Below are 220497 nucleotides of genomic sequence, written 5' to 3' on the forward strand. Positions count from 1 at the left end.
GAGAGCACATTGTGAGTTTCCTTTCTCCATCCCATCCTGAGTGTGAACCAAATATCACGTACCCCACAAATGGTGACCCCCGGAGATTTGCACTCACACAGGATGGAGGAGAAACATCTCATGTAACCTATAAGGGGTTTCGATGGGGGAGGGAGGGATAAGATGGTAGGTCTAGGCGAGGTGGGTAAGATGCTTTTTGACACAAGATCAAACGGAAAGTCCGCTGTCATGGCCACTGCCACCTGATCTGACCTCATCTCACCTCACGAGACCTGTAGGTATATGACCTAGAGGTCACCGACACCGAACCCTTCAGTATCACGGCTCCACCATCACTATACCCTCCACCCACACAATTCTTTTATTAGGCCTATGGTTAATAATTAATTAATTACAAATATATTACTCGTTTGCATGTCACTAGTAACGATTTTTGTTTTTCAATTTAATTGGATTAAAAGCATTAGAAAACTATTTTTAAGTAAAAGTGAAAGTACTTAAAAATTTAGTACAGTACTTTTAAAATTAATACCCAAAAATGTTACTTGAGTACAGTACTCAAGTAAATTTATTTAGTTACTTTACAACTCTGTATATTAGGGGGGAGGGTGGAGCATCCTTTGTGGAGGTATCTGGCATCCTACCATTCGACAGGGTTCAAGTACCGTTTTCTGTTTGTCCAAGACCAGCCAGGCAACCAGAGTCCCCCGACCATCAGTTTCAGTGGGACGCTTGACGGAAGAGGTGCATCAATCGGCGCTCGTGGAGCACAAGAGCTATCGTGTCATCGTGTGTACTGTGTACGATTGTTGTTCTCTAAGTAGGTTGTAATCTGAAAGTTTATTTTCTAATTTGTTTAAAGTCCATATGATTATTTTAATATTTTGTAGGGAAATTTTGTTGACTTAAAAACAAAAAGTGTAACATCTGTGATACATCGATAATACTCTTCTCACTATTGCCGTCCTGGGTTCGAGCCTCATGGACCGATATAAGTTATAAGTAGGGTGCTATCCAGTGTCATTTTACCAGACATCACACATATCCCCTGGATACTGCAGTAGCCTCCTTTGCCTAACACTAAACCCATGAAGGGTAAACTCATTAGAAGATATTGGTACTGTATTTTAAACAAGCCGCCAGCTACCTGCCCCACAGATAAAAAAAAAACCATGAATTAGTTACTTATGTTCACAGCTACAGCTCTAAACACAATAGCGGTGGTGTTGACAATATTCCGTAATTGGCTGAGCCAAGTGAGAGCCTGAGTTTTCTTAATGGCACCTTGATATACTGCCACCAGAAGCAGTTGTTCGATTTCGTTCATTTTTCCACAGATGTTCTTATCATTATAATAAGTATTTTAAAAGAAGGGACATTAATGATTTACTAGAACCAAAGAGAGCCTGACTTAACCAACCAAAGAATTCTACCTAACCATACCTAACTTTCTAGCCAGGGGGCTCCTACCCCCGCCATATTAAACAGAAAGTACTAATTGTGATATCTGGTAACAATGAAGCAACTGGATTGAAGCGTCATGATGTAATTTACGTCTTTTGTGGACGTGAGAGTAAACCTGGAGTTGGACCGAGCGGGTCTGTTGTAAACAAACAGACGACACGCGGTGATGAGGCACATTTTTCAGAGGAGTATTACGATAAATAATAAATATCTTCGCGTACAAAGAACGTAAGACATTTAGTGTCATGCGATTAGTTTTTCACCGTGTTTTATCCCGCAAGTACCCTCATCCATACCCTACCCAGTACAGGCGATTTATGAACGTAGATAGAGAAAAACTAAATATAAAAACTAATGTACTTGAAATAAAAAGGTCGTCTCTTAAAATACTTACTACAATAAGAGCACCTGTGGACAAAATAAACGAAGTCAAACAACTTCTGGTGGTTTCCTCATAAATTACCGCCATATTTAATAGTGAAGCCATGTATTTATCATCTTTCCTCTGCATTATAGCGAGAGCAGTGAGGAGATGGTAGGGGAGGGATGGAGCTACAGGTGGCACTAACGTTAATTTGTTCTTTGGTAACCTTCCCAGTAGACAGTGGCTCCTAGCTTGACAATTTCTGTATTTCAGACTGTGTCAATAATATTCGTCCACTTTTAACTTATCTTGGGTAGCCCTTGGTTACCTCATTTCCGTTTGTATAAAATTAGTAGCGATATCGTAATTTTAATTTAGATGCATATATTTAAGCTGTGTTTCACTATTTGTTTTTTTCTGAAATTAGTATTAATAAAGTAGACTGTGGAGGGACGAGCCAGCATCATAAAAGATGCTGGATTATCTTGACTGAACTGAATTATTCCCTGCGCGTACTGTATACGTGTCCCTCCCTTCACAGGGGCGTCAGTCACATCTGTGATAAAAGTACCTGCAATTTCGCAGTAACACTATTTCTGTATATATATATATATATATATATATATATATATATATATATATATATATATATATATATATATATATATATATATACACACACATACATATTACGTTATACACGTTAAATAAACACTCAAAATGGGTGATTGCCTTAAGTGGCAATGTCGGAGTTTATATTACATCCTTCATCAAACTACGTACAAAGTATAAAGTAAGGATATCCTACAGTATAAATTGTTACTCAAGGTGCGCTTATGTGGATGGAGGTCAGGAATTAATGATTGAGTTTAGTTGGTGAGCCTGTAGCATAGTGTATGTGGCCAGTTGTCTAATTTCTCCTTGTTTGTCTATTTTCTCTTTGTTAGGCCCACATACTTACTTACATATAGGAGATCTCTCACTAAGGTTGGAGGTGAGAAAGGAAACTCAGAATAGCTTAACCCTACATGTATTGTATGTACAATGCAGTGCTAGGGAGTTGCTGTGTGGTGAGGAGCTTGTTGAGAGGAGGTCCTGTCCGTTTGAGAGCGTTGAGTAGAATGACTTTCGATCGATCGATGGGTGAAGTTGTGGGGTACGAGATATTTCTCCTCCATCCTGTGTGAGTGCGATTCTCCGGGGGTCACCATTTGTGAGGTACGGGTTGTTGGGTTCACACTCAGGATGGGATGGAGAAAGGAAACTCACAATGTGCTCTCTGTATACATATTGTATTGGATGTACAATGCAGCTTGGTGCTGGGAAGTGGCAGCGTGGTTACAAGCGTAATGTAGAGAGAGCTGGTTGGTGAGGGTACTCAGAGGAGGACCAGCTTGTGGGTCGTCATGCTTGCAGGCTGGAGCGGGAGCCGAGGAGGAGGAGGTGTTGCTTGCTGGTTGGTGTAGGTAGAGAGGTCGGTCACCACGAGGTCAGGTCTTATATAGCGGAGGTAGGCGTGGCTTAATAGTTGACCTCCGTCATGTAAGGCGGAGCTGGTTGACCTAGACCACGAGGCATACATTGAGGAATTCGCGGGGTCGGCTACTCAGCGACAAACAGCGTTTGTAGGGGAGGAATCCACTATAATACTCCCCTTCCCTCCAGGCGGTGTAGGAGACTTGTTTTCTGCAGGGTTGCATGGCACACGTGAGGCAGAACGGGCGGTGCATGCCACATGTGAGACATAATGGCGAGGGCGTGGATGAGCCGGCCGCTAGGGGGGGCAACTCTGTCTAGATACACAAGATCTGTGGGAGGAGAGAGGGAGAAGGAGGGTTGTGGAGGCGATGAATGTTGTGCTTCCCTCGCGACAGGTACAGAGTCCTCAGATGCGCCTGCTGGGGTGTGTGGGCCTAGGTCAGGAGCAGGGGCTGCTTTAGGAAGTGTGTCCATGACAGCAGCAGGGTGCATGACAGCAGCAGGGTCCATGACAGCAGCAGGGTGCAGGACAGTAGCAGGGAGTACCTGAGGGAAAAAAAAGGGTGTGTGGGGCTGCACTGAGGCGCATGGGCCGCGTCGGGAGCAGGGACTGCCAGGCAGGAGCTGAGGAGGGTCCAGGACAGTGGCAGGGGTTACTGCTGGACCGGGGCGGCGTCTGAGGCAGGACGGGTGTGGTGGGGTCGGTAGGACGTTGTGCTTGGGGCAGGAAGAGGAGCTGGTATCTGTTTAGAGAAGCAGGGCTGCTCTGGGGTGTCTAACCTGCGGTGTAGAGACAGGAGCTGTAGAGCCGATGAGAGCTGCCTCTGTGTGGATAAGCCAATCTTCCATGTTGCTTGAAGACTGGGAGTGATCAGTTTCTCCTCCATCCTGTGTGAGTGCGATTCTCCGGGGGTCACCATTTGTGGGGTACGGGTTGCTGGGTTCACACTCAGTGTTGTTGCCGCTGGCTTCAGCTACAGTGCTGGCATGTGATGCCATTAAATCTTTCGACCTGTGACCTCGCCAGATGTAGAAGTGTTTACAGACAAGTCCTGGTTCTGCTGAGTGGACTGTCTTAGACTGGTGGCGGTGGCTGCCTGCCCCTCCGTGAGACAGATTGCCCTCTCTAGTGATGCTGTGAAGACCAGCCTTCTGTCCGAGAATTTGTGCTGGGACGATTTACGCAATACTGTTTTCTCTTGGAACACCATACTGATCTGCATTGACCCGCACTTGTAAGTACAGCCTAAGTGATGACATACCCCTCGGTACTGAAATATTGTTGAATAATTACGCCTACTCGTTTCTGCCTAACCTGGAATAATAAGACAATACAGAGTGAAGCAAAGCTAAGATTATTATAATAGAGTTATGAACTTTGTGTTATGTCAGTATGTTTAATTTATTGTAATTAAGATAAAATTGTGTGAGACTAACTAATTATGTATCAGATGGATCACCTTGTAATATTATGAACGCCTTCTCCTCTGCAGGTTTTGACCACATCAATAAATATTGAATGCGTCAAAAGACGGGTTTCAATCATTCCTTTCGACTTGCCCGTAACCTGAACGTCCTTAACTAAGGCGTTTACAGTCAAAACAAGTACGGGGGGCGTCGAAGGGAATTAATTCTCAACTACCATGAGGAACAAAGGAATCACCAACGCCGGGAGTTCAGCATGAAACAATGTAGATCGTCATAACGTCAGCACAAGAGACAGTGACATAGAGTGTCGTGTGTTTGAATGAAGTGTTCAAATAATTGAGGAGTTGTCATAAAGTTTCGGTTCAAGCGTACAGGGTTGTAAGTGTTCGTTTGCGACGAGCCAGCCCACGCACCCAGTGAACGAATATTCATTACACTTGGACAGTGTCGTAAGGTTTCGGTCCGAGCGGACGGGCTGTTATTGTTCATTCCGGACAGGCAAGCCCACCCTCCCAGTGATTATACGTGTGTGTGTGTGTGTGTACACACCAGTGATTATAAAGAACAGCTGATCCGCCTACACCAGTGACGTACCGTGGTTACACTGATGAATCATAAGGAACACCTCCATAGTATATAAAATATCAAGTAGAATATTTCCTCTCTCTAAATAAGATGTTGTCAAGCCATTTAACAAAAAAAACCATACTAACATATTTACTTATATTGAAATTCGGCTCTCCGGGAATGTGTAGAATTCTTATTGACATTAATATTGATATTGGTAGTTTATTTAGCCAGAAGAATGTTATCGCCGCTGGCTTTATCGTTGGTGTCAACAACCATGTGCCACCCCTACCCCACGCGGCCTGTTACCACACCAGATGTAGTGACTGGGGGGGGGGCGGTGTTTACCACTTGGAGTGTCATCACCACTGGCATGAGCGCTGAGAGGGTGTCATGGATCTCATGACACAGATCGCCCTCTCGAGTGCTCCCCCACCACGCGACCTGTTACCTCGAATTGAATTGAATTGAAACATTTTATTTAGCCCCCAAAAAAATACAGATACAGAGTGGACAATAATAACAATATTAACATGGCTGAGTCAGTTAGAACCTGAGCTCTCTTTGAGGCACCTGATATATACTACGGTATACATTTATCTCAAGGAAGTATTATGTAACATTTAGTATCATATGGAATAGTACAATAGCATGGTAGTAATAAGATGTGGCAGCTGGGCGGGGGGGCGGTGTTTACCGCCGGGAGTGTCATCGCCACTAGCGTAAGTGCTGGCATCGCCGGGAGTGTTTTCACCGCTGGCGTCAGCACTAGTGTCAGTGCTGACGTTTTTGCTGCCTTACCCGAACAAAGATTAGGGGGTGAGTGGTGTGTACGGCGGCGTGGCCACCTGGACTCTTTACCACCGGGAGTGTCATCGCTACTGGTGTAAGTGCTGGCGTAACGATCGTAACGACCTTCTTATAAGACCTAATAATTTTTGCCTGATTTACCTTCGTCTTACAATGGCCCGAGAAATTCAGCTCATTGTCAACATACACACCTAGGTCCTTCTCACGTTGTTTTAAATAGTGCAGATTCTTCATTCCGTGGGAACACATGACACGCCTCCTCACCCTTGGTACGCCCCAGGTGCATCCTCTTACACTTCGTGACATTGAATCTCAGTAGCCATTTCTTCGACTATTCCTGGAGCTCACAGAGATCCTCCTGCAGCTCTTCACAGTCTGCTTGGTTTCTTGATTTCCCGAAATAACTTGGCGTCATCGGCAAACATTTGTATGGAGGAGTGTACAACGTCAGGCATGTCATTTATGAAACAAACAAACAACAGCGGGCCCAATATACTACCCTGTGGTACCCTGCTTGTGACAGGTACGGACGATGATTTCGTGCCATTAATCACCACACACTGCTTGCTGTCTTGTAGAAAGTCTTCTATCCACGCTAGGACATTTCCCGAATTCCGTACCCTTCCAGTTTGAATTTTAGCCTTTCGTGGGGTACACTGTCGAAAGCTTTGGCAAAATCTAGGTACACATTGTCGAGATTACCAAACCCATTCCCGAGTAAAGCTGCCTACTACCTAACAACAACTCTTAGGAAAACAAAATATCACCGTTTAACATGAGACTTCAAGCTTATTAGAAGAAAGGGACTGGTAACAACTATAGCACCATCACATAATGGGAACACCACAGCTGATTACAATGAATACGTGGTAACAATACGTTATATCCACAATAATATTAAATTACGACATTCGCTCAAAGGTTATTGAGGATTTACAGTTTGTATACGAAGACTATTTCTTTGTTTCCTTAATTAAATTCACCTTAGAAAAGGACGCTTTGCATCAACAGTGAACGTCAAAAGTGACAACACTTCCATTGCTTATGTCCAAAACAATTATATTTTTCATGTCCCTCTTCATGTAAAATGCTAATAACAGGTTTATAAAATTGCTGACTCTTTTGGGGTGTAAATATACCGCCAGTCTCCACAACTTACTGTTTAGTTCGAATCTTTTCTTTATTTCCCTACACACTACTACTACTAGAAGTCTCTGAACCACATCTTCATCAGTGTTCATGCTTATCTTATAATGCTCTAGCCTTTGGAAGGTGGCATGTAATTGCGATCCTGAATATATCTGATTGATTGGTACATATAGGGAATCATCGGTTGGATCAATACCATACATTTGGAGTTTGACACACTATGTAAATGGCAAAAGGATGCAGTTGACATATGCTTTACGGATTAAATGCAAAGTTGGGGCTTTACTCTAAAAAATTAAGTTTATTGTGTTGATTTGCGGCGATATGTAATTCAAAATTCAAGTAGCAGTCTCTCCTCAATTACCCTGATGTGGAAATACAGTTTGAGGGGGTTGCCACTGTTGGAGTATTCTTGCAACAGCTTCATGGAGTGACAATCACCTTGTGGCACAGGCATGAAATATTTGTGGTTTGGGTTGACAAAACCCTGGAATTCCAAAACTCACATTTCCGTTTGGCACTATGGGAAAGGTAAATGTACGCATTTCTCAACACATCTTCACGAGTACGTGGCCAGGACTTTGCTGCTTCGCTGGCACAGAAATGCATGCTTTGTGCAACATGTTTAAATATGGTAATGCCAAGCATTTGAACTTCCATTCTGCTAGTTACACAGTTATATTCGCCTGTAATGTTTAACACCCCATCTGCAGCAGACCCTATGAAGTTGTTCAATGGTAAATCATGTGTAGAGAGGCACTGAAACAGCATGTTATATATTTTCACCAGTCGAACCCTGATTACCTTCAAATACTCCAATCAAATCCAGTATCGGGATTTTGTCATTATCTCTCCAGATCAAAATACTTCACTATCATTGCATGTGATTTACTTACTGAGCAGTCGGTACTTTCGTCAATAATTACACTAAATTTATATGTAGTTTCCTAACCAAGTTTTGAGTTGCACATTCCCCTAAAGCTTGCATGACGACCTTGAATCTGGTCTGTTTCGTTGCCGTTTGAGCGGCTGTCTTGGAATCGGGAACATTCGCTTATTGAGGTCGTCAAGGTGGCCACCTAAGCTAAAAGAAATATTAAATTTATATGGCTATACTTGCAACTGAAGATTGTGAGATCACATGCTGCTAAATGATTAAGGTTTCTGCCACCCTTACTTAGGACACATTAACACGACCACTTATTGAGCAGTGCCATTACATTTTGGGCTAAAACACAAGAGGAAACAAACACTAAATCACCTGAATGGCATCATGTTCTGCCAAAAACGCTGCGAATAGGACAGTTGCCTTTGCCACGGCGCTCAGTATGGCCCCGGCAGGGTGAAGACGTGTCAAGTTACATAACAACATAAGAATGGAGGAAACTGCAGCGGGCCTATTGGCCCATACTGGGCAGTCCCGTTTACACCCCACCCCTATTGCTCATATAAGCATCCAACCTATGTTTGAAGCTATTCAGCGTATTCGAGTTAATGATGATATTTGATAACTTGTTCCATTCATTCACTACTCTGTTTCCAAACCAGTGTTTACCTATTTCACGCCGAAATATAAATTTATCTAATTTAAAACCATTGTTACGAGTTCGCTCCTGGTTGGATAGTTTGAGTACCTTTGTAATGTCCCCTTTGTTTAGCCCTGACTTCCATTTATAAACCTCTATCAGGTCGCTCTACGTCTCTCGAGGGAGTGCAAATTAAGATGCTTTAACCTGTCTCTATACTCAAGGTTCCTAATGCCCGGGATTAGTCTTGTCATTCTCCTCTGAATTCTTTCCATGGATTCTATATCCATTCTATAATACGGTGACCAGAACTGAACTGCGTAATCCAGGTGTGGTCTCACAAGCGCAAGATACAGTTTTAGGATGACTTCGCTAGTCTTGTAACTAACACTCCTTTGTATGAACCCAAGTACTTTATTAGCCTTGTTTCAAGCAAAAACACATTGTTTACTTGGCTTAAGGTTCCTACTTATCATTACCGTACTCCTAAATCTCTCTCGCAGTCGGATTTCTCTATGGCATCGTTGTTTATCTGGTATCTGGTTTCCCTGTTTACATCTCCTATACTGAGCACTTTACATTTGTCCACGTTGAATTTCATCTGCCATTTTTCAGACCATTCGAAGAATTTGTTTAGATCTTCCTGTAGTTTTGCGAAGTCCTCGTCAGATTTAATAACACGTCCTATTTTAGTGTCATCAGCAAATTTACTTATGTTGCTGTCTATGCCGATATCTATGTCGTTTATGTATACAGTTGTACCCCACTTAACGCGGTCAATAGAACCCAGAGGGTCCCGCGCTAAGTGAAATCCGCGTTAAGTGAACAACAGAACATATGGGATTAATTCCAATAGAACCCAGCCCGACCCCCAAACTCCACTTTTTGACTACAAATAACTATGTTGTAGTAAAAATTCTATCTTAACTTTATGGTGGCATGAAAAACAAGTAATATAGAAGAGGTTAGGTTAGGAAAGATAAAGGTTAACATAGGAAAAATAAAGAATAGGTTAAAAAACGAAAATTTTTGCGGAACACTTACGGTAGTAGAAGAGATGGGTCGGCATACGGGGATGGAGGCTGGTTCCGAGGCAGAGGGCAGATTATTGCCCCTCAGGTGAATCACCATTACTAGGTGAATCAATATCACTGTCACTTACAGTTGTCATGGCTTCCCTGACAAATCCCTCAAAATCAACTTCACTCTCACTATCACTGGCTTGGACTGGCTGTGGTGGGTTGCGGGCGAAGAACTCGGTTATGCTTTTCTGACGGCTGGTGTTGATGTTGTCGTGATACACCTTGATGTACGGCTCCATAGCCTGCACCAGTCGGGTATGGAAGACGTCATGGCGTTCATCGTCATTGTCGCGGGAAACGATGGACTTAATTTTTTCTGTAAACTCTATGAGACACTTAATATCACTATGACTTAAACTAGGTTCTTCGGAGAATGACGCACCTTCTTCCTCCTCTTCACTGGCGGGTTCTTCTTCCAACATCTCGTCGGCAGTCACTTCAGGATCTCTGATCACCTCCATGATGTCTTCGTTGGTGGTCTCGGAGAAGCCTTCAGCTGTAATACTGAGCGCAGCTTCTCTGGCAAGGTCCACTGCTACTGCAACAGTCTGAACCTGACCAGTCACAGGTTCACTCCTCCTCTCACCTGGTATGCCATGCAACACATGTCTCCATGCGTGACGAATCGTAGCAATAGTCAGCAGATCCCATGCCTCCACCAAGAAGTCTACAGCTTGTTTAACGTTAAACTTCTTCCAAAATTGTTTGACGAGAAGTTCTTGAGTCGCCGCCTCTTGTTCCTTGTCCTCGTCGCTTTTACTCTCGCTGTCGGTGTCACCCAGCTTACGCAACTCATCCTTGGTGTTGGTAGAGTCGTTCAGGAGCTTGAACTTCTTTGCAGAGTACGCAGCTTTCACATTGCAGATCAACTCCTGGTCCATAGGCTGGATTAATGACGTAGTGTTGGGAGGAAGGAAGACCACTTTTACATTGGGGTGACGATCCATAAGTAGGGGCGAGTGTCCTGGTGCGTTGTCAAGGAGCAACAAAATATTGAATGAAACATTCTGTTGCTCGCAGAATTTCTGCACGTCAGGAACAAAACAGTTGTCAAACCAGAAGAGGGACAGAGAAGAGGACATCCACGCCTTACGTGCGGTTAGCCAGTGGACATTAAGCTTGTTCATGTCCATATTCTTGTAGGCGTGCGGCTTGCGGGCTTTGTGAATCACCGATAACTTTGGTTTACAGGTACCGGAGGCATTGGTGGTAAACAGGACGGTGATGCGTTCCTTCTGCATCTTCCGGCCCCTTACCTTGCTCGCAGACTGGACAACGAAGGTCTTGGAAGGTAACTTTTTCCAGAAAAGACCAGATTCGTCCATGTTAAACACCTGGTCGTCACTGTACTGTCCTTCCTCCATAATCTCACGTAAAAACGGAGGAAAATCTCTAGCTGCCGCACGGTCAGCACTCGCTTCCTCACCACCAATGTTGATGTTGCTGACCTTGTTCCTCTTCTTAAACCTATGCAGCCAACCAGAGGAAGCATTGAAGGGTTTGGGCTCTGCAATTCCCAGTTTACGTGTCACTGCTGCGTATAGCTCACGTGCGTACTCCTGCACTGAGCGCGTGTCCACCGCCATGTTGCGTCGCGCCTGACGCACCAAATAACTCACCAGCAAAGTTTCCACTTTTGCCAGCACCCTGTTCTGGCAATACCTGATAGATGAAGCACCTGCAGACTTTGTGATTTTCATGTGGTCTTTGATCTTGGCTGCATCCTTCTTGATTGTACGAATCGTAGATTCGTTGACGCCATGCTGGCGCGCGAGATCAACTTGGCGTCTTCCTTTCTCCAAATCTTGAACAATTTGGTACTTCACCTCGTAGCTTAATGAACGTCGTGTCTTCTTTGGTTTAGTGCCGCTGGGTCCAGGTGAGGAAAGGTCTCTCTCTGGGGGCGGTGGTGGTCCGGCGAAAGCCATTTTAAGGAACAATGGATGCGCGTTAACCCGGGGTGGCCTTGAGGGATGAAACTGCCGCGGCTAAGTCAAGCGTCGTCTCTCCTCCCTCCCTCCCTCCCCGGGGTAGTCACGTCATAATACTTTAAGCCAATTACAGCTAGCAGCAGAGGGGGGTAGGGCTGCATGGCCAATCACAGTCCGAGACGTCATATGACGTCAGTGATAACGCAACAAAGACACACACTGCGCAACCTTACCGCGCCGCTTGCCCAAGCGGAGGGAGGAGGAGGGAGAGGCAGGCAGGCAGGCGGGTGGCGCGTGGGCAAAATCTAAAAATAGCATCCGAGCCGGACACTCACCGCGTATATGTAGAAAAAATCCGCGTTAAGTGAAAGTTCAGCTTTGGCAAGGCACCGCGTATATGCGAAAACGCGTTAAGTGAAACCGCGTTAGGCGGGGTAAAACTGTATAATAAATAATAATGGTCCAAGTACTGAGCCCTGGGGAACTCCACTAGTGACGTTGCTCCAATGGGACTTAGTGCCGTTAATGCTCACTCACTGTTTCCTGTCCTGTAACCACGCCTTAATCCATTTAAGGATATTAACTTTGATGCCATGTGCTTCTACCTTTCTAATTAGTCTTTCGTGGGGGACTCTGTCGAAGCCTTTGCTAAAGTCGAGATATACCACATCATAATTGTGCCCTTCGTCCACCGATTCGAAAACTGATGAAAAGAATGTTAATAGATTAGTTAGACATGAACTCCCGCTTGTGAAGCCATGTTGGGAATCATTGATCAACTTGTGCTTCTCCAGGTGGTTTCGAATAGAGTTTGAAAGGTTTCGAATAGAGTTTGAAATAGAGATTGATCAAAGGCACTGCTGCCAGGCTGACCACAATGAGCAAACGTGCCACCCGGAGCAGAGGTGCTAGCTTTGAGGAGTTCTTCCTTACCCATATGCTATCTTGAGGTTGCGGTGGCGTTTTAACGATGATGTCTCGGCACTTAAGTATTTATGGCAAACCTGACGATATGCCTTGGTCGGAGTTCCTGGTACTCAAGCTAGTCAACAGCAAAACGTCCTTTGCTAACCAATCTTCTTGGAAATGGCGACGAGGAGGCATAACCTGGAGATGTCAGTTGTTGAGAATATGTTAGACGTTGACTCTCACAAGCATTAAATAATCTCCGTGCACCCATGTGGTATGCATAGGATTTCACCAAATATAGTAGTATTGCAGAGAACCTCTAGTTGAACATCAGTTTACTTGCACATACATGTAATCCACATAAAAGATATTAGTTATGTTGATTGAGTGTGTAATAACGACAGTAAATACACCAATTACCAAGACGTACAGATGACTATATGAATCAGAGCCTCTTAATTCACAAGCAACACCAAAGATGTTAGTGAACAATAATCCTAAAAGAAGCTTGTATTATGAGATTCAATACACAGACAATTTAGTCAGAGTTAATTTGTTACAGTTTGACATAACCGTGATCCAAGTTCGTAAATACAGGAGTGTATTAAGAAATATTAAGTAGATTTTCTTGAACGATACCAGTTTCCGTGTTCTGTACGAAATGGCACGAAACTGGTGCATGGAACACTTATCCAAAGGAAGTAAATAAACTAATTTATCATAACAAATACAATTAGACCAAATGTGAGACGATATTCGCGGATGATATAAGGAGCCTCACATAGTGGTTGCCGGACGAAAACCTCAGAAGTACTAATCAGTGGACAATCCTTCTGCTTTCACTACACGATGGTGCCAGAATGATCATATCCGTTGACCTGTCAAATTCATCGCCTTTTCTACTGCATCAGCAACGAATTAATATGTTACTAACCTTACGTAAAATAAGGAAATCGTCGAATGATATCTGAATTTCATGTCTGTATGTATATTATGTATGCTGGATTATGTATTATGTATGTATATTATGTATGTGCTCCATTTATATTTATTCAGCCTAGCTAGCAGTGTGGCAATGTTATTACCATATCCACACGCTTAATTAATGGCTAGCCTGGCGGCCATTATGGAAGCTGCTAAATATCCGTGCCATGCATTAGGTCTATAGTAGTTGACCAGGACCTTAGCTAGGGAGCAGTGCTACCCACCTCTGTGTACATACTCTTATCCAGTAAGCGAACCTACAAAACTATACGGGTGTTTGTGTTCTCTCCTGTATATAGAACTTATACCCAGAACATCTAACATGGCGCAGTGAGTAGGATTACTGGATTATTCACAGTGATTGAGTGCAAGTTTGTGGAAACCCATTTGATGGATCCCGCCTTAGGTCAGCAGCGTCATCCTGAAGAATTTCACCCAACTTTGAGCAGTGTCAGTGACAGTGATTTTCTGTAAAGTGTTTAGTGCATTGTGTGTTTCGTGCCATTCATGTGTGACCTTGTTCGAACGGATTTCCAAGGTATCACGGCATGTTCCACAGGCATTTGTGGGGTGTAGAGCTCAGCGCACCTTACCCTCCTCTGACGTTTACAGAGGCGACTGAGCTACTCCTATCTCCACCCCTCCCTCACAGCGCCGCCCCACACCCCCCCTCACAGCTGGAAGAGGCGGCTCTTTGCGTGGGACACACACACATACATGTACTAACACTTGCTGACAGCGGTTTTCTTATATATATTCTATATATATAACCTACTTATCTGTGTATTTAATTAAATTTTTTGTCTGAAATCTTGTTGTCACGACGGGCTGACGGTCAACACTGATTTAAGACTTACCAGTACCTGAAGGAAGTAGTTATGTCTCATGCCTTACGTGGCCCGTGGACCCAAGCGCCTGGATGAGTCCAGCGGATGATAATTTTGAGGGATGGATGACCAGGCCGTAGCTCACAACATGGCATGACCCTTCACCTCAACATTCAGCGTTATCTCCAGAGATAATTGCCTTAATGAAGTTTATAGAGATGAGAGGCAGCGGGGATGAAGCTCACAGGCGTTTGGCCGGATGAGCACAGAGAAGGCAAGCAGAGGCAGAGCGAGACCACCAGCGGAGAATGGAAGACGGTGCGGTTTGAAGCCTTGATATCTCGCCTCACACTGTTAGCAAGCCCTGGCTCTAACACTGCCTCAGTACTGAATGGTTCAGATACCTCATCCATACTCCTTCACGCCCCAGCCCACCTAAAGCAGCAGCTCAAGCGCCGCCCATCTTGGGAGCCTGATGTAAATTTCAGACTTTTCGCGAATGGCGGCGTGGGCTGATTATCTTCCCCCAATGGTGGATCTCCAGGAAGTTGTCACAGCCTAAACAACTCATCCAGCTCTTTTATTATGTGCCTGTCGCGGAAGTTCAAGCGTGTCTTAGAACATACGTTGCAGGTACCCCCAACCTCTTAAGCTGTCTGTGAGGAGGTACTGGGCGTTCTAGCGGCACATCAAGGACAGCAGAATGAAGCTCTGCGCAGGAGAATTGTTTAGCTCAGGTGCCAGATGGAGGTGTAGTCTTTTGACGCTTTTATATGCGTCTTAAGAGAGCCTCGGAAGAGGTAGATATATGTTTAGGCCACCACCAGTGCGAGGGGCCAGTTAGGCGGTGATCCTGATGGGTGTTAGGGGCGAGGGGCATCCAGCGCCTCACCTCCACCGACTCTTCCCTCTTCTCTTCAGGATGTGTTGACGATATGTCGCTCCTATGAGGCTGCCAGGTGTGCCACCTCTGCCATCCGAGCTCCCCTACGGCTATGCGGCGCTGTGTCGGTACAAGAAGGACAAGAAGTCTGCTCTAAGCCTTAGCCCTGCGTCCGCCCGGTTCATTTTGCAGCAACTGTGTAGTGGCAGCCGCGGAACACAGGGTATGCCAGCTGCTCCAGAACCCTACCTGCAACAGTTGTGACCGTATGGTACTGGTAAGCTCACAGTCGCGGTGCCCAGCTAAGTGCATTACAGTGCAATGTGTGCGGTCATACAGGCCTATGACAAAGCACGTTGCCTACCCGTTAAGGGACAGCGTCGTGAGCCGGCGCCCTTCTACCAGTGAGGCCGCCACGGTAAGCCAAATCAGAACACGACCCTGGACAAAGCCCGACCCATTTAGGAGGTGTACTCCTGCATCCCAAGGACCAAAGTCACCCAGTACATCAGCGCCATGGTGACCTACGGTGTGTCATGTCCGCCTTCAGATGTTGCCCGACACGGCGCTGATGCTACAGTCATCGGTCCCCAGCATTTCGCGATCTTGGGGGCTCTCTCCAAGCGGGCCTAGGACGGCGCCTCGAGGACCACTCAGCTTTATGGCAGATGGTTCACAGATGGCCCCAGCCATAGGTTCACTTATGCACATGTCGCAACTGGCAGCAGGTGGTGTCAGGCCTGGATTGGCGTGCATAATGGTGTCGACTTTCCTTGCTGTCCTACAGACATTGTCAAGAGTTGGCCATCATCTCTTAGGACTTCCCAACACCGATTCTCGAGGTAAATTACGCCAGCAGGGTGCATGAAGGGGGCAGCAACTACCCTGCTGCCGCCCTACCCCTACCTCTGGCCAGTGACACCTCTCGCCGGTGGTTTTGTCCTGCTGCATCCGTCCCCACGCCCTGGCTCGCCTTCACGACAGTCACGTGGAGCGAGGCCACCAAGCGGCGATGCCACGACAGACTGTGTTCGGCCTGGCATGCGACCCCGACACCTCAATGCTGTCCGGGTGTGTAAGCCCCGCCGCGTATTACAAACCCAGCCAGCAGCAGGTACCGCTTCATAGTGACGACAACCCCACCCGCCCCTTTGAGTCTGTATGTCGGCCGACTTTTCTGTGTGTGAAGAAGTCCTTCCTGGTTATCGTCGGCCGTCTCTCTGGATTTGGCGGTTGTCATCAAAGGGCAGTAATGAGCCGACGTCTGCCGCCACCATCAGCAAAGTTCGCCACTACTTCCGTGGCGGTAGGCGTTCCTGTATACTGCGCCTGCGAACCTTGACCCGGAGGAGCCTCAGTTCACAAGCGGGACTTTGCTGTGTTCGCCCGGCCGATAGAAGTCGGCATGTGTTGTCGCCAGCCCCATTACCGCGAGATCAACGTACGCTGAGGCTGCTGTCAAATCCTTAAAGCACCCTCTCATCCTTAAAGTGGCCCCTTCTTAAGAATATTGACTGCCGAGGCCTTGACCGGGGTCTTCTTGAACTCGCAACACACCTAACTACACGGGCGCTCCCCTGGCCCAGGTTTGTATGGACGCCCGCCGTTCTTGTGTCCTACTCACCCTCAATCCTTCTCCAGAGGTGGCAGGCCAAGACAGAGGATTGTGATAGCCGGAACGCCCGAGCGTGTTCAGGACGTAAATCGCCGGCTACGCGACCACGCCCGTTCTCTCCCAGGTTGAGGTGTGGCACCCAAGTCCGTGTTCAGGACCGGCCTCCCTGCGTTGGGACAAAGTAAGTAGTCATGGGTCGGCAGGTCGCAGGGGCTACCAGGTGCGGTTACCCAGTGGTGCGTGTGTGAGTGGAGGAACCGCCGTTTCTCCGCCCACGTAACAATGCCTTCTGCTGACCCGCCACCAGTGGTGAGCCCGCGCCGCCCGCTTCCCAGTGATGAAGTCCCTCGGCGCTCAGAGCGGATCAGAAAAAGGTCGCTTTGCTATGGCGTATAGGGGAGGGAGGTGTATGTATATTATGTATGCTGGATTATGTATTATGTATGTATATTATGTATGTGCTCCATTTTATATTTATTCAGCCCTAGCTAGCGTGTGGCAATGTTATTACCATATCCCTGCGGCAGTGGCTCATGCCTGGCGGCGTATGGAAGCTGCTATTAATGTATCACATGCCATACGTCGTCTATGAATGGTGACCAGGACCTTAGCTAGGGAGCAGTGCTACCCACACTCTGTGTACATACTCTTATCCAGTAAACCGAACCTACAAAACTATACAGGTGTTTGTGTTCTCTCCTGTATATAGAACTTATTGCAGAACATCCTAACAATGTCCTCCTTTGGTATTGCATACTTGTACCCACAAATTGGGGAAACGCCATTGCAGCAGCGCACTGGTCGGGACCCTGTCGCCTATGAGTGTGGACCACAGGTTGAGAGTATTCCTTTCGTACAAGCAGGCTGCTGCCCTTCACTGAGATTATGAAGGAAAGGAAAATTGATTCATTACCACGGTTTAAGGTAACAAATAACCAACTAGGCGAAATTACGGTAGCGTGATTAAATTTACTTGGCAACACCGTAAACAACGGCAGTGAAATGCCACTTGTAATACCGTAAACAACCGACGGCCAGTGCCACTTGTAACACCACGAGCAACCAACAGTGACCTGCTATCATCAAACATAAATACAAGCAGGCTACCACCAAATACAGGCGGTGACAGTGGTTCATCCCGAACAAACTTTGAGACCTAACGAACTGCAAATGAATATCAATACAAAAAGGACAAAAGGTTGTGGAAATGGATCCGGTAGCAGAGAAGGGAACAAAAGGACAAAAAGGTGACGGGGCCAGAGGTAGGGGATTTGGCCACTCCAGAGCTGAACAACCGCGACTTTACGTAACTTAGAAGCTGAAGGGGCCACCACTCTGCCTGAGCCTGAATGCTCAAGCACCTGACCAAATCCTGGGTTCAACATGATGGCAGAGGTGGAGCGAACTGTGACTGAAATGCTGGGCGTATTTCACAAAGGGAAGAAAGGGAAGCAGCGACTTTTTTGGGTTTGGGAATGGCAAATTCGAACAGTTCTGGGGATACAAGTCCTGGATGAATACCGACTGCTGATGCTATTTGTGAAGTTGGGAAACAATAATAAATGATGAACCATCACACACCTGCGTCGGCGACATGAAGACCTGGGCGTTTACATAGCCCATTCTCCACGGTGGTGCTGATCTGCCATTGGGAGGATGTCTTCTGAAAGAACTTACATCAGCGGCCGGTGGCGGCATGTGCAGTTCTAACGGGCAGCTGGAAATGCTGGGTGAGAAATTACCTTCCACTACACCGCCAAAAAGACAGGGTGCAAAGAACCAGCCTGTAATCTCAGAAAAGCGACCTTGTCTTACGTCACTGGAAAAGATCTTCCTCACAACAAACCTGCGCCATTGGGCGGGGTCGCGACAACAGTCGGGGCCAATGGTCACAGTGCGCCAGGTGGCAATGCGAACCCGTATCTGAGGAGTTCGAAGGCCAGTGATCCGTGTATACCTTATTGAACCGCCACACCGTAAATCTTGAGCGTGCCGCGCCGGGAGTGTTATAGCGCTGGCTTCGCTTCCTGTGCTGGCGTGTGATGCTATTAAATCTTTCGACCTGTGACCTCGCCAGATGTAGAAGTGTTTACAGACAAGTCCTGGATTTCTGCTGGTGGACTGTCTTAGAGCTGAGTGGCGGTGGCTGCCTGCCCCTCCGTGGAACGGGTGCCCTCTCTAGTGATGCTGAAGACCAGCCTTCTGTCCAGAAATTTGTGCTGCAGGACGATTTACTTAATACTGTTTTCTCTTGGAACACCATACTGATCTGCATTGACCGCGCCTTAAGTACAGCCTAAGTGATGACATACCCCTGCGGTACTGAAATATTGTTGAATAATTAAGCCTACTCGTTCCTGCCTAACCTGGAATAATAAGACAATACAGAGTGAAGCAAAGCTAAGAATTATTATAATAGAGTTATGAACTTTGTGTTATGTCAGTATGTTTAATTTATTGTAATTAAAGATAAAATTGTGTGAGACTAACTAATTATGTATCAGATGGATCACCTTATGTAATATTATGAACACCTTCTCCTCAGCAGGTTTTGACCACATCAATAAATATTGAATGCGTCCAAAAGATGGGTTTCAATCCCTTAGACTTGCCCATTAACCTGAACGTCCTTAACTAAAGTGGCTTACACTCGGGATGGGATGGTGAAGGGAAACTCACAATATTAACTCTCTGTATACATATTGTGGATGTACAGTGCAGCTTGGCTGGGAAGTGGCACCGTGGTTACAAAGTGTAGAGAGGAAGCTGGTTGGTGAGGTGCTCCAGGAGGACAACTTGTGGGTCGCCATGCTCGCCGGCTGGAGTGGGAGCCACCAGGCGGGAGCCGAGGAGGAGGGGTGTTGCTTGCTGGTTGGTGGAGGTAGAAAGAGGTGGTCACTACGAGGTCAGGTCTTATATAGCGGAGGTGGCGTGGCAATAGTTGACCTACGTCATGTAAAGGCTGGTTGACCTACATCATGTAAAGGCTGAGGTTGACCCTAGACCGCGAGGCATACACTGGGGAATTGGCGAGGGAATTGACTGCTCATACATTTTCAAACAGCGTTTGTAGGGGACATGAACAGGGAAAGGCGTCAGTGATTGGAGTGCGTGCACGGCAGCTCCCTCTACACGGTGCATTCTGCAGGTATGGCCAAGCGCCCGACAGATCAAAGAGAGATGGCCGGATCTACGCAGCACACCACTGGCGGCCTAGAAGGTGGCGAGGTTCCGTGATGATGCTGAGATGGAGAGTATGGGCCGGATGTTAAGTGCGTGAATTGACGACCAGACCCAAGCGCCTTAAAACACCTTTATCACAACGCATGATTCAACAGAAGGCAAGATCGCTGTGGAAAGATATAATAAAGATAAACTAGCGTACTTGAGTTCAGTGCCAGTGGAGTGGATGGTTTGATAGATCTAGAAGCGTATATCAATCACAACCTAAAATACAAAGAGAATCAGCTAGCACCGACCATGAAGCAGCAGAAGTTCCCACCATTTCTTGCAACCATAATTAAAGGAGGTGGGTACGGTCCTAACAAGTCTTCAACTGGGCCGAGACCCAAGAAAATGCCTTCACGGACCTACACATATCTAAGGAGAAAAAAGGCAGCACCAGGATTCAAAGTTGCAAGTCCGCCTCACTCTATTGATTGGTGGAAATGCTGAGGTGACCTGAAGTTATAGCTTCTCCTTGTGTACTGGTCTGAAACACCCATGTTCTGAGGGGTTGTGAAAGAAGCGACTTCCTGTCCTCTGGCGTTCAAACCGTAGAAGCGTGGGTGACAGGTCTGTGATGTTACTACGACTACATGTTCAACTATGTGTCGATTAAAGCAGTGGCTATAATAAGGAAAATAATTTTGATAATAAAAGCTCTGATGGTGATGGAAACTTAGCGCGCAGGTCATCCATCAGCTATGGATCCGACAGATGTATTTATTAAGTTGTGTTTGCCTCCCAACACCACGGCTTTGCCTGCAACCCATGGACCAGGGCGTCATCTCACCACATTCAAGGTGCTTTCGAGCACTCCAGTATCTGGAGCAGCTGATTGGGGACCAAAGGAGAAGGAACCTACAATCTGGGAGTTTGGAAAAAACCTCAACATCCAGAAGCCATAAAAACATCAGTGATTCATGGGAAGCAATAACACAACAGAACATGAGCCCGATTGTGTGGGCGTAATCTGTGGCCCGATTATTGTGCACAACTCCATTTGGTTCCCTTCAGTGCCTGCAATAAGGAAGACTATTGTGACTTGCAAAGAAGGCTGGATTCGATGAAGTGGATGGCCTGGCGTAGAAGACTTCCTCGACTCACAATGAATATGCAATGAAGACCGGTGGGAACTGGAGGAGGCTTCAGCAGGAAGAAATGCTCCATACAATACACTGCCATTTATAGTATTTGTGATCCAGTTTAATTCTTGTCTTTGAAAACTCAGTCACTGCTTAGTTTAAAAGGTTAATCTTAGAAAATTTAAATAAGTTAAGTAACCTAATTTTCATATGCCAATGTGTTGAAGCCGAGGGAGTTTGTTAATTTATCTGTAAGTGCGGCAGTAGCTTCGAGGGTAGGACGTTGGGTGGGAAGAACCTCGGTCGACCCTACGCTCACTCTTCAGCTTAACCGTCATCCCGTTCAAAGGTAAAGTCTAGTAGTCCATGCTCCACCTCGTCCCTTAGTGTTGTAACTTAGTTATTTTGTTTGAATATGCAGTGATCCATTACTTAGCTTTGATGTGTTCTAAGTAGTAATCATGCTCCTTCAGCCTATTAAGCACAATGATATTCATGTCCGACTCTCCGGCTGACCATCATCTTGCTCACAGGTTCTTGTAGGCCATGGGTGGTTGTATAGACCCAGGACAACGTCCAAACTAGTATTTGGAGATGGATGAATGCCAATAAGGTCGGATATAGTCGCAAACATGGTTATGTGGTGAGCCAAGTCATTGGCTCAAGCCATTTGGCCATTCAAAATGATGCACCAGACGTGTTCACCGCCCACCTGTTGATCGTCCGCGACGTAAACAACGACCAGCTCATACAGTGTTGCTGTTGTTATGTGTCCACCTCTAAGTAGAGTCCTTTGGCTGTATTATTCGCCCGTGTATCCCGGTATGTCATCTCCAATTGTATGAGTGTCTGGAGTCAACTTAGTATGAGAGTCACCACTCTTTCTTGGCAAATGTAACAGAGTCACCCTAGGAGGTATTCATTTGTGGTGCTACCACGGCTAAGTCTGTGCTATCACGAGAGTAATCTCAGGTAACCTGTATTGTTGATGCCCAAGTGTACTATGTATGATTATAGTGTTATAGGTTTTCTAAAGGTACACCTATCAATGGTGAATGTGGAAGATGTACTGTACTGTACCGTGTTGAGAAGTACATGAGTGTTGCTCATGGTAGTTGGGTGTATTGGAAAGAGACATAAGTCTAACACTATTTTAATAAACCACTTTTATTGTATGTTAGAGGTATTATTTTCCTACAGTGTCCACCTTTGTTTCTTCCTATAGCTTGGTACCATTATTACAGTGAACCCGTGCTCTAGCCCTCGAGTCATGCTACCACAGGTCCGAGGTTAGGTAGTAACTTGTAGAAGTAAAGTAACTTAGACATAATTAGCATTTGGAGTCTTACAGTAGGAGTGGGGAAGAAGAAATTTTGGAGTAAGAAGTTAAGACAGAAAGAAAAGTAATTGTTTAAAGTAGTGGGACAGAGAAAAGAAATTATAAGTAAAGTATTATAGGAAGGAATCCCCTATAAATGGTGACAATGGGTGTCTCCTGTCTCTCTCCCCTACAGTTGGAGTATTGCTGTTCATACCCGGTATTATTATTACAGTACAGTATTAGATATTTTTTTGTAGGTTGTCAGTAACTTAATGTGTGGGATGAGATCATCGACTATTTAAATAACTGAGTACAGTTGACCCTTGGCATTCGCGGGTTTGTGATTCGTGATTTTGATGATTCGCGGTAAGCAGATAGTGGCCATGATGGCTAGCTTGCGAGCCTTTTCCTGCAGCACAATGAGTTGCCCCACGCAGCATCTTGTGTTGTACTCTCAAAACTTTAGTGTTTATGTGTGAAAATGAACCTAAAAGACTGCCTATAGCGTGTTGTTTCTCAGCTGAGAAAAGATGCCCGCCCTTCCTCAAGAGTTACAGCTCATTGGCTGTTGCAAATATATCCAATATGATCCAAGTAATGTTATGCGTGCAGGTATTTCTCAATGGTATATTCATGTCGTTGGGATGATTTCTGTGAGAGAAGATGTTGGCTAAATTATATAAAGATACTTACATTCATTATTTCAAACAGGAGCACGTAGGAAGTTTAATAGAAATCTTATACATGAATTAACTATTAAACTTTGGTAACAAATTCACGCTTTTGGAGGATCCATTTAATATATACAGTACTTATTTTTACCCACAATAAGTCATACTAAGACAAATTATGTATCCATAAAACTATATTATGCAAAACTAACATTTTAAAAGATCAGAATCACATTGAAATATTACACAGCCTCTGAAAATTGGTGGATGAGTGTGACAGACTTGAGTAAACTCCAGCGAACAACCCGTCAACGTGGTGGGAAAATATGAAGTTGTTCTAAGTCATATTTTCCGCCTCTGCCCCAGCGGCTGATATCAACATATTTCAATGTGATTCTGATGCTAAAATGTTTTTATATTGGTATTACTGATATAGGCGTAACAATATATATGACAATGAGTAAAATAAAAGTACCTATATGTACATCTCAGCATCAATTACTCCCAAAGTTTAACAATTAATTCATGTATAAAACGATAAACACGTCTTTGTTTGAAAGCCAATAAATAATATATTAATGGCATATGAGCAAATATCTTTCTCATCGGAAGCGGTCAGAGCCAAAATTGTGTAAACTCATTTGAAAATACATCATTTCTTCAGAACAAAATCGGACGGGTTTACAGCAGCCAATCATTCTTCAGCTTTCTTGAGAAGCGAGCTTATGCCTACTCAGCTGAAAAAATACACTATAGTGTCAGTGCTAGGGATGCTAGTGGTGAAATGTAAAGGCAGAAGTCGGTGATAGCCTTAACAAAAGAAAGTTGAATTATTAGACAGAAGTTAAAAGGGGATGTTTTGCTGCCACAGCTGGTCGGTTGTTTTGGTATAGAATTTGCCATATACAGTAGTGTACTAAGGTAGTACAGGGTATAAGTTGCTATTCGTGGTTTTGCTATTTGCGCCATTCCTTGGAACCTATCCCCTGCAAATAACAAGGGTTTACTGTACTGTAATATTAGAAAACTTAATCTTGAATGTGAGATTTGATGTGGTATACTGTACTGTATATGATGTAGAAAAAAAATATTATTTACTTTAAGATTAAGCTTGGGATGAAGATGCTGTCACAACGAAGTACCCTATTAAATATCATTGGACGATTAGGTCACCGGGGTACATCAACAGTTACAAGTAGAAGTACCTGAAGTTCCAGGACCCAAGTGTTATCCTCTAATTGGGTCCCTTTTCAACATGATCACTGATAAAGGTAGACAGTTGCTACATTATCTCATACTGTATTCCTCTTAACCACAAAAATAGACTTGGAATAAGAAGTTTGAATAAGAAAGATTGCTGTTCTTCTTTATCACCTCATATACAGTACTCTCTATGTTAAATATTAAAAAAGGTCTTTCATTTTGTTTTGTGTTATTGCTATTGAAAAAATATGTGGATATAACTCTCATCTCCTGTCTTAAAGGTTCAAGCCTAGGGCATCCATAGAACACCCAGCTGTGTAAATGGGTATCTAATTTTAGTTGGGGGAAGTGATGGCTGTCAAGTGCAATCCAGCCATGTTGCCTCCTTATGTATCAAAGCTTAGCACTCTATATATGGTGTATGGTATGCTGTTTCCACAGGTCATTGGGACTGGTAGATAAAATTTCACACCTGGTAATTGTACGCCATGCATTTTTGCTCTGGTAATTTTCCTACCTCTAATTTCACTCCCCATGCATTTAACTCCTGGTAAAATCACTCCGTGCAATAATTTATGAATGTAGAAAAAATGTTTATTGTTCTTTAATCACTCCTGGCTGCAGTAGCTGAACACGTGAATAGGTTGTTGAAGAATACATTCCGATGCTTGCATATTAACCACAGTGGGCATAAGTGACTGTGAGAAAAAAGATAATTCACTCCCAGTACAGTATAGTAATAATTAAATAAATTTATATAATTTAAGGTTAAATATAAGTATACAGTAATTACCCGCTTACTTGTGATCCAATAAAACCCACAGGGTACGTGTTAAGTGAAAACAGCTAAGTGAACAACAGAACATATATGGGATTAATTCAATAGAAACTGGCCCGACCCCCAAACTCCACTTTTCCGACTACAATACCTATGTTCTAGTAAAAAATAACATCTTAATTTTATGATGGTACATGCACCTGATTAATACTTAAAGAGAGAAATGCAGTCGCCAAGTTAATGTCCATTCAAATAATGGACTCCACTCCCTCCCCTCTTCTCACACTACACTGCTGGCTCTTCCCTCTCCTGAGAAATTTTGGGGAAAACCACTAAATTTTTCATAAATAATACCTCAAACTAAAGTTAGGATAATACAATTGACATTGCTGGATTCCTTGTAAGACCAGGAATATTTTGAATATAAATGTCATATATTTTGCACAAAAGATAACATATTTACTCCAGAGTAAACATTATATATCTAAAATTTGTATGTCTAATGCAAAATCTATGATGTGTATATTCAAAATGATCCTAGAATGTAAATTGAGCAATGTAAATTATATTCTGGCGAGTAATTTGTAACATCAATTTTATGAGCTAAAAACAAATATCTTCAGTTAATAAAAAAAAATATTTTCACCACACTATCTGTCAATCAAAAGAGTACCCCCTTGCCTCCCCCCTCTTCCAACTTGGCGTGGTCCGTCCATCCCTGCCCCCCACCCCCACCAATCCTCCCTTCAAGAGATGTTGGGTGAAAAAACTAAATTTTAACATTTAGTATTAAATAATACCTCAGATTAAAGTTAGGATAATATAATTGACATTGCTGCTTGGATTCCTTGTAAGACCAGGAATATTTTTGAATATAAATGTCATATATTTTGCACAAAAAGATAACATATTTACTCAGAGTAAACATTACATCTAAAATTTGTATGTCTAATGCAAAATCTATGATGTTTATATTCAAAATGATTATCAAATTATAAGAATTCCAGCAATGTAAATTGCTATTCTGACGAGTAATTTGTATGAATTTTATGAGCTAAAACAAATATCTTCAGTTAATAAAAAACAAAATATTCTTCACCACGGTAACAGATGGTGGTCGGTCCCTCCCTCCCCCACCCACCCCCACCAACCCTCCCCTACCAGATGTGTGGGAAAACCAAGAATATTTACTTTTTTAGTAATAAATAATACCTCAAACTAAAGTTAGGATAATATAATTGACATTGCTGGATTCCTTGTAAGACCAGGAATATTTTGTTCTAAATGTCATATATTTTTGCACAAAAAATAACACATATTTACTCAGAGTAAACATTATATCTAAAATTTGTATGTCTAATGCAAAATCTATGATGTTTATATTCAAAATGATCATCATATTGTAAGAATTGAGCAATGTAAATTATATTCTGGCGGGGTAATTTGTATCAATTTTATGAGCTAAAACAAATATCTTCAGTTAATAAAAAAATATTTTTCACCACACTATCTGTCAATCAAGTACCCCACCTTGCCTCCCCCTCTTCCAACAGCGTGGTCAAGTCCCATCCCTGCCCCCCCACCCCCACAATCCTCCTTCAAGAGATGTTGGGTGAAAAACTAAATTTTAACATTTAGTATTAAATAGCCTACCTCAGATTAAGTTAGGATAATATAATTGACATTGCTGGATTCCTTGTAAGACCAGGAATATTTTTTGAATATAAATGTCATATATTTTGCACAAAAGATAACATATTTACTCCAGGTAAACATTACATCTAAAATTTGCTATGTCTAATGCAAAATCTATGATGTTTATATTCAAAATGATTAACTCAAATATAAAATTCCAGCAATGTAATTATATTCTGACGGGTAATTTTGTATGAATTTTATGGCTAAAACAAATATCTTCCAGTTAATAAAAACAAATATTCTTCACCGCATTACAACAGATTAATTACGATTAGGTCCCTCCCTCCCCCCCACCACCCCCACCAACCCTCCTACCACCAGATGTGTGGGAAAACCAGAATATTTACTTTTTAGTAATAAATAATACCTCAAACTAAAGTTAGGATAATATAATTGACATTGCTGGATTCCTTGTAAAGACCAGGAATATTTTTAGTCTAAATGTCATATATTTTGCACAAAAATAACATATTTACTCAGAGTAAACGTATATCTAAAAATTTGTATGTCTAATGCAAAATCTATGATGTTTATATTCAAAATGATCATCATATTGTAAGAATTCCAGCAATGTAAATTATATTCTGGCGGGTAATTTGTATGAATTTTATGACACAAAACAGGCAGGCAGGCAGGGTGGGGGGGTGGGGGTGGGGGAATCTAAAAAGCTCTCGAAATGACACTCTCGCCAGAGTACGTGGAAAACCGTGTTAAGTGAAAGTTCGGCTCTGGCGAGGCACCGCGATACGTGAAATCGCTTAAGCGAAACCGTGTTAAGCGGGGTATTACTGTAGTTCCAAAATTTAGGGCCCCACCAATTCATCAAAATAGGTTTGGCTGTGAAATTTCTGATGAATACAGACTCCAAGATACTGGCAAGGTTTTCTTGCATTTTGATAGTGGTGATAACAGGGTTTTATCTCTCACAATTTATAATTGTTGATAGACTAGTGTAAATACTAACTTAGTTAAAAGCTTAACAACCATAGCTGTTGAAGTGCAGTAATGCATTATATCAGTAACTCATTTAACTGTAGTTGTGAGAATGACGTAAATAAATTACTCATGTTTACAACAGAGAAGGGTCTGTCATACATTGGTCACAAGAGATGTATCTCCCTAACATTAAGTCCTGTTTGCCAGCTGCCTCTTCATGAACCCAGAGGTCTCTGAATCTTTGGGTTCATGAAGAGGCAGGTGAGGCGACAAGACTTTTCAGCATGAGTGTACACTTGTGTTGGTCCTTTTTTATAGATATATATCACGCACAAGTATATATATATATATATATATATATATATATATATATATATATATATATATATATATATATATATATATATATATATATATATATATATATATATATATATATATATATATATATATATATATATATATATATATATATTAGTTTTGGAACTAGTAAGTGGCAGGGCTGAAATAAACACTTTGCTGGTGTTTGCTTTATTGTGGAAAAATATAGTTTCACAGGTACTGAGTTCAGTTGAGAGTATATTGTACCTTCTCTGCTAAGGGAAGTGTCTTAGTGCACTTATAGGAGAACGTTTAAGTGAGGTGTTCACTGGGTAACAAGTGATATGAGTCTGCCCGCTCTCTCCTGCTCAGGCGTGAGACGCAAGGAGGAGCGGGCGAGGTATTTGCAAAATCAGCTTGACCTCACTCAACTTCTGATGAAGTTACAGACCTCAGCATGTATGACATGAACAACTACAGAGTCATGGTCGAATAACTGCTAGGTCATTGTTGAATAACTTTTTTGTTCAATCCAGAATGCGACATCTAGCATTGATTACCCGAGCAGGAGGTGGAGAGGGAGGTGACATTGCGTATAAGGATCAGCTTAGGTCCAGATTATAAGTATAAACTTTTTGGAATATTTTCCAATATTAGGAACATTCACCGGAAGGTAAAATGTTAATTTACATATCCTAATTAGGATACTCACTTTATTCTGATGAGGAAGAAGAAGGTTACGGTTGTGAAGATTGACTAGGTGGGGGAGGGGACCCCAGTACCACCACATATGAAGCATCTTTCAGAGATAGATGAAGATAGCTGTTTTAAAAGGTTTTTGAAGATTTCAAAAAGCCCACTTCTTTGATCTGACTGAGGCTCATATGCCGCAGAAAGGCCACAGACCCTGCATATTTCCTGGTGTCATGTGCAAAAAAAATTTTTGCCAGTGTCTGCTTGACTCACTAACTGAGATAAATATTTTGTCATTTGACTAGGAGACAATTTCTTACCATCTTGTGATGAGAATACATAGGAGCCTCGATTAGGGAATCTGATAAACCATTCTTGAAAAATCTTATCTGGGCACAATATATGAGGAACCCTTGTCTCACCCATTAGCCATTTTATCCTGATAGGTTGAGCTTGAAAATCCTCCCTTTCATTTTTTCTTAGAATCTCTGTAGGAAAAAGGTGACATCTTCCTCAGAAAATACCAATAATGATGGATTATTGGAAATTGAAATCAGCTCACTGATTCTCATACCTGTTGCGACATCAACATATCCCACCCATCTCCACCCCTCGAGAGTTGACATTTGTTTACTGCTTGCACTAGGGCAAGAGATGACGGTAGCAATGCGTGTGATGGAGGGTTTTGAGAATTGCAATTAAATGCCAGGTAACGACGTTTCCTCCTAATATTACGTACTTAAGTAATTATTAGATGTTTTAATTGCCTGAATGTTGGCCTGGCGAGTTAATGCTAGGCATTTACATACCTAGGTATAAAGCTTGACGTTACATTCTGGACTACAGTTTTACCCCGCCTAACGCGGTTTCACTTAAGGCGTTTTCGCATATACGCGGTGCCTTGCCAAAGCTGAACTTTCACTTAACGCAGATTTTTTCCACATATACGCGGTGAGTGTCCGAGACGCTATTTTTAGATTTGCCCCACCCGCCACCCTGCCTGACTGCCTGTTTTAGCTCATAAAATTCATACAAATTACCAGGCCAGAATATAATTTACATTGCTGGAATTCTTATAATTTGGTGATCATTTTGAATATAAACATCATATATTTTGCTTTAAACTTACAATTTTTAGATAAAATTTTTTCTCTAGGTAACTATGGTATCTTTTGTGCAAAATATATGACATTTATATTCAAAATATTCCTGGTCTTACAAGGAATCCAGCAATGTCAATTATATTATCCTAACTTTAGTTTGAGGTATTATTTATTAAAATTTAGTGGTTATCCCACACATCTCCTTGGGACGGTTGGTGGGGGGTGGGGGGGAGGGAGGGACCGACCGACCATCTGTTACCCTGTGAAGAATTATTATTTTTTTTTATTAACTGAAGATATTTGTTTTAGCTCATAAAATTCATACAAATTACCCGGTCAGAATATAATTTACATTGCTGGAATTCTTATAATTTGGTGATCATTTTGAATATAAACATCATAGATTTTGCTTTAAACTTACAATTTTTAGATAAAAATTTTTCTCTAGGTAACTATGGTATCTTTTGTGCAAAATATATGACATTTATATTCAAAATATTCCTGGTCTTACAAGGAATCCAGCAATGTCAATTATATTATCCTAACTTTAATCTGAGGTATTATTTAATACTAAATGTTAAAAACTCTGGAAGGGAGGATTGGTGGGGGGTGGGGGGGAGGGTTGGGACTGACCGCACGGTTGGAAGAGGGGGGGAGGCAAGGTGGGGTACTTTGATTGACAGATAGTGTCGTGAAGATTATTTTTTTTTTATTAACTGAAGATATTTGTTTTAGCTCATAAAATTCATACAAATTACCCGGTCAGAATATAATTTACATTGCTGGAATTCTTATAATTTGGTGATCATTTTGAATATAAACATCATATATTTTGCTTTAAACTTACAATTTTTAGATAAAAATTTTTCTCTAGGTAACTATGGTATCTTTTGTCCAAATTATATGACATTTATATTCAAAATATTCCTGGTCTTACAAGGAATCCAGCAATGTCAATTATATTTTCCTAACTTTAGTTTGAGGTTATCCCACACATCTCCTTGGGACGGTTGGTGGGGGGTGGGGGGGGGGAGGGAGGGACCGACCGACCATCTGTTAGCCGGCTGTGTAGTGTGAGAGGGGGAGGGAGTTGAGTCCATTATTTGAATGGACATTAACTTGGCGACTGTATTTCTCTATTTCTCTTAAGTATTAATTGTGTGCATGTACCATCATAAAATTAAGATGTTATTTTTACTACAACATAGGTATGTGCCTTCAAAAAGTGGAGTTTGGGGGTCGGGCCGGTTTCTATTGGAATTAATCCCATATGTTCTGTTGTTCACTTAACGCGGGACCCTCTGGGTTCAATTGACCGCGTTAAGTGGGGTACAACTGTAGAGAAGAAAAAGGTTATACTGTGTTAATCTACACCACGAAGATGCCGGAAAACCAGCTTTTTAAAGTGAAACAGATTGTATAAGTATGGAAATACAGAAGAAGGCAGAGCATTCCACAGTTTGGCTGTGTGAGGAAAGAAGGATGTACTATAACGGGTTATTCTAGTGTGACTGACATCCACAGAGAAACGGTGGGCACCACGGGCAAGACGTGTGTTACGAGCCCACGGCCTTGCTGGTGGTACACAGGAAGCCAAATCCACTGAACATTGCCCGTTAAAGTACCTGTAAAAGAGAGAGAGTGAAGCAACATTGTGGCAACGAGAATGGTTGGGTATTATACATATAAGTATTATACATTTGGGTGAATATTTATATAATACAAATGGTGCTGTTACACACCTCCCCTAAAGTATCAGCCCCTTTTTCTCATCGATACAATGTGTCACAATGGACATATATTTCCGATCACTAGTTGTGATTCCTGCATTATGTTGGTAGACCTGCCTTCCTAATATCTGTGAGGTTGTCAGTTATTATTTTTGGCATTTGTTGTAATTACGGTGAATCACCGTGCTCCATCTTTAGTAGAATAATATAATTACCTGTATATTAATGTAGCGAAAACATGTCAACGGCAGTCAAATAGTGGGTGTTTACTGCTGGAAATCCATGACCAACACTAGTACAGTACCCGAGACTCATTGGAAAACACAGCTTGCACTGACGAACATGGAGAAATGTCACTTTCTGAATAACATTATAGCTATAAATCAATGCTTGTTGCTAGGCCTATGTCGTGAAGGGCGATGATGCTACCTCGAGTTGCCTGTAATGTTTCCAGAGTGATTGTCAATCCCTGGAAGGACTTCATGACATCGTCTTATAATGTGTATTTGATAATGTTCCTTTGCCAGCACAAATCATAAGATGATACATTATACAGTGGTCCCTCGATTAACGAACACAATTGGTTCCACAGAATCGTTTGTTTACCGAAAATTTCGCTAACGGAGTCTATTATTTCAATGAGATAATGAGTAATTGGTTCCAACTCACAGAAAAGGTACATACAAAGTAAAGCCAAAAAACGCATAAAATCAGAAAAACACCTAAAAATCCCTGAAATCGTCCTTAAATCACTACAGTTTATATAAACGTACATATACACTAGAACTCTTAAATCATTACTGTACAGTGATCCCTCGGTTAACGAAATTTCGGTTAACGAATTACCTTCCATAAGATTCTTCACTTCGGTTAAAGAGCAATCTCTCGATTAACGAATTCCTTACGAGCACCCCTCAACATGTTTTCGCTTGCTCACTAGTTATCGTATTAGTCCGCCAATACAGTAATTGGTTCTAGGGCTTAAATTCTTTACTATTTTAGTAAATATCAAGAAGTTTGTACTATTTAATAATTTTAAAAATCTTATATTAAAATTGTTAGTCATTTTAACAATTATTTAACATAATTTAAGTACAGGGAAACTAGTTTTTAGCACGCCAAACAGCCACTCAACACACCAAACAGGCGTCAGTCCCTTTGTCTTTTCAGTTTCTTCAACATAAACTATTTTTTCTGTTTTTACAGTGAAATTATTGGTCATTTTGAAATTTATTTTACATATTGATGATATATAGCACAGTGCAGTGTTGATTTAAAGAAAATATTCTTTATTTACAGCAATTAAACTTAAAATTTTAGTGTTGAAATTATTTTTGAATCCAGCATGGGTCCCAAGAAATCCAGAAAAGCAATTTCTATCCAGGTGCAACAGGAAATTATTAAGAAACATGAAGAAGGCATCAGAACAAATGTGCTTAGCAAAGAATATGGCATGTCGACATCAACTGTGTCGACAATTCTTTCACAGAAAGACAAATTCAAGGGAGTGAAAGTGAGAGACAAATCTACCAGAGTGTTTAATGGTAGATCCCTAATAGCAGAAACAGAGAGGTTACTTCTCATTTGGATTAGGGAAAAACAAATGAAAGGTGATTCAGTTTCGACCATATTTATTTGTGAAAGAGCCAGGGAGATTTACGAACATTTAAAGGCAGATCAACCTGGTTCTTCAGGCACAGAGTTTGAAGAGTTGAGGGCCAGCAAGGGTTGGTTCGAAAAATTTAAGAAAAGAAGTGACATTTTTAGTGTTGTTAGGCATGGTGAGGCTGCCAGTGCTGATAAGGAAGGAGCAGCAAAATTTTTAGTGGACTTTAAAGAACTGGTGGATGAAGAAAATTATCTTCCACAGCAAGTGTTCAGTGTGGACAAAACTGTTCTGGAAAAAGATGCCCAAAAGGACATTCATCACCAGAGATGAAGCCTCTTTACCTGGGCATAAACCCATGAAAGACCGTCTCACTCTATTGCTTGGTGCCAATGCTTCAGGGGATTTCCGACTGAAGCCTATGCTTGTCTACCACTCTGAGAACTCCAGGGTGTTCAAGCAACAAAAAGTGGTAAGAGGACGGCTTGGAGTTTATTGGAAGTCCAACCGTAAGGCATGGGTGACAAGACAGCTCTTTAATGAATGGGCAGTTGAGGTGTTTTGCCCTTCTGTGAAGAGCTACCTAACCACCAATAAACTTCCTTTAAAGGTTCTTCTCCTTATGGATAATGCCCCTGGTCATGACCCTCAACTTGCCAGCACTTTGAAGTCTCAATTTGACTTTGTCAAGTGTTGTTTTTGCCTCCCACCACTACATCAATCATACATCCAATGGACCAGAATGTGATCAGCAACTTTAAGAAGCTGTACATGAAGAAAATGTTCAGGATGTGTCATCAGGCAACTTCCACTGATCCTGAACTAACACTGGCACTGTTCTGGAAGACAATTTAACATCCTGGAGGCTGTAAAATTGATTGTGTCCTCATGGCAAGAAGTCTCCACTAGATCCCTCAATTCTTCATGAGAAGCACTGTGGCCATCAGTAGTCCATGATTTTGAGGGATTTGAGGAAGAAGCAGAGTTGGACCAGGAGATTGTGTCCATTGGTCAGTCATTGGGCCTTGAAGTGGAGGAGGATGATGTAGAAGAGCTTGTGATGTCTCATGAGCAGGAACTTATTCCTGAAAACTTACAGCAACTGGATGAGATGTTATAGGCTGACGGTGGTGAGGAGGAAAAGGAAAGTGATGACCATATGTCTACTTTAGATTTGAAAGATGCTGCTCACTACTGGGAGAAGTTCAGGAATCTGGCATCAAGGCACCCTAATGTGGAAAAAGCAGAACTTGCTTTGTGTAATGTTGAGGACACAGTGGTCTCCTTCTTCAAACATCAGTTTCTTCATTAAAAGGCAGTGGGAACAAGATGCTAGCCCTCAGCCTTCCACTTCAAGAAGGAGAGTGGATGTTCCTGCTGGAGAATCTGTCAGTCCAGAGGTTCCTGACATTTTCATGGAAGGTGACTCACCTTCCAAGAAGCAGTAAAATGCTTCTCCTCCACCTCCACTTCCTTCTCTGCTCCCTTCTCCTCCTCCACATCCCACTTCAAATTCACATCAGCATTATCATTCAGGAGCCTTCTACATACACACCTCAAAGTAAGTGTACTTTACTACCTTTTTTGTTGACTTTATGCAATTTTCGGTGAGCTGGAACCAATTACCCAAAAACCCATTGAAACAATGGTTTTGGTTAACGAATTTTTCGGTTAACGAGCAACCTTCTGGAACGAATTGTGCTCGTTAACCGAGGGACCACTGTACAGTAATGTGATACAAGTGATTAATTTTTATCTCGTGCAGAATATATGACGTTTATATTCAAATTATTCGCTGTCTTGCAAGGATTCCAGCAATGCAAATTATATTCTCCTAACTTTAGTCTGTGATGTTATATAAGATAAAAACTGTAAGCCTAAAATGGCTGGGCAGATGGGGGAGGGGGAGGTGAGGTGATATGTTTGACAGTTGGCGCTGAAGGTCTAATGCGTGTTTATTTATCAGTCCTTAAACGTGACTAAGCTTTTCTCTTATAAAATGCCACTGAAACGACCTGGGAGAATATAATTTACATTGCTGGGATTCTTGTAAGATAGTGATTAATTTGAATATAAACAAGCTATAATTTGCACTAGACATGAAAATTTTAGTACTGTAATCATTAGTACATAATTATACGGTACAGGTTTGCACTTAGGTCATTTATTTCTTTTACGTTTCTTTTAGTATGGTGTGTGCATGTAAATGAATAAAAATAAATGAAGAAATTTATATAAATCTACCTAAAAATACAGTTGAAAAGCTTGTACATTATTAAAATGTACTAAACTAATGTACTAAAATTTTTATCTCGTGCAAAACATATGACGTTTAGTATATTCAGATTATTCACTGTCTTGCAAGTATTCCAGCAATGCAAATTATATTCTCAACTCTAGTCTGTGATATTATATAAGATAAAAACTGTAAGCCTAAAACCACCAAACCCTGGCTGGGAGGAGGTGACAGTGACAGGTTTGACAGTTGGCGCCTGTAAAGGCATGGGACTTAGGGATAGAAATCCCTTCCCAGCCTAATCAGGATCTTATAAAAGGAAAGTCAAGGACCATGGTTTTCTGAGGAATAACAAACAACCATTCGAGATTGACATCTATTTACTATAAAAATATAACACAAAACTCTGACCCCAATCAACAAACATGAAATAACAATTACGGGAGTCAAACAATTAAGAGAATCAACAATTAATGGAATCAACAAATTAATTGGAGTCAACAATTAATGGAATCAAACAGTTAATGGAATCAAACAATCAATGGGAGTCAGCAATTAATGGAATCAAACACTTTAGAGAATCAAACAATGAACAGATATTTCCTACGGCAGTGGCCCTGGAAATGGTCCAGTCAGGCTTCCTCACTCGAGCGGTGGTGGCCGATGTCTTGCTACAGCAGGAGAAACACCGGGGCACAGACGGGGGAGATGAACTGGCAGCCTCGGTAGTGGTTGGGGTAGGTGTCCAGAGATTGACAGTCGATAGGTGAAGGTCTGGGGACACAGCCCACGAGTCCAGAGCCTTTGATGAGAGCACCACCAGAATTTGGAAGAGCAGCGGGGAGGTGTGACTGGTTTGAAATCTGTGTAATGTCTGTCCGCGTCGCTGGTAGCAGTGACTTCCTAACCTCCGTCTAACCCCCCCCCCAAGTGGGAGTCGCGCCAGCAAACGAGCGAGTGAGCAGCGGTAACGAGCAGGAAGATCGTTACCGCCCTTACAGCGCCGAAGGTCCAGTGAAGTATTTATTTGTTTATTTATTTCCTTTAGATTGAGTTTTTCTTTTTGGCTTATAAAATGTCATAGAAGTGACCGGGGAGAATATAATTTACATTGTTGGAATTCTTATAAGATAATGACTAATTTGAATATACAGTATACCTGCTATAGTTTGCACTAGACAAAAATCTTAGTAATCATTTTGTACATTATTTTGAGTACATGTACAGTACAGCTTTGCCCTTGGGACAGTGTATGCATGTAAACGAGTAAAAATAAATGAATAAAGTTACATATATCGAGCCAAAAATATTAGTATAACTTTATGTAGACAGAACTTGGATGGCAAAATTTTAGAATGACCAATAATTTTAATATAAAAAATGCAAAAATATTCAAGAACACAACTTTCTTGATATTTACTCCACTGGAAACGAATGTAAACATAGAACCAATTACTGTATTGGCGGACTAGCTGATCACCTGATGCACACAACAAAGCGTGTTTCTCCAAAGGCTTTCGTTAATCGAAGTTTTGTTCGTTAATGGAACTGAAAGTCCTTATGGGAGCTAATTCGTTAATTGAACTGTTCGTTAATCGAGGGACCACTGTATTGATAATTGTTTCCTCATTAATTGAGGTAGAAATAGTATCAAAATGCAGTAAATCATACAAGTATACAGTGGTCCCTCAGTTAACGAACGCCTCGGTTAACAAAATTTTGATTAACGAATTACCTTCCATAAGAATCTTCATTTCGGTTAACAAAATTCTTACGAAAACGTGTCAACATGTTTTTGCTTGCTCACCAGCTGGAAGATTAGTCCACCAATACAGCAATCAGTTCTAGGGCTTATATTCGTTTCCATTGGAGTAAATATCAAGAAGGTTGTGTTATTCAATATTTTTCCAAGTTTTATATTAAAATTATTAGTCATTTTAACACTTATTTAACATAATTGCAGTACAGGGAACTAGTTTTTGGTGTGCCCATTAGCCACTTCACTCACCCACCAAGGCGTCAGTTTGTGTCTCTGTTCAGTGGAGGAAACACTGTGATCCGATATTACATTCATATACAAATACAGTGGTCCCTCGGTTAACGAACACAATTCGTTCCAGAAGGTCGTTCATTAACCAAAAATTTCGTTTACCGAATCCATTATTTCAAAGGGATACTGGGTAATTGTTTCCAGCTCACAGAAAAGTACATACAAAGTAAAACCAAAATGCAGTAAAGAACACTTACTTTGAGGTGTGTATGTAGAAGGCTCCTGGATGATGATGATGGGAATTAGAAGTGGGGGTGGAGGAGAAGGAAGTGGGGGTGGAAGAGAAATTACCCCCATGCTTCATGCCGTCATTTCACCCATAAAATTTTAAGTTCACTAGGTGTAATTCAAGATTATTTTCTTTAAATCAACACTACACAGCACTATATATTGTCAATATGTAAAATAAATTTCAGAATGACCAATAATTGTACTGTAAAAACGTAAAAATAGTTTATGTTCAAGAGAGTCACAAGCGAGATGTTACCTCCACTGACCAGAGATACAAACTGACGCCTTGCTGGGTGAGTGAAGTGGCTGATTGTCGCACCAAGAACTAGTTTCCTGTACTGCAATTATATTAAGTAATTGTTAAAATTACTACAAACTTGGAAAACTTGGAAAATTATTTAAGCCCTAGAACCGATTACTGTATTGGCGGACTAATATTTCAGCTGGTGAGCAAGCGAAAACATGTTGACACGATTTGTAAAAATTTTGTTAACCAAATTTTTGTTCGTAAACAGAATTTAATATTCTTATGGAAGGTAATTCGTTAACCGAAATTTCGTTAACCGAGGGATCACTGTACTTCATCCTGGAAGTGGAAAAATACCTTGCTTCCAAGAAGATGGAATTTATGTGGTTATTATTGACAGATGATGCACCAGGCCATGCAGAAAGTTTGCAGTTTAGCCATCCAGGTGGTGTTTCTACCCATTGCTCTTATCCAGCCTCTCAATCAGGGTGTAATACGCACCTTCAAGGCATATTATACATGCCGCTCTTTTGGTTATATCCGTAGTGCCATGTTTGAAGACCCTGACCTTGATGTTACCAAGTGTTAGAAGGAGTATAACATTGCAGACTGCATTACCAACATTCATTGAATCATTCAGTTAATTTAAACCAGAGACAGTGAATGCTTGTTGGTGCACCTTATGGCCTGAGTGTGTGAATAATTTTCAGGGATTTCCGTTCATAGTAAAGGATGTGAATGACATTGCGAGTGTTGCATGTCAGTTGGATGGTGAGGGGTTTGTGGACATGGCTGCTGAAGACGTGGAAGAGCTGATTGATGGGCATGGAGAGGATTTGGAAGAGTTGGTAAAAAGTGCTGAGGAAGATATTATGGAATTGCAACAAGAAGGTTGGAGCTTGGAATATTTTGGTGAACTATTTCATCGAGTAAAGATGGTGAATGATTTCATTGTTGACCATGACCCTTCCATGGAACACAGCCTTAAGATGGTTCGAGGAATCAACCAGGTACAGTAAGTCCTCACTTAGCGTAGGCCCGCTTAACGTTGTTTCAGTATTACGTTGCTAATCTTTAGAGACCAAAATTTTTTTTAACGTCCCGGTGACTCGGTACTAAGTCGTTTGCCTCGCCACGGACTTCTTTTTACAGCGCATCACCCTCTCCCTTAGGACAAATATTTCATTTACCTTTTTCACAATATGTATTTAAGGATGGTGTGTGCATGTAAAGGAGTAAAAATAAATGAAGAAAGTTACTATATTTACCGAAAAATAAGCTGGAAAAACATGTACAGCACTTAAATGTACTTAAGGGACTAAATTTTTTATCTCTTGTGCAAAATATATGATGTCTATATTCATATTATTCTATGTCTTGCAAGGATTCCAGTAATGCAATTTATATTCTATTAATTTTAGTCTGTACCATTTTATAAGATAAAAACTTTAAGGCTAAACAACCTTCAATCTTGCCGGAAGTTCGGAGGGGGAGGTGATGTATTATGACAGCTGGCGCCAGCCCGCTGGCCTACCAAGGTTACCTAATGGTATTTATTTATCTGTTATGTAGAGGAGTTTTGAGTTTTTCTCTTATAAATCTCAATGAATGACTTTATAGTAATGCATACAAGTACCTCACCAGGCATCACAAGGAGCTTTGAATTTATGTACAGTACAGTGGGGTATGCTATAACGAACGGATCCTACTTCAAATATTCCTATAACGAACTATTTTACCTATAAAATTAAGAATGCTATAACGAACGCAACTCCTACAACGAACGCGGATGAATACAGGACTATTTCGTCTGGCGCATGAATATTGTTGTACCGCGACCCACAACAAGAGCGTCAGGCGCCATCTTTGTCTCATTGTGTAGCCAGTGCACCACTGTTATTGTTGAAATTTCGTCTTTTGATGTGGAAATATGAGTTATTTGTATAAATATTTTGTTATACAAGTGTACAATTGTAACAGTGAATCGTCCAAAGCGAGTGAGAAAGCTTATAACTCTTGAAACTAAGAAAGAAATCACAAAGAAACGTGAGAATGGAACAAGCATTGCGAAACTTAGTGATGAATATGGGATGGCTAAATCGACTATATGTACGATTTTAAGGATAAAGGAGTTGAAAACTGTGCAAGTGGCTAAGGGAATCTCTAGACTTAGCAAAGCAAGGTGTAATGTGATTGAGGAGATGGAAAATTTACTCTTAGTGTGGATAAAGGAGAAAGAAATGGCAGGTGATAGCATTAGTGAAGCCATAATTTGTGAGAAGGCCAGACAATTGTTTGAGGACCTTAAAGCCAAGACTCCTAGTGGAAGAAGTGACAGTGATGTGCCAGTGTTTAGGGGTACCAAGGGGTAGTTTACTGGTTTCAGAAGGAGAAATATATTACACAGTGTTGTGAGACATGGTGATGCTGCTAGTGCAGATAAGGAAGCAGCTAAGGAACACCATGACATTTTTTGGAATGTGATTAAAGAGGGAGGCTTTGTTTCTCAGCAGGTATTCAACTGTGATGAAACTGGACTTTTTTGGAAAATATGCCTCGCCGTACATACATTACAAGGGAGAAAACTTCTGTCCCTGGCCATAAGCCAATGAAAGACAGGCTTACCCTCCTTCTTTGTGCTAATGCTTCTGGTGACTGCAAAATAAAACCACTCCATATGTACCATGCAGAAAACCCCAGAGCTTTCAAAAACATTAGGAAGAACCGCCTAGATGTTATGTGGCGGTCAAACCCAAAGGCTTGGGTGACCAGGAGTCTTTTCTCTGAGTGGGTGATTGAGGTGTTTGGGCCCAGTGTTCGGGAATACCTCAGGGAGAATAATCTTCCACTGAAAGCTTTGTTGGTGATGGACAATGCACCAGCCCACCCTCCTAATTTGATGGTTGAATTGCCAGAGGAGTTCAACTTCATCACTGTGCACTTCTTGCCACCCAACACAAAACCTCTCATCCAGCCCATGGATCAGCAGGTATTTTCTAACTTTAAGAAGCTATACACAGAGGCACTGTTTAGAAAATGTTTTGCCTCCACTTCTTCCAGTGATGTTAGTTTGAAGGAATTTTGGAAGAGTCACTTCATAATAGCAGACGCTGTGTTTTTAATTGCGTCAGCCTGGAAAGAGGTTACTATGAGGTGTCTTTGTGCTGCTTGGAGGACATTGTGGCCTGAATGTGTGCTTCAAAGAGACTTTGAAGGCTTCGAAGAGTTAGAGGAAGAGGCTGTTGTACATGAAATATTGTCTCTGGGCAATTCCATGGGCCTGGAAGTGGATGATGATGATGATGTTGAGGAGTTGGTGGAAGAGCACAGTAAGGAGCTGTCCACTGTGGAGCTGCTTGAGCTTCACAAAGAAGAAAATGAGACACTGAAGCGGAGCTTAACTTCTGAGGAGTCGGGAGGATGAGGACAAGGAGGAAAGCTGCATCATTCCAGCCAAAGATCTCAAGGATGTGTTCTTTTGCTGGAGCAAACTGTCTAAGCTTGCGGAGGATTATCATCCTGATGTTGGTGCTGTGGAAAAAGCCATCAGTGTGTTTAATGACAATGTGATGAACTACTTTTAGAAGGTCCAGAAATCAAGGTTGAAGCAGCCAACCCTGGATTCCTTCTTTAAAAAAGTAGCAAAAGACCCTACAGACAAAGTGCCTGTAAGACAGTCACCAAAGAAGGCTAGGAAGGATGACTCCTCTCCTTCCACCTCTTCTCCATAATTCTCTCCTCCCCCCCTCCCTCTCTGCCTCCTGTCCCGCATGCTGAACAACATTATGGTAAGATAAAGTACCATATTTTTTACATTTTCCACAGAAATTTTTCAGTGTTAAGTGGTTGTATTTGGGGGCCTGGGACGGATTAATCCTATAACGAACGAATGCTATAACGAACAAGGTTCTAGAACCAATTAGATTCATTATAGCATACCCCACTGTATATGCAATGTATTTCATGAGGCAAAGGGAGGCTCAGGAACGTAACTCTCGTATTCTATCTATTTCTTATGGGGAAAATTGAACCGCTTAACATTGTTTCGTATAACGTCGCGTTTTCAGGAACGTAACCCCGACGTTAAGCAAGGACTTACTGTACCAATCACCATGTGTTTTTAGAAAGAACAAGCTAGTACTACCACTCCACCCTCTTCCTCCCAGTCACTCGCTACCTCACCACCCGCCTCTCGGCCGCATGCCACCTCCGGGTCGCGCGCCACCCCCGAGTCATGCTCCTCTCCACCAACCACCACTGCATCACCCTTTTCCACCAGTGATCTTGATGATCCACCTACCCAGTATACTTCATTAACCAGATGTACCCCTATGTACAGTGCACCTTCTTCAAGCTCCAGACTTCCACCTACGAATGTAAGTACAGTATTGTGACTTAAGTTTCTCAAACACAGTACAGGTATAGGTGTACCTGTAAATTAGTGCACTAAGTTATTATATAAGTGGCTATTCGTGGTTTTGCCAATTCGTGCCATTTCTTGGAACCTATCCCTCGCAAATGGCAAGGGTTTACTGTACACCAGGCCCAGGGGGGGCCGATAAGCTTAGTGTACGACACATTAAGCTTTTCTCGGAGTTATTAGGACTTTCCAGAATTAAACCTTGAATATTTCATGATGGGTTTTGAAAAGTCTCATATAAACAGATTTTTATTAACCTTTCCACTAGAGATGTACTGAGGCCTATATTTGGAATATAGGTATTGACCAATTTTCAGCTGATACTTTCCTAATTTTATTTCTGTAATTTTTGCCTCTGGCATCCAAAACTTTGCATTTCCATTATTACACATATGGCAGATCTTACTGTGAGTGAACTGCTCTGGAATACAACTAGCAGTCTTATTTTCGCTAACATATATTAAATGTTTTCGGTCAATAAACACATTCTATTTTTGTTCAATGTGCAGAACAATATTAATACAATATGTCTCCACTCGTTGGAACAGCACGTATTTCATGTAAACTACTGCCTTAAAGGCCCTAACCTCCATGTATTTGATGCAAACAAATGGAACCTGATTGGGAAGCTCTCTACTCTAATGAAAATTTTCCACAAGACTACTGTTCAGTTGTGTAATCCCTCAAATCAAGTTTCATAACTAAAAGCATCAGCAGATGCTCATTTTTCTGGGTTAGGCAGTACTCTCAATGCCATCAAGGCATTAATGGAGAACTGATTTCATAAATATCTAGATGACAAAAGTCCAAAACTGGCAACATATCTTAATCCCGAATACAAGGATACCCTGTATTGAACTGAAGGTGATAAAGTGTCTAAAATACATGAAGTTAATCTACAGAGAGTGATTGCCAGCTATACTGTACAAGAAGAGGAAGCAAACTATACAAGAAGGGGAAGAATGTGAGTACACTGTATTCCAGTGCACATTCTAGTGTAGAACCTAGAGAGTCTTGTGCAAATAAGTGACTTTGATTTTGATAAATGTGTAGACCATTTAGAGACAGAGGGTGATAGTGATCATTCACAGTCTATTGAACTAAAATCAATTCCAAGGATTTTTTCCAAGAATAAAAAAAAAGTGCAACAACTTCATTTCTCAGAGCTTAAATGGACAGATACCAAACATTACAGTTGCAAGCACATAATGGAAATCCTTTAGATTGGTGGTAAACCAATAAGAACATACCTGTACTTCCAAGATTAAGTCTCCTTGCAAACAAGCATCTTCTTCACCATCATTGGAGAGTGAAAGATTATTCAGCATTGGTGGTAATTTATACACTCCACATCGAAGTCATCTTAATGCCGACACTGGTGAAACACTCGTGTTTTTATGCTGCAATTTGTGAATTTTCAACTTTGATTACTGAATACAATTATGTAACTCAAGTTCTTGTAATTATTTGTTTGAAACATATAATTCCAATCTAAGCTTTTGTGCTGAAAAGTCCAAGAAAATGTACCTATGTATTTTATTATAAACTTTTTTCTTCAATTACTGGTAGTCTACTGTACTACATATACGTATTGCATTCTTCAATAATTACCGGTAGCTAAAATGGAATATTTTATTACAGTGAACCCTCACTTTACACGGTTAATTCAACCCACGGCGGCCCACGTAAAGTGAACAACATAACATATGGGATTAATTGAAATAGAGACCGGGCCGACCCCCAAACTCCACTTTTTCAGACACAATACCTACGTTGTAGTAAAAATAACTTCTTAATTTTATGATGGTATGCACACACAATTAATAATTAAGAGAAATATCAATAATATTAGGTTTTTTAACACTTGCATTAGTAGAAAAGATGGCTAGGCACACGGGGATGGGGGATTGGTTCCGAGGCAGAGGGCAGAATATTGGCCCTCACCTGTATCACTTGTATCAATTGTATCACTATCCACACAGAGGCTTGCAGGGCCTCTTTGTCAAACCCCTCAAAGTCCATATAAGTCCATATCCTCACTATCATTATCACTATCACTGACTTGGGCCGGCTGTGGTGGGTGGCGGGTGAAGAACTCGGTAATGTTTTGATGACTGGGCGACCTTGTGCGCACCCTGCTCCCGCCGCTCTCCGCGTAAAAGGGTACACACACCACGGAAAGTGAGCATTCCGGTTTCGGCAGGGTACCACGTAAACGTGGAAACGCGTAAAGTGGGACCGCGTAAAGTGAGGGTTGACTGTATAAGCGTTTTTAGTTCAAATACTGCAAGTCTACGAAATTGCTTTCAATAATTTGCTAAAATGGAATAAGATTTGAAAATCTACATTATTTTTTTAAACTTGGTACTTACATTGCATCCAAATATAAATTAGTACAGTAGTAAGATTACTACTGTAAGTGTTTTAGCTATGTCTTTGTTTTTTGGTTCTGTAATTGTGGTTTTAAAAACTTAAAACTACTTATATCTTGAGATATATAAATTTCAAAGCTCAGAGCTACAAGTTTGGCAAATTTGCCTTTAGCTTCCGGTACTTTTATTTCAATGCACTGAGAAACTGGAATATTGATGGTTACATACTTATTCATAGATACTGTAGAAGTTTTTGAACTACCATAGCTTGTTTATCAATAAATTGGGAAGAATTTTGCCTTATGTGTATTATTTATTCGTGTGGCATGACACCACATGTTTATTTTTTAAATTTCAGATTAAAATTGCGAAGGAAATAAAAAAAATTTCAAATGATTTTCACTTTCTGCAAAGGAAATCCAAGAGTCTTACTGCACACCCTGAGTCCTGAGAAGATGTATATTTTACATTCCCATTAAATTTAAGGTTTCTGTTGAATCAGCTGATCTTATCTCTTATATATAGTACACCTGTAATTAGCCGCCATTAAGCTTATATTATTTTTAAACACTATACATACATACCTTTCAAAGGGGATATCAGTAGGGGGTCTCAAATTCATATGAATCCTTAGACCACAATAACTGATAGTCTTGCTTTTTTTTTCACAATTTTACCCAGACCAACATGTAGTGTTTTTCTAATAATTTGTGCTTCATTTGAGTCACTGTTTGGAAATTTGGGAGATCATTAGTTGCCAGAATGTCTGAATGAACTTCCACAGAAAAAAAAATCATGGCATTTGTATTTCCTCTTAGAAATTAAAAACAATTGGTAGACTAAATTGATATTACATGCCCTTGTTAAATCTTTTAAAGATATTAAATTAGTAAAGAGTCTGTGTCTATTGATTCTGACCCTCTAGTGCCTTAGCTGGAGGTTCTTATTAAATAGCATGTGATTTTTTTTTTTAACAATCCGTCTTTATTACTCTTCTGACCAATATTTCAAGTGCATGTGATCGAAGGAGAACTTATCATACATGCACTTAATACAGTATTTGGGAAAGTTAAATATACTGATTTCCGTTTATTTTGCAGAGAGCTCGTACCATTATTTCTTGAAACTCTTCAAAGTACATGGCCCAATCGTAAAGGTAAAGTACCCAGGTCAGCCTGTACTGGTGTTGATCTCCCGGCCTGAAGATGCTGAGAAAATTCTAAAACTGACACAAGATAATCCAGTGAGAAATGAAATGGAAGCCCTCAAGATGGCCAGATATATTAACCCATTTTATGAAAAGAAAGCTGGAATAGTGACAGAGTAAGTAATAATTCTTGTATGGATTTCTACTTATTTACTTTTGTACAGGCAATTCCCGAGTTGTGAACGGTAACATTCCTGGACCTTGTTCGTAAGTCAGTCTGCTTGTAAGTCGATCTGTTCGTAAGTCGGAAGTGTTAATTCCATAGGCTAAGTTAGGTTAGGTTAGGTTAGGTTTGGTTAAAGTACAACCCTGGCCATATAAAACAACATTAATATCCCATACATAAAAAAAAATGTAAATAAAGTGATTTTAAACTATATATAGAATAATGAAAATAAAGTAATGTAAAAAAAATGGGATTTAGTTACAGAATAATGTTATTAATATATTGGAATCCCATTCATAAGTGGTGCAGAGCTGTTACTGGAATGAGAGATTTCCGGGTAGGAATACAAATTTTCTCTTCCCCGGAAAAAATTGTATATCTCTGGAATTTTTCCGGGAATTGGAGAAAGTTTCCGAGAGTCTAAACTACACATCTCCCACAGACACACTATCGCACATCCCCCAAATTTTCTGGGTAATTGCGAAAGATTTCTGAAAGTCTAAACTATGCCAAATGGTGATATGATGATAAAGGATGGTTTGCCTTTGTCCTGTACCATCTACTGTAGCAGGTGTTATTAACCCTCTCATCCTCACACGACGCCATAGTGGTGTCGAACATAAAAGGCGAAAAAACTTAAGCTCAACCTCGCGACGCCAATGTGGCGTCCAATGGGCTATATTTTCAAATAACTCACAAACTATTCTGTGAAACTGACTGAGCTTTGGATGCCAGTTGACAGATGTTGTTTTCTTTGTATGGGCCTTAATACCTTCCCCTTGACAGTCTTGGTCACCGTGTGAGTGGCGTGTGGTGTCGCTCTGGCCATTAGAGCAAGAAGAGGGTGCACTGCTCGGCCCTTTAAATTATTCCATAAGTATTTGTTATATTTTTTTTCCTTATTCTACAGGCTTTGTTCTTTATTTTGGAAAAAAAGTACATATCAATGAACACCATAATACAAGCAAAATGTGAATGAAATCGAGATGTTACTAAACATTTCCTGCTTTTTCAACTTTTACTCAAAGAAAGTGGCTTAAATTTCAAGAATTTGATTTTTTTTATGGTTTCATACAATTTGTCAGACAAATTTATGCCAGAAGAGACCCCATTACAATTAAAGAAACAATTCCATGGCAGTGAAATGAGCCCCAAAAACAAAAATTTAAATAATTTTTTGGCAACAACCTCTGAGGCTGAGCTTAAGTTTTCATGCACGCATGTGTCTCAGGCTCCGAGGTTGAGAGGGTTAACTGTTACTCTCCTCTCCCTCCATGAAGGAGGGATGGTACAAGTGCTGTATACTATATGTACGCCTCTACATACTAGCCTACAGTAAGCATACACTGTCCACTCTGCTATATACAGTACAGTACAGTATAGTCTCGATTTACGCGGATTTTGTTAATACGCGTTTTGGTCATTTACGCATCACCTTGCCAGAATGAAATGTTTTAATTACGCGGTAAATTTCATCATTTACACGGCGAGCGGCTGGAGAGGTCCAGACGCGCCATTTTGTACTCGCACGGTCCATTCTTGACCATACAGTACATGGAAGCGGCGCGGTGAGGGGTGCGCATTAGGTCACTCTTACGTTATCGCTGACGTCATTTAACGTATTGGACTGTGATTGGGCTACGCATCCTTACCTCCCTCCTCCGCTAGCTGTGATTGGTTTAATGTAACATGACATGCCCTGCCACCAGAGGGAAGGAGTCGCTGACCTCGCCGGGCCACTCTCATTGTTCTCAGTTCTCCACGTATACAGTTCTCTCTTGTGCCCGCTATTCCCGTCACAATGGCTTCCGCTGGACCCCCACCACCCCAGAAAAACCTTGAACCTGGACCAAGCCATGATTATGTGAAGGAAGTCATCGAGTTGGGGGAGAAAATCAAGCTCATCCTTGACAAAGACACAGTCAAGCATCGGCATGAAGTGTCTAATAACCTTCTGTCGAAAATTATGGAGCCGTATGTCCAGATGTATCACGACAACATCAATGCTAGTCTCGCCCGCAACCCACCACAACCATAGCCAGCCCAAGTCGGTGATAGTGACAGTGACGATATGGACTTTGAGGAGTTTGTCAGGTAGGCCCTGTAAACCCTTGTGAATAGTGATAGTGATTCACCGGAGGGCAACTAATCTGCCCTCTGCCTCGGAACCAGCCGCCATTCTCGTATGCCGACCCATCTCTTCTACTAACGTAAGTGTTAAACCTTGATTTTTCTTTTACCTGGTACAGTATATTATTCTCTTATTGATATTTCTCTTCTATATTATGTGTGTGTGCATACCATCATAAAATTAAGATACTATTTTTACTACAACGTACGTATTGTGTCGGAAAAAGTGGAGTTTAGGGGTCGACCCAGTCTCTATTTCAATTAATCCCATATGTTCTGTTATTTCGTTTACGCATTTCTCGTTTTACACGGACATCCACGGGTTCAATTGACTGCATAAATGCAGACTATACTGTACATAAAACAAGTTACATTTACATAATTCTTCACTAATTTTACTATTTATTGTACTCAAATATGTAGATATTATTCACTGAGGCACTTTTTAGGAGTCGACACATGACATATACTGTACTATCAGGTAAGGTACAAATTTATACAGTACAGTTTTACCACCAATACACTGTCACAATGCCACCACCACATCACATTGTGCTGATACCTAAAAATAATGAGAAATTATATATATTTACTCTATACTACTACACTATTTACAAAAGTGTTTCCTGTGCTTTATTACTTTTGATGGGTGTGGTATTGTTGGAAGCATGGAATCGGGCACAGAGCAACATCACACTGAATACACTGATAGTGAGTGTTTTTGCATACTTTGGTCAGATTTCACTCATATGGCACACATGTCATTTTTCTGGGAATACGGCTTTGCCCCGGTGGAAGGAATCACTGAAGGGAAGTATTGAGTAGTCATTCACAATGGGAGTTCACCACCAGCTATGCGACGTCCTCTAGGTCTTTGACAAGGTACCGTATTGGTCTCCCAAAGCTGCCTTACCACATTCGGTGAAAACTTGTGGAGTGTAGGTTTTGTACCTGTCTTCACTAGATGAAGAATGTGTGCATTCATAAGGGAGAATAATTTTTTGTACCATTTCCTGGTCTTATGTGCACAATCTATACTGTAGATCATGCTGTCAAACTTGTCAACCAGATGCATGTTGGAGGTATAGTCTTGGACAGTGTGGCTTGTAAAGCCTCATCCTAGTCTTGGGGTTGACATTGTGGCTGAAGGAGCGATGCATTTGGTAATGGAATTTGGATTATGGTGCTAGAGTCATCAACATCACTCTCACTATCCTTGTCATTATGTGGGTTATCAGTTTCATTGACATAATCAGAATCACTCAAATCACTGTCCTTTCCTAATGGCTCCTCAGCATCACAAGGAGCAGCCTCATTAAAGAGGATAGAGATTATTTCGGCGTCACTGATAGCATGACGTGACGACATCCTTACAGGTGGGACAGGTGAAGGTACCGGCGTGTTGCCAAGAGTACGAGGCCCAATCACGTGATTGCCTGCGGGGTTGTATGCCAGACAACTCAAGATGTTTATTTATAGCTCGAGAGCCCATGGAGATTAGCAGGAATTCTAAAATTTTCAAGGACATTAATATACACCCTAAACCTGGGTGTCCCTTACCTTAGCGGACATAAATCTATAATAATCTGTGCTTATTAATGCCTCTACCCATAATAGACTGTACAATATTTAGTGCATTTTTTTAATGTATCAGTACTGTAATGAATAAATAAAAAAAAGTGTTAAACTTGGCAATGGCCAGTCCTACCCGCCATCCCCCTCCAATGCAGAGGTCTCGGAAAAAGATTACCTTTTAATTCGGCTTGTCTTTAAATTTTGATATCAATCTACTATTTATATGATGTATTTTTTTCTATAGTATTTAATATTTTATATTATCAATGATAAAACATACACCTGAAGAGGCTGATCATACAAGAATATGTAATAATGAATACAGGTAAAAAATAGTAAGTCCTCGCTTAACGTCGTGGTTCCTTTCCTGAAAACCGCGACGTTAACGGAAACAATGTTAACAGAATCAATTTTCCTCATAAGAAATAGGTAAAATGCAGGAGTTACGTTCCCCGGCCTCCCTTTGGTCCATAAAATACATTACATATACAGTACATAAATTCAATGGCATTTTTATAGAAAATAGTATATATATAAATAAACTAAATAATTTTGTATTGTACTCACTGATGGGCGGAGGTGGAGCGAGTGTGTGATGGGTAGTGGAGAGGAGGAGGGTGTGGCGAGTCACTGAGACCAGGCGGGTGGCTCCTCCTCTCTCTCTGACTGAGGTTCCTCCTCTCCAGGCCGCACCTCGATTATGCTGTTCAGTTCTGGCGCCCTTACAATAGAATGGATATCGATTCACTGGAGTCGGTGCAGCGAAGAATGATGAATGTGATTCCAGGACTTAGAAACCTTCCATATCAAGATAGATTAACCCTTAAGCACCGGGTTAGGGTGCTACTGGCAGTACCCCCCCCCCCGTGGGGTTGAATTGAAAAGAAAAATCAACTTTTCCAAAAATAATTTAAAAAAAGAAATGGTAGGAAAATAGGCGGACGTTCTGGAACATCACCCGGGGCCTAAGGGTTAAAGAAACTAAACTTGCATTCCCTAGAAAGACGAAGAGTGCTGGGAGATATGATAGAAGTATTTAAGTGGGTGAAAGGAGTCAATAAAGGAGATATAGATAAAGTTCTTATAATGTTGAAGCAGGATAGGACTCGTAGCAGTGGATTTAAGTTGGATAAGTTTAGTTTAAGGAGGGATAGGAAGAAACTGGTTCATAAATAGGGTAGTAGACGAGTGGAACAAGCTTAGCAACTTTGTAGTAAGTGCTGGGATGCTGGAAGGTTTTAAAAGGAAGCTAGATCGATTCATGGACGATAGAGAGTGGTTGTAGCTCTCGACAGGAGCTGCCATGCACAGGCCAACCGGCCTATTGCAGACTCCTTATTTTCTCATGTTCTTATTACCCCCGGTAACTCGAATATGCTGGATAGCTTCAAACATAGGTTGGATGGATATATGAGCAATAGGGGTTGGGTGTAAATGGGACTGTACAGTATGGGCCGATAGGCCCGCTTCAGTTTCCTCCATTCTTATGTTCTTTTGTTCCATTTTCGTAGCAAGGCCAATGGTCTTGCATTGCTTAATCACAACACTAGCATCAGTAGCACTTGATGGGTGCTTGGAAGTCATTTTGAATGGTTATAGTACAGTACTGTATTTAGAGCAAAAACACTTAAACACGCACGAACGCTGTGGAAGCCTAACAAAGGCTGGCAACACTTGGGGATGCTGTGACGCTCTGCGAGAGAGAGCGTAGTGCGCCAAGATGAGAGAGGGTGATGCGCCATACAAAGTAGTCCATGATGACGATATGCTGAATCAGCGGGACGTTGTCCGAATCATGGGTATCTAAAGAATAGCGACGTTATAACGAAACAATGTTGTCGGGGGTAATGTTAAACGAGGACTTACTGTAAAAACACTGATGAACGAGGCAAGGCCTCCCTCCCACCCAACCACACACTGTTTCTTACAGACACACACTCTGCTTCTCACACTCCTTCAACTATAATCGTCGCTACCACCCACCCCACCCCCGCCCACACCCCCCAACGCCCGCCTCACACCCCAACGCCACCCTCACACCCCCAACCCTCACACCCCCAACGCCACCCTCACACCCCCAACGCCACCCTCACCCCCAACCCCCACCTGTGCCCTCACCCCCCCAACACCCCCCCTCACACCCAGCCACCCACACACCCCCCCCCACACACCCCAACACCACCTCACACACCACTTCATCACACACACATACACCATTACCACAAACACACACACACACACACACACACACACACACACGTGGATGACTGCACTGTGGGGGTTTCAGTGGACAACACCGCACCAGACTACTCAGCGCTACAAGGCACCCTGGACAGGCTACAGGCATGGACTACGGAGAACAAGGTCACCATCAACCACACCAAAACCGTAGTCATGCACATCAATACCGCCACCACTCCAGTGCATGCCCCAGCAGTCACAGTGGGTGCCCATCCTCTCCAGCTGGTGCAGTCTGCCAAACTCCTGGGTGTAACTATAGACAACAAACTTGACTGGAAGGCCCATGTAAATAACACAGTCAAGGCAGCTTCGTACCGTCTCTACATGCTACGACGGCTTAGGTCACTTGGGACACCCACGCCAGAGCTGAGGACCATCTACAACGCCTTTATTCTCCCCAAACTAATGTATGCATCACCAGCCTGGTCGTCTTTCCTCAACTCCACCCAACAACGTCAGCTAGAGAAGGTACAGAAAAGGGCCTGCAGAATCATGCTCGGCGCTGACTACTCCAGCTACACCAACACTCTCTCCACTCTGGAAATGCCATCCCTCAATGACCTCCACCACCAAGCGCTGGAATGGTTTGGCAGCCAACTATTGCACCACCCTCGTCATCGCCACCTCCTGCCCCCCACCCACCTCGCGCAGTCCGCCACTACAACAAATTTCAGCCCATAAGAGCCCGCACCGATAGATTTAAGAATAGCACCATCCCATCTATTGTTAAAATAATAAACAACGCCTGATTTATGTACTGTATAGCCCTGTAAATATATTCAATGCATATATCATCATGTCTAAATCAAATGTAAGTGTATATTTTTCAGCCACCGGCTGCAACTCTATTAATAAACCGTTTATTATTATTATTATTACACACACACACACACACACATCCCAGTCAACGTGGACGTGGGATCCAGAGTGAGGGTCTTATATGGTATGACAAATTTGTGCGGGGTTAACTGATGCAAAAGTGTGTGACTGCAAGGTGGCAATTTAAAGATGGGTTATTATAAAGAACACAAAAAAAATAACAATAATGTAACAATTTGTAAAGAAAATCTGTCAATCATGTTGGTGTTCTTGAACCTATTAACCCCTTAGCCCTTATTTCCCATTGAATCAATCGTTCCTACAATGAGAATTTTCTATAACGTGGTGTTTTTCAGGAATGCAACTACCGTGTCTTGGGTTGGGCTGTTGGTCTATCCAATGTTAGTACAGGAGGAAACTAGAGTGTCTGGAGGAAACCTGTGATGTTTCCTCCACTGGATAACTTCCTTTTCACATGTGTCCAGGTGAAGAAGGACTCAAACCCTTGACATATTGGTGAGAGATACGCACATTACTGCTGTACCACTAATTCTCTGATAATTTCTTTCAGAAATGGTGAGGAATGGTGGCGAGTACGAAGCAAAGTCCAGGCACCAGTTTTGAAACCCAAAAATGTTCATAATTATCTCAAAGATGTGGATCAGGTGACACTAGACTTTTTAGACAGGTAAGTGTATTTGCAGTGTTTGGATGACAATGAGTTTGTTCATACAGTAGTTGACAAATGGCTTTTAGGACCATCCAGCTAGAAGTGGGATAAAATTCGGAAAATATATAAAATCGGGGAAAAATTTCTGAGTGCTGTGTTAGCCAAGGGTTGTTAAATGGCAAAGTTTTTATTCTCTTATTCTTTATATTACTGTACTCTTCAAGTGAGTCATGACATCTGCCAGAAATAGTGCTCACAAATAATTACCGTATTGTCTAATTGAATAAATAACCCTATGCAGTACTTTGATTATCTTTATTTACATTTATATACAGTATACTGTACTGTACAGTATTAGTAAAATGTTATTATAGTTTTCACAAAGTTTTTGAAATTATTATTGTGTTATTTAAGAAGCACTGTAAAGCAAACATTCAACCGAGTTGGTGTGTGTGTGTTTGCGTGGAAACAAAACTTGTAGCTCGGGAAGAAAATGTTTTAAATTTGAGAATCTCGGGTATTCTGAGATCCAGTTTCAAGGGTCTGTACCTGTGCAGATAGCACAAATTGTGTTGTGATTATTGAGTTGTAATTATTTATCAACAGGACCATAGCTTCATAATTACTGAACCAGAGAAAGAGTTGAGATTTAATTTTTCACTGATATCTCTTACTAATTTTAGAATGAATTAGATATGTTCTTGTTCTTTCTGTTTTCAGAATTTCCACACTGAGAAATAGTGAAGGGGAAGTAACTGTAGATTTCTTAGAAGAATTAAACAAATGGTCCTTAGAGTGTAAGTGATTCTCATTGTTTTATTAGTATTTACTTGTTATCCACTTCCAGATCAAGTGGCATCTTGGTGTGGTATAATTACACTTCCCTCTGTCTCTGATTCTCCTGCTAAATATTTGTTAATCACTTTGCACGGTTTCTTTTGAGTATACCTCACCATTTTGTCAAATATATCATGGAAGCCACACATTCTCAACATTGCTAAAGCTGCCTCCCGAAAGTTGGGAATGCTGTACAAATGCCATAGCTACTTCACTCCTAAGCAGTGCAAGCGAAAACATGTTGAGGTCGGTTCGTAAGAACTTCGTTAACCGAATTTTTTTTCGTTAACCGAATTTTTTTTCGTTAACCGAATTGAAGATCCTTATAGAAGGCAGTTCGTTAATCGAAATTATGTTAACCGAGGTGTTCGTTAAACGAGGGGTCACTGTATTAATTGTTTTTATAGCTATTTTTGCATTTTAATATTAAATACTGTACATTACATTTCAACAAAACTACCATTTATTTCTGAGAACATGGAAATGTAATATTTTTGCTGAAATGATGTACGTATTACAGTGGAAAGTGGGATAAAATTGTGACGAAAGCAATGACTCTCTTTCTTTCGTTCAAAAGATGTTACCGTAATCGCTTTTCGAATGGTTTTCAGTTGTGGGATCATAAGGCTAATGATAGGATAGAATATTATTGTAATACAGTACGAGTACAACAGTTTTTTTAACTGAAAACCATTCGAAAAGCGATTACGGTAACATCTTTTGAATAACGAAAGAAAGCGAAAGTCATTGTTTTCGTCATGATTTTATCCCACTTTCCACTGTAATATGTACGTCATTCCAGCAAAAATATTATATTTCCATATTTATTTCTGAGAATACGTATGTATATTCATTCAGTCACAGTTAGGTAAAATATACTTGTTATGTAATATTTTAATGAAAATAAGGTATCGTAGTTTTTTTTTGTTTCAAATTTAATTAACAAAGATTGATGTTTCAAATGTAATGGACAAAAATTTATGTACAGTATCTATAAATAAACTTTAATAAATGAATACTTTATGTTTTACATCGTCCTGTGCTACCGTACCATGGATTTGGCTACTTTGGGCTTGCTATGATGACGCAAGAGATCTGCCCTGGCAACTGTACCGACACTCACAGCTGGTGGTGCGTTGGTGCATCGTTTCCATTGTTTACTGGTAGTTACTGGTAAATATTTTTCAACCTTACGAAACTATTACCTGTTTAGAGGTCAACCCCCAATTTTTGGCCAAATAATTTGGTCTTAAAAACTCGAACTACACACAGGTATATATGGTAAATAAGGACATGGGGGGGCCAGGGATTTTTTTTTGGGGTGGGGTGGGGTAGCAAAAATACGCGGATTTTTAACATCCACGGGTATCTCTGTTACGTAACCCCCGCGTATGTTAAGGGCCGACTCTACTGCAGTTTTTTTGTGTTTTTTTTTTGCCGACAGTACTAGGCTCATTGGCTCATACATACTGTATTGTTCGATTAATATTGATATAAGTACAGTATTGCAAATATATCCATATACAGTATAACTGTTAAAGATACACAGTTCTGCCTCACTTTAACACTGGATTTAATGTATGTAAAATTATAACTGCTTGAAAACATTAACTCTCAAGATACGAGTGGAAAAAGTTTGAAATATAGAATGTTTACCGTTGAAGTCACAAACAAATTCACACTTTCAGGGAACACATTTACCGCTACTTCTTCTCTTTTGACGAACTATTATGTATATCAAGACAGATGACACCAAACATATAAAGCAGTGGATGTTAATGACCATTTTATAAAGAGTAGAATCAAGTACAGTATAGTCTCGGTTTACGCGGATTTTTTATACGCGGTTGGCCATTTACACGGCACCAGTCCAGACACGCCAATTATTAGTTACGCGGTACATTCCTGAATTTACGCGGGAAGCGGCGCAGACAAGTCGCTCTTACGTCTCCGCTGACGTCAGATGACGTTTCGGATTGTGATTGGGCTATGTATCCTTACCACCCACGCACCCCCTCCGCAGCGAGCTGTGATTGGTCTATTTAACTTTGCTTGCCCTGCCACTAGGGGCGATGAGTTGATGACCTTGACTGCGTCAGTCCCATTGTCTCCCGTCTCCGCGTATACTCCCTCGTGCCTGCCACCCACCACAGCCAGCTCAAGTCAGTGATAGTGAGGATTTGGACTTTGAGGGGTTTGAAAAGGAGGCCCCGCTAGCCTCTGTGGTGGATAGTGATACAGGTGAGGGCCAATAATCTGCCCTCTGCCTCGGAACCAACCCCCCATCCCCGTGTGCCCAGCCATCTCTTCTACTAACGTAAGTGTTAAAAAACCTAATATTATTGATATTTCTTTTAAATATTAATTGTGTGTGCATACCATCATAAAATTAAGATGTTATTTTTACTACAACGTACGTATTGTGTCAGAAAAAGGGTAGTCTGGGAGTTGGCTGAGTCTCTATTTCAATTAATCCCATATATTCTGTTACAGTTGTACCCCGCTTTGCGCGGTCAATTGAACCCACAGGGTACCGCGTTAAGTGAACAACAGAACATATGGGATTAATTCCAATAGAGACTGGCCCTACCCCTAAACTCTACTTTTTCCGACACAATACCTGTTCTAGTAAAAATAACCTCTTAATTTTATGATGGTACATGCACACAATTAATACTTAAGAGAAATAGAGAAATACAGTCGCCAAGTTAATGTCCATTCAAATAATGGACTCGACTCCCTCCCCCTCTTCTCACACTACACTGCTGGCTCTTCCCTCTCTGAGAAATTTTGGGGGGAAAACCACTAGATTTTAATAAATAATACCTCAAACTAAAGTTAGGATAATATAATTGACATTGCTGGATTCCTTGTAAGACCAGGAATATTTTGAATATAAATGTTATATATTTTGCACAAAAGATAACATATTTACTCAGAGTAAACATTATATCTAAAATTTGTATGTCTAATGCAAAATCTATGATGTTTATATTCAAAATGATCATCAAATTATAAGAATTCCAGCAATATAAATTATATTCTGGCCGGGTAATTTGTATGAATTTTATGAGCTAAAACAAATATCTTCAGTTAATAAAAAAAATATATTCTTCACACTGTGCCAGATGGTCGGTCGGTCCCTCCCTCCCCCCCACCCCCCACCAACTCTCCCTACCAGATGTGTGGGAAAACCAGAATATTTACCTTTTTAGTAATAAATAATACCTCAAACTAAAGTTAGGATAATATAATTGATATTGCTGGATTCCTTGTAAGACCAGGAATATTTTGAATATAAATGTCATATATTTTGCACAAAAGATAACATATTTACTCAGAGTAAACATTATATCTAAAATTTGTATGTCTAATGCAAAATCTATGATGTTTATATTCAAAATGATCATCATATTGTAAGAATTCCAGCAATGTATATTATATTCTGGCCGGGTAATTTGAATGAATTTTATGAGCTAAATAAAAAAAAAATATATACTTCACCGCGTATATGAGTAGATGAACCGCGTTAAGTGAAAGTTCGGTTCTGGCGAGGCACCGCGTATATGAGAAATCGCGTTAAGTGAAACCGCGTAAAGCGGGGTAATACTGTATTTCGTTTACGCGTTTCACGTTATACGCGGACCTCCATGGGTTTAATTGACCGCGTAAAATGAGACTATACAGTTCCTTCCAGAAGGTCGTTCGTTAACCTAAAATTTTGTTAACCGAAACCATTGTTTCAATGGGTTTTTGGGTACAGTAATTGGTTCCAGCTCACCGAAAATTACCTAAAATTAAAAAAAAATGCAGTAAAGTACACTTACAGTGAGTTCTGCTATAACACGTGTTTTGATAACGCGAATTTGCTCTAACGCGATTTATGAATTCGGAACAATATTTGTATAACGCGATCGCTTGTTTGCTATAACGCGATTTTTGCTTACTATTTCTCCAATTTTGTGGTATTAACTGTGAATATGGTAAAGAAGAATATCTCCAAAAAGCATTCTGATGATAGAATTCCCGGTGATTATCGTAAAAGAAAGGATATAACACTTGAAGAGAAGCTTGATGTTATCAACCTCAAAATCACCCTTCTCCCCATCAAGTTACATTCATATTTTTTCAAGGTAAAGTGTTAAATTTACTGTATGATTTCATTATTAGATATGAATGTAACATTTATTTAGACTGTGCTATCCTTTGTGTTAGGCTAACTACTAAATTTTTTCGATTTCGAGTAATCTGCACCTAACCCTATTTTCTCCATAAGCCCTGTTATTTCTATTACGCGATTTTCTATAACACGATATTTTACAAGAACACAATTATCGCGTTATAGCAGAACTACCTGTACTTTGAGGTGTGCATGTAGAAGGCTCCTGGTTGATGATGATGATGATGATGATGATGATGGGAATTAGAAGTGGGGGTGGAGGAGAAGGGAGAAGAGAAGGCAGTGGGGTGGAAGAGAAGTCACTCCATTCTTCATGCCGCCATTTCACCCATAAAATTTTAAGTTCACTAGGTGTAATTCAAGATTATTTTCTTTAAATCAACACCTCACTGCATTATATATTGTCAATATGTAAAATAAATTTCAGAATGCCCAATAATTGTACTGTAAAAACGTAAAAATAGTTTATGTTCAAGAGAGAGTCAAGCAAGATGCTTCCTCCACCGAGCAGAGACACAAAGTGACGCCATTCTGGGGGAGTCAAGTGGCTGTTTGGCGTGCTAAAAACTAGTTCCCTGTTAAATAATTGTTAAAATTACTAAAAAATTTAATATAAGACTTGGAAAATTATTGAATAGTACAACCTTCTTGATATTTACTCAAATGGTAACGAATTTAAGCCCTAAAACCGATTACTGTATTGGCAGCCTAATACTACAGCTGGTGAGCAGGCGAAAACATGTTGGGAAAAATTCGTAAGGAATTCGTTAACCAAATTTTTTTTGTTAACCGAATTTAATATTCTTATGGAAGGTAATTTGTTAACCGAAATTTCGTTAGCCGAAGCATTCGTTAACCGAGGGATCATTGACTGTATAGTATAAACAGCCACATATTCACATATAAAAAGGTGTTGTTTAAGACGAATGTTACGGGTACATTAGGGTGACAATAGTGCATAGGGGTGAATTTCTAAAATTGATTAAATGGAATGGCCATTGGTCCAATACTGCGTACCCATGAAAAAAGAACACAGGCGAAACCCTGGGTCATTTGGACAATATTTAGAGGTAGCTCAAGTCAATTGAAGTTTTATCCTTTTGGCAAAAAATACGAATATTCATAATATGCCGGTTTATTTTAAAATTTACATATTGAGCAAGTTTATGTGTACACTGTACATATAAATGATTAATTCCTTTTTAAAATGAAACTGCAGTGAACACGCTTACATCAATGGGTGGGAGAGGTGTGGACAACCCATTCATTGTTTTCGCTTTTTGCTTGTAAGGTCCTGTTTTGATGTCCCTGGTTGTGACCGCCTCTGCTCTTCAACAACCTGCAGCAGATGTTGACGCTGGTCTTCACTCTTCGTGATCTTGCTGTTGAATGCCTGTATCAAGGCAATCCCTCTCTCTGCAGTGTCGTTGATGACTCTGAGACCACCCACAACTGCGACGCCAGTTTTGAAGTCTTCATCATCAGACCATGTGTCAGGTTCCTTGGACAAAAAAGAAGTCTTCATTTTGAGACTTTCAAATAGAAAGTTTGATCCTCTAGAAGCAAAGTCTGAGAGCTGCTTTGTGGGAAGGGAAGATGTGGCAGGAAGAGCAGCACGTTTTGGTGAATCCTCGGTCGCCTTCCTCTCAACGATTGCCCGAACTATGTTTGTCTTCATTGTTGCATTAACTTGTGGATCGAAGAGTGCAAGACCCACCAAGCCTTCACTGAGGTACCACAGGTGACGACCGAAGACTGTGAGACATGTTCTTGATATTTTGACGTCGTGGTACTCTGACAGGTCTTGGAGGAGCCGCAAATCATTAGCAGGAGCGGAGGATGGAACGGAGGCCGTGAACCATGCACTGACATACACCTCTAGCACAAAGAATGTGAATCGTTTCAAGCCTAATGTCTCACGAGCAGTTAGTTTAAACTGATTAGCAAAAATCAGGATCTTCATGACATAAATGAGCTTAGCCATCCACCGTGCTCGGTGAAGTGCTCCGGGCCGTCGGAGATTAAACTTGGGTAGAGCTCCATCGAGACACCTGATTGCTAGCTCCAGTACCTCACGGTAATCATCACGTGGCTGCTGCTTCTTGCCCAGATGATGTTTCCAGCAACAGATGAGGTCATCTCGTTTCTCGTACAAACTTGGAGGGAGGTCTGAGAGAGGGCTGTAGTCATCTTGACTGATGTCCTTCCACTTATGCTTGAAGCGAGAGAAGAGAGTATTATCTGGTCCAGAGGAAGGCCCCATGCATTCCACATACGCTTTCTCGGCAACAAGCTCAAGGATGTGGTGACGACACGCGAGATGCAGAAGACGGCGGCCGAGTTTCTGCTCCAGAATGACACATGCCCCCGACAAGTGCCCAGTGTTTGAAGCTGTTGTGTCAAAACTGAGTGCTGAAACATTCTCTGATATTTTCCACTCTTCCAGCGCTGCACTGACTGCTGTAGCAATGGCCTGTCCAGTCCCTGACAATAGTTTCGGGACACCAAGCAGCTTTTCAGTATTGATTCCGGAGACAAGAATGGCGATTCGGTCAACACTCGCTCCTTGTTCATCAGGAATAATTTTTCCATCCCAGTGCACAGTGAGCACTTCACTAGGTTGAAATTTTTCTTTAATTTCGTTGGCAATCCCAGAACGGTGGGTCGCTCGCGAAGTACGCACTGTCTCATAGTTTAAAACTAGTTCCGTTGGGTCATGACCTAGACTAGCAGCCGTGGCACTGACGATCCGGAGAGCAGAGCGGTGACTGATCCCAGTGCGGTCCAATGTACTTGACAATTCAGGGGTGATAACTTTGAGAGTAGCACGCAACAAGAGCGACGCACACACACCCACCGTCACGTCTCACACACAACTGATGCTACTGTACCAGTCAGACACTGGCACACAACCTCTTCCCCCTACCCCGACTGACACCCGCCTCTCCCTCCCCTCTGCATTGCCAATAGCTGCACCAGCCAAAATACTCATTACTCATTTTTAGAAAAAATGTTAGGAACAACTTTAGTTTGAATTTGCATTCTACATATACCTGCAAAGTTTCATAGTAATCGGTTCATAAATAAAGAAATTAGAAAAAATCAATAATAATTTCAGTAGTGTTAACTTCAAATGGCTTGAGCCACCTCTAAATATTGTCCAAATGACCCAGGATTTCGCCTGTGTTCTTTTTTCATGGGTACGCAGTATTGGACAAATGGCCATCTAAAAATAAAAACTTTCACTTTTTATTGTCACCCTAGGGTACATTCAGTTCTGCTATAACGCGATAGTTGTGTTCTTGTAAAATATCGTGTTATAGAAAATCGCGTAATAGAAATAACGGCTTATGGAGAAAATAGGGTTAGGTGCAGATTACTACTCGAAATCGAAAAAAAATTAGTAGTTAGCCTAACACAAAGGATAGCACAGTCTAAATAAATGTTGCATTCATATCTAATAATGAAATCATACAGTAAATGTAACACGTTACCTTGAAAAAATATGAATATAACTTGATGGGGGAGAAGGGTGATTTTGAGGTTGATAACATCGAGCTTCTCTTCAAGTGTTATATCCTTTCTTTTACGATCATCACCGGGAATTCGATCACCAGAACGCTTCTTGGAGATATTCTTCTTTACCATATTCACAGTTGATACCACAAAATTGTAGAAATAGTAAGCAAAAATCGCGTTACAGCAAACAAGCGTTCGCGTTATACAAATATCGTTTCTCTATTCATAAATCGTGTTAGAGCAAATTCGCGTTATCAAAACACGCGTTATAGCAGAATTCACTGTAGTGCGCTTTGTGGAAAAGCCACTCAGCTGATCCTGACATCATTGTGCATACATGCGTGCATATTATGATTGATATGAGGTAGAAAATATAAATTTGATGTAGAGTACAGGCATGTGTTGGCAAGCTTGCCGAATCAAAAAATTTTCTGTAACTCCACAGAAATTTCCAATAGCCCGTAATTGTTTTCAAAATGAGTGGGGATATCTTTTAAATTTCTTACTGGCAGAAACAGTGGCCAATTGCTTATGTTATGTCATATTGATTTTCTGGCAGCCCAGAGTGCTTTAGAGTTAGTATGTAGTATATAACTGTTGGGTCGGAGGCTACGGAAGTGGTAGCGTGCTCAAGGTCATGGTGGTAATAAGAATATCTCATAATGTTACCATGGTTATCACTTCAGTATTTATTTATTTTATTTATATATATTTTTTTATTTTTTTTATTTATATTATAAGCATATACATAAATTACACTATTGTACTATTCCAGATGATACTAAATGTTACATAATACTTCCTTGAGATAAATGTATAGTATATATCAGGTGCCTAAAAAAGCGCTCAGGTTCTCAACTGGGTCAGCCATGTTAATATTGTTATTATTATCCACTCTGTACCTGTGTTTTTCTGGCTAAATAAACTGTTTCAATTCAATTCAATACAGGTCGACCACCGATTTTCTAGTACCATTGGGGCCGTATCGATGCTAAACCAGCGATTTTGTTGAACCATGGGTAGTCATGGCCTTGAGCACGCTACAGCTGGGTAGTGAAGACTTCATACCGGTTATCGTTAGGGTCGTCGGAAAGGAGGAGCTTCAGTTTCTCTGCACACTTGATGGCACCCCTAACATTACCATGCGTTAACTTGTGTTCTTCTCGGGATGACGCACCACCTGCCTCTTCACTGACGTGATAGTCTTCTAACATCTCGTCGGCAGTCACCTCAGGATCCCTGATCACCTCCAGGATGTCTTCATTGGTGGTCTCCGAGAAGCCTGCAGCTGTAACACTCTGCGCAGCTTCTCTTGCAATGACCACTGCCACTGCAACAGACTGAACCTCACCAGTCACAGGTTGACTCTGCCTCCCACCTGGGATACCTTGCAACACATGCCTCCATGCGTGACGAACCGTTGCTACAGACAGCTGATCCCATGCCTCCACCAAGAAGTCCATAGCTTTCTTGACGTTAAATTTCTTCCAAAAGTGTTTCCCGAGAACTTCTTGATCCGCCAACTGTTGTTCCTCGTCCTCGTCGCTCGTGTTATTGGTGTCACCCAGGTTACGCAACTCATCCTTGGTGTTGGTACAGTCGTTCAGGAGCTTAAACTTCTTTGCAGAGTATGCAGCTTTCACATTGCAGATTAATTCTTGGTCCATGGGCTGGATTAATGACGTAGTGTTGAGAGGAAGGAAGACCACTTTTACGTTGGGGTGACGATCCAACAGTAGGGGCGAGTGTCCTGGTGCGTTGTCAATGAGCAACAAAATCTTGAATGGAACATTCTGTTGCTCGCAGAATTTCTTCACGTCGGGAACGAAACAGTCATCAAACCAGGACAGGAACAGAGCAGAGAACATCCACGCCTTACGTGCAGTCAGCCAGTGGACATTTAGCTTGGTCATGTCCACGTTCTTGTAGGCGTGCGGCTTGCGGGCTGTGTGGATCACTGATAACTTGAGTTTACAGGTACCGGAGGCATTAGTGGTAAACAGGACGGTGATGCGCTCCTTCTGCAACTTCCGGCCCTGACACTTGCTGGCAGACTGGACAACGAAGGTCTTGGAAGGTAGCTTTTTCCAAAACAGACTGGATTCGTCCATGTTGAACACCTGGTCGTAGGTGTACTGTCCTTCCTCCATAATCTCACTTAAGAACGGAGGAAAATCCCTAGCCGCAACACTGTTAGCACTCGCTTCTTCACCACCAATGTTAATGTTGGTGATCTTGTTCCTCTTCTTAAACCTTTGCAGCCACCCAGAGGAAGCATTGAAGGGTTTGGGCTCTGTAATTCCCATCTTACGTGACACTGCTGCGTACAGTTCACGTGCGTACTCCTGAACTGACCGCGTGTCGACCGCCATGTTCCGTCTTGCCTGACAAATCAAGTAACACACAAGTAAATTTTCTGTCTTTAGAAGCACCTTGTTCTGGCAATACTTGATCATTGAAGCACCTGCAGACTTTGTGATGTTCATGTGATCTTTTATCTTGGATGCTTCCTTCTTTATCGTCCGTATCGTAGATACGTTCTCGCCATGCTGGCGCACCAAATCAACTTGTCTTGTTCCTTTCTCCAACTCTTGAATAATCTTGTACTTCACATCGTAACTTAGGGCACGTCGTATCTTCTTTGGCTTAGGGCGGCTGGGTCCAGGTAATGCAAGGTTTTTCTGTGGTGGTGGTGGTGGTGATCCGGTGGCAGCCATTCTTACGGAACAATAAATACCTGTATACACAGTGTGGCCGGGAGGGATGTAACTGACACGGCTAGGTGAAGCGCCTTCTACCCGCCAGCGGGAAGGCACGTCATATTAAACCAATCACAGCTAGCGGCGGAGGGAGGTAAGGATGCGTTATATGACGTCAGCGATAACGCAACAGAGGCATCCAGTGCGCACCCTACTCGCGCTGCGTGCCCGAGATGGCGGGAGGTTTGAATCCAAAAATGGCGGCGTGGCAGGACAGCCAGCTGCTCTCCGCGTATATGAGTAGATGCACCGCATAAAGTGAGCATTCTGGCTCTGGCGGGGTACCGCGTAAATGTGGAAACGCATAAACGGGAACCGTGTAAATCGGGGTATTACTGTACAGTATTTACATCACATAGTAAAATTAAATTGCAAAGCATGATGCAAGCATTTGTTGGGAGGATAATGTGAAGGTAGTGGCAGTGATAACAAGTCATATATAATGTACCGCCATCTCCAAAGTATTTACAAGCCAGAAATTATTTTTTTATTCAATTATGTTTTTGTTTTTTGTTTTTCAAAAAATTTATGCAGTTTTCAAGGAATCCAAGTACACTAATGAAATCAGTTTTAAATTGTTGAAAAATAAATTGCAATCCATATTTGCAAGTGAATCCCAACATGCCTACTTGCCATACTCACATGTAATGTTTACTCTATGCTTACAGGTTTCCCTTGTAGCTATATTGTATATTACATCAAACCGCCTTTTGTTTTTTTACCTTGTTTTTATTTCTTGCTTTGAAGTCTGACTGTGAAAGGTGATGTGGAAGGTAAAAAAGATATTACCATATTTATATTGTCCGTGAATGGCATAACTGTATTCGTGAACGATAAATTCTTGCAAGCTATGGGTATTACTGTATTGATTAAACTTTTTTTTCCCAGGTATATGCCTTGTTGCCTTAAATCAACGAGTTGGATGCTTTGATCCCAACCTGTCTCCTGATTCAGAGCCAACATTGATAATTAAGGCAGCTATAGACTTCATGAATGCTTTCAAAGAGTGTGAATCTGGCTTAAAGCTGTGGAAGATATTTCCTTCAAAGATATTCAGGCAGCTACAAGATTCCATGCAAAAACTAACAGAGTAAGTCAGTTAAGTTTTTGTGTGATATTTTTTCCTCTTTTACTATTTATTATAACACAATTAACCTTATCCCATGCTGGAATCCTTGCAAGACAGCAATAATTTTTTTTTATCATATTCGCCACCTATCGGCTAACTAGCAGTTTGGGCGATCTATCCAGTATTAGTACAGGAGGAAACCGGGTGTTTGGACAAGAGATAAAAATTTTAGTCCTTTAGCTTAGAACATTTGAGTACAAAATGAGTACAGTAATATGTTGCTCAAAATTATGGCTTTTTCACAGGGAAAGGTTCTGTATATCTAGCCCCAGTGGTCAGGTTATTATGGTATCGAATATTACAGAGTATTTAAAAAAAATTCTTTGTTTAGATCTGTACATAGAGACTTGGAGATAGAAACTAAAAATTTGAGCTTTTTAATACCAGTACCCTTCATATACAGTAAAATACTTATTATTCAACTTGTCATTTAAGGATATCCTATTGGAAATGTCTCATAGAGAACTTATTCAGGAACATTGTGCTTATCAAATTCATCTCTCTAACACAAATAGAAGTTTATAACAAATGCTGTGAGGAATGGAGGGAGCAGGGGGAAGGGTCCATTGGGGGGTAAATGTGACTGCGCAGCTCTCCCCCCCTCAAAGATTGCCTCACTGATTGTTTGCCGCACAGAGCTCTATTCATGCCTGTATCATATAGATCTTTTTTTTTAATATATTTATTTAACCAAACTTTTTGGTAAAGTAGTCAGGATTATTTTGATATAAAATGGTGGCTAACGAAATTAGAACTGATGTTATTGATTACGGTAACACCATTTGTTCTGTTTCTTTATAAAAGAATGGAATTCTCATCATTATATCATATCAAAATATTTTTTTAAGGATATTTTATTGGAAATGTCTCGTAGAGAATTTATTATGGATCATTATGGTATCAAATTCATCTCCCTATCACAATTAGCCACACTTGAGTGAGGGAGGGGAAAAGAAAACTGACTGCACGACCCTTCCTCTCACCCCCCAAAAAAGGTTTGCTTCTGCCAACAACACTCAGCCCACATTATCCACACTGTACTACACATATCAACATTACCCACACTGTGCTCCACACACCAATGCCACCCACATCACACACATACACCCCTACATCCTTGACCACTGAATGTCAAGACGTTCCTGGCGCTCCCAGAGCAGCCAGGTCAACTGTTAAGTTGGCCCATACCAACTCCCTCCCTTGAACCCACATCCCCACCGGAATATCAATAAGTTCGCGCCAGAAGTTACAATTTCATTTACGAAAGGAATGGAACCAGTGTTGAACAGAGGTGAACAGTGCTTAAGTCAGTGAGAGCAACTCACAGTAACATCCGAGTCATACCCAAGTTAATCTTCACACAGTGAGGTCCCAGGTACCCAGTGATAACTGCCTGTGAGACTCAACAACAACCAGCGATGTGTTAATCCGTCTACGATAGGAAGGCCTGGGACCAAACCTCACTCATATAACACCATCTCTGAGGGAATTATTACACCACGTGAGGTCCCTCATAACACCATCTGTGAGAGAATTACTACACCACGCAAGGCCCCTCATAACACCATCTGTGAGGGAATTCGTACTCCACGTGAGGTCCCTCATAACACCATCTGTGGGAGAATTACTACACCACACCAGGCCCCTCATAACACCATCTGTGAGTGAATTCGTACTCCACGTGGTGCCCCTCATAATACCATCTGTGAGGGAGTTACTACACCATGTCAGGCCCCTCATAACACCATCTGTGAAGGAATTACTACACCATGTCAGGCCCCTCGTAACACCATCTGTGAGGGAATTACTACACCACGTCAGGCCCCTCATAACACCATCTGTGAGGGAATTACTACACCACGTCATGCCCCTCATAACACCATCTGTGAGGGAATTACTATACCACGTGAGGTCCCTCGTAACATCATCTGTGAGGGAATTACTACACCACGTGATGCCCCTCATAACACCATCTGTGAGGGAATTATTACACCACGTGATGCCGTCATAACACCATCAGTGAGAGAATTACTACACCACGTGAGGTCCCTCCTAACACCATCTGGGAGGGAGTTACTACACTACGTGTTTGCTGTTCAACACCAACATTAATCTGTATGTTCACTATGTGATCCTTTACCTTTCTCTAATGAAGACTTTTGTTAAACCACCAATTTATGTAATAAGTCATTAATGTCCAATGTATATTTTCAGCCTTCGGGCTGCAGAACTTTTTCAATAAACCGTTAATTATTATTATTATTATTTTTATAATAATAATAATAATAATGCTTGCCCCTTGTGTAACGAGGATGGCCGGCCCAAGGGCCACTTAGGTTTGGAAGTGTTTAAGGTGTAGAAGCTGCCACCAACACAACAACCACACCCTAAATTAACGAACTGCATGACCCAGTGTCAATGAATAGTCCGAGAGGACCGGACAACTTGCTAACTGCACTGGCTAACCATTACAATCCACATCATATTCTACAAATCGGGTTAACATCCAGGTTCCCAATTGCTGCTGGGTAGACAGGGAAATGGCGTAAAGAAACATGTCCATAGTTTCACCCTCCAAGACCACCCATGCACCCCTGCACCAAATCCCCTACACCACCCACACACCCCCTATACCACCCACACACCCCTACAATGCATATTCCCTTCATCGACTTCATCCGACTCTCTCTCTCTCTCTCTCTCTCTCTCTCTCTCTCTCTCTCTCTCTCTCTCTCTCTGTCTCTCTGTCTGTCTGTCTGTCTGTCTCTGTCTCTCTCTCTCTGTATGTGTGTGTGTTCATGGCCTGGACTCTGCTTCAAAGCATGAGCCCATTTGCGGTTTCACTGAGCTACTGAGTGTGAATGCACTGCTGTGTTTTTGTCCAAGTTGGCGAAAGCCCTGTAATAACTCATCCTGACTGTATGTGCTAGTTAATTATTCTTGTGTGCATCATTGTGGATGGATTACCGGGAGCATAACTCTCCTGGGTTTGGCACACCTATCAGTGCTCTGGTCCCAAGCTGCCACTCAAGTACAGTGACCCCTCCGTTAACGAACTCAATCCGTTCCAGAAGGTCGTTCGTTAACCGAAAAGTTCGTTAACCGAAACCATTGTTTCAATGGGTTTTTGGGTAATTGGTTCCAGCTCACCGAAAATTTCCTAAATTCAACAAAAATGGTAGAAAAGTTCACTTACTTTGAGTTGTGTATGTAGAAGGCTCCTGGATGATGATGATGATAATGATGGGATTTAGAATGGGGGTGGAGGAGAAGGAAGAAGAGAAGGCATTGGGGTGGAAGAGAAGTCACCCCATGGCGCCATTTCACCCATAAAATTTTAGCTCTGGTGTAATTCAAGATTATTTTCTTTAAATCAACACTGCACTGCATTATATATTGTCAATATGTAAAATATATTTCAAAATGACCAATAATTTGCTTGGAAACACAGAAAAAAAGCTTTTAGTTGAAGAGAGTCTCAAGCAAGATGTTACCTCCAGTGAAAACAGAGAGAGACTAACTCCTGTTTGCTGTGTTAAGAGGCTGGATGCCGTGCATTAAACTAGTCACTTTACCTTCAATTATGTTCAATAATTGTTAAAATGACTAAAAAATTGAATAGTAAACTTTTAAAATTATTGAATAGTATAAACTTCTTGATATTTACTAAAATAGTAAGGAATTTAAGCCCTAGAACCGATTAATGTATTGGCGGACTGATACTAAAGCTGGTTGCCCGGTCAGTGCAAGCGAAAACATGTTGAGGTCGGTTCGTAAGAACTTCGTTAGCCGAATTTTTTTTCGTTAACCGAATTGAAGATCCTTATGGAAGGCAGTTCGTTAATCGAAATTACGTTAACCGAGGTGTTCGTTAAACGAGGGGTCACTGTACAGAGATCCCACATCAAGACCTACAAGCCGATTACTGACTCTGCAGTGCATCTCTTCGGGCAGTGGATAGTTCACCATCCCATGATTGAAGTACTTAGTGTGGATGACGTGGACACCAAATGGATAAATTGTACCAACACCACCACGAAAGCTCACCACCACTTCTTCCCCTAGAAGTCCGTCAGATCTCACCCAGCTGACTTGCCCTGAATCACACCTCGGATCAAAAGACTTATGCAACAGAGAGACAGAGCCTTTCATCTCAATGACCACAACTGCTACAGGTCCCTTCGCAAGCGAGTTATCCGCCAAATACGCACTGCAAAAAAGTCTCTCTACCCAACCAAATTGCATCACCTGAATGAGACCAACATCAGTCAGTGGTATGGTAAGCTTAAAGAGCTCTACAGACTTAAAAATAAGACACACCCTCTCCCCTTCCTTAGCCATCTCACTAATGTTGACGCAGCTGAGCAATCAATCAACCATTTCGCTACTACAGCCACTCCTCGACTTACGACGGGGTTAGGGACCCAAATCCAGGTCGTAAGTTGAAAATGCGAAGATAATAAATAGAAAATCTAAAATGGGTGTCTCTTTTTCTTCTCAGCACCACAAAACTCTCATTTTTAAGCATGCCAGCCATGTTAAAGAGAATTACAAACGAAAATTTTGTCAGTACACAGCGCAATCACTAACGTCGGGACTCGAAAATATGTAATTAGAAAATATTTTGGTACGACTGGGGCGGTCGTATGTCCGGGTGGTCATAAGTCGAAGAGTGTGTATGCCAGACGCTCCCCCGACTTGACACAACCAATCTCCCTGCTTACCTACCAGCCCCCTTTCCCTTCTGACTTGGTAGAAGAATTTGAAGTAGCAAAACGTCTGGACAAACTGAAGTTAAAACGCTCCACCACCCACATTGACTTATCAATGAAACTCTTCAAGGAGTTCTCCCCAGAGTTAGCTAAACCCCTCTGCTCCATCATCAATGCTTCCTTCAGTCAAGCCAGCTGACTGGAAGACTTCATATGTGTCACCAGTGCCCAAGTCAACCAGCCCACAATCCTTAAATCAGCTACGACCCATTGCAATCACCCCAATACCCAGCTTAATCTGAAAGTTTTGTGTTTGACTGGGCTTATGCTGATATTGCAGGTGCCGTAGATCCTCAACAATTTGGTAATATGAAAACTTCCGCCACCACTCACTGTCTTGTCAGCTTTCTCGACTACATATACCGCCATCTGGAAAAACGAAAAACGTCTGTAGCTGTCGCCCTCATTGACTTACACCAAAGCATTTGACCTAGTCGACCACAATTTAATCATCAACCAAGCTATCAACCTCGGGTTTCGAATAAGTCTTATACCATGGCTTACAGACTTCCTCGGTAACCGACAACAAGCTGTACGCTTCCGAGGGGCTGTCTCCACCTTTCAGCCACTCACCTGTGGTGTCCCCCAAGGCACCAAGATGAGATCTTTATGCTTCCTTATGCTCATCAATGATGCCGTAAGAGAAACCCCTGCTCGCTGGAAGTATGTCGACGACTCCACCATTGGGATCAGTGTCAACAACTCTGCTCCCAACTATACCGCCCTTCAGGATTTATTGAACAGTCTCCAAAACTGGGCCACCAACAACCACGTCACCATCAACCATACCAAGACCATGGTTATGCACATCAACCTCTCCTCTGATGTTGTCCCGCCCCCTTCCATTACTTTAGGTCCCAACACACTTCAGGTTGTAGATTACACTAAGCTCCTCGGTGTCACCATAGACAACAAAACTAAATTGGAAACCACACTTCAGTGAAGTTGTCAAATCCTCAAAGTCTCTGTCTCCACCTCCTCCGCCGACTCAAGTCCCTCAGAGCTCCTGCACCCGAGCTCCTCAGTGTTTACTCAACTTCCCAAGCTTACCTATGCCTCCCCTATCTGGTCTTCCTCACTATATGCCACACAACGTAAATGCCTAGAAAAAGTGCAAAAGAGGGCATGCAAGATTATTCTCTCCCCTTCCTACTCCACATATCAAGAAGTGCTCAACACACTGACCCTCTCGGCTCTTTCTGACCATCACCACGACCTCATCTGCAAATTTGTTGAGAAGCTTCTGCACCATCCTCGACACTGGCTCCTACTACCACCCGAGATCCCTTGCCCGAGAATTGGTGTTCAACACCACAACCGCATCCAGCCCATACGAGCACGAACTGATTGCTATAAGAACAGCCCAGTCCCAACCATTGTAAAAATTATCAATAACTTGTAATCAACCAGTGCATTCACTCCCAGTCAATCTTACTTTTTGCACTGTCACTATGTTGAAATGCCCTGTAGTTTGAGACTTCTCCCCACCTAATTATTATATATCATATTTGTATCACTTATGTTACTTGTACTGTACAGTATTACCCCGCTTTACGCGTTTTTTTTTTTTACTCGTTTCCACGTTTATGAGGTACCCTGCCAGACCCGGAATGCTCACTTTACGCAGTGCGTGTACTCTTTTACGCGAAGAGCAGCTGGCGGTCATCTAGTGACGCGCCATTTTTGGACTCAAACCTCCCGCCATGTTGGGTAAGCGGCGCGAGTAGGTTGTGCAGTGTATGTCTTTGTTGCGTTATCGGTGACGTCATATGACGTATCGGACTGTGGTTGGGCCAAGCATCCTTACCTCCCTCCCCCGCTAGCTGTGATTGGTTTAATGTAATATGACGTGCCCCTCCGCGGGAGCGTTCAAGCCTGTTGACCTACCTGCGTCAGTTACACCCCTCCTGGCTACACCGTGTATATCGGTATCTATTGTTCCATAAGAATGGCTTCCACCGGACCACCACAAAGAAACCTTGCATTACCTGGACCCAGCCGCCCTAAGCCAAAGAAGATACGACGTTCCCTAAGCTACGAAATTAAATACAAGATCATCCAAGAGTTGGAGAAAGGAACAAGACAGGTTGATCTCGTGCGCCGGCATGGTGTTAACGAATCTACGATCCGGACGATCAAGAAGGATGCAGCCAAGATAAAGGAGCACCTGAACATCACAAAGTCTACAGGTGCTTCTATGATCAAGTATTGCCACAACCAGGTGCTTCTCAAGACTGAGAAATTACTTGTGAGCTACTTGATTCGTCAGGCACGACGGAACATGGCGGTGGACACGCGCTCAGACAAGGAGTATGCACGTTTACTGTATGCTGCAGTGTCACGTAAGATGGGAATTGCAGAGCCCAAACCCTTCAATGCTTCCTCTGGGTGGTTGCAGAGGTTTAAGAAGAGGAACAAAATCGCCAACATTAACATTGGTGGTGAAGAAGCGAGTGCTGACCGTGTTGCGGCTAGGGATTTTCCTCCGTTTTTACGTGAGATTATGGAGGAAGGACAGTACTCCGATGATCAGGTGTTTAACATGGACGAATCTGGTCTTTTTGGGAAAAAGCTACCTTCTAAGACCTTCGTTGTGAAGAATGCCAGCAAGTGTCGGGGCCGGAAGTTGCAGAAGGAGCGCATCACCGTCCTGTTTACCACCAATGCTTCCGGTACCTGTAAGCTCAAGTTATCGGTGATCCACACAGCACGCAAGCCGCACTCCTACAAGAGCATGGACATGACCAAGCTAAATGTCCACTGGCTGACCACACATAAGGCGTGGATGTTCTCTACTCTGTCCCTCTCCTGGTTTGATGACTGTTTCGTTCCCGACGTGAAGAAATTCTGTGAGCAACAGAATGTTCCATTCAAGATTTTGTTGCTGCTTGACAACGCACCAGGACACTCGCCCCTACTGTTGGATCGTCACCCCAACGTAAAAGTGGTCTTCCTTCCTCCCAACACTATGTCATTAATACAGCCCATGGACCAAGAATTAATCTGCAATGTGAAAGCTGCATTCTCTGCAAAGAAGTTTAAGCTCCTGAATGACTATACCAACACCAAGGATGAGTTGCGTAACCTGGGTGACACCGATAGCAAGAGCGAAGAGGACGAGGAACAACAGTTGGCAGAGCAAGAAGTACTTGTGAAACATTTTTGGAGAAACTTCAATGTCAAGAAAGCTGTGGACTTCTTGGTGGAGGCATGGGATCAGCTGTCTGTAGCAGCGGTTTGTCACGCATGGAGACATGTGTTGCAAGGTATTCCAGGTGGGAGGCAGAGTCAATGTGTGACTGGTGAGGTTCTGACTGTTGCAGTAGCAGTGGACCTTGCCAGAGAAGCTGTGCAGAGTGTTACAGCTGCATGCTTCTCCGAGACCACCAACGACGACATTATAGAGGTGATAAGGGATCCTGATGTGACTGCCGACGAGATGTTAGATGATGATGACGTCAGTGAAGAGGCAGGTGGTGCGTCACCCCAAGAAGAACGCAAGTTATCGCATAGTAATATAAGAGGTGCCATCGAGTGTGTTGAGAAACTCAAGCTCCTCCTTTCCGACGACCCTGACGATAACCGGTATGAAGTCTTCATTACCCAGCTGTTGCAGACTGTGGAGCCCTACATCAAGGTGTATCACGACAACATCAACACTAGCCGTCAATAAAGTATTACCGAGTTCTTCGCCTGCAACCCACCACAGCCAGCCCAAGCCAGTGATAGTGACAGACAGAGACAGTGATGGTGACTTTGAGGGATTTGTCTGGGAGGCACTGATAAGTGTGGATGGCAGTGATGATGACTCATGTGAGGGCCAGTAGTCTGCCCTCTGCCTCGGAACCAGCCTCAGTTCCCGTACGCCGACCCATCTCTTCTACTAACGTAAGTGTTAAACCTAACCTTGTTTTTTCAAACCTAACCTACAGTATATTATTCTCTTATTGATTGTTCTCTTCTATATTATGTGTGTGTGCATACCATCATAAAGTTAAGATGTTATTTTTACTAAAACGTACGTATTGTTTCAGGAAAAACTGGAGTTTGGGGGTCGTCCCAGTCTCTATTTCAATTAATCCCATATGTTATGTTGTTCACTTTACGCGTTTCTCGCTTTACGCGGGCCTCTGTGGGTTCAATTGACCGCGTAAAGTGAGGGTTCACTGTATATCATTTGTCAATCAAGAGACCCATTCCCCAATTATGTAATTGTACATTTTCAGCCTCCCGGTTGCCATACTTTTTCAAAAAACCGTTAATTATTATTATTATTGTTGTTGTTGTCGTTGTCGTCGTCGTCGTCGTCTAGTCCGGCAACCTTGGGACCTGACCGGTGCCGGACCATGGAAATTCACCCTTTTCCTGGATAGATAGTGACTTGTGCTTATGCTTGGAAGCACTAGCACCACTTTCTCTTCTTCAAGGTCTCTTTGAAGACATATTGAAGGGTTAAGTGTCATACAGTACAGTAGCTTCTCAAATTTCGTGAGTTTTTAATTCGACGTTTTTTTTTTGAACACACCAAAAAACAAAGCAATTTAAATTTTGACGGCGGAAACTCGAATTTCAACGTGTTTGAACGGCCCACCAACGTTCAAATGACGTGCACAATCATGTAAACAGCGTCATTTCTCTTATGTACAAAAGATTCATTATTGTTTATTACTGAATGTCTTTTTGATTGAATTAATGTTTATGTGTGCAAAATGGGCAATGCAATTCATTAATAATACGTAGAATATTAAAACACACAAGGAAATGAGACAGCATTGTTTTCGTTGTTTACAAAACCAGTGACTGACTGGTTCTACATAAAAAAATGAAGAAAATAAGACCCTGGCTGGAGCCGTAGTAAAATTAATATGGTTGTTTTAAGTAATGTTATTTAATGTGAATAAATGGAACAGTAGAAGTAGCTTACGATAATGGTAAAGAAAAAAGAGAGAGATCGCGTATGTAAGTGCGCACATGTAAAAACATATCGTCATTAGTCTATATAAGTATATGAAAGCAACACTAATTTACCGTTCATATATATTTTTATTAATGTTTCTGAATTTATTTTATTGAATTAATGTTTGTGTGTGCAAAATGAACAATACAATTCATTAGTAATACGTTGAATATTAACACGAGGAGACAAGATGGCTGCCGGCATTCTTTTCGTTAATGCTTACAAAACCAGTGACTGATTGGTTCTACATATAAAACTGAAGAAAATATGACCCTGATTGTAGCTGTAGTAAAATTAATGTAAAAAAATTAATATGCTTGTTTGAAGTAATGTTATTTAATGTAATAAATGGAACAATATAAGTAGCTAACCATTAATGGTAAAGAAAAAAAAATGAGACTGCGCGTATGTAAGTGCGCACATGTGAAAACATATCGTCATTACTTTACATAAGAATATGAAAGCAACACTTATTTACTGCTCATATATATTGAAGGGTTAAATGTTGTACTCTGTATAGACAAGCAGAGAGAGAGAGAGAGCAGCCGAACTGCCGGATGTAAACAAACCTTAATTTCCCGCAGCTTTGTTGTTGTTGTTTTTTTATGGGGATTAGCCCACCCGGGCATAGGTCACTGACCCACATTGGGGCCTGAGGGGCAAAAATTTAATACTCCTGTAATAATAATGTAGATAAAAAAATAAAAATAAAAAAAAAGCTGCCTAGCTGCCTATTGGACAAACTAAAATCGTGCCGAACCACGGGAGTTTCCTGACCACAGAAAGCCGGACTAGAGAGGTACAACCTGTATTATTATTATTATTATTATTATTATTATTATTATTATTATGACGACGACGGTTGCGGCTAGTGTCTGTCTGTGCAAGATGCATAGTTTAGACACTCGGAAAGTTTTTTCCAATAATCGGAAATATTTCCTGGGATGGGGGATTTTTACGGGTTTAAGAAAGTCGTCTGGTTAGCCAGAAATCTCTCATCCCTGGAAGTGCTCTGCACCAATTGTTCCGGCTAACGGAGATATCACTGTATTTTCTTTATTCATTAAGTGCACTAGCACATTGAAATTACTTTTTCACAAATTGTGTTATATAACACATAACAATGGAATTAGTGCTCAATTGTTTGAGGACTGAGGTATTTTTGCCTGGTAGAAACTTAACACTTGTAGAGCATTTTTTTACTTATTATGGTTACAGTGTTAATACATTATATTATGTGCTTTTAGCAATATTTATGCATCATACTCGAATACACACAGACTTAGTGGATGATACTGATGACTTATTTGCGAAACAATTAATGTACAGTCATGCGCCGGTTAACGTCCGACCGAACAACGTCCGATCGCATATACGTCCTTGCCCCTCCCCCCTCCCCCAAAATGAAAACTTCCGTGACGCCTGCTGGACCACCACTCCACGACCCCACTGACGGAGACACGATGATCGTCCCCATACTGGTCAGATATTATGTGTTAAAGGAATATGCTTCCTTACTTAGGCTTTTTTTAAGCATTTGACTCCAGGTGTAATGTTAACCTACATCTATTGAGGATAAAATCTTTCACCTACAAATTGACAATAACACATTTGCTGTAATCAGACATATCTAGTTGCCTCAACAATTGCAACCGCAGTTGCAATTGGGGTTGCAATTTCAAATTCTGTGGCATTACTAAGGAATAACTAAGTCTCTGGTGCACTCTAAGATTAAGAGAGAAAACGGAGGACTCAGGCATCTTGATGTGAGAGAAAACAGACTCGTATGATGGGGGACCAAATAAAAAAAGCATAGCTACATGTTTTGTGGACTACAGTATTAAGCGTACCCTTTTCATTACTTTGTAATAAACCTAGCCATGCCTATGTGTGTTTATGATATTTACCATAACATTATATAAATATTTAGTGGGTCTAAATGGTTGTAAAATGGGAAACTTGGGGTTGGGTCTTGGGTGCCTGGAACCAATTAGAATAAATCTCATAGGTTCCGTACTTTCGTTATCGCGGGTCCCAATTAGGCGCGATAACCAAGGGATGACTGTACTGTATATACAGTACTCCCTCTTTATCGACGGATTTTTTATCGACGGTTTCGATTATCGACGGATTATTTAGACGGATTTTTATTTTGGCTTTATTTGAACTCTGCGGGCCTTGTTTGTACTTTCGCCGCTAGGCGGCACTAGTGGCGTGACTAGCGTCTACCCGCGGCCTGCCTTCCCTGAACACAGACATCAGCCAAGCCGCGTGGGCAACAGTCTTTGATTTTCAACTTTTGCTGGTGGTTCATCACATCAACTTATATCACCATGCCTCCCAAACGACCTGCTGCTCCCTCTGGATCTACACCTAAGAGGGCAAGACGAGTGCTGACGCTGAATGAGAAGAATGAAGTGCTGAAACAACTCGACAGCGGTATGAGCTACACAGCTGTTGGCCGCCACTTTGGGCTCAACGAATCCAGTGTGCGTGGAATTAAACGACGTGCAAAGGATCTGAAGCACGCTTTAGCTTCAAGTGCACCAGTGACATCAAAAGTGACAAGCCATGTGCGTGATGATGCCCTCATTAAAATGGAAAAAGCACTGAACATTTGGATAGAGGACCTAAACCGCCGCCGCATACCACTTGACTCGAAATTTATTAGGCAGAAAGCTAAGGAACTTTATGATAAGTTTTCTAAAGGTGATGATCATGGTGTTGGTGATGGTGATGATCAGGGTGATGGTGATAATCAGGGTGATGGTGATAATCAGGGTGATGGTGACAATTTGAAAAAATTTGCAGCTAGCAAAGGATGGTTCGAGAAATTCAGACATCGTTATGGGCTGCATAATATAAAAGTGACTGGCGAAGCAGCATCAGCAGACACTGTGGCAGGGGAAGCATACCCTGCAGAGTTTGCTAACCACATAGAACAAAAGGGTTATAGGCCGGAACAAGTTTTTAATGCTGATGAGTCAGGCCTATGGTGGAAGAAGATGCCACGCCGAACCTACATCTCTAAAGAGGAAAAAAGTGCCCCTGGATTTAAAGTTGCGAAGGACCGAGTGACAGTGATGCTATGTGGGAATGCGGCAGGGCATATGATTAAGCCCATGTTGTTATACACTGCCGCACGACCTCGGGCTCTCAAAAATAAAAACATGAACTTGCTACCAGTTTTCTACAGGAACAACAAGAAAGCGTGGATGACATCTGATTTGTGCGTGGATTGGCTGAAAAACTGCTTTGCTAGAGAGGTGAAAGATTATCTGGATGAACTTGGCATGGAGTTCAAAGTGGTATTATATCTAGATAATTGCCCTGGCCACTCTGAAGAACTCAAGACTGCCCACCCCAACATTGAGGTGGTTTTCCTGCCAAAAAACACCACCTCCATCATCCAGCCAATGGACCAGGGAGTCATTGTCGTGTTTAAGGCTAAATATGCAGAGAAGACTTTCAGCATGATTCGTGAGTGCCTTGATAAGGATGCTGATGTGACACCCAGAGAAATGTGGAAGAAATTTGATATTGCACAGTGCATAAACTTCATCGCTGAAAGCCACAATGAACTGTCGCAGAACTGTGTCCGATCATGTTGGAAAAAATTGTGGCCTGAAATTGTCCCAACATTCACAGGGTTCCCAACAGCCGAGCCTCAGTTACGCAACATAATAACTATGGCAAATGAAGTTGGAGGTGAAGGGTTCTCTGACTTAACAGCGGCAGAGGTGCAAGAAGAGTTATTGGGAAATGTTGGGGATCCATTTACAAGTGATGAACTAGAACAATTAGTGGAGCTGCAGGATGAAACAGAAGATGAAGTGAGTGATGATGAAAATAAGAACTTAACTTTAGATAATCTTGGTGAAGTAATAAGAATGAGTAAGGCCCTCTCTGCTCGTCTCTATGACATTGATCCCTCCCTTGATAGGTCCCTTAAAGCAAAGAGAGCTATTGAAAATGTTATGTTGCCATATATAGAACTGCAGAGGGAAATGAGAAGCAAGAAAGCACAGACCACCATCACCAACTTCTTCAGTCGCCGAGTGCCTGCCATCGCCGAACCTGCCGGCATTCTGCAACAGGAGGCAGAAGCTGCCGACACCTCACAACAACAAGACGTAGAAGCTGCCGGCACCTCACAACAACAAGACGCAGTACCTGCCCACACCCCTCAAGAAGATGCAGACCTTGACTCATCATTCTCATCTGACTGGTCAGGCTTTTAATAAGCCTCAATCATCACACTTGTATATACTGTACACTGTATTGTTTACTGTAAGGACCGATGTTCACTTCAATAAATGAAATCGTAAGTTTGCTAGTATTTTTGTCCACTTATTATATTATTATTTATACACTATTATTTAAGGTTATGTGTAAAGGAAACGCATTAATGCTTAAAGGTACATTTATTCAACATATGCTAATAATAGTTAGAAAAATTACGTAACCATCACGGTATCGACGGTTTCTTTATCGACGGCCGTCTACAGAACGTAACCCCCGTCGATAAAGAGGGAGTACTGTACTTGTGACACTGGCCAGTTGCTTCTGCTGTTATGGTACAGGGGTACCAAGTGATAGCCCTAGGATCCCGCTTCTTCTATCAGGGAATAAACAATTGAAATTGAAATTGAATTGCAAATATAGCTTGTTTATACAGGTATTCAAATAAATTACTATCTTACAAGAATCCCAGCAATGTAAGTTACTGTATATTCACCCAGATCGTTTGGGTGGCAAATTATAAGAAGAGCTTAGTCACTCTTAAGTAATGATAAATAAACACGCAGGCCTTCAGTTCCAACTGTCAAATCTTATCTCAAATAAATAAAGACACTCTGTCACCTCTCCTCCCCCCCCTGTTCCCCCCCCCTTTTCTCACACTCGGCTGGCTACCTCCCTCCTTGTGTTCCCAGACTAAAGATTGGTGATTTCTTTATGTTTATTTTATATAATATCTCAAACTAAAGTTAGGATAATATAAATTGCTTTGCTGAAATCCTTGCAAGACAGAGATTAATTTAAATATAAGCGTCATATATTTTGCTCAAGTTTTAAAAAATGTAGTACATTTGTGTACAATACTGTAGTACATTTTATAAAAAGTTTTTCAACTGTATTTTTGGGTAGATTTACATAAATTTCTTCATTTATTTTCATCCATTTACATGCACACACCATACTAAAAGAAACGTAAAAGAAATAAATGACCTTAGTGCAAAGCTGGAGTGCACATGCACTAATTTGATTACGGTACTAAAATTGTTATGTCTAGTGTGAATTACAACATGTTTATATTCAAATAAATCAGTATCTTACAAGAATCCCAGCAATGTTAATTATATTCTCCTAGGTTATATCACTGGCATTTTAAAAGGAGAGAAGCTTAGTAAGACTGTTAAATAAACACACAGAGACCTTCGGCTCAAACTGTCAAACATATCACCTCAACCCCCCTCCCACCCCTCGCTGGCTGGCTGGTTCCGTCCCTCTCCCCCAGCCAGGGTTTTAGGCTTCCAGTTTTTATCTTATATAATATCTCAGACTAAAGTTAGGAGATTATAATTTGCATTGCTGTAATCCTTGCAAGACAGCCAATAATTTGAATATAAACGTCATATGTTGTACATTAGTGTACAGTACTGTAGTACATTTTATAAAAAGTTTTTCAACTGTATTTTTGGGTAGATTTACATAGATTTCTTCATTTATTTTCACCCATTTGCATGCACACACCATACTAAAAGAAACATAAAAGAAATAAATGACCTTAGTGCAAAGCTGGAGTGCACATGTACTAATTTGATTACGGACCTAAAATTGTTTTGTCTAGTGTGAATTACAGCATGTTTATATTCAAATTAATCAGTATGTTACAAGAATCCCAGCAATGTTAATTATATTCACCCAGGTCATTTCACTGGCTTTTTATAAGAGAGAAGCTTAGTCACTTAAGAACTGATAAATATACACGCGTTAGACCTGGGCTTGTGCCAACTGTCAAACGTACTACCTCCTCTCCCCCCACGCCCTCTTGCTTGCTCGCTCGCTCCCTTTCCCCCCATCTGCCCGGCGTTGCTGGAATCCTTGTAAAACAGTGAATAATTTTAATATAAACGTCATGTATTTTGCACAAGAGATAAAAATTAATCACTTGTATCACATTACAGTAGTGATTTAAGAGTAAAAGTGTATATGTACGTATATAGTATTCCACATACACGAAAGTATAAATACAAAGTTTATGTGATGATCGGACAACGTCCATTTCGGTTAACGTCACGTTTCCAAGAACGTATCTAGGACACTAACCGGCGCATGACTGTATAATGAAAATATCTTCCTATACGTATATGTTAGCGACGTATATCGGTACAGGTACAACATACAGCGAGGACCCGCTGTATTTTCCAATACAGTTGAGTCTGGATTTATGGGGTTTTTGTTTACGCGTTTGGTCGTTTACGCGGTACCTTGCCAGAATTGAAATGCTTTAATTATGCGGTAAATTTGGTCATTTACGTGGGAAGCGGCGCGGGCAGGGTGCGAACAACGTCGCCCAGTCATCAGAACATTACTGAGTTCTTCACCCACCACAGCCGGCCCAAGCCAGTGATACAGTAGAAGTCCAAAAATCCGGGCTGCTTGGGGATTGGGTCGGTCTGGATTTTCGGATTTTCCGGATTCTCAGGCAGTACTTTTAAAATTCAAATTTATGGAGGAATAAAGAAGAGATGAACAGGTACATTTTGATAGTTTATTCATTGGCAAATATAGCATGCTTTATTTATCAAAACGAGCAGTTTTAATGAAAAAGCTGTGAATTCTAGAATTTTATTCTTTGTCTTTTTTATATCATAAATTGTAGACTTTCCAATGTTGTATGTTTCCATTAGAACAGTATTGCTCACACCACGTTCTAGTTTCTTAATTATTTCAAGTTTGTCACTCAATTTCAACTTGTTCTTCTTTCTCTTCACACAATGAAGTTTATCTACTTTAAGAGCCATTATTATGGGCTTGTACAGTACTCTGTAAATGGAAAGAATAGGACTCAAAATATTGTTATATTACAATGGTATTCTATTCATACTGTGCTTGATATAATGCATTCACGGAAATGTAATATTTTTGCTGAAATGACGTATGTATTACAGTGGAAAGTGGGATAAAATCGTGACGAAAACAATGACTTTCGCTTTCTTTCGTTCAAAAGGTGTTACCTTAATCGCTTTTCGAATGGTTTTCAGTTCAAAAACTGTTGTATTGCAATAATATTCTACCCTAATTGACTTGAATAAATATTACGATACCATATTTCTGAATATTTTCATTAAAATCCATCAAAATCATTTTCCTTGTCATCGTCTGCAGCACCAAACAGCTTCTCCCAGTCCTCTCCTTGAACAGGGCTAGAGGGTACGTGTTTTTCGAATCGTTTTCAGTTAAAAAAGTATTACATCACACGTATATTTTACCTAAACTGCGCCTAAATGAATATATTCTCGGAAATAAATGGTAGTTTTGCTGAAACGTGATGTATTTCAGTGTAAAATAGGATAAAATACATGACGAAAACAAAAGACTTTACCTAAGCTTCCGATGTTCTTCAGATATTACTCGTTTTTTTAATAGTTTTCGGTTAAAATTCTGTTATATTACAATGATATTCTATTCATCCCGTGCTTGATATAATACATTCACGGAAATGTAATATTTTTGCTGAAATTACGTACGTATTACAGTGGAAAGTGGGATAAAATCATGACGAAAACAATGACTTTCGCTTTCTTTCGTTCAAAAGATGTTACCGTAATCGCTTTTTGAATGGTTTAGTTAAAAAACTGTTGTATTGCAATGATATTCCCTCCTAATTGACTTGAAAAAATACTTGAATGGAAATATACAATATTTTTGTTGAAACTACCAGCGTTTCAGTGTAAAGTGTTGTAATAATAAATGGTAAACAATTTGCCTTCGGCACTCGTGTTTCAGACACGGCGAGCCTCAGTTTATGGGACGTAGAACGTTTTTACTGAGGGTTTTGTTGTTCCATTACCCTCAAAAACTTGGGTCGACCTATAAACAAGGAATATCATAAATTAACGAATTTTTGGTCAAAAAATCAGGGTCGACCTATAAACGAGGGGGGTTATAGATGAGTATATACGGTATGTTGTCACAGTTTGAATGCTCGTTTTAAAGTGGCGACCACGTGGTCGCTTGTTGTCGTTGTGCAGCTGTGGCGCTCACGCTTGCGCACATACACACAAAAGCCCATTAAAAAAAAAAAAAATAGTTTTTGAAAAGTCCGGATTCTCAGGTGGTCCGGATTTCTGGCATCCGGATTTTTGGACTTTTACTGTAGTGATAATGAGGATATGGAGTTTGAGGAATTTGACAAGATCTTAAAATCATGGAGAGGACAATTGATATAAGGATACAGGTACACCCGTCTCTGCCTCAGAAAACCAACTCCTCCTTCCCCTGCAAGGTGTCCAGCCATCTTTCAATAACCAACAGCCATTGATATTTCTAATCAACACCATCATAAGATATGATTGGCACGCGACAGTCGGAGCCTGGGCCCAACCGGCTCTGCAATTAATCATATGTCTCTATTTTCTCCATTTATTTGCTTTCAGTTTTTACGCGAAGGTATTCACGGGTTCATGAATTGATCCAATGAAGACCCAATCAGAAGGTTGGTTATTCAGTCACTTGCAAAGCTGTAGTAACTTACTGGCATCAGACCCGTTATATGTGACATGTGACAATAGTCTGGTTAGCATTGATTATATTCACATGGCTTCTATTGAGACTGACCAAAAGCATCCAACATGTCATAATTCATGGTCAACATTATCACAGCCTGTGTACCAGTCATGTTAGCAATGCCATGTTGGTCTGTGAGTTGACTTGACATACTGTACCCTAATACGGTACCAAAGTGACCACCACTGCCCAACTTGGTAACAAAGTTAGTGTACAGGCTGCTGAGCACAACACCAAGAGAACCTCCCATCCCCTGGACCCATGTCTGATTATAGGCAACATTAATTTCAGAAGATGAAGCCATTTGCATTTCCTGGAGTTATGTGCCCCCTTTGCCCCTCACCCCCCTGAATATTTCCACTAATATATCCACAATATATATTATGGAAAAATTTTATTGTTGACTGTGCATCTTTTTCAGAACCTGTGAAACTGTTGTCCAAAGAATGGAAAGTGATATGCAAAAAAGAGCTCATGATCCAGATTGCCAGCTCAACTTGGTTGAGCAACTTCTACAAGAACCAGGCCTCTCCCATAAAGATGTTATCACTTTTATGGTGGATCTTATTCCGGGTGGTACAAATACAGTAAGTCTTTAGATTGCAAGTAGTAAAACCTTGATAACTCGGCATGCATGAGGCTCTGGCCTCACTGAATTATCCTAAATTCCTACTTATCAAGGCACTCTTCCCCCCCCTACAAAAATGCAACAATAAAAATTATCGGCTCATATACAGTATACTACGTATACATGTAATTATTAATTTCCAAAAAGTAACACTTCCCAGCATTGCAGTAGGCAAAAGGCATGGTAGGTGATGCAAGTGAATGGTAAGTGATACTGGGGAATGGTAGGTGATGCAGGTGATGAAGGGGAAACACTTCATAAACAGTAAACAGTGTGGCACTTATGCATACTACTGTACTTTGGTCACTTATACAAAATAAAGAAAAATTTTTAACAAAAATAATTGTTTTCTCTACATACTGTATAATTCAAGTCTTGAGTATGTAAATAAACATGTAACTTATATCACTAAGGATATTGTAGTTCACTCTAGTAAATCCAGTTTCGTTATTACAGAGCAAAAGAGTAAACATTTAAATACAGTACTCTAATGTGGCTTAGAAAAAAAAATTAATATATAAACTATAAGGTAAGAAAATAAAGAGCATAGTTGTGTTTGTGTGTGTGTGTGTGTGTGGTAGGGGAAAATATGTGAAGGCAGTGAACTTGCTGTGTATCAATTTTATTGTTTATCACAGCAATTTTTTGTTTTAAAGTGGTTATAGTACTACAAGTGTCAGTCACGCTAATAAATGACTTCAGTTGCTTTCAGATTGTTAGAACTTTTACTGAAGGGGATAAAGTTGGAATACCTGGAAGATTCATATGCAGGTAGTTGGAATTTGCATAAAATTAATTGCACTGTAAATTAAATAGGGTCTACAACATTGGATTTATCGAAATATTGGAGACGTTCTGCGTACAGTGGCTGACCTGACATGAATCGGGGAGGTTGTTGGACATTACTGGGTTAATACTGCAGGTACCAAATTTTATCAGGGAGTGCTGAATATTATTTCTAGTGCCCTCGATACTCTGTGGTGCATTGTATAGTTCTTTATACCCAAAATATTGGGATGCTACAGCACACATCCAACCACAACAATAACAAACACCAGACTGACCAAGTGTGGAGCGCAATGTGGCAAATATTACGCACGTGGCCAAATATGGCATGATTTTCCCAGGTAATTTTATATACAGTAGTACAGTGAAAACCTCGTGAAGTGAACAACAGAACATATGGGATTAATTCCAATAGAGACTGGCCCGACCCCCAAACTCCACTTTTTCCGACACAATACCTATGTTGTAGTAAAAATAACATCTAAATTTTATGATGGTATGCTCACACAATTAATATTTAAGAGAAATACAGTCACCAGGTTAATGTCCATTCAAATAATGGACTCAAATCCCCCCCCCCTCTTCCCAGCTCACTAGCTCCTACCTCTCTGAGAAATGTTTGGGTGAAAACACTAGATTTTAACGTTTAGTAATAAATAATACCTCAGACTAAAGTTAGGATAATATAATTGACATTTCTAGATTCCTTATAGGTCAGGGAATATTTTGAATGTAAACTTCATATATTTTGCACAAACGATAAAATATTTGCTTTGTGTAAACCAAATTATTACATTAGATCTAAAATTTGTATGTCTAATGCAAAATCCATGATGTTTATATTCAAAATGATCATCATACTGTAAGAATTCCAGCAATGTAAATTATATTCTGGCAGGGGAATTTGTATGAATTTTATGAGCTAAATAAAAAAAAAAATAAATAAATTATACTTCACTGTGTATATGAGTAGATGCACCTCGGAAAGTGAAAGTCCGGTTCTGGCAAGGTACCGCGTAAATGAGAAATCGTTGAAAGTGAAACCGTGTAAAGCGGGGTAATACTGTAATTTGGCATTCCCTGAGTTATTTTATGACAAATTCCGAGACCGTATACAGTACGTGCCAATTTATATGAAATTCCGAGATATCGAATACTGAGTTATCGAGGATTTTCTGTAAAACTTTTTTTTTTTTCAAGTGATGGACCAGTTACCTTTCTTCCTCATCATATGTAACTAGTAAATATTGAAAATGTACTAAAGGTGTGCCAGCCTCCTATTCTAAGGGTTGTTTGTTTGCACCCAGGATACTCCCAGTTCACTCAGCCTTAAATGGGTGCATAACTTTACTGTTGGGGGAGACAGTTGAGTGGAGTATCAGTTGCACTCCCACCTTGTGTACAAAAAAGAGGTACACAGGACCATATTTTCTTGTATACACATGCCCCCTAAAATCACCAAGTTTTATACACCAAAGGTATGTTGTTCAGAACTGTGATGGTTCTGTCGTTGCTGAATTCACTCGGAGAATCTACTGCTCTTCATTCCCACCCTCATTCTCTTGATTCCCATAATATTTTACTTGTTTTTCTGGGTGTCAATGCAACACTACTGTTGTGAGGGGTTTTCCACACAATGCCTCACTGGAAATATCAAGTGCAAGTGCATGATGACAAAAATGCTTCTTGTGCAGGGAGAGATGAAGAGAGAGACCAATGCAGGGAGGAAAAGTTGCCATGAATAACAATAATTTACTCAAGTTGAAATCAGGCATCAAACTTAAAAATTATGGCACAGAAAGATTCTGATTATATACCAGTACATGATCATTGTTATTGTGGGATAAAAGGCTTTTTACAGATATGAATTTGATCACTTTCCTTCATAAACTTGGGTAAAAGGTCTGTGAGTGATAGTACTGGGAAGTCCAAAGTGGCCGAGCATCTGGTCAGTGTGGGCAATTAGGACAACATTTAATATTGCAGACAAAATATAAATTTCTAGCAAGACCACCACTCCTTAACCCAAGAACTGATCAATTAGGTTTTCCAGGGCATACAGCCCATCTATGAAAAATTACAGTAAAATATATTTCTCTAAAACCAATTTACACCTATGACATTAAAGATTGCATGCAGAAGTTCTGTATGGAAAAAAACAAATATAAGCCCACATGCCTCTGCACCCCTTATGCACCTTCCCATGCTTACATGCCTCCCCACACTCCCCCCATGCCTTTCCATGCCTCCCCATGTCTTCTACACACCTCCCCATGCCACACCCATGCCACCCTATGCCTTCTAGACGCCTCCCCAACCCATCCCACATCTTATAGACGCCTCCCTATTCCACCGTATGCCTTTTACATGCCTCCCCACACATGCAAATTTTATAACTTGTGTTCCATCATATGATGTATGTCGCATTTTTCAGGTTAAAGAAATGCTATAATACTGTGACACTGGGTTTACGAATATCCTAATGAAACATTCATGGCACCCATTGGTAAGTGTAACTACTATAGGAACACATCTTATATAAGGGTGTTCCGTAAATACCTTTCATAAATTAGGCGGTGTATTCCTGAGACATAAATAAAGATAAATGACTAAATGACCAAACCGTCAATTCTCAATAGTTTTGCAGTTACGGCACATGATATGCTTGGTAGGAATGTGATGAAATCTATATGGGGTGTCTATGAAACATCCAATACACTGTTCTAGTGACGTTTATTTACAATAATAATGCCATATGATTTGTATTGGTATTAACATTTAGAGGAAATGTTCAAGTTCCGCCCCTCTTGCTCAATGCAGGGTTCAGCCTGTCGCACTAGTGAGTGTCGCACAAGTTCAAAGACCCCAGGGGTGTTGCGAATGTTTGTCGCACTGTCCTGTACATGGCGCCACAATTCCTTTCGGTTTGCGAACCTCTGTAACATACACCTTGCTTTTTATGTGACCCCACAGGTAGAAGTCAAGGGGAGTTATGTCAGGTAACCATAGGTTTCATCACATTCCTATCAAATCTGTCATGTTCTGTAATTCCAAAACTATTGAGAATTGAAAATTTGGTCATTTAGTAATTTATCTTTATTTATGTCTCAGGAATACACCCCCTGAATTATGACAGGTATTTATGGTACACCCTGTATAAAGGTATAATGACCCTTCTTAGAGTTGGTTAAGTTGGCACTCTCCTCTGTGAATATATCCCGAGTGTTAAGAAGGGTATTACTGTATACAAATGAAAGATGCAAGTACAGCAGTGAGAAAACAGAGAACACATGAATATCATAGTTTTATATTCAGATAATTTTCAACAAACATAATGCTTGTTGAACCTCTCTTTTTTTCAGACCTCTGATAATGCTGCTGTACTTCTTTATCTCTTGGCTAAAAATCCGAGAGTCCAAACCAAGGTGCAGGAAGAACTAGATTACGTTTTAGGCAATGGCTCCGGAAATGTCACTGCACATCAACTTGCTCAGCTCTCTTACACTAAAGCTGTTTTGAAGGAATGCAATAGGTATAGTATTGCTTCTGTTCAGATTGGTTCATATAAAAGTTTGGATATGACATAGACATTTTCTCTTCTAACCTGCATAAATAATCTTTGAGGATCATAGGTTTGTAAATTTGACTTCACTTTTACTTACTTTGCTTTTATCCTCTTCACCACTGATCGGCTCGTTAGCCGCTTGGGCGATCGGTCATGTCTCTGATTACTTTTCATTTTCTTTTATCCTCTTCACCAAAAGATCGGCTCGTTAGCCGCTTGGGCGATCGGTCACGTCTCTGTTATGCACTGTTGGCAAGTACTGGGCATGCACTAGCTCCTGAATTTACCTGAACCTGCTCCAGTGTTGGTCAAGTCTTGTCTTGAAAGAGCTCACACTCGGTGCCGTCACAACACTTTCTGGTAGATTGTTCCAAGAGTTCACAACTTTCACTCCGAAAAAGTTTGCCCTCACAGTTTTCTGGTCTTGCTGTTTCTTCAATCTTGAGCTGTGACCCCTTGTGGGGCGAGCGTCCTCCAGCTCCAAGTAAGGACACTCGACTGAGTAGTGACTCTCGAGATACAATACTTATAAACCTCTATTAGGTCCCCCCTTTCCCGTCTGTAGTATAAGCTAGGCAAGTTCAGGCGCTCCAATCTCTCAGGGTAGCTGAGGTACCGAAAGGCAGGCACCAGTCTGGTGGCCCTCCTTTGAATATTTTCAACCAACTGACAGTCCCTAGCATATCTCGGGGACCAGACGAGGTGACAGTACTCCAATTGGGGAAGCACTTCACTCTTGAAGATCGTTACGAGGGACGGACCGTCTAGATATCTGAACGACCTTTTATAAGACCCAATAATTTATTTGCCTGATTTACCTTCTTCTCGCAATGGCCCGAGAACTTCAGCTCATTGTCAACATACTCACCTAGGTCCTTCTCACATTCAGTCTCAAATAGTGCAGTTTCTTCATCCCGTTGGGATATACGATATGCCTCCTTACCGTTGGTACGCCCCAGGTGCATCCTCTTACACTTCGTGACATTGAATCTCAGCAGCAATTTCTTCGACCATTCATGGAGCCCACAGAGGTCCTTCTGCAGCTCTTCACAGTCTGCTTGGTTCTTGATATCCCGAAATAACTTGGCGTCATTGGCAAACATTTGTATGGAGGAGTGTACAATGTCAGGCATGTTATTTATGAAACAAACAAACAACAGCGGGCCCAATACACTGCCCTATGGTACCCTGCTTGTGACAGGTACGGATGATGATTTCATGCCATTAATCACCACACACTGCTTGCAGTCATGTAGAAAGTCTTCTATCCACGCTAGGACATTTCCCTGAATTCCGTACCATTCCAGTTTGATTTTCAGCCTTTCGTGGGGTACACTGTCGAAAGCCTTGGCAAAATCTAGGTAAATATTGTCGATATTACCACCCTGTTTCAGAATATGGGTCCAAATGTCCAATACCTTGAGCAATTGCGTTAAGCAGGAGCGCCCCGGCATAAAACCGTGTTGGCAATCCTTTACAAGGTTGTTTCGTAGTAGATGTTCCATCGCGGCATCTCTGATAATACTCTCAAGTACTTTACATATTATGCTGGTCAGGCTCACCGGTCTATAGTTGTTCGTGGAGTGACGATCGCCCTTCTTGAAGATAGGACTCACATAAGCCACTTTCCATTCACTGGAGACCTTTCGTTCATCCAGACATTTACAAAACAGGATCTTCAGGGGCTCGGCAAGCTTGTTGCTCAACTCTTTTAGCACTCTAGGATGCACCATGTCAGGGCTGGGACTTTTATGGACCTTTAGCTTTGACAGTTTATTTTTAATACCCTCTTCTGAGAACACAATGTGGATCAGTGCTGTGTCAAACCGTCTGTCCTCAAACTCAGGAAGGTTAATCGCATCCTCTCTTGTGAACACCGAGGAAAAGAAGCTGTTCAATGCCTCAGCTTTATCCTGATCAGAATCTGCGTAACTACCATCTTCAAGCCTCTGGTCTGATACTCCTACTCACGTTATTAATTTCGACTTTGCATAGCGGTAAAACGCCTTTGGGTTTGACTTGACCTCGCTTGCAACCAGCCTCTGGATCTCCTTTTCAGCCCTTCTACATTCTATCTTGGCTTGGTTTCTGGCTCTTGCATACATCCTCCTGTCCTGCTCATCATTTGACCCAACCCACGTCTTGAATTTCTGGGTTTTCTTCTTAACTTTGTCGACCACTTTACTAGTTATGATATTGGGCCACTTTACTATTTATGATATTCAGCGTAGTGTCTGCGTTCTTGTGCCTTAATGAGTCAGGCCCGTGGATACCCCTCATCTCTTCCCTCATCCCGTTGTAATTTTACCTGTAATATTTGCAACTTGGCCTGGCCTTATGTTGAACTAGGTAACAGTTAAATCTGAATGACAACACTATATGATGACTGGTGCCAACTGGGGCAAGGTGTTCCACTTTGGCCACCATACCATCCTCGTTTGTTATGATGAAGTCTAGTGGCTTGGGTGTTTGCTCCCCTCTGTAATCAACAATCTTACAGTTACAGCCAGACATGAGGCAATAGTAGTAGACTATTACATAATTTATCATGCAATGGTAAGGAATCATAATATTTTAGCTGTCTAGTAATATAAGGCAAAGTAACAGATAATACATGTACTGTAGTCTGTTACAGTACTTTTCTATTACAGGGACTATTACATGATGAAGTTTTACTCATATATAATCTTTTTTTTTAATCTGAATATAAGATTTTATTTATTGCCGTACATTATTACTAACCCAATTATTAGTCTGAAAATAAATTTAGCCATAAATATTGTTCAACTGTGTTATTTACAGTATTTCTCTCTGCTTGTAGACTAATGCCACCAATGTTTGGACCCATGCGAATCCTTCAAGAGGACATACTTCTCGGACGATATATTTTACAGAAAGGAGTAAGTACATACAGCAAGGCCGTATCTAGAAATTATGTTTGGGGGGATTCAGGGGACCAAAGAGTGGTTCAAGGCATTTACTCTCCAAGACATAAAAACAAATAATCATTTAGTTATGTGCATTTTATTGTGGCATTAAAGGTGAATAATTATTAGCAGAAAAGAACCAGTATGTTTTAAAAAATATATATTTAATGACTACCTTTGCCAACAAACTCTTTACCAAAAAGGACCCATCTCTTACAAAAACCACCTGCATGTTTTTTAAAATAAGCTAGCCAGGGAAACCTTTCCATCCACACCAACAGAATCCTCAACTGTCTCTTGGGGTTATAAGAACGAGTACATGTCGATGGAGACTGCAATAATTTCTCTTTCATAGCATCATCAAATTTAGCACCAATAAATCTTTCTTTGCCATTATCAGAATTCAAACAATGTCTTGTTGAAGAGTGTGCTTCTTCTGAAGTTGATAGATCATAGGTAGAATCCTGCCCTTTGTCATGTTCATCAGACTTATGCAGTATAGGCTTAGGCTGTATTGGGTCTTCAGCTTTATTCTGTTCTTCAAGTGACTGTTTGTTTCTTTTCACAATTAAAGCTGACAGAGTACTCTGTACCTTTCCACCAACACACTTCATTTGAACCTGCCATGCAACAAAAAATAATACGATTTAGTCATTTGCCAGTATACTGTACTTGTTTAAGTGTACTGTACTATTATATAGTCAACATCTCTCTTTCCATCTCATGCCTAGCCAGTTTATTACGTTTTTATTTATTTTTTTACATATTATAACATATTACATATTATATTGTTCAGTGGATTTAACATCCTGTGTACTGCTGGCAAGGCCGTGGGCTCGTAACACTCGTCTTGCTTGTGGTGTCCACTGTTACTGTGTGGATATCAGTCACACTAGAATAACCCATTATAGTACATCCTTCTTTCCTCATACAGCCAAACTGTGGAATGCTCTTCCTTCTTTTGTGTTTCCATACTCTTACAATCTGTCTCGCTTCAAAATGCTGGTTTTCCGGCATCTTCGTGGTGTAGATTAATTCAGTCTTTTTCTCTTCTATTTTTAATTTCTTTTTACTCCGATCTTTTCGCCCCCCAGGCTCCGTTGTGGGTCGATGACCTGTGCCCGGGTGGGCTATTCCCCGTATTTATACCGAGTTTTATCAGTTTTATGAATGATTTGGGATATATCCAGTTGTACAAATTGTATTTCAATGTTTGGTATCATTTGTTTCTGTTTGCTTTATGTTTGGTACATATCAAAGAAATAATTAAAAGCCTTCATTCAAAAGCAAATTTCATCTTGGCTTTGACCTTTTATGATAAATATTAAAAATTTTCCAACATCCTCTCTGAAGTGCTAATGCCATGAAATCAGTTGCATTTTGATATCCCAGATATTTAACATTATTTTAGCAAATAACAGGTCCGCTTACCAATTGTGAACATATTTAGTTTGAATAAATGGAGAGCAATTTGAACATTTTCTATGAACCAATCAGCTATTTTTATAGAAGAGGGGAGTGGCTTATGGGCCAGGTTAACATAGAAATGCTTTAACTCAGTATATTCAGTGGAATTCAGAGGAAGGTTCCAGTCTTTCAGTATGTTCAGTAGAATTCAGCAAGGAAATGCAGGCTTTTGGTTGATAAATGCTATGCACCACAAACATACAATGTAATAAGACTGCCAGATGCCTCTTTTTCTCTCTAAGTTATATTATTTGGTGTACAGTGGTCCCTCGGTTAACGAAATTTCGGTTAACGAACTGCCTCCCATAAGATTCTTAAATTCAGTTAATGAACAAAAATTCGGTTAACGAATTTCTTATGAACCGACCTCAACATGTTTTCGCTTGCACTGGCCGGTCAACCAGCTTTAGTATTAGTCCGCCAATACATTAATCGGTTCTAGGGCTTAAATTCCTTACTATTTTAGTAAATATCAAGAAGTTTATACTATTCAATAATTTTAAAAGTTTAATATTCAATTTTTAGTCATTTTAACAATTATTGAACATAATTGAAGGTAAAGTGACTAGTTTAATGCGCGGCATCCAGCCTCTTAACACAGCAAACAGGCGTTAGTCTCTCTCTGTTTTCACTGGAGGTAACATCTTGCTTGAGACTCTCTTCAACTAAACGCTTTTTCTGTGTTTCCAAGCAAATTATTGGTCATTTTGAAATATATTTTACATATTGACAATATATAATGCAGTGCTGTGTTGATTTAAAGAAAATAATCTTGAAATATACCAAGAGAACTAAAATTTTATGGGTGAAATGGTGCCATGGGGTGACTTCTCTTCCACCCCAATGCCTTCTCCTCCACCCCCATTCTAATTCCCATCATCATCATCATCATCATCATCCAGGAGCCTTCTACATACACACCTCAAAGTAAGTGAACTTTTCTACCATTTTTGTTGAATTTAGGCAATTTTCGGTGAGCTGGAATCAATTACCCAAAAACCCATTGAAACAATGGTTTCGGTTAACGAATTTTTCGGTTAACGAACAACCTGCTGGAACGGATTGTGTTCGTTAACCGAGGGACCACTGTACAATAATTTATATGTACCCACAATTCGCAATGTATTTTTCAAGGTAAAATTGCGATTTAAGAAATAAAATACCCGTGTACATAACTGGCAGCCATGTTAGAATTCATTTGAATATTTGATATTTAAAGGATTCCATAAGAATATGTAGCCTACTCATAAAAGTGTGTCTTCTTTGACAATAAGATACAGTACAACATCAGCACCACTACTTAATAAGAGTTTACAGTATATGGCCCACTTTGGGTTGAGGTATTCCTCATTTAATAATGGGGTTGCATTCCTTAAAAACCTGACATTCAGCTAAATTATTGTTAAACACCAAAGAACGGAAGACAAACAACAGATTCAAATTGGCAGGGTGGTAATAATAAAAAAGTTTTTTATAAATGGTTTCAAAGTTCAAAAAATTATTCATTAACACCAAACTTATATATAAATGCTATTAGTCAATAGGAAATAACATAATTATTACTGTACTCACTACCTATGGTTATTGGCAAGTCGGAGAAGTCGGCAAGACATCGTACTTCAGCACCCGTCTGGCAGTTATCGCCCATCTGGGAGTGAACGGTGGTGCACTACCAACCTCACAGCACCTTTACATGATTATACACTATATACAGTATATTCACCACTTTTTAGAGGTGTGTTTACAAGTGGAACTCATGGAAACATGGAATGCACAGTGGCACTTTGCATTTGGCACACATCCCTGTTGTGAGTTTCTTTATCTGAGGTCATTTGGACGTAGATGAACACACCCTGCAGCGACGCTGACCCTTGACTCGGTGTTTCCTTGTGCTCCCTGGTACTTCTGGAGGTGTAGTTTCGTGCAGCAAGACGGTCAGGACCAAGTGGTTGGAAGGCAACACTACCACAAATTCCTGACTTCACTGTGCCATATTTCTCAAGAATCTGGTACACAACATCATGTACAAATTCCCTTAACTTGATCTTTTTGCCAGTCTTTACGAGGTAATAGTTGTAGGAATTGAGTACAGCTATATCAACCAAATGGAAAAATATTTTCTTGTACCATTTTACAGATTTCTGCATGGATTCAATATTACCGATTTACATGTCGCTCTTGTCAACTAAGCACATGTTCCGTGTGTACTCAATCACATATCAGGCTTCATGATTATGTTCCAGTATTGTAGTCGATCTTCTTGGTATCAATCATCTCCCCCATATGTACATTTGTTAGCATTGTCACTTCTCTTTTGTCCTTCCAGTGCAGTGCCAAGAGGTTATTGCACTCATATTTGTCAACTTCACCCTTTACAATATTTTCTTTGAACACTGGCATGTGCTTCCTGTTTTTACGCACTGTACCACATGAACCAGTGTTGTTAACATGTAAAAATATACACAGGGCAGGGCTAGAGTACCAATTATCTGTAAACAAGATGTGCCCTTTCCCAATATAAGTTTCCATCATCTTTTTTACAATTACCATTGAAATTCCAGTTGTATTATCATGAGGAATATCAGTTGTAGCTCCAGTGTACACAATAAGATCACGCACAATTCCCGTTTCGCAGTCACATAAAACAAACACTTTGATTCCAAAGCGATGATGTTTGCTTGGAATGTATTGCTTGAATGCAAGATGACCTTTGAACAAGACAAGAAACTCATCAATTACCAAGTTCTTGAACGGTAAAAATAGGTCTTTCATCTTGTTTTTCAATGCAGTAAACACTGGTCGAGTTTTGGACAACGGGTAACTACGGTTCATGGTGGTGTTATCGGCAAAGTGAAGATATTTCAATAGCAGCTTGAAGCTGTCACGAGACATGTACCTGCTGAACACAGGTGTTGCAAGTAGAATGTCTTTGTACCAGTACTCAACCATTGAGTGTTTCTTTGATGGTGGCATCAACATTGCTAATGCAAGAAACATGAACATTTCAGCTACAGTGGTGTCTCACTCCTTTCCAGTGCTGTACAAGTGAGCCATATGAAGACACTTGTACACCACCACAAAAAAAAAATAATACTTATTTGTTTCACTTGCAATATCACTGATCTATTCCTCATCAAAAAGCATACAAAAATAATCCAAGTAACTGCTATCGTCATCCACATTTGTAGCTGCAGTAATACCTTTGTATGAGATATCAAAAACATATGTATTTGGCACATAATTCTGGCAATTACACCACACAAAATCACTAGCTGGTACAGGTTGTGGTGTGCGAGTAGGTGCACATTGATTTGAGGAAAGCCGTCTCTTCCCATGCACTTGTGGGCCCCTATGTTGTTTATAAACAGGAAGTTCAGGTTGTTGTGGAACAGTAGGGGAAGGCTGTTGTGGAACAGCAGGTGAAGGTTGTTGTGGAACAGCAGGTCCCGGGTGTTCTAGGGCAGAAGATGCAGCATGGTTAGGGTGAGTGAGGCAGCATCCTCTGTGTGTGTGTGTGTGTGTGTGACTAAGCTGGCATGGGTGGGAGCAGCGATGCCGCATGTCCCCACTCTCTGTCCGGATCGTCTATTTCACTTTCTGTCTCACTGGAGAGCTCAGAATCTTCACTTTCTGAATATCTATCACATGGAAATAGCTGCCTACATATTTCAGGTAAAGTTAAACTCTGTGGCATGGAGTGGCAGGGCTTGGGACCTGGAGTTCTAAGTGGGTAATCCTAAGAGGTAGACATGCGACCTTCCACCATGGTGACAACTGTTATACTGATTATTTGCTTAAGATGCGGTCAAGGCGAAGCAGGGATGAGCTATTGCTGCAAAAATAATCACACTACTCACGCGGGAAAATTAAAAAAAATGGAGTGCTAGATTGACGACATCAAACCCCTACTACTTCGGGTGCTCTAGGATGATGTCAGACTTTTAAGGGTTAATGAGCAAAAGGCGAGCCTAATTCGAACAAATTTCAATTTGCATGGTACTTCAAAATTGAAAAAAATTGCTATAATAAAAAAATAATGATGCACAGCATGTCATAAAATAAAATAGTGCATATTTCATGTGCAAAACATAGCTCCTTCCACACTTAAGCCATCATCTGGGCAGCATGATGCATTTCAGCCGGGTAGTGTCCCAGCTTACTCTGAGACTTGTGTATATAGTGACATCACATTAGGGGGAGGGAGCGTGGCTAACTGGTGAGTCGACGACTCAGTTACAGGACACTGCCTCCACACATGCGTTCACGCACACACACACACACACACCCATGCTCTTCATTGTTCTTTTTTTTATAGTTTTATATTTTATTTTATTTATTTCTAAGCCACATTAGAGTATTGTAATGATTTTCTATGACTCTTATAGTTTCATTACAGTCCACCCCATCCCCAATTTTTTTCCTTCCCATTGAGTCAAGTTGTTGCTAAACCGAATTTTGACTTAACGTTAAATGAGAAAGGGTGTCAAATTTTTGTCATCACTAAACTGATTCAATGTACTGTATACAGTATACAGGAATACCCTGGTTATTGCAAAGGATGCACTCCTGAAAGTCATTGCCAATAACAAATTTGTGAATATCAGGGCAATTTTTCACAAAAATTAATGTTAATGGGGGGAAAACGTTCCAAGTCGGAAACTTTCACCATATATTTTTTTAAATACATTCCTCATTATCCAAAGCTGTTAAGAACTAGGGTTGTGTGAATACTGTAGTACCAGTAAATATGAGGAATAAATGAAAATTATACCAATAAATAAAATATAAACCAATACAACATACTGTAGCCAGTTGGCATTAGTTTCACTACAAACAAGAGATTAGAGTGGCTGAGATCTTCAACACTACTCCCTCCCACAATCCATGCGCTAGCTACATGCACGTAAGAAATGTTTTTGGCCTTATGATAATCATTTCTTTTACTTTAATTTTTTTGCGCATTCTGTATGAACAATTGTGTGTGCATGTAACAGTAAATACAAAATGAAAAAATTACATTAAAAAATTTAAGAAAATTATGTATACAGTCAACCCTCGCTTTACGCGGTCCCACATTCCGCGTTTCCACGTTTACGCGGTACCCTGCCGAAACCGGAATGCTCGCATTCCGCGGTGCGTGTACCCCTTTACACGGAGAGCGGCTGGCGAGCCGCGCCATTTTTGGATCCAAACCTCCCGCCATCCACCATGTTGTGTAAGCGGCGCGAGCAGGGTGCGCACAAGGTCGCCCAGTCATCAAAACATTACCAAGTTCTTCACCCGTCACCCACCACAGCCGGCCCAAGTCAGTGATAGTGATAATTATAGTGAGGATATGGACTTTGAGGGGTTTGACAAAGAGGCCCTGCAAGCCTCTGTGGTGGATAGTGATACAATTGATACAAGTGATACAGGTGAGGGCCAATAATCTGCCCTCTGCCTCGGAACCAACCCCCCATCCCCGTGTGCCCAGCCATCTTTTCTACTAATGTAAGTGTTAAAAAACCTAATATTATTGATATTTCTCTTAATTATTAATTGTGTGTGCATACCATCATAAAATTAAGAAGTTATTTTTACTACAACGTAGGTATTGTGTCTGAAAAAGTGGAGTTTGGGGGTTGGCCCGGTCTCTATTTCAATTAATCCCATATGCTATGTTGTTCACTTTACGCGTTTCTCACTTTCCATGGTACCCTGTGGGTTGAATTAACCGCGTTAAGTGAGGGTTCACTGTACTGTGTAATGTATGTGGTGCAGTAAGTCAAATTTCTTTTTCTTTTGTGCCAACCTTCTCTTTCTTTAGGACCACATACACACGTACATAAAGGAGATCTCGCACTCAGGATGGAGGTGAGAAAGGAAACTCAGAATAGCATAACTCCACATATATTGTTTGTACAATGCAGTTCTGGGGAGTTGCTGTGTGGTGAGGAGGTGTTGTCGGTTTGAGAGCGTTCAGTTGAATGACCTTCCCGGTGAGGCAGGGGGGTATTTATACATTCCTGCCTCCTCAGGATCCGAGGTGTGATGAAAGGCGCTGCTGATTGGCTGGGCAAGTACGGCAGGTGGCCAATCAGCGAGAGATTCAGGGGCAGAGGCTGTGGTATGGAACTGGCTGCTGATTGGCTGAGGCAAGGACGGCGGAGCGGTTGTAGTGAGAGTAAGCCACTACAACTGTATCTACCTGAAAATATAAGTTGAAAATAACAGTAACGCAGCTCACACCACCCATCATCACACTTCCACCACCACCGTTACCTCACACCACCCACCACCACACTCCCGTCACCACCACTACCTCCTGTTCCCCCATGAAGACTGTTCAGATCACTATATTCACCACTAAAAGTAGCTTTTACTGTACGCTGTAACATTAAAACTTAACATTGTATTAATCAAGCTGCAGGAGATAATAAAGAATTATTGAAGATCCAAATTAAAATTAGATGGAATAAGGCCTTAAAGAGTAACTTTCTAAATGTAAAACACTGGAAAGATCCCAAGTTGGCAGAAAGTTTAGAATTATGGGTTAGACCAACCTGCTTCTGCTAAGAAAAGTAGGTTATTGGATATTCAAGATAATGAGGCAGTAGGAAGATTACAAGAACCTCTACCTAGTCAGCCCAATTTTAGTGGATTCCAGAATCAGGATGAGGAAGTTGGCTCTAATCATAGTGTTCAGTCACTAGAGCAGGGAGAACCTGTTGAGACTAACTTCACCTTGTCTCCATTTTGGCAACCTCTTCCATCTGGGGCAAAAGTGTTGGTTACTATGAGTGGAAACAGGCTGCTGTCGACTCCCACGCAGCTGATGGAGAACATTGAGTGTAAGGATGATCCAAACAGGCCTTGGGTAACATTGGTAAGATCTAAGTCTTCTTTGTTCTCAACCACATCTGAGTCTGTGGATTCTTTATTCAAGGTATTTTATGAAATATGTTTCTAAACTTCCTGATCTCTCAGCACTTACAAAGAGACAGGAAGGCCAAGCAACTGTGGGTCATCATTCATTGCCTGGCATTGCCCAAAAATGATCTCTGAAATAGATGAAGTCTGGGCTAATATATTGAAAGACTTAACATTCATTCCAGCAGATAGGAATGCTCACAGGGTTTAGTTTTTTTAAAGTTCCAATTTAATGACAAAAAGAGTTCTTTATATGAACTTTCCCAGTATTTGTCGGCTCCAAAATATGCTGACATAAGTTATGAAATAAATTTGAAACCAGTTGCTTCTGCCTTGCTGCTTGAAGAATTCAAATTTAGGAAGTTGGCAGTGGATATTTGGTCTTCAGTTATGTTGTGTCAGTTATTGACTAAGTCTGTGCTGGGCTATGAGGACAGTTCAGAAGTAGACAGATATTTTGCTGCTGCTATACAAGGGATTCCATATTCCCTGTACAACTCATTTTTGGAAATGTTGTTGAAAGCCCTAAAACTAAAAGCCCAGCTAAGGAAGCAAGCCACTAATAATGCTTCAAGTGGTAGTGCTTATTTATTGCTATGTTCTTCCCCTCTTTCTCCTGCTTTGTTTGATGAACAAACATTAGTTACATATAAATCAGCTGTTGAGCAAGCTATTCATATTACTGTTTCCAGGAGTCCTCAGACCTTTTGGAAATTTAAAAGAGGAAGGTCTAACAGGGGAACAGAACCAGCTGCTTGGTTCAGTTATTAACCTAGAGAAAACTTTAGAGGAGGAAACAATTCAAGACGTAGTAGGGGTAGCCGTTTGTTCAGAAGTGGAAGGAGACCTTATTCCACCACATCAGTGACCACTCCCTTCCAATAAAGCCAGACAGCTGGGTCGTCTCGGGGGTTGGGAAAACAGGTGGACTTCTTCCATATGGGCACAAGACAATCAAATGGGGCCTCACATGGACTTGGTTGAGGCGCCCTCCCCTAGTGTTACCAAAAAGGGATAAAAAACCAAGCCCCTTTACTCATAGAATTTGTAATTCAACTGTTAAACAGAGGTGTGATGGAACTGTTGCAGTCAGAGAAATGTTTCATGTCTTGCCTATTCCCAGTCCCCAAGAAAGGCAGCGACAAATTGAGGTGGATTTTAGATATTTCCGTCCTGAGCAAGTTCATTACCAAAAGAAGTTTCAAGATGCTCACTTACAATCATCTGAGGCATCTACTTACGCCCAATGCTTGGATCTCAAAAGTGGATCTCGAAGATGCCTATTATCACGTACCTGTTGCTCCCAGGTACAGAAAGTTTCTAGTATTTGCAGTGGGGGATGTAAGTTATCAATTCACAGTGATGCCATTCAACTTTACAATTGCGCCAAAAGTGTTTACAAAACTGGCAAACATCCCCAGAGAGATCCTTGCGAAGGAGGGCATAAGAACTTTTGCTTATCCAGATGATTGGCTGATAGTGGAAAACTCTTCCGAAGACTGTCAAAGGGCGACCCAACATACACTAGTACTATTTCAAAACCTTGGATTAAGGATTAACCAGGTCAAATAAAATCTCATACTATGTCAGAAATTGGATTGGTTAGGTCTCCATTGGGACACCAATAAGCAGTCAGTCAGTCCACCAGAAGCAAAGGTAACAGATGTGATAAACCAAGTAAAAGCCTTTTGTGTAAAGCAAGAGGTTTCTGGCATGATTGGAAGAACTACTGAGTCTGTTGAATTTTGCCTTAGTAGTTCCTTTTTGCACTGTAAGGAAGAAGCAACTAACTCATCTGGGGTCAAAGTTGCTTCAGAGAAACAGAAATATTGCTTCTTCTCTCCCTATTCAAATCATGAATCATCTGTCATGGTGGACAAATTTGGACAATCTAATTGGTTCATCTCTCTGGGTTCCCCCTCAAACAGACTTGGTCGTTTGTATGGACGCATCCGAAATAGGATAGGGATACCATTCCTTAAAAGGAGAGTTCCGTCAAGGGAAGTGGAGCAACTCCGTTTGGAACAAACATATAAACATAAAAGAATTAGCAGTAGTCCTATTCTTTTTGTTGGCAAACCCAAATTTAAAAAACATGACGATTTTGTTTGCCATGGACAACAGAATGGTTTTGTCTCAATTATCAAGGCTCAACCAGATCTTGGCCTCTTCTAATCCTATCGGGAAGAAAATTTCAAAGTTTGTGTAACACGAACACTTTACCTCAAAACAACTCGCATATCGGGAGTACAAAACAATTGAGCAGATGCGTTGTCCCGTCTCAGGCCAGTATCGACGGAAACAGAATGGTCCCTAAAGATATCGAAGTTTAAGAGTCTAGTGAGGAGGTTTGGGACTCCACAAATAGATCTCTTTGCCTCACAAAACAATCACAAGATGCCAATTTATGCATCTCTGGAACGATCGATTCTTTTAGGAAATGCTCTACTCATTGATTGGAACCATTGGAATTCAATCTATCTGTTCCCACCTGTGAAAATGTTGCCCAAAGTGGTTCACAAACTCAGATCCTTCGAAGGGCAAATGTTGGGAATAAAATTTTATAAACAAATTTTCTAGCCATAAATATATTTACTACCTGTACTTCGCTTTCGTGTTTGTTGAAGGCATCTTCAGGTCACGAGAGCCACTAGTCCCCCACCCTGACACTGGGCGACCGATCATTGCACGAGACCATCCCACCCCACCTCACCTCCACCTGATATTGATCAGGTCAGGTCAGGTCGGTAGCATGAGACCCTCTAATCTCCAACAACTCTCCCATTGCAACATTTTTTTTTCTGAAAAGAAATGAGTGTCCATCAGTATTATCGTGTTTTTGTGACTGTGATGTGAGTAGTGTAACTTTGAAAATGTCTGGCAAGCATTTTGCTTACCATCTTTAAGGCCAGGATGAAGGCTACACCTCCAGGGTCCACTCTTCAGATTCCCCCAAAGTCTGTGTGGAACTCAGGTTGATGTCTTCACTCCACCTTGAAGGGGACATTTGATGACAGCCAGACATGTTCATAATGATGTGGCACCTCAGCTACTCTGAGAGATTGGAGCGCCTGAATTTGCCTAGATTATGCTTCAAACGGGCAAGGGGCGACCTAATTGAGGTGTATAAACATCTCAAGGGGCACTACTCAGTCGAGTGTCCTTACCTGGAGCTGGCGGACGCTCGCCCCACAAGGGGTTACAGCTCAAGGCTGAAGAAGCTGCAGGTTCAGAAAACTGTGAGGGCAAACTTTTTCAGAGTGAAAGTTGTGAACTCTTGGAACAATCTGCCAGAAAGTGTTGTGATGGCACTGAGTGTGAGTGAACCTTTCAAGACCAGACTTGACCAACACTGGAGCCGGTGCATGCCCAGTACTTGCCAACAGTGTGTAACAGAGATGTGACCAAGCGGCTAACGAGCCGATCAGTGGTGAAGAGTATAAAAGAAATAAAGAAAGAAAAGAGTGTTGTTTAATTGTGTTGTAGGATTTTTTTTTAACATATGGGTGTCCGATTGCTCAGGAATCTATCCCATTGAACCCAATGTTATAATGAACCTGATTCACAATGTTTCAACCTGCATTGGGATTTTCAGGAACTTCACCCCATTGCAAATAGAGGTTTACCTGTATTTCCTAAAATCAACATATAGTATCTTTATTTCTCATTACTTTATAGTACAGATATAATATTTTTTCAGCCAGTGTCTCAGTACTTTATACATTTTAATTGTTTCTGTCTTTAGTGACTCATTCTTATACTTTATTCTGCAAGTTACTTCATGTGTAAATATTCCAACTTCACTATTACTTACTCCAAATACTCTTCTGGGTAACTGTATATTTTCTAAGTTAGACATCACATACTGTAGTGCCTAATGGTGGAGCATTGAGGAAAGATAGACAGTGAAAGAGAAGGGGGAGCTGAGGGGAGAAATGGTGAGGAAGTTAGGCAGGGAGAGGGGAGAATTGTTCTTCGAGACATGGCCATGGGAGGAGGTATAGGAAGGGGAGAGAATGTAGGTTGTTGACTTGTTAGGTTATACAACGTTAAAATATAATGTTAAAGACTCTATTACTGAACACTGGTGACATTTCAACACTGAACCTCAAAAAACAGCATTTTATGGGGAGAATTGCTTGCACATGAAGGGACCCCATAATGGAAAACATCTAGGACACTTTTCGCATCAATGCATGGAAAACCGAGACACACTTTCATGGCTAAGTCTCTGCCCTAGCAAGGGGGTAGAGATGGGTGATGATTTACACAACACTTCCTATTATTTCCCCTTGGTCCTCCCCTCCCTAAAGTAGATGAGAAAATTAAATGCTAGATATATAGAGTATCAATTATTCATATAATCTCATTGCTGTTTTACTATTTTTATTCTTTTGCCAGTGGTCAGTGCTGCTGATGAATGCGTGTTCTGGCTGGGATGAAAGACAGTTCCCACGATGCAATGAATTTTTACCTGAACGATGGTTACGGCATCGACCTTTTGGAAATATACATCCTTGTGCTTCTATCCCTTTCTCTCATGGCACTAGAATGTGTGTAGGTCGACGCATTGCTGAACAAGAGCTTTACACCTTGATGGCTAGAGTAAGTTATATTTGTTTTATAAAGTAACAATTTAGATTTAATTACTTTAACCCATTTGTTCCAGGTTTTAATTAAAGTACAGTTGAGTCTGGATTTACGCGGTTTTTGTTTACGCGTTTGGTCATTTACGCGGCACCTTGCCAGAATGAAATGTTTTAATTACACGGTAAATTTCATCATTTACACGGGTGAAGTATAATTTGTTTATTTACTGAAGATATATATGTTTTTAGCTCATAAAATATATAATTTACATTGCTGGAATCCTTACAAGATGGTGATCATTTTAAATATAAACATCTTAAAATTTGCATTAGACATACAAATTTTAGATGTAATTTAAGGATATGAAAATGAGCAAAAATTTTATCTTTTGTGCAGAATATATGATGTTTACATTCCAAATATTCCCTGTCCTGCAAGGAATCCAGCAATGTCAATTATATAAATCCTAACTTTAGTCTGAGGTATTATTTATTACTAAAAATGTAAATACAGTCGACCCTCGTTAATTCGGACCCCTTTAATCCGGATTTTGGATAATTCAGACAAAATCTGAACGAACTCTTTTTTTTTTTTTTTTTTTTTAGGAATATTACCTACTCGGACCTTAAGCTAAAATGCTGGTCCACCCACTGTAGGGATAAAACACCAGCGTCTTTTTGGTTAAATGTAACATCACCACTAGTGTGGGGGTGGGGATGCAACTTTTAGCTTCAGACATGAAAAATATTTACCATTTACTGCCAGTAAACAATGGAAACGTAAAATATGTACCAATTAGTAATGAAAAGTTGTGCAGTTCCTTCAGCAAATGAAGCTCACCAACTTACAATAGGCTAAATTACCTTACAACGTGTTTTCAGTAGTCTATGTTGAAGTTCTTAGCACAGGCTAACTTATCATATCATATATGGTATCACAGTTCTCATTGATCTACAAAAAATACCGGTAATAAAAACCTTTTCGATATTTCACACTTAATATAATACCCGGTAATCTACTTCAACCTCCTATTGTTTACAACGACGCATGACGCACCACCAGCTGTTGTGTATCAATCAGCTAGACGGTACACGAGTTTTTCGAATCGTTTTCAGTTAAAAAACTGTTACAACACATGTATATTTTACCTTAACTGTGCCTGAATGAATATACTCTCGGAAATAAATAGTAGTTTTGCTGAAACGTGATGTATTTGAATGTAAAATAGGATAAAATACATGAAGAAAACAAAAGATTTTACCTAACCTTCCGATGATCAAGAGAAGTTACTCGTTTTTTTAATAGTTTTTGGTTAAAATACTGTTATATTACAATGGTATTCTATTCATACTGCGCTTGATATAATGCATTCACGGAAATGTAATATTTTTCCTGAAATGACATACGTATTACAGTGGAAAGTGGCATAAAATCGTGACAAAAACAATGACTTTCGCTTTCTTTCGTTCAAAAGATGTTACCGTAATCGCTTTTCGATTGGTTTTCAGTTAAAAAACTGTTGTATTACAATAATATTCTATCCTAATTGACTTGAACAAATACTACAATACCATATTTCTGAATATTTTCATTAAAATCCATCCAAATCATTTTCCTTGTCATCGTCTGCAGCACCAAACAGCTTCTCCCAGTCCCCTCCTTGAACAGGGCTAGAGGGTACATGTTTTCCGAATCGTTTTCAGTTAAAAAACTGTTACATCACACGTATATTTTACCTAAACTGCGCCTGAATGAATATATTCTCGGAAATAAATAGTAGTTTTGCTGAAACGTGATGTTTTTCCCCAAACCATTTCTCTGGTACGGAGGGAAGGTGGGGGGTAGGGAGGGAGGGAGGGACCCAGCGAGCATGGGAAGAGGGGGGGATCGGGAGGTGGGGTATTTTGATTGACAGATAGTGTCTGGGTGAAATATAATTTGTTTACAGGTATTTACTGAAGAAATTTGTTTTTAGCTCATAAAATTCATACAAATTACCCGGCCAGAATATAATTTACATTGCTGGAATTCTTACAAGATGGTGATCATTTTAAATACAAACATCTTAAAATTTGCATTAGACATATAAATTTTAGATGTAATTTAAGGACATGATGAAAATGAGCAAAAATTTTATCTTTTGTGCAAAATATATGACGTTTACATTTAAAATATTCCCTGTCCTGCAAGGAATCCAGCAATGTCAATTATATTATCCTAACTTTAGTATGCGGTATTATTTATTAATACAGTAAAAGTCCAAAAATCCGGATGCCAGAAATCCGGACCACCCGAGAATCCGGAATTTTAGGAAATTAATATTTTGTTTTTGTTTTTTTTTTGTTTAGCGGGCTTTTGTCTGTATGTGCACATGCGTGAGTGCCACAGCTGCACAGCGACAACAAGCGACCACGTGGTCGCCACTTTAAAAAGAGCAATCAAACTGTGACTATGTAATTTTGAGTCCTACTCTTTCCATTTACAGAGTACTGTACTGTACAAGCCCATAATAAGGGCTCCTAAAGTAGATAAACTTCGTTGTGTGAAGAGAAAGAAGAACACGTTGAAATTGAGTGACAAACTTGAAATAATTAAGAAACTAGAACATGGTGTGAGCAATACTGTTCTAATGGAAGCATACGACATTGGAAAGTCTACAAATTATGATATAAAAGAGGCAAAGAATAAAATTCTAGAATTCACAGCCTTTTCCTTAAAACTGCTTGTTTTGATAAGTGAAGCATGCTATAATTGCTAATGAATAAACTATCAAAATATACCTGTTCATCTCCTCTTTATTCCTCCTTAAATTTGAATTTTAAAAGTACTGTACTGCCTGAGAATCCAGAAAATCCAAAAATCAGGACCAACCCAATCCCCAAGCAGTCCGGATTTTTGGACTTCTACTGTATACCTTAAAATCTAGTGTTTTCACCCAAACATTTCTCAGAGAGGTAGGAGCCAGCGAGCGTGGGAAGAGAGGGGGGGGGTGGGAGTTGAGTCCATTATTTGAATGGACATTAACCGGGCGACTGTATTTCTCTTAAATATTAATTGTGTGTGCATACCATCATAAAATTAAGATGTTATTTTTACTACAACGTAGGTATTGTGTCGGAAAAAGTGGAGTTTGGGGGTCGGCCCAGTCTCTATTTCAATTAATCCCATATGTTCTGTTATTTCATTTATGCTTTTCTCGTCTTACTCGAGCCTCCACGGGTTCAATTGACCGCGTAAATGCAGACTCAACTGTAATTATAAATAACATATACAGTACTGCAGTATAAAAATGTTTGTCTCCTTTTTCCAATTTGCAAAATATGTCGGAATTAATCACTCAGAGTACCATCCTCCTATCTGAGGGTTGGCAACCACCATCCTTCACTCTAAATGTTACCAATCCTCCAAGGTTTTGTATCTCTCTGGTGACCCAGTTTTTAATTTCATTCATCCATCCCAGTCCCTGTCTTCCTCTGACCCTCCTACTCTCAACTCTGTCCATTTATATTCTTTTCATTATGTCTTTTCGATTATTAAATGCTATTTTTGCTTGCCCTATTCTTGTTTTGATTTCTTCCATACATTTACCATCACAGTTAATGTTGCTTCACAAATACTGTATAAAAATTTTCCACTTGTTTAAGTTCCCTGTTGCCTACAATAATTTTTATATTAGAATTTGTTTCCATTTTGGAAACAACCATTAATTTCAACCATATTTTTCACCTTTTCCCACTAATTTGTTAACAAATTTTTATGATGCCTCTTCATTATCTGTAATACGAGCAGTATCATCTCCATAGCTTATATTTTATACCATTAACATTTAGTCCTTCATTATCACTTACAACTTCTCCCATTAAGAATTTTGAATATACACGTACTGTATATTACTGTATAAAATGTTGGAGAAAGAACACAGCCTTGTCTTACTCCTGTCTAACTGTGAACAAATTGGTAATTTCAGTATTTATACTTATTTTGTAGCTTCCTATTGCCAGTAAAGATTCTTTTTACTGTAGGTAATTCTAATATCTTCTGCATTAATGCCTAAAGTATTTTTCCAAGATTTCTGTAGGTTATATAATGTGCTTTACTTATCAAAACCTTTTTCAAAATCATCAAAGTAGATGTGCACATTTCTTTGGACCTCTAAAGCCCTTTCACTCAAAATTATCAAACCACTTTGCTCCTCAGATAACTTAGTTTCTAATCTAAACTTTATTCTACTTAAATTATGTTTAATAAAACTTTGCAGGCATGACTAATTAAGCTCATTTGTTATGAACTGGATGCACTCTAAGGCTCCTGGAGTTTTAGGTAATATTACAAATATATACTGATTTTTTTAAATCACTGAGAAGGTCTCCATTGAAGTACTGTATATTATATATAGAATTACATATTTTAGTCAAACATTTTATCCTGTTCTTGCCCATTTGTTTTATAAATTCTGCTGGAAGCTGATCAACCCTATAAGAAAGTATGCTACTATAGGTTGACAATCCCTTATCCGAAATCCTTGGGACCAGATGCATTTCGGTTTTCGGAATTTTTCGGATTTCGGAATGGTTAGTTTTTTTTTTTTTAGGGATCGGCCCACCCGGGCACAGGTCACTGACCCACATTAGGGCCTGGGGGCTAAAATATAATACAGTACTCCCTCTTTATCGACGGATTTTTTATCGACGGTTTCGATTATCGACGGTTTCGATTATCGACGGATTATTTAGCCGGATTTTTATTTTGGCTTTATTTGAACTCTGCGGGCCTTATTTGTACTTTCGCCGCTAGGCGGCACTAGTGGCGTGACTAGCGTCTACCCGCGGCCCGCCTTCCCTGAACACAAACATCAGCCAAGCCGCGTGGGCAACAGTCTTTGATTTTCAACTTTTGCTGGTGGTTCATCACATCAACTTATATCACCATGCCTCCCAAACGACCTGCTGCTCCCTCTGGATCTACACCTAAGAGGGCAAGACGAGTGCTGACGCTGAATGAGAAGAATGAAGTGCTGAAACAACTCGACAGCGGTATGAGCTATGCAGCTGTTGGCCGCCACTTTGGGCTCAACGAATCCAGTGTGCGTGGAATTAAACGACGTGCAAAGGATCTGAAGCACGCTTTAGCTTCAAGTGCACCAGTGACATCAAAAGTGACAAGCCATGTGCGTGATGATGCCCTCATTAAAATGGAAAAAGCACTGAACATTTGGATAGAGGACCTAAACCGCCGCCGCATACCACTTGACTCGAAATTTATTAGGCAGAAAGCTAAGGAACTTTATGATAAGTTTTCTAAAGGTGATGATCATGGTGTTGGTGATGGTGATGATCAGGGTGATGGTGATAATCAGGGTGATGGTGATAATCAATTTGAAAAAATTTGCAGCTAGCAAAGGATGGTTCGAGAAATTCAGACATCGTTATGGGCTGCATAATATAAAAGTGACTGGCGAAGCAGCATCAGCAGACACTGTGGCAGGGGAAGCATACCCTGCAGAGTTTGCTAACCACATAGCACAAAAGGGTTATAGGCCGGAACAAGTTTTTAATGCTGATGAGACAGGCCTATGGTGGAAGAAGATGCCACGCCGAACCTACATCTCTAAAGAGGAAAAAAGTGCCCCTGGATTTAAAGTTGCGAAGGACCGAGTGACAGTGATGCTATGTGGGAATGCGGCAGGGCATATGATTAAGCCCATGTTGTTATACACTGCCGCACGACCTCGGGCTCTCAAAAATAAAAACATGAACTTGCTACCAGTTTTCTATAGGAACAACAAGAAAGCGTGGATGACATCTGATTTGTGCGTGGATTGGCTGAAAAACTGCTTTGCTAGAGAGGTGAAAAATTATCTGGATGAACTTGGCATGGAGTTCAAAGTGGTATTATATCTAGATAATTGCCCTGGCCACTCTGAAGAACTCAAGACTGCCCACCCCAACATTGAGGTGGTTTTCCTGCCAAAAAACACCACCTCCATCATCCAGCCAATGGACCAGGGAGTCATTGTCGTGTTTAAGGCTAAATATGCAGAGAAGACTTTCAGCATGATTCGTGAGTGCCTTGATAAGGATGCTGATGTGACACCCAGAGAAATGTGGAAGAAATTTGATATTGCACAGTGCATAAACTTCATCGCTGAAAGCCACAATGAACTGTCGCAGAACTGTGTCCGATCATGTTGGAAAAAATTGTGGCCTGAAATTGTCCCAACATTCACAGGGTTCCCAACAGCCGAGCCTCAGTTACGCAACATAATAACTATGGCAAATGAAGTTGGAGGTGAAGGGTTCTCTGACCTAACAGCGGCAGAGGTGCAAGAAGAGTTATTGGGAAATGTTGGGGATCCATTTACAAGTGATGAACTAGAACAATTAGTGGAGCTGCAGGATGAAACAGAAGATGAAGTGAGTGATGATGAAAATAAGAACTTAACTTTAGATAATCTTGGTGAAGTAATAAGAATGAGTAAGGCCCTCTCTGCTCGTCTCTATGACATTGATCCCTCCCTTGATAGGTCCCTTAAAGCAAAGAGAGCTATTGAAAATGTTATGTTGCCATATATAGAACTGCAGAGGGAAATGAGAAGCAAGAAAGCACAGACCACCATCACCAACTTCTTCAGTCGCCGAGTGCCTGCCATCGCCGAACCTGCCGGCATTCTGCAACAGGAGGCAGAAGCTGCCGACACCTCACAACAACAAGACGTAGAAGCTGCCGGCACCTCACAACAACAAGACGCAGTACCTGCCCACACCCCTCAAGAAGATGCAGACCTTGACTAATCATACTCATCTGACTGGTCAGGCTTTTAATAAGCCTCAATCATCACACTTGTATATACTGTATTGTTTACTTTAAGGACCGATGTTCACTTCAATAAATGAAACCGTAAGTTTGCTAGTATTTTTGTCCACTTATTATATTATTATTTATACACTATTATTTAAGGTTATGTGTAAAGGAAACGCATTAATGCTTAAAGGTACATTTATTCAACATATGCTAATAATAGTTAGAAAAATTACGTAACCATCACGGTATCGACGGTTTCTTTATCGACGGCCGTTTACAGAACGTAACCCCCGTCGATAAAGAGGGAGTACTGTACTGTAATAATAATTATAATAATAATAACAATAATAATAATAACAATAACAATAATAATAAAAATAATTCATAGGTCTAGGTCGTGTTTCTCACTTTTGATCTTTTTTTCATTCTTGAATTTCTTTATTATTATTATTATTATTTTATTATTACAATATTATTGTTATTATTATTATTATTATTGTTATCATTCTTATTTTATTTTTGTGTATTTTTTATTAAAATTTTTATTTACTATGAATAATTATTATTATTACTGTATTATCATTATTATTATTATTATCATAATTATTATTACTATTACATTTTCACCCCCCCCAGGCCCCGATGTGGGTCAGTGACCTGTGCCCGAGTGGGCTAATACCAAAAAGAAAAAAAAAAAAAAAAAAAAAAATTCGGTTTTCAGAGCTTTTCGGTTTTCGGAATTTCGGATGAAGGGTTGTCAACCTGTAATAGGGTAAAATAATATTCAGTGAACTATAGATATATTTTTTCAAAATTGTGAGGCTTGAGTACAATTACTGAGAATTATGAAACTTCTCAAAACCTAAAAATCTTTCATATGACTCATGAATATGCCTGCCAAAGGCTTGGAGTTTAAGAGCTCATAGAAACCCAAACCCTCAATAGGTTGGGCTTAATCTGCAAATGAGCCTTCCACCCCTACTAATACTACCTTCACCCTTAAAAAGGCATTTACAAGAACCTGTACCTGCCTGAAGGCTAGTCACGATCAAAAGCAAAGCACTTGCTCAGACTTGCTTGTAAAACAAGTAGCCATGCATATTGACATTGTCTCAACATAATTTCATGGGCAGATCCAGGGAGGGGGGTCCTGGGGGTGCAGACCCCCCCACTTTTCTTCAGAAAATTCCAATACTTTTTCTTTAATGCAGTACAGTGATCCCTCGGTTAACTAGCGCCTCGGTTAACGAAATTTCGGTTAACGAATTCCTTACGAATTTTTCCCAACATGTTTTCACCTGCATTTGGCTGCCCACCAGCTGTAGTATTAGTCTGCCAATACAGTAGTCGGTTTTAGGGCTTAAATTCCTTACCATTTTAGTAAATATCAAGAAGGTTGTACTATTCAATAATTTTAAAAGTTTTATAATAAATTTTTTAGTCATTTTAACAATTATTGAACATAATTGAAGTACAGGAAACTAGTTTTTTGCGCACCAAACAGCCACTCAACACACCAAGCTTGGCGTCAGTTTGTTTACCAGTTCAGAGGAAGGAACATCTTGTTTGAGACTCTAAAATATAAATGCTTTTTTCTGTGTTTCCAGTCAAATTATTGGTCATTTTGAAATGTATTTTACATATTGATAATATATAGCACAGTGCAGTGTTGATTTAAAGAAAATAATCTTGAATTACACCAAGAGAACTAAAATTTTATGGGCGAAATGGCGGCATGAGGTGACTTCTCTTCCACCCCCACTACCTTCTCTTCTCCCTTCTCCTGCACCCCCATTCTAATTCCCATCATCATCATCAACCAGGAGCCTTCTACATGCACACCTCAAAGTAAGTGTACTTAACTGCATTTATTTTTAGTTTGTATGTAATTTTCGGTGAGCTGGAACCAATTACCCAAAAACCCATTGAATCAATGGTTTCGGTTAACAATTTTTTCTGTTAACGAGCAACCTTCTGGAACGAATTGTGCTCGTTAACTGAGGGACCACTGTACTATATTGTACTCAGGCATTTTTGTATAATAAAGAGTAATTACTATTGACCTCAGAATATTTCCTAATATCAAATACAGATGGCCTCAAAATGCTCATGATATTGGTTAGATTAAAAAAAAATCAGAAGGGGGGGGGAGCTTTCAGCATTCCTCCCTCCAGCTCGCTGTGCTCGCCATGTTCTCTCACCCACAACTTCTTGGACATCCCCCTTTTGATATTCCTGGATCTGCCCCTGAATTTTCTTGACTTCTGTCACTGAGAGTTTGTTAAGAGGTAGTGTAGTTTTATTTATGGTGTCTAATACTATCCATCTCTTTATATATGGACTGTCATTCCTTTGGGAGATTCAGTGAGTGTATGTGCCTTTTCCATAGATTGGAACTATTGGTATTGGTTTACCTGTCCTCTTCAAGTGTTACTATGCTTAGAATATGTCAAAGCTGAGGCAGGTTTAGTTTTTTCTCATTCTGTAATGCTTGGCCCATTAAGAGTCCTACTATTTCTATGAGTCAGAGGGCATTTTAAGTAATAGTCTCATGCCCTTGTCTTCAGTTTAACTAGCTGTATGTTTGGAATTTCTAAAAGTCACAAATTATTTAGGTAAAAGTTGTGGTTTGATTTATGTTCTGAACATGGAATTTTCAAGATTTTAGGATCAGTATCATCTTTTACCAATTATTATTTTCTCTGCTGTCAAGGCTCTGTGCCCCTCATTTCTTATGGCCTAAAGATCTTCTCACTGTTATTCCCTCTCTTGAAGACCTGGGCAAGACCAGGAAATTGCATAGTAGGCCTTTCTCTGTGTTTCCTTACTCTGACAATGTCTCACTTCAAAAAGCTGGTTTTCCGGCATCTTAGTGGTATAGATTAATATACCGGTAGTCTTTTTCTGTTCTATTTGTAATTTCTTTTTACAGTACAGTACTTGTATTTTTTAGCCCCCCCAAGCCTCGTGGGCTATTTCCTGTTAAAAAAATAAAATAAAATAAAATAAAAATGTAACAAGGACTATATCCCTTCTCCCATGGTAGTTTTCTTTATCAATTAAAAAGTGAGGGTTAATTTTAAAATCATGACCAGGTGATTCATCTTGGTAACTTTTCCTCTGATGTAATTTTTAAAGCAACAGATGAGGTGTTTCCTTCAGTAACCACTAGTTTACAGGCAAGTGGTTTTCTTATAAGTCAGTCATTAATTGATCTGAATTGAACTGGTTTTTCCTACCTTTGAATAAAGATAACTGCATATACAGTAGTACCCCGATTTACGCGGTCAATTGAACCCACAGGGTACCGCGGAAAAAATGAAAACCGCGTAAAGTGAACAACAGAACATATGGGATTAATTCCAATAGAGACTGGCCCGACCCCCAAACTCCACTTTTTCCGACACAATACCCATGTTGTAGTAAAAATAACATCTAAATTTTATGATGGTATGCTCACACAATTAATATTTAAGAGAAATACAGTCGCCAGGTTAATGTCCATTCAAATAATGGACTCAAATCGCCCCCCCTCCCTCTTCCCAGCTCACTAGCTCCTACCTCTCTGATTAATGTTTGGGTCAGGGAATATTTTGAATGTAAGCTTCATATATTTTGCACAAAAGATAAAATATTTGCTTTGTGTAAACCAAATTATTACTTTAGATCTAAAATTTGTATGTCTAATGCAAAATCCATGATGTTTATATTCAAAATGATCATCATATTGTAAGAATTCCAGCAATGTAAATTATATTCTGGCCGGGTAATTTGTATGAATTTTATGAGCTAAGACATATATCTTCAGTAAATAAACAAAGAAATATTCTTCAAGGACACTATCTGTCAATCAAAATACTCCTCCCTAGCTGGGTCGGTCCCTCCCTCCCTCCCTCCCTCCCTACCTACCAGAGAAGCGATTGGGAGAAAATAGTATATTTACATTTTTAGTAATAAATAATAACTCAGACTAAAGTTAGGATAATATAATTGACATTTCTGGATTCCTTGCAGGTCAGGGAATATTTTGAATGTAAACTTCATATATTCTGCACAAAGGATAAAATATTTGCTTTGTGTAAACCAAATTATTACATTAGATCTAAAATTTATATGTCTAATGCAAAATCCATGATGTTTATATTCAAAATGATCATCATATTGTAAGAATTCCAGCAATGTAAATTATATTCTGGCCGGGTAATTTGTATGAATTTTATGAGCTAAATAAAAAAAAAAAATATACTTCACTGTGTATATGAGTAGATGCACTGCGGAAAGTGAAAGTCCTGGCAAGGCACCGCGTAAATGAGAAATCGTGGAAAGTGAAACCGTGTAAAGCTGTAAAGCGTGCAAAGCGTAAAGCGGGGTAATACTGTACAAAGCTATCACAAGTCACTTTACTCTTTCTCTCAGTTAGAAAATGTTGTACAGGGTATTTTCCCTTTAGGGAGTAGTATCGCACTTAGGTATTTTATTCTGGTTAATGCCAGATGATTTTATTCAGCTGAGAGAAACCCTTACCACTTAATGGGTAAAAACTTATCTTGATTCACCCTTTAAAGAATAGTGTCACACTTAGATGTTTTATTCTGGCTAACTGCTGGCGATTTTTTTCAGCTGACAGAAACTCATACTACTCATTGGGTTAAATTTCAATCCAGTGCTTGATTGTCTTTTGTCTCATATATATTTTATATTTGGTTTTTGCAGACTCTTCACCGATATAATCTTGAATGGAAACATGGTGATATGGAGAGGACTTTCATGCATGTGTTTTCTCCAAAAGGTCCCCTACGGTTTACATTAACTGAACGTAAACGTAAACAGTAAGTAACAGTCTAGAGGTTTGATATACCTTGAAGATACAGAAGATATTACTTACATACCTGTAAGTTTATTACATCTATTCAAATATTTATAAATATGAAAGTAGTATTACATTGAATTACAAACTTTATACAGTATATATATATATATATATATATATATATATATATATATATATATATATATATATATATATATATATATATATATATATATATATATATATATATATATATATATATATATATATATATATATATATATATATATATATATATATATATATATATATATATATATATATATATATATATATATATATATATATATATATATACAGGGGGTAAATATATATACAGTATATATACAGTATACACACACACACTCCTCGACTTACGACCACCCGGACATACGACCGCCCCAGTCGTACCAAAAAATTTCCAAATTACATATTTTCGAGTCCCGACGTTAGTGATTGCGCTGTGTACTGACAAAATTTTCGTTTGTAATTCCCTTTAAAATGGCTGGCATGCTTAAAAATTAGAGTTTTGTGGTGCTGAGAAGAAAAAGAGACAACCATTTAAGATTTTCTATGTATTATCTTGGCATTTTCAACTTACGACCTGGATTTGGGTCCCTAACCCCGTCGTAAGTCGAGGAGTGGCTGTCGAGGGAGGGGACTAGCCGTGCCACATTTCCAGTTTGCTTTTATTTATTCATAATTATATTCTCATAAGATCAGCTTTGCATGGTCTAATTTCATTATTAATAATATAAAGCTTAACGAGAGCTAATAGGTGCAAAAGATGACACTTCACATGTGGCACGGATAGGACTGGCTGTTACCACATTTGCCAGTTTGTTTTATATATTCATTATTATATTCTAATATGATCTGCCTATTATGGTGTCTGTTTTATCATAAAGAATATAAAATGCATTATTTAATAATAAAACAAAATATGATATATAATTTTACTTCAAAATAAAACGACAAGCTGAATCAGAAGGGACTGTACTGTATATACGTAATCTCTTCTCTGACTCTGTCATCCCTCCCTCCATAAACAAGTGGGTGAGGGGTGGGACTGACCATGCCGTGTTTGCCAGTTTGTTTTTATTTATTCATTATTATATTCTCATGTGATAAGCTTCTTATGGTGTATGTTTTATGATTAATAATATAAATTATTAAATTTAGAAAACTTTTACACCTTTGTAATTTGTAACTTGACATCAAAATTAAATGACAAGCCAAGTCTGAAGGTGATCTCTGCCTCCAACCCCCATCATCTCCCAGAGCTTCCCTCACCTCCACTATTTGGTGAGTACAGTTTTGCAAAATGAACTTCCTAGCCTTTTCTAAAATATTTATTTAATAATGTAGTTGCAGTTATGTGATATTACTTGTCATTTTGGGAAGGTTAAGTTTGTTACCCAAAGTCATTCTAGAGTAAAAGTCTGGGGAGTCCAGTACTATATAGCGATTTTAACACATGTTAAATGGCATCTCTTGCACGTATTTCCGATGCTCTGACGTGTACCAGAATGATATACCCGCCTAAATGAGACCCCCACTGTATACGTTTTTGGATGATACAGGTTGTACCTCTCTAGTCCGGCAACCTCGGGACCTGACCGGTGCCCGACCATGGAAATTGCCGGACCATGGAAATTCACCCTTTTCCTGGATAGATAGTGACTTGTGCTTATGCCTGGAAGCACTAGCACCACCTTTTCTGCGTCATGGCCTCTTTGAAGACATATTGAAGGGTTAAATGTCGTATAGTAGCTTCTCAAATTTCGCGAGTTTTTAATTCTTAACGTATTTTATTGGAACACACAAAAAAATAAATAAATAAAAATTTTGACGGCGGAAACTTGAATTTCGACGGGTTTGAACGGCCCGCCAACGTGCAGACGACGTGCATAATCGTGTAAACAGCGTCATTTCTCTTATGTACAAAAGATTCATTATTGTTTATTACTGAATGTCTTTTTTATTGAATTAATGTTTATGTGTGCAAAATGAGCAATACAATTCATTAATAATACGTAGAATATTAAAACACACGAGGAAATGACATAGCATTGTTTTCGTTGATTACAAAACCAGTGACTGACTGGTTCTACATATAAAACTGAAGAAAATAAGACCTTGGTTGTAGCTGTAGTAAAATTAATATGGTTGTTTTAAGTAATGTTATTTAATGTTAATAAATGGAACAATAGAAGTAGCTAACGATAATGGTAAAGAAAAAAGAGAGATCGCGTATGTAAGTGCGCACACGTGAAAACATATCGTCATTACTTTACATAAGAATATGAAAGCAACACTTATTTACTGTTCATATATATTTTAATTAATGTTTCTGAATTTGTTTTTAATGAATTAATGTTTGTGTGTGCAAAAATAACAATAAAATTTATTAATAATACGTGGAATATTAGAGGAGACGAGACGGCTGCCGGCATTGTCTTTGTTAAAGCTTACAAAACCAGTGACTGATTGGTTCTACATATAAAACTGAAGAAAATAAGACCCTGATTGTAGCTGTAGTAAAATTAATGTAAAAAAATTAATATGGTTGTTTGAAGTACCTGTAATGTTATTTAATGTTAATAAATGGAACAATATAAGTCGCTAACCATTAATGGTAAAAAAAAAATTGAGACTGCGCATATGTAAGTGCGCACATGTGAAAACATATCGTCATTATTCTACATAAGAAAATGAAAGCAACACTTATCTACTGCTCATATATATTGAAGGGTTAAATTTTATACTCTGTATAGACAAGCAGAGAGAGAGAGAGAGAGAGAGCAGCCGAACTGCCGGATGTAAACAAACCTTAATTTCCCGCGGCTTTGTTGTTGTTTTTTTTTACGGGGATTAGCCCACCCGGGCATAGGTCACTGACCCACATTGGGGCCTGAGGGGCAAAAATTTAATACTCCTGTAATAATAATAATAATTCAGAAAGTAAAAAAAAAAAAAAAAAAGCTGCCTATCTACCTATTGGACAAACTAAAATCGTTCCGGACCACGGGAGTTTCCGGACCACAGAATGCCAGACTAGAGAGGTACAACCTGTACATACCTGTACATGAATATAGCTTATTTGATTTTTTTTTATGCAGTAAGTCCTCGCTTAACATCGGGGATATGTTCCTAAAAACGTGATGTTATGCGAAACAATGTTAAGCGGATCAATTTTCCACATAAGAAATAGATAAAATACAGGAGTTATGTTCCTGAGCCTCCCCTTTCCCCATGAAATACATGACATATACAGAAAATCATTGCCATTTCTATAGAAAATAGTGCATACATATACAACTACTAAGTTTGTATAGGTACTCACCGATGGGCGGAGGTGGTAGAGCGAGTGTTTGGTGGGTAGTGAAGTGGAGGAGGCAGATGGCGGGAGGGGAGGAGTATGGCGGGAGCGGAGGAGGAGGGTGGAAGCAGAGGAGGGCGGAAGCAGAGGAGGGCGGGAGAGGAGAAGGGTGGTGAGTCACTGAGACCCTGCACCGAGCTGAGAGAGCGTAGCGTGGCCAGACGAGAGAGGGTGATGTGCCATAAAAAGTAGTCTGTGACAATGGAAAACGACGTTGTACTGAGTTGTCGGGAAGTTAAAAAAATTTTTGGTATTTAAAGATTAGCGACGTAGTACCGAAACAACGTTAAGCGGGCCAACATTATACAAGGACTTACTTTACCTGTATTGAGGTATCTAGTATGCCGTACAAGGACCACTCCCTTCCCCAGTCCTAACCTCATCTCTAGCTGTTGCTGATATAGCGAGCAGGCATACCAACTTATCATGATGCACTGGGGATCAAATCAAAGCATTTCAACCAGCATTTCAAATTTTAGCGACAAAAAGTCTTATGATACTTTTTGGGGGAATGTACATTACAGTACCGTGTGGGTGATGGATAATCTTTGTATATTATTTAAGACTTTGAATGTATTTATTGTTATGTGAAAATCAGTATTTACAGTGCGCAAACATCTAAACCAGTTGCATGTTTGCGCAACACGATAGCACCGTAAGTATAGTTCTACAACAGCAAAATGCTACTATGTACCAGTGTGCTGTATCTTCATATACAAAGTCCATTGAATAAATCAGCTATTTGTTGAGGCATGTATTTTTATTGGTACACACCAAAAAGTACATACTGTACATTCATGTATAACTAGCAACGAAACCTCTTTATTATGAAGTTCGTTTTTCTCCTTTTTTTTTTGCTTAAAATTAAAAAGAAAAAATAATAAAAACAAAGATAACTATTGTACAGTACAATACAGTATAGTCTGCATTTTTGGGGTCAATTGAACCCGTGGAGGCCCGCGTAAAACGAGAAACGCGTAAATGAAATAACAGAACATATGGGATTAATTGAAATAGAGACTGGGCCAACCCCCAAACTCCACTTTTTCCGACGCAATACGTACGTTGTAGTAAAAATGACATCTTAATATTATGATGGTATGCACACACAATTAATAATTAAGAGAAATATCAATAATATTAGGTTTTTTAACACTTACGTTAGCAGAAAAGCTGGGTCGGCACACATGGATGGCGGCTGGTTCCGAGGCAGAGGGCAGATTAGTTGCCCTCCGGTGAATCACTTTCACTTTCACTACTCGCAGAGGTTTGTAGGGCCTCCCAAACAAACCCCTCAAAGTCCATATCCTCACTGTCAATATCACTTATCACTGACTTGGGCTGGCTGTGGTTGTGGTGGGTTGCGGGCGAGGAAGTCCTCAATACTACGTTGACGACTAGCATTGATGTTGTCGAGATAGATCTGGATATATGGCTCCATAACTTTTGTCAGATGGTTATTAGACATTTCATACCGATGCTTGTCTGGGTCGTTGTCAAGGATGAGCTTAATTTTCTTCCCCAACTCGATGATTTCCTTCACATTATCGTGGCTTGGTCCAGGTAATTCAATGTTTTTCTCTGGTGGTGGGGGTCCCGCGGAAGCCATTGTGAGTTGTGAGGGGAATAGCGGGTACAAGAGAGAACTGTATACGCAGACTGAGAACAATGAGACAGGCCCTGCTAGGTCAGCGACTTCTACCCTCTGGTGGCAGGACACGTCATGTTACATTAGACCAATCAGAGCTAGCGGCGGAGGGAATGCGTGGGTGGTAAGGATGCGTGGCCCAATCACAGTCCGATACGTCATATGACGTCAGCGATAACGTAAGAGCGGCCTAATGCGCACCACTCACCGCACCGCTTCCCGAGTATGGTCAAGAATGGACCGCGTGGGTAAAATATGGCGTGGCGGTCTGCCCTCTCCAGCCGCTCGCCGTGTAAATGATGAAATTTACCGCGTAATTAAAACTTCATGCTGGCAAGGCACCACGTAAATGACCAAACGCGTAAACAAAAACCACGTAAATGCAGACTATACTGTACAGTGATCTCCCCATTTGGCAGAATTCTTGGCCCTTGGAATTCTCCGATAGCCGGAATTGATTTTGAGCTGGAAATTTTCCAGGAAAATTCTGTCCATTCTGGGCATTGGATCGATTTTCCGAGGATGAAAATCAGGCGCATTTTGTAGGAAAATTCCAAGAAAATCTCTGTTCTATGGTAGCCATGCTGTATGTGGCAGTGAATTCACAATTTACTTTCTAGACCTTAGTCAGTTTGTGCACATAGTGCTTTCCTTTTATATTTTCATTTTGTGAGAGTTTTGAATGTGATCACCAGTGGTGTGAGAGTTAAGGGAATGTTCCGGAACTGCTATGCCTTACATTGCTCCAGAGTGAAGTTACACAGACCTAGTAGTTCGTAACTATGCAGATGAATTTATACTCATAAGTTTAAAGTCAAACTGGTACACACACAGATTTTCAATTAGAATTGATGTAACACAATCCCTGAGCTTAACAGGTGTCAATTAATGAAGAAAAAATTAAATTATAAGAATTAATTAAGAAACTTTGGCTGACAACACCAAGTTTCCTGGGTCAACATAGTGCCAAAATGCTTACAAGTGATGCAGTCAGTTAAGACTAGGTATACCCTCATAAACTAAAATAACAAAGTCTGTATGTAAGGCGGCATATCATATATTATGTCCTAACAGTTGAGACTGAATGTGCCAAGGACCTAGGTGTGTATGTTGACAATGAGCTGAAGTTCTCGGGCCATTACGAGAAGAAGGTAAATCAGACAAATAAATTATTAGGTCTTAAAAGAAGGTCGTTCAGATATCTAGACGGTCCGTCCCTCGTAACGATCTTCAAGAGTGAAGTGCTTCCCCATCTGGAGTACTGTCTTCCCGTCTGGTCCCCGAGATATGCTAGGGACTGTCAGTTGGTTGAAAATGCTCAAACTCAACACGAGTCTGTGATCAGATCTTAAAGCTTTTGTATAAAAATCTAATTTAGTACCTACATTCATTCCTTGACATCTACAAACAAACCAATCTTTACTTACACATAATGATTAAATCCTTTGATTACTGCCATACACGTGTAAGTTTTCTGCTTCAAAAGAAAATGTAAAAGAAGAAAAGGGAATTATAATGATGTTTTTGCAACTTATTGGTGAACATAAATGTTATGTTGATATCTTATTAATACTGTATATGTTTGCACAAATAAACACTTAAATTTTGGGCATATTGTACTCAAGTTAAATGTTATTGTATTTCAGGACCCAGATTCACAAACATGACCATAACTTTGATCGTATCTTTCCCCTTATCTTGAGAGGCTATGCTGACTATGATTTCGGTTTATACAGGGACCACAAGTAAGTTTAGTTCAGTAAGCTACCGCTAGTGGAGGTTGTGACGCATTTGTTTTGATTCCTCGCTAAACCAATCACCATTCCCGAAACAAACACTCTAAAGGAATATGAACCAATCACATTTTACCCACGCCAGCTGAATAAGCATAAAGTCACATAAAGGAATATGAACCAATCACATTTTACCCACGCCAGCTGAATAAGCATAAAGTCACACGTGAGAATAACAATGGAGAGACAAGTTTCAAAGACAAGAAGGCTGAATTTCTTGTATGAGATTTTTTAATAATGATAATAAAAATAATGGTAATAATACAGTACAGTGGTCCCTCGGTTAACGAACAGTTTGATTAACGAAATTTCGGTTAACAAATTACCTCCCATAAAGATCTTCAATTCGGTTAACGAACAAAACTTTGATTAACAGAATCCATGCGAAAAACACGTTTTGTTGTGAGCATCAGCTGATCAGAATAGATTATATGTTTACATTCGTTTCCAGTGGAGAAATATCAAGAAAGTTGTGCTCTTTAATATTTTTGCATTTTTTATATTACAATTATTAGTCATTTTAAAATTTAGTTAACATATTGATAATATATGCAGTACAGGGAACTAGTTTTTTGTGCGCCCATCAGCTGCTTAACTCAGCCACCAGGCGTCAGTTTGGCTTTGTTGACAGTGGAGTGAACATCAATTTTGTTGATGTCTTGAATATTTTTGCATTTTTACATTAAAATTATTGGTCATTCTGAAATTTAGTTAACATATTGATAATATATAGCACAGTGCAGTGTTGATTTAAATAAAATAATCTTGAATTACACCTAGTGAACTTAAAATTTTATTGGTAAACTTACTGCATCAAGCATGGGTCCCCTGAAAGGTGATTTCTCCTCCATCCCCACTTCCTTCTCTTCTCCCTTCTCCCTTCTCCTCCACCCCCACTTTGAATTCCCATTATCATCATCAACCAGGAACCTTCTACATACACACCTCAAAGTAAGTGTACTTTACTGCATTTTTTTTTTACTTTGTATGTACTTTTCTGTGAGTTGGAACCAATTACCCAATATCCCATTGAAACAATGGATTCGGTTAACGAACGACTCTGTGGAACGAATTGTGTTCGTTAACCGAGGGACCACTGTAATAAAAAATAATGTTAATAATGATAATACAGTAATAATAAAATTAAAACTAGCAATAATAGATAATAATAATAATAATAATAATGATAATAATGATAATTGAATGCGGTGCACAAAAAATTTTGTCTCGAGGGGTCAAGTATGGGATGTTTACACTCGGCAATTTTTTTAGTCCCCCACTGAGACCTACATTTTCTCTATGCGTACTCCGTTTCAGAAACCTCACAAAATCTCATATTGATGTTGTGTATACCTGTATATTTAAAATTATGAAAGAATGCATATGTGTTACCATAAGATATATAAACCTACTTATAGCTGAAACAGTTGGGGGAAGTTAAGAGTAGGAAAACACACGATAAATTGAAGTTTGAGAATATTTGTGCAGTGGCTCTGAATATGTCAACCCCCCCCCCTCAGGATGTGAGGAGGCTGGGACAAAGCAGGGCAAGCCTTGCCCCCTCTGGATCACACTAGTGAGTGAGAAGAAGAAATGGGAAGCTATTCGGCTGGCAAAATACTTAGCAAGGAGCGATGCATTTCAGAATACAGTACTATATTCATTCACCCAGATAGCATTGTAATACAAAGGGAACAGCTCAAAAAACTACAGGGCTTGAAGCAGAGAAGACGTTACTGAGAACAAATTCCGACTTGAAAATCATGCACACTAATGCTGACGCATTCCTTGATAAGAGAGAGAAGTTTGAAACACTACTGAAGAAGATACATCAACCCGATATAGTAGGTGTTGTAGAACTGTAGCACAGGAATGCGAGTTCAGTATTGATGGATATGACTCATTTAGGAACCTTTCTCAAACAACTTGCAAGAGGGGTGTTGTTATCTATGCTTGGCAAGACCTTAGAATCAGCCAGGTGAGGGTACAGGGCAAGGATGACTGCAGAATCCAAGTGGTGTAAAATTAAATTAAAGGGAAGAGACTTATTAATTGTCGGGTGTATCTACAGATCCCCAAACTGTAGCTTATTAAATCAATAGATCTTAAGAACCTGAACCCTCTCAGCCTCGAAGCCTGAGACACATACATGCATGAAAACTTACGCTCAGCCTCAGAGGTTTTTGCCAAAAAATCATTGAACAAATACATATATATTTTTGTTAAATACAGAATGCGACGTCTAGCTTTATACCTAGGTGTGTTAATGCCTAGCAATAACTCGCCAGGCCAACATACAGACAATTAAAACATCTAATAATTACTTAATACATAATATTAGGAGGACACGTCGCTACCTGGCATTTAATTGCAATTCTCAAAACCCCCTCCCGCACCCTCCATCACTCGCATTGCTACCGTCATCATCTTGCCTGGCAAATCAGCTGTAAATATGCACAAAGAAGGCTCCACTAATTTGTGTTGCAATAGCTCAAATACTAAGTGCCACGAGGATTTTATATACGGTATTTGTACATCTTACCACGGTGAGGAAATCGAGTAACTTTTATTTTATTTATGTCTCTCAGATATTGTGTTTGCGACAATTTCTTATACAGTCTGGTCAGCATAGCGACCACAGCTCGTCTTCTATTATGAAGACGGTAGATCGTTAGTGACTAATATATATATATATATATATATATATATATATATATATATATATATATATATATATATATATATATATATATATATATATATATATCAATTCCAGACTCCTAATTTGGATGGTTAGGGACCCAAATCCAGGTCGTAAGTCCGAAGATATGGTCAAGTCCGATATAGATAGAAAAAAAAAAATTATTTTTAATAAAAATCTACAATGAAATACATAGTACAGTAAAAGTAATGAATAATGATGAATGGATACAGTACAGTGAAAGTAATAAATAATAAGGAATGGATACAGTGTGACTGAGCACTTAACCTTTAATGTAGTCAGCTGAATGCACATGGGGCCCCATAATTTCTAATTTACATGGAGACTACATTAACTGGAAACGTTTCGGATAGAAATCGTATTTAAATTTTTTTTTTTTTTATCTATATCTGAGGCGGTCGTAGTCCCACGGTCGTAAGTCCAATGAGTGTAAGTCGGGCCCAGGTGTATATATACACAGTGAACCCTCACTTTACGTGGTTAATTGAACCCACGGCGGCCCGCGTAAAGTGAGAAACGCGTAAAGTGAACAACATAACATATGGGATTAATTGAAATAGAGACCGGGCCGACCCCCCAAACTCCACTTTTTCCCGACAATACGTACGTTTTAGTAAAAATAACATCTTAACTTTATGATGGTATTCACACACACATAATATAGAAGGGAACAGTCAATAAGAGAATAATATACTGTAGGTTAGGTTTGAAAAAACAAGGTTAGGGTTAACACTTACGTTAGTAGAAGAGATGGGTCGGCGTACGGGAATGGAGGCTGGTTCCGAGGCAGAGGGCAGGCTACTGGCCCTCAGGTGAGTCTTCATTACTGTCAACCACACTTACTAGTGCCTCCCTGACAAATCCCTCAAAGTCATCATCACTGTCTCTGTCACTATCACTGGCTTGGGCTGGCTGTGGTGGGTTGCGGGCAAAGAACTTGGTTATGCTTTGCTGACAGCTGGTGTTTATGTTGTCGTGATACACCTTGATGTAGGGCTCCTTAGTCTGCAACAGCTGGGTAGTGAAGATTTCGTACCGGTTATCGTCAGGGTCGTCGGAAAGGAGGAGCTTGACTTTCTCAATACACTCGATGGCATCCCTTACATTACTATGGGATAACTTGCGTTCTTCTTGGGATGACGTACCACCTGCCTCTTCACTGACGTCATCATCATCTAGCATCTCGTCGGTAGTCACATCAGGATCCCTTATCACCTCCAGGATGTCGTCGTTGGTGGTCTCGGAGAAGCCTGCAGCTGTAACACTCTGCGCAGCTTCTCTGGCGAGGTCCACTGCTACTGCAACAGTCTGAACCTCACCAGTCACAGATTTACTCTGCCTCCCACCCGGAATACCTTGCAACACACGTCTCCATGCGTGACGAACAGTTGCTACAGACAGCTGATCCCATGCCTCCACCAAGAAGTCCACAGCTTTCTTGACATTGAATGTTCTCCAAAATTGTTTCACAAGTACTTCTTGCTCTGCCAACTGTTGTTCCTCGTCCTCTTCGCTCTTCCTATCGGTGTCAATCAGGTTACGCAACTCTTCCTTGGTGTTGGTGTAGTCGTTCAGGAGCTTAAATTTCTTGGCAGAGAATGCAGCTTTCACATTACAAATCAATTCTTGGTCCATGGGCTGTATTATAGACTTAGTGTTGGGAGGAAGGAAGACCACTTTTACGTTGGGGTGACGATCTAACAGTAGGGGCGAGAAGTCCTGGTGCGTTGTCAAACAGCAACAAAATCTTGAATGGAACATTGTGTTGCTCACAGAATTTCTTAATGTCAGGAACGAAACAGTCATCAAACCAGGAGAGGGACAGAGTAGAGAACATCCACGCCTTACGTGCGGTCAGCCAGTGGACATTTAGCTTGGTCATGTCCATGCTCTTATAGGTGTGCAGCTTGCGTGCTGTGTGGATCACAGATAACTTGAGCTTACAGGTACCGGAGGCATTGGTGGTAAACAGGACGGTGATGCACTCCTTCTGCAACTTCCGGCCCCGACACGAAGGTCTTGGAAGGTAGCTTTTTCCAAAAAATACCAGATTCGTCCATGATAAACACCTGGTCGTCGGTGTATTGTCCTTCCTCCATAATCTCACTTAAAAACGGAGGAATTTCCCTAGCCGCAACACGGTCAGCACTAGCTTCTTCACCACCAATGTTAATATTGGTGATCTTGTTCCTCTTCTTAAACCTCTGCAACCACCCAGAGGAAGCATTAAAGGGTTTGGGCTCTGCAGTTCCCATCTTACGTGACACTGCAGCATACAGTTCACGTGCGTACTCCTTAACTGAGCGCGTGTCCACCGCCATGTTCCGTCGCGCCTGACGAACCAAGTAGCTCACAAGTAATTTTTCCATCTTGAGAAGCACCGTGTTGTGGCAGTACTTGATCATAGAAGCACCTGTAGACTTTGTGATGTTCATGTGCTCCTTTATCATGGCTGCATCCTTCTTAATTGTCCTCACAGTTGATTTGTTAACACCATGCTGGCGCGCGAGATTAACCTGTCTTGTTCCTTTCTCCAACTCTTGTATGATCTTGTACTTAATTTCGTAGCTTTAGGAACGTCGTATCTTCTTTGGCTTAGGGTGGCTGGGTCCAGGTAATGCAAGGTTTCTTTGTGGTGGTGGTCCGGTGGAAGCCATTCTTAAGGAACCTTGGATACCGATATACACGGTGTAGCCGGGAGATATGTAACCTGGCCAGGTCAAGGGCTTAGAGCTCCAGAACACATCATAGTACATTAGAAGCCAATCACAGCAGCTAGCAGGGAGGGGGAAGTAAGGATGCTTGGCCCACTCGTCCGGTAGTCGTAACAGCGTCACCGATAACACCAACAAAGACATACACTCATAACCTGCTTCTTAACATGACGGGATGGCGGGTAAGTAGGAGGTTAAATCCCAAAAATAAGCCCCTTGTGTGAGAGTGGACCGCCAACAGACATACACTGCGCAATTTATCAAGGCCGCCTACCCAACATGACGGGATGGCGGGTAAGGGCGGAGGTTAGAGTCCAAAATGGCGCGGCAGTGGGACCGGCCAGCCCGCTCTCCGTAAAGGGTACACACTCTGTGTAAAGTGAGCATTCCGTGGTTCGCAGGGTATCGTAAATGGAAATCAAGATAAGGAAAACTAAGTAGCTTAGGTTTACTGTGTGTGTGTGTGTGTGTGTGTATATATATATATATATATATATATATATATATATATATATATATATATATATATATATATATATATATATATATATATATATATATATATATATATATATATATATATATATATATATATATATATATATATATATATATATAAATATTAAGAATCTCACTTAACGCGGTCAATAGAACCCAGAGGGTCCTGTTATGAAAACTGCTAAGTGAACAACAGAACATATGGGATTAATTCCAATAGAAACCAGTCTGCCCCCAAACTCCACTTTTTGAAGACACATAACTATGTTGTAGTAAAATAACATCTTAATTTTATGATGGTACATGCACACAATTAATACTTAAGAGAAATAGAGAAATACAGTCGCCAAGTTAATGTCCATTCAAATAATGGACTCAACTCCTCCCCTTCTCACACTACACTGCTGGCTCTCTCTGAGAAATTTTGGGAAACCACTAAATTTTAATAAATAATACCTCAAACTAAAGTTAGATATTGAATGGACATTGCTGGATTCCTTGTAAGATCAGGAATATTTTGAATATAAATGTCATATATTTTGCACAAAAGATAACATATTTACTAGAGAAAACATTTTATCTAAAATTTGTATGTCTAATGCAAAATATATGATGTTTGTATTCAAAATGATCACCAAATCATAAGAATTCCAGCAATGTAAATTATATTCTGCCGGGTAATTTGTATGAAGTTTATGAGCTAAACAAATATCTTCAGTTAATAAAAAAATATTCTTCAGGAGACTATCTGTCAATCAAAGTATTCCCACCTTGCCCTCCTCTTCCAACTGCGCCGTCAGTCTCAACCTCCTCCCCCCACCACTCCCTTCAAGAGAAGAGTGGGTGAAAAAATAATTTAACATTTTGTATTAAATAATACCTCAGATTGTTAGATAATATAATTGACATTTCTGGATTCCTTGGAAGACCAGGGAATATTATGAATATAATGTCATACATTTTGCACAGATAACATATTTACTAGAGAAAACATTTATCTAAAATTTATATGTCTAATGCAAAATATATGATGTTTATATTCAAAATGATCATCAAATTATAAGAATTCCAGCAATGTAAATTATATTCTGACCGGAATTTGTTGAATTTTTATGAGCTAAAACAAATATCTTCAGTTAATAAAAAAATATATTTTTTCACTAAGATAGATGGTCGGTCGGTCCCTTCCCCCCCACCCCCTATTTCACCAACCGTCCCCAAGGAGATGTGGGAAAACCACTAAATTTTTAATAAATAATACTTCAAACAAAGTTAGATAATATAATTGACATTGCTGGATTCCTTGTAAGACTAGGAATATTTTGAATATAAATGTCATATATTTTGCACAAAAGATAACATATTTACTAGAGAAACATTTATCTAAAAATTTGTATGTCTAATGCAAAATATATGATGTTTATATTCAAAATGATCACCAAATTATAAGAATTCCAGAACGTAAATTATATTCTGGCGGGTAATTTGTATGAATTTTATGAGCTAAAACAGGTAGTCAGGCAGGTGGCTGGTGGGGCAAATCTAAAATAAGGCTCGAGCCGACACTCACCGCAGATATGTGAAAAAAACTGTGGTTAAGTGAAAGTTCAGTTTGGCGAGGCAATACAGAGAAGTATGATAAAAAGTAAGGAAATCGTTAAGAAGGGGTAATACTGTGTGTGTGTGTGTGTGTGTGTTATATATATATATATATATATATATATATATATATATATATATATATATATATATATATATATATATATATATATATATATATATATATATATATATATATATATATATATATATATATATATATATTAGCGGGAGAGAAAAGGAGAGAAGAGAAGACAAATGCTGCATTTAGCACGTTAAAGGGTAAGATGCAGTTTAAAACAATTTTTAGGGGGGTCGATAGTATGTTTTTACAGCACATGAGGACAGTGCTGTCTTTTTTAGGGAGCGATTGTAATATTCAGAAATTTCAGAGTAATTTCAATGCCCCGGCCATTGGCGTATACTGGAGCGCTCAAGGTCGCCGAGGGAAGAGAGCGCCCTGCAATATAGAGAGAGTTTGTGGAACTAGGCCTATATGATATTAAATGTAATTTGCCGAATTAATAATGATGCTTATCTGTGAAGTTAAGGGACTATTATTGGAATTTGAAATTATTATAGATCGTTTATCAGTCTGAATAATGTTACGGTGTCCTAAGGAGTTATTAGTTAGGCGGAAAATATGTCACGTAGGGCTCTGTTAACGCTTGAGAGGAGACGCGACGCTGGCTGGTCCTCAGTGGGAGCATTCAGACAAACAAGACGCCCCTGCACGTCCGTTACAGAAATAGTCATTATTGCCTAGTCACCTGTGGCGCTTATTGCAGTATAACAAGTAAGTCTCTATTTGATCTCAGACAGGGTAGATAGGGCAGTGGCAAAGTAAACTAGAGCTAACAGCTAGTTCATTTCAGGGTTTCCGCCAGAACCCACTTGACCGGAGTTGACCGGAGTTTGATCGTAGAGATTGACTGCCGCTTGAGACTGCCGTTGATGATCGAGGTGGCGATTGTCGCCATTGGACCCATCAGCGTAGGCCTGTCACTGTTTAGCGCGATCAAAGGATCTCTTGAGGGAATCTAGCCGCTGGATGCCCAGCTGACGCACGACGATCGCTGGGTCAGCAGCCTTCACCTCGCCACAACAACACCACATGTCTCGCAGCTTAGTGAAACCTTCTTAACGGAAGCAAAGCTTCAACTGTACAAGGTCTGATTGGCCACTTCTGCTTATGGACGACTGGGAGTACACTGAGGCTATCTGAGTAAATTAATGGTCACCCACTGAGACCATGAGTCTAGACCTAGGAGATACCTAGAGGAACATTTTATCTCCTTATTACGGGTGTATGTTGAGTTGGGTAGATGGTTCACTTAGTACTGGACCCAGCAACATATTATTAGTAGTGAATATATTTGGGGTACATTACCATTTCTCAGTTACTGATATTATCTTGACGTGTGTAGTTTAATATTTCTTAAATAATTTTGATAGTATTGTTTTTTGAATGTTTGTGTCATTAAGTGGAACCAGAGTGATACTGTGATTTGATTCTTTTTAATGCATCTAATTTTTCTTCATAATTCTGATCTCAGGTATAACCTTGTTCCCCAGAGTAGTGGTTGTTAGTTAGAAGTGTGCATCTGTTGGGGTGATATAATTTGTTGAGTGCCCTTAAGGCCTATTCATTGTAGAGTATTTATTCTTTATTTTTTATTACCATTTCTCAGTGACTGATATTATGTTGTTGGAAAGCCCTAAGGCCTATTCATTGTAGAGTATTTAATTTCTTATTTTTTATTACCATTTCCTCAGTGACTGATATTATTTTTGTGAAAGCCCTAAGGCTCTGTTTCTATGTGTGCAAGCAACATTTCTTAATACTTCAAATATATTGTTGCCTGAGTTTAATAATTTCTATATCATGTATAACTTTTATTCCCCAGAGTAGTGTTTAAGTTCAAGTTAAGAGGTGCGCATATTGGTGTACCATTATTTGATTGTGTTTGTAGTGTTGGAGGAATATAAGTGTTAAATTTTACAGTGTGTCTCATTCATCCCAGTCACAGACGCTATCCTTCCATGGGTCACGGACAATTCATTTTGTTTAGTAGATTTAAGTGTTATTGTGTTGGTTCGATTTTTCAAAGCGCTCTTATTGCCATTACCATCTTATAATCTTTAATAAACCCCAAGTCCAGTAATTCCGACGAAAAGTTATATATATATATATATATATATATATATATATATATATATATATATATATATATATATATATATATATATATATATATATATATATATATATATATATATATATATATATATATATATATATATATATATATATATATATATATATATATATATATATATATATATATATATATATATATATATATATATATATATATATATATATATATATATATATATATATATATATATATATATATATATATATATATATATATATATATACAGTATGTTTCACTTAATGCTTTTATCATATACGGTGCCTCGCCAGAGCTGAACTTTAACTTAACACGATTTTTTTCCAATATATCGCTGTGAGTGTCTGGCTCGAGACGCTATTTTTAGATTTGCCCCACCCCCCACCCTGCCTGACTGCCTGTTTTAGCTCATAAAATTCATACAAATTGCCCGGTCAGAATATAATTTACATTGCTGAATTTTATATAAACATCATATATTTTGCATTAGACATACAAATTTTAGATAAAATGTTTTTCTAGTAAATATGTTATCTTTTGTCCAAAATATATGACATTTATATTCAAAATATTCCTGGTCTTACAAGGAATCCAGCAATGTCAATTAGTTATCCTAACTTTAGTTTGAGGTATTATTTATTAAAATTTAGTGGTTTTCCCCAAAATTTCTCAGAGAGGAAGAGCCAGCAGTGTAGGAGAAGAGGGAGGAGGAGTTGAGTCCATTATTTGAATGGACATTAACTTGGCGACTGTATTTCTCTATTTCTCTTAAGTATTAATTGTGCATGTACCATCATAAAATTAAGATGTTATTTTACAACAACATAGTTATGTGTCTTCAAAAAGTGGAGTTTGGGGTCGGGCTGGTTTCTATTGGAATTAATCCCATATGTTCTGTTGTTCACTTACGTGATTTCACTTAGCAGCGACCCTCTGGGTTCTATTGACCTGCTAAGGGTACAACTAGTCAGAATGCGATGCCTAGCTTACAACATAGGTATGTGCCTTCAAAAAGTGGAGTTTGAGAATTAGGGCAGTTTCTATTGGAATTAATCCCCATATGTTCTGTTGTTCACTTACTTGTAGTTTTACTTACTTGGCAGGACCCTCTGAGTTCAATTGACGTTAGAAATTGAGGTACAATAATGTATATATATATATATATATATATATATATATATATATATATATATATATATATATATATATATATATATATATATATATATATATATATATATATATATATATATATATATATATATATATATATATATATATATATATATATATAATATATATATATATATATAAATATATATATATATACAGTATTACCCCGCCTAACGCGGTTTCACTTAACGCGTTTTATCATGTACGCGGTGCCTCGCCAGAGCTGAACTTTAACTTAACACGGATTTTTTCCACATATACGCGGTGAGTGTCTGGCTCGAGACGCTATTTTTAGATTTGCCCCACCCCCCACCCTGCCTGACTGCCTGTTTTAGCTCATAAAATTCATACAAATTGCCCGGTTAGAATATAATTTACATTGCTGGAATTCTTATAATTTGGTGATCATTTTGAATATAAACATCATATATTTTGCATTAAACATACAAATTTTAGATAAAAATTTTCTCTAGTTAATAAGGAATCTTTTGTGTCAAATATATGACATTTATATTCAAAATATTCCTGGTCTTACAAGGAATCCAGCAATGTCAATTGTATTATCCTAACTTTAGTTTGAGGTATTATTTATTAAAATTTAGTGGTTTTCCCCCAAAATTTCTCAGAGAGGGAAGAGCCAGCAGTGTAGTGTGAGAAGAGGGGGAGGGAGTTGAGTCCATTATTTGAATGGACATTAACTTGGCGACTGTATTTCTCTATTTCTCTTAAGTATTAATTGTGTGCATGTACCATCATAAAATTAAGATGTTATTTTTACTACAACATAGTTATGTGTCTTCAAAAAGTGGAGTTTGGGGGTCGGGCTGGTTTCTATTGGAATTAATCCCATATGTTCTGTTGTTCACTTAACGCGGATTTCACTTAACGCGGGACCCTCTGGGTTCTATTGACCGCGTTAAGTGGGGTACAACTGTAGTCCAGAATGCGATGCCTAGCTTTATACCTAGGTATGTTAATGCCTAGCAATAACTCGCCAGGCCAACATACAGGCAATTAAAACATCTAATAATTACTTAATACGTAATATTAGGAAGACACGTCGCTACCTGTTATTTAATTGCAATTCTCAAAACCCCCTTCCGCACCCTCCATCGCATGTATTGCTACCATCATCTCTTGCCCTAGAGCGAGCTGTAAACGAATGTCAACTCTCGAGGGGTGGAGATGGGTGGGATGTCGATGTCGCATTCTGGACTATATCACAAAAACTGGTTTTTAGAAGAAAAAAAAAACTGCTTTTTGTTCAAACCAGAATGCGACACCTAGCTTTGATTACCCGAGCAGGTGGAGAGGGAGGTGACATTGTGCATAAGGCTCCGCTAGCTTAGGGTCAGATTATACAGTAATTATAAACTTTTTTTTTTTTTTTTTTAATATTTTCAATATTAGGATCATTTACTGGAGGGTAATATGTTAATTTACATATCCAAATTATGATACTCACTTTACTCTGATGAGGAAGAAGAAGGTCCTGGTTGTGCAGAGTAACTAGGTGGGGGAGGGGACCCCAGCACCACCACATGTGAAGCATCTTCCAGAGATAGATGAAGATAGCTGTTTTGAAAGGTTTTTGAAGATTTCCAAAAGCCCACTTCTTTGATCTGACTGAAGCTCATATGCCGCAGAAAGGCCACAGACCCTGCATATTTCATGGTGTCATGTGCCAAAAATTTCTTGCCAGGGTCTGCTTTACTCACTAACTGAGATAAATATTTTGTCATTTGACAAGGAAACAATTTCTTACCATCCTGTGATGAGAATACATAGGGGCTTCGACTAGGGAGTCTGGTTAACAATTCTTGAAGATTCCTAACTGGGCACAATATATGAGGAATCCTTGTCTCATGCATCAGCCATTTTATCCTGATAGGTTAAGCTCTAAAATCCTCCCTTTCATTTTTCTTAGAATCTCCGTTGGAGAAAGGGTGACATCTTCCTCAGAAAATACCAATAATGATGGATTATTGAAAAATGAAATCAGCTCACTAATTCTCATACCTCTTGCAACTGCTAGAAGGAAGGCTGCCTTTTGGAGCAATCTATTACGGTTCAGAATTATATTGTAATTAGGCCCCATAAGAAATTTAGTAACTTTATCTAAAGACCAAGGTGGGATTCTCTTAGGCCGAGGGGGTCTCTGAATGAAAAAGGATGATCTGAGCATTTGATAAATTCTTGGGTTCAAGGTAATAGGTTGCCTGAGGGTCAACCAATGCTGATTTATAAGATGCAATTGTCAATCCTTGAAGGCCTTTAACTCTGAACAAAAAATCAAAAAATTCTAACACCACTGTTTACGACAATGTGATTGGAGTCGTTAACCTGATAAATTGTTGAAAAAGTTTCCAAGCTTTCTCATATTGCATAGAAGTTTGGGGCCTATGACCTGCTATCAATTGGTTAACGATATTGGAATTACCCAACAATCTATTTAAACATCTTTCGAGAAACTCCAAGCGTGAAGTGCCAAGAATATATTCGAACTGAGGGTGCAGTACCTGTTCTAGATAACCCTGTTGCAATTGTAGTGGATGCGGGCACCAGTCCAACAGATCGACACACCATGGTTGTAGGATCCAATATGGTGCAATTAAGAGGACTGTCCTTTCGAAGGATCTGAGTTTGTGAACCACTTTGGGTAACATTTCCACAGGTGAGAACAGATGGATTTAATTCCAATGGTTCCAATCTATGTATAGAGCATTTCCTAAAAGATTCGATCGTTCCAGAGATGCATAAATTGGCAGCTTGTGATTGTTTTGTGAGGCAAAGAGATATCTATTTGTGGAGTCCCAAACTCCTCACTAGACTCTTGAACTTCGATATGTTCAGTGACCATTCTGTTTCCGTCGATACTGGCCTGAGACGAAACAACGCATCTGCCCAATTGTTTTGTACTCCCGGTATGTGAGTTGCTTTGAGGTAAAGTGTTTGTGTTACACAAACTTTGAAATTTTTTTCCGATAGGTTTAGAAGAGGCCAAGATCTGGTTGAGCCTTGATAATTGAGACAAAATACTGCTGTTCAGTTGTGGATGGCAAACAAAATCGTCATGTTTTTGAAATTTGGGTTTGCCAACAAAAAGAATAGGACTACTGCTAATTCTTTTATGTTTATGTGTTTGTCCCAATTTTTCCACCATGACAAGATTCTTTATCTGAATAGGGAGAGAAGAAGCAAAATTTCTGTTTCTGTGAAGCAAATTCGACCCCAGATGAGTTAGTTGCTTCTTCCTTAACTTGCCCAAAGGAACTACTATGGTGGCAAAATTCAACAGGCCCAGTAGTTTTTTTCCAATCGTGCCAAGAAACTTCTTTCTTTGCACAAAAGGCTTCTACTGTACTTGGTTTATCACATCTGTTACTGTTGCTTCTGGTAGAGTGACTGACTGCTCATTGGTGTCCCAATGGAGACCTAACCAATCCAATTTCTGACATGGTATGAGATTTGATTTGACCTGGTTTATCTTTAATCCAAGGTTTTGAAATAGTACTAGTGTACGTTGGGTCGCCTTTTGACAATCTTCGAAAGAGTTTCCCACTATCAGCCAATCATCTAGATAAGCAAAAGTTCTTATGCCCTCCTTCGCAAAGATCTCTCTGGAGATGTTTGCCAGTTTTGTAAACAATTTTGGCGCAATTGTCAGGCCGAATGGTATCACTGTGAATTGATAACTTACATCCCCCACTGCAAATACTAGAAACTTTCTGTACCTGGGAGTAACAGGCACGTGATAATAGGCATCTTCGAGAACCACTCTTGAGATCCAAGCATTGGGAGGAAGTAGATGCCTCAGATGATCGTAAGTGAACATCTTGAAACTTGTTTTGGTAATGAACTTGTTCAGGACGGAAAGATCTAAAATCCACCTCAGTTAGTCGCTGCCTTTCTTGGGGACTGGGAATAGGCGAGGCATGAAACATTTCTATTACTGCAACAGTTCTATTACACCTCTGTTTTGCAGTTGAATTACAAATTCTATGAGTAAGGAGGTTGGTTTTTGACCCCTTTTTGGTAACACTAGGGGAGGGCGCCTCAACCAAGGCCCTGTGAGGCCCCCTTTGATTGTCTTGTAAGCCCATATGGAAGAAGTCCACCTGTTTTCCCAACCCCCGAGACGACCCAGCTGTCTGGCTTCATTGGGAGGGAGTGACCGCTGATGTGGTGGAATAAGGTCTCCTTCCACTTCTGAACAAACGGCCACTCTTACTACGTCGTGAATTGTTTTCTCCTCTAAAGTTTACTCTTGATTGATAACTGAACCAAGCAGCTGGTCCTGTTCCCCTGTTAGACCTTCCTCTTTTAAATTTCCGAAAGGTCTGAGGACTCCTGGAAACAGTAATATTAATAGCTTGCTCAACAGCTGATCTATATACTTAACTAATGTTTGTTCATCAAACAAAGCAGGAGAAAGCGGGGGAAGAGCATAGCAATAAATAAGCACTACCACTTGAAGCATTATTAGTGGCTTGCTTACTTAGCTGGGCTTTTAGTTTTAGGACTTTCAACAACATTTCCAAAAATTAGTTGTACAGGGAATATGGAATCCTTTATAAAGCAGCAGCAAAACATGTGTCTACTTCTGAACTGTCCTCATAGCCCAGCACAAACTTAGTCAATAACTGACACATCATAACTGCAGACCAAATATCCACTGCCAACTTCCTAAATTTGAATTCTTCAAGCAGCAAGGCAGAAGCAACTGGATTCAAATTTATTTTATAACTTATGTCAGCATATTTTGGAGCCGACAAATACTGGGAAAGTTCATATAAAGAACTCTTTTTGTCATTAAATTGGAACTTAAAAAAACTAAACCCTGTGAGCATTCCTATCTGCGGGAATGAATGTTAAGTCTTTCAATATATTAGCCCAGACTTCATCTAATTCAGAGACAATTTTTGGGCACATATCAGGCCAAGAAAGTGTAGTATCACCTTCTAGAAACAATGAATGATGACCCACAATTGATTGGCCTTCCTGTCTCTTCGTAAGTGCTGAGAGATCAGGAAGTTTAGACACATTTTCATAAAATACCTTAAATAAGGAATCCACAGACTCAGATGTGGTTGAAAACAAAGAAGACTTAGATCTTACCAATGTTACCCAAGACCTGTTGGATCATCCTTACACTCAATGTTATCCATCAGCTGATTGGCAGTCGACAGCAGCCTGTTTCCAATCATAGTAACCAAGACTTTTGCCCCAGGTGGAAGTGGTTGCCAAAATGGGGACAGGATGAAGTCAGTCTCAACACGTTCTCCCTGCTCTGGTAACTGAACACTATGATTAGAGCCAATTTCCTCATCCTGATCTTGGAATCTACTAAAATCAGACTGACTAGGTAGAGGTTCTTGTAATCTTCTTACTGCCTCATTATCTAGAATATCCAATAACCTACTTTTCTTAGCAGAAGTAGGTTGGTCTAATTGGAGATTAAGTCTCCTACCTATCACCCATAATTCTAAACTTTCTGCCAACTTGGGATCTTTCCAGTGTTTTGCATTTACAAATTTACCCTTCAATGGTGAAAACAGGTTGTCTGAGACACAGCTGCTATGAATTATGCAAGTCAAATGAGGATCTAACTTAGTAATCCAAGTGGCTCTACATCCTTGATAATTACATGTAGTATGGTCCCCTTGGGTCCTGGGTGAAACTACTACTACTGAATTCACATCCTCTACTGACGGACAATTCCTTGTATGCAGTGTGTGAGCTGAACTTTCTCGTCCTTGTAGCTCATCACTCAACACTAGTTCCCCAGGGACAGTTCCATGGTCTCCTCCATCATCTAGCAGTCCAGACAACTGTCCATCCTCCAGTTGCACATCACCCATCTAAACCAGGAGGAACACTATGAGTCACATTGTATCATTATAATAATACAAGGGAGATAACATTTTCTCCCAAACATAATCAATATGACTCGTAACTGTGATATTTTAGTAAGTTATTTAATTAATATCTCTTATTGTTATATAAATCACCAGTGTGACAATCATAAACAACTAACTCACTATATCATACACCTCTCCCTTCTCTTATCTCAATTATCCCTCAGCTCAATGAACTTTGTTTCTTAATCAAACTAACTTCATTTAGAGCATTTATATTTTGAGGGATCATCAAGTTCTCTATTTGTTGCCGATCAGGGTGCACTGACATCATCGCTTCAATTAATTAGCTTGAGCGAAAATGCCTGAGTGAGCATCGTCACCCGAAAGGGTTGACAGTGCTGAGCTGCTACCATAGTGCTCCATTGGCTAACATTGTTCACTATTACTCTAGCAAGATGTATTGGGTTGAGAATTCCACCCTGAATGGTTCTCATATGACCCATATTGAGGATACAAGGTCCATCCCAACATAACCCTAGATTGCTAATAAGACCGGAAGGTCAGCGTCCGGAAGGATCACTAAGGTTAGCAGCCTCGCTAAAGTTCGCCTAGGAAGGCTGAACCCGCTACTGAGGACATCAATAAAATAAAGTTATGAAGAGAAAAATTTAACTCTGGCCTGTATGCTGAGAGTAATTAGAAGACCCAGGACGGAAGCCCGAAAAGTTTTGTGAACGAACATGAGAAGAGGGAGAGAGATGGCCACATATATCATGGTATTCATACTAGCACGTGTAAACTTGGGACAAAGAAAATTTTATACAGTACAGTTGGTCTTCATTTACGCGGTCAATTGAACCCGCGGAGTACCGCGTAAAACGAGAAACGCGTAAATGAAATAACAGAACATATGGGATTAATTGAAATAGAGACTGGGACGACCCCCAAACTACACTTTTTCAGACACAATACCTATGTTCTAGTAAAAGTAGTATCTAACTTTATGATGGTATGCACACACACATAATATAGAAGAGAAATATCAATAAGAGAATAATATACTGTACCAGGTAAAAGAAAAATCAAGGTTTAACACTTACGTCAGGTGATGTTAGGTTAGAAAAAATCAAGGTTTAACACTTACGTAAGGTTAGGTTAGAAAAAATCAAGGTTTAACACTTATGTTAGGTTAGGTTAGGTTAGAAAAAATCAAGGTTAGCGTACTGGAATGGCGGCTCGTTCCGAGGCAGAGGGCAGATTACTGGCCCTCAGGTGAATCACTATCACTATCCACCACAGTTGTCAGGGCCTCTCTGACAAATCCCTCAAAGTCCATAGCTTCACTGTCACTATCACTGGCTTGGGCTGGCTGTGGTGGGTTACGGGCAAAGAAGTCTGTGATGTTATGCTGACGGCTAGTGTTGATGTTGTCGTGATACACCTCGACGTACGGCTCCATACTCTGCAACAGCTGGTTATTGAAGATTTCATAGCGGTTATCGTCAGGGTCGTTGGAAAGGATGAGCTTCAGTTTCTCTACACACTCGATGGCATCCTTAGCATTACCATGCATTAACTTGTGTTCTTCTCGGGGTGATGTACCACCTGCCTCTTCACTGACGTCATCGTCTTCTAACATCTCATCGGCATTCACCTCAGGATCCCTTATCACCTCCATAATATCGTCGTTGGTGGTCTTGGAGAAGCCTGCAGCGGTAACCCTCTGCGCAGCTTCTCTTGCAAGGTCCACTGCCACTGCAACAGACTGAACCTCACCAGTTACAGGTTGACTCTGCCTCCCACCTGGGATACCTTGCAACACATGCGTGATGAATCGGTGGTACAGACAGCTAATCCCATGCCTGCACCAAGAAATCAACAGCTTTCTTGACGTTAAATTTCTTACAAAACTGTTTGAAATGAACTTGTTGATCCGCCAACTCTTGTTCCTCGTCCACGTCGCTTTCGCTATCAGTGTCACCCAGGTTACGCAACTCATCCTTGGTGTTGGGACAGTCGTTCAGGAGCTTAAACTTAGAGAATGCAGCCTTAATGTTGCATATCAACTCCTGGTCCATGGGCTGGATTAATAACGTAGTGTTGGGAGGAAGGGGGACCACTTTTACGTTGGGGTGACGATCCAACAGTAAGGGTGAGTGTCCTGGTGCATTGTCAAGGAGCAACAAAATGTTGAATGGAACATTTTGTTGCTCGCAGAATTTCTTGACGTCGGGAACGAAACAGTCGTCAAACCAGGAGAGGGACAGAGCAGAGAACATCCACGCCTTACGTGCGGTTAGCCAGTGGACATTTAGCTTGGTCATGTCCATGTTCTTGTAGGCGTGCGGCTTGCGGGCTGTGTGGATCACCGATAACTTGAGTTTACAGGTAACGGAAGCATTGGTGGTAAACAAAACGGTGATGCGCTCCTTCTGCAACTTCCGGCCCCGACACTTGCTGGCAGACTTGACAACGAAGGTCCTGGAAGGTAGCTTTTTCCAAAATAGACCGGATTCATCCATGTTGAACACCTAGTCGTCGGTGTACTGTCCTTCCTCCATAAAGTCACGTAAGAACGGAAGAAAATCACTAGCCGCAACACGGTCAGCACTCGCTCCTTCACCACCAATGTTAATGTTGGTGATCTTGTTCGTCTTCTTAAACCCTTGTAGCCACCCAGAGGAAGCATTGAAGGGTTTGGGCTCTGCAATTCCCATCTTATGTGCCACTGCTACGTACAGTTCACTTGCGTACTCTTGAACCGACCGCGTGTCCACCGCCATGTTCCATCTTGCCTGACGAATCAAGTAGCTCACAAGTAAATTCTCCGTCTTGAGAAGTATCTTGTTCTGGCATTACTTCACCATTGAAGCACCTACAGACTTTGTGATGTTCATGTGTTCTTTTATCTTGGCTGCATCCTTCTTCATCGTCCGGATCGTAGATTCGTTAACACCATGCTGGAGCGCGAGATCAACCTGTCTCGTTCCTATTTCTAACTCTTGTATTATCTTGTACTTCACTTCGTAACTTAGGGCACGTCGTATCTTCTTTGGCTTGGGGCAGCTGGGTCCAAGTAATGCAAGGTTTTTCTGTGGTGGTGGGGGTCCAATGGAAGCCATGCTTATGAGATTATTGGAACAATAGAACACAGTTTACACGGGGTGACTGGGAGGAGAGTAACTAACGCGGGTAGGTCAAGCGCCTTCTTCCCTCCCGCTGCAGGGCACGTCATATCACATTAAACCAATCACAGCTAGCGGCGGAGGAAGGTAAGGATGCGTGGCCCAATCACATTCCCATACGTCAAATGACGTCACCGATAACGCAACAGAGACATACACTGCGCAACCTACTTGCGCCGCTTACCCAAACATGGTGGGATGGTGGGAGATGGCGGGAGGTTTGAATCCAAAAATGGCGTGGCGCGGCAGGACCGCCAGCTACTGTCCGCGTAAATGACCAAATTCACCACGTAAATCAAGCATCTCAATTCTGGCAAGGCACCGCGTAAATGACCAAGCGCGTAAACGAAAACCGCGTAAATCCATATATATATATATATATATATGTGTATATATATATATATATATATATATATATATATATATATATATATATATATATATATATATATATATATATATATATATATATATATATATATATATATATACACAGTTGTACCCCACTTAACGCGGTCAATAGAACCCAGAGGGTCCCGTGTTAAGTGAAATCCGCGTTAAGTGAACAACAGAACATATGGGATTAATTCCAATAGAAACCAGCCCGACCCCCAAACTCCACTTTTTGAAGACACATAACTATGTTGTAGTAAAAATAACATCTTAATTTTATGATGGTACATGCACACAATTAATACTTAAGAGAAATAGAGAAATACAGTCGCCAAGTTAATGTCCATTCAAATAATGGACTCAACTCCCTCCCCCTCTTCTCACACTACACTGCTGGCTCTTCCCTCTCTAGAGAAAACATTTTATCTAAAATTTGTATGTCTAATGCAAAATATATGATGTTTATATTCAAAATGATCACCAAATTATAAGAATTCCAGCAATGTAAATTATATTCTGGCCGGGTAATTTGTATGAATTTTATGAGCTAAAACAAATATCTTCAGTAAATAAAAAAAAAAAAATTCTTCAGACACTATCTGTCAATAAAAGTACCCCACCTTGCCTCCCCCCTCTTCCAACCGCGCGGTCAGTCCCAACCCTCCCCCCCAACCCCCACCAATCCTCCCTTCAAGAGAAGAGTGGGTGAAAAAAATAAATTTTAACATTTTGTATTAAATAATACCTCAGATTAAAGTTAGGATAATATAATTGACATTGCTGGATTCCTTGTAAGACCAGGAATATTTTGAATATAAATGTCATATATTTTGCACAAAAGATAAAATATTTACTAGAGAAAACATTTTATCTAAAATTTGTATGTCTAATGCAAAATATATGATGTTTATATTCAAAATGATCATCAAATTATAAGAATTCCAGCAATGTAAATTATATTCTGACCGGGTAATTTGCATGAATTTTATGAACTAAAACAAATATCTTCAGTTAATAAAAAAAAAAATATTCTTCACAGGGTAACAGATGGTCAGTCGGTCCCTCCCTCCCCCCCACCCCCCACCAACCGTCCCAAGGAGATGTGTGGGGAAACCAGAATATTTAACTTTTTAGTAATAAATCATACCTCAAACTAAAGTTAGGATAATATAATTGACATTGCTGGATTCCTTGTAAGACCAGGAATATTTTGAATATAAATGTCATATATTTTGCACAAAAGATAACATATTTACTAGAAACTGTTTTATCTTTCAATTATAAAATTCCAGCAATGTAATACCATGGTAATTTGTATGAATTTTATGAGCTAAAACAGGCAGTCAGGCAGGGTGGCGGGTGGGGCAAATCTAAAATAAGCGTCTGGGCAGGACACTCACGCGTATATGTGGAAAAATCCGTGTTAAGTGAAAGTTCAGCTCTGGCGAGGCACCGCGTATATGAAAAAACGCGTTAAGTGAAATCGCGTTAGGCGGGGTAATACTGTATATCACAAAAACTGGTCTTCGCTTTTTTAGGGCTCATTTCACTGCCATGTGATTTTTTTATTAAGGGTAAAGGAGTCTCTGCTATCGTCAAATTTGTTGGAAATTTGTATGAAACCATAAAAAATGGAAAATTCTTGAAATAAAAGCCACTTTTTTCTAGTACAGTAGTGCCCGTTCTGTGATTCGGTGACTTGCAATTTTGAACAAGAACAGATGGGATTAATTCCAATAGAGACTGGCCCAACCCCAAACTCCACTTTTTTGACACAATACGTTGTAGTAAAAATAACATCTTAATTTTGTGATGTTATGCACACACAATTAATATTTAAGAAATACAGTCGCCAGGTTAATGTCCATTCAAATAATGGACTAACTCCCCCTTCCCAAGATTAGCTGGCTCCCTCTCTGAGAAATGTTTGGGTGAAAACACTAGATTTTAAGGTATAATGTGAATAATATCAGACTAAAGTTAGGATAATATAATTGACATTTCTGGATTCCTTGTAAGTCAAGGAATATTTTGAATGTAAACTTCATATATGTTGCACAAAGATAAAATATTTACTTTGTGTAAGCCAAATTATTACATTAGATCTAAAATTTGTATGTCTAATGCAAAATCCATGATGTTTATATTCAAAATGATCATCATATTATAAGAATTCCAGCAACGTAAATTATATTCTGGCCGGTAATTTGTATGAATTTTATGAGCTAAAACAAATATCTTTACTAATAAAAATATACTTCACCCAGACACTATCTGTCAATCAAAATACCCACCTCTGGCTCCCCCTCTCTTCCCACGATTGCTGGGTCCCTCCTCCCTTCCTCCTACAGAGAAATGTTTCGGAAAAAACAGTATATTTACATTTTTAGTAATAAATAATACCTCAGCCTAAAGTCAGGATAATATAATTGACATTTCTGGATTCCTTGCAGGTCAGGGAATATTTTGAATTTAAACTTCATATATTTTGCACAAAAGATAAAATATTTGCTTTGTGTAAGCCAATTACATTAGATCTAAAATTTGTATGTCTAATGCAAAATCCAAGGTTTATATTCAAAATGGTCATTATATTGTAAGAATTCCAGCAATGTAAATTATAATCTGGCCGGGTAATTTGTATGAATTTTATGAGCTAAATAAAAAAAATTATACTTCACCCGCGTGTATGAGATGCACATAAAATGAAATTCTGGTTCTGGCTAGATACCGAGTAAATGTAGAATCGCGTAAAAAAGCGGCCCGCGTAATCGGGTATTACTGTATTGTAACAAATGATATCACAACAAACCTTTCAAGTGGACTAAAAGTGTCAGACTTTGTCTTCATGAGTGACAGCACAGAGTGGAAGTTGCCAGGTTTTCCTGCAAAATTCTTGGCTAGTTCATTAAGCGTTATTTTACTCGGCAAAAGGAATTCCTTTTTTAGTTCTCAGATATTCATAACATTTGGGACTCATGCTTCTCAAAGTTAATATTATATTTGTTACCGCCACAGTAAGATAAACTAGAAGAGAGAGAGGGATAGCCACAATAAGATAAACTGAGCGAGAGGGTGAGAGAAGAGACATAGTGTTGACAACGAATTTTGCTGAAGTGTTTTAAATGGAGATGGCCCAGGCAGCTGTGACTGCTCGAGGGCAGTTTATCGCTTCTTGCAGTAGAGACAACATCTTTCGTTTGACTAACATATACCAAGAGGATATTACACCAGTTCTCGTTGGTCAAACCCTAGACCCTAAAATGTGAGTGTGATTGTGAACTACTAAGTCCTCTAAAAAAAACTCTAAATAACTTTAATGAATATATTTATGTACTGTATTTTGATCATATTATACAAATTGTCTCCTGATGTATCAACAGTTGTAACATGTGAGTTATATTTGAGATGTTAATAGGCTATGTACTGTATATTGATTGTATTATTCATACTTTGTGTCCTGAGATAACAGCATTTGTTATATGTGAATTGTTCTCTAACAGGTTTTCGAATTATATTCTACGCATCATCGTTGTGGGTCTTATTTTCCAACACCAGGGTTGGAAAAAATCATGATTTTAAAAAAAAATTGATTTATTTGATTTAAATCGGATTTTTTTTATTTAAATCAATTTTTTTATTTTTTTACTAATTGCATTAAAATAGTATTCTTAAACCATAAAAACAGTATTTTTCAACCAAAGCTTATTCAGGATAATAAACAGAAAATTGGCATTAAGATAGTCATGCAGTTTTAAAACAATAATATTCTTTTTGTAAAATAAAAGAAAACTGGTAACATATCTTACATTTGAATGCACAAATCCAAACGTAATAATGAAATTTAACATAAATGCTCTTACAGGATTACAGTGTTTCAAAAATTAATAACTTAACTTAACTTCAAGTCAACAGAATAATATTCTCATTTTGTAAAAAAAATAATACTGGAAACAAGTTTATTTTCTTACATTTGTAGGATTATAGTGTATTAAGAATTACCGGTAATAACTTCAAGTCAACACAAGAGTCTCATTCTGTAAACAACAAAAATAGTTCAAAACATTTAAATTAGCTTAGTTGAACATTGAAATGCTTATGTACTGTGACAAGCTTAGATGCCTTTTCCTGTCCTAGGCGATTTCTTACCTTTGAGTGTACAAATCCTTGTGGAAAAAATTCTCTCAACCCCTGCTGATGATGCAACAGCTGTAAATAATTGCCTAGGAACATTTATTACATTTTCTGTCATATCATTGGCAAAATACTGCCACCAAGCAAGGGGTGAGAGAGATTTTACAACATCTTTACCAAAATAGACCTCTTTAAATGGTGCACTTCTTCCATGGAAGGACATTAATGTTGAAAGGAAATGTGGAAGAGACTCGCACACATACTGTTCTGCAATATCTCGCTGCTCAGGAGTCAGATGTCTGCCCTGATACCTTGGATCTATCACATTAGCTAGAAAATGGGCAGGTGTCAATGCTACTTTGACTCTTTTTTCAAAATTATCCATATCCTTCTTATCTGTTAAATACTCCTTAATACAGGTTGTACCTCTCTAGTCCGGCATTCTGTGGTCCGGAAACTCCAGTGGTCCGGAACGATTTTTAGTTTGTCCAATAGGTAGATAGGCAGCTTTTTTTTTTTATCTGAATTATTATTATTATTATTATTATTACAGGAGTATTAAATTTTTGCCCCTCAGGCCCCAATGTGGGTCAGTGACCTAAGCCCGGGTGGGCTAATCCCCGTAAAAAAAAACAACAACAAAGCCACGGGAAATTAAGGTTTGTTTACATCCGGCAGTTCGGCTGCTCTCTCTCTCTCTCTGCTTGTCTATACAGAATACAACATTTAACCCTTCAATATATATGAGCAGTAAATAAGTGTTGCTTTCATATTCTTATGTAGAGTAATGACAATATATTTTCACATGTGCTCACTTACATACGAGCAGTCTCACTTTTTTTTTTACCATTAATGGTTAGCTACTGTACTTATATTGTTCCATTTATTAACATTAAATAACATTACAGGTACTTCAAGTAATCATATTCATTTTTTTACATTAATTTTACTACAGCTAAACTCAGGGTCTTATTTTCTTCAGTTTTATATTTAGAACCAATCAGTCACTGGTTTCATAAGCTTTAACATAAACAATGCTGGCAGCCGTCTCGTCTCCTCTAATATTCCACGTATTATTAATAAATTGTATTGTTAATTTTGCACACACGTACATTAATTCAATAAAAACAAATTCAGAAACATTAATTAAAATATATATGAACAGTAAATATGTGTTGCTTTCATATTCTTATGTAAAGTAATGATGATATGTTTTCACGTGTGCGCATGTGCACTTACATATGCGATCCCTCTTTTTTCTTTACCATTATCGTTAGCTACTTCTATTGTTCCATTTATTAACATTAAATAACATTACTTAAAACAACCATATTAATTATACTACAGCTACAACCAAGGTCTTATTTTCTTCAGTTTTATATGTAGAACCAGTCAGTCACTGGTTTTGTAATCAGCAAATACAATGCTGTGTCATTTCCTCGTGTGTTTTAATATTCTACGTATTATTAATGAATTGTCTTGCTCATTTTGCACACATAAACATTAATTCAATAAAAAAGACATTCAGTAATAAACAATAATGAATCTTTTGTACATAAGAGAAATGACGCTGTTTACACGATTATGCATGTCGTCTGCACGTTGGTGGGCCGTTCAAACCCGTCGAAATTCAAGTTTCCGCCGTCAAAATTTTTATTTATTTATTTTTTTGTGTTCCAATAAAATACGTTAAGAATTAAAAACTCGCGAGAGTTGAGAAGCTACTATACGACATTTAACCCTTCAATATGTCTTCAAAGAGACCATGATGCAGAGAAAGTGGTGCTAGTGCTTCCAGGCATAAGCACAAGTCACTATCTATCCAGGAAAAGGGTGAATTTCCATGGTCCGGCACCGGTCAGGTCCTGAGGTTGCCGGACTAGAGAGGTACAACCTGTATCAGTTCTCAGTTTTACCCAGATTTCTACAGCATCACTTAATAGGGTATGTTCTCTCTGGACACAGTCCAATGCCACAGCAATAGGCTTAAGTCTCTCTAAATAGTCTGCTGCAGTTCTTTTTAATGCCTTATCATTAACTTTCCTTTCAATTTTCTTATCAATGTCTTCACTATTTTCTTTGCACACTTTGACAAGGGTCTCCCAGTTCTTTAAATAAGATTCAATAGAATATGTCACTGTGTTCCATCGTGTGTCTGATGGCATTACTAGCATTGTTCCTCCTGCTCTTCTATACAAAAATCCTGGGATGTGATGATTTCTGAAGTACTTAATGATTTCAGTAATGTGCTCCTTAATGTTCTTGATTTGCAGGTCTTGTGAAAGCAAATTTAACAGGTGTGCAGAGTAACCATATGTTATAATGGATTTATCTTGTCCGAATTCACTTCTCATTTTTGCCATATTAGCAGCATTATCTGTTACACAGCTTCTTACTGTGCATCCAAATTTGTCTTCACACTTTTTTGGAGCACATTCCGCTAATTTCAACAGATATTCAGCTGTGTGTCTTGATTCTGTGTCTATAGAGTCAACAAGATAAATACGGTTGTCCGCTGTTAAAGTTATACATACTATAGGCTCATTATGGACATTACTCCAGCCATCCATGGCCATGCAAACTGTTTTCCCACTAAGTTCTTCTGAATAATTCTTAATCACCGAATCGTAGGCTTGATCCAAAAGAGACCCTCCAATTTGATGTCTATTAGGTAGAACATATCCTGGTCTTAGCATTTTAATCATCTTGATAAACTCTTCGTGCTCCACTGTTCGGAAGGGTGAATTTGTTGCATATATACAATTAGCAACTTGCTGATCCAAAGTGACTTTTTCAGACTTAGTAGTTTTTATCACAAAACCAGTTATGCTTCTTTGTTCCATAGAACTATCCCTCTTATCTCTCTTAAATGGTGAGGGAGAAGGAGCATCTGATATATCTTTAACTAGAGATGATGATGATGAATCTTTTGAAAGTGAGGTGCTTGGATGAGGTGATGACAATGTCTTTGAAGAAGTGGTTAGCTGTGGTTCGTCAGGTGCCTCATCAGTATCTGAAGATTAATAAAATAATAAATACCACTTATATGAAGTATGTGTGCAGTTTTACTATATATAATACACTCTATCACTAACACTTTCTATTACTCATTTATCTATCACTTTCACACTTTCTCACACATGCTCTTTATTGCTCCTGTGTAATTTATTTTATACAGTAATAGCAACATTATCTATTTCATTGTTGCAATGTAAAGTTGTGAACTACATATTGTTTGTTATAAATGGCTGTGGCCTATGAGAAGCCAACAAATTGTTTTTAATTAACATTATGACTGAGCTGGACTCTAACCCTTTGCTCCCTGGGTGTTTCACCACCTTCACAACCCTTAAACCACTGGAGGTGGTGAAACACCCAGGGAGTACCGGTAAGGGTTAGAGTCCAGCTCAGTCATGATGTTTATTAAATACATACCGGTATTGTTTGTCTACTCTAAGTCTTTTAGGATGGTAAATGAGAATATGAAAACAATTCAAATATCCATTTATTTCTCTTTCATGTAATGGAGAGAGAAATGTCAAGGATGAATAGCTATGTCCTTGGGAGGAAGGAGGGGAGGATATGTCCAGAGGGTTGATATCATATAGTACTGTATAGTGCATAATTTTACAATTTTTTATCTTCCATGCCCATTTTCACAACATATGCAACTATACGCTCTTCTTGTTCCAAAATTATGTAATTTAACTAAATTTTTCCACCACCACCATAATACTGGCAATCACATCTTCACAGGGTCCATGCCAATAAGCATCAATGCTAATAAGCAACAATGGTAACTCCCAACGTAAAGGTAGAATTAATGATACTCTCCTTGGAGGGAAGAAAAGGCCCGTTCTTTATGTAAATCATAAAATTTTTAGTACATTACATTATTTAACAGATTCAGAATTTTCTAGGAGTCTTATCAAGGAAAATAAATCAGTAACTATTCTTGTTAATGATACTAAATTACTGTCAAAGGAAACTTGGAAAATGGATAAGAATGTAATTTGTATGCAATACCATCAGGTTTTGTTGATGAAAACTGTAACCATAAAGTTTAGCTGAAGAATACTACCTTGAAAAAGATACACTACAGTAATATTAAGATACTGTAATCTGTAACCACAAAGTTTAGCTGATGAATACTACCTTGAAAAAGAAAAAGATACAGTACAGTAATATTAAGATACTACTGACATACTGTAATCTGTAACCATAAGGTTTTGCTGATGAAAACTAACTTCAAAAAGAGAAAGAGACAATAATATTAAGATACTGTAGCCTGTAAGGGCGCGTGTTTTCCAACACCTACACCACCCTTATCTTACTTATTTCTCTTATCTTAGTTCTTACTCTTACTCAGTTCTTTTGGTAGCATGGTCATTCTTTTGGTAGCATGGTCATTCTTTTGGTAGCATGGACATTCCTTTGGTCGCATGGTCATTCTTTTGGTAGCATGGTCGAGGGTCTAGGCACATGGGTATTGTAATTCTGGTATCAAGTCACTTGGACGGAAATAAAGGTAAGATTGCGGGAGAAATGAATACACCTAAATTACTCTAAGAACAAGTTTATTAATATGAAATCAAAGGGAAAAAGATATATTATTAGCATATGACTACCAGGCTCAACTCCTGGGCTTATTGCAGACTTAGTACTTTCTTCTTTACTTATTTTCTTATTTACTTTACTCAACAGTAATTACTCAGATCTTACACTCTTACTGCACACAACCTTACTGGTGTTACATTACATTACATAGCAGGACCGGTTCCGTAGCCCTACTCACCATACATAGTACATGGCACTCCTTGTACATTACTCTACTACTCACACCTACTGGTGGTACGTGGCATTACAGTACAGATACAAGACTTTACTCAACATACACGTTAATACTGAAACCAGCCGATACATGGGTCCACTACCCAACATGGGATAATTATTTCCAATTAATTATCCCTAACATACATATTACAACACCCTCTGTTGACATTTACTTCCCAGGAGTAACCCAGGGTAGAACACTGGCTCACGACCGTTGTTGTGGTCAGTGGTAGCCAGACACATGGCGAGTCTGGGGTCTGGCACCAAAAGGCAGTGGAGCATATTAATCAGGCCGCATCGGTGCCATCGTTTCATATATGGTCCCTGCTGGGTTTCTACTACATCCGGGGCAGTTGTTGAGTGATGCAAGAATCACAATGGGATCTGGAACAAACGTTGGGGCGGGCGTCAGGGGACGAACTGGGAAGCATGACAACACACAAACAAATCTCTTGTCTAGACGACAGACGTATTACGTTATATTACTTCTTACACTGGGTGAATGACAATTCAACTGTTAAAGCATGAACACTGATGAACACTGATATTCACTACAATTGACTGAATCAAACTGAATGGCTACACATAAACATACCTGGAACAAAAGTTGGGCGGGCGTCAGGGGACGCTCGCCCTACGTGATGCGCGGGAATATATATCCTTGAGTTGCCAGTGATCGCTACTCATGCAATGACAATAATTACAAACAACTCTGTTACTCATTCAAAGATGACCCTCAGTTGACAAAGGTCTGGCAAATTACTTGAATTGATTACACAGACTAATTCACAAACTAGGGGCAAACTAGGAGGGAAACAAGTGTAGCGTCTGGGGAAAAACACGTCTTTTCAGGGGTGGCTAACCCACTCATATTTTGCGGTCTTGGAGTTTAATAAGAATATTAGTTAAATAGATTAGCAGTCAACGTGACCATGACAAGCCTACTCTGCAATCACAAGGTTTTACCAATGAAAAAATATCAACAACAGTACAGTGCTGTATTTTTAAAAACTCACCTCCTTCAGATAGGGTGCTGGTCTACTTTTGGCAGATCTCCATGTGTTTCTTCATTCTGCTTACAATACCCTGAATTTCTTGATTGCACTTCTTACATTTGGCTCTGAAACCTTTGCCCTTAGGAATTCTGTCAAAATAATACCATAGTGGGTCCTTTTTCCTCCCACTTGCTGCAATTCGTCCATTGGGCATATTAATTAACACTTAATAGTTCCATACAATTTTAAAATACAGTGAACCTTCACTTTACGCGGTTAATGCAACCCACGGCGGCCCGCGTAAGTGAGAAACGCGTAAAGTGAACAACATAACATATGGGATTAATTGAAATAGAGACCGGGCCGACCCCCAAACTCCACTTTTTCAGACACAATACCTACGTTCTAGTAAAAATAACTTCTTAATTTTATGATGGTATGCACACACAATTAATAATTAAGAGAAATATCAATAATATTAGATTTTTTAACACTTACATTAGTAGAAAAGATGGCTGGGCACACGGGGATTGGGGGTTGGTTCCGAGGCAGAGGGCAGATTATTGGCCCTCACTTGTATCAATTGTATCGCTATCCACCACAGAGGCTTGCAGGGCCTCTTCGTCAAACCCCTCAAAGTCCATATAAGTCCATATCCTCACTATCATTATCACTATCACTGACTTGGGCCGGCTGTGGCGGGTGGTGGGTGAAGAACTCGGTAATGTTTTGATGACTGGGCGACCTTGTGTGCACCCTGCTCACGCCGCTCTCCGCGTAAAGGGGTACACGCACCGCGGAAAGTGAGCATTCCGGTTTCGGCAGGGTACCGCGTAAACGTGGAAACGCGTAATGTGGGACCGCGTAAAGCGAGGGTTCACTGTACAAAGGAATACATAACAGTGCATAAATCAGAGGTGACAGCTTGTATGAAGTCTGGGAGTGGGAGTGCAGCTGACTGAGTGGGAGCTTAGATATGAGCTTCTGCTAGAGTATGAGATACCAACTATTGTATCTATTTTTGTTATAATTTATGTTTCTTTTAGATTAATTTAATCACAATCATAACCTATCAGTCAATATTAGTTATTGACAAACCAATGAGTGATTAATATACGTACTGGATATAAGAAAATATATTAGTGATTTGCCATTAGGCAACTGCCTGTACTGACAGGATCAGTACAGGAAAGAACAAAACATACATGCATGATGCAACTACCAATACTATATTAAGAATACTTTCGCCACTCTCTAAAATTAATATAATTATTGAAATTATGATCAGAAATAATACTTATGTTGTTTAAAAAGAACATATTAAGTGATAAAAATAGAATATCTGAATATGTATAGCCTAGTGCCTACAGCCTGTTCACTCTAGCTTTGCAAAAATTTACAGCCCCTTGCTCCTTATTGACTGATATATAATGCCGGAGAAGAGAATACTACAGTTCTTCTGAATTTCAATAGTATTTATTATCTTGGTTAATGAAGGTTCCAAGTGTTCCCTGAGGAATGCAGTGATGGGTAGGGAAACACCAGGTAACACTGAAGTCCGTTTATTCGGATAGGAGAAATACAGGTGGTGACTAGCGTGTGCCATGCACGGCCCACGAAGCCAGACTGAGACTGCCTTGCCATGTGGCAGCCTCGGGGCAATGTTGCCACATAACATGTGCAGTGTTGCCACGTAATTATATACATAGATGCTACTCGGCACAGTAGCTTATATACAAGGTTGCTACTCGGCACAGTAGCATAGATACATAACCTACATCTCCCTCCCCCCCTCACGCTCATAGTCTTTGTCTTGAGCGGACCTCTTAGTCCTAAGTCGCTCCGAGCGTCGAGGTGCACTGTGGGGCGGATCCTCGTGAGGTGTAGGGGACTCGTCCTCGGTCAGGGGGCCAGCAGCAGGGGGTGGGACTGGCCAGAGGAAGCGGCGGTTCCTCCACCAGACTCGGCCGCTCGGCATCCTGACCTTGTAGTCCCGCGACTGGCCGACGCCCATCACTATGCCCACCTTGTCCCAATGTGTCGTCGTCGGGTCCTGGACGCGGACAAGGGCACCTATCTCCAGTGGCTGAAGAGGGCGGGCACGGTCGTCATACCGAGCCTTGGCGTCCTGGGCACGTGAAGCGGCGCGGCGGTCGCAGCTCTCGGCTCTGGTCTGCCACTCCTTCGCAAAGGCCTTGGCATGTGCAGGAACGCAAGAGCGGAGAGGGTGACCATACAGGATCTGGGCAGGGGAGCGTCCTGTGTGGGTGGGAGTATTACGTAACTCCAGGAGTCCTTTGTCAAACGCCTCACAGTCTATGTTGCCTGAAGGGGCCACCTTGAGGATGAGGTGCTTGACTGTCTTGACCGCAGCCTCAGCATGGCCGTTTGACTGTGGGTAGTGGGGTGTTGACACGATGTGGCGGACTCCCCAACGCTCCAGGAATCCTGTGAAGTCCCGGCTGGTGAACTGTGGCCCACCGTCCGTCCGCAGACGTACGGGGACGCCCAGGTCACGAAAGAGGTGCCGGAAGTGGCGAATGGTGGCCGCGGACGTCGTGTCCGAGCCACAGATTACCACCACAGGCCAGCCAGAGAGTCGGTCGGCGACAACTAGGAAATGTTTCCCAGCTGTGCTGAAGAAATCAGCCGACACGGACTCGAAGGGCCTGGTGGGTTCGTCGTCGCACAAGAGGGGCTCCTGCTGTTGACTGGGCTGCATGATCTGGCACGGCTCACAGGCACGGACCGTATTGACGATATCCGCGTCAATGTCGGGCCAGTACACAGCCTGCCTTGCGCGGCGCTTGGTGGCCTCTGCTCCACGATGGCTGTCGTGTAAGCGGGCCAGAACGCGATGACGGAGAACTGCAGGGACGACCACACGGGCACCGTACAGGACGAGGTCCCCATCTGCGTAGAGGTCCTCACGTATCTTCCAATACGGGCGTAGGGCGTTGTGGAGGTCAAAACGGTCGCGAGGGAACCCAGTCCTCACACTCTCCAAGAGCTGAGTGTAGGGCGTAACCAACCCCGTACAGGCGCGAGGCGTCTGTCTGGAGGACGGTGGGGAGCGCTGGGTCGAAAGTAGCAAGGATAGGTGGACTTGACAGGGCCTCCTTCACCTTTTGAAAGGCGAGGTCGTGTTCAGGGGTCCACGTAAAAGTCCTCTTGGGGCTCATCAGGGGGCGGAGAGGCCCAGCAGCGGCGGAGACGTCAGGAGAAAATTCTGCCAGCTGGTTCACCAGGCCCATGAAAGACCTGAGATCCGTAAGGTTGGCAGGTTTTGCAAAGTCCGCTATGGCGCGAACTTTCTCCGGGTCTGCAGCAATGCCATCCCTTGAGAGTCGATAGCCGCAGAAGGACACTGCAGGTGCGGCCAAGACGAACTTCTCGGCATTCAGAGTGATGCCGTGCGTCCTACACCTGGTCAGTACCTCGTCGATGCGGCGAAGATGCGTCAGGTAATCCTCATCGTAGAGGAGGACGTCATCCACTACCTTCATGCAGTTGGTCACGCCTTGAAGTGCCATGTCACCGTGGAGACAGAAGGCGTCCCCCGTAGCAGCGAATCCCATAGGGCCATGGCAGTAGCGGAAACGTCCGTAAGGCGTGATGAAAGTGGTCAGTGGCTGATCCTTCTTCAGTGGGATCTGCCAGTAACCACAGAGGGCGTCCATTGTCGAGAAGTGCCGCACCTTCGGGTCCACACTCCGTATAGCTGCAAAAGGTGTGGGTGAAGGGTGGGCGGGACGGGACACCTAGCTGTTAAGCTTAGACAAGTCGGTAGTAATCCGCACTCCACCGTTAGTCTTAGCCACAGCGACTAGAGGGTGGCACCAAAGGGACGGGTCGTCACCAATGGGTACGATGACACCCTGGGCCACCATGGAATCCAGTTCCTTCTTGACTGAATCCCTGAAAGCGAGAGGGATCAACCGGGGAGTGTGTATGGCAAACGGCTGTGCATCTTCCCGCAGGTGTATCCTCATAGGCGGACCTGCCATAGCCTTCAGTGGCGCGGTCCGTAGGGCCTCCTTCGTCACCAGCACATCCGAGTACTCCTTCAGGAAGTAGGCCCTTGCGGCTGAAGGAGACGTCTCGCTGTGAAGAGGAAGCAGCTGTGACTTGGGTGGAGGCGGGGCGGGAGTGGACGCAGGTTCTGGGCCGCTCTGTGCAGCAGCGCCAGGCGCGTCGCTCGGTGATTCACGCACCCTGCTGGCGGTGTACCGAGCAGCTGGGATCTGCTCAGGAAAGTCTCTGGGCACCACGCCTAACTCCTTGCAGTGCTCCCACGACAACAAGGGTGTAGCGAGAGTAGGCTGCACGTCGATCCATCCGTGACACGACCTGTCGCCATAAGTGATCTCCGCTTGAAAGGAGCCCACAGCATCTGGCATCTGGGAACCGTCAACATTGTAGTACTGCAGCTTCTGGAGGTGCTTCAGGCATATCACCGTAGTATCAGCGCCGGTGTCCGGTATCACCTCGATGTGACCCGACACATCACCGTGTGTGACGGCGATGCGGATGGTAGGGGAAGGGGTAGCCCTGGGGCGTGTGGTCGATTCCACCCTCCTGATGTGACTCAGCTGCTGCTTGGGGCTGTGTAGGCCATCTGAAGGGGGATGCGTGCGAACCACCCCGAGGGAAGTGCGCTGCTTTCCTCCTCGTCTCGGGCTTTTGGGCTTGGGTTGGCGGCAGCACTTGTCGTAGTGTCCATAACGACTGCAGGCCTGACACTTGCGGCCTCGTGCAGGGCACCTGTCTGTGTTAGACCAGTGGCCCTTACGGTCACATCCACGACACAGTGCGTCGGCGGCCGGGCATGTCTTGGGGCCATGCTGCTTTCCACAGCTGCCACAGGAAGCACTAGGCGGAGGCAGCCTTCACGTTGTTGGCCACCTTCTTACCCTTCTTGTATTGTGAGATAGCTCTCACAGCAGGAGGGGCCCGTAAGGCAGAGGTGGCGGACTTGGTGGCCTCGTACGACCGACATTCAGTCACTACCACCTGGAGTGTGGAGGAAGCGTCCAGGGGGATGAGTCGCTGCACCAACTCTTCGTGCTTGACACCTGTCAAGATCCCGTGCTTGATCCAGGCTTCCTCACATTCCCGGCTGTGCGCCTTGCAGACGTCGATCTCCTCTGACAAACTCTTCAAGCGTACAAAAAAGTCGTCAAAGGATTCGTTCTCCGCCTGCTTGCAGCTGGTGAAGGCGCGGCGACACAAGGCCTCGTTATTCCGACCTTTAACGTGCTCCTGTAAAAGGTCGAGCACATCCGTCACTGAAGATGTAGAATCGGGAGGCACTTGCAACGTGTGCTCCAAAACTCTCTGGGTCTCCAGCGACAAACACATCCGCAGTTGGATGAGCTGTTTGTTTGGAGGCATGCTGTCAAGGTCCACCATCGTGGAGTAATCTGTCCAATGCCGCCTCCACTCACGAAAAAGCTGAAACGTGACGTCTGGTGAGAGGGCGGGTGGGGGTTGAACAGATGCCTTGGGAGCTGTTGGAGTAGCAAGAATGCCTGGAGGACGCTGGTGTGGTGGAGGAGGGAGGGTACTGGCGCCTTGGTGCGCGAGTGAGGGAGGGTGGGTTAGCGCCAGGGTCGCCAATATTGCATCAAAGCGCGCCTTTTCCTCCTCTCTGTATCTCCTCCCTCTGAAATTCCATCTCTCTACGTCGCTCGTCCCGGTCGTCCATCCACCTCAGAATTGTGGCAATGTCCGTCACTGGAGGTGGAGGATGAGAGTCTGCACCCCGTGGAGGGGAAGGTGGTGGGGAGTCGTGTCTCCCATCTTGACGTTGTCCCTTCTTACCGCCCATCTTAGTGTGTGCGTGGACTGCACTGTTTAGTATATAAAGTGGCGCCTCAACAACTCGAACCACATATATATGACATAAACAGCGCAGAAATAACGCATAGAGTCCACTGTTCTGTCCGTGAGTGAGTGCGTGCGTGCGTGTGTGTGTGTCTGAGAGAGCACGTCGTGGTGGCCTTAATGCCGGTGGCTAGAGCCGCCGCGGGGGTGAAACCGTCAGTGTCTCCCCAGATGTCACACGAGAAGGGTGTACGCCTGCGTGCTCCGTGGGTACCACAAAAAAAGAGGCCAATGCTCAACTCTCGGCTCTAGACACGCTAATACACTGACACTAACACTGCCACCGTCACTAAAAAGCACTGTGACGGCCCAACACTGCACATCACGGCGAAACACAACACAACACACTAAGAGTCGACGTGCCCATCGCCGGCAGATGTAACCGTCGGCATTGTTCACACACTTGTAAGTCCACAGACCCTAGTCACTGTGCCATGAAGGTTCCAAGTGTTCCCTGAGGAATGCAGTGATGGGTAGGGAAACACCGGGTAACACTGAAGTCCGTTTATTCGGACAGGAGAAATACAGGTGGTGACTAGCGTGTGCCATGCACGGCCCACGAAGCCAGACTGAGACTGCCTTGCCATATGGCAGCCTCGGGGCAATATTGCCACATAACACGTGCAGTGTTGCCATGTAATTATATACATAGATGCTACTCGGCACAGTAGCTTATATACAAGGTTGCTACTCGGCACAGTAGCATAGATACATAACCTACAGTTAACAATATATTTCATGTAAATATATACATCAATAATGAGACCTTATGATATGATCAAAGTTTTGCAAAACTAGAGAGAACAGACTATAGTACAGTACATAATTATGTAAAACCAAATAATGTTATTAGCCTGCTGCATTGCATATACTTTTCAATCATGTAGAATAAAAAGATAAGTTAGTAGCAATCTCAAAGACCCAAACAAACCACGCACCACCTTCTCCGGCTCATCACGCTATACCCATCACCCAGATAGCTTAGGAAGTATCCTCCCCAGCAAGTGCGGACCCCAGTTCAGGGGGTGCGCCACTCCGAAACTGACCACGTCCAAGAGTGGGGGTTAGTGATAAGCGTTCACTGATCGGGGGTCCGCTTACACTTGCAAACCTGCAGTATCCTTTCATACCTGCAGGTAAGATAACCCTCATCCACAATCCAAAATCCGGCCTGGCTGCTCCAAGAGCTCCACCTGGAACCACCAAACGGGCCGCCTTCTGGAAAAGGTACGTGTCGGACTACAGTCCGACAATCTCAACAACAACAGAAGATCGTGGAAAGGTGTTATCACTACCAGAGACATGACCTTCTTGAAACCGAAACTGACAAAGAAGCTCTATATACTCCAAGAGGACTCCCGACGCTCACCTTAACTGCGGAGCCGGGAACATTGCACCAGGAGGAGTGCGGAAGTACTTCAGAGCATCAAGCTCGCTCACCAAAACCACTTAACGTTGATGAAGGACCAAAAGTGACGACTATGTGAATAACGTGCATAAATACAAAAGGAAGCAAGGGAAGCCTCCTGGGATCGAGTGGATGTTGGAATTCACTAAGGATATGGTCGACAAGGCGGAGGAGGCCCCAAAGGGACAAGGACCGGAGGAACCATGCTGAATATATGCAGACTCATCCTCATGCCAATCTTCGTCGAGGAAGAAACTTGTGGGTCTGGTGACATCAGGAATAAAGACAACCAGAGAAACGGATGATGAATGCTGCTCGTTATGCCACGGAGATCACCTTCTTCAGATGTGTCGGACATTCCTCAGCATGTCCACAGGGAAGCGAACTTCCCTCGTAAGGGAGGGAAGAATGTCGCTACTTTGCCAGCCTGGGTTGTTATCACCGGATAACAGAGTGCAGCCAGAAGATAGTGTGTGATATAGATGGCTGCTCTGGAGTACACTCGAGGCTTCTACACTTTACAGGAGTGCTGACGAGCAGTACCAAGGCTGCAAGCAGAGGGAATGCCAGTTTTTCCCTCTCCATTGGCACAATCATGAAAGAAAGAAGTAGTGTAAATGCCGAACAGATCAGTGTAAAAGTGGTTAGCGTAGGAGAAAGAAAGAGCCGATCCATCACTATAAAAGTGGTTAGCGTAGGAGAAAGAAAGAGCCGATCCATCACTATCCCCAAGGTCATTGTTGTTTTACCAGGAAGAACCGGAACTCCCAGACAATAAGAAGCTTGCCGAACAGCGATTGGCGGGTCTGAGAAATGCCTCCTAAAGAACCCAAGGCTCTCTCAGAGGCATCAAGAAGAGATGAGACGTCTAGTCGATGAGGGATATGCTGAGCGAGTCCCACATCAAAAACTCAATGTTAAACCCGGGAAGACATGGTATCTCTCACACCACCCCGTGTTGAATCCCAACAAGCCAGAAAAGGTGAAAAAATTTTGATTGTGCAGCCAAATGTGAGTTGATGTCATTGAACAGCCAGGTGATCCAAAGGCCAGACCTTAACAGCAAATTTGATGGGAGGCTTCATCAGACTCAGACAAGGAAAGGTGGCACTCATGGCTGATATCGAGGCAATGTTCCATTAAGTGCGAGTAGTACCGAACATCGAGACGCCTTACGATTCTTATGGTGGACGGACGACCAGCTGCCAGGGGCCCCGCCACTTACCAAATGACAGTACATCTCTTTGAAGGTATGCGTAGCACTTCATACGCCGTGTATGCGCTACAACTCTATGTTTGTCTTTGATACCCCCAAAATGTTCTACACTACTGAGGGTATACACAAAAACTTGTTATCTTAAAAATAGGTTCTTATTCTCGTACGGGAGATGTACAGGGGAACTAATAAGGCAGAGCACTTCCACACCATAAGGACTGGTGATCTTCACTCTATGTATCACTGCGCACTGGCATGTACAGATGCCAGCATTCACAAGCTGAATACATAAAATGTAAATATGATAATTCATATACATAACATGGTGCATAATAAATGGAAATATTACATAGAATTAATACATGTTCTGTAATACTTTACTATACATAATTAATAGAGTAATATATGAATACACAGCTTAAGGTACTACTTCGTGTCCATATTATACACCTCCCTCCTCCCTATACGTTCATAATTTCATCTTGAGCGGACCTTTTGTTTCTGAGTCGCTCGGACCTGCGGAGTACCGGGGCAGAAACACAAGGTGGGGATGGATTTACTGTAAAGACATCAACATTAGGGGACTCAACTGGGGAAGGGTCAACACTAGGCAGCTCCACAGGTCGGAGGAAACGACGGTTCCTCCACCATACTCTACCACTAGGAAGACGCACTTGGTAGTCCCTGGACCGGCCAATACCCATGACAACCCCAACCTTGTCCCAGCGGTGAGATACCGGATCTTGAATCCTTACCTGCTGGCCGATACTCAACCTGGGAAGGGGGCGGGCATGACAGTCGTACCGAGCAGCGACATTTGCGGCTCGTTCTGCACGGCGGTCACATTCTTCAGTCTTGGCTTGCCATTCTTGAGAAAAAGACTTCGGGTGGGCAGGAACACAAGACCTGAGATGATGTCCGTATAGAACCTGGGCTGGGGAGCGTCCGGGGTGTTGCATAACTCTGACAAACCTCGATCGAAGTCCTCGCAGTCGATATTTCATGAGGGTGACACCTTAAGGATCAGGTGTTTCACAGTCTTGACTGCGGCTTCAGCGTGTCCATTCGCCTGGGGGTAGTGGGGCGAGGTCACGACATGACGGACTCCCCAACGGTCCATGAAGTCCCGGAACTCGTGGCTGGTGTATACTGCCAGATTCTGGGGTCGTTAATACTAAGGGTAAATACTTAACTTTAATCTTAATTTCTAAGGGTCGCTGCCACCAGACCCCCTCTGGACAGCATGTAGCTCCTTAGGTAGCGTGCAGAGTGGACTAGGCATTGGGTTAGGTTTTCCATTGACCAGATCGATAAGGGGAAAGAAGGGTGAAACCATAACATGTCTTAATTAGTTTATTCCTTATAAAGCATACTGGTAAAAAACATAAATATGAATGGGTCTTCCTCGGAAGGACAACGAAAATGTTGGTTACCCAGATGGACACCAGACTCTTACATTAATGGCGTGTCATCCACATACTTATTGCATAACAATCTGTGACCACATTACCTCGGTCATTCCTTCTTACACTATCCCTTAACACATCCGACTGCTCCACTTGTATGGAATATAGCACCGTCGGTTATCATACACAGTAGCACCATCTCAACACACATGTTACACTCCATACCTGCAAGTATGGGACTCCTTGTGACTTTTAGGTATACACAACAGGCACCTCGTTCGCACACTGCCCTCGGTGGGTAAAGACGAGGGCTTCACCTAGAGACATACCAGCACTATTTCTACGCCTGGTATTATAGGTCACTCCAAGTGACGCCCGCAGAGTTTCTCACGGTCTCCTTATTTGTGACTATTCATTTGGAGTGGTGTGCTGGAAATCCACAGGTTCACAGTGGATTGGCATAGCGGGGAGTAGTCACCACCTGTTGTGACGCTCAGAGGGATAATGGCGGCCGGGCGGCAAGGCACTCCGACCGCATGGAACTTGTGGTGATGGTAGAACGGGGAATACTGAGAAATAATGCCTGACGGGCGGTTATCCCACCCCCTAACACATTCCTATTACACTTATATATCCGGCAAAGCTTTAAACTGTAATAACTTCTATATATAAACCTTAATTATAGGGCGGGATATAGCCCGCTAGGACACTGACCTGAGGTGATGGTAGAACGGGGAATACTGAGGGCATTGCCCCGCTGCTCCTCATCACGTAGGCCTACAGTTTCCAATCTTTAATTTTCACTTTAGTTTCTTATGGTTCTCACCTGAACACTTTTCGGTATATTGTCACTCATGCCTTATAAACACATATTTTAATCCTAAATTACACACTAAGGTAAGGTCTTGGTTTGCTAGTTCGTGGGTAAATTCATGGGGTTATAATATCAACGTGGCACCCGAGGCGGGTACATGACGCCTTGAAACAAAGGCGGAATGTTCATGGCGGGGGTGTATCAACTTCACTTAAAACTGTAATGAGAGATCCTCCTCTCACACATTGCACTATTTGAATACAGACATAAGATTCTCTGATCACTGTACCTGTCGTGGGTATATGTCACGTGAGGATACGAGGTGTATTAAGTCCATACCAATGCATACAAGATATTTCCTTTCAAGTATAGTTTCTGGGTCACTTCCAACACCTCACATAGTTCTGATACATTTATCCTTTTTCCAGATCATTGTTCTCATGTATTTTCATATGATATTTGTGGAAGTTATGTTCGCTACACGCTCACAGACGTAAATAGTATGACCTTCAAACCCTGATCCACACTTAGTCCTACAGTACACTAGTCCGGCTCAACTGGACTTTAACATTCATCTTATGGATACCCTGAGTTCTCCGTAATGCTATGAATACATACAATTAATATGATATAACTGTACCTGGGTACAATACAACACATGGTCTAGTAACATTGAGTAGGTGAGTTATCCTTTATCAATGTTTCCCGTTTTCTGAGATTCTACAAGCGCGGTGGATTTGAATGTTATATAGCGTAATATGAATTAAATGGGGTTTTTAGGAATGACAGTGATGTGCGCAGTACAGGTGAACTGGGGTCCTCCATCAGTCCTGATGCGGAGGGGAACACCAACTTCTCTGAAGTAATGCCTGAAATTCCGGATGGTAGCAGTAGCCGTTGTATCACTACCACAGGGGACGACAACAGGCCATCCAGACAATCGGTCGGCAATGACGAGGAAGGACTTCCCTGCCACTCGAAGGGTCTTGAAGGGTTATCGTCGCACATTAAGGGTTCCTGTTGCTGGCTGGGTTGCAGAATCTGGCACGGCTCACAGGCATGGACGGTACTTGCAATGTCCGCGTCGATTCCGGGCCAAAATACAGTCTGCTTCGCCCGTCGCTTGGTGGCCTTCACTCCTCGATGGCTGTCGTGAAGGCGGGTCAAGGTACAGCGGCGTAGGGCAGCAGGAATGACTACTCGTGGACCATACAAGACGAGGTCTCCGTCACAATAGAGGTCCTCGCGTATCTTCCAGTACCGGAGTAGCGATTCATGAAGGTCGTATCGGTTAGATGGAAATCCCTGGGACACACAGTCGACGAGCCGGATATAGGAAGGGTCGGCCCGGGCTGCGGTGCGGAGATCTTCAAGAGTTTTGTCTACATCCGGTGCTGTAGACTCTTCTGATGTGAAGACAGCCTTCAATGAAACTACTGACTTGAGGGATGCAGCAGCTGTTGAACACAACATCTCGTCCTCTGGGGTGGGGCGACTGACAGGGGCGCGGGACAGGGCATCCGGGATGCACAACAGCTTACCGGCACGCCACACAGCCGTGAAGAGATAAGGCGAGAGCTTCTCTTTCAGACGTTGAAGGCGAGGATTCTCTACTGCATCCAAAGAGTAGTGATTGATAATAGGTACAAGAGGGCGGTGATCCGTGAAGAGGGTGAAGTGCTGAAGTCCTATCAGGTAGAAGCGGCACTTCGCCATCACCCAGACAACAGCCAACATCTCCAGCTCAATCGTGGCATATCGGGTCTCGGCGTCCGTCAGGAACCGGGATCCACACTGAATTAAGCGGAGTTGTCCACCGCCATGGTCCTGCAGAAGGGCGGAACCAACGCCGTAGAGTCTGGAGGCGTCAGTCTGGAGGACGGTTGGCAGGGCTGGGTCGTAACAGGCGAGGACAGGTGGACTTAAGAGGGCCTGCTTGACTCGCTGGAAGGCCTCTCTTTTTGATCTGGGGTCCACAGGAATGTCCTCCTGGGGCTCAGCAGGGGGCGTAACGGCTGGGCTGCGGCGGAGATGTCAGGTGAAAATTCAGCCAGCTGATTGACCAGACCCAAAAAAGAACGGAGGTCTGTCAGGTTGGCAGGGGTTGGAAAATCCCTGATTCCACTTAATTTCTCCGGGTCAGCTGCAATACCTGATACTGAGAGAGTGTACCCACAGAAGTTCACTGATGGTGCGGCGACTACAAACTTGTCAGCGTTGAGGGTAATCCCGTACTTTCGACATCTGGTGAGAACTTCATATATTCGGGAGAGGTGGGCACACTAGTCTTCATCATGGAGTAAAATATCATCGACCACCTTGACACAATTCGTGACTCCTTGAAGGGCCGCGTCACCACGTTGAGAGAATGCATCGCCCGTAGCGGCAAATCCCATGGGGCCTCTGCAATACTGATATCTTCCATATGGTGTGATGAATGTAGTCAAATGCTGGTCTTTTTCGGCCAACTCGATCTGCCAATAACCACATAAGGCGTCCATCGTTGTAAAAAACTTCGCCTTCGGGTCCACATTTCGAACAGCTGCGAAGGGTGTGGGTGAAGGGTGGGCTGGACGGGAAACTTGCTGGTTAAGCTTTGACAGATCGGTGGTGATCCGTACTCCACCACGAGGTTTGGCGACTGGGACGAGAGGGTGGCACCAAGGTGAAGGTTCGTCTCCGGCCGGCTTGATGATTCCCTGAGCAACCATGGAGTCAAGCTCTTGTCTAACTAGCTCCTTGTAGGTGTGAGGAATCAAACGAGGGGTGTGGATGGCAAAAGGTGTGGCACCATCCTCAAGATGAATCTTCATAGGTGGACCCACCATCGGCTTGAGTGGTGTGGATCCTAAAGGTTTCTTCGTAACCAACACGTCAGCAAACTCCTTGAGAAGGTAAGCTCTTGCGTCAGAAGGGGACGTGTTAGTAGAGATAGGGAGTTCCTTCAACCTGTTGACATGGGTGATCTTTAAAATAGGTTTGGGGAATTCCTTGGAAATAATGGCCAACTCTTGACAATGGCCATATGATAAAAGCTGAGTCGGGATCCCATCATGAACATCAATCCGGGCTGAGCATGACTGCTTACCAAAGGTAAGAGTAGCCCAGAAAGATCCCAAAGCTGGAGCCATCTTGGAACCATCAGCTGTCAGTTTCGTTGTCTGAGGAGGGGGCTGTAGGTTGCTCCGGGGTATTCCCAAACTTGCTAAGTGTTGTGGACCAATTACTGAGACGTCAGCACCGGTGTCAGGTAACATTTGAAGACTGGATGACAAGTTACCGTGAGAAATGACGCCACTGATGTGCTGGGGCGTCGTGTCTGTGGAACAATGTACACGACGGCAGGAACGACTGGACACAGCGTCTTGATGCTTGCCAGAAGGAGGGGGCGCGCCAGCACTACCTGAGGATGACTTCTTGGATCCTAGGTGGTGTCCTCTCTGTGTCTTCTTACGACAACATTTGTCATAATGGCCCACACGACCACAAAGTCTGCACTGAACTTTGCTAGCAGGGCACTTGACTGTGTAAGCCCAGTGACCCTGGCGGTCGCAACTTCTGCACACGCTTTGAGCAGCTGGGCACTGGGAGGCATCATGCGGTCTCGCACAGCTGTTACACAAAGCTGCTGCTGAAGGTGTAGCTGGAGGGTGAGGGGTGGGGTTACCTTGCTGCTTCTTACCCTTTCTGTAGGAAGACACCGCCCTCACCTGGTCAGGTTGTGAACGTAAAGCTGAAGTCGCACACCTGGCGGCCTCATACGCTCGACATTTTGTAACTACGTCTTGAACGGAGGAAGTGGGGTCAAGGGAAATGAGACGCTGAACTAGCTCTTCATCTCGAATACCCGTTGAAATAATTGTCTTGAGCTGTGTCTCTTCACAGACTTGAGAGTTTCCAGGACAAACATCAACTTCCTCTGAACATCTCTTGAGTCTTACAAAAAATGCATCAAAAGATTCTCCATCAAGCTGCTTACATTGGAGGAGTTCTCTTCTTCTAAGCGCTTCGTTGCGCTGTCCCTTAACATGTTCCTGTAACTTGTCGAGAACTGCCTCTACAGTCAGAGTTGTCGTAGGAGGCACTTGAAGTGTGTGCTCGAGAGTACGTTGTGTCTCTAAGGACAAGCACATACGAAGCTGTATCATCTGTTTAGGCTGTGGTAAACTTGACAGGTCAACCATTGTTGCATAGTCTTGCCAACGTCGACGCCATTCCCGAAATATCTGATAAGAAGCGTCAGACTTCAGAGAGGGAGGCGTTTGTGCTGCAGCCTTTTGAGGAATTGTTGAACCGACTCTGGGAAATGAGGTACCAGTACCTCTAGTCGTATCAGCATTAGTAGTAGCAGAGGAACCATGTATGGTAGATCGTTGTGGGGAGGCTTACAGGGAAATCAAGACTTCAAATCTGGCTTGATCCTCTCTTCTTCTCAGGTCATCCTCACTTTTACGTATATCTTCTAGTTCTCTGCGTCTTTGTTCATCTTCGTGGCGTTGTCTTTCAGACTTTCTGTACCGAATTTCTTCCTCTCCTCTCCTTGCAACATAGTCCTGGCGTCGAGAAGTTTCCATCCACTTAATCAGTTGAAGGAGATCTGTGGATGCAGGCACCGTAGGAGAGCTTGCTTGCGACGAACGAGGAGATTCTGTGGGTGATTGGGCGTTGTCACTGTGGGGAGCGTGGGGCCTGAGTGTGGGTGGGGAGAGGTCTCCCAGACTAAAACTCATAACCCTATCGTCCAGGGTATCATTTTGATCCCTGTGAGACATGCCGACAGCTTCTGTACTCTATCTGTGCAAAGACCGGGTCAACCCCTCGTAATCTATGCACAGAATTACAGAAGTCTAAAGTAATTCGCAAGAATTTAATATAAGGTGGGTCTGTGAGTGCGTGTGTGTTTGTGAGGCTTGACGCGCTGCCGGGCGCTGGGCAGAGTCGCGCTGTCAGTTAGTTACCCTATGACCAGAGACGGGAGGGGTTGTACTGTTGGGCCGCTCCCTTAGTCATCTGACTGCAATTTGCACAGACAATTCTGATTAAAATACACAACACAGCACTTCACAAAACACTTCACTTCACAGCACAGCACTGTACACAGCATAGCATTTCACAACACTGTAAGTCTTGAGGCTTGTAGTCTGGCTGTAAATCCTTGAAGCTGAAGACGAGACGCCATTAACACAGTCCGGCGGGAAGGCTGGTCCACCCTGTATCTCACTGAGAAATCTCACTGCGCCATCTATGTTTGTCTTTGATACCCCCAAAATGTTCTACACTACTGAGGGTATACACAAACACTTATCTTAAAAATAGGTTCTTATTCTCGTACGGGAGATGTACAGGGGGACTAATAAGGCAGAGCACTTCCATACCATAAGGACTGGTGATCTTCACTCTATGTATCACTGCGCACTGGCACGTACAGATGCCAGCATTCACAAGCTGAATACATAAAATGTAAATATGATAATTCATATACATAACATGGTGCATAATAAATGGAAATATTACATAGAATTAATGCATGTTCTGTAATACTTTACTATACATAATTAATAGAGTAATATATGAATACACAGCTTAAGGTACTACTTCGTGTCCATATTATACAACAACGATCATTCCAAGATTGCAGGGAAAGGTGTCCATGACGACACCAAGACAGCGAATCGTAACTTCTACATTGACGATCTGCTTCTCTCAGTAGATTCGCCAGGGAAGGCAATGATAATTACCCATTGACTGAGACAGCTGAGAAAGAAGGGCGGATTCGGACTTACGAAGTGGGTCTGTAATTCCAGGGAAGTCCTCAAGGCAATTCCACAGACAGAGAAAGCCGTGGGAGTAAAGGAAGTCATTTGAAAGACGACAGGCTCCCCACTGTATGAGCACTGGGAATCTTGTGGGACCTGGAAAAGGACTAACTAGAGGTCCGGGTCCAGATCCCTAAGAAACCAGAGACGAAACGAAGCCTTCTGAGTATGGTCAGCCCCATATATGACCCACTGGGACTCATCGCTCCGAGCGTCGCAAGAGCCAAAATTATATATATTCCAAGATGAGTGTAGACGAGGTATTGGGTTGAATAACGAATCTCCTTCGTGTGTGGCAAGGCCAAGCTAGCCCCTCTGAAACAGCAGACCATACCTCAACTCGAGCTCTGCACGACAGTACTGGCTGCCAAGGTAGGCAAACGACTACGACGAGAACTTGAATTACAAATAGACCGGTCAGTGTTCCGGACAGACAGTACGGCAGTCCTTCAATACATACGAAACACCAAAAGACGCTTCCATTCCTTCGTGACCAATCGAGTGGCAATGATACATGAGGACTCCAAGGTAGAACAATGGCACCACGTGACGTCGGCACTGAACCCAGCCAACGACGCTAGTCGTGGATTACATAGAGCAGAGCTCAACGAGGAGGGCAGGTGGATTTGGGGACCTGCTTTCCTCTTCTTGGAAGAAGACAGTTGACCAAAGAGTCCATTGAGGATTCCAGACCTCAGAGACGGAGACCCAGAGGTGAAGAAGGAAACCACGGTGCTGACGACGAACGTTGACCAGGGGGAGGGTACCCTCGATTAGCTATGGGCCAGGTACTCATCGAGGCATCGACTTCTGAAGAGCGTAGCGTGGATTAGAAGGTTTATAGAATGGCGGCTTGGGAAGCGAAAGAACAAACATCACCAAGAAAATCAGTTCCAGATCAGCGAATTGGAAGAGGCGAAATTAGCCGTCTTAAGATTGATGCAAAGGAAAGGATTCCCTCGAGAACTAGGAATGTTACAACAGGGACAACCCGTGAGAGATAGTGACATAAGGCGGCTTGAACCTCATCTAGACACGGACAGTCTGATCAGAGTAGGTGGCCGACTGAAACACGCCGCTCTCCACCCAGACCAGGAAAATCCCATACTATTGCCAAGGGACAACAGGATCACGGGGCTCATCGGGAGAGAGATACACTCAACTAGAGCTGGACACTCAGGACGAGAACACACTCTTGCCATAATATGTGAGACGTACTGGATACCTAAGTGCCGCAAATTACTAGACCGCACAATACGGACGTGTGTGACTTGCCGAAGAAGCAACTGGAGGCCTACCCACCAACGCCAAACCGACTTGCCAGAAGATCGAGTGCGCCCAGGAGGCCAGCCGTTCGCCTACACTGGAATTGATTGCTTCGGTTCTTTTTTGGTTAAACAAGGACGAGCCCGGGCGAAGAGATGGGGATGCTTATTCACCTGCATGACCACCAGAGCCATACACCTGGAAGTCCTCACCTCACTAGACACCGCCTCGTTCCTCAATGCCCTGACAAGATTCACCTACCGCAGGGGACCTCCCAAGCGTGTTCGGTCTGACAGGGGAACCAACATGATTGGAGCTAGCCGAGAGTTTCGAGAGGTGGTGAACGCCTGGAACAACAGTGACAAGGTCAGGATTGCCCTTCTACAGAAACAGGTAGAATGGCAGTTCAACCCCCAACAGCCTTTCACATGGGAGGAGTATGGGAGTGACAAATCCGCACTGTAAGGAAGGTCCTCCAGGGAGTGGTGGGCACCCAGACACTAGATGATGAACACCTCAGCACTGTGTTCTGTGCCATAGAAGAGATTATCAATGGAAGGCCCATCACCCCAGTGTCTGACGACCCAAAGGATCTAGAAGCACTAACGCCGCTTCCCATACTTCGGATGAACCCGGAGACACTGTCCACCGAGGCGATCGGTCCATGACAGAAGGGTACCGACGAAGAGGGATAGCATGCCCAATTCATTGCGGACCAATTTTGGAAAAGGTGGATAAAAGAATATCTCCCAACATTACGTCAGCGACAAAGGTTCTTCAAAACTCGCCGTAATCTCCACACTGTGGATATCATGATCATCTCTGGACAACCCCTCCCCAGGAGTCAGTGGATGCCAGGGAGAATACTGGAGGCTCTACCGAGCAAAGATGGCCTGGTGCGAAGTGTTAAAGTGAAGACAAAGGACTCAGTGTTAATACGCCCAGTGACGAGACTCTGCCTGTTGGAAGGGGTCGGAGAGTGAATCTAATAATATGCCGTGATTTCGTGCGAAGCCCGACAGGAGGAGTGTTATTGCCACAGTAAGATAAACTAGAAGAGAGAGAGAGAAAGAGACAGGTAGCCACAATAAGATAAACTAGACGAGAGAGAGGGTGAGAAGAGAGGCATAGTGTTGATGACGTGCTTGCTGACATGTTTAAATATGAAACAGATGGTCCTCGCCTCAGGCTGCGATTGGGCTGCGATTGCTCTCACAGTAGTCCACCGATTCTTGCAGGAGAAACAACACGCTGGTCAAACCCTAGACCCCAAAACGTGAGTGTGATCGTGAACTAGTAAAGCCTCTAAATAAAAACTCTAAATAATTTTAATAAGTATATTTATGTACTGTAATTTGTTCATATTATACAAATTGTCTCCTGATGTATCAACAGTTGTAACATGTGAGTTATATTTAAGATGTTAACAGGCTATGTACTGTATATTGATTGTATTATTCATACTTTGTGTCCTGAGATAACAGCATTTGTTATATGTGAATTGTTCTTTAACAGGTTTTGACCGAATTATATGGTACGAGTCAACGTTGAGGTTTTATTTCTCCAGCAACAAACCAATAACTCTCCTATTTGGTAAGAAGCTTCTACACCATCCTCGACACCGGCTCCTACTACCACCTGAGATCCCCAGCCCGAGAATTGCTGTTCGACACCACAACCGCATCCAGCCCATACGTGCACGAACTGACCGCTATAAGAACAGCCCAGTCCCAACCATTGTAAAAATTATCAATAACTTGTAATAAACTAGTGTATTCACTCCCAGTAAATACTACTTCTTGCACTGTCACTATGTTGAAATGCACTGTAGTTTGAACTTTTCCCCATCTAGTTTTTATATATCATATTTGTATCACTTATGTTACTTGTATATTATTTGTAATTCGAAACCCATTCCCCAAATATGTAACTGTATATTTTCAGCCTTCTGGCTGCCAAGCTCTTTCAATAAACCGTCAATTATTATTATTATTATTATTTATTATTATTAATACATTAACAGAATATATAGGTCAGATTCACGTGGGCAATGTCACTGTTCACTGCCATGCAGGACGGAGGTTTGTACACAAAGAAATGCATCATATTCATTAGCAGTATATATAGGTCAGAGTCATTTGGGTGATGTCACTGTTCGCTGCAATGCAAGACAGTGGTTCATATACATTGGACGTCATATTCTAATTTAAGACTAATCAGTGTGGGCTAGCAAATTTAGGGTAAACAGCAAGAATGTCCCCAAACACCCCCGATTCAATGTAGTAATTACAAAGTTCATGATACAATAAGCCAGGTGGCCTGAAGTCTTTGACATTGTCACATTCAATAAAATAGTGTTCAAGTGTATACTTTAAAGGTTTATCACAAAGTTTACATGCTGAGTGTTCCGGTATGGGTACAGCGTTACTAACTTCCCATATGTGCCTGTACAGTAGGGAGTGACAGTTTGGCAAAAGTTTTCAAAATCAAGTGGCTTGGGTTGGATTATTTGTCTATCGGCCACGCTGGTTCCGAATATGTTTGAATCGTTAACATCAGTGCATTAGAAGGTTTGTGGATACTTTTCGGTTCGACATAAAAAAAACAAGAATAATGGTAGACATTCTTTATTATTGGCATGTATGCTTCAATTTATCAGCAGCACACTAGCACAGTTGGCACACTAACATTGGCTGTCCCCACAGTCCCAGTGTCCCCTCAGTCCCAGTGTCCCCACAGTCTAGCACTGGTAGTCCTCTTTCTTAGCCCTCCGCTTGTTTCTCTTCCTGGCCTCCAGCTTGTTCCAGGTGACCTGGTCCTGCTGCCAGGCAGAGCTGGCCACGTCTGCCGCCTCCGTGGTGAGCTTCACTCCTCTTTCCACTGCGGTGGTGGTGCAGGGCAGACCTGGCTCACTGTACGGTTCCTCCAGAAATTGCTCCAGTTCCTGGTCACTGTGCTGGAACAGGATGGGAGGGGAGGAGCTGGCCTTCTGCAGATCAACCAACTCTGACAGCTTGGTGGCTGCCAGATTCAGTTGAGGGTTCCTCACTTTCCTCACTGTCTTTCTCTTGTGCCTTTTTTCCTTCTTCCTCAGCTGCTTGATGATGTTTAGGGCCAACTCCCTCTCACTCTTGTCCATGGAGGCCAGCAGTGAGACCAGCACCACCTCGTGCTGGCCGAAGTAGCCGTTGAACTGGAGGTATGGAGTAAGCAGCTCCACTTCCTCCAGGGTGCAGTACGTCCTCACCCGGTTGATGATGGCGAGGAGGTGGCGTGGGCCCTCCAGTAGCAGATTCCTCTGCCTGATCTCCAGGAAGGAGGGCACGTAGATAAGGATGATGAAGGAGGTCATCCGTCTCTGTGACTCGCTGGGGGAGGTGGTGCTCATGTAGGCCCTCAGCTCCCTGCTCTCCGTGTTTTGCCATCTGGCGTTGGTCATGGCTCCGGCCCGTGCCCTGGCCCATCTCTCCTCAATGTGGCCGGACTCCACCGTCTTGGCCATCTCCAACAGATACCGGGTGTCCCAGCTGAACTCCTCCCAGACGACGGAGGGGATGGCATCCAGGAGAGACCTGAGGTAGGTGTTGGTGACGGCCTCGAATTCAACCACCGGAAGGTCCCACACGTTGCCGGTCAGCTTCCGAGCCTCCTCACCACTCCAGGAGGCGGGACCAGTGGTTGGGCCAGCGTAATGGTTGAATAGATGGCCGAAGAGCTTCTCCAGACTGTGGATCAGGCAGTGGATGTGGAGGAGAGGCCGTCCCAACAGCCTTTCAAACTCGGCGATGAAACCGTGATTATAGCCACTCAGTTTGTTGCAACCGTCGCTAAGGACAACCAGGAGGTCGGTGGTGTCAATACCGCGCTCCTCCAGGAAGGCCAGCAGGCTGGTGGCCAGGTCTACCCCCTTTCCCCCCACCGGGACCAGGTGACCAAGGAACTCCTCACCAGGGAAGCCGATCACTGCACAGTCTTCCCTCTTTTCCATGGCGAATCTCTTGTGGTTCTTCTCACCTACACCAGTCACTATCTTGTTCTCATTGATCCTCTCATCTACCATGAGACCTCTGACCTTGAATCCCCTGAACTTTTCTTTTTTCTGTTCTCGTGACCTCTTCCTGACTCTCTCCACTTTCTTCCAGTTAGTCACTTTAGACTTGTCCCCTTCAGTTATGATGTTGTCTGCAGCTCTGATGGTGTTTGCGATGTGAGCCACTGCATCATTGGATACCTTGAACCTGTCAGCAGTTTCTCCGATCCTGTCCTCGGCTTCTTTCTCCCTTTTCCTTTTCTCTGATCTTGCTCTCCTGTCGACCATAGCCTTGAACTCATTGTCATTGACATCCTTATAATCACTATCTTCTTCCTGAGCACTGTCATCCACTGCCGACACTTTACACGACATCCTCTCCATCTCCTCCTTATTCTTTGACCTCATCTTATCAGTTTTCCTCTCTTCCTCAGCCCTTTTCTTTGCCCTCTTCGCTTCCTTCTCCCTCTTTTCTTTCAGCTTGGCAGTCACAATTTTGTCAATGCCATCAATGCAGCCCTCCCTTCCCGGTTTCCTCTGGGCTGCCAGGAAGCTTTTCTCTCGTTCGTGCACTTTGCTGTCGTCTGCCACATCAAACAACTTCTCAGCTATATCCTCGAACCTCATCTTCAGCTTCCCGTTCTTCGTTTTCTTCCTTTTCTGTTTCTGTCCATTTCCCTTCATCATCATCGTCTCCCTCCGCATCCTCCACAGGTCGTGGACTCTCATTTTCACCCTGATTTCAGAGATAGTGGGGACAGTGGCCTTCCTATACACATCCAGTACCTTCTCAGTCACCTTGTTGGTGGCATCCATATAATCAAAAGCATTTGTTCTTCTCCTTAACCTCTCGTTTTCTGCTTCATAAGCCAGGGCACTTCCAACTTCCTTGTTCAGAGGCAACTTGTTAGATGGCAGAGGCATCCGAACCCCGAACACCTTATCGTTACCCTGGCGCAGCTGAGTGTTGCTAATCTTAGGACGACCCATCTTGGTGGCGGCCCTTTGAACTAACTGCAAAACAACACAGAAAAAACAACTTTCAGCACTTCAATATCACCACCTATTGAACAATATTTTATTCAAAAGTACGGACTGAGATTTTGTCCTTAACTGTCCAAGTCAAGCTACTTGGGCTGAATTCGTTGATCAGTCCTGGGACGAATATTACCAACGGCGTGAATAGATTCCGTGGAATAAATTCAGGGCATTCCCGTCCAGGGAGCCTCAACAAACTCTGTAAATATTGCCATTGGCCTGCCATTGGCACATATACGGAGTTTGGTAATGTTCCATGAGCGGGAATGTCCTGAATTCATTCCACGGAATCTATCCACGCCGTTGGTAATATTGGGCCCTGGTTTTCGAAATATACGTATGTGGTGACTTGCAGCAAAAATATCGGCATAATTTGTAGCGCATTGAGTTGTAAAACAATAGCATATTATGAACCAGTGTACACAGTAGTCGAATAATCCAATTCAATAAATTGATTTTAACAGGTTGTGCCACATTGCCAGTCCCTTTATTATTTACAGTTTTTTCGCGTTTTTCATGCCAAACCCAAAAGTATCCACAAACCTTCTAATGCAATGATGTAAAAAACTCAAACATATTCGGAATTAGCGTGGCCGATAGACAAATAATCCAACCCAAGCAATTAGATTTTGAAAACTTTTGCCAAACTGTCACTCCCTACTGTACAGTATCCTAGCCTAATTCTGGCCATGACTACATCACATTGTCTGATTCTGTCCTTATGCTGGCCATACCGGTACCTCTCCTCACAAAATTTTTCATATTTACTAATGCTACAACTGCCAGGTCTTTCTGCATTTCTCAGTTCTTCTAGATCACAGTTCATGGTACTGACTTGAATGTTTTTAAGTAAAGCATTGGACAGACCAAGGTCACGGTCAACATTTTCTCTCTTGCATGCCTCATTGGCCAGTCTATCACGGTCATGATACCTAATTCCAACATGGGACGTAATCCACACAGATTCGATAAGAGAGTTGTTCTCATTGGCAGTTTTCACATTTCTTTTAATAACACATACAACTTTAGACATAGAACTTGATGGGCTGTTCATTGATTTCAAAGCACTTTGAGTCACAGAATATCACCCCACCTCCATTTTCTTTAATGTAGTCTGCAGCTAAGTAGATTCCAGTTAGTTCAGTTTGTATTGTGCTGGCCCAGTTGTTTAGCCTTTGCTTGTTTGACACTATCATCTCTTTTTATTTATATATTACAATTGCACAGCCTGTTCTACCTGTATTTGTCTGCACAGAACCATCAGTAAAAGCATAACATTCACTTGATTTAATACTTTCTATGTGTGTTAATAGTTTCTAGTGTGACATCTCATCACATCGGTGTTTAACATTTGCTTACTACCAACAGGAGTGTAATTAATAGGAACTGATATATCCAGCCAAGGATGAATGGCATTAATGGGTTCGTCTTGGGTGATTGGAACATTCAGTTTCAAGAGATCTGCAACACTTTTATGAGGCCACGCCCCAAAGAGAGTCTTTTGTGGAAGGTTAGCGAGATAGGCGGGATTACTTAGAAAGTCTTAGATAGAACATCAACTCAGTTTGAGCTGTAGTTTGGTGACCATTGTTCTTCAAAACTTTGACACAAAACATGGTATTAAGTAGAGCTATCCTCTCAGATAGGGAGGGCAGTTCGAGCTCTTTCCTCATGTTTACAATTCTGGTTGATTTTGGCCATCCTATAATGATGGGCATGGTTTCACTTTGCACTACCTCAAGGCTGTTGCGTTGTTTAGGCGGAATAGTCACAAGATGGAGAGCGTGATAGTAAATTACATTACGAATGAAGTGAAGATAGAAAGTACGAGCATAGATGATGTTAACTCCATAGCCCTTGCCAACAAGGGCTCTGAGCAGTGGCGTAGCTAGAGTGTGTGCCGCCAGGGGCGGCCGTTGAGTTTGCCGCCCGGGGCGGCCCTTGAGTTTGCCGCCCTCCCCCCGTGCCCCACAAAATATACATATTGCACAGTGACTCACTCATATACATATATATATATATATATATATATATATATATATATATATATATATATATATATATATATATATATGTATATATATATATATTAAATAGTTTGCGTACCATTATAATATTACTGTACTTTCACATACTCAAATATAGTATGCTTTAAATACACACCAAACATACTTAAACTTTATAAGTTTCCTGAATCCTCAACAGGTTACAGGTTGTGTGTGTGGCGGGGGGCGCATAGCAAGGGTGTAGCTCATGACGTGGCCGTGATGATGTGGGTCAGGTGTTAGGTCAGACACGACAAGGATTAACTTGCCGCCGATACAAAGGGATGGATTAACGTCTCCAGTAGCTGCAGATATGGGTGATGAGCAGACCCAAAAGTGCCGCCCCCCCCCCTAGCTACGCTAGTGGCTCTGAGACCAATACAAACACTCAAGCCTCTTATTATGGCAACAAAAATGTTACGAAAAAGACAAAGTGAAATATTATATTTCAGTATGTTGATGTACAAAAAATTTTCTTCATTATTCTATGATAAAACAAGTCTCACAAGCATTATTACAACATATATTATTATTATTTTCTATACAATCGGGAATTAGTCACTACTACATCCGGGTTGAGAGTGTTACACAACCTCGGGAGCTGGTGTAAGTTACTTGCGTTAACTTACGGAGTTCGATGTCAAATATTGGTTTTGAGTATACCATCTGTGTTTTGAGTATGCCAATCTGAGACTGTGAGTCCAGTTACGGGTACACAACGACATACAGTCCCATAAATGTTTTTGAGTATCCGGCCCTACACAATATGCTTCATAACATTACTCGGACTTGCTGCTCTCACTTATATGTTTTGTTAGTAAGTATGTAAAGAGAGAATAATTTAAAGTACATAATATCCAGTTGTTTTGTTATTAAATATGTTTTAATTGTTATAAATGTTAGAATGAGCTTACAAAATATTTAGTATTTTTAGAAGAATAGATTTGTATTATATATTGTGAGTTTCTACATGTTCTCATACATTTTACAAGTTACTCGGTGTAGATCCCGCTGTGAAATTTTCAATATTTTATTTAATAATCCGTTGATATCCGACTTTCTAAAGATATAGCAGATTAACATTTTATCACATGTGACCCATTATCTTACTGTTGGTATGACCTACAGTCATGACATTGACTCTTTACAATCATTTCTTTGACCAGCCTTGAAGCTGACAGAGACCTTTCTGTAGCATGTAAATATGGCCCCCAGTCTATCACACCATTGGCCGTCACCCAAACTTACCCTAAAAGACCAGGTCATGGTCTGAAGGATAATAGTTACTATTGCTATGCTTAGTTTAAATACGGTAGACTTCAGTTGAAACTGCATAAGATACTCTTTACAGTAAGTGTTCCGAGTTACTCAATCATGACTAAAGTATAGAATCCTGGACGAGAGAACAAGAAAACGCGTAGGTAAATCACCTCATTTATACTGTATATATATTTACAATAAAAAGGTAGAAGACATAGCAAAAATGCACTTCCTACCTAATTGGGAGGCTAGCCCAGACCACCACTGGCTCCCACCTAACACCACACACCTCAAGAACCCCTCCCCCCCCTGCACCACACACCTCAAGAACACACTCCGCGCCCTCATCACCAGCACCACACACCTGAAAGATCCCCAGCATCACATACCTGAAAGACACCCCCAGCACCACACACCTGAAAGACACATTAAACTTTTCTCCCTAGTACCACACACGTGAAAGGTGCACTACAAGCACTAACCACACACTTGAGAGACCCCCTCAAGCACCGCACACCTAAAATACACATTACAAACCCTTCTCTCCGGCACCACAAACCTGAAAGAACCTCCTCCTCGCTCCCAAGCACCGCACACCTGAAAGACACATTACAAACTTTTCTCCCCAGTAAGAGGAGAAGTACAGCTGGTAAGAGGAGAGGTACAGATAGTTAGAGGAGAAATACAGATAGTTAAAGGAGTGGTACAGCTGGTAAGAGGAGAGGTACAGCTGGTAAGAGGAGAGGTACAGCTGGTAAGAGGAGAGGTACAGCTATTTAGAGGAGAGGTACAGCTATTTAGAGGAGAGGTACAGCTATTTAGAAGAGAGGTACAGCTAGTTAGAGGAGAGGTACAGATATAGGAGAGGTACAGCTAGTTAGAGGAGAGGTACAGCTAGTTAGAGAAGAGATACAGCTAGTTAGAGTAGAGGTACAGCTAGTCAGAGGAGAGTTACAGCTAGTTAGAGGAGAGGTACAGCTAGTTAGAGGAGAGGTACAGCTAGTTTGAGGGGAGGTATAGCTAGTTAGAAGAGGTATAGCTATTTAGAGGAGAGGCACAGCTTATTTACATTCAAAACAAACTATGACAGAGACAGTCATTTCAGACAATCATAATATGTAGACAGTAGTTACAGAGACGATCATAATATATAGAGATAGACAGTCGTGACATAGAGAGAGTTGTAGCATATAGGCTATCATGACGGAGCCAGTCTTAATACTGTAACGGCAGAAAGTAACAGTTGATGTCCTCATGATGATCAAATAAACAAATCAGTAAGAGTTTCGCTCCAACTCTCTGCACACTCACCCACACCACTCTCAACTACACCACGCACACCCACGTCAATCTCACCTAAGCCACGTACACCCACGCTATTCACCCTGAATTCACTCGCACCCACGCCACTCACACTCACACCAATCTCACCTTAGCCACGTACACCCACGCCACTCTCACTTAAACCACGTACACTCACGCCATTCACACCCACGCCACTCAGACCCACGCCATTCACACCCACGCCACTCATACCCACGCCACTCATACCCACGCCACTCACACCCACGCCACTTACACCCACGCCACTTACACCCACGGCACTCACACCCACACCACTCACACTTACGTCACTTACACTCACACCACTTACTCACGCCATTCACACCCACGCCACATACACCCACGCCTCTTACACTTACGCCACTTACACTCACGCCACTTAAACTCACACCCTTCACACCCATGTCAATAACACCCACGCCACTCACACCCACGCCATTCACACCCATGTCAATAACATTCACGCCACCCACGCCACTCACACTCACGCCACGTACACCCACGCCACGTACACCCACGCCACCCTCGCGCTCGTCACACATTGAAACACAAAAGCACGTCTGGTAGTTGGTAGGTAGTAGGTAGGAGGCAGCTACCGAACAGGGAGGTACTACCGCCTGGGAAGATATTGGCAGCATAATGTGTTGTCTAATGGTAGACCCTGCTGCCATATGGCATCACGAAAATTGTGACCAAGTCCCAGGTTGCTGATCTGACTTTCTGCCTCATTTACACACAATTGTAGGGTCTCAATTGTTTCTATTACATGACAAAACATACATATATAGCGTTTCTCACTGTTGATTTTTTTTCATTCTTGCATTTCTTTGTATGTATTATTATCACAGTGTTGTTATTATTATTATTACCATTAATATTTAGTTTTACTTTTTATTATAAATTTTATTTACTATGAATTATTATTATTATTAAATTCCCCGGGCCCTGATATGGGTCAGTGACCTGTGCCCGGGTGGGCTAATCCCCGTAAAAAAAAGACAAAAAAAGACAAAACTCACTCGCAGTATGCAATCCCTTGATTCGTTCGTTCACACACACACCTCAACTTCTTGCCACCTGACACCCACACCCACACCTCAACCTCTTGCCACCTGACACCCACACACACACCTCAACCTCTTGCCACCTGACCCACACATACACACACACCACAGCTTCTTGCCACCTGACCCACACATACACACATACCACAGCTTCTTGCCACCTATTCCACCCCCACGGTGGTCGGGTAACTGTCACTCCAGACAAGTCATCGACAAGTAGCTGCTGGACAACTTCAGATTAAGATGTCTGGATTTTTATATCGAGGGTGCATCACAGATTCTACAAAGATTTACCCTTACTGATCCATTATTTGCAGCTCTCAAAGCATTGAATCCCAAAAGTATTTTGATGAAAAATGTCCCCTCCAGTGCCCCATTAGCATCTCACTTTCCAAACCTAGTGCCCGAGTGACGGAAACATCATTGACAGTGAGTGGCGCTTGCTACGAAACACAACTGAATGTCCAGAGCGACATTAGTGTTTGGAAGATTTGGCTGAAAGTTAACAGTTTAAAGAAAGGTGATGATACACCTTTGTTTCCGTTGTTGGGGAATTTCATGAGAAAACTGTTATACTTGCTTGATTCTTTATAGTGCCAGTGTTGAAAGGGTGTTTTCGCAAATCAATTTAATGAAAACAAAAGTGAAAATTTTTTGAACTCGGTCACATTAATTGGAATGCTCCCTGCCAAGAGAACCTTTGAAAATTCATTTTCAGAAAAATTTGAAGTTACATCTACACATATGAAGCTTATGACAGACCACATCTGTAAAGCTGTGGATCTTCAGAAGTAAAATCACAGCCCTTCAACCACCACAACAACAGGAGTAGAAAACGAGTGAGTAAATATGACTGTTGCATAGCTAGAATTTTTTTTTGATTGTGTTGCTTAATGCATTTCATAAGAATTCCCGTCATATATATATATATATATACAGTAATGATGTATATATATATATATATATATATATATATATATATATATATATATATATATATATATATATATATATATATTGATAAAATCACACGCAACGGAGCACCTTAGCTTTTCTTTATTGAAGACATCTTCAGAGGCAAGATGTCTTGAATAAAGACGAAAGCTAAGGTGCTCCGTTGTTTCCCTTTTCCCGTGTGATTTTATCAAAATTTATCTTATCCACGTTTTCATTGTGGATCTACATGAAATATATATATATATATATATATATATATATATATATATATATATATATATATATATATATATATATATATATATATATATATATATATATAATGGTTGCCTCTCGTGTAACGATGATGGCCGGCCCAAAGGCCACCTAGGCGTGAATTTGTTTAAGGTGTCGAAGCTGTCACCAACACAACAACCACACCCTAAGTTAACGAGTTGCGTCACTTGCATGACCCAGTGTCAAGGAATAGGCCGAGAAGACCGGACAACTCGCCAACTGCACTGGCTAATCATTACCCCGGAACACGATCCGCAGATCGATTTACATCCGGGTTTCCAATTACTATTGGGTAGACAGAGGCAAGTGGCGTAAAGAAACTTGCCCATAGTTTCACCCTGCACGTATATATAGCAAAATTAATTTAGGGTAATTTTGCGACAACAGGGTAATTTTGAGAGAGAATCTAGGGAACCTTTGGCAACTAGACTAGGGTACGCGCTGTTGCGCAGGTGGGTTATGGCGAGGAGGAGACGACTCGACGAGTGGTAGAGAGAGAGGGAAGTGGGTTAAGGGTTTTACTACTTATACCTGGGTTAGGAGATAATATGTAGTGAATAGGGAATCTATAGAGTTGGGGGAATGTATAATTCACAAAGATGTTGAGTATTAATAAATGAATAATATGTACACGAGGTGTAGCTATAAAGAAAAATCATTTACGATCCGGGTAGTGGTGGGGAGGAACTTATACGCCAGGGTGTGTGGGGTGGGTGTGGTATGACGTCACCCTCAAGACGCTCCACCACCACGGTCAACCATGGCTGCCGACGAGGTTAGACGTTACGTAATTGTTCTTTTTCGAGTCCCAGGTATGGTTGGTGTGAAAGTCTCCTGGCAACTTTTGATTGATTGACTGATTGAGTTGATTTACTTGCCGTCACTAACAACTTTTAATTCACTTTTTCAACAATTATCAGCAAATTAGTTTATTTTTGGCGGGAATCAGATTTTTGGGGAGAATGAGCCAGGTATGTCAATAAACGGTAAACTACGTTATTATGAGTTTGTTGGTAATGGCCTACTTTAACATTTGTCTGAGTTTTCTAAAGAACACAAACACCCAAGTCAGAAGTAAGCTAGAAATGTGGACTGTTGTAAACGCCGAATCCTTTCTACGCTCAACCGACAGCGTACTGCCTCACCTCTCACCCTCCCGGCCCCATGATGATCCCGCTTCTCTCCTCTCTTATCGTCTCTTAAGATTTTCTCCGTCCTTTACCAATTATGCCATTTTTACCATAGCCTGTTTAACCTCGATTTTTTAATCAAGATAAGAAAGGATTTAACCGTATTAATTACAACTTGTGTTCAGTTACGAGAAATGACCATCGCCAGAAGCGACGGATCTGCCGTCATACCATACACACAACGCGAATCGGGTTAAGCCTCTGGTACATTACACGCAAAATTCGCCCATCCACCACCAATGCGTAGATGACATACCAGTGAAGTAAAATCGCTTTTGCTGCTCTTCTACAACAGGTAGTGGTCCACCAGCTGAGAACACTGTCTCCATTCAGTCCTAGTATCTTCTAACAACCAATTACAAAGTGTACATAATCTAAACTTGAATATATTTAAGATATGAAACAATAGGGCAAATCTCAGAGTCATTCAAAATCTTGAAAGAGATGGAAAATGTGAACCCGGACTTTTTTTTGTGATAACACGCATCACGAACACGAGGGGACACAACTTGAAGTTCGCCAAATTTTCATGCAGAACGAACATAACGAAATACTTCTTCAGGCAGAGGATGGCATATTCAGGGAGCAGTCTACCAGCTCAAGATGTCGAATCGAGAACAGTACTGGGCTTCAAAATACTGTAGCCCTTGAATCAAGAACAATGTAGAGATCCTACATAGATCATTGAATTGCGTACCTGATTAGTCTGTACGGTATACATACCAATCCAATGATAAACCTTAATGACAATATTACTTATTAATTATTATTATTATTACATTTCAACGTGGATGAATACAGGAATTTATTTTTTTATGAATAATACTTACAAGACCACCGAACAAAATGGGTCTGAAGTTGTACTTTAAAGTCTCGGGGACGATGTCTGAACCCTTAAAAAAGATATCCATCATTTTATGCTCTCGTTTCCACTAATATAATATATTTCTACAAACGTATTTTCTCCAAGGCCAACAAAAATATATCACAAAATAACTTCGACAATTAATCTGAGACGTCGTATACCTGGCCACGATGGATATGAGAATGAGCAGAATGAGGCGTGTCATCTCGGAATGGTTTCAGATTCTTCGTTCACTTTTCAGACTGGATAGTGTTTAAATAGCTTTTGAGAAGTTTTTGGTGAGAGTGTACCTTGTGTAATCCTTGATAGTTGATCCTGTACTTACATCCCTAATGGTAACACGTAGAGTGAGGGGCGATATGATCGAGGTGTATAAATGGAAGTCAGGGTTAAATTAAACAAAGGTGATATAGCAAATTAACTTAAATTATTATCCAACCAGTTGTGAACTCGTAGCAATGGTTTTAAATTAGACAAATTTAGACTTAGGCGCGAGATAGATAAACATTGGATTAGAGATAGGATAGTGGAGGAGTGGAACACGTTCCTGAAAATAATTTTTAACACACGAACAGGCTGGAAAGCTTCAAATATAAGTTAGAGTCAGACAGATATATGAGCAATGTGGGCTGGGTGTAAATGGGACTGCCTAGTATGGGCCTTTATGCCCACTGCAGTTTCCTCCATTCTGATGTTCTTATGGGTACTGTACATATTTTTGGTTACTGAGTAGGTGAGTGAGCAGCGGGGGCTGTCGTGTAGCATGTAGGCGTGGGTGAGGTCATTGAGGTGAAGTGTTCGGCCACCGACACCCACACACAGGCAGCGCGGCATCTCAGCCTGCGACCTCGCCACACCATGGACATAATCTGACTTGGATATTACATATTTAGTGAAATATACGATGTGAATGAAGGATGTATCGTATGCTAAGCTGCCCTAAAAATGTATGATCTTACTACCAAGATGACGAAGACGGGAGCACCGGAGGTTGGTGATGAATAAGCTAAACAATACGAAATGTGGAGAATTTCAGCTTGCACAGATACAAACACTTAAGATGAATTTACTATACAGTCTACTGTTCATGTATCAATGATTTCATATTCACATTAATAATCACGCTGACATTTATCTATTTATAATTATATATATATATATATATATATATATATATATATATATATATATATATATATATATATATATATATATATATATATATATATATGATGGCTAGATTCAGAGATGTGACCAGATGGTGGAGAAGCGCACCCAACGCCCACTTGCAGGGAGACGTCTCGGCTCAAGAAAACATACGCAGCTGCTCTTGGTATCCCTCGTCAACCACCCTTAGCTATTCTTCAGTGCCTTAATGACATGTCTTTCAGAGGTCTCCCACCCTCATTGTCCACTTATCAACTCGGTAAAAATTAGAATGTACAGTACAGTTGCAGCCAAAATTCCCTGACACTATAGGTTACATCATGTATGTATTATACTTGTTGGTCACTTACGTAACTATCTATAGGTCACACACACACACACACACACACACACACACACACACACACAGCATCTACAGTGTAGACTGTTGGATACTCTTCTCTTTTTACCTTCATATTTGGGTTTATATAGGTACACACGTACAGTACATATGCACACACCACTCGCTCTTTTACCTATATGCATACTTACGCACATACACATACAGTTGCGAGTCTGCATACTCATTGCTCACCCACAATCACACCCAGAAAAAGAAACACGCAGTGTCCCTTATGCCTCACCATAAACATGCTTTAGCTAGGCTTAACGAAGGCTGCATGGTGCGTGTTGGCAGGGGAGGGGGGAGGAGCAGTAGGGAGAGGATCCTTTTGTTGCTAGGCGGGGGGATAGCAGAGGGGTAGAGAAAACTGCTGCTACGGAGTTGGCGAGGGAAGGAGAGGAATGCCACCATCTCGAGGTCAGTGAACATTCTTTCCTTACAGTTAAATTTAGAGGTGGTGTCACTGACTCAGAAAAGGATAATGATATGCTTGTTGTCAGTTATGGCACCCAAGATACACTCAGGGTTGATTTTTTCATAACAGGACACATGAATTAATATTTAGCTTCGAAGGCACATTCAAGCAAAATTCTAAGTAAATAACTCTTGTTGAGTTTTATCTGTAGATATACAATTGAGCTGAGTTCGACAATTTATTCACATTGACCAATATTCTCTTACACATATTTAAGCAATACATCCAAGTTAAACAGTGCACACAGTATACTCACGAGTGATACACGGGGTTTTTCCAGACTATAATTAATGGATTTATTGACATACTTCAGTAACGTATATCACTCACTAAGGTAAAATGGCGTGACAGTTCACAAGAGATGGGGTCTTATGTACAGTACACGCCATATTTACCTCGCGGGCCGTGACCACTAGTTTAGGATCCCCATATATCCCGATAATCTTGTTCAAGTTTGTTCGGGAGCCCAGTTCTTTTCTTGCTTCTGCCGATTCTCTTGGTAGACTTTCCCACAGGTCTAACTCGCTGGGTGAAGTAGTCATTCCTAAAATTCGTAACACTTGATATCTTGAATTGTTCTTGGTTTACGTTTTCCATCCCGTTCAGGATTGTGAATGTCTCGGTGTGACCGACCTGTCGTGTCTCGGTTGGAAAGTGTGTCATTCGCAAGGCCCTCAACCCTATTTAATTACTCAAGATGTTTTCTTCGAAGATAGTGTTAGTCTCTCTGCATTGATTTCTTTCTTCTTGCTTGTCAGTAGTACAGGTGGGTACGACATTGAATTTAGTAAAACAGTGATCATACTTTTACCCCTATATTCGAAAGTACGATGTATGGTTCCTAGTGTTTGGCCAGCTCCCTTCATTGCTACGAGGACTGCGTTTAGTTGCATGACAACCTCTCTAGTCCGGCAACCTCGGGACCTGACCGGTGCCGGACCATGGAAATTGACGGACCATGGAAATTCACCCTTTTCCTGGATAGATAGTGACTTGTGCTTATGCCTGGAAGCACTAGCACCACTTTCTCTGCATCATGGTCTCTTTGAAGACATATTGAAGGGTTAAATGTCGTATAGTAGCTTCTAAAATTTCGCGAGTTTTTAATGCAACGTCTTTTATTGGAACATACACAAAAAAAATAAATACAAATGTTGACGGCAGAAACTTGAATTTCGACGGGTTTGAACGTGCAGACGACGTGCATAATCGTGTAAACAGCGTCATTTCTCTTATATACAAAAGATTCATTATTGTTTATTACTGAATGTCATTTTTATTAAATTAATGTTTATGTGTGCAAAATGAGCAATACAATTCATTAATAATACGTAGATCATTAAAATACACGAGGAAATGACACAGCATTGTTTTCGTTGATTACAAAACCAGTGACTGACTGGTTCTACATATAAAACTGAAGAAAATAAGACTTTGGTTGTAGCTGTAGTAAAATTAATATGGCTGTTTTAAGGAATGTTATTTAATGTTAATAAATGGAACAATAGAAGTAGCTAACGATAATGGTAAAGAAAAAAGAGAGATCGCATATCTAAGTGCGCACACTTGAAAACATATCGTCATTACTTTACATAAGAATATGAAAGCAACACTTATTTACTGTTCATATATATTTTAATTAATGTTTCTGAATTTGTTTTTATTGAATTAATGTTTGTGTGTGCAAAATTAACAATACAATTAATTAATAATACGTGGAATATTAAAACACACGAGAAGACGAGACGGCTGCCGGCATTGTTTATGTTAAAGCTTACAAAACCAATGACTGATTGGTTCTACATGTAAAACTGAAGAAAATAAGACCCTGATTGTAGCTGTAGTAAAATTAATGTAAAAAAATTAATCTGGTTGTTTGAAGTACCTGTAATGTTATTTAATGGAACAATAAATGGAACAATATAAGTAGCTAACCATTAATGGTAAAAAAAGTGAGACTGCGCGTATGTAAGTGCGCACATGTGAAAACATATCGTCATTACTCTACATAAGAATATGAAAGCAACACTTATTTACTGCTCATATATATATTGAAGGATTAAATGTTGTACTCTGTATAGACAAGCAGAGAGAGAGAGAGAGCAGCCGAACTGCCGGATGTAAACAACCCTTAATTTCCTGCTGCTTTGTTTTTTTTGTTTTTTTTACGGGGATAAGCCCACCCGGGCATAGGTCACTGACCCACATTGGGGCCTGAGGGGCAAAAATTTAATACTCCTGTAATAATAATAATAATAATAATAATAATAATAATAATAATAATAATAATAATAATAATAATAATTCAGATAAGTTAAAAAAAAAAAGCTGCCTATCTACCTATTGGACAAACTAAAATCATTCCGGACCACAGAATGCCGGACTAGAGATGTACAACCTACTTTTTCAAGTTTCGAATGAACGGCAGCATAGTCATGTGTGTGTGTGTGTTTTGTGGTGGTGGTGTGTGTAATAATAATAATAATAATAATAATTGACGGTTTATTGAAAAAGTTCTGCAGCCCGAAGGCTGAAAATATACATTGGACATAAATGACTTATTACATACATTGGTGGTTTAACAAAAGCCTTCATTAGAGAAAGGTAAAGGAACATACAGTGAACATACAGATTATTGTAGGTGTTGAACAGCAAACAGGTAGTGTAGTAACTCCCTCCCAGATGGTGTTAGGAGGGACCTCACGTGGTGTAGTTCCCTCACAGATGGTGTTATGAGGGACCTGACGTGGTGTAGTAATTCCCTCACAGATGGTGTTATGAGGGACCACGTGGTGTAGTAATTCCCTCACAGATGGTATTATGAGGGGCCTCACGTGGTGTAGTAATTCCCTCACAGATGGTGTTATGAGGGGCCTCACGTGGTGTAGTAATTCTCTCACAGATGGTGTTATGAGGGGCCTCACGTGGTGTAGTAATTCTCCACAGATGGTGTTATGATAGGATGGTGTTACCTGATGTGGTGTAGTAATTCACTCACAGATGGTGTTATATGAGTGAGGTGTGGTCCCAGGCCTTCCTATCGTAGACGGATTAACACATCGCTGGTTGTTGTTGGGTCTCACTGGCCGTTATCACTGGGTACCTGGGACCTCACTGTGTGAAGGTTAACTTGGGTACGACTGTTACTGTTGAGTTGTTCTCACTGACTTAAGCACTGTTCACCACTGTTCACCTCTGTTTAACACTGGTTCCATTCTTTTCCTAAATAAAATTGTAACTTCTGGTGTGTGTGTGTGTGTGTGTGTGTGTGTGTGTGTGTGTGTGTGTAATGTGGTGGTGGTGTGTGTGTGTGTGTGTGTGTGTGTGTGTGTGTGTTTTGTGGGTGGTGTGTATGTGTGTGTGTGTGTGGTGTGTGTATGTGTACATTGTGGTTTTTGTGGTCACGCTTGGTGTATGGGTGACTTTGGTTGGGGAAATCCACGGCCGTCATAGCTAATTACCTTGGACTCGTCCGATGTTAAGTATAGGGTTAGATTTACCACCAGCGATTATATCTGACGGTTCTTCCCGTTTCATGTTGACTCCTTGACTTCCTGAGTGTACTGTAAGTGGGTGGTCATTAGGTAAATAAGGTAAATGAACTGGTCGGTCATTAGTCGCATTGGTTGTCATTAACGAAACTCTGTGGGTACAGACAAAGAAAAAAGTCGCGTTATACTTACCGTACCTTACGTTCTGAAACCAGTAACGAAGAATTTTGATAAAGTTCCCATTCAAACTCGAAGCTTTGCTGTCAGCTTACCGAAATTCTTCGCCATGGGTTTCGGACATAACGCTACTGGGGTGTAGCACGTTTTTTTTTTGACTGCACATAAGAAGACCTTTGGTGAGCTGGCGTGATACATGGAAATCTTTCTGTTTTGTTTTCGCATTCAGTCAGGCGAGCTGTGTCTAGAGTTAAAACTGTTTAATAATGTAACTAAACGTACAATAAAGTAAGTGACCACTTCACTTTTGACAGGAATGTTTAGAAAGGATATATAGAAGGGCATTTCACCCCTCTTGCATTGTCCTGGAGGAAGCCCTTCTTGATGCAGGTGGAAGCCCTTCAGTGCGCAGGTGGAAAGCTTTCAATAAGTAAGTGGAAGGTCTTCAATATACAGGTGGAAGCTCTTCAGTGCACATGTGGAATCCCTCCAGTCATCCACAAATGTTATGTTTGTGCCCTACGCTGTCCGTGAACCCCGTCACTGTCAGACAAGCGAATCCGAGCCGAAAGAGCAGGTAGATACGCACAGCCCTGGCAACAGATGACGCATTGTGGCGTGGGTGGTGAAGGGCTGAAAGGGGTTATGAATCAGGGATGGAGAAGCGGGAGCGAGGCAGTGAGTTGAGGGCTGTTGTTATCACATAATTTGTTGAAACTTAATAGTGCAAAGAATCCGGAGGGAAATTGTGAATAACGAATAATGCATACTACTACTATGCAACTTTCCTAAGCGTTGTTAATCCGAGGTTTTATCGTGGGTCCGGTCCATTATAGTAAACACTGAGAACAACAGTAAAGCGCCCCCACCCCCTTCCCCTGTTTAGCTCATCCTCTTGCCCCGACCCCCTCAGCCCGCTTCCTACCAAACCCATACCCTTTTACTAGGAGTGTAGCACTACTCAGCGATGATGTTAAATAAGTAATGAAAAAATAGCCAGTCGACAGAAAGCCATTTCATGGTGTCGATATCGATTATTCATGTGTTGCAAAGTATATTATGTTATCGGAAGTTTTAAAAAATATCATTCGTATTAAGTATGTTTTGTTATAGGCTTTACTTTAATAATACTTAAAGTATTATCATTCAAATGACAAAAAAATCCAATTGATATAACGTTCTCGTCAACTGTTTCGTGTTAAGCTTCCTTCTGCCAGATCTAAAGGCAAATTTTATAAAAAAAAAAAAAAGATAGATTCACCCATATAATGAGTCTGGAACTAAAGCATTCACGGAATATGGAAAATTTTGCTAATTTAGAATGTTATCAAATAAATTATTCAACATTTTGAAACATACGATGTTCTAAGTTGGACAACAAAAGCGTGATTAGACAAAGCAGATTTATATTTCTCCCAGGTTTTAATGCTATATGAACGATGGACGAGTTGTAATGATATTCTTTAATAAATTGGGCCAAAAAGTGTAAAAAAATAAGGGTTATAGTAGCTAAAAAGTCACCAGGCAAAATATTCATCACAATACCGAAAGATAAGAAGATAAGAAAGAGATGGTGGCTTGCTACTCTACGGCACTTCCCCATTTCAGAATCCTGCACCTACTGTTGTGAAGATCATTTTGATGTGAGTATTAAGTTGATATACACAGGCATACCTTACTTTTACGTTAAAATAAATTACTGCTCAAGTATCACCGTGTGCATTTACTTGCTGGGTGCCAAAATAATGCAAAAGACCGATAACTCCAACATGGAAGTTTTCATCACTGTTCTCTATTTCATGTCTGGAAAATGTAAGTTTTCGTCACTAAAGTCTATATTTAATGTTGTGGAAGAACTAGGGACGACCATGGCCAGGGGGTGGGCTTGAGATGATCAGATGACAGATGTAATTTAACGTGCTTCATAGCTGGATGACGGAGTTCTTGATAATACAATAAAGACATCTACTTTTGGTAAATTTCTTTCAGCTGCCTTCATGAACACTCGATGTAGTCCAACCTTCTCGGCTGATCGGCTCTGTAAATAAATATTATTAGATAATTAATTGTGCTCTACTGTGCTACACAGTAATACCATTTTTAATATATAAATATTACTAGGCACATTAGCTAATTATCGACTTTTCGGGAAATATTACCTAATTTTGCGAAGTAGATTATCATAGAAAACGGGAAATTTGTATCATAGAAAATTGAAAATATCTACTTTCCGGGAAAGTAGATTATCGACTTTTGGGGAAATATTACCTAATTTTCCGAAGTAGATTACACTGGTCAACAGCCAAAATGGTTCACATATGAGATCATGCTCGCACAACTAATTTCATATTGCTGAATTCGAATCTGATATTTGTTTTGTTCTATCAGACCAGGTTTTATAAAAAAATCAATAGGTACAAATATTTAATATTCCATCACGTGTCGTGCAAAAGATGAGATTATCTCATGTGACTGTGCTTTCATGACTAATTTCATATAAATGAATATTAATTGGATGTTTCATTCTACCATCAGACCTACTTTCTTAAAGAATAAAAAAAATAGTAAATATAGTAACATTATCGCGTCATGCAAGATACAATTTTAAACCTATCACAGATAAGCTCATACAAAATTGTACCAAAAAACATAAGTTCAAATCCTTTATAATGACAAAATATGAAGTTCTAAAAGTGCTTCTGAACTTTACTCTTTCTCTTGTACAGCTTGCTCTCTTCTCGTTGCAGTGTCCAGCAATAGTCGCCCATCATGTTAGGACTGAATTGTCCCTGATATCTGTTCTCCATTATGGCGATATCTTGATGAAATCTTTCGCCGTGTTCATCACTAACGTCTCCAAGGTTACCTGGGAAAAATTCAATATGAGAGTGGAAAAAATGCAATTTCAAGGACATCCTTGCTCCCAATGCATGATAATTCTGAAGCATGGTTGTTACGATTTCTTTGTAGTTGTCAGCACGACAGTTTCCAAGAAAATTCTTTGACACATTGACAAATGATTCCCATGCTTTTTTCTCCAGTGGGTTCAATGTTTTGGTGAATTCGCTATCATTAACTAGTATACGAATTTGTGGTCCATTCAAGACACCTGCTTTCAACTTGGCTTCGGAAACCACACCACCTAGTTTCTGAGATAAGTATAGAGTCCCAGCACCGAATTGATCCATAGCTTTGATGAAATTTTTAGCCAAACCGAGCTTTAGATGCAGTGGAGGCAAAAATATCTTTTCTGGATCTACAAGCAGATTGTGAGCACAGTTAAACCTTCCAGGCGCATCTCTTGGTCTTGTCGGCTAATCCTTTCTCACATAGTGCTCTGCATCAGCTCTGCTGTTCCACAAGCACAAAAAGCACATGTGCTTTGTGTAGCCACTCTGAAAGCCCAGTAGTAAACTGATGACTTTGAGATCGCCACATATTTTCCACTGGTGTTTCTCATACTCTATAGCGGCCAACAGAATTTTCATTGTTTCATAGCTCTCAGTCATTTTTGTTGCGTGTGCTATTGGGACAGATGGAAGCCGATTGCCATTGTGTAAAAGAACAGCTTTCAGAGAGTCTTTTCCTGAGTCTATAAACAGACTCCAATCCTCTGTCTTGTATGTTTCAGACTTGCAGAGTTGTTGCATGAGAGATACTGCGTCCTCGCAATAACAAAGGTTGTTTGCCATCTTGAAAAATGCAGACAGCTGTCTATGTCGGTAATGCGCTGTAGTGATATGCACTCCATCTTCTAGCAGGTTACGCTGCTTTAGTCTGGATCCCAAAACTTCAGCCTTTTCTTTTGACAAGTTTAGGTCCCTGATGAGATCATGAAGCGCTTCTTGAGTAAATAGTTTAGGCCTGGTATTTTCAGAGTCATCCTGGTAGTCGTTTTCCATTGAGGTAGAGGTAGAATCGGAATCACTCAATTCTTGTTCAGTCAGTGGATTTGGGACTGGAAGTTCAGCACTGTGCGGTACTGGTCGGATTGCAGAAGCAATATTGGGGTACTGTACCCTGCCTCGTGTCTTGATTTTTATTCCCTTAATATTTGTGAGACAGAAGTAGCAGTCACTACTGTGGTCTTTAGGTTCACGCCATATCATTGGTACAGCAAACGGCATCCCTGAACTTCGTTTACCACACATCCACTCGCTCAGGTGGTTAACACAAGACTTACAGGCTACATGAGGTGCCCATTTCTTGTCTTGGTCACCCAAATGACATTTGAAGTAACTTTTGCAGTTCAGTCGAACAGCTTTTGTGATTGGTTTCTTGAGGCTACCAGGAGTGAAGGCACCACATATGTAGCAAAAACTGTCAGCACCGTTCACACACTTGCGACGTTCCATGTTTTGTTAATTTCAGAGTAATTACAAATCATGCAGGTATAGATATGCAATATCATGAATCAGCAAACTGAAACAAACAAAAAAGCACAAATCAGGACAAAATAATTGCATAAGTGGAGCCAATGAGCATATAAATTACTGTATGAATAGCATGGTACACTAAATATATAGATATGCTGGTTCTGGAAAACTGAGCCTGATACAGCTATAAGAATGTCATAATTGAGTTCAGCACATACAATTACACTAGAATCAGACTATTTTGATCCAGAACCATGAGAATTTTTTTTTATGTTGACCAGTGTTATCATAGAAAACGGGAAATTTGTGACACAGAACATGGGAAATATCTACTTTCTGGGAAAGTTGGTTATCTACTTATCATAGAAAACGGGAAAATTGTATCATAGAAAATGAGAAATATCTACTTTCTGGGAAAGTTGGTTATCTGCTTTCCCGAGAAGTAGATTATCTACTTTTCTGGAAAGTAGATTATCGACTTTTCGGGGAAGTAGATTATCGAATTTTTGGGAAATATTATCTAATTTTCCGAAGTATATTATCATAGAAAACGGGAAATTTGTATCACAGAAAATGGGAAATATCTACGTTCTGGGAAAGTTGATTTATCTACCTATCATAGAAAACGGGAAATTTGTATCATAGAAAATGAGAAATATCTACTTTCTGGGAAAGTTGGTTATCTACTTTCCCGAAAAATAGATTATCTACTTTTTTGAAAAGTAGATTATCGACTTTTGGGGACATATTACGTAATTTTGCGAAGTATATTATCATAGAAACAGAAATTTGTATCAGAAAATGGGAAATATCTACTTTCTAGGAAAGTTGGTTATTTACTTATCAAGAAAACGGGAAATTTGTGTTATAGAAAATGGGAAATTTCTACTTTCCGGGAAAGTTGGTTATCTACTTCCCGAAAACTTGATTATCTATATACATACCACCACCCAACACACACACACACACCCCACCACCCAACACACACACACACCCCACCACCCAACACACACACACACCACCACCCACACACACACCACCACCACACACACACACACACACACCACCACCCAACACACACACCACCACCACCCAACACACACACACCACCACCCAACACACACACACCACCACCACCCAACACACACCACCACCACCAACACACACACACACCACCACCACCCAACACACACACCACCACCACCACCCAACACACACCACCACCACCACCAACACACACACACACCACCACCACCCAACCCACACACCACCACACACACACACACACACACACACCACCACCAACACACACACACACCACCACCCAACACACACACCCACCACCCAACACACACACCACCACCACCCAACACACACACCAACACACACCACCACCAACACACACACCACCCAACACACACACACACACCACCACCAACCACACACACACCACCACCACCCAACACACACACACACACACACACCACCACCACCCAACACACACACCACCACCACCCAACACACACCACCACCACCCAACACACACACCACCACCACCACCCAACCACACACCACCACCACCAACACACACACACACACACCACCACCCAACACACACACCACCACCACCCAACACACACACACCACCACCCAACACACACACACACACCACCCAACACACACACACACCACCACCCAACACACACACACACCACCACCGCAACGCACACACCACCCCACCAACACACACACACACACACACCACCACCCAACACACACACACACACCACCACCCAACACACCACCCCACCTGCCACCACACACACCACCACCAACACACACACCACCGCCACCACCCAACACACACACACACACACCACCACCCAACACACACACACACCACCACCCAACACACACACACACCACCACCACCCAACACACACACACCACCACCACCCAACACACACACACACACCACCCAACACACACACACACCACCACCACCCAACGCACACACCACCACCACACAACACACACACACACACCACCACCCAACACACACACACCACCACCACCCAACACACACACACCCCACCCACACACCACACCACCACCACCCAACGCACACACCACCCACACAACACACACACACACACACACACACACACCACCACCACCAACACACACACACCACCACCACACACACACACCACCACCAACACACACACACACCACCACCACCCAACGCACACACCACCACCACACAACACACACACACACACACCACCACCACCCCAACACACACACACCACCACCACCACCCAACACACACACACACCACCACCACCCAACGCACACACCACCGCCACACAACACACACACACACACACACACCACCACCACCAACACACACACACACCACCACCAACACACACACACCACCACCCAACACACACACACCACCACCACCCAACGCACACACCACCCCACACAACACACACACACACACACACACCACCACCACCCAACACACACACCACCACCACCCAACACACACACACACCACCACCACCCAACGCACACACCACCCCACACACACACACACACACACACACACACCACCACCCAACACACACACACACCACCACCACCAACACACACCACCACCACCCAACACACACACACACCACCACCCAACACACACACACCACCACCCACACACACCACCACCACCCACACACACACACACCACCACCACCCAACGCACACACCACCCAACAACACACACACACACACACACACCACCACCCAACACCACACACACACACACACACCCAACACACACACCACCACCACCACCCAACGCACACACCACCACCACACAACACACACACACACACACCACCACCCAACACACACACACACACCACCACCACCCAACACACACACACACACACACCACCACCACCCACGCACACACACCACCACCACCACCCAACACACACACACACCCCACCCAACACACACACACACACACACACACACCACCACCACCCAACACACACACACCACCACCCACACACACACACACACCCACACCCAACACACACACACACACCACCACCCAACACACACACACACCACCACCACCCAACACACCACCACCACCCAACACACACACACACACCACCACCACCCACACACCACCGCCACACACAACACACACACCACCACCACCCAACACACACACACCACCACCACCCAACACACACACACACACCCCCACCCACCGCACACACGCCACCACCAACACGCACACACACCACCCAACACACACACACACCACCACCACCAACACACGCACACACCACCACCCAACACCACGCACACACACACACACACACACACACCACCACCAACACACACACACACACACCCAACACGCACACACACCCACCACCAACACGCACACACACACCACCACCCAACACACACACCACCACCCAACACACACACACACACCACCACCACCCAACACACACCACCACCCAACACACACACACACACACACACACCACCACCCAACACGCACACACACACCACCACCCAACACGCACACACACACCACCACCCAACACGCACACACACCACCACCCAACACGCACACACACCACCACCAACACACACACACACACCACCACCCAACACACACACACACCACCACCCAACACACACACATCACCATCCAACACACACACACACACCACCACCCAACACACACACACACACACACCACCACCAACACACACACACACACACCACCACCCAACACACACACAACACCCAACACACACACACACACACACCACCACCACCCAACACATACACACACACACACACACCACCACCCAACACACACACACACACACACACCACCACCACCCAACACGCTCACACACACACACCACCACCCAACACGCTCACACGCCACCACCCAACACGCTCACACGCCACCACAACCAACACGCACAATAACGAGCCCATGTGCCTGCCATGGTTCTCACCAAGGCACAGGATAGTTACCACTAATTTTATATATCATTTTACATAAAGTCGCTTGGTATACGGTCCCTAAAGTAATTTTTAAAAAGGTGACTTTGTACTTTCACATAAACGAATCTTCTATAGCTTTTAAACTTTAAAAAGCAAACCCACAAGAATAAAAATATCGTAAAATAAAAATATGAGAATTTCACTTTCTATTCTTCTTTTTGGCTTCAGTAGTAAGGGCACAAGTGCGCATTAGTCTCTGTCACATATAGAGACAGTAATATTATATAAATATGGGCGAATAACATATATTCATTATATACATTCTATCACCCAGACTATGAGCATACAGCTAGAATAAGCATATGTTATTTCACACCATCTTGGGTTGACAGCCGTGTTGAAGTGTGTTTACTCTCCACACCACCAGTCACCACGACTTCACCATGACTTCACCAGCAGTTCACAGCCTGACACGATGCCCAAAAGTCGTGTCGTGAGACCAGCTCTCTAGGCTGTGTACCTCTCTCTAAATATATCAGCTAATTACAAGCTAATAGCTTATGCTCATTAGTCTGTCAATACTAAATAATTGTACAGACATTACTTCCCAATATAACTAGAAAATCCCCACGTGTTTACATTAAACCAAGAACAACGAGCAAAGAAAACATTACCTATGTGTCTTGTTTAACTTACAAGCTAAGATAATTACAAGTACAACCCAGGACAGCTGTGACGATCTTAACTATCAACCAATCTACGACTGTATCAAAGGTGACATACCGTGAGATTACCTGATATCTCACTCAGCTGCATCAAAGGTACCAGCGACGAACTTACATTCATTCAGGCAAGTGTTAACAAGTGAGATAGTTTGATATCCTACCACAGTTAAAACAAATGATTTGTTTTAAATAGAGAAAAAGGCGATTTTCGTAAAACACCCATCGGCACCTGCCTTGCTGGCAATAATTTTTGGGTCATATGACTGGTGTATGCCTTGCCTTCATTACGAAGCCTTTTTGCAACATTACTCTTCGACGTGTGAGGCCTCCACGGGCGTTTACGACCCCGTGACGGCCCAGCCTCGAGTTCACTCACCTCACTTTCACTCACAACAGGTGCTGGGTCTCCACATATGACACACTTTATGATAGAGGAAACCTCGTTGAAACTTGCTTGTGCCTTTACTACGGCAGTGGCCTCTATATTCAACAAGACATGAGTCAGTTGGATTCAGATACAGATTCTCCTCACACAGCACGGAGGCTAATTTATTTGACCCAAGGTGTCATGGGGGCCATGACCCACGAGTCCACGACAAAGAAATTCTGGCGTAGTGTTATTATACAGGGCGCCACAAAAATATGTATACACCAGCCATACAGATTTTGGTGATAACCACATGAATGATTGTATTACGGCAGCAAATTTGTCCTCATTTATTGATGCAGATCCCAAATCAACAAGTAAGGACAATGTTGTTGTAATTAATACAAGGATTCATGCAATCAAACAATCTGTAAGGCAGTGTGTATACATTTTCCTGAGATGCCCTGTATATACTGGCTGGTGAAAAAAAATACGATAGAAGGGGTAGAAGGAGCTTGAGGCAGGTGTTTAAGGTGAGGGCGCATCACGGGTAAACCTGTAGATCACAAGCTGATTTGTTTTAAAAATAGAAGAGTGAATGAAACTGTATAACCTTATCGAGAAAAGTGACCAACAGTGTCAAATGTATTTTCAGAATGATTGTATTCACTGCTGCCACTTGTGACACTTACTATATACACTTGGGAGTTAAGTATGATGGAAAAGTTACAGTAATGTATAAGAATAAAAATTATACTGTTATAACACGTCAGCATTATATAAGTACTATCTATTGTATCAAAATTTCTTTGATCTTCAAAATAATTTTCATGGCTGAAGTTAAGTTCGGCTGCGAGAACTTATTAGTGGTAAAGGTGGAGGAGTCCATTAGCACCAGAAATAATTTATGGAATTTAACCAAAATTTCTGGAGTTACCATTTGTATGATACTGAACACGAAAATGGAAGCGAGAATTCACAGAACCTATTACAGCCTGACCTAACCTAACCTAAACTACCTTACCTAACCTCACCAAACTTCCTAATCTGTACTGTTTCGATTTTGGGTATTATTTTACTTTCGGACAACACGGGAATCTGGATTTTATCTTTGTAATCAATAGTTTAGACTATTCTAAGACACCTTTCTTCTATGACGTTGTCCTCGCAAACGACTTATATATGCTGGGTGGTCGGGGAGGGGGGCGGAGCCAGCCGGTTAGGAGGTTAGGTTAGGTCATTTGTGATGGAAACGTCACAGAAAAAAAGTGTCTTAGAATAGTCTAAACTATTGATTGCAAAGATAAAATTCTTAATATTCTCGTGTTGTCCGAAAGTAAACAAAGACCTCGGACGCTCCTGTATAGCAGACGTGAATCAAAACAAGGTCGCCATGGGAGATCCGATGGCGCCATAATGATTTATTTCTTCGCCAACAAAAGACATAGAGACGTGAAACTACTGCTATATGATCAGTGTTCGCAGTGTATTTTTACCCGTTATTTTCCTCTCCTTTCATGCCCTGTTCACTAACAAGTAATTTATGGTCGAAGGATAGGCTAAAAAGAAGAGAAAAGACTACAATGCTGTTGCCTTGATTTTATTACTCCGTACCATCCAAACAACACCTGAAAATTTGGCGCAATTCCATTTAGTCCTAATTGCCAACGGTCTCCTCCACATTTACCACCATTCCATAGTAAGTGAGGCGAGTTCTGCTGAACTTTAACTTCTCATTTATATTATTTCTACATGCAAACAATGGTTCCATAATATCGGTATGAATTACACTATCCACTCTACCTGGTTCATCTCTTCTAACGCCTCCCTCACGGCCTCCGTATACACTGACTGATGGATTCCTGGTCGGCGTCGTATTAATCAAGCTAGATTTTTCGGTTTCTTGAAACTCTATAAGCGAAGGATTCAAACGAGGTGTTGTTTCTCCTCTGTGTGGTGGTGAACTGCTTTGTACCCTTCACCTGGTACCCTATGTACCAGGTGACAGTAAGGGTCGTAACTACCGGGAGGATCGTTGGCGTCGCACACTTGCCACAGGGTGATCTTGGTCGAGATCTAGCAGGTGAGAGTATTACCTTAATTAAAACTAAATTAACACTGGATCAAGCACAAGTTAGAAAACAAATTAATAAAAGTCATTAGAAAAAATCACAGGTTGATATTAAAGCTTGGATATTCGATGAGAATTATGTGACAGTGATATTCAAATGTGTGTTACTGTAAAACCTCTGAGGTGAAGACACGTGGACTCCTCTGAAAAATACAGAGTTGTTTCTGAATCACGTGTGTGTTTGTGTGTGTGTGTGTGTGTAGGAGGAGACGTGCTATGTGTTTTGTAAGAGGAGGGTGGTGATAAGTATGGTGTAAAAGGAGGGAGTGTTATGTGTGGAGTAGGATGAGGGGTGCTATGTGTGGTGTAGGAAAGAAGTGCTATATGTGGTGTAGGAGGAAGGGTGCTATGTGTGGTGTAGGAGGGGAGGTGCTATATGTGGTGTAGGAGGAGGGAATGCTATGTGTGGGTGTAGGAGGAGCGTTGCTATGTGTGTGGTATAGGAGGGTGCTATGTGTGTTATAGGAAGGAGTGGTATGTGGGGTGTAGGAGGAGGGAGTGCTATGTTGGGTGTAGGAGGAGGGAGTGCTATGTGTGGTGTAGGAGGAGGGGTGCTATGTGTGGTGTAGGGAGGAGGAGTGCTATGTGGGGTGTGGAGGAACGTTGCTATGTGTGTATGGAGGGGAGGTGCTATGTGTGTGGTGTGGGAGGGAGGGGTGCTATGTGGGGTGTGGAGGGAGGGTGGTGTGGTGTAGGGGAGGAGGAGTGCAGTGGTGTGGAGGCGTTGCTATGTGTGGGTATGGAGGGTGCTATGTGTGGTGTGGGAGGTGGTGTGTGGGTGTGGGAGGAGGTGCTATGTGGGGTGTGGGGAGGAATGCTGTGTGGTGTGGGGAGTTGCTATGTGGTATGGGAGGGTGCTATGTGTGGTGTGGGAGGAGTGGTGTGTGGGGTGTAGGGAGGAGAGGGAGTGCTATGTTGGGTGTGGGGAGGGAGTGCTATGTGGTGTGGGAGGGGTGCTATGTGGTGTAGGAGGAGGAATGCTATGTGTGGTGTAGGAGGGGAGGTGCTATGTGTGGTGTAGGAGGGAGGTGCTATGTGTGGTGGTGGGAGGAGTGCTGTGTGTAGGAGGAGAGGTGCTATGTGGGGTGTAGGAGGAGGGAGTGCTATGTGGGTGTAGGGGAGGAGTGCTATGTGTGGTGTGGGAGGAGGGACGTGCTATGTGTGGTGTAGGGAGGAGGTGCTATGTGTGGTGTAGGGAGGAGGGGTGCTATGTGTGGTGTGGGGAAGGGTGCTATGTGTGGTGTGGGAGGGTGCTATGTGGGGTGTGGGAGGAGGGAGGCTATGTGGTGTTGGAAGAGGGAGTGCTATGTGGGGTGTAGGTGGAGGGGTGCTATGTGTGGTGTGGAGGAGGGAGTGCTATGTGGAGTGTGGGGAGGAGGGAATGCTATGTGTGGTGTAGGAGGAGAGTGCTATGTGTGGTGGGGAGGAGGGAGTCTATGTGGGGTGTGGGAGGGAGTGCTATGTGTGGTGTGGGAGAAGGTGCTATGTGTGGTGTGGGAAGAGGGTGCTATGTGTGGTGTAGAGAGGGAGTGCTATGTGGGGTGTAGGAAGAGGGGTGCTATGTGTGGTGTAGAAGGAGGGTGCTATGTGGGGTGTGGGAAGAGGTGCTATGTGTGGTGGAGGAGGGAGTGCTATGTGTGTGGTGTTGGAAGAGAGTGCTATGTGGGGTGTGGGAGGAGGGAGTGCTATGTGTGGTGTAGGAGGAGGGAGTGCTATGTGGTGGTGCTGTGTGTGGTGTTGGAAGAGTGCTATGTGGGTGTGGTGCTATGGTGGTGGAGGAGGGAGTGTTATGTGTGGGTGTTGGAAGGGGTGTTGTGGGGTGTGGGGAGGGAGTGCTATGTGTGGTGTGGGGAGGGGTGCTATGTGGGTGTGGAGGAGGGGGTCCTGTATGGGGGTGTGGAGGAGGTGCTATGTGTGGTGTGGGAGGAGGGAGTGCTATGTGTGGTGTGGGAGGGGGTGCTATGTGGGGTGCTATGTGGAGTGCTATGTGGGGTGTAGGAGGAGGGAGTGCTATGTGGGGTGTGGGAGGAGGTGCTATGTGTGGTGTTGGAAGAGGAGTGCTATGTGGGGTGTGGGGAGGAGAGTGCTGCTATGTGTGGGTGTTGGAAGAGATGTGGGGTGTGGAGAGGATGCTATGTGGGGTGTAGGAGGAGGTGCTATGTGGTGTGGAGAGTGCTATGTGGGGTGTTGGAGGAGAGTGCTATGGGGTGTGGGAGGAGAGTGCTATGTGGGTGTATAAAGCTACTGTGTGTTGTAAGTGTGATTATTAGTGCTATGTGGGGTGGAGGTGGAGGAGTGCTATGTGTGGTGTAGGAAGAGGGTGCTATGTGGGTGGGAGGGGTCTATGTGGGGTGTAGGAGGAGGGTGCTAGTGTGTGGTGTAGGAAGAGGGAGTGCTATGTGGAGTGTAGGAGGAGAGTCCTGTGTGGGGTGTGGGGAGGGTGCTATGTGTGGTTGTTGGAAGGGGTGCTATGTGGTGGGGTGTGGGGAGAGTGCTATGTGTGGTGTTGGAAAGAGTGCTATGTGGGGTGTAGGAGGAGGAGTCCTATGGGGTGTAGGAGGTGTGCTATGTGTGGTAGGAGAGTGCTATGTGTGTGGTGTAGGAGAGTGCTATGTGGGTGTAGGAGGAGTCCTATGTGTGGTGTGGGAGTGCTATGTGTGGTGTTGGAAAGAGTGCTATGTGGGGTGTGGGAGGAGAGTGCTATTGTAGGTTGTGTATGTAAGCTACTGTGCAGTAGCAACCCTGTACACTGCTGTGTAGTAACAACCTGTACATGAGCTACTGTGCCAGTAGCATTTATATATAGTAATGCTACTCGGCACAGTAGCTATACAGGGTGCTTCAATGCTGTCTCTGTAACCACAGCTATGTGGGTGTAGGTGGAGGGAGTGTATGTGTGGTGTGGGAGGAAGGAGTGCTATGTGTGGGTGTGAGGAGGAGAGTGCTATGTGTGGTGTGGGGAGAGGTGCTATGTGTGGTGTGGGGAGGGAGGGTGCTATGTGGGGTGTGGGGAGGTGCTATGTGGGGTGTGGGAGGAGGGAGTGTGGGGTGTGGGTGGGGGGTGCTGTGTGTGTGGGAGGAAGGTGTGCTATGTGTGTGGTGTGGGAGTGCTGTGGGGTGTGGGAGGAGAGTGCTATGTGGGGTGTAGGAGGTGCTATGTGGTGTGGGGAGGGTGTGGGGAGGGAGTGCTATGTGGTGTGGGGAGGTGCTATGTGGGGTGTGAGAGGTGCTATGTGGGGTGTGGGAGGAGGTGCTATGTGGGGTGTGGGGAGGGTGCTATGTGGGTGTGGGAAGGGAGTGCTATGTGGGGTAGAGGGGAGGTGCTATGTGGGGTGTGGGAGGGAGTGCTGTATGTGGGGTGTAGGAGGAGGAGTGCTAGTGGGGTGTAGGAGGAGGTGCTATGTGGGGTGTGGGGAGTGCTATGTGGGGTGTGGGGAGTGGAGTGCTATGTGAGGGGGTAGGTAAGGTGCTGTGTGTGGGGGGGTGGAGTGGGGTGCAGTGTGGGTGATTGTGTGGGGGTGGAGTGGGGTGCTGTGTGGTTTGGGGTGGGAGTGGAGTGCTGTGTGGGGGTGGGGGGGTGGAGTGGGGTGCTGTGTGGGGGTATAGAGTGGGGGTGTAATATGCAAGTGTGAGAGGAGAGTGGAGTGCTGTGTGAATTATAGAGGTGAGTACTATGTGGTGTGGGGTTGAGTGCTATGTGGGTGCTGGAGGTGAGGTGCTGTGTGGGGTAGGTGAGTGTGTGGCGTGTGGGAGTGGTGCTATGTGTGGTTATGGGGAGGTGGGGTGGAGTGCTGTGTGTGGTGTAGGGGTGGTGGTGTTATTGGGTGTAAGAGTAAGTGGTGTGTGGGGTGTGGGGGTGGGTGCTATGTGGGTGTGGGGGGTAGGTGCTGTGGTTATGAGAGGTGGAGTGGAGTGCTGTGTGAGGTTGGGTGGGGTGGGGTGGGTGCAGTGATGGTGTGAGAGGGTGGAGTGGGGGGCTGTTTGGGGTATGTGGGTGGGGTGGGGTGCTGTGTGGTTGTGGAGGTGGAGTGTGATGTGCGGTATGTGTGATATGGGGGGTAGGGTGGTGTGTAGGTGCTGTTGTTGAGGTAGGAGTGCATGTAGGTGAAGTGCTATGTGAGGTGTTATGTAGTGGGTGTTGTGAGGTTTGGGGAGTGGTCATGCTGTGTGGGTGTGGGGGGTGAGTGGGGTTATGTGTGGGGTTTGGGGAGGTAGGTGGGGGTGCTGTGTGGGGTATGGGGGTGTGGTGAGGTGTGTGGGGTGTGGGGGTGGGGTGTGCTGTGGGATATGGGGTGTGGTGGAGTGGGGTGTGCTGTGAGGGGCATGGGGAGGTGTGGGTGGGGGTGCTTGTGAGGTGTGGGGGGTGGGGATGGGTGCTATGTCGGGGTATGGGGGAGGTGGGGAGTGCTGTGTGGGTGTATAGAGGGTGGTGTTTGAGTGCTGTGTGAGGGGTATGGGGGTGGGTGTGGCTATGTGAGGTGGTGGGGGGTGGGGTGAGTGCTATGGGGTGGGGTGCTGTGGGTTTGGGGTAGAGTGCTGTGTGTTTGTTTGTGTTTGTTGGGGTGGGTGTCTGTGTGAGTTATGTGGGGTGGGGTGGGGTGGTTGTGGGGTGTGGTGGATTGCTGTGTGTGGATTATGGAGAGGTGGAGTGGGGTGCTGTGTGGGGTGTGGGGGTGGGGTTTTGTGGTTTATATGGGTTGGTGGTGTATGGAGGTGCTGGGGAGGTGGTGCATGTGAGGATATGGGAGGTGGGAGTGGAGTGCTATGTGAGTGTAGGGGGTGCAGGGTACTATGTGGGGTATGGGGAGGTGAGTGCTATGTGTGGGGGATGAGGTGTTGACAGTGTCGTATTTTCTTTTTTTATATTGTCACATGTTCCATAATGTTTTTTGTTTGTAACCTTATATTTGTTCTCTAACGATATTCATCGATTAAACGTCCACGGAGGTCTTGAGTGTCAGGGGCTTGTTATTTATTATTTATTTGTGTTGTTCTGTGTCCATCAGTTTATTTAGTTCAAAATTGTTTCATTTCAGTGATTTTATGTTTATGCAGTTAATCAATGTTTCGATGTTTAGTATCCTTGTTAAAAGTTTCGATGGTGAATCAATTTGTTGTGACAACCTACGAGGCTCTTTATTGTGTGAATATTTAATAAATTAAATTCTTAAGGTTTACTTTATTTATTTTTATTCTCTTTTAATTTACTTACTTTTTGTTTGAGTTGCTAGAGCCTTGCCTGGATATTTAAATATAAATTAAGAGACAGCGTAACAAGAGGTCAGCAGAGAATTATGTAAGGTATAGAGAGTGAGAGTAGAGTGCTATGTGAGGTGTATGGAGAGGTGCAGTGGCGTACAATGTGAGGTAGAGAGTACAGTAAGTACTATGCAAGGTATAGAATGTGAAGTGGAGTACTATGTGAGGTATGGGGGTGAATAGGTGCTGTGTGAGGTGTGGGGAGGTGCAGTGGTGCTATGTGAGGGTATGGGGGTGGGGTGGTGTGTTGGGGTGTTGGGGCATTGTGCTGTGTGGGGTGTGGGGTGCAGTGGGGTGCTGTGTGGGGTGTGGGTGGGTGGGGTGCTGTGTGGGGCATGGGGGGGTGCAGTGGGGTGTATGTGAGGTGGGGTAGGTGGGGTGCTGTGTGTGGGGTGGGTGGGGGCACAGTGAGTGCTATATGGTGTGGGGGGAGGTGCATCCAGGTTCTATGTGAGGGTGTGGAGGTGGAGTGTGTGTGGGCTATGGGGGCTGCAGTGGAGTGCTGTGTGAGGGTGTGGGGGTGGGGAGTGGGTGCTATGTGGGGGTGTAGGGGAGGTGGGGTGGGAGTGCTGTGTGAGGGTGTGGGGAGGTGCAGTGGGGTACTATGTGGGGTGTGGGGGGTGCAGTGGGGGTGCTATGTGGGGTATGGGGGTGCAGTGGGGTGCAGTGTGGGGTGTGGGGGTACAGTTGGGTGCTATGTGAGGGTATGGGGGTGAGAGTGTTGTGAGCTATGAGAGATGCAGTGGAGTACAATGTGAGGAATGAGAGAGGTGCTGTAGGTACTATGTGGGGTATAGAGGTGGGGTTGAGTGCTATGTGGTATAGAGAGGTGCAGTTGGGTGCTGTGAGGTGTAGGGAGGTGCAGTGGGGTGCTATGTGAGGTGTAGGGAGGTGAGTGGGGGTGCAGTGTGAGGTGTATGGGGAGGTGCAGTGGAGTGCTATGCAGAGATGGGGTGTGGGTGGGTGCTGTGTGGTGTGGGGAGGTGCAGTGCAGTGCTATGTGAGGTGTGGGGGAGGGTGGAGTGTGTGTGGGGTGTGGGGAGGCATTGTGCTGTATGTGAGGGTATAGATAGATGGGAGTGGCTACTATGTGAGGATATGGGGGTTGGTGGGGGTGCTGTGTGAAGTTGTGAGGGTGGGGGAGTGAGAGTGCTATGTGAGGGTATAGAGAGGGTGGAGTGAGAGTGCTATGTGAGGGTGTGGGAGGGTGTAGGTGCTATGTGGGGGTAGAGGTACATGTGAGTTGCTTGTTGGGTGTGGGGGTGCAGTGCTGGGAGTGGGTGGGGGTGTGGAGTGGGGATGAAGTAAGAGTGCTGTGTGAGGTATGGGAGGTGGAGTTATGGTGCTATTTGAGGGTATAGAGGTGGAGTGGAGTGCAATGTGAGGTGTGGGGAGGTGGGAGTGCTTTGGAGGGGTGTGGGGGGGTGGGGTGGAGTGTGTGAGTGTGGGAGATGTGGGGTGGGGTGCTGTGTGGAGTGTATGGGGGAGGGTGGAATGGGGTGCTATGTGGGGTATAGACAGGTGGGCAGAGTGCTGTGTGTGTGTGGAGTAAGAGTGCTATGTGGGGGTTTAGAGGGTAGAGGTGGGGTACTATGTGGGGTGTAGAGGTGGAGTAGAGTGCTATGTGAGGTGTAGAGGTGAAATGCTGTGTGGGTTATGGGGGTAGAGTACTATGTGAGGTATAGAGGTGCAGTGTAGACTGCTATGTGGGGTATATGAGGTGAGGCGCTATGTGGGGTGTGCAGAGGGTGTGTGCTGTGTGGGGTGTGCAGAGGTGCTGTAGGGTGCTATGTGGGGTATAGAGAGGTGAAGAGTGCTATGTGATTTCTAGAGAGATGCAGGAGAGTGGGCATGTGCGATATAGGGAGGTAGAGGTGGAATGTATGGCAGGTATGAGGAGTGCAGTAGAGTGTATGGGATGTATAAAGAGGTGAGTAGAGTGCTATGTGAGGTGAGAGAGGTGAAGTGAGATTACTATGTGAGGTGTAAGAGGTGAGTGCTATGTGAGTTATAGGTGAGTACTATGTGAGGGGTATGGGGGTGAGAACTGTGTGGGGTGTGAGATGGGGAGTAGAGTGCTGTTTGGGGCATATAGGTGCAGTGCTGTGTGGGGTATGGGGGGTGGGGAGTGGGGTGCTATGTGGGATATGGGGGTGGAGTGGGTGCTGTTGTGAGGACATAGGGGGAAGAGTGCTATGTGGGGGTGTATATGGGTAGAGTGGTGAGGTGCTGTGTGTGAGGTGTGGAGGGTGGAGTGGGAGTATGTCAGGTGTGAGAGGTGCAGTGAGGTGCTATATCAGGTATAGAGGTGGGTGCTATGTGGGTTAGAGGTGGGAGTGCTATGTGTGGGGTATGGGGAGGTGGGGGTGCTATGTGAGGTGGGGAGGTGGGAGTGGGTGCTGTGGGGTGTGGGGGTGAGTGCTGTGTGGGGTGTAGGTGGGGTGGGGTGGGGTAGGTGGGTGCTGTGTGGGGATAGGATGGGGTGGGTGCTATGTGGGGTGTGGGGAGGTGGGGTGCTATGTGGGTGTGGGGAGGTGGAGTGGGGTGCTGTGGGGTGGGGGTGGGGAGGTGGGAGTGCTATGTGAGGGTGTAGAGGTACAGTTGGAGTGCTATGTGAGGGTATAGAGGTGAGTGGGGTGCTATGTGAGGATGAGGAGGTGAGCAGGTGCTATGTGAGGTGTAGAGGTGGGGTGGGTGCTGTGTGGGGGGTGTGGGGGTGCAGTGGGGTGTGTGAGGGTGTGGGGGGTGGAGTGGAGTGTGCAGTGTGGGGATGTGGGGTGGGGTGCTGTGTGGGGTATGGGGGGGTGCAATGGGGTGCTGTGGGGTGTGGGGAGGTGCAGTGGGGTGCTATGTGAGGGTATGGGGGTAGAGGTGGTGTGTGTGTGGTGTGAGAGGATGTGCTATGTGAGGTATAGAGGTGGAGTGGGAGTGCTTATGTGAGGGGTGGGGAGGTGGGGAGTGGGGGTTATGTGGGGGGCATGGGGAGGACAGTGGAGTGCTATGTGAAGTGTGGGGTGGAGTGGGTGCTGTGTGAGGTGTGAGGTGCGGTGGGTGCTATGTGGTGTGGGGAGGTGCAGAGTTGCTGTGTGTGAGGTGTGGGGGGTGGAGTGTGTGTGGGGTGTGGGGGTAGAGTGGGGAGTGCATGCAAGGTATGGGGGTGGAGTGGGGTGCTATGTGGGGATATGGGGAGGTGGGGAGTGGGGTGCTGTTGAGGGACATGGGGAGGGAGGAAGGGGTGCTATGTGTGGGGGGTATGTGGGTGCAGAGTGGGAGTGGGGTGCTATGTGGGGTGTGGAGGGTGGGAGTGGAGTGCTATGTCAGGTATAGAGGTGCAGTGAGTGCTATCAGGTATAGAGAGGTGGAGTACTATGTGAGGTTGAAGAGGTGGGGTGCTGTGTGGGGTATGGGGAGGTGAGGTGCTATGTGGGGGTGTAGAGGTGGAGTGGGGTGCTATGTCGGGTATGGGGTGGGGAGTGCTGTGTGGGGGTGTGCAGGGTGGGGTGGGGAGTGGGGTGGAGTGGGGTGCTGTGTGGGGATGAGGTGGGGTGAGTGGTGTAGAGAGGTGGGTGCTATGTGGGTGGGGAGGTGCAGTGGGGTGCTGTGGGGATGGGGAGGTGGGGTGGGTGGTGTGTGGGGGTATGGGGTGAGTTGGGAGTGCTGTGTGGTATAGAGTGCAGTGAGGTGCTATGTGAGATAGAGGTGAGAGGTGCTATGTGAGGGAATAGAGGTGGAGTGGGAGTGCTATGTGGGGTGTGGGGAGGTGCAGTGGAGTGCTGTGTGAGGTGTGGGGAGGTGCAGTGGAGTGCTGTATGAGGGTGTGGGGATGCAGGTGGGGTGCTGTGGGGGTGTGGGGGGGTGAGAGATGGGGTGCTGTGTGGGGGTGTGGGGGTGCAGTGGGGGCTGTGTGAGGGTATGGGGGTGTGAGATGTGGTGTGTGGGGTGGGGGGCAGTGATGCTGTGTGAGGGTATAGGGGTGCAGTGGGGGTGCTGTGTGAGGGGGTGTAGAGGTGGGGAGTGGGGAGTGCTGTGTGGGGGTATGGGGAGGTGGAGTGGGGTGCTATGTGGTGTGGAGGTGGGGAGTGGGGTGTGTGAGGGTGTAGGGGTGCAGTGGGGAGTGCTGTGGGGTTATGGGGAGGTGCATGAGTTGTGAGGGTGTGGGGGTGGAGTGTGTGTGTGAGATGGGGGGTGCAGTGGGTGTGCTATGGAGGTATGGGTGCAGAGTGGAGTGCTGAGTGGGGTGTAGGGGGAGTGGGTGGGGTGCTATGTGGGTTTTAGAGGTGGAGTGGAGTGCTATGTGAGGTGTAGTGGAGTGGGGTGCTATGTGAGGGTGTGGGGAGTGTAAGTGGGTGCTATGTGGGGTGTGGGGGAGGTGCATGCAGTTACTGTGAGTGTGGTAGAGTGTGTGTGGGTGGAGTGCTATGTGGGGTGGGTGGATTGGTGTGGGGTGTGGGTGGAGTGGGTGAGTGTGGGGAGTGGAGGTGTGAGGGTGTGGGGTGTGGGGGTGGGGTGGGGTTATGTGAGGCCAGAGGTGGAGTAGAGGTGCTATGTGAGGTATGGGAGGTGGGAGGTGTAGTGCTATGTGTGGTGTGGGGAGGTGAAGTGGGTGCTGTGTGGGGAGGTGGGGTGCTTTGTGAGGTGTGGGGGTGGGGTGGGGTGCTGTGGGGGTGTGGGGGTGGGGAGTGGGGTGCTGTGTGGTGTATGGGGAGGTGAATGGGAGTGCTATGTGAGGTGTAGAGAGGTGGAGTAGGGAGTGCTATGTGCAGTGTGGAGGTGGGGTGCTATGTGAGGTGTAGAGGTGAGAGTGTTATGTGAGGTGTCAGAGGTGCAGTGAGAGTGCTATGTGGGGTATAGAGTGGGAGTAGGTGTTATGTGGTATGAGGAAAGAAGTGGGAGTGCTATGTGAGGTGTAGAGGTTGAGTAGGGTACTATGTGGGGTATGGAGGTAGAGTAAAGAGTGCTATGTGGGGTATGGGAGGTGGAGTAAAGTGCTATGTGAGGTATAGAGAGTAGGTAGGTATATGTAGGTATAGAGGTAGAGTGGAGTGCTATGTGAGGCATAAAGGGTGGGTGGGTGCTATGTGAGGTGTGAGGTGGTAGGGTGCTATGTGAGGGGCATAGAGGTGGAGTAGCGTCTATGTGAGGTATAGAGAGGTAGAGAGTGCTATGTGGGGGCATGGAGGTAGATTAGGTGCTTGTGAGGGGCATAGAGAGGTGGGGTGTGCCGTCTATGTGAGGGGTATAGGGGGTGGGTGGGGTGCTTATGTGAGGGCATAGGGAGGTGGAGTGGCGTGGTATGTGGGGTGTAGAGGTGGGGAATTCTATGTGGGGTATGGGGGTATAAGTGCTATGTGAGGTATAGAGAGGTGCAGTAAGAAGTACTATGTGTGTATAGACAAGTCAGTAGAGTGCTAATGTGGTGTAGATTGGGAGTGTGTGGAGAGTGTGGGGGCTGAGTGGGGAGTGCTATGGGTGTGGGGGTAGGAGTGAGGTGCTGTGTGAGGTTGTGGGGGTGGGGGGGTGCTGTGTGGGTATGGAGGTGTGGTGGGGTGTGTGTGAAGGTGTAGAGTTGAGTGCTATGTGGGGTGGGGGGTGGGGTGCTGTGTGGGGTGTGGGGGTGAGTGGTGTGCTATGGAGTGTGGGGGTGGGTGGTGTTGTGTGGAGTGTGGGGAGGTGAGAGTGGGTGCTATGTGAGTGTAGAGTGTTATGTGGGGTATGGGGAGGTGGGGACTGTGTGAGGTGTGGGGTTTACAGTGGAGTGCTATGTGGTGTAGAGTGCTGTGTGAGGGTGTGGGGGTGGGGTGCTATGTGGGGTGGGGTGCAGTGGGTGCTGTATGTGGGGTGTGGGGAGGTGCAGTGGGTGTATGGGGTAGGAGTGGGTGGGGAGTGCTGTGTGAGAATGCAGAGGGAGAAGATTAGAGTGAGCATGTGAGGTGTGGAGGTGGAAGTGGGGTATATGTGAGACACAGAGATAGAGTAGGTGTGCTATGTGGGGGTATAGAGGTTGTGTGAGGGAGTATATGTGAGAATGGAGAGTACAGTGGTGTGCTATTGTGAGGTATAGAGAGTAGAGTGGGGGTGCTATGTGGGGTATGGGGGGTGCAATGGTGTGCTGTGTGAGGGTGTGGGGGTGATTGTAGAGTTATGAGATGAGAACTGTGTGATTATAAGAAGAGTACTATGTGAGGGTGTGGGGAGGTGCAGTGGGGAGTGCTATGTGAGGGTATAGAGGTGGGGTGTATGTGAGGGTATATGGGGAGAAAGTGGGAGTGCTATGTGAGGTATGAGGTGGAGTAGAGTGCTATGTGAGGGTATAGAGAGTCAGTACTATGTTCGGTATAGAAAGGTGGGTGCTATGTAAGGTATAGAAAGGTTGAGTGAACTGCAATGTGAGGCATAGAGGAGAGAGTGGAGGTACTATGTTGAGGGTATGGGAGGTCGAGTAGAGTGCTATGTGAGGTGTAGAGGTCGAGTGAGGTGCTATGTGTGGTATAGGGAGGTGCAGTGGTGTGCTGTGTGGGGTATGGGGGTAGAGTGGGGTGCTATGTGGGGTGTAAAGGGTGGAGTAGAGTGCTGTGTGAGGGTGTGGGGGGGGGTGCAGTGGAGTGCTGTATGTGTGAGGGTATGGGGAGCAAAGTGCTGTGATTATGGGGAGGTGAGTGGGAGTGCTGTGTGAGGTGTAGAGGTCGAGTAGAGTATTATGTGAGGTGTATGGGGAGGGGAAGAGCACTATGTGGGGTATGGGGAGGTGGGGAGCAGGTGCTGTGAGGATGGGGGAGAGGTGGAGTGGGGTGCTATGTGAGAGAGGGGAGGAAGAGTTGTGTGAGGTGTGGGTGGGGATTGGGTTGGAGTACTATGTGAGGTGTGGAGGGTGGTGGGTATGGTGTGAGGTATGGAGAGTGTGGGATGCTGTGGGGGTGTGGGGAGTTGAGTGCTGTGTGTGGTGTGGGGTGTATTCAAGGTGATGTGAGGGGTGTGGGGAGGTGCAGGTAGAGTGGTGTGCTGGGTATGGATGTGGAGTGGGTGCTGTGTGAGGGGTATGGGGAGGTGGAGTGGGAGTGGTGCAGGGGTGTGGGAGGTGCAGTGGGGGTGCTATGTGAGGGTGTGGGAGGTGGAGTGTGTGTGAGGTGTGGGGGGTTGCTGTGTGGGGTGTGGAGGTGGGGTGTTGTGTGTGGTGTGGGGAGGTGCAGTGGGTGCTATGTGGGGTGTGCAGTGGGTGTGTTGGGTTGTGGGGTGGAGTGGGATACTATGTGAGGTTTGGGGGTGGGGAGTGTCTGTGTGGTGTGAAAGGATGTTGAGGGGTGGGGGTCAGCAGGGTGGTGTGTGAGTTGTGGGGTTGTGCTGTGTGGGTATAGAGAGAGGTACAGTGGGGAGTGCTATATGGGGTATGGGGGTAGTGAGAGTGCTATTTGGGGTATAGAGTGGTGCAGAGTGCTATGTGAAATTATTTAGAGGTAGAGTAGACTGCTATGTGAGGTATAGATGCAGGTGGAGTACTATGAGGTGAAGGTAGGTGAGAGTGCTATGTGAGGTATGGGAAGTAGAGTGCAGTGTGAGGTATAGAGGTGAGGTAGAGGTGCTATGAGGTGTAGAGGTACATTGAGATACTGATGGCAGAAATGGTGCACTATGTGAGGGGTATGGAGAGGTGCAGTGGAGTGCTATGTGGTGTAGGGAGGTGGGGTGGATTGTGTGTGAGGTGAGGAGGTGGAGTGGGTGCTATGTGAGGTGTGGGGTGGGTGGAGTGCTATGTGAGGGGGTGTGGGGTGCAGTGGGTGCTATGTAAGGTATGGGGGGTGGGGTGGGAGTGCTGTTTGAGGTATAGAAAGGTGGGTGTGGGTGCTATGTGAGGTATGGGGTGGGGGTGCTGTGAGGTATGGGGTTTGAGTGGAGTGGTAGTGGGGAGAAGGGGAGGTAGAGTGCTTCGTGAGGTATAGAGGTGGAGTGGAAGTGCTATGTGAGGGTATGGGGTGGAGTAGGTGCTGTGTGTGTATGGGGTAGGTGGAATGGAGTGCTATGTGGGGTATGGGGGAGGTGGAGTGGGGTGCTGTGAGGTGCAGAGGGGGTGGGGTGTGTGTGAGGGTATAGAGAGGTGGGAGTGCTATGTGGTGTATGGAGGTGAAGTGGGGTGCTGTGTGAGGTGTGGGGAGGTGCAGTGGGGACTATGTAGGGTGTGGGGGGGGTGGGGTGGGGAGACTGTGAGGGGGTGTGGGGTGAGAGTGGGTGCTATGTGAGGTGTTGAGGTAGAGTGCTGTGAGATAGCAGTGTAGATTAAGTGTAGTGTGTGGGTATGGGGAGGTGGAGTACTATGTGAGGTATGGGGAGGTGGAGTAGGGTGCTATGTGAGTATAGAGATTGCAGTGGAGGTGCACTATGTGGGGTAAAAAGGATGTGCAGTGGGTACTATGTGTGGGTATGGGGTGGTGGGTGAGATGCTGTGTGAGGGTGTAAGGGTGGGGAGTGGTGGTGCTGTGTGGTGAGGTGCAGTGGGGTGCTATGTGAGGGTATGGGGAGTAAAGTGCTATGTGATTATAGAGGTGAGAGTGAGGTGCTGTGTGAGGGTATAGAGGTGAGAGTGAGGTGCTATGTGAAGTTATGAGAGGAAGAGTGCTATGTGAGGGGTATAGAGGTAGATTAGGTGTTTATGTGAGGTGTAGAGGTGGGGAGGTGGGTGCTATTTGGGGGAGGTGGGGTGCTATGTGGGTGGGGAGGGTGGAGACATGTGTGGGATATGTGGGGTGAGTGGGGTGCTGTTGGGGGTTAAAGGTGGATGGAGTGCTATGTGAGGTGATGGGTAGGAGTGGGTGAGTGCTATGTGGGGTATGGGGGGTGAGGTATGGTGCTATGTGAGGGTGTAGAGAGGGGAGAGTGAGGTGCTATGTGAGGGTATGGGGGTGAGAGTGCTGGTGTGGTATAGAGGTGAGTAGGTGTATGTGAGGGGTGTGGGGTGCAGTGAAATTGTTGAGGGTATAGGGGGTGTGGAGTGAGTGGTGTGTGGGGGTATGGGGAGTGAGAGTGCTATGTGAGTATGTGGATATGGTGGGGTGAGTGCTTTGTGGGGTGATGGGGGTTGAAGTGGGGTACTGTGTGAGGTATGGGGGTGGGGTTGCTATGTGGGGTGTAGAGAGGTACAGTGAAATTGCTATGAGTGGGGTGGGAGTGCTATGTGGGGATGAGAGGGTGGAGTGGGGTGCTGTGTGAGGTGTAGAGGTGAGGTGCTATGTGATGGTATAGAGAGGTAAGAAGTAGAGTGCTATGTGAGGTATGAGAGAGGGTTAGTGAGGTGCTATGTGGGGTATAGAGGTGGGAGTGCTATGTGGGGTATGGGGGAGTGAGTGAGTACTAGTGTGTGAGGTGTAGTAGGGTCAGGGTGCTATGTGAGGGTATAGGGAGGTGGAGTGGGGTGCTATGTGAGGTATAGAGAGGTGGAGTGAGTGCTATGTGGGTATGAGAGGTACAGTGGGAGTGCTGTGTGAGGTTGTGGGGGTTGGGCACTGTGAGGTATGGATGGTGCAGTGGGGAGTACTATGTGAGGTATGGGGAGGTGAAGTGGGGTGCTATGTGAGGTATGGGGATGTGCAGTGGGGAGTGCTATATTGGGTGTGTGGGGTAGAGTGAGTGCTATGTGTGTGGTATAGAGGTGGGGAGTTGGGGTGCTATGTGGGGGGTGTGGGGGTGCAGTGGGGTGCTGTGTGAGGGTGTAGATGGTTGAGTGCTATGTGGGGGTTGAGGCATTGTGCTATGTGAGGTATGGTGTAGAGTGGGGTGTGCTATGTGGGGTATGGGGGTAGAGTAGATTGCTGTGTGAGGTGTAAAGGTAGAGTGTCATGTGTTGGTAAAGAGAGGTGGGAGTGCTATGTGAGGTATGAGGGTGAGGTGTGTTGTGTGGGTGTAGGGGTGAGGTGGGGTGATGTTGATTATGGAGGTGTGGTAGTGTGCTATGTGAGGGTATGGTGGTTTTGAGTGCTTGTGGTGTATAGGGTAGAGTTTCATGTGTGGTATAGAGAGGTAGAGTGAGGGCATGAGAGGGTGGAGTGCTATGTGAGGTATAGAGAGAGAGCTTTGTGTTATGTGAGAGTATAGAGAGGTACAGTGTGAGTGCTATGTGAGGTATAGAGGTTAGAGTGAGTGCTATTTGAGGTATGAGAGTGATGAGGTGCTATGTGAGGTATAGATAAGTAGAGTATAGTGGAGTACTATGTGAGGTATAGAGGGTACAGTGGAGGTATGAGTTATGGAGGGTACAGTTGGAGTGCTATGTGAGGTGTAGAGGTGAGAGTGCAGTGTGAGGTGTGGGGGTCAAGTGAGTGCTATGTGGTGTAGAGGTGCGTTCAGATGCTATGTGGGGTGTGGAGGTGGGGTGTGTGAGGTGTGGGGAGGTGAGTGGGGTGCTGTGCAGGGTGTGAGTGGGGGTGCTATGTGGGGGTGGGGGGTGGAGTGGAGTGCGTGGTGTGGGGTGGAGGTGAGTGCTGTGTGGGGTGTGGGGAGGTGGAGTGGGTGCTATGTGGGGGTATAGAGGTGGAGTGGATGTTTGGGGTGTGGGGGTGGAGTGGGTGCTGTGTGAGTGTGGTTGAAGTGGGGAGTGCTATGTGGGGTAGAGAGGTGGGAGTGGAGTGCTATGTGAGGGTATGGGGAGGTGGTGAGGTGTGGAGTTAACATGTGAGTGTGTGGGGAGGGTGGAATGGGGTGTGTGTGGGGTATGGGGGTGGTGGTGGTGAGGTGTGGGGTGGGGAGTGAGTGCTGTGTGGGGTGTGGGGGGTGGGGGAGGTGCTGTGTGAGTGTATGGGGGAGGTGAAATGGGAGTGCTATGTGGGGTATGGAGGTGAGTGGGGTGCTGTGTGAGGGTGTAGAGGAGGGTGGGGTGCTGTGGGTGTGGGGAGGTGGGGTGGTGTGTGAGAGTATGTGGGGGTGGAGTGGGGTGCTATGTGGGGGGTATGGGGGAGGTGGAGTGGGTACTATGTGGGTATGGGGAGGTGGGGTAAAGGTGCTGTGTGAGGGGTGTTTGGAGGTGGAGTGCTGTGAGGTGTGAGGTGGGTGCAAGTGTGTGTGGGGTTATGGGGGTGGAGTGCTATGTGAGGGGGTATGGGGAGGGTGCAGTGGGTGCTATGTGGGGAGAGATGTGGAGTGGGAGTGCTATGTGAGGTGTAGAGGTGCAGTGAAGTGCTATGTGAGGGGTATGAGAGAGGTAGAGTGCTGTGAGGTATGGGGAGGTGAGGGTGTGCTATGTGAGGTATGAATGGGTGGCATAGGTGTCAGGTATAGAGAGTTTACAGTGAAGTACTATGTTGAGGTGTGAGGGAGGTGGGAATGGTGTGTGAGGGTATGGGTAGGGTAGAGTGCTATGTGAGGGTATAGAGAGTGCAGTGGGGAGGTGCTATGTGGGGGTGTGGGGGGGGGTGGGGAGTGCTATGTGGGGTATAGGGGGTGTGGTGCTATGTGAGGGTATAGAGGTTGAGTGGGGAGTGCTATGTGAGATTATGGGGGTGAGTGGGTGCTATTTGAGGTATGGGGGTGGGGAGTGGGGAGTGCTATGTGGTGTAGAGGTGGGGTAGATTACTATGCAGGGGTATAGAGGTGGGGGTGCTATGTGTGGGGTGTAGAGGTACAGTGGTATGTGATGTTATAGAGGGTACAGTGGAGTGCAGTGTGAGGGTATGGGGGTAGAGTGGGG

At 42.4% G+C, this 220497-nt stretch overlaps 1 protein-coding gene across 2 annotated transcripts; it reads left to right on the top strand.

The window, feature by feature from the left end:
- The first annotated feature begins 24420 nt into the window (after positions 1–24420).
- LOC121876072 (probable cytochrome P450 301a1, mitochondrial) lies at positions 24421–173714 on the top strand. 2 transcript variants are annotated; one of them, XR_006090714.1, is made up of 12 exons: positions 24421–24588; positions 46042–46264; positions 53651–53767; positions 54470–54546; positions 65933–66134; positions 85117–85282; positions 89472–89641; positions 92496–92574; positions 105379–105582; positions 117082–117197; positions 173330–173433; positions 173673–173714. XR_006090714.1 is itself a non-coding variant. In XM_042380982.1 (11 exons), the coding sequence occupies exons 1-11, from the start codon at positions 24573–24575 to the stop codon at positions 173376–173378; spliced, it is 1419 nt and encodes a 472-aa protein (XP_042236916.1). In that variant the 5' UTR covers positions 24421–24572; the 3' UTR covers positions 173379–173562. The 2 variants fall into 2 exon arrangements, 1 of the variants encoding a protein (XP_042236916.1); XM_042380982.1 differs by lacking the exon at positions 173673–173714 and having other exon boundaries at positions 173330–173562.
- Positions 173715–220497: the final 46783 nt, after the last annotated feature.

Source organism: Homarus americanus, unplaced genomic scaffold, assembly GCF_018991925.1.
Source record: "Homarus americanus isolate GMGI-L3 unplaced genomic scaffold, GMGI_Hamer_2.0 scaffold34921, whole genome shotgun sequence".
Classification (NCBI taxonomy): Eukaryota; Metazoa; Arthropoda; class Malacostraca; order Decapoda; family Nephropidae; genus Homarus; species Homarus americanus.

Bases quoted from the DNA above. Each gene is read 5' to 3' on its own strand.
- LOC121876072 (XM_042380982.1), top strand. The intron at 66,135-85,116 runs GTAAGTCAGTTA...CATCTTTTTCAG, and splicing joins TCCATGCAAAAACTAACAGA to AACCTGTGAAACTGTTGTCC. The intron at 89,642-92,495 runs GTATAGTATTGC...CTCTGCTTGTAG, and splicing joins GTTTTGAAGGAATGCAATAG to ACTAATGCCACCAATGTTTG.